This window comes from Paroedura picta, chromosome 12, assembly GCF_049243985.1.
Source record: "Paroedura picta isolate Pp20150507F chromosome 12, Ppicta_v3.0, whole genome shotgun sequence".
Classification (NCBI taxonomy): domain Eukaryota; kingdom Metazoa; phylum Chordata; class Lepidosauria; order Squamata; family Gekkonidae; genus Paroedura; species Paroedura picta.
In genome coordinates, this window is record NC_135380.1 from 39330070 (window position 1) to 39604003 (window position 273934).

At 46.9% G+C, this 273934-nt stretch overlaps 1 protein-coding gene and 1 long non-coding RNA gene across 3 annotated transcripts; one reads left to right on the forward strand and one right to left on the reverse strand.

Annotated features, from left to right (window-relative positions):
* Positions 1 to 65778: 65778 nt before the first annotated feature.
* Positions 65779 to 217917, reverse strand: BRINP1 (BMP/retinoic acid inducible neural specific 1). Its single transcript, XM_077305687.1, has 8 exons — positions 217306 to 217917; positions 175032 to 175299; positions 109421 to 109611; positions 96338 to 96507; positions 90814 to 90919; positions 80153 to 80389; positions 79817 to 80039; positions 65779 to 67450 (listed from the first exon to the last, which is right to left on the reverse strand). The coding sequence occupies exons 2-8, from the start codon at positions 175247 to 175249 to the stop codon at positions 66310 to 66312; spliced, it is 2286 nt and encodes a 761-aa protein (XP_077161802.1). The 5' UTR covers positions 175250 to 175299; positions 217306 to 217917; the 3' UTR covers positions 65779 to 66309.
* Positions 217918 to 218232: 315 nt separating this feature from the next.
* On the forward strand, positions 218233 to 230920 carry LOC143821565 (uncharacterized). Of its 2 annotated transcripts, XR_013225841.1 has the most exons (5): positions 218233 to 218431; positions 225490 to 225857; positions 226592 to 226693; positions 228464 to 229543; positions 229712 to 230920. It is a non-coding gene; the product is annotated as an uncharacterized LOC143821565 (long non-coding RNA). The 2 variants fall into 2 exon arrangements; XR_013225840.1 differs by lacking the exons at positions 228464 to 229543; positions 229712 to 230920 and having other exon boundaries at positions 226592 to 228149.
* The last annotated feature ends 43014 nt before the right edge of the window (positions 230921 to 273934 follow it).

Consider the following 273934-nt stretch of genomic DNA (forward strand, 5'->3'; position numbering starts at 1 on the left):
CCAGCTTGGTGTAGTGGTTAAAAGTGGCACCCTCTCACCTGGAGTAGGACTGATTCTGCACTTACTTTGTTTATTCCATTGTGGATCCCGCTGAATTCAGATTGATTTGAACTCGGATTTTCCTCTATCCCCCCCCCCATTGAAACAGAAAGTCTTCTGCATGTGATTAGGGAAGCTCAGAAGGGGGTGGGGGAGCCAAATGCATCAGGAGCCTCTTTATTTTCTTGAAGGGGTGAGAGAGAATTGGAGACAGCAGAGGAGTGGGGAATAAATCCAAGATGCAAATCTGCCAAGAGAAGTTAGCACTTCTCCTTTAAGGGAAGCCTTGCAATCTGGGAATGAGGAAGCCTTTGAACTGACACCCTGGCCATTCAGGGCTTTTCTACAGCATTGGAGGCTCAGCAGCAAGTTATTTTGGGGAAAGCAGACAGCTGCACGCTTACTGATGGCGATTTTTCAAATATCGAGGGTTATATCCACTCCAGGGGATCACGGGGGGAAAGGTAGGGCCACTCTGGATCAATCATGCTTGCTGCAGAGGGAAAATTTAAATCACCCCAAATCCAAATGGTAATCGCATTCAGTGTAGACAGCAGGGATTTAATCAACCTGGGATTGGAATAAAAGCTCTGTGCAGATTCATCCCAGGTTTGATTCCCTGACTCCTCCACATGCATCTAGCTGGGTGACCTGGGGCCAACCCAAGTTCTCTCAGTGGTTTCTCAGCCTCACCTACCTCAAAGGATATCTGTTTTGGGCTAGGGAAGGTTAGGCCCTTGTAAGACACTTTTGAGACCCCTTCAGGCTGTAAAAAGTGGGATACCCAAAAAAACAGCTCTTCTTCCATGTCCACTTTCAAAATAAGGCTAGGAATTCCAAAATTCAGGGGGACGTCCAGATGAGAATTCAAGAAGCATTCCTAACAAATCTGAGATTTGGTGATTTACCGTGGCTGTGTTGGAGGAGTTGTCTGTCCAAGGCCTCTCTAGGACGTGGCCTGGACTTGCTTAATTTCCCTGCTCTTCACAGTCTCCTTCACTGTTCGAAGCAGAAACCCCCCAACTTCCCCCCCCTTTTAAGTGTTCTGCCAGCTGCTGCTGCTGCTCCTTGGATTTAAATTAATTTTTAAAGTAGGAGGGGAGCAATCTGAACTTTCTTTTGTTTTTCAAAACCTCATCCATATTCATAAGCCACTAATCATGTTTGATCAATCAAAATTCATTGTGAAACATATTAACCCCCTCTCATCGCTCAGCATTTTAATCTCAAAGGGGGGAAAAGCGGTTTGGGAAAGAGCTGGATTAAGCTGTCTCGAGGCAACTCGATGCGATTGCGCTCGGTAGGGGTCCCTCCTCCACCCCCCCAGACTGTCATCTTCTGTTCCAGAATCTAAATGATCATTTAAAAATATAATTAAGTCTCTAGCCCTTATGATTCCACCGGTAACCTTCGGTAAATGAGAGCCAAGGACAACTGTTGCTGTGTCGCTATTGAAAAGCTGCAGAGTATTGCTAAGAGAAATAGCTCCTCTTCGGTTTCCTTGTCTTTTCTCTGCATGGACCATTTGAGATGAAGAGCTGGTGTTTTTATACCCTGCTTTTCATGCCATGAAGGAATCCCAAAGTGGCTAACAAACACCTTTCCCTTCCTCTCTCCACACCCTGTGAGGTAGGTATGGCTGAGAGGGCTCTGAGAGAACTTCTCTGTGGGAATAGCTCTAAGAGAACTGTGACTGGTCCAAGGTCACCCAGCTGACTACATGTGGAAAAGGAGTGGGGAATGAAAGCCGGTTCTCTAGATGAGTCTGCTGCTCTTAGTATAAAGGTAAAGGTATCCCCTGTGCAAGCACCAGGTCATGTCTGACCCTTGGGGTGACGCCCTCTAGTGTTTTCATGGCAGACTCAATACGGGGTGGTTTGCCAGTGCCTTCCCCAGTCATTACCGTTTACCCCCCAGCAAGCTGGGTACTCATTTTACCAACCTCGGAAGGATGGAAGCTGAGTCAACCTTGAGCCGGCTGCTGAGATTGAACTCCCAGCCTCATGGGCAGAGCTTTTAGACTGCATGTCTGCTGCCTTTCCAGTCTGCGCCACAAGAGGCTCTAGTATGCTAGTATCCAAATAGGGATGCCGGCCTCTAGGTCAGACCTGGGGATCCCCTGGAATTACAGCTCATCTCCAGAGAAGGAAATGGATGCCCTATGGCACCATACCTCACTAAGGTCCTGTCCTCCCAGGATCTTACTAACTCGAATCTGTCAGCTCTACCCCCACCCCACCCTCCACCTGCTGTTGTCCAGGGGGAACCTGGTGACCCTATCCCCCAAACAGCAAGCATATCTGCACTACAGGTGATTATCTGGCCCTCTGTCTTCAGGGCCCCCTCCCACGTAGTTGTTCTTTTCATTCTAATGATGCTTGAAGAACAAAACAGGCCCAGCTTAGCAACGTTGCAGTTTTGCAGAATCACTTAGATGGAAGATCCAGGCCTAGGTCAGCAAGTATATCATGCCAGATGGGTCCCGGTTTGCTCCACCAGTCAGCTGATCCCAGCTGGGCTGAAAGCGGCAGAAGCACCTGCCTGAGGTGCTGAGCCCAAATTGCCTTGCTCAGGAAAGCATCCCTCTGAAGCGCATCGGCCTGCAGTACCACTGGGGTGGGCCAAGAGGATGTTTGGGGGTGCCGTCCATGGCACTCTTTGTTGTAGACGCGTCTTGCTTTTACTGCCTTTCCTAACTTCCAATATTCAGGGCATTTCCGCACAGTGGCCAAAATGGCAAAAAGCCTCCACACCGCAAAGCCTTTCTGCCACGTCTTCCCTTCCCCACATGCTGTGCAAGCAGCAAATGCGAAAAATAAAACCGTGGTCGGCCACTGGAGGGCACAGCAAAAGCAGACGATCCCCCCCCATTGCAAACAGCATAATTTTCTTTTTAGGTGTTCTTACCTAAGTGCATCCTTCCCCTCCTCTTTGGTCCACAGACTCCCATCCCTTCTGTTGCTCACTTTCCCCCCTAGCCCACCGTTCTGACAATCCATGCCAGTGCACAGTGCCCCAGATGCCTTCTCTCCCTCCCCTGCACATCATACACCGGGTGTTTCATGGGCAGCATGGGGGCAGTGCCAAGTGTACAAGGGTCTCAGAGAGGGAGGGAAGGCATAGGGGGTGACTGTGCACTGTCATGGACTGGCCGAGCAGCAGGCTGGAAGAAAAAGAGAGCAGCAGAAAGAATGGGGGTCTGAGAACCGAAGAGTAGGTAGAAAAACATACAAATAGAATTATGCTGTTTGCAATGGCAGGGCGGGGGGATCAGCCACCTTCCCTGGGCAGGGAATGGAGGGAGGAGGGTGGGAGTGAGGGCAGGGCATAGGCTACAGTGAGTGTCCCCCTCCAAACCTTATTTCTGCTATTTGCAGGAGAGTTTTTTGCTGGGGGATTGCACATTTCCGGGAGGCGAATACATTTTGTGTTTTTGCATTTCTTACAACATGGCTCATACTCTCTTGTTGTTGCTGTTGTTGCATTGTTTGCTAATATTTTGGTGTTTTTGCCATGAAATCACAGTGACTTACAGGGACCCCTGGTGGGAGTTTCAAGGCAACGCATGTTTAGAGGTAGTTTGCCTTTGCCTGCCTCCGCAACATGAGCCTCGTATCCCTTTGGAGATTTTCCCATCCAAATACTAGCCCTTCTCAGCTGCTGAGCGCTGATAAGATCAAGCTAGCCTGGGGCATCCAGGTGAGAGCTACTAATTTTGTAATCCAAGTTTAATACAATGGTTGTTATATTCCTTGTGCTCTTCCTGGTGCGTTGCTAAATTCTGTGAACTGCCTTGAATCTCAGCAAAAATAAGCAAACCATTCTTTAAAAAGAAAGCTCAGAAGTGATGCAGTGCCGCTCTAGGAATTAACCAAAACTCTATGGTTAACCATAGAGTTCCGGTTGCTCCGTGTATCAAGGGTATGGCAGCCATGTCACATGCCCTGCATGCCACTTGATGGTGGCACCACTGTCTGCAGCCATCTAGAAAGATGCTGCCACTGCCTGCCCCATCAAGCTGTTGTGGTCAGTGGGAGCCACGCTGTCCCAAGCAGTTTCGAGTCTCCCCCCTCCAGCCCACCTAAGGCTCTCTGACTGCTTCTGGGTGCAGCAACAGAAAGAGCTGGGTTTTCCATCTCTGCATCACCAAGCCCCATCCACTCCATCCCCTGCATCATCACGCCCCACCCACATGCCTGCCCCTGACATCAAATACGCTAGGTATGCCATTGTTCTGTTTCTTCCTAGAGCACATTGATGTAATGTATGGGATTCTCTCTGGCTGTGATATCATGCCTTTGACAACAGCTATTTTTGTACAGGATTTTTCTCCCATCAGCTCCAGAAGCAGCAGTGGGGATGAGTCCTCTGCTCCTGACAAGCACCATAGGAGGTAGAAGAGAGGGGGAATCTTTCATTCTCCTTCTCTTACCCACTCATAGTATAAGGCAGGGGTAGTCAACCTGTAGTCCTCCAGATATCCATGGACTACAATTCCCATGAGCCCCTGCCAGCATTTGCTGGCAGGGGATCATGGGAATTGCAGTCCATGGACATCTGGAGGACCATAGGTTGACTACCCCTGGTATAAGGGACCCTATAAAATACAGCATTTCCTCCACGGTGGGGGATAAACGGACCAGTTCATCAAACGGAGCAAATGAAAATCCAGAGGCCTTTCATGAAAACCTCCAAACAGGATATTGTTCTTATCCTCAATTCACCCCGATGCTAATTTCCGCGGGCTGTGGATCAGGTGTTTGAACATTGCTCACCCAGGCGCCAGGAATGCATCTTGTGACACAGCTTAACTTGCACCTAATCATTCAGTGACAAACCCCACACCTGGGCAAAGCTTGAAAGGCACACTTTGCCCGTCTGTCAGCTAACAACTCTGTCTTGCTCGCCTACAGAGCCATCTCAAAATCCTTCCTTTCCTTCCTCTCCCCGGTTCGTTCCACAACCCCCCCCCCCACCTCCCTCAGTTCAAGCAAGGCGTAATGATTCTCCTGTTGTTATTAACAGAAGCGAAGGGGGTCAAGAGAGGGGAGAGTGATTTCCCTTGTTCTCAAACTTTATTGTTTTTCTGCTCCCGGGGGTCTGAGTCCCAGGCATGTGTTTTGCAGTAGAGGGGCTGTTCTCTCAAGCACCAGTGAGTTCATCTGCAGAGATGAGCAGAGTTTCACCATTTCAATGCACCTCTCCCAGCTCCAGCAGTAATTGGGATTCCCAGGAGATGCAACCCTGACTAGCGACACAAATAAAATTTGCCAGCCCCCCCTTCCCGGTGCCCCCCTCCCTTTTCAAGATGCACAGCAGCCGACACCCCTGAAGGGGTCCTTCAACTAAATTACTCTTAAGCAAAAAGATGTTGCCGTTGCTAAGGATGGAGCTGCAGAAAGCCCACAAGGTATTTATCGAACACATTTGGCAGCAATTCCCAGCAATTCCCTTCCAGCCTATCCAGAGGAGCCGCAGTAAAGGGAACTGGGAAAAAATGCTACCAACTGAAAGGCTTTCTGTATCTGCAACATGCATAGGGACGCGTGGAAGTCTTATATTACATGTTTTTTTAAAGTTCTTGAATTTCCCCAACCCTCTAATTTCTTTTGAATGCTTGCTTAACCTGCAGAATGTATATGGATAAGTATAGAGAGAATGGAATTAGGGTGTGTGGTGTTTTCAGCTTCCTGAAAATTATTTCCTCCCCCTCCCCCCTTTATGTATGTGCATATAATACAAATTGTACAAAAGCAACAGTGTACAATAGGCATTATTGCACAACATTGCTTTGGTGCAATATATTCCAAGATACTTCCCGAGTGGTGCTTAATACTAAAATACTCATAAAGGTAAAGGTAAAGGTATCCCCTGTGCAAGCACCGAGTCATGTCTGACCCTTGGGGTGACACCCTCCAGCGTTTTCATGGCAGACTCAATACGGGGTGGTTTGCCAGTGCCTTCCCCAGTCATTACAGTTTACCCCCCAGCAAGCAAGCTGGGTACTCATTTTACTGACCTCGGAAGGATGGAAGGCTGAGTCAACCTTGAGCTGGCTGCCGGGATTGAACAACCAGCTTCATGGGCAAAGCTTTCAGACTGCATGTCTGCTGCCTTACCACTCTGGGCCACAAGAGGCTCTAAAGGTAAAGGTATCCCCTGTGCAAGCACCGAGTCATGTCTGACCCTTGGGGTGACGCCCTCTAGCGTTTTCATGGCAGATTCAATACGGGGTGGTTTGCCAGTGCCTTCCCCAGTCATTACCATTTACCCCCCAGCAGCAAGCTGGGTACTCATTTTACCGACCTCGGAAGGATGGAAGGCTGAGTCAACCTTGAGCCAGCTGCTGGGATTGAACTCCCAGCCTCATGGGCAAAGCTTTCAGACGGCTGCCTTACCACTCTGCACCACAAGAGGCTCTTGTACACTACAAGATACTACAAGATACTACAAGAGCGGTAGTATCTTAAGAAAAAATAATGTAGCAGACTATGCATTAGGGAAGGCAGGTGCAAGAGAGTCAGAGGGAAGTCCTCCTCCTATTCAGGAGTTGGTAAAGAAGAGCTGCTCCCACTTGAAGGTTTGCTGTACCCTGCGCTCCTGAGCCACAGTTTAATGAGCATGTCTAAATCTAGAGCACAGCTCGTTGGCCATAGTAAAATCAGAGTCCAGGAGCACCTTTAAGACCAACAAAGATTTGTTCAGGGTGTGAGCTCACGCCTTGAATAAATCTTTGTTGGTCTTAAAGGTGCTACTGGACTCTGATTTTATTGTACTACTTCAGACCAACACGGCTACCCCTTTGAATCAATCGTTTGCCATAGATTTGTGTTCTTCCGCATTGCTCCTCGTCAGCATCGCTGATGAAGGCTTGCATGCTCATTGACCAAGCATAAGGAGTAAAACACCCAAGTGCTGGCCAGAGGGCAGGGCACAGCACCCCTCTCTTCCCCAGTGCTTTCATCATCCATCAGTGCTGCTGGGAAGAGCCAGGAGTCATGGACACGCCATCTGCCCGGGTAAAGGTGGTCTGTTTGTCCCTCTAGGGACAAAACCATCTGCCACTGCTTGACCCTAGTTGCTAGGCAGAATAGTTCAGGGGCAGGGACTGTTCCCCTGAGGGTCAGTGCACAATCTTTAGAGGGTAGCAGTTAGACTCAGATGGGAACATTCACAGAATACCCAGCGCTTTCATCTTTTACCACTGGCGTTTTTACAAAACTGTATGAATCTCAATTTCTCTCATTGTAGTGTTCCGTTGAATTCTCTTGCAGAAAGGTCTAAGTACTGATAATGTTGTTTAAAAATTGCATCAAGAACAGGGTGGAGTTTTTTGCAGTTTCTCCCCCAAATAAGCCCACTTTTTCACTGTTGGGGTGTTTTCCTCTGTGTTTGGGGGTGGGACTTTTGGAATTATATTGGTTAGTGTATTGCCTATTTAGTTTCAGAAAGAATAATCATGAGTTTCGTATCGCTACCTCTTTAAGTTGCTTTTGCTGCTATGCCATGTGTGTTCGTTGAGAAACTTGTTGGGGGGGTCTGACAGCAAGTCAGCATATATAGTAAGATCAGAAGCCAATATCTCTGTTGAGCCCTGGGGATTACACTGTTCTGTTGCGATAACTTGCATTCTAGAAGTTTTCCTTTCCATTCTGTTTGTGTAGTTCCTTTGCAATAAAACAGCTACTTTGAGGTCCCCCATTGAATGTCCTGGAAAGTTGAAATGTTCCTCCACAGGTTTCTCAGTCTTGTGATTCTGGATGTCAAATTTGTGTTTGTGCCGCAGGACACAAATGTGACATCAGGAATCACAGGACTCAACAGGGATATCAACAGATTTCATCCACAAAGGCTAAAAAGGACCTCCAAGTTCAGAGGAAGCGTGCCAGTTGCTAGGGGTAAATAGCAGGTAGGGTCTTTGGTCTCTCTACAGCTGCATCTTTGCCCCTGTGGGAAATAGGATGCTGGACTAGCTGGGAAATGGTTTATTTGGGGGCAGCATCATTCTATCACCCCCAAGACCTTTGCTGGAAAGACCTTTGCTCAGATCCAGCAGGACTTAGACACATCTGCTTTCCTTTTGAATAGACTGAATTTGTAGAAGAAGAAGAAGTCTCGTTTTTTATACCACACTTTTCACTATCTGACGGAGTCTCAGAGCAGTTTGACTTGCAGGCTGGCACTGTGCCAAATAAGACGCAACTCTCTGTGCTGGCATGAACATGGCCACAGCTTTATTAAATTCCAACCCGTAAACAGAGGGTTGGCTCCAATTTGGGCATAAAGGAGGAGACCTGCAACCCCACAGCCAGCTGGCTGCTACAACCTGGAGCCCAGAGGCGCCCTAAGACAGCCCTTCCCCGCCAGGAAAGCCAATCCCTTGCTTCTGGAGTTCTCCACACGGGAAACAGCCTGTGCAAAGAGCCAACAGACTCATTTGGCTCCCCAGGTTGCTTGGCCACCCAGCAGGATCAGCCACGCTCGAATCAGCTGGTCCCTTAATGGGGCCCCCAATGCCTCAGGGAGTCTGGTGAACAAACCAGCTCCCTGCCAAATGGGCTTCCTGCCTCCTCATGTGCCCTAATCCAGAGCTGTGACAAAATGGAACACAAGACCCATAACCCACAACAACTGGCTAACATTCGGGGAGGGAGGGCGGGAAGCTGTCCCTGAGGCGTCTCAGGCAGAGAGGCCGGGCTGGGTCCTTGTGGCGCCTTATAAGGCATTCCCATGGCCCCGCCTCCATGCCGGCCATTGTGTGTGCTCACAGCATGCATGCACCAGGGCCATTGCGCTGCCTTGCATCAAACAGCGGTGGCCCTTAACGGTGGCCGCTCGTTACAATTGCCTTCCTTTTTCCTCCCCACAACAGACACCCTGTGAGGTAGGTGGAGTTGAGAGAGCTCAAACAGAACTGCTTGTGAGAACACCACTAACAGGACTGTGACTAGCTCCAGGTCACTCAGCTGGCTGCATGTGGCGTAAAACAGGGGTAGTCAACCTGTGGTCCTTCAGATGTTCATGGACTACAATTCCCACGAGCCCCTGCCAGCGTTTGCTGGCAGGGGCTCGTGGGAATTGTAGTCCATGAACATCTGGAGGACCACAGGTTGACTACCCCTGGCATAAAAGGTGGGGGAATCAAACCCAGTTGTCCAGATTAGAGGCCGCCGCTCTTAACCAGGACACCAAGCAGGCTCTCCAGTGGGCCTAAGACAGAGCCAAACAGCTATTTCCAACCTGTGCATAATCCTTTCTGATGCGTTCCCAAACATTCAAATCTGATTACATTTCATGAGAAAACATCCTCTCTAATCTTGTCGAGTTAGTCATATTTTCCCTTTGCTCGTCTCTGGGTGCTCTGGGTTTTGAACGCTCCAAAAGTCTTAATAGATCAATGACATTTGTAACAAGTGTTAATATTGCAAAATGGCATCACCGGCTCTGTTTGCCGAAATGAATACTGATGCGACGGGGAACGCTTTATTATCTTGCCGACTTTTATTATCAATTTGATCAAATGGGCGTCATCTCTCTCTCTGCCCCCTTTTCAGCTGGAAAAATAAAACTTCTTTGTCACTTAACTGGCTAACAGAAAAAGAATAACCTCAAGGTTATTCTTCCAATAAATCCAGGCAGTGTTTTAACTAACACATGATTAGAAGCGCGTGGCTATGCTTTGAAAGCGCACTTGAAAACTTCAGCTTTACGGAGGAGACTGTCATTCAGGGATTTGTTCTGGAGGGGGGAACAGGCACCTTTTCCCCCCTTGGGGGAGCCGTTGAGGATGGGGTTGTACATGATGAGGTTGGGCAGGCAAGGAGGGGGTCTTTTTGGCTGAAATTTCTGCAGTATATTTATATGTAATAGAAATGTTTGAGTGTGGGTTAAGTGCCATCAAAACACTTCTAATTTATGGCTTCCCAATGAATGAATGGAATGAATGAATGAATGAATGAATGAATGAATGAATGAATGAATGACCTCCCAAATGTCCATGGGGAAGGCGGGGTGGCCAGGGCTGGGCAGAGCCACACAGAGCTGTGGCGAGACTAGCCACTGGACGCTAGCCACGGCTAGTGGGACTTTTGAAGGCCTGGGCAGGAATGCGGGACAGTGTTCTCAAAAACAGGAGTGTCCTGCGGAGGTTGGGACGGATGGTCAGTTTAGTCATCCCCCTAAATTAGGGTCACAGTCTATCTCCTTATTACTTTACACCAATGATACTGCCATTCTTTCTTACACAAGAGTTGGCCTTCTAAGTTATCTAAGCCTTTTTCTTATAAGTATTGTCAAAGTAATAAACTATAAATTACTCAAAATCTAAGGTGCTGGTATTCTCTAGAAGCTGGAAACAAACAAAAAAAAGGTTTGTGTGAAGTTAAGAAATCATCCAAGTTAAAAGCTTTAAATATTTGGGCATTACCTGTCGAAAAATATTAATTGGTCAACCAACCGGAATTGAACAATAAATTTGGCCTTACATTTTGCTGCCCAAATTAAGCAATTTTATCTTCTTGAGGCAACCTATTTGTACCCGTTGCAGTGAGAATTTTTAATGCCAGAATTCAATCGCGAATATTATACAGCATACCTATTTGGATAAAAGCATTCAACAATAAACTTGAACAAGTCCAGGAAACTTCTTTTGACACCTCCTGGGTGCTCCAAAATGCATCTCTTATTATTTGTGCTGAACTGGGTTGGATTTTTTTTAGAAACTAAGGCCTGGATCATAATCTTTAAACAATGGCTTATGATACATTTTAATCCTGGGCAGAGCTGCTTAATTTCACATTTTAAAAAATGTCACTGTTCCAACTGGTTCTCTGCTACTGAGTCTAAAATTGCCCATAATGGAATTTCGGTAGACTTTTTTCTACTTTTGAATGAATCAGCCATATTTTACGCTTTAAAACAGAGATTAGATTTTGAATATTCAGATCTTTTTGCCCGCTCAACATCATACCCGCCACGAGCCGCAAGGGAGTGGCGGGATATAAATATAATAATAATAATAATAATAATAATAATAATAATAATAATAATAATAATAATAAATGTTCTATTAAATTTGGCTTATTAATTCATCATGGAAAGATGGCCTGTTTCTCTAATCTTGAGAACCCTTGCAAGCGTAGAGCTTTCATGATGGTGAGAATGCATGTTATTCCTTCTAGGGTGCTAGCTGGGAGATATCAGAAAAGCCCATTCCAGGAGAGGTCAATCAATCAAGCATAACTTTATAAGCATTACAGATTAAGAAACAGAGTAAAAGAACAGGTTCATCATAAAATAAGGTATGTGGTTGATCAGGGATTATAAAAAGCTTTGCATGAAACGTGAGCTGCCACTGCAGAAATGAGAGGCCCTGTATCCTCCAGCAGGTATCCTCCATCAGGATTCCCAAGGTTTTAATGCCATTACTGGAGAAAAATAGAGCTTGCGAGCAGAATAATAATTGGGGCGATGGAGAAGTACGTGAGACGTTGACATGACAGAGTTGGATGGACAGGAGCAGAGTCATTCTTTGTAGGGCTTGTGATTCAGTCTACCTCTTGACCAGGCTGTTGGTGATCTGTTTAGCTGAGTCAACAAAAATGACACCTCCTCCAAGGATTGATGAGTGTTGAAAGATATGATGGTAATGATCTGCAGATACAAGAGATGATATAGAAGGATGATGAGCATCCGCAGATAAGACTTGGAAATTAGTATCCAGTAGGCACTGTTTTAAGAGCCTCTTGTGGTGCAGAGTGCTAAGGCAGCAGACATGCAGTCTGAAAGCTCTGCCCATGAGGCTGGGAGTTCAATCCCAGCAGCCGGCTCAAGGTTGACTCAGCCTTCCATCCTTCCGAGGTCGGTAAAATGTGTACCCAGCTTGCTGGGGGGTAAACGGTAATGACTGGGGAAGGCACTGGCAAACCACCCCGTATTGAGTCTGCCATGAAAACGCTGGAGGGCGTCACCCCAAGGGTCAGACATGACTCGGTGCTTGCACAGGGGATACCTTTATCTTTACCTTTAGACACTGTTTGGTACGATGGATGACTGCACCCTCATCTAGGTTTTGAAACTCGTCGGGAGTCAGCCCACCTTGTTTCAAAAAAGCAATGATTTTCCCGTACCTGCTAGGAGGTAAATTGTCAAACTTCCAGTCTGTGCTCTGTAGTGTAGTGTAGTCTGATCCAGTATTTCACAATTAACAATGACGCCTTTGGGTAGCCAAGAAAGCCCGGTCTCAAAGTGTAACACACAATCAGAAACACATCTAGGAACTCCTAGGAGATGATGCAGAAATGATGACTGCAGCAATTCGATCATGGCAGTACCGTCTGGACCCAGATGGCAATGCTGTAGCATGAGTGGTAGGAGTTTTGTATGGTATAACTGCATAGCCATGACCACCTCGGCTATAGAAGGACTTGCTCATAGCATTGGCCTTACTTCTGAAAGAATTGGAAATGAGTTTCCAATGGGACGACCAATTGAGGGTGTGATAGAAGGTTATTGTCATGAACCCCTGTACATGGCCTATATTTTTAATCCCTTTTGGTGTTTGGCTTTTTCCTTTGTGATTCCCGGATCTCCCGTAAAGCTGTGGCACCTTCCTGAGCTCGATTGGAAGTGCCCCTCCCATCCCCCTCTTGCATTCCAAAGCATTCTCCTTCCCTTATCACCTCTCTCCAGGATGGCTTTACTGGAAGTTCAGACTAAATACCAGATGGCTGGATGGGCTGTTCTGGCACCTTGTAGATCAGAAGAAACTATATTGCCCTTTCTGTGTGAATCAGTGTTCCCACCAAAATTAGCCCCTGTGCTTCCCTTTCTTCCTCCAAGGTACATAAGCTATGTAACCCCTTTCCCTAACATCTCCGTCAAGATTCCTGTCTGTTAGCTGTGCGTGAAGTGCTGATTTATGTCCTGACTAGTAATCAAGCCCGCTGTACCTGGAATACAGCGGGCACTAGCGGGGCTGTGTGCGGCCCCCGAGTCAGCAGGCCACAATTGCCATAGTTGACGCGTCAGGCTGCCGGCAAGGGAGCACCCGCCAGCCGCGCTATGCGCAGCTCACAATTGCTCCCTTGCCAGCGGGGCGGCAATCGGCACCCTTTCTCATCCCAAACAGAGCCCGCCCTAACTCCTCCCCCCAAGGCCTTATCGCATTATTTAGTCCGCGGTGCCCGCAGCGCAGCGGGCGGTGTTAAGATTCCCACACCAATTTTATACCCATTGATCTTCCAGTTTGTTAGTTTCCTAGCTCTGCCACAAACTAAGATTTTAGATTTTCCATATAGGTTATGTTTATGCTCAGTAAACCTGCTGGATTCAACCCAACCCATCATTCTAGACTACCAGCTTCATGAGGTTCCTTGTGAAGTATTTCTTCTTCCTTTATTGCATTCGAAGGGATTTGTAAGTGGGGAAAGCGCATTTCAATACTTATTAAACAATTATTCACCTGAACTTATATCCACAGATGCAAAATTTTTGGGTGGAAGTTAGAACTAAGTTTTTACATGCATTTTATTGCAATTTTGTTGTTGCTGTTTATATATCTCTCCAGTTGTTTGACTTTTTCTCAACTGTACATTGTAATGCTGTAGAATGTCAATAAAAGTAATGACTTGAATAGAACTGACTTCAAAAAGGGTGTAGACAAAATTGAGAGGGTACAGACGACAGCAACCAGAATGATCTGGGGCCTGGGGACCAAGCCCTAGGAGGAAAGGCTGAGGTAACAGGGGTACGGGGAATGGTAACAGGGACTTGGGAATGTTCAGCCTGGAGAAGAAGAGGTTGTAAGGGGACAGGATTGCTCTCTTGAAGTATTTGAAAGGTTGTCACTTAGAGGAGGGCAGGGAAATGTTACTTTTGGCAGCAGAGGACAGGACCTGTAGTCATGGTACTGGATAGATATCAGCAAAACATTTTTCACAGTCGGACTAGTTCAGCAGAAGAACCAACTGCCTAAGGAGGTGGTGTGCTCCCCCTCACTGTCAATCTTCAAGCAGTGGCTGGACAGCGACTTATCAAGGTGGTTTTGTGCTGTTACCCACTCTGAGCAATCTAGGAAAGGCGGGGTACAAAAATGGTGAAGACGGTGATGATGATTTTCCAGGGTGGAAAGGATTTGGATAGGACCAGCTCGGAAGCATGTGTTTATACATCTTTATCCCAGTTGGTGAGTCGAGCTCCTGCTCTGCACAAACTTAACAATATTTTGACTGTTTTATCCTGAGCAAATCTCACACAAGGACGAGATTTTTATATCCTCAGCCCCACCCCCCCTGTTCGTTGGCGTGCAGCCGAAAAGGAGGCAGCGGATGGGGGTGTCAAACACGGTGGCCAAGGGGATGACAAACTTTGATGTAGGCAGTGTGAAAAAACGAAATTTCAAAATGTTAACATTCTCTCTGTGCCAATCTTTTTTTCATTTGCAAGTAGAGTTCCAAAATGCCAGTTATATTTCGGGAAGGAGAAATCCCATGCGCTCCAAAAATGTCAAAATGCCACATTTAAACGTATCTGGCAGCACCTGAAAACATAGTGGGCTGTGAATGTCATTTAGCCTCCTGAGATGCCACCTCCAGCCTTCCATGCTGGCCCCGGTTCGGTCTGCTGTTTCCACTGGCCGTCCCCTTCCCGATTGAGTCAAAGCAGCCAACAAATCTCAATGGATCGTTTCATTTGTTTGGAACCTGCAGCAGGACTGTTGCTTGCTCATCAATCTCAGCCACTAAAAATGCAGCTGGAACTGCTGCCTTCTCCTCCAACCGGATCCATGCTTGCAGCTATGGAGCACAGGACTAGGGGTTATGGTAACAGGGAATGTACACTCAAGGGGAAGTGAGTGTTGCACATGTCCTCCTTACTAGTCGAGGCTTCACTCAGTGCCGGCTCCCCCACAACTAAATTTTTGACGTGTTTCATCAACAGGTTCATCAGGGAAATCTGTTCATCCTGCAGAGGTTCTCCAAAAAGAGTAACGCCTGCAAGACGAACAGTTTCCCCCATTGGCAAAGCCAGTTGGGAAATTTGGGGAGACTTAACTGAATAATAAAGTGTATTTTCGCCCAATTTTGCGCCATCGGCCTTTGCTTTGTTTCTCGCCTCCTGTGACTGGTGCGGCTCCTTATTTTCTTGTTACTGATGCACTGGTAAGGTCTTAGAAATGTCCATTGGGTATTCATCTGACAGGATGCTTGCAAAATGTGCACATGTGCACATACATGTTCCCATCTTCCTTCCTGCTTCTTCCCTGATAGTTCCAGTCCCTTAAAGCAGGGGTAGTCAACCTGTGGTCCTCCAGATGTCCATGGACTACAATTCCCATGAGCCCCTGCCAGAATGTCACACTGTCACCAACGGCATCACGTCCCTGCCTCTCCCTTCTCCCACTGGTTGCCATGATGGGCAAGCCTAGTTCAGAAACCTTCTGCAGAGAGTTATACTTTTTAAAATCAAGTGTAATCTGTAATGTGGGTGTATCTTTCCTGTAAATTCTTCTTTCTAGTCATCCCCAGCATGACTCCTTGCTGGTGCTGATGGGACATGTGGTTTTCATGGTCTCCTGAACTAAGCTTGAAGCCTAAGAAAGCTACATTTCCCATCAGACCTTGAAAATCAGGAAGTACGGGATACGTATTCATGGTCGCATGTATGGCATGCCTCTCATACAACACTGCTCATTTGAAACTGCGAGCATGCTGTCAATACGAGCATACTCTTGAGTAAACCGGAGAGAAAAACCGGGCTTTACCAACAGGGTTGCTTCAACTTTGAGCATTTGATTTGCAAGGACTATGGCATTCATTAATTGCTACTAAATAGTAAATCCAAAAGCATGAGTGACACAGGTCAAGATCAATTCATAGGAAGTGCACGGGGCTATAGCCTGCTCTGGTATAAACGGTGGGTGTAGCCACCACTTCTTATCAATTCTGCTGGGCGCCGTATAATTGCTGACTCAGTCCTTTTAGCCCCTCCTCCCTGGCCATGCACACACACGCTTCCACCATGATGTCCAATCCAGTGCGGTTCGGGGATTCCACCATGTTGCGTGCTCTCATGGGCTCCAGCATGGTTCGGCCCCTTCGGCGATCACTGAAGCTTGAGGTGGCCAGCGCCATGGCGCTGGCCGCCTCGGGCTTCGGTGATCGCCGAAGCGGCCGAACCACACCGGAGCGCACAACCTTCCTGCTCGCAATTGTTTTGCAGGATTGACGCAGAAGTCGCAATTCCTGCAGAGGGGACAATTTTTTATTATTATTTTTTGCAAAATGGAAAGTGCCCTGGGGCTGCTCGGCTGTGCTATTTGTGTTCTCCTTAAAATTGATTAAAATTAATGGAAACAGACAGGAAAATCATTAAAACAAAGGCAGTGTTTGTTGTTTGACTTTCTTCGCGGGGAGGGAGGGCTAGGCCACATAGGCTGCGGGAGATGGATGGGCTTCGTTCTCCTTCGCCCCCTCTTCTTCACTAAGCAATTAACTGTTTGGTTAATTGTTTCTGCTTCTATTTAAAATACGCCCGGCCTGCCTCACAGCAGGAGTAAGTATTATTCTCAGGGAAAGTGGGGGCAGGAGGCTTTCGCAAAACACATTTAACATTTGCCAGGGAATAATCAGGGGGGGGGGGGAGATGGAATGTTTCTCTTATAAGAAGCATCTAACAGCCATTTCATTGCATGTCACAAGGATTGTTTGAGGGGAACATTCAAAGAGAGGCAATTAACCCTTGCTGGGGAACTGGCCCAGCATCTATAATCAGGGCAACCCAGTCTGGAAGCTGCTGAAGGTCTCCAGAGGATTTGGTATGGAAGTTCAATCCTAAAAAGTGAAGGTTGATGTCACCTGTTATAGGTGTTCTGGGTGCCCTTAGCATTGATGAAGTACCTTATCTATTCAAAATGTGCAACAGAAATCATCTTGGAATTGTAACAGCAGCCTTTAAAGGTAGGACAGCCTGGACTTTCTAATCTGGTGAGCGGGGAATTAAACCCAGCTCGCCAGATTAGAAGTTGGCACTCCTACACCAATATACCAGGCAGCTACCAGCAAACAGTGATGAGTAGTTTATGAGGGAGGGGGGAATTGGAACTGCTTCTGGGTTCTGTGAGAAGAGCCATGTGCAAAATAGTGCCAGAGTTGGAATTTGGGGACAGAAACCTGATAAACGGGTGTCAGCTACTTGCAAACCGCCAAACTGCTTGTTGAAAAATGGGCTCACTGCTCACATTCAGCAAACAGAATGTGAACTGAATCCATGGGTTTTGAGCATCCCTACTCACAGATCAAGAACAGCCTTCATAAAACAATCCAGAGAACCTCTTGGCATTCCATTTGATTGTCCCAAGTATATGTGCATATAAAGTATGCACATGAACATTAAGGCATCATGGGGTATGCAGCCTACCGTTACATATGGAGCAGTTGCTGAGAAGTGGCAGCAGCATACAGGACAAGTGGCATCACTTTCCAGTATTTTTCTATGCAGAGAACAACAATTCCTCCCTCTGGGTCTGCTAAATCGGTGAAGAACAGGCCATCAAAGCAGAATAGCTGAAGTACATGGAACAGGCCATGCACAAACCTGATGGGATCTTGGCAGCATTTTATATCACTGATAATAATGGTGGGAAACTTTGAGCAATGAGAATTAGGATGGGACTCCTATAGCTGTATGCACAACAAAGGGTATTAAGATCAAGCCAGCAAATTTCTTGGGGTCCCCAAACCCAAGAAGATCAGACTGGCCCTATCCCTGGTCTGATGGAACACTGTCCCAAAGGAGATCAGAGCTCTGCGGGACTTTGAATGGTTCCTCAGGGTCTGCAAGATGGTACTCGCCCACCAGGCCTATGGCTGAGGCTTATAGCAGCACTGAGTTAAGCTGGCCTCCCTGCCAAAGCCCCAACCAGGTAAGATTCCTCTGTCCCCCTCTCACCTTCTCTCCCACTGAAATTCAGGATAGGCAATGACGGATGAAATCGTTCTGGATTTTTAATTAGTAATTGTTTATATTTATGTATTTATTATTCAGTATGTTTTTTATGATGATGTACTCTGCCCTGAGTCCAATATAGATGGATGGATGGATGGATGGATGGATGGGTGGGTGGATGGGTGGGTGGGTTGCATTGCATTGCATTGCATTAATTGATTGAAACACAGCTCCAAACCAGCTACAAAACTCACACCAAACTGAACTACAAAATTCACACAATTTACAAAACCATAATCATGGCAGTGTATCAATGACCAACAATAAAAACACTCAAAAATCAAATATTACCAAACTATCAAAACATGACAAGATTACCTAAAGCAAATTTCCAATAGCACAATTTTGTCATACTTTGCATGCTACGGCACAGTTTTTGGCTATTGGTTTGGTGACCCGGGAAGGAGGCTCTTAATTTCCCTTCCTCAAAGTTATTGGGAATCCAGGGCAAGAAGGGGACAATTATTTTATTTTGAATTCCCACATAGAGTGAGCATCTGAAGAGGACATGTCTCATAGTCTCCAATTCCCCACCTCCATAGAGACAGATTCTCTGTGCTTTTGGAGTGTTTTTTGTAACACCCCTCAAGCAAAGCACATGGTAAAACAGAGGACCTCACAAGAGTAGAAGCCCTTTGAGTCCAAAGAGGAATGGTGGATAACAAATACTATTGTTGTTGTTGTTGTTGTTGTTGTTATAAGTTTAAGGTGTTTGTACTTACCCATCTGCAGTCTGGGTCCTGCATATCTGAGAGACCATCTTTCTATCTGTACCACCAGAAGAGTGCTTTGCTCTGCTAGCACTGACCAATTGGTGATCCCTAGCCTCAGGCAGGTATGTCTGACCTCAACCAGGGGCTGGATATTCTCTGTAATGGCCCCTTCCAGGTGGAATGGGTTCCCAGATGTATCCAGGCCCTGTTGGAGCCAGCATAGTTCTGCAAGGCCTACAAGATGGAGCTCTTCCGCCAAGGCCTTTGTTTGGGGCCAAAGTTCACATCTACCGAGGCCACCCCTACCTACTGACTCATCATGCAAAGCCCCAGATTGTAACCTGGCCTTGGAGGGGGGGCATCACCAGCTGCTCTGAGAAGTGTCACCGCTGACACTTCAATTGCCTGCATTGATTATTTTCAATGAATTTTAAATTCAGATTTTACTTCATTTTAATTATTGCATTTTATATGTGATGCCGTGAACCGTCCTAAGCTGGCTTGCTGGGAGGCTGGTATAAGAAGAATCATCATCATCTATATTGAGGGTGTCAGGGCATGAGGACCCCGGGCAAACCAACCTGTAGCGCTTTTCCCTCTACAGAAGCACACCGGGTACAATGACTCTTGGATCGGCGTCTGTGCGGCTCCCACTGGCTTCCCTTTATGCCTTCTGATTCATGCAGATACTTGTGCTGATGAGCCAAACTACGTCGCCAAAGTGCCTTCCGAATGAGCATCTCTGTTGTTTAAGCTGCCCCCCTGGAGGGAGATGGCGGCCGGGAGCTTCCACAGATTGCTGACTTCTGTGCGAGTCAGCTGGGTCTCCAGCAGCACTCACAGACCAAGCAGTTTCCCAACATCTCCTGATCATTAGCCATCTGGTCCTTCTCAGCACTCATGGGAGAGAAGAGGCAGGCAGTTGTCCTCGATGCGGGAGCTGGTAGTTTGTTTGTCCTCCTTTTTACAGGGTTGTGGACACAGACGCGGAAACTCATTTCATCACCATTCATTTCCCACAAAGTAACCCTCGTGTCAATGTTTGAGCCCCTGAGAACCACAGAGCACAGGCTAGCCCTTTTCTCTCTGGGCACCTAGGGCAGGGGTAGTCAACCTGTGGTCCTCCAGATGTTCATGGACTACAATTCCCATGAGCCCCTGCCAGCAAATGCTGGTAGGGGCTCATGGGAATTGTAGTCCATGGACATCTGGAGGACCACAGGTTGACTACCCCTGACCTAGGGTAAGTTGATCTGACGGTTCCAACTCACAGCCCTGTTAAGGAGCCCCAAGCCATGTGGGAGGTCCACACCATGATGATGGCAGCATGCCTTTTCCAGGCAGGCCACATTTACATTCGGCCGAACCAAAGAGGCTCTTAGCTCATGGCTGGTACTCTCAGGGTCATACCTCACTAACACATAGGAACAGGGGTAGGAAATCTCTAAGCGACAATACTCATCCCACTCACTCAACTGTAATCACCAGAATTTGTAACTGGAAAACCACAAGAGCCAGTGTGGTGCAGTGATTAAGAGTGGCCAACTAATACCTGGGAGATCCAGGTTCAAATCACCACTTGTGGCATGGAAGGTTGCTGGGGGATGCTGGGTCCCTTATATGCTCAGCCTATCCTACCTCACAGGGTTGTTGTGGGGAGAAAATGGAAGAGAATTTTAGGTGGGATGGAAGAAAGGTGGGGTAAAAATGAATAAATCAAGAATTCAAGAATTGTCTCGGGCCAACAAAAATGGTTGGAGCTGGGTCACATCTAGGGTTGCAAGAGCAAGAGCCCTTTCACTGGCAACACATGTTGCTTACCACCACTTGAATGGACAATGGGAGAAATTTAAAAAATCATGGTTGTTACCATAGAGTTTCTGGTAATTCCTAGAGCTACACCATGTCAGTGATAGATTTTCCAGGAAGTGACATCATGGTGTACTCCCATATCCCTCCCCAAGCTCCTGCCTATTGCCAGAAACATTCCATAACTATAGTTGTATCTCACTTTAGAAGAGGAGAGAAGAATGAGGCTCAGCATTTGAAAGAGCAAGGGATTTCCTCCTCATAAAGAGAGCCATGCAAGAGCATTAAGGAGGTTTTATTTAGCAAGTTTTGGCCTCTCCACCAGGAACCTGTCTCACTGAGATTTTCATTTCGATTAGGTCTTACTACTTTGGGGAATATTTAAAAGGGGGTAGAATAAATGCAGAGGAAAAGTTGCAAGCGCTGCTCCAATTTATTACTTTTCATCTGTAATAGGCAAAAAAAAACTAGGCAGACTAAGATCGATGTGGATTCAGCTTTCCTGTTATAATTGACAGGCCCCAAAAGGATAAAAAACTGGTTAAATAGGAAGCAAAGATTCAGGTGTGTAGCAGTGTTGGTCTGAAGCAGCAGAACAAAGGGCAGGGGTAGTCAACCTGTGGTCCTCCAGATGTTCATGGACTACAATTCCCATGAGCCCCTGCCAGCATTTGCTGGCAGGGGCTCATGGGAGTTGTAGCCCATGAACATCTGGTGGACCACAAGTTAACTACCCCTGGTCTAGGGCACATTTAAAACCAACAAAGCTTTATTCAAGATATATAAGCCTTTGTGTACATGCATGTATCTGACAAAGTATCTGAGGAATTTGATATCCACACACACTTCGTGCCCATGAACCAAACAAAATGTATGCCTTCATCATAGTGGAAGAGACGTCTCTGCAGGTCTCTGTTGCAAGAGACCTTCCATCTGCAGGATCTGATCCCTCCTACTGCATGGTATGTGGACATGGGAAAACAATTAAACCCAAAATTTCTGTCATTTCAATAGCATGATGTCATTTCCATTTAGGATCTCCAAGAACTGTACGATTTTACCTAGAGATCTAGGCTGTCCATTCCTAAAGAGATGTGGCATCGTTTCCACAGTTATAATTTATTTTCTAGCTATTAGACAATGCCCATTAGGGGTAACCAGGATCACCCTGATGGCTTCATGTATCTCAAAGTGACATACAAACACCAGTCCCCACAACAGACACCCTTTGAGGTAGGTGAGGCTGAGAGAGCTCTGAGAGAACTGTGATTGGCCCAAGATCACCCAGTAAATCTCATGTGTTTCAAAGTGGCTCACAATCGTCTTCCCTTCCTCTCCCCACAACACACCCTGTGAGGTAAGTGAGGGTGAAAGAGCTCTAAGAGAACTGTGATTGGCCCAAGGTCACCCAGCTGGCTAGAAGTGGAAGAGGAGTGGGGAATCAACCCTGGTTCTCCAGATTAGAGGACACTGCTCTTAGCCACCACACCACGCTAGCTCGACTGTGTTCCACTCTGATGAAGGTGTCTTTCCTCAGTGGTTTGTGACAGGAATGCCACCCAAAGTAGATGCTTGAGGAACTGTGAACAGAATGTTAAAGCCATCAAAAGGGGGAACGAGAGAGACAGAAAGAGAGCGATGGCAGCAATCTTGGTCGTATCAGCAGGTGCGGCTCAGCAGGTCTTCTCCGAGGCGCTCTCTTCAGGACACAGCATGTTACCTGGGCTAATTTATAAAGGAAATGAAAAGGGAATGGACTTGTTATAATGAACGCCATTAATTCACCACTCCAGACTCCCTTGTTTGAACAGAGAGTATCAAACAACTCAATTGTCATTTTGCCGCTTCCCTTCTTCTTTCTCTTCCTCTTTCTCTTTTCTCTTTTGCTTGTCTAAAATGACCGGCAAGCCGATCGCTCCGCACCGGCTGTGCCGACACTAATTAGCATATATATTGTTTGTCCTGCTCTAAATTTATAGCAAACAGCAATATTTTACACTCCAGTAAAGTTAATAAATGAAGCTTTGGACTATAAAAATTTCATGTTCTTTTGTGCAAAGGTCAATTATAAATAGTTAAGCACATATTCATCTGGATGCTTTGGGCTGGGGCCGTGGGAAGATGAAATACACTCGAGTCGATTTACACCGGAGCTGGACAGGAGCGCTGTTTGGCACCTCTTCTCTCTGTGGGCCAGTGGGGAGGTGTGAACACTCTTCGTTTTGTTGCCTCGAAAAATGGGCTCTTTGCCTTCCCCTCTTAGCCCCCGGGTTTCGTTTGCATTGCGCAAACTGCACCACCAATGTGGTATTTAAAGATACAAAATTCATGATAGCGACATGGAATCCAAAGTTCAAATGTTGTAGACCAGGGGTAGTCAAACTGCGTCCCTCCAGAGGTCCATGGACTACAATTCCCATGAGCCCCTGCCAGCATTTGCTGGCAGGGGCTCATAGGAATTGTAGTCCATGGACCTCTGGAGGGACGCAGTTTGACTACCCCTGTTGTAGACGAATGACAATACTTTGTGGTTAAAGAAATGGTGTCAGGGAACAGAAGATGGGACAAAATAAGGAACCGCAGGCTGGATTTGCCCAAAGGAAAAGCACAATTCAAATCCGGGTTTTTCAATTAAAGCAGCACAACAGAAGATGTTCAAAATCATCCGTTTGATGTTGGCTTTTAGAGAGGACGGCTGGAGTAAAGACAATTTAGGAATTAGCAAACTTTCCCCATTGGGCCCCAGAGGTTCTCTCTCCGTGCTGGATCTGCCTTCATTCCAGTGTAACTAGCGGGATTTTGGGATAATAATCAAAGAATTGGAACATGTGCAGTTTAGACATCATCCATTCACTGGCACTGATTACATTCTTGTGCAGCCTTTCTTGGATAGACATTCTTTCCCATGAATTGGCAAAAAACACAGAAAAAGCACCAGTGGAACAGACTTCCTTGGGAGGTGGTGGGTTCTCCATCTTTGAAAATTTTTAAACAGAGGCTGGATAGCCATCTGACGGAGAGGCTGATTCTCTAAAGGCTTAAGGGGGTGGCAGGTTACAGGGGATGAGTGACTGGGATGCGAGTGTCCTGCATAGTGCAGGGGGTTGGACTAGATGACCCATGAGGTCCCTTCCAACTCTATGATTCTATGACTGTTGTAGGTATTCCATACTGTGTGGTCATGGTCTGTTATTTTTTAGTCTCTGAAGCTTCACCAGTAACAGGGACTCAAACTACCACACCATGGCTACATAGCCCAGAATACCCACAACAACTCAGAATATCCACACCCCAGAAAACTCCTTCAACAATTCAATCTCAACACTATAATATCTGTGTATGTGTGTGTGTGCATGCAATCAAGTACTTTTTGTGGTGTTTTACTAGCTGCTTGAGCACTTCCAAGCCTTGCTAGAACCCAGCACTTAAAGGATTCTGATGCATGCAAAGCATGATCATACCAAGACTGACTTTATTAATATTTACTGAAATGTACATGCACGCTGATACTTAGGTAAAATGCTACACATACATACACCAGTAGCAAAGAATCCAAAGTATGATCATGTTGAGATGTATTTCTAGCAGTATTTTATAAGGAAAATGATAAGAATTGAAAAGAGCCACAAATTCTGCACGTACAGTGTTCTACAAAAAATCCAGGAACAAATGAACGGACAAAGCAGAAACAGTAAACCGTTTACCATGCATTACCATGAGACAAGGCCAGGAAATTTGGAACTTCCAAATCCAGTCTGAAATTCTGATTCAGAAATGACCAGATGTGCTAAAGGCAGACGATTAATCTGAAGAACCTCACCATACAGGAGGCCCTGTTTCAAACTTGATTTCATCAGCAATTTCTGCTTTCTGTCTCCTAATTCAGATGGAGCATTTCAAGCATGTGATACTTCAAATGTATGCAAATAGCTGCTTGGGGGTGGGGTCAGAGTCCAAAACCAGGGAAATGAAGTGGGATTCATGGAAACGCAGGGTCACCTTGTATACAAATGTGAACCACCCTGAGCCTCAGGGGAGGGCGGTATACAAATGTAATAAATACAACTAATATCTAATAAAATGGGTTTGTTTTGTTCTTTTTTATTTAAAGAAATGTATTTTTAAAACCCATTTGCTCATGGACAAAAAACATCCTTTTCAAACATAAATTTAAATGACAACAAGCTATTCACTGTAACTCAACGGTTTTGATTTCAAAGGTGATGAATGATTCTTGATGTTTTAGGCCTCAGCTCTTCAAAATTTCCACGCCTTTGAAAGGAATTTGTGGCCCTAATTCACAAAGCAAAGAAGAATCAAAACTAGAAATCCATATGCAATCTCTGAGCTCATTGCGAGCATCCCTTTCAAAAAAAGGCAGACAGGGCCCCAAAAGCAAAAGCTGCAAAACACTCATCAGCAGTTCCAAAATTCTTTTTAGGCATTCTCCAGTTAAACCTGGTGGAGCAGAATGGAAGGCATTATTTAAAAAAAAATTGCATTGTACGTCTGACAAGTTGTGGATGACTGTTTGGGATCACAGAGATTCCCACCCAATAAAGAATAGCCCTTTAGCAGGTTCTGGGTCTCAGCAGAACAACAACTCATTAATGAACTACTACCTGGAACATATGTGAAAACAGGTGCTTTCCACAGGTGTGCAGTTGGGAGCTGCACGCTGCTGTTTACGGTATTTTTGTCATGTGTATCTTGCATGGAAATATAGCATGTAAAAGTGAACGAGTCTTTAGAATCATAGAATCATAGAATCCTAGAGTTGGAAGGGGCCATACAGGCCATCTAGTCCAACCCCCTGCTCAATGCAGCATCCTAAAGCAGGAATTTCAGCAGGGGAATTAATCTTCCAGAGTTCTTTTGGAACTGTCTTCCCCCCCCCCCATTTCTATATTCTCTGTTCACCACCAGATCATGACCATGTTAGTACTGGCTGATCCCATTGGTCAAGGAATGGGAAGGCTCCAGAGGACTCAGTAACAGCGAGGTTCTGAATTCAGTCCTCAGGGTCACCACCAGTTTAAAAATCTCAGGCAAGAAGACAGGGAAAAGACAATATAAAAATGGGAATGTCTGGAGTATTATCAGTAGTCATGTTTTGAGTTTGGAAATAATTCCTGGGAAACACGAGGGGTTCCCTCCTCCCCAACCTTCTAAAGATTCGCAAATAAAACCTGCTAATATCCCTCTGATTCTTCATCAGGCTGAGGGGAATTTATTGCCTGCAACTTGATGGATAACACCGTATACTAACGTGAAAGGAATCGAATTTGACAGATCAATTTAGAAAAGTGGAAGAGATGGGTCTCAAACCAAGACTGTGTCTTCCTTGAGCAGGGCCAGTCCTCCTGCATTAAAGTTCCTTGAGATGGCTGGGGGGGGGGGGGGAGAATAGACTCGATTTGTTTCTTTCCTTCGTACATGATCTGCCTTTCTCACCGAGATGTGAGGCGGCCACACGATTACAAAGAACACAATTAAAAACTACACAGTCGGAGCAGTCAACAGTACGATGAAACTGATGAGACGTCAATGGGAGCCCTACAAGGCTTTCCCCCCCAGCCATTCTGGACTCTGAATTGAGCTTGAGCTGCTGGTTTTAAGCATCCCAATTTGAAATTGTGTTCTGGAGTGATTCTGTAAATTTAAGTGAAATCACTAACCTTCAAGGAGTGGTCAGGTTATATGCTGATCCCTCCCCCAACCCTGCCCACCTCTTTTGCTACTCCAGGATTACTCTGAATGGGTCAGAATGGGGCCACCATCTTGAAAAGGGCACTTTTATTTGTACACATGAAGACGCAAAGTCGTCTTACAGTGAATCAGATCACTGGTTAGCCAGCTTTGGTTAGTATTTGGGTGGAAAACCTCCAAGGACTTGGGCGAACTTCTTTCAAGGAACACTGGGATGAGCCTCTTGTGGCGCAGAGTGGTAAGGCAGCAGACATGCAGTCGGAAAGCTCTGCCATTGAGGCTGGGAGTTCAATCCCAGCAGCCGGCTCAAGATTGACTCAGCCTTCCATCCTTCCGAGGTTGGTAAAATGAGTACCCAGCTTGCTGGGGGGTAAGCGGTAATGACTGGGGAAGGCACTGGCAAACCACCCCGTATTGAGTCTGCCATGAAAACGCTAGAGGGCGTTTTCAGACATGAAAGGGTCAGACATGACCTGGTGCTTGCACAGGGGATACCTTTACCTTTAGGGATCTGGACACAGAGGCAGGATATAGCAAGCCACCTCCAAACACCCCTTGCCTGACTGCCCAACAATCTTTGGATCGCCTGCTACTCTACACACAGGCCATATGATAAATAAATACAAAATAAGATCAGTGGTCTAGTGAAGTCAGCACTGTCTGTTCATCTTAGTAGCACTCTCCAGGTTGTCTGGCTTAAAGCCTTACGGGAGGGCCTGCAGCCGAGTGGTAGAGCATTTGCTTGGCATGCAAAGGGCCCCAGGTTCAATCTTTGGTATCTCCAGTTGAAAGATCTGGAAATAGGTGCTGTGAAAGGCCTTTGCTTGAGATCTGAGAGAACTGCCACCAGTCTGACTAGACAGTCTGTAGAAGATGGTTTCATGTAGAATCATAGAATCATAGAATCATAGAGTTGGAAGGGACCTCATGGGTCATCTAGTTCAACCCACTGCACTATGCAGGACACTCACATCCCAATCGCTCAACTTCTGTAACCTGCCACCCCCTTGAACCTTCATGGAATCAGCCTCTCCATCAGATGGCTATCTAGCCTCTGTTTAAAAATTTCCAAGGATGGAGAATCCACCACCTCCCAAGGAAGCCTGTTCCACTGAGAAACCGCTCTGTCAGGAACTTCTTCCAGATGTTTAGATGGAATTTCTTTTGAATTAATTTCATCCCATTAGTTCTGGTCAGTCCCTCTGGGGCAAGAGAAAACACCTCTGCTCCATCCTCCATATGGCACCCTTTTAAATACTTGAAGATGGTTATCAGATCCCCTCTCATTCATCTCCTCTCCAGGCTAAACAGACCAAGTTCCCCCAATCTTTCTTCATACGTCTTGGTCTCCAAACCCCTCACATGAATATCCATGTACATTACCTATTACTTGCTCCTTTGAATTGGAGATGGCAGGGATTGAACCCGCAACCTTTTATGTGCATATCAATTGCTCTGCCACCAAGCCACAGGCTAGTGCCAAACTGTTCTTTGCCTATTGAATCAGTGGGGGGTGGGGGGGAGGTCTGTTTGTTTTACAGCATCAAATCACAGTGGCATCATTTAGCTTTGCTTGATGAGTTTAATTTTCCAAGCTGGGGCAGTGGAACAAACACACGTTCCCAGCTATGGGGCCCAGCGTGGCTTCTTTGAGCTGGTGAATGCTAAATGATGAAAGCCGAAGAGTAGAAAGCAGGAAGACAAGGGGAGGCTGGAACTTGCATGAAGCCCGGCCAAACAGCTGGCCTGTCATCAAGCATTTGTCATCAATGCTAACCTGGTAACTAGGCAACGGAAAGGTTTGTAAAAAAAAAAAAAAAGGCAGCAGCCTCATCCAGCGACATGCGTCAAGGTGATGAGATAAAGGCTAAAGATCTCTCTGATTCAGAGGATCAGCAGGGGTCCTTGGCAGGGCACTCTTAACAATGTTGTAGCCCCCCAGGCAAAACAGTGGACTCGGGCTCTACCTACTTTTGAGCAGCAACTCAAAGGAATAAAAGCATACATTATTGCTAAAATTAAACTTGAATGTATCAACACCCCCAACAAAATATCAAGTCCCTAGTTTCTTTTCCCTCGCATTACTGTATTCCAACTTCCTCCAACCTTTGACTTCACAAATAGAATGCTTGTAATGCAAACACAAGTCACAGGATAGATTTTAGGATGTAAACTTTCCTATGTTATACTACAACAATTTTTAAAAATCCAAACGCTCTACCGCATGCTGATTTACAACACTGCGAGGCAAAGCTGAGCATCATTAAAGGTAAAGGTAAAGGTATCCCCTGTGCAAGCACCGGGTCATGTCTGACCCTTGGGGTGATGCCCTCCAGCGTTTTCATGGCAGACTCAATACGGGGTGGTTTGCCAGTGCCTTCCCCAGTCATTACCGTTTACCCCCCAGCAAGCTGGGTACTCATTTTACCGACCTGGGAAGGATGGAAGGCTGAGTGGACCTTGAGCCGGCTGCTGGGATTGAACTCCCAGCCTCATGGGCAAAGCTTTCAGACGGCTGCCTTACCACTCTGCGCCACCAGAGGCTCTTTGTCCGAGCGTCATTACTGTTATCTAAATAGCTCATCCATTCACATATCACAAACTCTCAATACATACCTAGATTAGCACTGGTTCCCTATAATGAAGCACTGAATCCTATTATCAGCACAGGGATTCAAGTCCAGCCATTTTCGTGTTTCCTGATTGGACTCCTTTGTAACCTATGGAGCCATTAAAGCCTATGGGAAATCTTGCTGGTCTCTCTATTCAGTGGTCTTGTGGGGGAGGGGAGTTAAGAGAGAGGCACCAAATTGGTAACATGTTGCACTGGTCCTGCTGCCCTGGACTGTGATTCTGTAATGCAGCACTGTTGAGCTGGCATTTGTTACTGGGCATTAGTTGTGTGGTGTTGGGGTCTGCTGGTAGATACTGGGCACTAGTGCATTCATTGATTGCAGCGGTTCTGCTGTGGTTCAGTTTCTCCTTCAGAGATTCTGTTGGGTTGGTGTAGCCACAGTGGGCTTTGGTTCTGCTGGGCAATAGTGTGTTGATCTGGCCTCACAAAAATGTCCTCCTTCACTTTCTCTGCAGGGATTCTCTGTGATATTCTCCTGGGTTTGTATTGCCTTGCTATTCCCCTCCCCCCCCCCCTTGGAAACAATGGAGGATGGGAGAACCTTCTTTGAGTGCCCATAAAATTGGACTTCCTGGTCCAATCTTTTGGAAACTTGGGGTTTCTTTTGAGAAGCAGCTCCAGCAGCTATGCTGGTAATTTAGTGCCTCTAACTCAAATTCTGTCCCCAGCAGACCACTGAATAGATTTAGGCTAGATTTCCCATTGACTTTAAGGGTTATCATCATGGAGCCGAATGGATTCAGGAAACCCAAATGGATTCAGGAAACCCAAATGGACCTGGGGAACCCAAACGCATTTGGGTTTTAGTGGTTTGACTCATAATCTGAATGAGAGAATTGTGGTTCACTTTTCTACCTCCACCACCATCCCCCCCCAAACCTAAGTCAACTTATTCAACTTATTTTTGTCTTTGCTGAACCAAATCGCACACCTCTATCTGCATCTTGACAGCACTTCCCGCTACCAGAACAGTTCTGAGCATGTACAGAGTGCTTTCCCCTCAGGTTATGCTAAGAGGGAGGCTTACGTCCCATCAACCTTCATATGCTTAAAAATCCACAACCCTCGGTGCACCAAACCTTGGCATTTTTGTCACTCCCCTTCCCAAAATCCTCAACCCAAACTGCCCGACATGAAAAAGCAAACCAATTTGTCACTGACGGTGCATAATGCCAGGCTCAGATTGGGAACCATCCCTTCTCGTTGCCAGAGGTCACTGAGTGGAGTGTCTGGAAGACGGTCCGAAGGAAAACAAATGAGCACAAACATGATAAATTGCTGGGAAGATGCTCTGGTGTGACTAGTAGAAAAGAGGCGATAATGAATTTGGGGGGAGGAGGGAGGAGAGGTTAGCTGTTCAGCTGACTTAACTCTTTCTTGGCTTGATAGGACAAGATGGAGAAAGTGAGTTCCATGGCTGAGAAACTACACAAGATTAGGAATGCTTTCAGCATGCTTTTTTGTCTTCTTCTTGATCTGAATTTTCCCTTGATCTGGATGTTCTGAATTACCTGGTCTTGTTTCCAAAGCAGAACAGATGTATTAGGAATCCTCTAATGTTTGGTTTTGCATTTCTCAATTTTAAACAGAGCATTGCGTATGCACAGTGTGTTCCACTTTCCCGTACCTCCAAGACTTTCCTCATTTTGTCTGTCCATCATGTTCCCTTTATGCAGTGCCCCACTCCTCCTGAGCTCCAGTTTAACTACAACAACGTGTAAAATTAATTCCAAAATCAAGGCATGCACCATTTAACACAGCTACCCTTCCATTCATTTGACCTTATTCTTCACCCTTGTGTTACCAATGTGCATGTTACTGATGCACATATTTGCACTGCAAAAATATCAGAGCAGTCATATGTAAGAATACTTCAAGGTTCTTTTTTCTTTCCCTAACGGTTTTACTAATGCATACTCACATGTCTGAAAATGACTTGGATGTGATAACTGGCTGGATCTTTTGCTTGCTGCTTGACCGATGCTCAGGAGCACATGTGTGCATCGGGAGCATGGTGAGGGATGGAGATCTTAAAGAAACTGAAAATGGCATCAAGTTTTCAGTGTGTCAGGCCTCAGTCTAACTCTCAATAGCAGACCTGCTGTTGAAGGAAGATCTCTTTATTGACGAAAGTGGTGAACAGAGAGCAAGGTGCTTCCTTCCTAGAGATGAAGGACAAGCTAACAAGCATGGCTTTTGTGTTTTCCCTGAGACCGCTCTCCCCATTGGAAGATAGGCATGCTGAACAAAATACTAGGTACAAAAGTTTCCTAGGCAAAGTGTGCACTAGAAGTAGACACTACAAAGCATTCTTTATCTAAGCATATACAAGGCCAGACTAAAAAACACACACACACAAATACACACACTTTGGGAAAAAGAGGCCTTTGGCCTGTGGAAAAATACTGGGCAGAGACCAATGGAACAGGCAAACAGGTAATGTGGACATTTATTTATTTAGATTTATTTAGATTTAGATTTATATAACTGCCTCTCCCATATACGGCTCAGGGTTCTTAACCACTACACTGCACTGGTACAACTGAACCAATAATTCCTCCACACAGCACCATACTACAGAAGAAAACCATTGCCCAATGGTCTATCTAGGAGTCTAAAAAATCCCATTTAATCCCCTTCTATACTATACACAAAGAGCCTCTTGTGGCGCAGAGTGGTAAGGCAGCCGTCTGAAAGCTCTGCCCATGAGGCTGGGAGTTCAATCCCAGCAGCCGGCTCAAGGTTGACTCAGCCTTCCATCCTTCCGAGGTCGGTGAAATGAGTATCCAGCTTGCTGGGGGGTAAACGGTAATGACTGGGGAAGGCACTGGCAAACCACCCCGTATTGAGTCTGCCATGAAAACGCTAGAGGGCGTCACCCCAAGGGTCAGATATGACCCGGTGCTTGCACAGGGGATACCTTTACCTTTACCTATACTATACACTTGCCAGTTAAGTTTAGTTCAACAGTTTCTGCTTAGGGTGGCGCCATCTTGTCCTTAGATGAGGCCCTCTTTGTTTAAGCCAGGGAGTATTAGGTAGGCTGCACATTTATACCAGATCTATATTAGGGCATGGGAGCAGCACTAGATATACAGGCAGTCATATCTAGCACTGTCTGGATGGATGGCAGAAGTCTGTCTTGCCCTCTTCCTCTGTCTAACTGACCAGCTCTCTAAGGAATAGAAGCAAATACCTTCTGGCATCCCCAGAAGTCGGACTGGGGGAAATTACATTGTAAGAAACAGACCTTGCATGTTCCAGAATCAGCAGAATGAACTGCAGGTGCTACTGAAAACTCCAAATGTTTGACTGTGCCATGAATACCGAAGGCCAGGGGTAGTCAAACTGTGGCCCTCCAGATGTCCATGGACTACAATTCCCAAGAGCCCCCTGCCAGCATTCACTGGCAGGGGGCTCATGGGAATTGTAGCCCATGGACATCTGGAGGGCCGCAGTTTGACTACCCCTGCCGAAGGCCATTAAGTTGCAGTCAAGAGAAATTGCCATTGCCTGCCTCTGCATAACAACCCTGCGTGGTCTCCCATCCAAGTCTGTCTAGGGCTGACCCTGCTAGCAGTTGAGATCCAGATGGTACATGGCATAAAAGGTCCACCATTCTTTGACAGCAGTAGAATTAGTAAGAACAAAAAGAAAGAAAGAAAAAGAAAAAATTACAATTCCTGATGGTCCCTGACTTATTTAAAAGATCTAACCAGAGGCTACTGTTCTTGAGATGAATTTCCCATGAAACTTTGCAGCCCTTGTGGACCAGTTCCATCTATCCCCTCCATCTCCTTTTGTTTGAATTCTCTTCCCAGGATGCTGGATGTAACCTATGTTCCATCTCATTCTAGAGTGTTATCAGTATAGCATTTTGTGTTGTCCTACCATGTCCTGACCTCAAAGGCACAATCTCAATGAGGCTTATTCAGAAAAACACAAGTCATAGTGCATTCTTCCACAACCCCAACCTCCAACCATACATGTGACTGATTTTTATCAAGCGTTATCTTAATTGCCTGCTTCATGGGCAGCAGCAAAAAAAAAACAAAAAAAAACCAAAACACATTTCTGGGAGACTTATTTGCTAATCGAACGTTAAAGTAATATCAGCGGAAGAAATGGTTTCCCAAAGCTTTTCTGATTCTAACCCATGCTATGAAAAGTACAGAGGTGGAAATAAGTGAATTCTTTCTTTCTCTTCTCAACGGTTTGGTTTTAATACCTTTCAACATCCACTTGACATTCAGGATTTTAAATGTGACTGCCATCAACGGTGATGCAAATCCTATTATTTGTGGCTCCTTTCCCTCCCTCCCCCCTTCCCTCCTCTCTCCAATCATGCAATAAAAACTCTTTGAATGTAATTGGGGAAGGGTTAATTGGACATCAGATTACATACAACAAATACAACTTCCTCCAGAAGAGTTTAGTTTTTCATCTGCAAATCCTGCTGGACATAAGTAGTCTGGCCAACTTTCTCCATGCTCAGCTCACATCCAGGTTTGATGACTGCATTGCTATGCTGAGGGTTACCTTTGAAGAACTCTCTCACATTCCAGCTGCTTTAGAACATAGGAATAATGCAGGAACCAGGTGTTCTGAACTTCCCAGCAACTTTCAAGCACATCTCTTCTGTGTCCCAGTCTGCTTCTTTGTTCCATTCAAAAGACTGGCATTAGCCTATCACATCCTGAATGACTTGGAACCAGAGGACGTCAAGGATTGCCAGATGTATAAGAAGAAAAAGAGCTGGCCTTTTTTGTGTCTCACTTTTGGCTACCCAAATAATCACCTACCCTTCCTCCGCCCACAAAATACATCCTGTGTGGTAGGTGAGGCTGAGAGAACTCTGAGAGGACTGTGATTGGCCTGAGATCACCCAGATGGCAGAGTGGGGGGATCAAACCCAGGTCTCCAGATTAAACAGCACCATTCTAAGAGTTGTAATTGGTGTTGTAGTTAAGAGCAGCAGGCTTTAACCTGGAGAACTGGGTTTAATTCCCCACTCCTCCACATGCAGCCAGCTGAGTGATATATGGCCCGCTGCCATTCTCTCAGAGCTCTTTCAGTCCCATCTACCTCACATGGTGCCTTTTATGGGGAGAGGAAGGGAAGGTATTTATAAGCTGCTTTGAGACTCCTTTGTGTAGTAAAAAGGAGGGTACAAAACCTCAGCTCTTCTTCTTAACCACAACAAAACATGACTTAGACAAGGAGGATCTCACCTGACAGGAAGGCACCACTCCAAGTAGAAATTGTGGCACTGAATTAGATAACAGGGAGAAGAGTGGTTCAGATATGTGAGACCCAAGTCTTGAAAGTACAGAAAAGAACTATCACCTTGCATTGATCTGGAAACAATCAGGAAACAACCCAATATCTTTCAACATTGTCATTCTAGATATACAAAGGCCCTTCCAGGTCAAAAAACCCACCAGAGCAATTTCACACAATTGAACACACCCATCATAGTGTATGTCTGTTATATTGATTCTGTTAACGAGTGTCATTGATACTTTGCCATCTAGGGAAGAAGGCAGCTTCCAAAAGGGGAGAAGGCAGCTTCAAACAAAACAAATAAAATATGTATAATTACAGTCATTTTGTCTAGGTTAAAAGAAGGTAACCAAACAAAGAGAAACAAATAACCACAAATGGCCCCCATTGTCCCATCATCTTGGGCTTGTGGTAGCAGCAGAGCCAAGGGCCCAGCTATCTAAATGCCTGTCTCTTCCTATCTGTCCCCATGCACCAGTTGTGATACTCTTGCTGTTGCCTTCTCCACATCATCTCATGTAAACTTGTCCACTTGGCATCTCCTAAAGCCTGTTTCTTTTTCAGTACATTTTCCCATCTTGTGGAACAGGCTCCATAAGGAGGTGAAGGGTATTCCCTCCTACGTATTCTGCAGGAGGTCAGTTTATTTGCGAGAGCTTCTAATGTAGAATAAACTTTAAGCAATTTCAGTTCAAAACCATCCAGTGTATAGCAATATTCCTGGAGAGAGGGGGCAATGAACTTTGTTTTGTTGAGTATGGTTTTCATTTGGAGTTAAAAGTCACCTTGAGCTATGAGAGAAAGTCAAGATATTGATATCTTAATGACTAGAATGGTATGTGGGTGGGTAGCTGGATGGATGGATGGATGGATGGATGGATGGATGGATGGGAGAATGGATGGAAGAATGGATGGAAGAATTGAAGAATGGATAGATATAGGTATCTACATATGTCCTTACTCCAATGGACATGAAAATGGGATCCTCATTATGAGCAAGTTATCTTTGTTGGCCCCAAAACTACTCATTTTGTTTTTGCAAGCATCCCTCCTGAACACTAAAAAAATGTTCAACAGACATTTCCATATGTTTGATGGAGGAGACACAAACTAAACACACATTCATACATTTCTAGCATTACCTGCCTCTTTTCTCCAATCACTTGATTCAGCCTGGGCAAAACAGTTTTCCCTTCTGCTAGTTTCAAACTTCACTTTTCCAATGACAGAATGTAATCTGCTGCAAAGGATGGGCCCTCACTGTGATCTATCTTTCCTGTAAATTACTCTTCCCGATCACCCATCAGCATGATGTCCCGCAGAGGCTGATGGAAGATGCCATTTTCACTGCCTCCCAAATTGATGTGGAAAGCTGAGAAAACTACAATTCCCATCAGCACCAGGAATCCCGTGAATTTGAAGCATGCACCAACAGTGGTGATGAATGGCATCAACCGTGCAGTCCCCAATATGCATGAAATACCATGTGTTTTAAAATTGGGAAGCAGTTGGCAGTTCGAGACCCGGAGTGCTTAATTGGAGAGTGAATGGACACAGCAATCAAAGGCCGTCCAATTTTCAAGCCAGTTATTGGCCAGTACCACCAAAGAAACCCCGGGATATAGAACACTCACTGTGGTTTTTGGCTGTGCAATGCAGGACAGAAATCTAGCCACAGCTTTCGATAAGCTTCAGCTGGCATGACGCTGTTTTTAGAGCATCAGGCTTCTTTCTCCAGGCAAGTCCCATTTTGGATAGTAGTTGGATTCCCACCCGAGTGAGAGATGATGAGTTTTTTTAAACTCAAGACCACACGCTGTTCGCCTCTGGGAAGAGGAAATTCACTTTTGCTCCCCAACGTTGGCGGCAAAGTGTGAATACATTGGGATCATGACTTCCAGACATCCAGGGGCTGGAGCTGCATTGTTTGGGTGTCTATTGTTGTGCCTTATCTTGCTGTGTCATACGGCAGAACACCTCGGCTCTGCCTCCCATGATATCTAGTGGGAGGCAAAGTAAGCTTGTATCACTGTTGTCTTCTTCCACTCTGTTTTTATAAGCGGATAGAACAATTTGGCTTGCAAGTATAATAAAATGTTTGTTTGGTCTCTCTTTCTGTGTGTGTGTGTGTGTGTGTGTGTGTGTGTGCATATGCATGCATGACAGAGAGAGAGAGAGTTATCCAATTCTGAATTGAAGTAAAGTATTATAGATTTAAAAATAAACAGGATCAACCTACATGCCTTCAAATGGGTAGCCATGTTGATCTGAAGTAGCGCAACAACATTTGAGTCCAATAGCACCTTTATGACCAATAAAGATTTATTCAAGGCACAAGCTTTGAGTGCATGAGTGCATGCATGCGAAAGCTCCTGCCTTGAATAAATCCTTGTTGGTCTTAAAGGTGCTATTGGACTCAAAATTTATTGAATCCAAATACCTGTTTTAAAAAATGGGCAGCTATGTTCAGGACCCTGGACAGCAGCTCATTTCCAGCAATGTGCCCTCAACCTTCCTGTAGCAAATGATTCACTTGGAGGTTGCAGATGAAGGAAAGTGTTGTCGGGTTGCTGCTGACTTACAGCAGCCCCATTGGGTTTTAAAGGTCAGAGGTGACTTGATATGTTGTGACTTGAGGCCAGAGGTGACTTGATACCTCTGTTTTGCAGAGGACTTCCATGGAGGTTTCCCATTCAAAGACTAAGCCTCTGCCAAACATGCTTAGCTTCTGAGATTTGACAAGATTGGAGGTTGGAGGTCTAGATCTACATCTTTTCATCACAACAAAACACAATCAGAGTCCAGTGGCACCTTTAAGACCAACAAAGATTTATTCAAGGCATGAGCTTTCGAGGGCAAGCACTCTTCCTGCACTCGAAAGCTCACGCCTTGAATAAATCTTTGTTGGTCTTAACGGTACCACTGGACTCCCATTTTGTTTTGTTGTGCTTCTTCCGACCAACACAGCTACTCACTTGAAATATCTTTTCATTGTCATTTCTGCATACCAGAAGGCAGCAGTATGGCAGGTCTCTTGCCAGGGATCTTCTTACCTCCTGTCCTGGAGATAAGCATTATGGGGTTAGTTGTTCACTTATAGAAGGAATTTGTTGGGGTTTGGGAAGGCTGGTCAAGTCAGGCTTTGTTTGTTTGTTTAGTTCTAACTAGGCCTGCTCATAGATCCGTAGAGGCTCTTACACCTGGGTTCTTATGGGTTCTAATGTGTTCTAATATGGGTTCTAATAATGCAGGTAAGGAATTTTATGTACACCTTAAGTCATCTAATGTCAAATGCAGTACTTGGTCACAGAATGAACAATTCACTTATGGGTGTCACTGACACAAGATATAGTGAGAGTCATGAAGTTTAAGTCCTTTAGAAGGTTTACGTACCTCAACGATTGATGGATAATGAGACCCGGATTTAATTAATAACGAAACCTGAAATTAATTCTGATGGGTTGGGGTTTATATCATTTTTGATGGTTGGTTTTCATTGTTCAGCTGAATGTTTTTATTGTTGTGAATTGTCCCGAGCCTGTATGGGAACGGGAGGTATGCAAATTAAATACCACAATAAAATCAGAGTCCAGTAGCATCTTTAAGATCAACAAAAATTTATCCAAGACATGAGCTTTCGAGTGCAAGCAGTCTTCCTCAGACTAAGGAATATATAAGCAAAAGCTCATGTCTTGGATAAATCTTTGTTGGTCTTAAAGGTGCTACTGGACTCTGATTTTATTGTACTACTTCAGACCAACACGGCTACTCACTTAAATACCAGCCACTTTCAACCCTGCTTAGCTTCCAAGACCTGATGGGATCAGGCTTGCCTGGGCTATCCAGGTTAGGATGAGCTGAGAAATGTGTGACTCAGTTCAGGATTCCATTGTGAATCACTTTCCCATTCCAATCAATTCATACCCCAGACAGACAATGGGACTCAGAGGTCAGGTGGGTGAGGAGACACAACAGCAGCCACCGTGACCACTTTAAATCCCAATGTCAAGACCCTGTATCTACCACTGTATCTATTCACTCTTCCCATGACTCCATTTTGTATGCCTTTGCTTTCAGTATCTGCCTTGCTTTGTAGTGACTGGAATGGGCCAACTGTCTTGCCCTGTTGCCAGGTGTTGCTATTTCTTATAGCAGCCTTGAAGGGTGGTTGTGTCTCTCCAGCTAACTTGCTGGAAATGAGCCACTGTCCAGGGTTCTGAACACAGCTGCCCATTTTTTAAAACAGGAATTTGGATTCAATAAATTTTGAGTCCAATAGCACCTTTAAGACCAACAAAGATTTATTCAAGGCAGGAGCTTTCATGTGCATGCACGATGGCATCCCAGAATCTTTGTACCCAAATGGACTCGTAGGGGGGAGGAGGACTTGGAGATTATAGCAGGGAAACAGACAGCAGAAGTTCGTCTTAGCAAACCTTTCAGGTAGTAAGCTTAGTTGTTATTTCCAATAAAAAGACTTTCAAACAAATGGAGTTTTCTTTTTGAAAGCAATCGGCTGAAACCTCACACTCTGCATGCAGAATATTTGGCTGACTAGCCAATCCTTTGGATCTAAATATACTCATAGATGCCTACGTAATTCATATCCACTCACTGATAGTTGTGTCAACTGTGTTCTGAAGGAGGGGCTGCACTTTTAGTCAGCTGGAGGATGATAATTCTGCAGCTAACACATTGGTCAGAAACTGAACTAAAATCACTCTAGAAAAAAAATTTCCTAGATTTATGGAAGTCATCAGAGAAGGGTTCTCTTCTCCACCTCTGGCAAGCTATTTCAGAGGACTGGAAGTCCTGCAACCAACAAGACCTGTGACCAAACCAAGGACAACCTCCCCGATGCTTTTACATGCACCTGCCATCAGCCCCTTTGGCTTACTCCTTCTGACCATCTGGGGATATAAAATAGTAATTAACACATAATTAAAAACAACGGCATTAAATTCTAGCCACCTCTTCCTCTGACCTTCAGCAGGCTGACTGTTTCTACAGAAGTGCCAAGAGGCAGGAGATACCTTCCCACATTAGCCATATTATTTCTGTAACTGTGAAATAGTTTTGATTTTGCTGGTGTATGACCGTAATAAAAATATGTATGTATGCATGTACCTTCCCACAGGCCTCAACACTTGGAATTTTAGGAAGGAAAATAAGAGTTGCATGGATCCAAAGGGGGTGCAGCCACCACAAAAAGGATACCCTGTGAACACAGAAAGTCTGTTTTGCACATGGCATAGGAGTTCTCCCAGAACTGATCTCCATATTACATAGGTCAGTTCCTGCTAGGGAGAACATTCCTGCATCATGTCTCTGCTAATCTCCTTCCCTTCCCAAATTACACTCACCCCAGACTCCACCTCCAAAATTCTCGGAATTTCCCCCCACTCAGAGTTGTCAACCCTAACAAAATAAAATCATAATCAACGATGGTGTTCCACTTTTACAACATCTTACACTTTGGCCTTGGGCAGAATGGCGATTATTGACTACTTTGATTTTTCATTGTGAGCTCCTGTTAGAATCCCCGGGTTTTCTGCCATGATTTTATTCAGTTTCAATTATTTGATTCTGTTGCCTACTAAGGTGTTGCTTTGACTTTTCTTGCCCTGATTTAACACAGATGCTTTGGTTTGACACCTCAAGGTCATTTCCTGTTGCCATGTTTTATGACTCCCTATCCTCCCTCCACATTCCTCCTTCTCCCTTGTGTCAGCACCCCATCGTTTCCCAGACCTGTTGTTCCAATGGTCAAATGCTTATCTAGATTTCCTTTGAACTGTGCCTGGTTTCAATTCACAGGGAAGGGGGAAGCGAACCCCTATATTGCTTGTTCTATGCTTTGTATCTCAGTCCTGACTATGCCTTCACTGTAGATGCTTTCATTTTTCTTAAATAAAGAAATGTTCATTCTATGAAGTTACTTATTTAAAAATTGAAGATCCTAACAGCTCCATGTCTGAAAACACTATTACACAAGGTCGGGAGCTTCATGTTTTATGATTCCTTATCATCATATTGTATTATTATATGTGTGCATATAGTTTGCTTGACCACTGATGAAGCCCCTCTGGGTTGAAATATGTTTGGTCCACGGTAATACCATTGAGACTGTACCTGCACAGATTGATTTATATGTTTTAATGTTGATTTAATCTGCTTTATGTGCACTTAGTGATACATTTTTTTTGCATTTTATTTAATTTTGCACACCTTTGGGTTCCTGACTTGTTTTCTCAGCTTGGGTTTCTGTTTCCCTTTTTGTTTTTCACAAGAGTGTCGCCAGTCATTTTGTGAATAAGCTCACGGCTCTGTTCCTCCTGCTCAAAGTTCTTCACTGTCTGAATCCACATTTTATATCAAAATAAACTTCTGGTTTGACTTAATTGAGGCCGTATATCCTTGTAAGATAGTTATAGGTATGCAGGGAAAGCAAACATGAATAATTTTCAGAGAATTTCCATTTCTTTCCAGCCTCACCTCCAACGTAGCTTCTTTATTGGTGCTTTCAGATGAGCATTCATATTTCACTGTTTACTATGCAGAAATTTTAATGAAGGAGATTCAAAACCAGGAGGAATTCAATCACGATCCTCGTCTAAAGGGAAATGTAAAAGAAGAGAGTCTGGTATCTTGCTGATTTTCAAGAACTGTAATTCCTCCGGACCTCTCCTTTGCTAGGGAGGAGCAGATTTCCTCTGCTCCATTTCTTTGTTGTTCTGGTAGTTCTTTTCTGGAGAGGAAGGGGACATGGGATAGGTCACTCTTGTCAGATCTCAAAAGCTAAGCTGGGTGAGTACTCGGAAGGGAGACCACCAAGGAAGACTCTGCAGATGAAGGCAATGGCAAATCACTTCTGCTTCTCACCTGCCTTGAAAGCCACTGCCTGGGGTCACCCAAAAATATACAAGAGATACAGTGTTATGACAATGCAAAAATATGAACTCACTGTGTATAGGCTATAAACAATTACTGATTGGACTTCCTTTTACAAACACTGTAACAATCTTTTAGATCAGGGGTAGTCAACCTGTGGTCCTCCAGATGTCCATGGACTACAATGCTGGCAGGGGCTCATGGGAATTGTAGTCCACGGGCATCTGGGGGACCACAGGTTGACTACCCCTGTTTTAGATAACAAGATCATGCAACCATTCCAAAATGATGCAGTACAACATCTCCTTCTTCGTTCTACGGATCTGATTTAATGTAGCTGCTCCTGCACGGCAGTGGAACCCCTTCACCTTCATTAAAGCTCTGCTCGTAAACTAGCAAATAAACCAGGAATGACAGCAATTGTCATTCCCCATTGCCTTTTTGTCTAAATCCACCCTGCGTTGCCAAAGACAGGGCAGAATATAAATCCCGTAATAATTAAAACAGAGGTAAATCTGGGGACCAATATGCTAGGAGCTCTCTACTACCTGAGAAAGAGGGGAGAGGATACTTAGAGGTCCCAGGAGGACAAGTCCAAGAACCCTTGTATTGCTGAGTGATGGAAATGGGAAACAACAGAAGAAAAGTACTTTTTTTTTTAAGATATGACTAGAGCACAGGTGTTCAAACTCTGGCCACAATGTGGACCACCTTGATGTAGAGCTTGCATTTAACAATATATAAAAGGTAAAGGTATCCCCTGTGCAAGCACTGGGTCATGTCTGACCCTTGGGGTGACACCCTCTAGCGTTTTCATGGCAGACTCAATACGGGATGGTTTGTCAGTGCCTTCTCCAATCATTACCGTTTACCCCCCAGCAAGCTGGGTACTCATTTTACTGACCTTGGAAGGATGGAAGGATAAGTCAACCTTGAGCCGGCTGCTGGGACTGAACTCCCAGCCTTATGGGCAGAGCTTTTAGACTGCATGTCTGCTGCCTTACCACTCTGCACCACAAGAGGCTCATATATTAACAATATTTACATTGTTCTTTTATGGGCCACAGACTGCATTTCCCCCCTAGTTAGCATATGCAGTCTAGAGATCTTACTTTTTTTGTGCTTTGTTTGCGTGATTGTTAGGGCTTTAGCTTCAACGATCAATTGAATTCATTCAGTCTAGAGGTCACATCTCAGTTTCATCTCAATTTCATCTCAGTTTCTGCTGTTCAATATAGTCTAATATTGGACTACATTTTCTTCTGAATTCTGATGTTGATTTGTTGCATATCCCCTATTGTATCACTTTGTTTAACCAAGCTGTACTATCTTGTAATGATTTTAGTTCCATCTTGATATGTAAAGAATCCTAGCAGCTGTTACCATATATTTAACAAGCTTATTATATATTTTAATGTTATTTGGTCCCGTGTTTAATAACATATATTTTGGATCAAGCAGAAATTTAACTTTCAACATCTTCTGCATCTCATAATGAATCATAATCAGAAATTTCTAACTTTCTGGCAGGTCCACCACATATGGCAGAATGGGGGGCAATTTGCCACCTGAAAATATTATATACTAATTTTCTTTCAACAGCTAACAAATAGTAAATTTCAACTCCCAGCTTCATTTTAACCTTTCTTCTTGTACTTCATGTCCCACCTGTTATGTCTTGCCTGGCCATCCTGTCCTTTTGTGTGTATCCCAGTGAATCCACTGGTAGCCATGCAGAGTTCTCCTGCCCTTTGGGGAGGGCGGTATATAGATATAATAAATATAATAAATAAAATAAATAAAATACTGCAACATCTGTTGGGACTTGAAAGAATGATGAGAAATCAGGGGCTGCCAGTTGCTAGACTGGATGCTAGATGTTAATCCTTAACTCTACCTTTTAGCAGCTGCAAGTTTCTCCTGGATTTTGAAGGATACTAAGTATTGGTCGATGTGGTAAAGTCTTAATATCATAAAAGTTAGCAGGGTGTCTTAGTATAGCAAGTAAGCACAACATGGGCAGAGTGCATGCAGTCAGAAAACAACAAATAAAGAAAGGCACATTCACCAATGTGGTACTTAATTAATATAAGAACTATGTATTAGAGAACTTAATTCTACATACTTAGAGGTAAAGACAAGGTTCCTATTCTAGTCTAAATAGCTGGATGGAGAGACATGCTTGGGACATCTCTGCTCCATGATGCTGCAGGATAGAGGAATGGAGGAGAAGAGAAAGAGCCTGGGGAAACAGGACATTGCCCTCTAGGGGCAGATCATCTCAGTAACTCTATAGTGAAGAGAGTTTCTCATACAGGTCAGGATTCATCACACTGAGAGCTATTACCAACAGATTAGAGGCTTTTACAAGTCGCCATTCCCCCCCAAGGTCCCAAGACAGCCATTCATTCATTCATTCATTCATTCATTCATTCATTCATTCATTCATTCATTCATTCATTCATTACATTTTTGTAATGCCAGTCCCAGCATGGTTGGCTCGTGGCAGTTTAAATCCCATAAAACATCCATAAAACTTCAATAAAATCCCATAATAGTATCAAAGATTAATTACATTAATACTCCCCACCCCAAATGTCATAAATTGATAGTGATCAATATACAAAACATCTCCTCAATGTCTCACTGCTGTTGGCACTGACAATCAAGCCATCACTATTTATAACTGATGTAACAAGTAACATAGGGGAGCAGATTGCCCAATAATCTCAGACATGGTTTAATACCTAGCCTGAGGACCCTAGGGAAGGGGAAGGCAATCTGATCTCATAACCCTGGGTTCTTCACCCGGGCCTGACCGAATGCCTTGTGGAAGAGCTCCATCTTGCAGGCCCTGCAGAACTCAGAGAGCTCCATCAGGGTTCGCAGCTCTTCTAGGAGCTTGTTCCACCAGGTAGGGCCCAGGATTGAAAAAAACCCTGGCCCTGTTCAAGGCCAGACATACCTCCCTGGGACCTGGGACAATCAGCAGATCCATGCCTGCAAAGCAAAGCACCCTGCAGGGATCGTAAGCAGGTAAGCGGTTCCGCAGGTAGGTAGAACCCAAGCCACATACAGAGTTAAAGATCAAAAACAGTACCTCGAACTTGATATGGAAGCAAGCCAGTAACCAATGCAGCCGTTGCAGCAATAGCTGGACATGGGTTCTCCAAGATTATATTAGTAGCCATGCCTGGCACAAGTGGGAAAATGCCATATGGGCTACCTTGGTGACCTGAGCTTCTGTGGATAGTAAAGCATCAAAAATCATCTCCAAATTCCTGGCCAGTGATGCAGATGTCAATTGTGCCCCATCCAGGCAGGGAAGATGTGCTTCCTTGTCCTGCCCCCTTCTACCCAGCCACAGGACCTCCATTTTGGTGGGGTTGTGTTTCAGGTGAATCCTCCTGATCCATCCAGCCACTGCTTGCAATAAGTGACAAATGTTTCTGAAGGAGGTCGGGCCATCCATCCATCAGGAGATATAGCTGGGTGTCATCTATATACTAGTGAGTGACATCCCAGTCCATAACTCCAGACCAACTTGGCTAGAGGGCACATATAGATGTTAAAAAGAAGTGTAGGGGGGAATATCGCCACCTGAGGTACCCCACATGGGAGCACAAAGGAGGCTGACAACTCTTCCCCTACTGCAACCCTCTGTGACCTGTTCTCAAGAAAGGAGGTCAGACATTTCAAGGCCACTCCCCCAATCTCTGTGTCTATGAGGTGGAGAGAGAGTGTTAATTAGTTAATTAGTTAATTAGTTAATTAGTTAATTAGTCGATTAGTCGATTAGTCGATTAGTCGATTAGTCGATTAGTCGATTAGTTGATTAGTTGATTAGTTGATTAGTTAATTAGTTAATTGGTTAATTGGTTAATTGGTTAATTGGTTAATTGGTTAATTGGTTAATTGGTTAACTAGTTAATTGGTTAAATGGTTAATTGGTTAATTAGTTAATTGGTTAATTGGTTAATTGGTTGAGTCCAATCACACTCTTAAAGTTTTGGAATATGCAAGCCCTGTCATGCACATTATTCAAATGTTTTCAAAGACTATCCTGCAGGGGGCATCAGAGGAGATTAGTATTTAGCATAGTTAGATTAGGAACTTCCTGATAGTTTTGAAATAGTCTGCTCCTGTGTCCGGGTTGACTCAGTTGGAGACTTCCTGCTCGTTTGAATATGCTTCCTCCCCAGAACAGACAGAATGACTACAGTTAGACAGTTAGCTAGGTCTCTCTTTTCACCACTTTCTATACATGGTCATTTCCCTTCATAAGTAAGAAAAACCCTCTTTATTCTTTTAAGTAGCCTTGTGCTTGCTCCTTTATGTATTGAAACTCTGCCGACAGAAAGGACAACAAGACTGCCTGATGAAGGGAGGTTTGATTCTCGAATGCTTATGCCCTGGAGATCTTCTTGGGCTGTAAGGTCCTATTGGACTTGAACCTTGCTCTTTTATTGCAGGCCAGCATAGCTACCTATCTGAAAATATCTGTCTGGTTGTGACTCACCAGAACCTAATGCAGAGAAAGTTCTTCCCCATCATCGACTCTGTACAATCCTTTAAGTGGAGATGCTGAAGATTTTATCATTGGGTGTCCTACATTCTGCTTTAATTCTCTTTCTGAGAAGGAGTCAGGGCTTTATTGAAAGAATCTGTCATAGAGACATTCTTTGGATAGGAACTCGATATGAAAATGTTTTTTTTTTTTATGTTGACACTTAGCCCTACATGCTGAAGCAAAACCCCACACTTTCTGTATGCAAATTGTATTCCGCATTAAGATTCTTTAAATTATGTTCCATCCCTCCAAAACTGGCCTTTTTATTGGGCTATAAATGTGCAAAGATTGCTTACTTTTACTCATTTAGTTAATACTGGTTGGAAAAGATAACCATTAATCTTGTTCTATTTCGGAAGCATTCCCCCCCCCCCTTTCCATCTGATGTGGGGGACTTTATCATACAGTTTTCAAATGACTTCCATATCAAAAGGGAGCCTGTTACTAAATCCTAATCTTATTTTTATGTTGAATTCATTTCCGCTGTAGTTTTATGTTGTAATCTGGTGTTTACATACAAGCGACTGTGGAAACGAACAAATAAATTGACATCCCAGGAAAGTAACTAGCATATTTTGAAAATTGTTAAAGCCTTTATTGAATACTTTCAGTGAAACATTCCTTTCTATTTCTCTGACATTATTCTTTTTATTTATTTACATGGGATTTTGTGTCCCCGCCCCCACAATGCTGCCATATTGGCATTTATGACCAAACACCTGAAACAATGAAACAATAAAATATCTATCCATCCATCCATCCATCCATCCATCCATCATCTTTATCATTTATAGGATTTATAATTCTTTGCAAAATCAGGGTGGATTGCATTTTATGGGTCAACACGATCCCTGTATAAAGTAAAAATGGGTTCAAATTAAAACAATAGCAGGAAGAAGAAGAAGAAGAAGAAGAAGAAGAAGAAGAAGAAGAAGAAGAAGAAGAAGAAGAGTTGGTTCTTATATGCCGCTTTTCCCAACCCGAAGGAGGCTCGGAGAGGCTTACAGTCGCCTTCCTCTCCCCACAACAGACACCCTGTGAGGTGGGTGAGGCTGAGAGAGCGCTGATATCACTGCCCAGTCTGAACAGTTTTATCAGTGCCATGGCAAGCCCAAGGTCACCCAGCTGGTTGCATGTGGGGGAGCGCAGAATCGAACCTGGCATGCCAGATTAGAAGTCCGCACTCCTAACCACTACATCAAACTGGCTCTCCAAACATGTACTTTAAAAAGCTTATATCTTAAAATGATAAATGAACAATACGTTTTAAATATTGAGATTGACTGCAGCATTGTCTCATGGGGAGGGAGGGGTCCAAAATATAGCATCTTGGTTTGATGAGGGTGAGGTGGAGAGGTCAGCAGAATTAGATCTTACTTCTGGCCTCAACCATACACCTGTTGGAACAGCTCCGACTTGCAAGCCCTGCAGAACTATCAAAGTCCTGCAGGGCTCTGATGAATTCTGGCAGAGCGTTCCACCCAGCTGAGAAGGCTCTGACTGAGGCCCACCTCCCCATGTGTTCAGTAATGCTCTACTTGAACATAGACATGGTGATCGTAGCAATCCACATGCTTGGATTTATCATGCTCATGAGGCAGGATCCTGAGTCAAGCCCAGCCCGCTTACGTTCAGAGGATTTTCTATTTAAAGCCAATCTTTAGCTTTAAATGTATGAGCTACTTGGGATGTATGAGCTACTTTACATCTCTACAGCTGGCTCTCAAGCAACTGATCGTGGGTCAAGGCGTCAGGAAGTCCGCAGAATGAAGCTCAGTTGCCTAGGTGACAGAATGCCTCCCCCTGCATATAAACTAGAGTTCCCCGGAGGTAGTGCAAACACATTCCTGAGAACTGTAGCTGCAAGCCAGGGCAGAACATAAGAAGACAGTGGGCTTCCAGAGCCAGAAAAGCAAAACAGACAAGCCGGGCTGTCTTCCCAGAGGAGCGTCTCTTTTGTAGGCCAAGACTGTGAGAACTCGATGAAGTTGCCATGAAATTACCCATCACAGATCTACGAATTCTCAAAGGCTTTCATGGCTGGAGTAAATGGGTCGTTGTGGGTTTTCTGGACTGTGTGACAATGGTCTAGTAGTTTGAGTCCCTGATGTTTTGCTGGTAATTGTGGCTGGAATCTTCAGAGGTAGGACACGGAGAGATGGGAAGCTCTCCGTGCCAAGATGTCCCATCTTGCTACCTCTGAAGATGCCGATTGCTGGTGAAATGTCAAGGACTCAAACTACCAGACCAAAGCCACACACAGTCTGGAAAACCCATCACAGGCAGACTCTATTAGACTAACAGAACAGCAAACAACAGTTCAAGAGCACCCAAAGACATTTAAGCATGGCAAGATCCCACTCCCAACCAGCCAATATTCATTCAATGATGGTTCAATTTCAATTAAAACTTTCCGGAGGAAAATGGTATTTTATCACTGATCCTCAATGCGAGTCTCATGCACCTCCGGACACCTGCCAATATGTTTTCTGCTGCTCATTGCTTGCTTCCAGCTTCCTCAGTGTGAGAGATGCTTCAGGAGAGGATGCAAGACATCACATTCTTATCTTCTAGGAGCCCTCCAGTTGGAAACAACCTCCATCATTGGAAGGTCCTTGGATTGATTGGAATTAGGTAGGAATTTGTGATGGACTCCAACCTCCATGGTAAGCATTTTGTGGAGGCACCCATTCCCTGCTCTCAAAATCTCAACAGGGCCTAGAGATGCAGCAAGCTTGGGGTCCCCATGTATCCCCATGGGGTAGAGTTGCCAGCTCTAGGTTGCAAAGGGGATTTATTTAATTATTGCATGGCATGTGTGTAATATAGCCAGGAGATGTGAGGCTTGTCTGGCAACCAAAGAAGGGATGTATGAAGGTGGTTTGCCATCGTCTGTCTCTACATCATGGCTCCTAGTATTCCTTGGAAGAACAGCATTGGTTAAAAAAAAATTGTATGTTTTAAACTGTTGTAGACCATCCTGAACCTCCGGAGAAGGATGGACTAGAAATGTAATAAATACATGAATCTTTGTAGGTCTCCCATCCAAATACTAGCAAGGTTTGGCCTTGTTTCTGAGATCTGATAGGAGTCTGGCTTGCCTGGGGAGAGAGCTCAGCACAAAGTAATGCCGTAGACTGCAACCCTCCAAAGTAGCTATCCCTCCCCCACAGGAGGGGGATTGATCTTAATCATCTGTAGATCAGTCATTATAGCAGGAACTCTCCAGGGGCCAGCTGGATTGTTGGCAACTCTTACCATTAGTGCAACACAGGCAGGGATAGTGGTGTTTGAACCTCTGAAATCAGACGTCCATCCATGAATTCCAACACAGAAAAGTCTTAGGGATGAGGCCCCCCTATAACAGCAACAGATGGGAAGAAATAGCCAAAGGAGCAGCCATTGAACACTCAGTAAAGAGTGATCCATGCAGGATGCTTTTTGAACATTGTTTTGCTCCAAAGTCTTTTCTGTGATCAATGGGCTTGGTTGAAAGGAGGGCCTATAAGTGCAACCCAAAACACAAGTGATCTGTGCACTTAAGAAGTATAGAAGGACAGGTAAGCACTGTTTTTTGAGCATCAAAGGCTGAGAATCTCCTCCCCATCCCCAAAAATATGCAGTTTAGGGGCCTTCTCAAGAAACGGCAGACTCAAGTGCTTTCAAGGATGTCTGTTGAAGGACTGCCACCAAAGAGCAGCCGACCTTTGAAGGAGCCAGTGGCTGAAAACTATCCTTTGGTTAGGGAAGTCCACGGTGACATTTAGCGAGGTAAGTATGCCCCATTCATCACTCTTCATGAAAGGGTGTCTGTCTGTTTGTCTATCTTCCTACCTACCTAGAGTGCCACCATGGTGTAGTTGATAAGAGCAATGGACTCTCTAATCTGGAGAACTGGGTTTGATTTCTCACTCCTCTTCCATATGCAGTCAGAGTTCACTCAGAGCTCTCTCATCTCCCACTTTATCTCACAGGGCCTCTGTTGTGGAGAGAAGAAGGGAAGGTGATTGAAAGCCAGTTTGAGACTCCTCTCCGCACACAATAGATAATGCACTTTCAATGTACTTGGGAGTAGATTTTGCTGTTCCGCACAGGAAAATCCAGCTGCCAAAGCACATTGAAAAGGGCATTATCCTATGTAAGTGGAATGGGCCATGCTCTCCTCCTCCTCCTCCTCTTCCTCCTTCTAGTATACATCCAAATGCAGCCTTATCCTCTTGAGTGATAGCTTCCTGAGTCTTCGGAATGCCGCTCCTATTAAGGCAACCTTTTAAAAACCCCAAAATCTCATTCCCTTTCAGTTGCATATTGTTGACTCATGTTCAGCTCATTATTCACCACTTTGCTCTTCCCGTGTTGTACGTATGTGGGAGGCAAAAAATGTGGATCTATCTTTGTTCTGAGAATTAAGATAATAAGAACATCAGAAGAATCCTGGCAGCTCAGAGCAAGAGGCTCCCCAGGCTCTCCAGTATGACACAGCAAAAGGCAAACAAAATAATGGCAGGGTTGGAACATCTTCCCAGTAAGGAAAGGCTAAAGGGCCTGAGCATTTCTGTTAAGAAAAAAAGGGCTATGAAGATAGAAGAAGAAGAAGAGTTGGTTCTTATATGCCGCTTTTCCCTACCCGAAGGAGGCTCAAAGCGGCTTACAGTCGCCTTCCCATTCCTCTCCCCACAACAGACACCCTGTGGGGTGGGTGAGGCTGAGAGAGCACTGGTATCACTGCCCGGTCAGAACAGCTTTATCAGCGCCGTGGCGAGCCCAAGGTCACCCAGCTGGCTGCATGTGGGGGGAGCGCAGAATCGAACCTGGCATGCCAGATTAGAAGTCTGCACTCCTAACCACTACACCAAACTGGCTCTCAGCGAATATGGTAGAACTTCATAGCATTGCAAGTTTTCCTCCCCAAGTACCAACATTGGACTGGCTCCCAAATGGGTAATAGACTCAGAACAGATCAAGGAATGTATCAATGTGTGGAATTCAATGCCACGTGATGTAATGATGACATCGGGATTTTAAAAGAACTTCTAAAGGAGATTCTGAAGAGTGTATCACTGGGGACCACGATCAAGGGAGTTCATGCCACAGTATTCCCCATGTCTATGTAAGGGTGTGAAAACCGGGCAACAAAGGAACCTGGCGGGAAGAAAGTCCATTCCTTTGAACTGTGGTGTTGGAGGACAGTTTTATGGAGACCGTGGAGTGCCAGAAAGATAAAGAAGTGAGTTCCAGATCAAAACAAGACAAAATGACTCAACTGAGGCTGTAGTACTTTGGTCACAGCGTGGATGGACCAGAAAGCTGTAGGCGAAAGACTGCCTTTGGAACTCATCCTGTCTCTTTGCAATTGCAGTAAGAGCATAAGAAGGGCCCTTCTTAATTTGATCCAAGGCCATCTGTATGAAATAATAGCCAGCCTCATTTTTCTAGGAAGCCCACAAGCAGGGCATGAAAACATCTACTTTTTCCCATTATTTGCCCCTTGGTGTCTGGTATTCACAGGTATATTGCTTCTGTACATGGAGGTGACATTTTTAGCTAGTATAGATCAGATCATCTAATCCTTTGTAACAACGTTAGTGTTGACTAACGTTGTACAAACTGACCTAAGTATCCATATGGTCTAGGGTCCTTTCTCCTGCACTGATCAGTCATATGCCTCCAAGAAGTCCCCAAGTAGTGTATGAACAAAACAGCTCTCCCCTGTTGCTTGCTAGTCAGGAACTGGTGCCTTCAAGGTATGCTGCCTCTGAAAATGGAGGCTCTGTTCCATGACAATTGCTAATGGCTTTTAATAACCTAATCTTCTATGAATGAGTCTGATCTTTACAAAAGAAGAAGAGTTGGCTTTTATATCCCACTTTTCACAACCCAAATGAATCTCGAAGTCTCAATCATCTTCCCTTCCTCTTCCCACAATAGAAACTTTGTGAGGTAGGTGGGGCTGAAGGAACCCTGACAGAACTGCACAGTGAGAACAGCTCAGTAGATGATTCTCTGCTTTGTTGTTGAATAATCACAACAACCCTGTATGGTAGACTAGGCTACAAGTCAGAAAGAGTGCCCTGGCTTCCAGTCTGTCAGTAATATTCATGCTGATTAGCAATTGAATCCAGATCATAGTATAATACTGTAAACACCCTACAGAGGATGCAGGGATGGCACCAGGAACAAACAGCTTTAAAGGGGAATCAGACAGATTCATGGAGGATAAGTCTATCAATGGCTACTAGGTATGGTGACCCAAAAGGGAACCTCCACATTCAACAGCACTAAGCCTCTGAATACCAGAGCCAGGAGGCAACATCAGGGGAAAACCTCAACTTCTATGCCTTGTTGTTGGCTGTCCAAAGGAACTCCTTAGCCCCAGTGTGAGACAGGATGCTGGACTAGATGGACCATTGGTCTGATCCAACAGGGCTCTTCCGATGTTCTTATGCAGTTCTTGGCCCCTATGTCTTCTTGTTGGCCATCCATAAGAATTGGTTGGCCACTGTGTGAGATAGAATGCTGGACTAGATGGACCAATGGTCTGATCCATATCTGTCTGTCTGTCTGTCTGTCCCTCATACAAAGTTGACTTGAGCCGTGTACAATACATATATGATATACAGCATACTTTAAAACCAAGTACATAAATATTCAATAAAACACATTGCTAAATCAAACAGCTTGCAAGCCCTGGTCTTGTGGAAGGGTGATGGGGGTGGGGGGAAGAAAAGATGGATGCCCCAACTGTGCCTCAACCATAGGCTTGTTGGAAGAGCTCCATCTTGCAGGCCCTGCGGAACTTAACTCTACAGATGTTCTTCTGATAGCTTCAGCCTCTCTGTCCTGCTTCTGGCCCTCCAGAGGAAACACTGGCCACTAAGTGAGACAGGGTGCTGGACTAGATGGACCATTGTTCTAATCTAGCAAGGCTCTCCTGATGTTTTTATACTACATTGTGTCTGCCCTTCCAGGAGGCTCTCAATTACATCAGATAAGATGCCAATGGGTAAATATTTGATTATTTAATTGCCTGTGAAAAGGAAGAGGAGGATGTGGATCAGCAGGGGAACGTGACCCTGGAGGCATTTGTGACCTGAATCAACAATGTCTACAGCAGGGGTAGTCAAACTGCGGCCCTCCAGATGTCCATGGACTACAATTCCCATGAGCCCCTGCCAGGAATGGTCTATGTCAAATATACCAGCAGCAAGTGATTGGGCAGCCATGTGGTTTTCACACCAGAAGATAGAATCAGCAGGCCGACCTCAGGGAAATCACTCCAGGTGTGCTCAATTTACAGTTTGCATAAAATAAATTGCAGCCCCCACTCCCCTTTAAAGAAACTGATCCCAGTAAACATATATATTTAAAGTTTCATTTTCTCCCCAGCCCCCTACTAACCCATTGTTCCTACTTAGGCTGATAACACTTATCGTTTATCTCTCTCCATAATTATAGGTCTCTCTGGAAAGGTTTTTTTATAGGTTTCTAACATTTTTTTATTGGTTCCTAGCACCATTATCAGATTTCTCTCTTTTTTTCCCCTTAAAAGGTTGTTTGATCCAACTCCATGACCCAATGGGTTATTGATTGCGGCTCCAAACAGCACGATACTGGGGAGTGGGGAGGGGGCAGATGACCAAATGTCAGCTGGGGAGGAGACAATCGTCACCCTCTTCCTTGTTTTGTGCTGTTGTTGTTTCTAAAGGTCCGCTCTGTGAAATCCCTGGGATCGGAAGAAAACTGACGCTGGAGTGACTGAGCTCTTTATAAGGACCCCAGTACGGTACAGAAAGAGAGCAAGAACTGAACTGAAAACCCAACAAAATGCCCTGCACACATACACACTCACAAACACCCCCCCCCCCCATACAATAGAATTTCCCCACCAGCACATATTACTGACCATTGGCACTTCCAACTGACTGGAAGTTTCAGTGAGTTCAACAGCATGCTGACTGATGGCCTGCCTTGGACCAAAGCTTGGTTCTTGGCAGGTCTACAGACACAACATGTTCTAAGCCTCAGCCCAGCCCTCATGAGTTCTGCTTCAAGAAGGAGTGTTTCTAAAATTATTTCCAAGACTTCCACATGGGCTGCTTGCTACAGATCCATTCCTTCTCTTTATTCATCTTGCCTTCTCTGGGTTCCCAGTCAGCAAATGGGTGCATTGATAAAACACCCAAAAAACATAGAAATCTTGATGTATCAGTCCATCAAAGTCAGTCAGTCAGTCAGTCAGTCAGATCTATCTATCTATCTATCTATCTATCTATCTATCTATCTATCTATCTATCTATCTATCTATCTATCTATCTATCTATCTATCTATCTATCTATCTATCTATCTATCTATCTATCTATCTATCTATCTATCTATCTCACATCATGTGCACAGGAGCTCTTGTGTGTCAGTAAACGCCACACACATTATTTAGCATTCCTCCACATGCAGCCAGCTGAGTGACCTTGGACTAGTCAAAATTCTCTTAGAGCTATTCTCACAGAGCCATTCTCTTTGTGCTCTTTCAGCCCCACCTCCCTCACAGGGTGACTGTTGGGGGGGGGGGGGTAAGGGTAGGAGATTGTAAGCCACTTTGAGACTCTTTCAGGTAGTAAAAGCGGGTAGACAAAGGGAGAAGAAAGGAATGGTGCTTGTTAGCCTCTTTAAGACGTCTTCTTGTCCTCATCCTCCTTTTTTGTCATCTTTTTTCTATATATTATGGTCAAGATTGTGTGACTCCAGTTACTGTTAATGCACAGAAGGCAGGAAAATATAACAGTACAGTTTGTATGGCTGTTTTGGAGAATGGAGGAATATTAAAGCATCAATTTCATGGTGGGAACAAGATGAGTGAATTTCAGAACTCCAGAATCCAAGGCATTTGAGACCCAGTGTGGTGTCATGTCAGAATGTTGCGCTAGGTACTGGGAGACCCAGGGCCGAATCCCCAGTCCCATTTGTGCCATGTGTGGTAGTGGTTAAGAACAGATCTAGGTCTAATTTGGCCCTGAGTGAAAAGCCACATGGACTAGAACAGAGGTAGTCAACCTGTGGTCCACCATATGCCCATGAACTACAATTCCCATGAGCCCCTGCCAGCAAATGTTGGCAGGGGCTCAAGGGAATTGTAGTCCATGGACATATGGAGGACCACAGGTTGACTACCCCTGGACTAGAAGACTGAGAGGAAACCTAGCTGGAAGAGAGCAAACAGAGAGGGGAAAATAGCTCTCCTGAATAACTTCATTACAAAAAGGTAGATCCTTGTGATTGATTGGTACAGAAGCTTTGATTAAGAAGAATCGCCTGAACTTTTGTTCTCTGGAGGCAGAAAGACAATATAAAACAGCTAATTGGCAAAGAGACGAGGGTTTGATATGTTATCTGTCATTGACTTAATGGTTTCTGAGAGCCAGTAGAAGCTTCACTTGACCCAGTTTGTAACAGCATTTCATCAGCAGGGGTGTGGTTCCAACAACACAAAGCCGCAGACAGATTGTACTGGAGCGTTTGAGCTGGACCCATGTTAAGTAACAGGATAGCACAATTCTCTCTACCCAGATTTCTCCCCAGAATTTCCAAAGTATTGGGCCAGTGTAATGTCAAAGTTAAAGAGCTGCAGACTGTAATCTGGAGAACCAGGTTTGATTCTCCACTCTATCACATGTACCCAACATGTACCAGTTACTCAGTTCTCTTAGAACTGTTTTTGCAGAGCAGTTCTCTTAGGGCTCTCTTAGCCCCACCTACTTCACAGGGGTTTTTTTTGTGGACAGAGGAAGGGAAAAGTGTTTGTAAGCTGTTTTAGGGCTCCTTCTGGTAGTGAAAAGCAGGATAATTTTTAAAAAGCTCTTTTAGCAGAAAATTCTACTAGAAATTATCAATTCATTTAGTTCAAAAATGGTTCAGGATGTTGTAGAGGCAATATTCACCCTAGCCATTTCTTCCACCTAATTCATATCTTTCCTCATCCTCAACTTCACCAGGCATTGTGCAAACACTGCAAAAGTGTAATTGAGATCCATTTGTAGTTTTCAGTTCATCATTTTTTTGATTCAGTCTCCTACTGATGTACAAAAGCATTTGTGAACCTATGTTCCATCATGTCCTTTGAATTTCCCCTCTCTCCATTAGAGGTGCCCTTATGCATGCATTGATAAACATGTGTGTTTTTCTCTTCATACATAAATGTACAATTTCTCAAGGTTCTTTTTGTGTAGCCTTTTACCAATGCTTTGGTAAACGTAAATAAAATCCCATAGGAAGAAGAAGAAGAAGAGTTGGGGTTATTGTATCCTTCCTTTTATTACCTGAAGAACTCTCAAAGGGACTTACAATCACCTTCCCTTCCTCTCCACACAATAGACACCATTGTGAGATAGATGAGGCTGAAAGAGCTCTGAGAGAACAGTGACTGGCCCAAAGCCACCCAGCTGGCTATAGAAGTGGGGAATCAAACCTAGCTCTCCAGATTACAGGTTCTTAACCACTACACCAAGCTGGCTCTTGGGGAGAAAGGACATGTTAATGCAAACACACACAGGGACACATCAAGATAGTTTTTGTTCATTGGTTTGTTTGCTGTGTCTTTAATCCATTTGCAGGGTTGTTGAGATTTGAACTCACCTCCTTCACAATTGCAGCCCTCCATACAAGCCTGGCCCCCAGTTCTTATTGGGGTAAGAAAGGGAAGAAGGTGAGCTGGGATCATCTCTTTCCAGGCTGAATGATATTTATGTTCCCATAATGTAGGAATTCCCAACCAGAGGTCTGAAGAAGCAGAAGCAGCAGCAGCAGAAGAAGAAGAGTTGGTTCTTACATGCCGCTTTTCTGTACCAGAAAGAGTCTCAAAGTTGCTGACAATCCTCCTCCCTTCCTCTCTTCACAACTGTGAGGTGGGTGAGACTAAGACCGTTTATGCACTGGAGCGTTCATATCGAGCTGCAGGCTGGAATTTTAGTCATGGCAGGTTGCTCCACCTCTTCCTGCACCCACATGGGGGAGCATTTGGCCCGGTGCATCTCATCTGCCCCCGATTTGTGCTCCAGCATGGGAGCTGGGGCAGCGAAGTTCCCAGTGCATAAACGGTCTAAGAGAGCCCTGATATTGCTGCTTGGTCAGAACAGCTCTATCAGGACTGTGACAAGGCCAAGGTCACCCAGCTGGTTGCATGTCAATCAAATCAAACCTGGCTTGCTGGATCTTAACTACTGCTGAAGGTTTGCAGGAGCTCTGTATGCAGTCCACAGCCTTCCCCCTCCTGCCTTAATGGACAGCCACAGGCTAGGATACGGTCCACTTCCATAGGTCCCCTGAGTGTGAGTGAGTTCTCTTGTGCTTTATGTGCCTGCCTGCCTACTCTGCTTTAAACCGCCTCCTGTTTGTCCCCCACCCAGTCCTTAAAGCAGTGGGTGATGTCACTTCTGGGGGTGTGGCAGGGATTTGTGGCCAGCTGACATCACTTCTGGAGCTCCTTGAATCCTGAACAATTTTTCCAGGGGCTCCTCCATGGTCAAAAAGTTGAAAAAGGTGGCCATAATGCTTAACCCTAATAGATAAGTTTAATGCAAACCAAAGTAGAAAGAGACATGCAGAATTCAAGTGCAGTCCTAAATGAAGTTAGCCTTTCTAATTGCACTGACTTCTAGAACAGTGGTCCTCAACCTTTTTGAGTCTGGGGACCGGCAGGGCAACTGCCCGCCCGCGCATGATGCGCATGCGCGTCCGCGCCCACACACATGCGCCATGCACGGCCGAAATTGCGCATGTGCGGCACTTTCACGCATTCGCGAATGCGCGAAAGTGCCGCGCATGCGCGATTCGGATGCACAATGCGCGGGCGCGGCCCTGATTCCCTCTCTCCCCCTCCTGCAGTAGAAAGCTTCCCGGGCCGCAAGCTTGCGGCCCGGGAAGTTTTTTACTGCAGGGGGGGCAGGGAGAGGGAGCCGCAGCCCGGCGCCATGGCCTTCGCGGCCCGGCAGCGGGCCGCGGCCCGCGGGTTGGGGACCACTGTTCTAGAACACCGGGGTGACTTAGTGGTTAGTTAACCTTCCTCACAAGGCTGTTGTAAGGGTAAACAGGAGGAGAATGCATCTCCATTGGGGAGAAAACTCAAGTATAAATGAAGGAAATCAAGCAGACGGCACAGCCGCATATGGATTTCAGCTGCTTTTATTGGAAGCAGATTCCTTTTTGGCACAGGCTTTGTGTTCTGTTCCTCTGATGCTTCCCCCACCTCCTACCTGATGTCAGAAATGTATATATTAACTCCTCAAAAAGGTTTCGAAGCAGCTTATTACATGCTCTCATAGATAATAATGCCATTATCTAGCAGCAAAGCTTTGAATGTTCAAGGAGTGCACTGTAACAGGGACAGATTTAGTTCTGGGCCATTCATGGCATCGGCAGATGATTGACAGCTCAGCCATCAATGCAGGGCATAATGGATTCTCAGTGAGAATATTGAGGCATGTTAAAAGGACGATGAACCAGGCTTGGTCCCTTTCATCTTCTCTGTCCAGTCATTCTCTGGTGGCTAATCATCTTCCCTTCCTCTTTTGGGAGCAGTGGGATGTCTGCCAATGGGAAAGTCGGAAGGAAATTTGCCAAGGTTGCATATTCCTCATCATCTGTTGATGGTGGTGACTAGGACACTGTTGTTGTTATTGTTATGTGCGAAGTCGTGTCCGACCCATCGCGACCCCATGGACAATGATCCTCCAGGCCTTCCTGTCCTCTACCATTCCCCGGAGTCCACAGGACACTGTTAGGACACTCCTAAGTATTGTGACACTCGTTTGCCCGAGAGAGCTGGGGACAGGGACATTGGGGGGGGGGTACAATCTGGAAGTGACTGTGGGGTAGGTTGGGCTGAGAGAGCTTGGAGAGAACTGGGACTGGCTTGGCAATCACTTGTAAGTCCAGGAGAACTGTAGCCCTCACTGGGAGCTTGGCATCTGTAGGGTTGACAACTCCAGTTTGGGAAAATTGGGGAGACTGGGGAGAATGGGCTTTGGAGATGGGAGGGACAGCAGCCAGGTTGAGTGTCACCTCCCAAAGCAGCCATTTTCTCCAGGGAACTGATCACTCAAAGATCTCCAGGCCACACCTGGAAGTTGGCAACCCTAAGTAACAGGGATGCGTGTCTGTGAAGATCCCATTCCTTGCTGGGCGAGAGTCAAAGATAGTGTGAGGATTTCTACTGGGATATGTGCAGGTTTGCATGACTTGCCTCCCACCCAAAATAAGCCACCAGGACTCATTGTCACCCCCCCTCCCCCTGGTAGCTCCCGTACCTGAGATTTAGCTTTGGCTTGTCTTCAGATCGCTCTTAGAAGAGCTGGTCATCGTTTACAGATCTTGCCCTGCAAAATATTTTAAATAGATGTTATCCTCTGTTCCTTAGGGACCTGCCTACATAACAGTGTTTTGAGCCTCTGGTGGGGCCACGGTTCACTATTTTCTGTACTCGATAAAGCTGTAAAGAGAACTGTTTAGATGCAATTCTGTAGTTATGGCCACCTTTCCCTCAAGGAGGGCAGAGGCAACAAGAGGCCTTGCGTCTTCCCAGGGATTTTCATGCGATAGCTAATTAATGTCCTCTTCTTGTTTCCATGGCAACTCAAGGTTTCACTTGCAGGGCTTCTCCTAGTTGGCATCAAGAAGAAGAAGAAGAAGAGGAGGAGGAGGAGTTGGTTTCTTGCACCTCAATTTTTCTTGTTCTCCCAAACCAGAAGAATGTCACAAATTAACATGATGAGTCAATGTCACCTGGAAGGGTTATCAGCATGTAGCCAATGTTGGGCGTGGCATTCTAGTTTTTGGACAAATCTCTATGGTTAGAAGCTAATTCTACCATCAGGTTTTTGTCCCAAAGACTATGTCACTGACATGTCAATTTCACTTCCCAGTGATGTCAGCATACCACCCCCCCCCCTAAGAATATGCATGCCCCACCCAAGAGGAAACTGGGAACCTTATTAGGTGACAGCATAACTTCACTGCCAGGTTTGGTCTGGAAATGATATCATGTGGTTGGTGATTTTTACATTATCCCTGCACCTCTTGGCCTACTGACTGGTGGCAGCAATTGGGGGAAGATTTTGCTGTAGCGGAACTGTTGGCAACTGTTAGAATTCCAATCAGTAAGTAATTTGGTGAAGTCAGCCTTGAAGGGCTGTTGTTAAATTGTTTTAAGCAGCTGAGCTGTACCTGTATGCTCACTACAGGCAGCTAATGGTCACTCTGGGAATGCGGCAGAAAAATCTAAGCACATGCCTGGGAGATCTTTCTTTAAGATGGGTTCCTGCCCACTTCCTGTTTTTTAGGAAGAACAGCACTGTATGCTTTTCTGAAACCAGGAGAGGTCTCTGTTAGGTTCTCTTCATCTGCTGATCTATGGGCATGTAGTTTGATTGCAGCCCTGCCACAGGGGCTTGCAATTTGTTTATTTGAAACTATTCTTTAAGCTTCTGTACTCAGCTTCAGTAAGGAGACTGAAACAGATGGATATGATATATGTTTGTAAGTAATCTTTCCAGTGAATATTATGTCTTTTAAACCTCAAAGCACTGTGAGTCTGGACCTGTGCCTCATCCAGAAAGGTAACTAATAACTGCGTACTTTCCAAATGCTCTGTTACTCTGCAGTTCTATTTTCTGCAGGGACTTAGGGCCAAGCCAAGTCCAAAAATCCCAACAGAAACCCAAGTTAAAGAGCACTGTATACACTTTGACTCAAGTTGTCATTCTGCCAAGATTTTATTGTTCCAACCTGTGCAGCAATCTGTTAGATGTTATGATTGCAGGAGTCTGGCCTCCCTTCAGGAATGTGCTATATTTCGGACTGCCTTTGAAAAGTCTTTAAAGAAATTCAGTGAGTCCAGTAGCCAGACTGCCCACTGTGTGCATGTTTACCTGGTGTTCTAAGGCTTTCCATCATTCCCAGGCTGTTCCAAGGGCAAATTCAGTGTAGTGAGATCAGCCCTCGGGAGGGTAATATGGCTCAGTGGTACAGTAGCTGCCCTGAACACAGAAGGTCACCAGATCTCTGCAGCAGGCAATATGAACGTCATCTGCCTGAGATCACGGAGAGCCAAAATGTCAAAGGAATGACTCAGTACAAAGAAGCTGTTTTTTGGTACTCTGCTTTTCACTACCTGAAGGAGTCTCAGTGTGGCTTATGGTTGCCTGCTTTCCCCCTCCTCATAACAGGCATGCTATGAGGAAGGTGGAGCTGAGAGAGCTCAGAGAACTCTGACTAGCCCAAGGTCACCCAACAAGCCTCATGAGTCTCAAAATGGCTTACAACAACCTTCCCTTCCCTTCCTCACAATGGATACCCAGCGTGGTAGGTGGGACTGAGAGAGCTCTGAGAGAACTCTTACCTGGCTGGCTGCAAGTGGAGGAGGAGCAGAGAAACAAATCCAGTTCTCCAGATTAGAGGTCTCCGCTCTTAACCATGACACAAAGTTGGCTCTCATGGCAGCTTTATGCATATGGCAGACTCCTCTTTACTAGTGTAAGGCTGGTTCATCATCAATCTGAGAGCAGGTGGTAAGAAAAACTGCCTTGTCTCATATGAACTGGCCTGTCCGTTGCTATTGCCATTTGAAAGGCAGGGATTAGTGGCTGCCATACCTGTCTGAGGGATGCTTGGGTGACATGATCTTTGTCCGGCTGATCGAATAGTTTTGAACTTTCATGATGCATCCTAATTGGAAAGGGGCATGTCCCAATGAGTGACTCACCTGGGGGTGGGGGTCAATCAGTCACAGTACAGAGATGTGCTGATATTCAGTGTGATCCTGGAGTTAGGGTGATAGAGCACAGATGGGAGAGTGTTTCTCTTTCCATCCATTTTCATATTCTGTAAAGTTTCTGTGGCCCATGTTTTGATTCTTCATTATTTCAGTAGATATGTATTTCGTATACATGTGTCTCTGTCTGTCTCTACCTACCTACCTACCTACTGCATTGATTGTGTTGTGGAAATTTACAGAAAATGGAATTAAAATATGAGCTAGGGGCCAGAAAGAACTTGCAAGAGGCACCTCACTTTCCCTTGCCCCACTATTTTCTTTCTTTTCCCTCAAAGCTCCCATGCCTCTCCCCCTTTCCTGCTTCCTTCTCTCCTCCCTGTATACCTGACAGTCTCTCTCTGCCCTTCTGTCTTCAGCTTGCTCTCCTTCTTCCTCCCTGACAATATCTACCTGGTAAAACTATGTCTCAGTTGCACAATGGGCCTAGCCCAATTGCAAAGTAGGTAACTCACCCTCAGAATGCAAAACAACCCTAGAAAGGTGCCTGCTTCTCCCACTGCCTTTTATTGACAGAAACCGAGGCTTGAAGGCTGGCAGTACTGTTTTGGTTTATTGGAACCATAACTGAAGGCATTGGTTTCTTAAAGCTACAGGAGTTGCTTCTATTATTGGGCAGGGGAGGGGGTTAACTTCCAGTGTTTCTTTTGTTTGTTTGTTTCAGAATTATGTTTCCCCCCCCTGAAAAACTGGGGTATTTTTCAGGTTTGTGGAAAGATCTGTCTTTTCCAATCATGGCTCTAATCTGTGTATTTAAATATCCAGAGATCTGGTCATATTTACAGTTAGATATATTGAAAAGTGAGGACCAGAAACGACTTGTGGGACAGATTTCATTTCTTCCTTCCTTCACCATTTCTTCTTTTGCTTCCTTTAAAGCATGTGTAACCACTCCCATTTCCCTGCTTCCTTTTCTCCTTCCCACCTACTTCCCCTCTTGCTTCAGTTTGCCTCACTATCCCTCCCCCAAACTATACCCTCCTTCCCTTCTCCTGGCAGGCCCCCTATCGTCACCCTTTCCTGTTTCTTTCTCTCCTTCCCACCCAAGAAGCAACTTGTCTTTTATCTGCCGCCCTCCCACCATCAGCTATATTATTCATTTCATTTACAGTACACCCCATCTCCCTTCACAGTAGGGACTCCAAAAGCTTATGCCATCTTCCTATTTTATTTTATCCTCCTAAAAACTCTGTGACATGAGTTATCTGAAAGTCTGTGAATGGCCCAAGGTCATTCAGTGAGATCCCATAGCAAAACGGGGATTTGAAACTGGATTTCCCAGATATCTTTCACCACCATGCCATACCGAGTTTTGTGCAGTGGCTGCTGCTGAACTGTAGCAAGCAGCTGGGCTTGTGTGTGTCATCCAAATTGTGTCATGTCAAGTTACCTGTTGTAGCTGCGAGGCAGCCTTTCTCAAATTTTGACCCTTGAGAAACTCCTGAAACATTCTTCAGGCTTTGAGGAATCCCAGAAGTGGTGCAATCATGCAGAAGATGGTTGGGAAGCAGAGCTGTGGACATGCCCATCCGGGTTCCCTCTCTTTCCCACCCCCTCCAGGCCCATTGTTGGCCATTTTGGGAGCAAGCGTTGTTTAACAATTTTTTTAAAAAATATTAAAAATTAATTAACTCCCACCCATTTGGGAAACCCATCCAAGGCCATGAAGAAACCCCAGTATTTCACAGAACCCTGCTTGAGAAAGCCTGCTGGCCACTTAAGGCTGAAAATCCCCTGAAAAGGACCCTGCAACCTCCTCAAGCTTTTTACTGATAGAAACCACAGTTTGAAGGCGGCAAATACTGTTGTGGTTGTCTAGCAATGGCCCCAGGGGGCATTCATTTCTTAAAGTTACAGACATAATTTAAATTGTTTTGGGAGATTCTAGCTTCTCTCATATGTGTGTGTGTATGCAAGATTTCAGATTTTTCTGCAAACCTAGAGGCTTTTCTCAGGTTTTAGAAATATGTCCCTTATCTGCTCCTGTCTCTGGATTCAAGTATCCACGTATAGGGCTATGTTGACTGAGAATAAGATTCACTTCCTTGTAGACCTTTCACCAATGTCAGCTGGGGTAGCAGAATGCAGGACCAGCCACACCTGATGAGTCCCAAAAGGCAAATCCCATAGACACCCTGAGTCAACGATGTTTGATAACAGTTTGGAATGCCATGCTGACACTTGAACAAGTGACAAATTACCACCTTGTGCAAGTAGCTATCTGCCACATCCTGCCAAATGTCAAGGAGAACTTTACTGATCTTCTCCCTTCCTGGATTTCTGATGAGATGCAGATAGACAAATAACATTCTTCTCCTCTCTTGGAAGGAAGGCAACAGGCATTCCCTAAGTGGATTCATCCAGACTGACTTTCCTCTCCATCTGTCAAGACAGCCCTGAAAAGCCAATTGTCCTGAGAAAAGAAAGCCAGAAGAGAGGACCATTCCTGCAGGTCCAACTCAGACTTAGCCCTTCTCCCCTCCACAAATGTCCTCATTATGTTTTCTTAAACTCTCATTGGGTTGTATGCTACCCCTTGGCTCAGACAAAGAGCCATCAGCTGGAAGAAGATCCTCTGAACTGAAGGAAAGGTTGGATCCCATCAGTTTTCACACTGACCGTTTATGCACTGGAGGTTTCATGCCAGGCTGCAGGCTGGAGTTTTAGTCATGGCAGGTTGCCCGACCTCTTCCTGCACCCACATGGGGGAGCATTTGGCCTGGTGCATCTCATCCGCCCCCGATCTGTGCTCCTGCACGGGAGATGGGGCAGTGAAGTTCTCAGTGCATAAACGGTCACTGGCAAAACAGGGAGTGGGTTGACCTTTTGGGGCTACTGAGAAAGATATGCTGGGGCTGATGTGGGGGGGGGGAAGCCATGTGGGACAGGTGGTGCGGTGAGGAGGAGAACAGGAACACAGCGAATGGAGCAGCTGGTAAGATCCAACCCTGAGGATCTCTTTGGTAGGAGAAAGACACCTGATGGCAAAGGAAGGTTCCTCACTTAGCTGAACACTTGGGTGGGATTCAATCCACTTTTTATAATTTGTTTCAGAGAGGAAGGTATTTTAACATTCTGCATTTTTAAAATCTGTTTTCTTTGAGGGGGACTCTCCTTGAAAAGGGGGACACCATCCCAGCATATCATATCCGCAGCTCATAAACCATTTTGTCTCATTCTCATTTAATGCCCACTTCAGAAGGGGTGCATCTGAACTCCTCCCTGATAGGAATTCTCCCAAGAATTGTTATATGTGCATGAACTTAATATTGTTGAGATGACAAATTATTTGATTTGGTTAATGTTCGCATATGTGTGTTTGTGTGCACTCTCAGTGTGCTTTTGCAGCTGGATTTCCCTGTGTGAAACAGGAAAATCCACTTCTGAAGTGCATTGGAAGTGCACACAAGATGCACATCTGGATATGCATCACTATAATGGAAGTCCTATAGAAGCGTGGACAGCAACAGAAATATGTACAGGACATGTATACTGGCCCCAACCTGGTGGAATGAGCTCCTGGGTGAGCTGTGGTCCCTGTGGGAGCTTTCCACATTCTGTAGGGCCTGCAAAATGGAGCTCTTCTGCCAGGTTTTGGTTGAGGCTAGGTCAGTGAGGAAGATCACTGGAAGATCACCCCCCACCCAGGGTTGGTGTTAGCATTTCGGCATTGCCAGCTAGACCCCTTCCCGATAGTGGGTATCAGTCTTCAGTGCGGGACTTATTTTATTTATCTCCTCTTTGCTGTGCATTTTATATTGTATCAGTATGTCCTTTTATGGGGGTTTTAATGGGATTTTTAATGAGGACCTTACGACCCGCCATTGTATAGGAGTGGCGGGATATAAATTGCATAAATAAATAAAAATAAATGTAGGCGACAGCTATAAAAGACATATCCCCCTGTGTACTGTGTGCCCATCCACACAGAGACTCATCAGAAGGGTGTGGAATGGGACCCTTGTTATGGCAACGTGATCAGGGAACAGAACCCTTTGGTACCGGTCACATTCAGGGCAACACTTTGCACCTTGATGTCCAAATTTTACATAGAAGCTGTCCCAAAATCTTTTCAGTACCACAAGGGTGGAGGGAGCCCCAAGAGCCAATGAGATCTATTAGCTCTTGGCTCCATGCTGAAAATATATAGCCTCTTCTGTCATTTAAACAAAACCTATTTTGAGCTGGCAAAGGCTTTAAGGGGGGAAAAGGTTCTCAGGGGGAGCTGTCGTTGCATCCTTCCGGTGACCGAGTTCGACAAAGGGCGAGTGAATGATTCAGAATAAAGCTACTGTAACACTTCACAAAAGAAATACCTTTTATCTTTGGCCATTGTCTCCCACTAGGAGACATGGTGGCTCTTTGTACATGTACACAGAACTCTTTCTCTTTCTCACTCTCGCTGATTCTTTTCTCTCTTTTTTTGGCACCTGCATAGCTGAAATCGTTACAATTAAATACAGGAAATCTGATTTTTTTTAAAAGAAGAAGAAACCGTTTCTGCACCTTTTGTATTTTTTTCCACCCGCGTAGGTTGTTGCTGAATCCTACCAAGCAACACCTCTGAGGAATCTCATGTTCTGACCCTGTTTCATGGGTAGAGGAATAGCAAACATGCCCGACAGTTTTATACAACTGCTTGAACGGTTTTCTTTCCAATTTCCAACAACAAAGACTCCTTCTCTCTCTCCCCCCCCTCCACTTTGTATATTAATTACATTTTACAAATTTTCATATTTTTTTTAAATCTCTCTTTCTTTTATCTTCTTTTTTTGTTTGTTTGTTTGTTTGTTTTTACAGCAAAAAGGTGAGTCACCAAGTACATAAAAGTCTGGGTTAGCAGAGTTTGGCTGTCATCTGGTCTGACTGTTTGAGGATTTCGGTGTTGTACAGATCCAGGGCGTGGTTTACTCGGATGATCTCGCTGTTGGTCAATTTCAGGCGGTGCTTCAGCATACAGGAGAAGAGATCCAGCTGGGGCTTCCCCGGTGCTACGGGAGGCGCCAGTCGGTTGATTCGGTCCCGTATATCCAGTAGCAAGAGCATGACCGAGGAGGAAGAATAGAACTGCCCGCCTTGCGTGTACGACTGGTTGACCTGCTGCACTGCGCTGCGCAGTAGATCCGCGTTGAATCGCAAGCTGTACCCGAACACCTGAATGTCTGAGATCTTGATGTAGAACTGACGCTTGCTGGGGTCGGAAAGGTCCACGGGCCCTTGGCCGGTGTCGTTGCGCATCAGGGAAGGCAGCCGAGTTCGGCTGCGCAGGTAGATGTGGACAGTCTCAAAAAATGTTTTCCACCGGTTTCCCAGAAGGAGGGTCCAGTTATAGCACTGGCTGTTCTGCAGGCGGATCTTCTCCCAGCGTGGGTAGCCGTACTCGCCGAAGGGCATGTTCCAGCCCTCAGAGTGGCTACCACTGAACGGGTTGACGTAGACAAAGAACATGGGATCCAGGCTGCTGTTGCGCATTTGGCAGATGCGCATGGAGATGCCAATCACCATGTGGATGAAGTCCATCCGGTTCTTGTTGCTCTTCAAGGTGAGGGACATGCGTTTGCGCCATCGGGGGTCAAAGAAGGTGTCCAGGCGGATCTCGTTGCTGATGAAAGTGGTATGGACGTACAGACGGGAGTCCATCTTTTGCAGGAGGTACTTTAGCTCCAGGTCTTGGAAGTCCAAGTCTGTCTCGAAGCTGATGAACTGCTCACTACGCTCCGAGTCCACGTTCTGCGGCTCGCACCGGCCTCGAGAGAGACGGTAGCCCTTGTTGCAGGAGCCACAGAGGGAGATGTTGGCCAGGCTGCACATGGCACAGCTGTTGTTGCCTCCGATGATGCATGGAATGGGTCGCTGGCACAGGCTGGTGCTTCCATGGCAGACACAGCTCCGCTGGCTCTCCAGGAAGGTCCCCCAGAATCCGTTCTCATTGCAGTACAGCAGGGACTGGACACGGGACAACCATTGCTGTATTGTCCTGCAACAAAGAAATGAAGGGAAATCAGTGGCACGTGCCTAAAGATGGGAACCCCAGGCATTAACCCTACATTGTAAGGCTATCAAGGAGCATGACCACAAGAACACAGGAGCACTAGGAGATTCACCAATTTCACTGTATGGAAGGTCACCTGCTCTCCCTTGTTGCACACTGTCCAGCAGCTTTTATTTAGAGGTCCTGACTCTGAACATGGAAGTCTCATTTAACCATCAAGGATCACTCAAAATGCCCACTCAAAAGCTGCTTCAGAGCTGTATCTGACCCAATGAAATGCCTTTGCTAAACTAACTGGTGTGTGCAAGGTAATGCCATAAGTCTACCTATAATACCCTCTATAGTCATCGCTGGCCTTTTAAGTAGGGACACAGCATTTGGTATCTTCAGATGATTTTTTTTTCAGAACCATGGAACATGCACTGGCCTCTCTTCCATGAATTTGTTCAACCTCGCCATTGGCGATCGCCATATCAATGGGCAGCACTATGTCAAGACACACCATTTGCTTGTCTGAAACCAGCCTGCCAATTTAATCTGGCACCTCCAAGTTCTTATATGTTGAGAGGTGGAAGAAGAAGAAGAAGAAGAAGAAGAAGAAGAAGAAGAAGAAGAAGCAGCAGCTGTTTTTTTCTATCCAAAGGAGTCTCAAAGTGGCTTACATTCGCCTTCCCTTTCCTCTCCCCACAACAGACACCCTGTGAGGTGGGTGAGGCTGAGAGAGCCCTGATATCGCTGCTCAGTCAGAACAGCTTTATCAGTGCTGTGGCGAGCCCAAGGTCACCCAGATGGCTGCATGTGGGGGAGTGCAAAATTGAACCCGGCATGCCAGATTAGAAGTCCACACTCCTAACCACTACACCAAACTGGCTCCCCCTCTGTCTGTTTTCTTTTCATTGTTCATGATTTTAAACAAAAAATTACTGCTCAGTCAACTTGAAGAAAACCTATGACGACTTCATAGGGTTTTCGAAGCAAGAGACGTTCAGAGGTGGTTTTTCCACTGCCTGCCACTGCATGGCAACCCTGGACTTCCTTGGTGGTCTCCATGACCTTATACATCTTGATACTCACCCCTTAGTGGTCTTTCCTCTGCACAGTCTCCCTTGTAGGTCCCCTATCCAAGTTGCAACCCTTCACAGCTTCAAGGATCAAATGACAATGGACTATACCAAATAATTCCACATTGCCTGCAGCTACCCAAGATCCTTTGAATGGAATTTGAACCTGAGACTTTTTGCATGGACAACTTATGCTCTACTGTTGAGTAGAGCATAACTCTACATTACTTACTCCATCTAACTCTACATTAGAGTTAGAACTCTACATCCATCTAACTCTGGCTCACTAGACGTTCTTGAGGGTATCAGACAGAGAAAGGCATTTCCCACTAGCTATAATCTTGGTGGCAGACTATGAATATGCAGAGAAAGCAAAGCACCAGATCCTTAAAGAAATAAAATAGTTTTATTTGGAAGAGAAACAACTATGTATAGAAAGAGAGAGAAAGATAGAAATCTAACTCTCTAGCTAGCTGTTGCCTGCAGTCATTCGTCGGTTATTCAACCACTGTTCCCGGAGGCAAGCAGAGAGGAAGTGTGGTCAAAAAGCAGGAAGTCTCCAGATGAGCCAATGAGGACAGTGGAGGAGATACTTTGAAAACCATCAGAAAGTTCTTATCCTATCTATGCTAATTATCCATCTCCTACAGTGCCCCCTGCAGAATACCCTTTATATTATGCATACTGCAGATCTTGCATATGCCAACAAATTTGAAGAAGAAGAATAGTTGGTTCTTATATGCCTCTATTCTCTACCCGAAGGAGGCTCAAAGCGGCTTATAGTCACCTTCCCTTTCCTCTCCCCACAACAGACACCCTGTGAGGTGGGTGAGGCTGAGAGAGCCCTGATATTACTGCTCGGTCAGAACAGTTTTATCAGTGCCATGGCGAGCCCAAGGTCACCCAGCTGGGTGCATGTGGGAAAGTGCAGAATCAAACCCAGCATGCCAGATTAGAAGTCTGCACTCCTAACCACTACACCAAACTGGTTCTCCTGTAACTTGAGATGCTGGGGATTGAAGCTGGGGTGTTCAGCATATAGAGTTTCTCCTAAGCTCTGGCCCCAGTGGCGTCGTAGGATGATGGTAAGCCACGCTGATAGAGCCTGATGCCTTTTATGTACAACACTGGTTTGATTTCTGCAGACCTTTGAATCCTATTCTGTGGGGCATTCAATCTAGCTCTCCTTTTGCTTAAGCCTGTCTTACTTCCAAGGCAGTTCTTTCCATCAGCAGCCCTCCTGTTCCCGGAAAGAAAAGCTGTGTGTGTGTGTGTGTGTGCGTGGGGGGGGGGATCCTTTCCGCTCCTCAGCTATTCAATCTCTTTCACTCCCACAACTTCTCAGCCTGCCTTGCTGCAAATGATGCCCGGTGCCCCACTTCAGAAATCTCACAAACAGGTCAGCACAACAAAACCATTCCTCATTGGTCTCCCTTTTCATCAAAGCCACCTCTCATTTTGTCTTTTTTTGTCTGTGATTAGCTTCATTTGGTGCACTTGTTTTGCAAACAGAAATCATAGGTGCAAAGAAAAAGGAAGGAGAGAGCTTCGTAGATTTGGACTCGCACCTTTTGGAACCATTCAAATTGGCTGAGCACAACTTTCTTTTCCGGCACTCGGCTCTATTCTGCTTCATTTCCGGAAGGGCAGCTGAGTGTCAACACGTTCCTTTAGGCTATAATTGAATATAGAACATACTATTTCTATTAGGCCTTTGTGAATGGGACAGAAAGCCTCATGCTGTTAATATAACCACTCCATCTTTTCAAAGCCGGTGGCACATATTAAATGCTGCTGTCTCAGTCAGGGCTTTCACACAGCCAAAATTGCCCCGGTATGGGGCCGTCCTGGCTCTAATTTCATGCTAGGTGTATGAGGCAAGCTCTCCCATCAGAAGGGTGACAGTGATGGAGGTTTGGAAGTGGGTGGCAGAAGGAGTTCTGCGGGAGAAATGACTCTTTTGCCACTCAATAAAAGAAGGCATTTTGTCTGTGTAACATCTGTGGCTCCTGCATCCCAGCATCCTTTGCACAGAGGAGCCAGGTGAGGTCGCTAGCAGGTTGGCCCTTTGGGGGACCAATTGCAGCTTCAGGAAGCTAAAGGAACATCCTGGGATTCAGTCACACAACTCATTGTTAGCATGCAGAAAATCACAAATTTTATACCTGGCAGAATTCAAATAGTTGGGAAATGTCTCACTCTGCTTTCAACCTGGGAGACCTGCTGCCAGTCAGGGTAGACAATACTGAACTAGATGGATTGATTATCTGACTCAGTATCTAGCAGCATTTGCTGCTTGTTCTTAGGTGCTGAATTTTCCTGTATCAAACCATAGATCACCTGCAGCGTAATCCTAGCTAGCCTACCTTATGGCAGGGGTAGTCAACCTGTGGTTCTCCAGATGTTCACGGACTACAATTCCCATGAGCCCCTGCCAGCATTTGCTGGCAGGGGCTCATGGGAATTGTAGTCTGTGAACATCTGGAGGACCACAGGTTGACTACCCCTGCCTTATGGGTTCTGATCCTGAGACTCCATATCACCATCCCTAGCTGTGTTACACTGAGTACATTTGGTACATGTAACTTGAAGTTGTACATTCTTACTAACAGGCCAAGGTCTTTCCAATTCATGCATCCAGAAACCTTTTAACTGGAGATGCTGGCAGCTGGATGTGGGATTTTTCCCATGAGTGGCAAAATATGCACTTTGTCACTCAGCTATGTCCTGTGAACTCTCTTTGCGCCATTTTTGACCCATTTTCCTCTCCATGTGCTGCGCACATCACATAATTAATACTGATTCCATCTGCTGCAGCCCATAATGTGCAAGATCGATGCTTGACTTCCATTCCCCACCGGCTCACTGCTGGGGTGAAGTCCTCATGTACATAATGGGATATACTTTTGGTGCACGCACAGAGGAAGCTCAGCTATAATGTGCATCTTCATCCCCTCCTTACATTGCTTTCCCTCCATTTCCCTGAAATTATTTATTATGTTTACAGTTTGAGTTCTAGGCCGCCCCTCCCCATGAGCGGCCTAGGGGTGGCTCACAACACACGAACAACGTTAAAGCCAGCTTATAATTATGAAACCTTTTAAAATGCTTAATCTTCATCATCGGCCTTGCAGCCCCTGTGTCTCTCCAATCAATTTGTCTACAGCATGCTTGCTCAACCAGTGTTTTAGGAAACCCTGGGGTTTCTTGATGGTCCTGGAAGGGTTTCCCAAATGGGTGGGAGTTAAATAATTTAAAATATATATTTTTAAATTTTGTTAAAATTTTATCCAACACTATGACCATATGTGGTCATGTTGGCCTCCCCCACAATCCCAAAATGGCCAATAATGGGCCTGGAGAGGATGGGGAGGGGAGGGGCCCCGGGTGCGTGTGTCCACAGCTTTGCATCCCAACCATATTCTGCATGATCGTGCCACTTCTGAGGTTTCTTGAAGCCTGAAGAACGTTTCAGAGGTTTCTCAAGGGTCAAAAAGTTGAGAAAGTCTGCTCTACAGTCATGGTGGATTCCACAGGTTCACGGGAAACTGGTGTGGAAGATGAAAAAGAAACTGAAGGGCATGGGAAAAGAGAGTGTCAGGGAGGGAGGCCCATTGTTGTTCTTCATTCACACTGGCCTCAACTGTAGACCTGGTGGGAAACTGCTGTTTAGCAGACCCTGGGGAACTCTGTTAGTTCCATCAGGGCCTGGTTCTCTCCTTGTTCCACCAGGCAGGAGCCAGGGCTTTTCTGGGGCCAAGGATCACCAACAAGTTGGTGTTATTTGAGTGTAAAGCTCTTCTGGGGGCATACACATATGCAGAGCCCAAGCCATGTAAAGTCTTAAAGTTGACACCTTGAACTTGACTCGGAACCCTACCGATACTTAATGCAGCTGACACAAGGTAGGTTGAATATGGGTCCTTCAAGGTGTCCTCGAGAAGACCTGCTCAGCCACATTTTCAACAAGCAGTAACACTGGATCAAATCCAAGGGTAGGCCAGCATAGAGCAAACTACAGGAAACCAGTTTGCAGGTCAGCATCACATAGATCAGGGGTAGTCAACCTGTGGTCCTCCAGATGTTAATGGACTACAATTCCCATGAGCCACTGCCAGCGAACGCTGGCAGGAGCTCATGGGAATTGTAGTCCATGAACATCTGGAGGACCGCAAGTTGACTTCCCCTTACATAGATCACTGTGGCCAGATGAGTTGCTAGTAGCTCCACCTGGTGGAGATGGTAAAATGTCTGGAGTGCTACATTCATGACTAGCATATCCATAGAGTGGGAGGCATCAAAAATCACTCCCAGGTTCCTGATGGAATGGATTGTCCCTTTCCCACTCCCCTTTAATGCTTCCATTTTCTCTGTGTTGCCTTGTGCAATCCTCCTTCCTCAGCCAGCCCCTTCTTCAGCTCCTCAGCTCCTTCCTTAGCCAGCTTGGTGTAGGTCAGCCAGCTTAGTGAAGTGGTTAGGAGCGCTGACTTCTAATCTGGCAAGCCGGGTTTGATTCCCCACTCCTCCACATGCCACCAGCTGGGTGACCTTAGGCTCACCACAGCACTGGTAAAGCTGTTCTGGCCGAGCAGTAATATCAGGACTCTCTCAGCCTCACCTCCTTCACAGGGGAGAGGAAAGGGAAAGCGATCATAAACCACTTTGAGACTCCTTCTGGTAGAGAAAAGCAGCACATAAGAATCAACTCTTCTTCTTCAGTAATATCAAGGCTCCCTCAGCCTCGCCCACCTCACAGGCTATCTATTGTGGGGAGAGAAAAGAGAAGGTGGCTGTAAGCCGCTTTGAGACTCCTTCTGGTAGAGAAAAGCAGCATATAAGAATCAAGTCTTCCTCCTCTTCTTCATCTGCCATTAGTTACACTGTGGTGAAATCACACCTCTGCCTCCACCATCTTGCCTTCCTCAACTGCCAATTTAATTTGGACTCATAAAGAGATCTTGAGAAGAGTAGCGATATTTCTAAATTCCCCTCCCATTATGACTTATTGGTAGTCTGCTTTGAAATTGTCTCTTGTTTTGATTTATTATCTGTTTTATTGCTGGTGTCACTGAGAGCCTCTTTGGGAGATGTGGTGCCGGATTATAAATAGTTTTAAAATTAAAAATTGCTTCCTGGATTTTGTACTTCTGAATTCCCCGGTCTTGTTTCTGCAGTGCAGCTGATGCGTCAAGGATCCACCAGCGTTCCATTTTTTATTTCCAGAGTCTTGTGCATGCCGTGTCCTGCAGCTACCAATTATCTCAGTTCATTTACATCTTGTCTCCATATCTTTTCCTTTAATCTACACACATGTATACTTTGAAACACATTGCCAAAAAAAAAAAAAAAGCAAGCAATCAGGGTGTGACTGTTGTACCAGGATTCTTTTTCGGTGCGGTGTTTTCACCGTAAGGCAATAGAAAAAAAGGATCCTAATATATATATATATATATATATATATATATATATATATATATATATATATATATATATATATATATATATATATATATATATATATATATATATATATATATATATATATATATATGCATGTGTGTGTTAATTCCCACCCTTCCAGGGCTGTCAAGAAACCCCAGGGTTTCACAAAAGCCTGGCTGAGAAAGCCTGCCATTAGGGAATAGAACAGGGGTGGGCAAACTGTGGCCCTCCAGATGTCCATGGACTACAATTCCCATGAGCCCCTGCCAGCATTCGTGAATGCTGGCAGGGGCTCATGGGAATTGTAGTCCATTGACATCTGGAGGGCCACAGTTTGCCCACCCCTGGAACAGAATGTTCACTCCTGGTTCATACTCTTCAGGACTTGGGTTGGATCTTAGGAAGGAAATGTTTCTGTAAGTCTGCTAAGGACTGTCCAACAGGGAGTTTTTAGGTCAACGTAGTCTGGACTGTTTGTCTTTGTTTGTCTTTGCCCAGCTGCCCCCCCCCCCAAAACCCTGTGTTGGTACAAATGCAGAATGACAAACAAGGAGGGGAGGTTAGAATGATAATATGCCTGTTGGTGCTGACTTAAACAAATCAGGCGCACCACTCATTCAAAAACTCGCCTGCCGGACTACATTTCGTCCCATTTCCCTCCGATTTTGATAGCGCTCGCCGGAGAGTTTCTTTCTGCCTGGCTGGGTTATTTTTTTCCCCTCTTTCCCTCTTCCAAATAGAAGTGAAATGCTAAAGACATATTTATCTAAAAGCTTTAGAAGAGCACGCTTGGTTGGAGCTACGCTAGGTGCCTCTCCCCAGCCTTTTCTCTCTAAGGTGATGAATCAAAAAGAATACACATATGATTTCTCCCCTTCCCTTCTCTCCCCCCCCTCCTTCCCTTCAGAAGTCAAGTTTGTTTACAGCAACTTAATAAAACGGGCGAGATAGGCGAGGCGCTCCGGGAAGGGGACGCGGACGATAAAAAATAATTAACCTTGAAAATAAATATCTTGCCCTCCTTCTCAGAAGCCCTGTGAAATCCTGGAGAGTTAGAAGGGGGTGGGCAGAATGACTGCTGGGGAACGGCACTGGCCGTAGGGTGGAAGAACCTGGGAGTTAGTCATTGGAGCCTTGTTTATTCCCTTGTGCACCTCATTCTCTTGTGCACAACAGTTTTTTTCTGGGGAAGAGGAGCCATTTAACGCAGGGGGGGGGTGTCATTCTGAGGAGCGGTAAACTACGGCCCTAAATATGTCCATGGACTACAATTCCCATGAGCCCCTGCCAGCATTTGCTGGCAGGGGCTCATGGGAGTTGCAGTCCATGGACATCTGGAGGGCCGCAATTTGCCCACCCCTGGTGTAAGGTGTCCCAGGGGTGCTGATTGTGGCCTGTCGGTGATCTGACAGCAATGATAGCACTCAGAAAGTGCCAGAAAGAAGAAGAGTTGGCTTTTATACCCCGCTTTTCACAACTCAAAGGTGTCTCAAAGCAGCTTATAATCACTTACCCTTCCTCTCCACACAGCAGACACCCTGTGAGGTAGACGGGGCTGAGAGAGAGCTCTGAAAGAACTGTGACTGGCTCAAGGTCACCCAGATGGTTCCATGTGGAGGAGGAGTGGGAATTGAATCCAGTTCTCCAGATTAGAAGCTCCCACTCTTAACCATGACACTATGTTGGCAAGAGATACTATTGTGCAGTCGCTACGTGTGGCCACCTCCAAGATGAAGATCCAAGTTGGATTCACCACTCCCCCTCCATATGCAGCCAGCTGGGTCACCTTGGGCTAGTCACAGTTCTCTTGGAGCCATTCTTGGACAGCTGTTCCCTCAGAGCTCTCTCAGCCCCATCTCCCTCACAGTTTGTCTGTTGTGGGGAGCAGAAGGGAAAGAGTAGTCAAAAGCGAGTTATAAAAACAACAACAACAGCTCTTCTGCCACTCTCTGAACAAGAAAAAAAGGGGTGTGTGGAGTAGGTGGTGGTGACAGTGACTCTGAGGTGGTAGAGCAGTGACCAGGGGAGAGAAAAAGACCAAGGGCTGTCACTGCCACCAATTCCCTGGCAGGTGGTAGGGGGAGAAGAACAGATGGGTGGGTGGGCAGGCAGGGAGACCCAATGGCTTATGCCAGCCTTTCTCAACTTTTTAACTACTTTGAAACCCTTGAAACACTCTTCAGGCCTTGGGAAACCTCAATAATGGTGCAAAATATGGCTGGGAAGTAGAGCTGTGTACATGTCCTCCCCTTCCCATTCCTTCCAGGCCCAACACTGGCCATTTTCTTCTTCATAACCATATATGGTCGTATCACCCAGCTTGTCATAGTGGTTAGGAGTACAGACTTCTAATCTGGCGAGCCAGGTTTGATTCCGTGCTCCCCCACATGCAGCCAGCTGGGTGACCTTCGGTTTGTCACAGCCCTGATAGTGCTGTTCCTACTGAGCAGTAGTATCAGGGCTCTCTCAGCTTCACTCATCTCACAGGGTGTCCCATCTCACAGGGGAGAGGAAGGGAAGGCGACTGATTGTAAGCCACTTTGAGACTCCTTCGCGTAGAGAAAAGCGGCATATAAGAACCAACTCTTCTTAAATGTTTGACAATTTTTTAAAAAAATATATTGAAATTAATTAATTCCTAACCATTTGGGAAACCCTTGCAGGGCCATCAAGAAACCCCAGTGTGTCACAAAACCCTGTTTGAGAAAGCCTGGAGTATGCTGTTAGCAACACAATTAGGGGGGAAGGAGCTGTTAATGCCCCCCCCCCAAGAGCTGGAGAGTGGGTAAGCCTGGTGAGCTTGCTGCTAGAGGAGGGGAAAGCAGCAGTGATAGCATGGCTGGGGTGTGGACTCTCTGGCCGACAAGCTGTCCCACTGCTATAAGTGTTCCCATTACTATAAGCAATGCCTGCAGCTTTAATAAAGAGATGTCCTCAGGGGGGAACTGCAGGGACTTGAAGGATAAGAGCTGGGTTTTTTGGGGTTTTTTAAAAAATACTTGGCTTACAAAACACCTTTTCTTTCTTTTCCTTGCAATAGGCACCCTGTAAGCCAATTGGGACTGAGAGAGCTCTGAGAGAACTGCTCTGTGACAACAGCCCTGAGAGAACTGTGATATGCCCTAGGTCAACCAATTGGCTGCATGTGGAGGAAGAGTGGGGAATCAAACTCTGTTATCCAGATTAAAGGCCACCACTCTTAACATCTAAACCAAGCTGGCACTCCTGCAAGGGACTTGCAAGGAACACCTTATTTCCCCTCAGTATTGTCAGCCTTCAAGCCTTGGTTTCTGTCAGTGAAAGGATGGGAGAAGGGGCAGGGCTCCCTTCAAGGCTATTTCAGCCTTGAGGGAGGACTCATGGGAAGGGCAGTTCTTACAGCAAAGCACCCTGCTTTGGAGGGTGGACTCTATGACATTTACTCTGTTCTGATCCAAACTTTCCCTCCCCAGGTGCCATCCATTTGCCGTTGGCCACCCCACTTCCACCTGGTGTTATGCAGACAGCCATGGTTTGATTGGGGCTCTCTTTAATGAAACTGCTCTGCGGAGGAAGTGAAATATTATGTTCTCCTTCCAGGATGTGCTTTCAAAGCAGACACTTTCCAGAAAGGAACGGCCTGGCTTCAAACCCCCACAGACTTAGAACCCCGTGGTGAGCAATGGAAATGCTGGGCAGGGGTTGTGTCTTAATAGCTGTAGTTAGTTTCTTAGTTGATGTTCAGACGTTTGTCCCATTAGGGAGGCCGTAGTCTATTGTGTTAAAGATCCTGCCTCGCGTCGTCTCCTTGCCTGCCTATAAAATAAAAGCAGACTAATATAGGGCAGATCTCAGTGGGTGATTTTTCCCCCTTGTGCTGTTTATTTATAAGTCCTGAAAATCTACAGGAAGTCCCCTAGCCTGATGTAGCATTCATTCTCTCTGTCCCCCCTGCCCTGAGTGGTGTCTCTTTTCCAAAACTTTGCCCCCACCCAATATTTACAGCCTATATTCAAGGAAAAGGGAACCAGATAAAAGAAACAAAAGGGAAAGAATAAAGAAAAATCAGCCACACAGTGAGAACAGAGCACACAAGCCCTACAAAGGGATGATGAGATGCAGCAAACCCAAAACCATGTGCACATTTTTTTTAAGGCTTGGGAACGTCTTACAATGTGGCAGCTCTGATTTTCAAAGATCATTTGCCTTCTTTCTAATAGGAAGGATCATGTCTATCCACATTAGCTATATCCCACTTTTCTGTTTCAGGGGTGGGGGGATATCCAGGTGCTTAACAACGTAGAAAAGGCTTTTCCAAATTAGTAGAAAAGGCCTTTCAGATTCCTTGTTTTCCTCTCCTGCTGACTGGCTGGCAGCTGGTGTAAATATATGATGGGGGTCCCAGGCCTTGTTGAATGTGGGGTCTCTCAGGGATTTGGAGAATGTGGAGTGGGAGCTCCTATGAAATAGCTGCTGGGGTGTGGACAACCACAAACAGCTGCCAAGGGAACTGTCACCAGTCACAGAATGCTGGGGAGTCCCAAGCCAAGTCTCCTTCTGGGATGGAAGCATCTAATTATGAAGGATTGCTCCCTACCGTCAAAAGATGATGCATTTCGGTTTCTTCTGAAGCAGTGAGTTAGAGGAAAGCCAAGACTGGCTCCTTGCTTTGGGGAAGAAGAGAAGAGCTGGGGAGTTGTACCCCGCTTTTTACTACCCGAAGCATCTTATAATCACCTTTCCTCTCTCCACAGCACATACCCTGAGAGGTTGGTGGGGCTGAGAGAGCTCTGAGAGAACTGTGACTGGCCCAAGGTCACCCGACAGGTCCTATGTGACTCAAAGTGGCTTACAAACACCACTCACTCCCCTCCCCACAACAGACACCCTGTGAGGTAGGTGAGGCTAAGAGAGCTCTGAGAATGGTGACTGGCCTCATGAGTCCCAGAGGGCAGTTTAAGCGTCACCTGCCATTTCTCTCCCCACTCATGGAAGAAGAAGAAGTAGAAGAAGAAGAGTTGGTTCTTATATGCCACTTTTCTCTACCTGAAGGAGTCTCAAAGCGGCTTACGGTCATCTTCCCTTCCTCTTCCCACAACAGACACCCTGTGAGGGAGGTGAGGCTGAGGGAGCCCTGATATTACTGAAGAAGAAGAAGAGTTGGTTCTTATATGCCACTTTTCTCCACTTGAAGGAGTCTCAAAGCAGCTTACAATCCCCTTTCCCTTCCTCTTCCCACAACAGACACCCTGTGAGGGCGGTGAGGCTGAGAGAGCCCTGAGATTACTGCTCAGTCAGAGCAGCGCTATCAATGCTGTGGCGAGCTCAAGGTCACCCAGCTTTGTTGGGTGCTTCAGTTCAGACCAACATGGCGCTTTTGGTGCTTCAGACCAACATGGCGACCGACTGCCATCTCTCCTCCATAGAGTCCCTTTGTAGTTCAGATTCCTTTACAAAGTGGTATACAGGCTGCCTACAGGAAACAAATAACCCCTGGGAAACAGTGTGCCTATGGCCACCTTACAGTGAACCTAGGCAGATTGTAAGTGGGTGGGCAGAAGGGGCTGTGTCAGTGCTTGGCTCTTGTGGCCCTTTCTTGCATGCCCTTGAACCAATCACCACTTTGGGGTCGGGAGGTGAATTCCCTCCAGGCCAAACTGGCCGGCAATTCTGTTTCTTGGGGGGGGGGCATCATTTGGGCATGGAAGTGTGGTCACTGTGGGTGGGCAGGTAGTTGTGAATTTCCTGCATTCTGCAGGGGGCTGAACTAGATGACCCTGGAAGTCCCTTCCAACTCTATGATTGTATTCCATGATTCTATGCTTCTGTGAGTGCTTACTCTCTGCCACAACACCTAAATGCCTGGTACCTTTCTCTAGGCAGCTGGTGATTTGGGTTGTGCCGACACCGGACGCTAAGGCCAAACAGCTTGCGGGCGGTACGCTGGATCTTCTGGCGTTGGGCCTCCATGGAGCTCTGCAGGAGTTTGTAGCGGTTCTGGAGGTCCCAGTCATTCCCCCAGTGCTGGTGGATGCTCCCGATGGTCAGGAAATGGTTGTTAGGTAGCCTCTTCATGAATGATTTAAACTCATCTGTGGAAACATGTGGACCAAATTTGAGAAGGAGGGAATTCAAACTGGTATCCTTTGGTTTTCTAGCTTTAAAATTTTAAAGACCCAGAAACTTTCTTTCCCCTGTCACTTACCTGAGTTCTCCAGGTCTTTGTAGGCCTCTGTCCAAGACTTGGCCATGTTGGCCAAGGTGTATTCCATGATCTGAATGTCAGTGATGGGGCAGTTGCACTGGGGGAATTCGTCTGCACATTGGCAGCCGCACTGGCTATCTTGGCAGATGTATTCTCCCTCCCCATTGCACATGATGTAACTCAATGCTGACTGCACAAATTTCTCTTGTAAATATTGTGGGAAGATGACCTGGAGACCTAGCAGCAAACCACAAAGAGAGAGAAAACAGGTGTGTACAGGTTTATACATTTTTTAAAAAAGGTTCATTAGCATTAGCAACTGCAGAAGATGACAAGAAGGATTATAATTTTGCCAATTTCTTCTTTCGGAGTCATAAGCAAGGAAGCGAGGACACAAGCAACTGAGCACAACACGGCATGGATGCTCTCGAGCCGAAAACCTCATTGCATCTGCCAGTTTGGATAAGGTCATGCCATGAGGCACTGTGGTACAAAGCCCCAGAAGGCGCGTGTTAGAATGTCAAACGGGAACAGAAATAAAGAGAGAGCTCCTGGCTCAAACGCTTGCCGTTCTCATTACAGAATTTCTACCAATTCAGGAGGACATACAAAGGTGTCCTTCAACCTTAAAGCAGGGATGAAGAGCCAAGGATGACCATCTAAGCCAGGGGTAGTCAAATTGCGGCCCTCCGGATGTCCATGGACTATAATTCCCATGAGCCCCTGCCAGCAAACGCTGGCAGGGGCTCATGGGAATTGTAGTCCATGGACATCTGGAGGGCCCCAGTTTGACTACCCCTGCTGTATAGGCTCAGGCAAGTTCACAGTGATAAAACACATTCAATGAAATCATCAGATACAATGATGAAATTAAAATTAAGTACAATTCTAAAAACCCACTTCACACCCTCGGCCAACTACCCCAGATTTGAAGACAGGGAGCCAAGGAGGAGGAGCTGAAGGGGGCCGCATGAAACTTCTAACTGCCCTGGTCTCAACCAGACATCTGGTGGAAGAGTGCCTTTTGCAGGCCCTGTGGAATTTGGACAGCTCCATCTGGGGCCTGGATCTCAACAAGCAACTTGTTCCACAACGTTAGAACTAGGGTTGAAAAGGCCTAGTCAAGACCAGGTGCACGTCCTTGGGGGTAGGGAGCACCAGCAAATTCATGTTTGCAGAGCGGATGGGAAAGGCCATTACACAGAGCCCAGACCGCACAGGGCTTTAAATAATATAGCCTTTTGCCTGTCTTGAATCGGTTCTAGCTTTCTGTCTGGGCAACTTGTGATCCTAAGAAGAGCACTGCTGGATCAGAACAAAGGTTAGTCTACCCTAAAATCCATGACTGACCAATCAGATATCCTCAGAAGCTCCCAAGCAGTGCATATTGTCCAACACCCCCCCACACACACATACACACACACTTGCTGAATTTCAGCAATGGCTATACAGAAATATACTGCCTCTGAATGTGGAAATTCAGAAAGGCCATTACACAGAGCCCAGAACGCACAGGGCTTTAAATAATATAGCCTTTTGCCTGTCTTGAATCGGTTCTAGCTTTCTGTCTGGGCAACTTGTGATCCTAAGAAGAGCACTGCTGGATCAGAACAAAGGTTAGTCTACCCTAAAATCCATGACTGACCAATCAGATGTCCTCAGAAGCTCCCAAGCAGTGCATATTGTCCAACACCCCCACACAAACACATACACACACACTTGCTGAATTTCAGCAATGGCTATACGGAAATATACTGCCTCTGAATGTGGAAATTCAGACCTCAAAAGCAAAACAGGGTCACCCCTGGTTAGTATTTCAATGAGAGACTTCTAAGAAATTTCAGAGTTGCTATGCAGAGGGAGGAAATAGCAAAACCACCCCTGTTTGTCTCTTACCTATGGAGTCCCATTAGTCTGTTGGCAGAGTTTGAGTATGCAGAGAAAGTGGGAAAACAGGCTGCTTAAAGAATAAAATAGTTTTTTGTATTCACAAGAGAAAGAAGAGAGATGAGACCTAACCATCTAGTTAGCTGTTGTCTGCAGTCATTGTTCCATTCATAGCTAGCTAGATGGTTAGGTCTCTTCTTTCCTATTTCTATGCATAATTGCCTCTCCTTTGCCTTTCAAAGCTATCTACTTTATTTCACAGCCTGAATGTTCATTCTGGGCTCATAACCCTATTGGCAGAGTTTAAATATGCACATAGTGTGAAACAACAGGCTGCTTGAAGAATAAAATAGTTTTTTTTTTAATTCAGAAGAGAAACAATTATGTATTGAGAGAGGAGAGAAGAAACCTAACAACATCAGCTCTAATGAGATCCCTTTCTATCGCCCAAGTCATCAACCACATGTGGCAGCAAATTCCATGAATTCCATCTCTACCGCAAAATAAAGTCCCTTTTCTTGCCTGTCTTGACTGGGCTGCTGATCCATTTTATTGGATGACTCCCCATTCTAGAGCAAAGAGCAAAACATCTCTATTTTCTCCCTGCCATGTACTATTTTACAGCCCTTTCAATTTTATAAACCGATAAACAGATGTCTTCTACCAATCCTGCTCTTTTGCATCCTGCTGGCTCACTGTACCCAAAGATTGCAAACCGGTATATACTCTTTGATAAACTGACTGCAACTGAACTTCCCACAGTTATTGTTGTTAGTTGTGAAGTCGTGTCCGACCCATCGCGACCCCATGGACAATGATCCTCCAGGCCTTCCTGTCCTCTACCATTCCCTGGAGTCCATTTAAGTTTGCACCAACTGCTTCAGTGACTCCATCCAACCACCTCATTCTCTGTGGTCCCCTTCTTCTTTTGCCCTCAATCGCTCCCAGCATTAGGCTCTTCTCCAGGGAGTCTTTCCTTCTCATGAGGTGGCCAAAGTATTTGAGTTTCATCTTCAGGATCTGGCCTTCTAAGGAGCAGTCAGGGCTGATCTCCTCTAGGACTGACCGGTTTGTTCATCTTGCAGTCCAAGGGACTCGCAAGAGTCTTCTCCAGCACCAGAGTTCAAAAGCCTCAATTCTTTGACGCTCGGCCTTCCTTATGGTCCAACTTTCGCAGCCATACATTGCAACTGGGAAGACCATAGCCTTGAGTAGAAACACTTTTGTTGGCAGGATGATGTCTCTGCTTCGATAAACTGACTGCAACTGAAGTTCCCAGGATATGTCTACCAAAAGAGACTCAGAGGCATTTTGCATATAATATCATTTCCTCTACCAGTGTACAGGGCCACTTGTGAAGTAGCTTTCCCACTGCTTTCACCTGGAGGCATTCATTGCAGGTTTTCTAGCACATGCCTTTCTAGCGTACCTTTCTCATGGGCCACAGAGTCTGGCTGGAAAAGCAAATGTTTCAAGGTCAGTGGGAAAAGCCTACAGCTGCCTCTTCTGCTGTGTCAAAGCATGTGCCTTGTGGCTTGCACAAACTGAACAATGCGCACACATGCACAGAGCTGGCATCATTCTGTGACTGCCAGTGTTGTGCTCAAGTCTGTGGCTTCTGACCAGGCAGCCCCAGGCCCCCTTGGATTCACAGCTGTTTCTTCCTACCTGATAAGTTCTGCTTGTCAGACCCTGTCAGTTTGCAATGCACACAAGGACAGTGAGACCGGATCGCAGGGGAAGCAAACTCTGCCCAAGCACCTCAGCCCAGTTGTCTTTTCCTTGTCATCCCGGTCTGGGATTTCAGGCCGACAGATAACGCAGCTTAAAGCTTGAACGGAACTGGCGAACTGCAGCATAATGGAGGCACGCAGGTCAGTCGCCCATCTGCTTGTGCTGCTGAGATGCTGGGTTGTGGTTTCTCAGAAGGCCGACAGCTCAGCGGAGTGGAAGGGAAGAGCTAACATGGAGAGCATTGCTGTGTGCCAAGGGGACAGGAGCACGGCGGTCTCCCCCCGTCACCAATAAGACCCCTCCAATGGGCAAGCCTGAACTTCTGGAGGAGGGTGTGCATGTGGATGATTTAGGGCAGGGGTAGTCAAACGGTGGCCCTCCAGATGTCCATGGACTACAATTCCCATGAGCCCCTGCCAGCGAACGCTGGCAGGGACTCATGGGAATTGTAGTCCATGGACATCTGGAGGGCCACCATTTGACTACCCCTGATTTAGGGGGAAAGCTTCCTTGGGCACCCTGTTACAGCCTAATCTAGCAGATGGTCTGAGATGCAGGAGAGCAGTGGTGCTTCGAAGAGGTGACAGGCATGTTGGAGGCTGAAACAAAGCGGGTCATTCTCTTTGGAGGGCTCTGTGTCCGGATTAGAGCTCCCTGCCCGACGGCTTCAGTTTTGTCTGACCTAGTTCTCAAGCAAGCAGGGAGCTGGGGCAGCTGTCAGACGTAATAAACATAACTTTGCAGCTGTTAGAGGGGAAACGTTTGGAACAGGGAAGAATGGGAAGGCGGGAGGGAGGGAAGGAGGGAGGTGAAGCCATGATAAGGAAGGAAGGAAGGAAGGAAGGAAGGAAGGAAGGAAGGAAGGAAGGAAGGAAGGAAGGAAGGAAGGAAGGAAGGAAGGAAGGAAGGAAGGAAGGAAGGAAGGAAAGTGGTGGCAACAACTGTTTATCTTCATAAACAAAACTATTTTATCCTATAGCCATCTTGGTGTAGTGGTTAGGAGTGTGGACTTCTAATCTGGCGAACCAGATTTGATTCCCCACTCCTCCTCCATGTGCAGCCAGCTAGGTGACCTTGGGCTCACCACAGCACTGAGGAAACTGTTATGACCGAGCAGTAATATCAGGGCTCTCTCAGCCTCCCCTACCACCACCACCACCTCCTCCTCCTCCTTCTCCTCCTCCTCCTTCTTCTTCCATTAAGCTGCCTCGTGCTCTGCTCATCTCTTTGCATATTTAGTAGTAGTCGATGAAGAAGACTTGGGTTTCATATCCAGCTTTTCACTACCAAGAGGAGTCTCAAAGCAGCTTAAAATCGTCTATCTTTCCTCTCATCACAACAGACACCCTGTGAGGTTTTAAAACTCACAAGCATTATCTCAAGCAATTGAGACTATCTCTACCTAAGTTGCTCCGAATCCAACCAGCTCTTCCTTGTTTTGATTGCTCTTATAGCTGGAATGTTTTTATCTTTTATAATATTTAAGTCATCAATGATTCTTTTATCTTGTTAATGCCAGATGTTTTTATGTACCTTGTAAATTGACTACTGGTCTAGTACCGTGATAATAAAGACTTGTATTGACACCCTGTGAGGGAGATGAGGGTGAGAGAACTGGGACTGGCCCAAGGTCACTCAGCTGGCTGCATGTGAAGGAGGAGTGGGGAATCAAATATGGCTTTCCAAATTAGAAGCTGCCACTTCTAATCACTACAGCAAGCTGTCTTTCTAGCTTTAAACTTAGCCACCATGCTGGTTAGAGTTGCCAGCTTCAGATTGGAAAATACCTGGATGATGTGAGGGTGGAGTCAGGTGGGTGGGATTTGTGACAGGGAGGGGCCAAAGTGCATACAATGCTATGGAATCCATCCTTCAAAGCAGCCATCTTCTCTGGATCTATTTTGCCTGGAGATGAACTGTAAAACCACGTCCCACCACAGGGGTTGGCATTTCTAACACCGGTGTTAAACTGTCCACACATAAGGATTCAGTGAAGAGAGAGAACTTTAAATATGCAGTCCTAAGTCCACAGGAGGAAGGGCAGGACACAAATTTTGAGCAAACTATCCTCCATAGAGCCTTCCTACCCGTTTGGGGAGCTGTCCATGACTCTCCTCGGTCTAGGGAAGCAAGTTGCATCCTGCTACATACAAATAATGTTGCTACTATTAAGGAAGAGTTGCCAGCACTGCTTAGCTTTCATTAAAGGGATCTGAGCCTGGGGGGATTCAGTCTTGAACCTGCTCTTGTTTTCGAAGTCAAATGCATCGGAAATCCTCCATTACACTGGGGGTGGGGGTGTCCTGCTTTTTGTACAGAGAATGGGATGTGTGCAGTTTGTGGCAGCTTTCTTCCCCTTCTGTCTCAATTCCTCCTGCCCTCCTTCTGCCTTACATGTGCACCTTGATAAAGCACTGAAAACAAAGTGAGACGGATGGGATCAAGTTTCCTGTGCTGCAGGGACTCCCAACTAGGCATCCGTGGACCCCCAAGGTTCAGTGAGAGCTCCAGAGGGTGTCCACGGCCTTTCTCCTCCTGCCTTAATGGACTCGGCCACTCGGGAACTGGATGCTTCCCTCGCTCCCCACCCCCTCCTGACCATGAGTGAGTTCCTTCATGGTTTCTGTGCCTTGGAGGGGGGGGTGGAGCCTGCACATTTACTCCTGTCTTAAACCCCCTCCTGTCTCTCCCTTCTCAGGCCTTCTTGAGCCTGTCTGTAAATGTGGGTGGTGATGTCCCTTCCAGGGGGCGTGGCAGGGAGGACATCCCTTCCAGGGCTCCTTGAAGCATGAAAAGTTATTTCAGGGTTTCCTCCTTGTTCAAAAGGTTGCTTTGGTGTGTCATTTCAGGGGTGCAACTTCTCAAACACTGCGCAAACAACATGGAAAGAATTGTTTTTAAGTACAGTCATACCACAGGCTCCTTTAAAAAGTGTTTTTTGACCACACAGCATTGTGGATCGGCCCAAAGCTAGGGAAAAGCCAGAGGGATATATGCTCCGTGGAAGCAAGAGAGGAAACAACAAACCAACCTGACTGCACATTTGTTGGCCGAGTTTCAATACGCAAAGGAGTGCAGCCCCCGGCTGCTTTGGAGAATAAAATAGTTTCATTATGAAGAGAAACAACTTTGTATGGAAAGTGGGGAGAGAAACCTAACTAACCGTCCGTTGTTCTGCATTCATTCTGCTCTGGAGGCAAGCAAGGAGGAAGTGTGCTCAAAGGAACAGGAAGTCTCCAATTGAGGCAATCAGGACAGTGGAGGAGACTATTTGGAGAAAAACAGTCAGGACATTCCTAGTCTAACTGTGCTACATACACGTCTCCTCCAGTGCCCCCTGCGGGATATTCTTCATGTCCTTTTAAATCATGCACCCTGTAGTGCAGAGCTTGCGTATCCCAACTACATTAACACCCAAGTTGGGCTAAAATGAATGTGATGGAACTGTCCTACAATCTGGGAGACCTGGTTTAACGTCCCTCTGAGTCATGCAGCCAATCACTTTCCCTTTCCCTAAACTACCCTACGGCACTGTTGTGAGGTCCAATAGGAAGGAAGAATGATGTCCATCCACCCCAGAGCTCTTTGGAGGAGGAGGGTGGTTTCTAAGGCAATGGCTAAAAGATATTCGGGGACGGGAGAAGCACCGCCCTCTGTTAATAAAACGGCAGTGACCTTTACAGCCTGTTTCAGCATTCTCAGTCTCTCTCCCCAATCTAGAAGGCGGCTCTCGGAATAATTAGCTAAGATCCTTGCCTTTCCTCTCCAGCTGCTTCACAAGGCCTCATTAAGAATTATTCACAGGGCTGCAGGTAATGGATCGTGACTCCGTCTCCTCTGATCTGATTAGCAGCCATGCGCAAGCCGCTGCCGAGAATTTGCGATTGGCTGTGGGTCAAAGGACTGTTTGGGGGAAAAGAGCAGCTTCTCTGGGGCACCAGGCATGCCAAAAGCCTCAGCCGCTGGCGGTTGTCCCTAAGTGGGCAAAAGGCAGAAATGATATGACCTGGCTTAGAAGAAAACATGTGCTTGGATGCCACCATCCCATATAGTAGGGGTGGACAAACTATGGTCCTCCAGATGTCCATGGGACTACAATTCCCATGAGTCCCTGCTGACAAGGGCTCATGGGAATTGTAGTCCATGGATGTCTGGAGAGCCACAGTTTGTTGACCCCTGCCATAAAGTGTGGACAGCTCTCCGCTGGGAAATACCAGGAGATGTTGGGGGGTGGTTGAGCTGGGAGTGGGCAGGATTTGGGACAGGAAGGGACCTCAGAGGAGTATAATTCTATGAAGTCAACCTCCAAAGCAGCCATTTCTTCCAGAGGAACTAATCTTTTTAGTCTGGAGATGAGCTATAATCCCAGGAGCTCTACAGGTCCCACCTGGGCACTGGCATCCCTAATTCCGTAACTGATAGGGGAAGAACTAGGAATCAGCATTGTACTGGAAATATCCCCAGATTTCTTGAGCCTACGGGCCTCCATGGAATTTCAACACATCAGGGTGAGTGCGGCCCCAGAATTGCTGACGCAAGAGGCAGACACAGCCATAAAACAGCTGCTGCAGCTTTCCTTGAGACATACAAAGAGGATCCTTGGGCTGTGGTTAGCAGATTCTGCCCAAGCAACTTTTGTTTTTAAAAAATCTGCACCATCAATCAGATCTCCAGTGCCCAAGAAGAAACCTCACCTATCCCCATGGACTTTCTAAAAGCACTTAACAGGCACCAGAAAAGGTGCCTCGCAAGCCAGCGTGGTCTAGTGGCTAGGAGTGCGGACTTCTAATCTGGCATGCTGGGTTCGATTCTGCACTTCCCCACATGCAGCCAGCTGGGTGACCTTGGGCTCGCCATGGCACTGATAAGGCTGTTCTGACTGAGCAATAATATCAGGGCTCTCTCAGCCTCACCCACCTCACAGGGTGTCTGTTGTGGGGAGAGGAAGGGAAGGAAATTGTAACCCACTTTGAGACTCCTTCGGGCAGTGAAAAGCAGGGCATAAAAATCAACTCTTCTTCTAATGTCTTGGTGCCCACCCATACCATGTTGGGGATCTCTGGTCTACGTCTGCCCACTGTCAGTTGCTGAATGCCATTATACTGGTGGTATTAAGCCAACCTGAACAGCTTCTCTCCCTTTCTGTGACCATGGTGCTCAAGTGCATTGGTAGTACACCAACTGAATGGAGGGCCAGTGTGCTGTATTGGTTAGTGAGTTGCATTAGGATCTGTGGATTCCTTGTCCAAAACCCCACACCACCATAAAGCATGCACAGGAATCTTAGCCCAATCTCTCTGTCTCTCTTATACACACACACACACACACACACAAACACAAAGCCTAACTTCACAGTACTGTTGGAAGGATAAAGGGGGGGGGGAGAAAAATTTATGCAGCTCTCTGAGTTCCCGGGAGAAAAAATGGGATAAAATGTACTAGATAGTATATTTCACCAGCTCTGTTCCTTTATAGTACCAAAATTATAGTTCTATGCCTCCATAATTCTGGTTGAACTGAGGAAATTTCTAACATTAATTCCAGAACTGGAGCATGGGAGCATTGATAAAATATGGCAAAATACATATTATCAGTGCAAACAAGCTCATCAATAATGTAAAGGGGGAAAAGATGCAAATAAACTTGAAAGGAAGAGAACGCTGGGAACAGATGTATGTTCTCTGGTTCAGAAATTAACCTTAGAAATTATTACGGGGAATGTGCACATTGGTGAAACGACACAACCAAAATACTGATAAGGTCACACTTCTGTTCTCAACTGAAGGGGCCTATTCTAGAAGTTTTGCAATACATCCATGCATGATGTTAAAGTAGAGGAGACGAACCCTTCGCACACACAAACACACCCTTTAAAAGGCCCTCCCAAAACATTGGGATTTGAACTTTCATTTCAGTCTTAACATAAGATCCCTGGTGTCTTGATCCCTGGAGATCCACTACCTCTTCTGACTCAAGAAAAAAAATGAAATTAATCCCTTCCCTCTGCATTGTTAAGAACTAGTAAAATGTTATTCTGAAGGTAGAAGTTCGACTTCTCTAGTCTTAATCCTGCCCTCCAGATCCAGCTCTGAGCTTCCAATTAGAGAACTGCAGAACATCCCAAGCCACTACCTGGAAATTGTTCAGACATAATAAGAAGAGAAGAAGAAGAAGCTGCCTTTTGCATCCCACTTTTCACTAACAGAAGTTGCCTTCCCTATGAGGTAGGTATCAGAAATGGTTAATTCTGCCATGCATTTATGTATCTATGTGTTCCCACCGAATACTGGAGCAAAGGGGCAGGCATGGGGCAACTGATATAAACTTGCATTAGCTATTGTTCTTTAGTCTTGGAAATGTATTGAGCAGGTTTACCCACATTTTACCAATAGACTTATCTTTGCACCAAGTCAAAGTCTGTTATTGTGTCAATCAGTGGCAACTCACAGTAAGTGGGGCTGAGAGGACTCTCAGAGAACTGCCCTGCAAGAACCGCTGTAAGAGAACTGGGACTGGCCCAAGGATACCCAGCTTGCTGCATGTGGAGGAGTATGGTATCAAACCCGGTTCTCCAGATTAGAGGCTGCTGCTCTTCACTGCTACACCAAACCGGCTCTCCACCAGGAGAGAGTGGATCTAAATCTCGAATCAACAGGTCAGTATGGAGAGAACCTCACAATGTTTGGGCTGTTCTCCCTCGGTAGTAGAAGAACTTTCGGCATCCGCCCCTCTTCCCCACTACCGCTTCACGTGGGAGAGTGGAGACCAGAGAAGCTCACTAGCAGGAAGTGATAACATTGCATCAGGCTGATCCTCTCGGTTTCACTCAAAACTCTATGGGCAAATGAGTTTTGGGCAAATCCTAGAACATCACCATGATGTGATGATGTCACTGCCTCAGAAGTCATGTCACATGTCAGCACACCACCAGTGAACCCCCTGTGGCCTGGCAGGTTGCTGACAGCAGCTAGAAGAGCAACAGATGTCAGTTGAACTTTTGTTTCCATCCCCTCTCAAATGAGACTGTTTTGTTGCCTTACCTTGCAAGTGGAGTTTGCTCTCAGTGCTTTGCAGAAGGACGGAACTCACAGAGTCCAGATTGTCATAACTGTTACAGCCCAAAGGGCCGGTCCGAGTTTCTGTTACCTGGGGGTGGGGAGGAGACCAAAGGAAAGCAATATTATTTCATGCGGTCAGCCACTTTTGGCAATAAATTAAATGCTCTCAGACCTATAAAAGAAAGAATAATTGCTGACAGAACAATGTAATGGAAGGAACCAAAGCCATCGATACTAACAATACAAAATTGGGGTCGGTGTGGGAGGGGGAATGAAAATAGCAATATCAGCTCATCTCTCTCTGGGTTGCTGAGAACATTCATCACTGGTTTCCCCAATGCTTTTATTGTTTTGGAATGAATAGTTTTCTTTTACACTATCAGGTTGTTACAAACATTCTCGTAAGCAGCCTTTAGAAGCTTTGAAAAAAAATGTGGGAAATAATATATATTTTAATGGACGTGCACATCTTACTGCAGATTTTCAGAACTGTAAGCGTTTAGTCTTGACTTTAGAGTCTGTGATCAACCTTATTCACCATTCTTTTTCCACTACAGCTACAATTGTTTTTTTTTTAAATGCACTTAAAAAAAATGCACAGCATGTGCCTTCCATTAAAATCCTTGTGGTTCAAGTTATGCACATGCATTTTAAGTGTTAACATGTTGAATGAAAGGGAACAGAAAGGAAGGGGAGGGAGGGAACATCGATGTTGAAATTGACAAGACTTAAAAAAAAAAAACTGACTAGCAGTTCCAAGACTCCATTTTCCAGAACATTAGGGAATTTTCTGCTGTGTTATTGGCCACTGTGAAAAACTGAAGCCACATGATTTCATAATATCGGGGGACATGCTGAATGTACAGAATGCACAGTAGAACCCACTGACTCTGGCATTGCAAGCTACAATTGTTGGCAACATGTGCTTCTGAGTGCGTGCCTGTACAAAATTGGCTGCAACTCCCCCACACTTTACAGAGCTGCAATTTGTATGGGGGAGGAGACCTCTGGCAGAAGCTCTGGGGAGCTTGTTCAATCTTGGGCCACTAAATTTAAAAAATGAGGTATTTTTGCCAGTGTTGTGTTGCTGCACAGTACTGCTAATTTCCTGCCCTCCCTTGCAAATGTGTGTGGCTTTCTCTTTGTGATCCTCTAATTTGATCCTGCACGCTGGTGGTGATCTTGACAGTTTTTAAAAGCCTTCCCTGTACCACTTGCACTCTGCCCTCCAAATGGATCAATCCCAAGTGACACTTAAGTTCAGCACTTTGCAGAAGGTCCATATGGCTCAGCCACCAATTTAACGTTAGGATTTCAGAGGCTGATAAAATGGCTCCCCAACTCTGTTCACTAAAGCATTAAAGGGAAAATGGTTTTCAAAACTTTAAGCTTCCCATCTCTTACTCTTTCTCTATTCATCTCATGCCATTTCATTCTGCACTAACAATGGCCACATTATACCACCTAACTGTGCACAGCTGTTTTTTTTTAAATTCCCTCTGCCATTTTTTTTTCAATTTAGTGATTTGAGACTATCAATAGTCTCATATCATTAGGCCAGGCTTTCGTGAAACCCTGGGGTTTTCTTGATGGCCCTGGAATGGTTTCCCAAATGGGTGGGAGCTAATTAATTGTATGTATGTGTATGGATATGTATATGGATATGTATGTAAAGGTAAAGGTATCCCCTGTGCAAGCACCAGGTCATGTCTGACCCTTGGGGTAACGCCCTCTAGTGTTTTCTTGGCAGACTCAATACGGGGTGGTTTGCCAGTGCCTTCCCCAGTCATTACCGTTTACCCCCAAGCGAGCTGGGTACTCATTTTACCGACCTCGGAAGGATGGAAGTCAACCTTGGGTCGGCTGCTGGGATTGAACTCCCATCCTCATGGGCAGAGCTTTCAGACTGCATATCTGCTGCCTTATCACTCTGTGCCACAGGAGGCTTCTTGTATATGTTTGTTTATATCTTTAATCCTGCGGAGTGGATTAAATAAAAGAGGGCTGTTGGGGAGGAGTTAGGGCGGGACCCATCCGGGATAAAAACTCTGAGGAGCGAATCAGGAGCCATGAAGCGGCTCCTGATTCGCTACTCAGAGTGGCAATCCGGGGCCAAGTGGCCAATTGGGAGGTGCGCTTTGCACGCCTCCCTATTGGCTACTTGGCCCGTCTCCCGGAGGCCACGCCACTAACTCTTAAGTCCTCCTGAGCTGCCATCCTTGCCGGATGGCCGCCGGGGAGCACCCTGGCCCCACGTCGCTGGCCGGAGAGGAAACAAGGCTCCCGCCGCCCAGCGACTGCCGTCCAACAACCGGAGACCTCGCCGTGACCCCACCACCCCCTCCGCAGATGCTGCCGCTCGCCAACCTGGCCAGTTCCCCAACACCCTCTGCCCCGGCTCAGCGACCACGCACCCTTCCCGACCCACCGACAACCATCTGCCCGCAGCCACCGCTGCCCAACCCGTCCCACTTGCTGCTCTCAGCTTCCCATGCTGGCCCTGGACTCCCAGGCCGCTGCCGCACAAACGAACACCTGCCTCCTGAGACGAGGCCACACACAGGAGATGACTCCGCGCGCACTTCCCGCGCCGCAACCACTGCCGCCCGACCCTTCCCACACCGCCCGACCCTTCCCACTTGCCGCTGCCTGCTTCCCCTGCTGTCCGCGCCCTTCGTGGCCACCGCCGCTCTGCCGCGCCGATGAATGCCTGCCCCCGAAACCGAGGCCGAAGACAGGGCAGGACTTCAGCGCCACTCCTGGGCCGCTGCCCCAAGCGGTGCGCCCAGGCCGCAGCCGCCACGCCGCTCCACGTGGCCGCCTGCCTCTGAGGTGCCCGCCATCCTCTGTCGCCATGCCTACCCACGCTCCGGAGCAGCCGGCCCACAGAGAAGGTAGGACGCCTCTCTCACTTCCACCCCCGGCGACACAGAAGCCTTTGTGCTTCAGTGGGCTGGGGAGGGAAACCCTGCTAGCGCCCATTTTATTGCAGGATAAAATGGGCTTTTAATCTAGTATATATATAAATGAGTTAAAGATTTATTGGGTGATATGACTTTATCTGGTCATGTCAACCCCCCTCCCCAATGGTAAGCCTTCAGGGGGCAGGAAGGGGCTCTGGGTGGGCATGTTCACAGCTATGCTTTCCAAACACATTCTACATGCTTGCACAACTCCTGAGGTTTCTCAAAGCCCGAAGAATGTTCCAGGGGTTTCTCAATGGCCAAAAAGCTGAGAAAGGCTGCATTAGACACATGCTGCATAAAAGGGGGAAATTGAGTTTGTATACCACTGAAGTAGGAGGATGGTTGAAGGTGCAAAGTGGGCAGAAGAATGACCTTTTAAATGCAATGTTTAATTTTTTAGTTATAGGATATAATATAAAAGAAAAGGGTGGGTTTTTTTTTGCTTTTTATTACTATGAATCTAACGATTCTTCCCTGCTGCAAACATGAATGTCATGTTTGCATCAGTCGCATATAAAGGATGGGCAGGAGCCCCGACTCAGTGCTTGAGCATTTGGATGGAAGACAGAAGGTCCCAGGCTCAGTCCTCAGCATCTCCAGCATCAGATAGTGAATGACGGGGAAAGGCCTCTGCTCTCCATAGCCCCAGCCAGTCAGAATATCCACCTCTAGAGGGATCAGAGGCGACTTCATATATGAAACATGGCAGAGACACATCTGCTGTACTCTGGCAAACTTCCAATGGCTTAGAAGGATCAATCAGGAAACCTCCAAGGTTCTTGCTCTTTGCAAAGAAAGTGCTTCAACCTATTAACTCCAATGGAATTATGGAGGCCAAACCTTTTTATTTTGGGCCAGGGAAAATGACCAGCTGTGATAACGTCACCAGTCAATAGCTGAATGGATGTCCTTCTTTTTCTTCTTTTCCTCCAGTGCTGGCAGACTGCTTTCAAGAAAAGAAGGGGCTTTTGTCTGAGGGCCCTTTTACGCTCCCTTTGTGTGTGTCCCCTCCTCCCCTCCAACATTTTCCTTGCGCCTAGCTTGGTGTCCCTGGCCACTTCAGTCCAGATGCCTTTTGTCCCTGGTCTATTATTGCATCTTGTCGTCCAGGCACCTGAGAATCAGTGAAAAGACTTCCAAGGAAAGCCCAGAGCATAAAAGGTTTGCTGGGGGGGGGCATGCGTGCCATTGAACGAGCGCATCCACCAGCACAAAAGCGATCCTCTCCACCTTGTCGCAATCATGCGACGGCTGCTTGCCATTCACTTCTGCGGCAGCCCCAGGGTGCCCATCACTCTTCCCTGTAATACCAGTTGCGTACCCTTCTGCAACAGTCAGAGGGAAATGGGCACACCTGCTTTCTGCTAAATGATGTACCACGAACGGGTGAAGGGGCTTTTGACAAAGGTAGACCGTCCATCTGTCTAGCTGAGCATCGTCCGCTTTGATTGGCAGCGGCTCTCCAGGATCTCAGGCACAGAAAGCTCTTTCCCAACTACAGAATGTCAAATGTCTGGAAATTTTGGAGCCAGGGGAGGAGGGAACTGTTTCCTCTCCTTTTGCTCAGAGAAACTCCTACCCCCAATTTTGGGAAAACCTGAAACATACTTTCTCATCATCCCACCATTATTTTTACTTTTCCAGAAAATATTCAAGAATTGTTTTGAATTAACAGAATGAAAAACATCCAGAAAAGTACATTTGAATTGAACTAGTAAACAAAAGATGAAGATCTTCCGCATTTCCTTTCACAGCACATAATACATTAACATCTTTACCCAGCGTTTTCTTTGCACATGTTCTGCTATTAATGCCCTTAATTATTTTTTTACAACGGCCGTTATAGAATACCAAAGTTAGACCCTGAATTACCCGATTTTCCCATGCTTTCATGCCTGCGCAACTCTGCTGTACTATTACAGATCCCCAGTTACACCACCATGTCATCTACACACAGCCGTCTAACTTTCTTTGATGGGCATCACCTCTCCAGGATCTCAGGAAACATTATTATTTTCCAAATGGTCTCTGAGAACCATTCCTGTGCAGTACCTAGGGCTGATCCACAGATTCTCTACCACTGGCCTAAAAGATTCCCCCCCAACTCAGGATTACTGACATCCATAGTTAAAACAATAGAGCAGGGATCCCAAACATGGTGGCTCTGCTCCAACACCTTTTCTGCACCGACCATGTGTTTTTAGATGGTGAACAAGGTTGGGTGGGGTTTCCGCCCAACAAGGCATCTTACTGGCTACTGGAGATTTGATTGACTGTGGCAATTTTTTTGGGGGGGAAATGTTACTTTGGCGGCGGCAGCCACCACACTGTAAGGATCTTCACTGTGTGACCAGAGGCAAGCTGTAGGAGTCATATTGTGGCTGGCTCCATCTACAGTGGAAGCCATTTTGTAGCCTGTGTCCGCCATGCTGTTTTGGAATCCCAAAAGCACCCAAAGGCTCAAAAAAGTGTGGGACTCAGAGATTGCTCATTTCGTGCCCACCCACGCAAGCGGTTCCCAGTTGTGGTTGAATCCGTACCTTGATTGCTCCAGTAGAGATCTGGATCTCATGAAGACGCCTCATGGTTCCATCCCGGTCCACAAAATAGGAGGAGGCAAGCTGGTGAAGGGACTCGACACTCTGGGTAGCATTGCCTGACTTTCGGTCGAGTCGGCTCTTGTCCATGTACATGGTCAAAGCCTCCTCTCCTGGAATGCAAAAGACAGGGAGGGGGAAAAAAACACATCAACGCATCAGAATAATTACTGACAGTTCAAGTATATAAATCAGGAGTAGAGAGAAGAGATTGAAAAGGCCCCAAGCATATACCTCTCCATGCGCCGCTGCCCTCTTTAATCCCACCAGGACAATCAAAGAGAGCTTAAATGATCACTAAATATCAAATGTAGTTGGGTTGTTTGTCTATTTGATTTCTAGACCGCCCTTCCCTGTGAGCAGGCTTGGGGCAGTTAACAACCTCATACAAAAATTAAAATCACGAAAACATAAGTCATTAAAATTGTGCATAGGGCCAGTAAGCAGCTGTTGATACAGGTAAGAGTAAGTGCTCCAATGTCAAGTGTTTTAACTTCCCATGATAGGGAAGTGGAGAGGGAAGAGGCCCATATCAATATTATATTGGTCATTTTGGCCTCTACCATATGTGTGGTGGAAGAGCACCGTTATGGAACTTTGGTCGTTCCGGAAGGCTCGGATCTCTGCTGGCAGCTCGTTCCACTCACCTTGGTGCCAGTGCTGAGACAGCCCTGGCTCTAGTTGAGGCCAGAGGCACATCTTTAGGGACAGGGACCACCAACGGATTGGAATTAGCAGAGCACAATGCTAGTTGGAGGACATACTATAATATTCAGAAGTCTATTTTATGCTTTACAATAGTTCCAGGGTACCAGGATTTGGAATAGTTTTACTTAGGACTTGGGATAAGCAAGCTATGCAGACTATGAAGTAGTCTGGAAGCCTCGGGATTCCATTCTCTGTTGTCTGAATAAAGTCATACTTCATTTGCTAAGAAGTCCTTTGACAGATTTCCATTGCATCCTAAACTAGTAAGACCATCTCCATGCCTCCAGCCTACTTATCTGTGTCGTTACTAAAATTATGCCCTGCCTTTCTCCCCAGTGGAGACCCAAATGTCCTCTCCCTGCCTCTATTTTACCCTCCCAGCAACCTGTAGATAGTGTAGGCTGAGAGTGTGTGGCTGGCCCATGGTCATCTAGCAAGCTTCCATGCTGATGGGGGATGGGGGGGAATTCACTGGGAACTGGAAGAGGAAAAACAGGAAGTGACATTCTACCATGGAGGTTTTACCCACAAACCCTATCGACCCCATCATGGACACTGGGGTCAATGGGCTTTGTGGGCAAAACCTCCATGGTAGAATTAGCTTCCTATCATAGGGTTTTGTCCCCAAACCAGAATGTCACTCTCAGTGTCACTGGCATCCATACATCACTTCCAGGTGATGCAGGGATGCTGTGTTTACTTCCTGGTTCTTCCCTCCCCGCACCTGATGAGATCCCCCAGTTTCTTAGAGCCTTAAAATGGGAGGGGGGAGGTTCCAAACTGTGGGATCCCCTAGCCACAACCGGGGATTGGCAACCATACTTCCATGACAGACTGGGAATTCAGACCAAGGTCTTCCAGATCTAAGGTTAGCAACTACATGTTGACATATTCTTCAAGACTTGAGGATAGAGCTCAAGTGGGGGAAGGAAGGACCTCAGTGGGGTAGAATCCTATAGAGTTTACTCTCCAAAGCATCCATTTTTCTCCAGGGAAACTGGTCTCTGTAGTCCAAAGATCAGTTGAAGATCAGGAGGTCTCTGAGACCCACCTGGAGGTAGGCACCCCTATCAAGGTCCTAGTCCAAATCGTAACATGATTATCACAAGCATAGGAGTCTTAGAAGAAACCCACAAAGATGTAGATTCAGGAGTGGGGGAGAAGGGGACCTTAAGGGAAGCAGGGACATAGGAGGGTGCCAGTGGACAAAGGTGTTACATCACTTCTAGGAGAATCTAGGAAATGATATCACACCTCTCTAGGATATCTATGATAAAACCATAGAATTACTGGTGATTCCTAGAACAAACTGCAACCATGTGTGATTTTCATTATTTTTTCCCCAATGGCCATCAGGAGCAGGGGGCAGCACCCCCCCCCCTGTACCATCTGCAAGCCTGGAGGTAACAGATGTCCTGAGATTTCGGGCAGCTCGCCTGGGGCCCCAGAGTTGAGTTTCAAACCTCACTCTGAGAGTGAAAGCCCAGAGCCAGGTAATCTGAAAAAGGATATTTAATCTCATAAAATGACTATTTTGGAAAGGAAAAAAAAAAGATTTATCACATTCACTGTAGATCAGGCATAAAAAACCCTACAGCAATGTGAACTGTTGGGTGGAAGGAAAAGCAGCTACCTTGCTCAAGTAATACAGGTATTAGATGCACTCAGGAATGCCCCCGTGAACACGCCGGAGGGTATAACATTGCAGAGAGCTGACAGGATGCTGCAGCTCCATAGAGAAAGGAGATTGTAATCCAATTCAAAACTCGGTTTTGTAGTCAGTTACGACTCAGTGTTCCCCAACCCCCGGTGCGGAGACCGGTACCGGGCAGCAGAGCCCTCAGTACTGAGCCGCAGGGGGGGGGGGAGGCGCGGTTGCCGGTGCACCAGCAGGCGCACCAGCAGGAGCACCTCCTCCCTCCCCCCCCCCCTGCAGCGTGGTGCTTGCTGTGCCGGGAGCGATCAGCACCCGCCAGCGCACCAGCACCCGCGTCTCCCTCCCCCCGGTCCCCGGGCCTCCCTCCCCCCCTAAAAAGGTTGAGGACCACTGAATTACGTGACACCAGTGACTGCATGACGTGGGAACCGATGGCCGATCTCACGCTCCTGATATTGTCCCGAGTGGCAACGGCTGCTATCGCTCAGGAAGCCGCTCATGTAGAGAAGGCACACGCAAAAGCAGCTGGGGTCACTTTCTTCACGCAGGGGAACCAAAAGCCTTGCAGTGAATTTGACTACCTTAAAATCATACTAAACACTAATATTAGCCTACTTGAAAAATGCCTAATGGCTGATTATGAAGAGGCCAGGAAAATCATCCTGTCTGTCCAGTTGACTGGGTAGGAGCCGTAACAAAACTTGCAGATGAAGTGCCTTGAAAAGCCCACTCAAGGCCTCTTGCCATTCTTCCTCCCCACCCATCTATCAACAGCCAGCAAGGTAGAGGTAGAGTGGCTGGGAGCAGCAGACTCTCATCTGGAGAACTGGGTTTGATTGTCAACTCTTCCACATGCAGCCAGCTGGGTGACCTTGGGCTAGTCACAGAGCTGTTCTTGCAGAGCAATTCTCTAAGACAGGGATAGTCAACCTGTGGTCCTCCAGATGTCCATGGACTACAATTCCCATGAGCCCCTGCCAGAAAACGCTGGCAGGGAATTGTAGTTCATGGACATCTGGAGGACCACGGGTTGACTACCCCTGCTCTAAGAGCTCCCTCAGCCCCACCTACCTCGCAGGGTGTCTTTTGTGGGGAGAGGAAGGGAAAGTGATTGTAAGCCACTTTGGGACTCCTTTGGGTAGTTAAAAGTGGGATATAAAAAAAAACTCTTTTTTGCCCTCTTCTTCCCCCATTCCTCACCTGCATGTACTTCCCCATGAATTTCACCACTTTTGAGTCCTTCTACTGCTTGCTCATTCAACCACACAGACTGCATATATACCCTTCCCATAATGCAGCCTTTCTCAACCAGGGTTTCATGAAACCCTGGGGTTTCTTGACAGCACTTGAAGGGTTTCCTGAATGGGTGGGAATAGATTTTATGTATATACTAGCATTAAGAGCCTCTTGTGCCGCAGAGTGGTAAGGCAGCCGTCTGAAAGCTTTGCCCATGAGGCTGGGAGTTCAATCCCAGCAGCCGGCTCAAGGTTGACTCAGCCTTCCATCCTTCTGAGGTCGATAAAATGAGTACCCAGCTTGCTGGGGGGTAAGCGGTAATGACTGGGGAAGGCACTGGCAAACCACCCCGTATTGAGTCTGCCATGAAAACGCTAGAGGGCGTCACCCCAAGGATCAGACATAACTCGGTGCTTGCACAGGGGATACCTTTACCTTTTATCTATATACTAGCATTAAGGCCCACTGTAGGAAAAATACAGTGGGTGCTAGCGGCCAGGTGGCTGGAGGCAGGAGGAAGGCTGCTGGAGGGGTGGGGAGTAGATTGTGGGTGTGTAGGGGCAGAGGCCTACCTGGGAGTTGGTGGTGGCCTTGGCAAGGTCGTGGCAGTGGAGGGAGGTAAGGGCAGGGAGCGGACGGAGGGAGGAGATAGGAGAAGGCAGGGCATCCTCCAGAGCGGGTGTTCTTGTGGTGGCATGGAGGGCTGCGGGCGGTGGCCGTCCCTCATGTTGTCATGTGTGGAAGGGGTGGGGGCAGGTGCAGGCCCTTCCTGCATCTGCTGGCACTGGGCAGGTTGTGTCGTGGCGGGCTGAGTTGCAGGCCCTGGGTGGGGCATCAGGGCGAGGAGCACGATCGCGGAGGCCTCGATGTACGTCATTGCTGCCTGGCCTGTACTGTGCATGCTACTGCGGGCAGGTGGCAGATGGCAACATGGTCGGCTGTAATGGCTGGGCTCCTGAGGTAGGCTATGGCTGAACGTGAGGGGGCAACAGGGTGAGGAGCGCGATCGCGGTGGCCTCCACGTGTGTCATTGCCGCCTGGGCTGTTCTGTGCATGCTACTGTGGGTGGATGGCAGACGGAGCATGGGTGGCTCTAATGGCTCAATTCCTGAGGCAGGCTGTGGCTACAACAGTGGCAGGAGCCGAGGGTTGGTGGCGCAAGGCAGTGGAGGGTGTGTTGAGAGGGAGTGAGGCAGTGGCTGGGCAGCCAGGAGCTTCAACGTGTCGGAGAGGCTTCCCCCGCCCTGGTGGTGGCGCAGCTCAGGAGCTGCCGGGGCTCTGTTGCTGGCTGCTGGGGTTGCGGCGGAGGAACGGGGAAGGGTGCGAGGCAGACAAGCGGCATCCTCAGCAGAGAGGAAACTTCTGCTGCAGAAGCTGGGCAAGCAGCTGGAATTCACCTGATTGAGGTGGGCGCTCCAAGGGCTGACCCAATCCAGACGTGCCCAGCAAAGCTTGGCCCGCTGCGTCTGGATTCCTAGGCCCGGATAGAACCGGACAGATTTGGACAGCAGAGGGGAGACCCAGACTGCACCACCCAGATGGCTCTTTCAACTTTATTTAAGAGCCAATGGTTAAGATTTAAAATGTGTTAAACACTTATTGAGTGATATGACCATATGTAGTCATGTTGCCCCCCCTCCCAAAATGGCCAATGAATGGACTTGGAAGGGGTGGGGAGAGTGGGGGTTTCCCGAGTGGGGGTGTCCACAGATATGCTTCCCAACCACATTCTGCATGATCACACCACTTCTGGGGTTTCTCAAAGCCTGAAGAATGTTCCAAGGCGGTAAAGTTGAGAGGCTGCCCTACTGTTCGTGGGTCCTGAATAAACCATGGACCCCCTGAGAGCTGCTTCACTGCAGGGTGCATTAATGCACATCCTAATGCTCTCCGTTGGAAAGGTAATGCCTATGGTGTGAGGATGGAAGGGAACTGGTGGGGGACGGGGTAAATGACTGTGCTGTCCCATGTACAGACCCACCTTTGTGAGCCAATGTGGTATAGAGCTAATGGGTATGCATCCCCTCTCCCCTCCCCCAGTTCAGGTCTATTGGGCCCAAAAGTATTTTGGGATTTCCCAAAAATCCTGAACCCAAATACCAGCAAAGTATTTTGGAAATCTTGACTTTTTGGGGAGCTGGAAAGAAAATTGGGAGGGGGAAACAAACCCAGGAGAGGCAAAGCCGCCAAACACATCTGAGCTCCGTCTCTCACCTCTTAGCTGTTTTCCTTGATTTCCCCATGCAGTCTCTTTAAACCAAACTAGTTTAAATGGACTGCAGAAGAAGGTGGGAACAGCTGCTAGGCTGGGAGCAGTCTCCCAGTTTCTCAGCCGTTTCCCTGATTCTTCCCCCCCCCCCCGCACTCTTTAAACCAGGTTGGTTTAAATGGAATGCAAAAGAACCTTCCTCTCAGCTTTTTTTTCTTGATCCTTCCATTTCTCCCAGCTTTCTTTAAACATCCCAGATATTTTTGGGACACTGAGTATACCGGGAAAATACTTTTTTTTTAAGTGGAAGATTCAAATTCTGACCCCTTGGAGTGGACAAGAGCAGTAGATTTTATCAGGAGAACTGGGTTTGATTCCTCACTCCTCCTCCACATGAAGCCTGCTGGGTGGCTTTGGGCCAGTCCCAGTTCTCTCAGAGCTCTCTCAACCCCTGTTGTGTGGAGAAGGGAATGTGATTGTAAGGCGCTTTAAGACTCCTTAAGGTAGAGGAAAAAGGGGTATAGAAAACTGATTCCTCATCTTCTCCGTGAACCATGTCTCAAAAGTTCACTGATGCCCATTTCTTAAAAAAAACAAACTACTGTTCAACAAGAATGTTTGCAAAAAAAGATATATGCTTATTTAGATTGAAAGCAACTTACTTTTGGTCTGAGGAACAAAGTGACCTTTAGAATTAGTCACCATTACAATAATTAGGAATCAGAAAAGCTGCCGGATGGAATCCAGGGAACAGAATACGCTTGGCCACAGGTACTTGTTAATTTGGTTTTTTAAGGGCATGTGTGCACCATGCTTGAGGCAGTTCACAACCAAGTAGAGGCAGGCCAAGGTGACCCGACCCTTATTCTAGGAACCTCTTGGCACTTTATATATGTTCCTTTCTAATATATATGTGGAGGCAGACTGAATTATTAGAGAAAATAGCTGCTGATTGCCATGGGAAGAGCCAGCATTGCCAATCAGGAAGGGTTAATAGATTTTTGCTGCATTATTAAGTCCTAATTTCTCATTTATTAAGTGGGCACACTGTTCAAAGTCATCTTCCCTTCAGGGCATTCCCTGCAAATTAGCTCTCAGCTCTGCCCACTCTATTTGCTGAATGTGTGCATCCCAGAAATCACCCAGTACTGTTTACTGTTTTCACAAAACAGAGGACAGCAGGCCATGTTGTTTGGAGGAGAGGAGAGGCAGGAGGCAGAGGGAGGGAGAGGATCCGAAAGGCCATCATCTGAAAAGAAGCCTGCCTCCAAAATGTTATTTTTTCCTCTTATACTAGGAGAGCAGTTCTAGGGAAATCCTTCAGGGGGCATTCTCCTTTGGATGAGAAAGTGCTGGAGACTTTGAAGGTCCTTGCAGGATGAGTTCCATTGGTACATATGCGAGAACAGCACATGGGAAGAAAACAGGCACTCTTGCAGCAGGCAACAAATCTGATCCTTGGAGAGTCCATTGGGGATCCCCCAGCCTCCCCAAGGCTGCGTCTGCATTTGATTTAATTCACAGCTCCAAATGTTTGGTCCGTTGCTGTCTCCAAATGAAACTGCAGATGGTGTGCAGTGCTGGTCGGTTTCTTAAGACAGAATAAAATGGCAGTGAGTGTGATTGGAAAGCCAGTAAGAAGGGGTGGGTGAACTCTTTATTGCCTATTGGAAATCCATATTGCGAATGCATTGTTCAGTGGTGGGATGACAAGCTTTGCGTGGTTTGAGAATTCTTTTGAAGAACTAGCTGTTGTAGGTTTTCCGGGCTGTGGGGCCCAAATCCGGTGGTTAGGTCCTGACGGCAAAAATGTTCCCATGCTCTGTACTTTGGCACAGAGAGACTCCCATTCTGCCCTGGCCTACCTCCAAAGTCAAACACAAAAGCAGAATGCAACATTGTGTTGGGCAAAATCAAAATCCATTTCCAGGAGGAGCTGTAGCAAGCTGCATTGTTATATATGGCTTGAATCCCATTAAGGTGAGAATATATTTTCTTAGAATAATGCTGATTGCTCACCGCTTTGTGCTTAGCTGTCGTTATTATTGGTGCGGTTTCTGTATTCTAGTCTATAATTCTGCTTGAACGGCTTCCTCTGAAGAACATGAATGGCAAGGATAATTGGCAGGCTGAAGAAGAGTCATTGAGAGGGACTTCTACCCAGATCTCTGTCTTCTGAACTTGCCTTATTTGCAGGCCATTTGCAGCGCCCAATTGTTTTGTAATAGGAACACTGCGGAGCCTCTGGTCAAACTGGAATCATGGAATGAGCAGTTTTACATCTCTGCTTAACATATGAAGATGTGGCACGTGATAGCTCCTAATAGAAATGAATTTGGATTTTGTCTAACACAACATTGAGTTCTGTTTATGTGCATAACGTTTTTGCAATGCACACCTTCCTTGTTGTTTGTCTACCTCTGAAGTCACCAGCTGTAAAGGTAAAGGTAAAGGTACCCCCTGTGCAAGCACTGGGTCATGTCTGACCCTTGGGGCGACACCCTCCAGCGTTTTCATGGCAGACTCAATACGGGGTGGTTTGCCAGTGCCTTCCCCAATCATTACCGTTTACCCCCCAGCAAGCTGGGTCCTCATTTTACCGACCTCGGAAGGATGGAAGGCTGAGTCGACCTTGAGCTGGCTGCTGGGATTGAACTCCCAGTCTCATGGGCAAAGCTTTCAGACAGCTGCCTTACCACTCTGCGCCACAAGAGGCTCTTTACCACCAGCTGTAGTTACTGGCAAAACATCAGGGACCGAATCTACCAGACCCCGGCCACACAGCCTAGAATACCCAGAAGAGACAGCTGAGTCCGGCTGTGAAAGCCTTCATCAATTAATATTTTGAAGGACTTCCCCTCCTTACAGATTGAATATGCTGGGATTTCTCTCTCTCTCTCTCTCTCTCTCCCTCTCCCCCCCCCCATCTAGTGTTTTATCTATACGGGGAAAGAAAGAGAGAGAGTTTATATATATACGTGCATTCCTGTGAGCTTTATGTGGACACTGGTGGACCACTTTGTGTCTAAGGCCCATGGAATGAAGATATAGAGCTGTTTTTTGTTCCTCACTATTTACTACCCAAAGGAGTCTCAAAGCGACTAACCATCACCTTCCTTGCCCCATAAGAAGCACCCTATGAGGGAGGTGAGGTTGAGAGAACTGGGTCTGGTCCAAGGTCTGGGGCTGAGAGAGCTCTTAGAGACCCACAACTAGCCCAGGGTCACCCAGCTGGTTGCATGTGGAGGAGGAGCGGGAAATTAAACCGAGTTCTTGGGATTAGAAGCTGCTGCTCTTAACCAAAACACCAAGCTGGCTCTCTGTGAGATCAATAGGAGAGCGCAATCATACAAACCTGCCTAATACCAAATCATGACCCTTGGTCTCATAGTCATTGCTGTCCACTCAGACTAGCAGTGGCACACCATCAGCTACCGGACCCATTTAAATGGAGATGCTAGAACCTGAACTTGGGACCTTCTGCATCTTAAACAAAGCTTAACCCGGTGTTTTTGTCTCTGACAGGTGGCAGCATCTCTGGAAGTTTTCAGCATCTTCCCCAGCAAATTCCTTCTAAATGTTGAATCTGGAACCTTTTGGCTATAAATGCCTGCTCTGCCCCTGATCTATGCCCTTTGGTATAACGCAGGGGTGGCCAAACTGTGGCTCACCAGAGTCTATGGACTACACCAGTGGTCCCCAACCTTTTTATCACCGGGGACCACTCAACGCCTTTTACTGAGGCCCGGTGGGGGGGGGGGTAGTTCTCTACTCTCAACCACTGCCCTAGCGCTCTCTGATCGCTATGGTAATATTTAAACATCCCTTCAAAATAAGATACAGACACGCCACAACAATGAACATAAGGAACATTTTATTTTCATGGAAATTTTAACTCATGACAATGACAAATCAATGGGAACCCTGAGCTTGTTTCTCTGCAACGAGATAGTCCCATCTGACACCCGAAGTGTGTTGTAAAGGGCCGGGGGGGGGGATGAAGTAAAGGGCTGGGGGGGGAGAAGGCGTCTTCAGGGCCCACCTCCAATTAGTCAAAGGACCACATATGATCCGTGGCCCACAGGTTGGGGATCGCTAGACTACACGCTCTCCTGGGTCTCAAGCAGGGACAGTTCTTCTCCAGCTCTTGTTCCCTGAAAATAGATTCCAAACTTTGGATGCCAGGGAGCGAATCTGGGACGTGATGCATACACGATGCACGATTGACGACCGAGCCAGAAGACCTTCTGGAAATGTGCGCGCACGAGGCGTTCCAGCCTTCTGAGGTTGCCTCAGCCCCGAGGAAGCCATTCTTGATATGCCTTCTCCTGCTCTGATTTCCGAGCCCTTTGGGCGAAGTCATTTTTGCATTATTTTAACGAGAGAGGAAAGCTGAGGCCTGCCACGGGATGATGGGTTGCGCATCCCGGGTGGAGGGGAGCTTGTAGTCTCCAAACAGGGAAATCCTTCTGCTCATGAACAATGCATGCTCCCGAGAGGGTCTCTTTGCATCATCTTCCCCTTTATTGCCGTCAAGACGAATCTTTCATCCCTCTCTCAGGGCTCCCCGGTGGCTTCCCCTCCCCTTGTGCTTGACACTGGGGGCTGATGAAACACTTAGCCCCGCTGTCCATCGCCAGCTCCCGTTACACGCCTGTGCATATTTTAAAGCACTGCACTGTAAAAACAAGCGCAGGGACACGCCACTGTGAATAATTCACCATCGTGCCCGGGCAAAATTAAAAATATATTTCACTGTCAAAGGTCTGGGTTATTTGGAATTCCGAGCGAGGCTGGAAAGCGTGCCGCTTGGCGGGGCTAAGGAAAAGAATCTTTGTTTCTCCAGGTACCTCCAATGGAATGTAAAAGCAAGAGTTTGGATGGAAATGTTTTGGTGCAAGACTGTCCCTACAAAGGGACGCATGAGGAGCTTGCTGTGGAGGACCTCAAGAAGTGGGCCCTCCATCCATGCTCAGAGTGGTCTTCAGACAAATGAAGGCCAAGAAGAAAATAGTCCGTGAACCTACAAAGACACCAAGTGAGGCCACTAATTTGGCCTGCACTGTATTGTCTACCTGGATTGACTGTGCCAGTGATACGTTGCAAGCTACCTGAGTCCCTTCTGCCATTGGCTTCAGGACCTCCTGTGTGTGAAGCATGGGTTCCACCAGTGAGCTTTGGGTCCTCTTCAACATCATAGATCTTGCTTTGTACAGTCTCCTTTGACAAGAAGAAGGTACTTGGAGTCTGAGGCAGTGAAAGCTTTTTCCCAGCACTTTTTCTGTGCAATACATCAACTGAGATGATGGGGGATGAATCTGGGACTTCTGCCAGCATCATCATTGGCAGAAGTGACATCACCATGTTGTCACAACTATGTGGGGACATTCTGGTCTTTAGGTAAAATTCTATGGTAAAAATGGCTTCTAGTCCAGGATCCTGTGTCCCACAGGGCCCACAAGATACTCCAACGATCAAACCTCCACTGCTTGTTTTCCTGAGGATCGACTGTCCCAAAGTTCATTGCATCTGAAAGTAGAGATTCCCTTTGGGTGTCAAGTCACCAGGCCCGGCAGGGAGAGACAGGCAAGCAGCCAAAACAGCCCTGCAGGGAGTATGTAAAATGTGGTCAAGGAAGCCAAGACCAATAGCCAGAAAACACTCACAAGCCAAGTCCGATGAGGGCAAGAAGAAAGTCCATAGTCAAGAGTGGCAAGCCGAAGATCAACCAGGGAAACAGAATCCACGAGGTTCAAGATCAGGGTCTGGGATTGCAGGTCCAAGGAGAAAGGCCTTGCCAGCACAATGGGCTTTTGCCTCTCACCTGTCTTAAGCCACACAAACAGCCAATCCTGCACAGCTGCCTCAGTTTCCGGAGTGGATTCTGCAAAGCACCCCGAGGCCCAGTTCTGCCTTGTGCAGCCAGTCTGATGCCCCTGCACCTTTCCTGCAAGGCCAAGTGCTGCTTCCTATGCTGTTGCTCTTGGACTCAGGAGAGGAGGTGATGGAGCCAGCTGCTCCTGGGACTTCTGTCATGGGGTGGCTGTTCAGAGGCTGGGGCTGCTGGGTGTTTGTGCCTGGTTGTGGCTCAGGTTCTGGGCTGGGTTCCAAGTCAGCTCTGGTGCTTCTGAGGCCAAATCTGTTGGCAATGGCCGAAGCTCAAGGGCTGATCCTAGCAAGACTCTCAGCTCGGCCTCTTCCACAGAGTCAGATCAGGTTGCAACTGGCTGGGGATCTGACACCAGGGAATATACTGCACCTACCTCAATCCTCTGATCCTTTCCCCTCTCATGGCATCTTCTCTGAAGCCCTTGTTATCAAATTAATCTCCTTCAATGTCATCGGCCTCTGAACTCCCCCCTCTCCAATGAGCTCTCTGACCCTTAGCCTTATTGCCAACAGCACCCACTCCTTATTTTCTTTCGACTCTGTGTGAGCATGTTTGTGAACAAACTGATCTTCTGCTTCTCTCCCGCAACCTCCTTGCCAACATGCTAACACTGTCCATTTCTTGCACATTAGGGTCAATATTGGTGACTATTCTGACACATCAGCCCTATCTGTTCACATGTGCATACACATTCTCATGCAACAAAGCATTTTAGCCTCTGATATACAGGTCACCAAGAGCCTCTTGTGGCACAGAGTGGTAAGGCAGCATAAATGCTGTCTGAAGCTGTCTGCCCATGAGGTTGGGAGTTCAATCCCAGCAGCCGTCTCAAGGTTGACTTAGCCTTCCATCCTTCCGAAATCAGTAAAATGAGTACCCAGCTTGCTGGGGGGTAAACGGTAATGACTGGGGAAGGCACCAAAGAGCTTAGATCAGTGGCAGAGCACGCAAGGCCACTCCGTATTGAGTCTGCCATGAAAACGCTGGAGGGCGTCACCCCAAGGGTCAGACATGACTCAGTGATTGCACAGCGGATACCTTTACCTTTACCTTTATACAGGCCACCTCAAGTGCAGAATGTTCAGGAGCTGGAACAGGACAACGCTCTTCTCACTCTACCATTAGCTGAATATTTGTGAACGTTCTATAACATCAACCCTGCTGGTTGTAAGGGGCACATGGAGGGGTTACAGGAGAGACTCATTTTTCCCCCTCTCTTTAGCTTCTGATATACTCCCAGAAGTCCAGAGCTCTGGAATACAGCAGTATGCCCTGCCCCAAATGATTGTCGGGGGGGGGGGAAGAAAAAACTCGGCTGCCACCTACCTCCCAAAGTGGCAGAGATGAGGATGTGTGTGCCGTACTTTTTGATGATGGTATCAATGAACTGCTGTGTCGTGGGCCTCCTGCCCAGCAGGCGTATGCTTCTCTGGAACTCGGGCATCAGGGGGACAGGGTTGCGGAGCAGATCCCTCCGCTCGATGGCTGTGTTCCTCACCTTCCAACGGGCAAACTCCCTGAGGGACAACACAGGAACACAACAGAGGTGAAGTTCTGAGTCAAGGCAGGAGAGGCAGACCACTGGGGAAAGGTTAAGGGAGGGGAGCAGAGGACAATGTTTTAACCCGCCCTACGAAAATACACAGATGGATTTCCAGGGCTAGACCTAAACGACTGGGGAGGGAGGGAGGAGAGGGGAAGGGGGGAAGGGGAAGAGGAAGAGGAAAAGGAAAGACAGAATTCCATTATGCATTGATCCAGGTTTATGCATTGATCCATCTCAGCTCTGACCTCAGCATGAAAGGAACCTCATTCCATTAGTATAACTGAATGTGACTTAAGTGCTATGAGGCAAGCCAACATCAGAGGTCCACCAGCATCTTCCTTGCCAACAATGACCACCTAGATGGTACAAGAACAGGCCATGATAGAGCGATGAAAGGAAGACTTGGTTGCACTGCATATGGATCCATCTCATAACATCCATGCTCCAACCTGGACATGGCCCAAACAGACCTGAACACAGCTTTAGAACCAGACCTAGGGCAAGCCTTGCCAAACACATGGCTGACACCCAGCAATAAGACTTGCCCAAATCCTATAATCAAAAGATTTCAATCCAGGAAATGAATGGATCCAAAACTGGATGCAATCTGTTCCTTTGGGTAGTGAAAAGCAGGGTAGTGAAAAGCAGGAGAGCCAGTTTGGTGTAGTGGTTAGGAGTGCCGACTTCTAATCTGGCATGCCAGGTTCGATTCTGCACTCCCCCACATGCAACCAGCTGGGTGACCTTGGGCTCGCCACGGCACTGATAAAACTGTTCTGACCGGGCAGTGATATCAGGGCTCTCTTAGCCTCACCCACCTCACAGGGTGTCTGTTGTGGGGAGAGGAATGGGAAGGCGACTGTCAGCCGCTTTGAGCCTCCTTTGGGTAGGGAAAAGCGGCATATAAGAACCAACTCTTCTTCTTCTTCTTCTATTAAAACCAACTCTTCTCCTTCCAAATATTGATTATGTAATATACACATATGCAAAATGATAAACATTAGGGTTCTGAATAGCTTATACACTTATCAAGCATTCCTAGTGAACTGGTCTGTCCTATGAACCACATGAAACCAGATGCGTTTCTGCCTTTCTCAATGGTCAAAAATACATTTGGAGACTATTCTATATTTTCTATATTCTATATTGATCTATATTTTCCCCAACCAGGTATTGTTCTCTAGGCCCATTCTGCACACATAGGACAATGCACTTCCAATGTGCTTTGGCAGCTGGATTTTCCTGTGCTTCTACTTCTAAAATGCATTAAAAGTGCATTATCTATTATCTATTGCAGGGGTAGTCAAACTGCGGCCCTCCAGATGTCCATGGACTACAATTCCCAGGAGCCCCCTGCCAGCGAATGCTGGCAGGGGGCTCCTGGGAATTAGTCCATGGACATCTGGAGGGCCGCAGTTTGACTACCCCTGATCTATTGTGTGCAGCCTATTCTGTGCAGTTAGTAAGGCAAAGAATTTATCAATACTGCTCTGGGTTACTCCCCATGATGTCTATACTCACACAACTTCAACCTGGCATGGGATTTCCAGTAGCTTTGGAGCAGTAGATCAAATCAACTAGCCATGGCTCAGAACAACAGTTTCTTGACATTTATGCCCTTCAGGGGTATCGGCGGCACTTGGGACTCTCTGCTTGCCAAAAGGGAAATAAAGTCTCAAGAATCCGGCCTGCTCTCTTGCTGTGGCAACAGGGCCTCTGTGTGTCGCTGGGAGGTACGGCCTGCCTAATCAGCGCATTGCAAAGGCCGGTGTGCATTATAGAAATGGCGGATGTCGCCAGGGAATGTCTGGATGCTAGTTAGCACCGTGTACCTCCGGGGGACAAGCGAGTGGAAAAAATGCTGAGCAGGAAAGAGAAAGGTTCAAAGCACAGGGCAAAGATTTCGCCTTCCGGGGAAACAGGAGTCTCCAAGGGCATTTGTGGCTTTAACCAGAGAGAACAGCTGAGGAAGGAGAAGCCAGTCGGAGGAAATTAAATACTCCCCCTCCCACTGCCAGGGTGGCCAGAGGGCACAGGGGAAAGAAACGAGTTCAGAGCACAACCTTGGGGGGCTGTCGTTTCATTCCAAGGCAGAGAAATTCAACACAGAAGCAGAAGGAAGCGGCGAGGAAAAACGCCGAACGGTGCTTTCGACACACATGGTAATGTCAGGGAAAGTACCCCGCAGCCTGGCATTTGCCAGCAGGTTCTCGCGCGTGACCCAAATCCCCCTCTCTTGCGATCAGCCCCAGGTAGGAGGCAGAGGCAGAAGCAGAGCAGGATTGCAAACTGTGGTTTTAGCTTGCCCTTGCTCCCTCTTCCTGATTATTCACTTTCCCCAGCATCACCCAAGAGGTACCATCTGCTCAGTGCCACCCACAGCCTGATCTGTCAGCCGGTGGCTTTTTCCACACATGCTCGCGTCAACATTTTTCTATTCTGAGCGTTGCCTTCCTCGCTGCTGGGTCAGCCTCCTCCATGCTTGATTTGCTGGCTTTAACACTTCTATTGCTGGGGGGGGGGGGGCGTAGGTGGTCCGCGTGCGGAACTTGGAGACCGCTTGACGGAGAAGCGGTTCTAAAAACGAGAGCACCTTGGAGGGATGCTTCGCACCCTGGAGCCACTGCTGTGTAGGGAGCTACGTGAATTCAGCACTGAAAATAGCAGTGAGTGCAGACTTGGAGCGTCCAGCAGTGACCATGCCCGTAGAGGGGTCTTGTTTCAGAATCAGGGACGACTTGGGTTTCATTCAAATAGGGCCACAGTAGAATATCACTGTCTAGAAAGACTCAAGAATCAGAATCACACAGAGCTGGAAGAGACCACCAAAGGCCATCCAATCCAGCCCCCCACCTAGCAGGTGCTCCTCCAATCTCCTCCTAGAAACTTCTAATGAAGGAGGCTCCACCACCTTCCAAGGCAGCACATTCCTTCTACAAACAGCCCTCATTGTCAGAAAATGCTTTCTAATGTTGAAGTGGAATCTCCTTGCCCATAATTTGAACCCATTGCTCCTTGTTTTTCTCTCTCTAAAGCTGCAGTGAACAAGTTGGGCCCCTCTTCAACATGTCCCCCATGTCTGTAGTTTAATACAGCTATCAAATCACCCTTTGCCCTCTTCTTCTCCAAGATGCACCTACCCAGCTCTCTCGACCTCTCCTTGGAAGGCATGGATCCCAACCTCTCAGGCATCCTAGTTGCCCTTCTTTGAACATGCTCCAACTTGCCAATACCCTTCTTGAACTGGGATGCCCAGAACTAGACACAATTCAAGAAGGATGAGGTAAATATCAGGATCTGAAATTGGTAACAGGATGAGATAGGGAAGATGTCCAGATGGGCAAGGAAGGGCTCATGTTACAAAGAACATGTTTTTTTTGGGGGGGGGGAGGGGAGTGCTGGAAATCTGTTTTTTTAGTACCCTGCTTTTCACTACCCAAAGGAGTTCCAAAGTGGCTTATGAACACCTTTCCCTTCCTTTCTCCAAACAGACACCCTGTGAGGTAGGTGGGGCTGAGAGAGCTCTGAGAGAACTGCTTTGTGAAGACAGATTCAAAAGGACTGTCACTAGCCCAGAGTCACCCATCTGGCTGCACGTGGAGGAAACAAAACCAACTCTCCAGATTAGAGTCTGCCTTTCTGAACCAAGCTGGCTCTCATTAGCTGTAATTTCGGTGTTCGGGATTGTGGCTTATATGAAGTTTTGTTTTGCCTGTGAGCAATAAGTGCATGCCAATTTGGGAGGGGCAGAAGAAATATGCAATAGAAATGAGGTCTGAGGAGAGCAAGAGTGAAGGCCTCGACCTTGGCCCACTCCCTGCCTGGGCTGCTGTGGCCGCCACCCCACCCTCCCTTACCTGAGGCTGGTCCTCCATCTGGAGAGAAGCACTCCTGGGTCTTCACCCACCTGTCAGAGCAGTAGACTCTGGGGCTGCCAACTCACCCAGGCGTTGCGGGGTAAGTGTGCTGCTGAGGGGAGCATCCATCCCGCATCAAGGCATGTCATCCTGCTACCCGGGCAAGGCTGAGCCAGTGTGGGAGCTGCACCAGCCTGGGAAGGCAGCCACACCAACTCGCTTGTCCCAGAGCTGGAGAAGGAGGGTTTTGAGAAGGGCGAGGCAGGCCCTTGTTTTTCCCACCCCCCAATGAAAGCCCCATGCCCACCACAGCAGTGCAGCTTTGGCCTACCTGGCAGAGCGTGGAAAACTGGGGCAAGACATTAATGGCCGAAGCACTTCAGAGACATTCAAGATTATACTTGTCTGAGCTGGGTTCTTCCGAACCCGAAGCGGTCCAGATTTTTCTGCTAGTACACATGCCTAGGCTGAAATGGTTGTAATAATGTGTAACAAATCATCAGACTGTGCTTTTTTCTTGGAGGGGGGGACTTAGGGAGGCAGAGTGTTATTGGGATGGTAACATCACCATCCCCACTCTAGGAATTTCCCCCATTTCTCTGGGGGGGGGGAACCCTGTAAGGATGAGAGAGATGCCTAGAATGTCACAGACACTGACCAGAAGGGATGATACCTCTGCAGCAGAATTTTCCCCTCCCCATTTTCTCCTGCTATGAGAGCCAGCTAGAGCCAGTTGGTGAGGGTGAGGAAGAAGAAGAAGAGCTGGATTTTTTGTACCCTGATTTTCACTACCCAAAGGAGTCTCAAAGCGGCCTACAAACACCTTCCCTTCTTCTCCCCACAGCAGACACCCTGTGAGGGAGATGGGGCTGAGAGAACTCTCAAAGAACTATGACTATCCCAAGGTTATCCCAGCTGGCTGCTTGTAGAGGAGAAGGGAATCCAACCCAGTTCTCCAGATTAAAGGCCACCACTCTTTAGCCTTACACAAAGTTGGCTTGACTGTGTGTATCTGACAGAGAAAGATCTTAGAATCGCCTTCCCTTCCACTCCCCACGACAGACACCCTTTGAGGTTTGTGCTCCGAGAGAGCTCTGAGAGAACTGTGACTGACCCAAGATCTCCCAGTGGGCTGCACATGGAGGAGGAGTAGGGAATCAAACACAGCTCTCCAGATTAGAGGCTGCTGCTTTTAAGCACTGTGCCACACTGGCTCTCCCTCCATGCCTGCATGTTCTCTCCTTTTCTCTGTGCCTCCCTCTAAAAGTAAAAACAGTCTTATCTCTGATGCCAAAAAGCAGCATGAGTTTTGATAAAAGAAGGAGAGTAAAGGCCAAGGGGGGAGGGGGGGGAGAACCCGAGACAAGTTTTGCTAATGCTGCTATAAAACAAGAACGGCTTCGAAGGAGAGATGGATTTGGCGTGACCTTGAACCAGCTCTTAGTAAGTGGATTGTTCCAACAGTGAATTAAAATAAAAAAGCCCATCAAACTAGCATGTCATTGACTCTGGTGTTGTCTGCTCGAACTAGCCTGGCCTCCTTTTATGAGTCAGACCTAATTATTTGGTGCCAAGATGATTTTATTGCACAAGTACAGCTGAGCAGAAGGAATCACCTGTCAGGAACATGGCCCAGAGCCAGGGCCAGCTCACAAACTGGGAATTCTTCTTCCGCTGTTATTCAGGGAAGGGGCAGGCAGAACTTGGGGGAGTCAAGGTAGTACGTGCGGGTTGTCAAGTAGGCCTTATGGGACTGAAAGAGGGAACAAAGCATGCAGGGGATCAAGCTAGCAAGGAATGCAGCAGGAAGCTGATTTTGCTATTGAAAATAGGTTTGTGGCTTTTGCTAGTACATCAGAGAAGAAGAAGAAGAAGAAGAAGAAGAAGAAGAAGAAGAAGAAGAAGAAGGAGGAGGAGGAGGAGGAGGAGGAGGAGGAGGAGGAGGAGGAGGAGGAGGAGGAGGAGAAGTAGTAGAAGAAGTAGTAGAAGAAGAAGAGTTGGTTCTTATATGGCACTTTTCTCTACCAGATGGAGTCTCAGAGCGGCTTACAGTCGCCTTCCCTTTCCTCTCCCCACAACAGACACCCTGTGAGTTGGGTGAGGCTGAGAGAACCTTGATATTACTGAAGAAGAAGAAGAGTTGGTTCTTAGATGCCGCTTTTCTCTACCCAAAGGAGTCTCAGAGCGGCTTACAGTCGCCTTCCCTTTCCTCTCCCCACAACAGACACCCTGTGAGGGAGATGCGGCTGAGAGAGCTCTGATATTACTGAAGAAGAAGAGTTGGTTCTTATATGCCACTTTTCTCTACCAGATGGAGTGTCAAAGCAGCTTACAACCACCTTCCCTTTCCTCTCCCCACAACAGACACCCTGTGAGGGAGGTGAGGCTGAGAAAGCCCTGATATCACTGCTCAGTCAGAACAGTTTTATCAGTGCCGTGGCGAGCCCAAGGTCACCCAGCTGGCTGCAAGTGGGAGAGTGCAGAATCGAATCTGGCATGCCAGATTAGAAATCCGCACACCTAATCACTACACCAAACCACTACACCAAGAGGAGAGTCACAGGAGATGAGGAGAATCCTTCTGGATCCCTCCATGGTTGCCTCTAATGTAGCATCCCACTTTCTGGGAATAAGCGTGGCTTGAAGGCAGAGGCTGTCACCCACTTGGGTTGTTTACTATGGGCTGGGAAATACTTGGAGGCTTCAGGTGAGGAGCTGAGAGTGGTCAGGATTTGGAGTGGTGGGAACCTCAGCAGTTATTTTCTCCAGGGGATCTCCTTAGTTTGGAGATGGCCTATTATTCCAGGGAATCCCCTGGTATTATCCCCACTGGTATCCCTTGTCCAGTGGCCTTATGGAAAATGAAGCCTATTTCCCATTATAAGTGAGACACATTTGTGTTCCAAACCAGGTGACCACTAACTTGCGAGGCACATGTTCAGAACATCATTAGTCATCTGGAACCGAAGAAGACAGCCCTAGACACAGTGGATGTGTGTCCGAAATGCCATTAACATCATGAGATGGTGATGAGCTTTTTGGATAAGTGCTCGAAAGAACCCGGCAATGCCTTGTCGGAACTAAAGCATGGCAGAATAGGCACAACACTGCCCCAACTCCCCTTGCCCATGAGAAGGCAAGAAGACTTCAAAGGACCAGATAGTCAGGCATCCCAAGGTCTAGTGCCACATTCTGGAGACAAGAGGAGATGGATGGGAGGGGGAGGCTTGGTAGTGAAAGGAAACAGCTCAAGCAATAAAGCTGACCAGAGACCCTTCATCTGCACTTCTGACAAATGCTAACAATCATGGCAGAAGCCAGGCAGTTCTGACACTGATCCCCAGGTGATAAAGACCAGGACCCCTGGAGAAAATGGCTGCTTTGGAGGGTGGGCACTGTGGTATTATGCCATGCTAAAGTCAGTCTCCCCAAGTTCCACCTCTGAACTGTCCAGCCATTTCCTAACTCAAAGCTGATGGGTGACACCAGAAGAAGGAGGAAGAAGAAGAAGAGAAAGAAGAGGCAGGCTGTTTTTTTATACCCTGCTTTTCTCTACCCGAAGGAGTCTCAAAGTGGCTTACAATCACCTTCCCTTCCTCTCCCCACAACAGATACCCTGTGAGGGAGGTGGGGCTGAGGGAACTTTGAGAGAACTGGGACTGGCCCAAAGTCACCCAGCTGGATGAATGTGGAGGAGTAATGGGACATTAAACCCGTTTTTTCAGATCTGTGGCCGCCACACTGAACTGGTACAGAAAGCTGGATTCCTTCCATGGCTTCCATCACTGGCTTTCAACCCAGAAGCAGAACAAACCCTCTCTCAAAACAAGTCTCCAGTTTGAAAAGTGGAAGAAGCGGCAGAGACAACCACCACAAAATGGAGCGACCCTGCCTTCTGGTCTTTTGAAAAGCCTTAAAAATGGCTGAAATTGGGGTTCCTTGCCTAGTCCTCCTTTTTCTGTCATAAACAAACAGGGCAGAAGGTGTCAATCCCAACTGAAGAGAAAGTGTCAGCATGTGAGGAAACAGATTTCCTCGGAGGCTTGAAATTGTGCCGCCTGCATTCTTTTTTTAATTACCAGTATCCTGAGAAGGTGACAAACAGGGTCAATTAGCCTGCAGTGCTAGGGCCATGCCTAGAAAAATCCAACAATGAAAAATTATTACAAATAAATGTATTTCATGTAAATGTCACCATGCATGCTGGTACAGTTGAAAAACTAGTGCTAATATTGATCATCAATTTTAGAGGTATCCCAATAGAATTACACAATGTTAGGCTATATAGAAAAAGCCTCTTGTGGCGCAGGGTGATAAAGCAGCAGAAATGCTGTCTGAAGCTGTCTGCCCATGAGGCTGGGAGTTCAATTCCAGTAGCCGGCTCAAGGTTGACTCAGCCTTCCATCCTTCTGAGGTCAGTAAAATGAGTACCCAGCTTGCTTTCTGGGGGGGTAAATGGTAATGACTGGGGAAGGCACTGGCAAACCACCCCATATTGAGTCTGCTTTGAAAACGCTAGAGGGCGTCACCCCAAGGGTCAGACATGACCCAATGCTTGCACAGGGGATACCTTTACGTTTACCTTTTTAGGCTATATACAACAGCCTTTCTCACCTTTTTTTTAACCATTGGGAATCCCCTGAAACATTTTTCAGGCTTTGAGAAACCTTAAAAGTGGCACAATCCTGCAAGATATGGTTTGGAAGCATAGCTGTGGACACACCCACTCAGGGCCCATCCCATTCCCAGGCCCATCTTTGACCATTTTGGGAGGGGTGTTTGTGTGTGTATGTCAACATGATCATATATGGTCATATCACGAGATAAATGTTCATAAAGAATTAACTCCCACCCATTCAGGAAAACCTTCCAAGTTGAGAAAGTCTGATATAGAACATCAAATATGAACATAGGAGGAAGGCATCTTGAGTTCTGGTCTGTTCAGCTTAATATTATTTATTCCCACTAACTCTCCAAGGACCTATCTGAGATCCTTGAGCAGGAGATACCATGGTGGTATTGGACCTAGGGCTTTTGATATACCAAGCAAGGGCTCTTTGTCATTGAGTTCTACCACTCCATCTTGTCGAGCATTGATTGATCAGCCTGGAGTATCTGTCTCAGGCAGGACGAATCTTCTCGCCCAACTTCCTTATCCATAGTTCCTCTATATATTTGTGAAACAGCCTGGGCAGTGGAATGTGTCTGGGTGTCCAAGTTGGAATAGGGCCAATCAGGGTGCAATGGCCCTGTCCCTACAGCTCCCTCCCTCCCTTCCTGAATGCTAGCCACATTATTCTCAGACACATCAGAGACAGAGAGAGACTCAGAGCCCTGCCAGACCAAACATGAATTCTCATTCCCTCCTATCGTTCCTGCCACGAGGGAGGCATAAAGAGACACAGAGAGAGCTGCCCCAAGCTGCTGACCAGCCCTGCTTCCCTCCTAAGCACGAGCCCTAATTACCTGCTATAGCTCCTGCTGCCACAGAGAGAAAGACACAGAGAGAGCCGCCCCTGATGCGATGGAGGGAGAGAGACAGAGAGAGAGCTGCCCCAAACTGCACACCAGCCCTGCTTCCCTCCTACAAACCAGCCCCAAATGCAGGACTGCCTCGCCAAAGACGGGACAGATGGTCAGCTTACTTTTGGGGCCAAGGACTCTAAGCAGATTTTGACTACCTGATCTGTTAGTGCCAAATTTGGAAAACAGCACCCCTTAATCTGCAGATGAAACCTGCCTTGAACAACAACAACAGCAGCAGCAGCAACAACAACAATTTTTGTACCTGGCCCTTCCCGGGTCAGTTCAGGTTGAGAGCAACTTAAAACAATCACATAAATAAACATGTTTACATTTTAACATTAAAAGACCACCTTCTCCTGATCATTTGTACCGTTGACTCTCAGTCATGACTAAACGTATTACCCACCGGATAGTTCTGTTTACTTGAGCAGCCTGTACAATTAGAGATAATTCTGAACAATTGATTGCCAATCCTTGCCACAGAGACCATATAATATAATTACTACTCTGAATTTCACGTAAATCTAGTTTAATCTAAATATGCTTTAGAATTGGCGCTTTGACCAGTCAAAAAGATTTGTTCTATTGTCAGGTTATGTTAAAGCACTGACTTCATTAGTACAACATCCCCCCCCCCCAAAGAAAACCCTGTGGTTTGGGTACTTGCGCTAACTGCAAAACAAATTTGTTCACCGTTACTGAGAAACAACACTGTAAAATGGGAAGGAATTATTACACATTTTAGACAAGGCTTCTAGAAAGTGTGAACAACACATTGCAGCGTTCTTTGGCTTCTACATGGATACAGCAGACTATAATTTTAAAAGTAACGAAAAATAATAAAAATGGACTCAGAAATAAAATACCCCACGCTCTTAAAAATCAATTTTTACCCATATACATGAAAGGCAACAAAATAAGTTGAAAAATGATCAAGACAATACTATAGAATTTCAACCAAAAAAAAAAATCAAAAGTACCTGGTATAACCTTTAAGAACACTTTTGAAAAAGGCCAAATTAGTTTAATTACTCTGATTATTCATATTCCTGTATCAATAGTTTTAGTTTTAATGTAAACCGCCCTGAGCCTTCGGGGAGGGCGGTATATAAATCTAAATAAATAAATAAATAAATAAATATCCGTTTTCAGTTTTCAGAATCACGGAATCCCATGTTTTCTTACTGCTTTAAATGTCTCGGGATTTTTGCAGCAGGGTTAACAAACTGCATTTTTAAGGCAGTTCTGGGGAGTGGGCTGCAAACCTGGTACCTTGATTCCTAGGTAGGACCCACATGCTACTAGGTTTTGCAATATGGCAACGTTTCCCCTCTTGATTCCTAGAATTGTGATTATAACGTGGACAATGATGTGATGCTGCAGTATCATGGCAGCTTCAAAAAGCAAGCAGCTGGATCTCACAGAGGGGCAGGGCTGACAGCCAGTGTTGGGTAGAGTTGTACACTCCTGCGTGTTTTGGCCACTTCGGCAAGCACCAAAGCCCAAGGTGGCCAGCGCCATGGTGCAGAAGGGCGGTCCTGGCAGTGGTGCACCAGTCAGCCTCCCTCCCTTCCCCTCTGTGCTACGGTGCTAGCTGCCTCAGGCTTTGGTGCCTGCTGAAGTAGCTGGAGCACACCAGAGCATGCAGCCCTAGTGGTGGTTCCTCAGGGCACAGGATGCTGCTGTCAGTGCAATTATATTACCTACAGTTGCCAACCTTCTGTTAGTAACCGGAGATCTCCCCAAGTTTGAACCAATCTCTAAGCAACAAAGCATCATATTCTTCCACCCACTAATTCTGGGTTCTCACAAAATTCCAGTAGGGATGCCAGTTCCCAGGTGGGACCTGAAGATCCCCTGGAATTATACTTCATCTGCAGCTGACAGGGATCAATTCACCTGAAGAAAATGGCTGCTTGGGACGGTGGACTCCAAGTGAGGCCTCCAGAACTGCACACAGTACTCCAGGTGTGGTCTGACCAGTGCCGTATACAATGGGACTATGACATCTTGAGATTTTGATGTGATGCCTCTGTTGATACAGCCCAAAATGGCATTTGCCTTTTTTACCGCTGCATCACACTGCCTGCTCATGTTTAGTTTACAATCCACAAGTACCCCAAGGTCTCGTTCACACACAGTATTACCTAGAAGCGTATCCCCCACTTATCTTTATTAAATTGCATCTTGTTCTCATTTGCCCATTTTTCCATTGTGTTCAGATCTCGTTGAACTCTGTCTCTATCTTCTGGAGTATTTACCAGTGCTCCCAATTTGGTGTCATCTGCAAACTTGATGAGTAGTCCCTCCACCCCCTCATCTAGATCATTAATAAATATGTTTATAAGTACCGGGCCGAGCACCGAGCCCTGAGGTACCCCACTACTCACCTCCCTCCAGTCTGATGAAACACCATTGACAACAACTCTTTGAGTGCGGTTCTCTAACCAATTCCCTATCCACCTAACTATCTTGATCGATTGACTGAAGACTGAAGGCCATCTTCCTCCTTAAAAGGACTCAAGGTGTGTTACAATGATTTGTACAATGAACCTGAATAGAGCAAACAACTGAAAGTCGTACAGATGGAAACAACCTCAAGAGATTGGATGACTTTCATTGACTAGAAGGTGGTTATAAATATTGCAGTCTTGTGTTGTGATCGAAATCATAATAATGTGTTCAAGAGCACTTTAAGTAGTAGTGATGTTGGAAGTATTGCCGAATTGTAAAATTAAGAATATTATTTTAAGTTTGGTAAGATTATGATCATAAATATAATATAAACCAGATGATAGATGTTCATAATAAATATAATTTTGGGTGTCCCCTTCCCCCTTATCATGGGCAAGGATGCAATGTTACTGATCACATACTGTTCTGTAACTAGATTTTGGGACTTTGGGAAACTGATTAAAATGTTTATCAATTAGGAAAATTGTTGTAGGCGATAATTTTTTTTTGAATTTATATTTTAGAAGTTGAGGAAGTTTGGATATATGAATCTGTTATTGGGTAAACAACAGGATCTATGATGGAAACTTCATCAGGAACAGAAAAAGTCGTTAAGCTTTTCCTTTTTGCCAATTAATCTCTTTTATGAATGTAGAAGGAAAATGTAATAATGTCAGAATGCAAGTTTTATTTACTATGTTGTATTCTATTTTTTTCCTCCTCTAAATAAAATTTACTCAAGGGGGAAAAGAGTAAGTAAATGTAATGAGTGGAGATGCCAGTCCCCAGGCGGAATTAGAGCTCATCTCCAGACTAAAGAGATCAGTTCCTCTGGAAAGAAATGGCTGCTTGGGAGAATGGACTCCAGAGTATTATACTCCCCTGAGGTCCCTTCCCACCCCAAATCCCACCCACTCCCAGATCCGTCCTCAAGCCCTCTGGGTATTTCCCAACCCAGAGCTGGCAACCCCAGAGTGAAGCTTCCACCCACCAATGTACTGGAGAAATCATGAAAGGTGTGAAGCACAAGCTTCAACTGGACCTGGAGACAAAAGGCAGCCAATTGAATGCCTTTAATTCTGCTGTGCTGGGTGAATTGTTGTTGAGGCAATTAATGGTGGCATATTTCACTGGCATAAGTTTCCAGATTGCTTTCAAGGGCACCTTTGGGCAAAATGTTCTACAGCAGGGGTAGTCAACCTGTGGTCCTCCAGATGTCCATGGACTACAATTCCCCTGAGCCCCTGCCAGCATGTCACACTGTCACCAACAGCATCACGTCCCTGCCTCTCCCTTCTCCCACTGGTTGCCATGATGGGCAAGCCTAGTTCAGAAACCTTCTGCAGAGAGTTATACTTTTTAAAAACAAGTGTAATCTAACAACTCATCTGGCCACAGTGATCTATGTCTGGGGAAGTCAACCTGCATTTGCTGGCAGGGGCTCATGTAGTTCGAAAGAATTTTCAGCTAAACATTTGAAAGAAGTTCCTGAGCATTACAGCGGTTTCTCAGCAGAAGAGGCTTCCTCGGGAGGTGGTGGGTTCTCCTTCCTTGAAAGTTTTTTAAGCAGAGACTAGATAGTCATCAGACAGAAATGTGGATTTTATGAATTTAGGCAGATTGTGAGTGGGTGGGCAGGAAGGGATGTGCCAATGTTTGTCTCTTGTGGCCCTTCCTTGCATACCAAGGGAATTGCTGATTGCCATTGTGGGATGGTCAGTGAATTTCCTCCAGGCCAGTCAGGGTTCTTGAGATTTTTGGTGGGAGGATCACTGGGTCATGGAATTGGGGTCACTGTGGGTGGGCAGGTAGTTGTGAGTTTCTGCATTGTGCAGGGGATTGGATTAGATTACCCTGGAGGACCCTTCCAACTCTATGATGATATGACCTGAGTTTGCTTCCCCACTCCTTCACGTACAGCCAGCTGGGTGATTTTGGACTAGTCACAATTCTCTTTGAGCTGTTCATGTAGAGCTGTTCCACTGTTCTCTCAGCCCCACCTAATTAATAGGGTATCTGTTGTGAGGGGAGAAAGGGAAAGGTTTTAGTTCGCTCTGGAAGTCCTTCAGGTAGTGAAAAAGCAGGGTGTAAAAAAAAAGCACTTATTCTGGCTCTCAGCTTTATAGCTTTATTAGTATTATGAGATATGGTGCCTTTCTTTGGTAGGTAACTGCTTCTGGTTGTGAACAAATGAACATGATGGACAGAATCTTTGAATGATAAGGTATGCTGCATAGATATGACTTCTGGGGTACCCCCGTGTTCTCATCAATGGAATGACCAAAGTAGTATATTTCCTACGGTGGGAGGCTGAGAGGAGGTCATAAGCCTCTATTAAAAAGTAAAATAAAAAATAAAATACAAGAAATCTAAATAAGGTCTCTTCGTTTGCTTAACCCTGCGAACCCATAATGAAGAATGCAGTTTATTACGGAAGAGAGGTGGCAGCCTTTAAATGAGCTATATCTTAGAGCTGACTGTTCTGGCAAGCACAATTTCAGTAATCTACTGTCCTCCATAGCTTGTAGTTTAAGGCCGTAATTTAGAACCTGGTACCTTGTCCTTGAGGAGATTAAGAAACCCTTTACCTCACATGAGGCCATTCACATTACCATCTCTCTCCGCCGCTCTGGCAGCTTTTCCGTTGCCTCATACTGACATTGAGCTTCACTGCAATTGGTTGAAGGGCCCCCTTGAGTATTGGCCAGCACCCACAGATTGGTGCTCTGGCATTCAATCGAGATTAACTGGGTGACCACTTACCAACCGCTGGTGGGGGATTTCCAGACAATGCCCCTCTCCCCCCTTGCTGGCCCTTGATGGGTTCCTAGGGGAAAATGGGTTGGGACATTGCATAACACATGACTCACTTCCACATGAAGGCCCCAAAATGATAGCACCACGTCAGGTGACACCCTAGAACGACCCCCAAATCTCTCTGTTTTTGTCATGTTTTTTTATCAAGGAGATTGACTAGATTGTTGCTGCAATTTAGCAAGGTCACTTCTGTCATGTTGATTTACTATAGAGTTGTATAGGATTCCTAGAGAGTTGCTGCAATGCACTCATGCCATTTCTATCATGTTTCACCATAGAGATTTGCATGATTCCTAGAGGGTTGCTGCAATGCAATGATATCACTTCTGAGCCTTCAACTGGAAGTGACTTTGATATGATGCTTCCCACACACCACCCCCCAAAATATATTGGGGGCTGCCAACATTGGCAACACTGAAGTTCAACAAAGTTCCCATCATTGTAGATAACATGTCCAGAACAAGAAAAATAGTTCATTTTAAGGCCCCATTTTTCACTACTCAATGGAGTTTACAGCTGCCTTCTCTGCCTCTCCCCCCAACAGACATCCTGTGAAGAAGGTGGGGCCGAGAGAGCTCTGACAGAACTGCTCTGTGAGAACAGCTTCAACAGGACTGTGACTGGACCGATGTCACCCAGATGGCTGCATGTGCAGGAGGAGTGGGGAATCAAACCCGGATCTCCAGATTGAAGGCTGCTGCTCTTAACCACTACACCAAGCTGTGTCTCCACCACCGTTATGCTGGGCCACCCCACGTTTACCTCGTGGCAGGTTGCCCCACCTCTTCCTGCTCCTGCACAGGGGAGCATTTGGACCAGCGTACATCAGCTGTCCTGGATTTGTGCTCCCACATGGGAGCTGGGGCAGCGAGGTTCCACCATGCTGTGGGCAGTCATGGGCCTCAGTTTGTTTTTATTTTTAAGAACATAGTATTGCAGATCCATGCAATACTATATTCTTAAAATATTTTTTAAATGCCCTATATGACTCTGACATGTTGTGCAGCATGGCAAAGCCACCTTGGGTTAGGGTGGGGAAGCAGCTGGGCCAGGACAGCCTGATTGTTCCCCTGCACCATGGGCCTGTCCTAACATAGGCCTCATTGCCATCCACAGCAAAAAAAAAAAAAAAAAAAAAAAAAAAGGGAATGCGGGTATATCCGCTTTCCCTTGGCATGGGACAACGGAGGGCCTGAGTTGAACCACACCTGGGATGGCCCTGGACTGACGCTGAGCAGAATGAGGAATTTGCCCTCCCAACGAACAAGTGATAAGGTGGGGGAAATTCCCGGTGCGGAAACGGTGCATATCAGACCTCCTCCCAAGATGTGTGTCCCCTTGAACCAATGCTTTCACACATTCATGCTGAATATTTAGTTGCCATTCAAAATGAAAGGTATTTCGAGTCATTTGGTTCCTTGGGAAATGGTCACCATGGTGGGCATGGTGAGTGGCTTTGTCGCTACTGTTGCTTGCGTTCTTTCAAGACACACACCTGCAAGACCAAACTAAGCCTTCCTGTAAGCGGTGCAAGGATAAGCCCAAATATCCACAGTTTGGGAGACAGGTAAGGGACTAGACCTGTGAAGTAACTGGTACCATCCATAACAGAGGCCTTGGACCCTCCTCAGGCACAGAAAAGTGCTATGTAACATCAGGCCTGTTAACCAGCAGGCAATATGAAGCTTCTGGATTGGGTCAGAACATCATACATTCTAAACTAGCCCACAACGGAGCTGTGTAGATCTACATGCTTGGCTTCCAAAAGCACAGAAAAAATGCCACAGAAATAAAGACCTTAAACATCTTTCCCACAAAGAAAAAAAACCTGACAATGCAGAGAGGGACATGATAGTGGTTCATAAAATTATCTGCAGAGAGGAGAAAGGGAGCGGAAAGCTTTTGTTCTCCTTTTCTCATAAAATTAGAACTTGGGGGCAACCTGTGATGTCAACTGGCACCACATCCAGGACGGGCAAAGGGAAGTATTTCTTTCCTCTTTGAGAAATTAATTTGTGGGATTCGCTGCCAGTGGATGTGGTGGTGGCCAGGACGAATGTCATTGGCACCCATGTTCTCATACCCATCGATTGCGAGAAGAAATAAAATTAATTAACTAATCCGTTGACTGCTTAATTTCAGCCACCAACTGACTTCCCAGCAGGACTGCCTTATTCTGGCTCGTAAATATGCACGAGATCTGGAGAACCTCCAAGGGAAAGGAATACTCATAAAGTGAGGTGTTATAATGCAAAAATAGCTGGGAGTACTGTAGTAGGAGGAGTAGTAAACCTCTGAATACCAGGACCAGAAGAAAGCAATAGGGGGAGGCCTGGCCTTCTCTGCCATGCCACTGACTCTCCACAGTAACTTGTTGATGAGTGGCCACAGTGGATGCTGGACCTGAGGGACCACTGGTATGAACCCAGCAGGGCTCTTTTTATAGAGCTGGAAGGACCTCCAGAGTTGTCTAGTCCAATCCCCTGCAGAAAGAAGGAAATTCACAACCATTTGCCCACCCCAGTTGCATGCCCAGATGATACCCCCAGAATCCCTGGTCAGTCTCCCTCCTGACCCCAAATTGGTGATCAGCATTTCCCTGGGCATGCAAGAACCTTAAAAGGTTGAGAAAGCTGCACATTTATATAATAATATAGATAGAGTAGTAATCAAGCCTGCTGTAATTAAAATACAGCGGGAGCTAGGCAAGGGAGCCCCCGGCAGTCGCACTCCACGAGGCTGCCGGGGGCTCCCTTGGCCGGCGGCCTGATGCGGCGGAGGCGCTTTGCGCCTCCCGACGCATCAGGCCACCGGCAAGGAAGCAACTGCAAGCTGCGCGGAGCGCGGCTTGCAGTTGCTTCCTTATTGGCAGGGCGGGAATCTGCAAGGCCAATCGGCAGGTGCTTTGCACCTGCTGATTGGCCCGGCCGATGGTCTGTCCAGAGGAAGGGGCCAATCGGCACCCTTCCTCATCCTGGACTGAGCCCGCCCTAACTCCTCCCACTAAGCCCTTACGGCTTTATTTAGGCGGGCACCGCAGGCTGTGTTAAGATATATTGCATTTGAATTTTATTTCTGGAGCTCAAATACTAAAAATACTCAAAACAATAAAAACAGCAGGAAGCGACACTATTTCTAAAGGTCACACATATATGTCAGTTGTATCCTAACATCCAAAGACCTAACACATTTCAACCTATACAGGTCTTCCTCAGAAGTCAATATTAAGCACACACAATTGTTTCAAAACACACAGATATACATGAAATGTCTGTAAAGCATTTTTCAATCACCAGGGTGGTAAGCCAACATCTATACCAGGGGTAAGCAAACTATGGCCCTGGCAGGGGCTCATGGGAATTGTAGTCCATGGACATCTGGAGGGCCACAGTTTGCCCACCCATGATCTATACTCAAAGGAAGGTCCCTTGCATGTCCACTGGATATTAAAAGTTTCCATGTAAATCAGGATTTTTCAGAGGGCTGCCTTCAATAACCTTCCTTGGTTTAAAACAGTGGGGACCGGTATCGGTCCATGGATCAGTTGGTACCGGGCTGCGGCTCCTCCTCATCCTCCTCCCTGGCTGCTGCCTCGGGGGCTTCCCTGCTACTCTGCTCACCTTTGGTGCTCTCCGGCAGCCGCCATGGCTAGGGCTCCCCCTCGGCATGGCACTGCGCAGCTGCTGCTGGTAGCGCCCCCCAGTGGGAGGCAGGAAGTCAGGGGCACAGGTGGGAAAGCAAGTGGAGTAGGGGCTTAGGAGGCGGCAACATCCCTTGGCAAAAGACTACCCCCCCCCCGGGCCTCAGTAAAATTGTCAAGCGTTGACCAGTCCCCGGAGATAAAAAGGTTGGGGACTACTGGTTTAAAACATAAGAACACACAGCAGGGACATGCCCATGTAGACTATGCTTTCCAACCATATTCTGCATGGTCACACCACTACTGGGGTCTCTGGCTCAGTATAAGGCAGTTCTTTCCATCAGATGCAAATCTGAAAGATCTCCAGGCCCTACCGGGGGACTAACAACTCAACAGACAACAGTGAGCAAGAGAGGTCAAGGGCCTGGTTCAATATAAGGCAGTTCTTTCTATTGTAAAAAAACACATTTTATTTTACAGTCAATAATGCAGAGACTCCTACAGGCCACCCCTTCACTTTCCAAGCCTTGGCTGCAAATTCTGCCCTCAATATAAGTGACACACTTCTTCCAATCTGATAGCAGGAAGGCAATCAAATCATCAAAATTAACTAGATCTCCAGGCAGGTCTCTTCTACATTCTGCTCTAGGTTCAGAATAAATGGAGCACTGAAACGCATAATGACACAGAGACTCAATTTCCTGTGCTCCACAAAGACAGAGCCAGACACACATTTGCTTGACACAATTTAAAACATTCGTGCTGAGTTTTGGGTTGGATGACCCTTTTCCGAGGATCGCCTCTAGAAATTAAAACTCGTCTGCTCTCAATCTTGGAAGACGTCCGACTTAGAAGAGGCAGGCCAATATGGCTGCCTGTTGAGAACCTTTCTCTGCATCCATCTCTAATAACGCTAAGATTGAATGCTCAGGTAGGAATGTCGAATGTGCTCTCACCTATTAACAAGAAGAACGCTTTGTCTGTTGCCCTTAAAAAGAAGTCCCTGTTTCCCCTCCCCTAAATCAACTGACTTTTGATGCCCTTCAATCATTCTGAATAATTGCTCAGCTCAAAGGGGAAGCTCCTGTGAAAGATTTCCTGCTCTTTCTGTCTCACAAGAAGGAGAGGGGCATTCTAAAACTCTCTGCAGGAGTACAGGCCTGGTTTAAGCATTCAAAGGGCCCATAGTATGAGAGCCAGCTGAAGGAATTGCAGGGTCTCAGCAGAGCACAACTACCAATTTTACTTGTGCTGCGCAAGTAACTATGGTGGGTCCCCAGGGGGGTAAACAAACATCTGTACTCAAATGAAGGTCCCCTCCAAGGGAATAGTTGGAACTTTGGAAGCAACGGACAGATTCACTTTGCTGTAAACATTTCTTGAACTTTGGTGGGATGCACAAGCATGGTGTCCCAGTATCTAAGGCAGCCTTTCTCTCTTTTTTTACTATTGAGAACGCCCTGAAACATTTTTCAGGCTTCTAAAAAACCCACAAGTGGCACGATCATGCAGAATATGGATGGGAAGCAGAACTATGTACACACTCACCCAGGGCCCCTCCCCTTCCCAACCCGTTTGGGCCCATCATTGGCCATTTTTGGGAGGGGGGAGTAACTATGACCATATATGGTCATATCACTCAATAAATGTTTAACAGATTTTAAAATATATTCAATATTAATTATCTGGTTTTACAAAACCCTGGTTGACAAGCCTTATCTAAGGTTTGCATGCATGCTCAATGAGGGATGCGCATGCTCAGTTGTTTTAATTCTTGCAGTCCGCAAGCTGCATAAGACTGAAGACCCCCCCTAACACTTACTGTGTGATGTAACTGTAACTGACCAGCACTGTAGGACCACTGGAACCAGGTGGTCCATAGCAGGTGCTACTTGTGCTACTAGGATAAACCACTTCTGCAGGAGTATACTATTTTCCACCTTTTACTAGAAAGTTGAGAAACAACACAGGTATCTATATTGGATTGGAGGCTGGGTCACCAACTGGAATTAGCATTGAACAGCACTGCCTCATTCAGCCTGCACAAGTATATAAGTCTTCAGCAATCCCGTTCTGTAGCTGACATTCAAAAATTATGTTAGGGTTGCAAGGTCTAAAGGTCTGGGAGGGGGTCCTTACTTTCCAGATGCACCTCTCCCCCCCTGAACTCTCTCCCCTACTCACCCAAATCTGGAAGAATGTCATTATGTGCTGATACCACCCAGAAGATAGATGGGGAAGGAGACACTCTAGTGTCTTGCAGGCCAAACTCTATGGTTTGAAGCAAATTATCTCATGGAATTTTGGGCAAAAGCCATAGCGTGCCCCTGGACTTCCAGGTGATGTCAAGACTGTGTCAATCCTCTCCATTCCCAGAATGCTCTTGTTCATCCCACCCCCACTCCCCCAGCTGTGTTGAAGACCGGGCAATCCTAGAAGTAATGTTAGGGTTGCCAGTTCAGGGTTGGAAAAATCCTGGCAAGAAGGGGGTGAAGCCCATGGAGGGAAGCATTTAGGCAAGGGAAAGACTACACTGGGGTACCATGCCCTCTACTTCACTATCCAGGGCAGCCATTTTCTCCTGAAGAAATTATCTCTGTCGTCTGGAGACCAGTTGTAAATACAGGCAATCTCCAGGTCTCACCTGGAAATTGGCATCCTTAAGTGGTGTACTTGGCCACCAACAAGCAGGTCCTTCCCAACTGTGGCAACCTGCCTATATCTCCATCTGGTACCCACTTGGTAATTAACACCAGGATTTTTTTTTTAAGTTTTCTCAGGAATTTATGCATTTTGTACTCAATGGATAATATACTTGAAATGTGCTGTTGCAGGTGGACCGTCCTGTGTGAAACAGGAAACTTTGTTTCTAAAGCGCATTGGAAGTGTGTTATCCAACGTGTGCAGAACAGAACTCAAGCCAAGCAGAATTATTGACTAGACACATTAAATGATGCAACATTCCACAGGAGGAACCTTCTTACAATAAGCGATATTCACAGTAGCACAGATCCTGGTTCCTAATTTTTCCAAGTAACTTTTATGAACCATTTAGTGCAGTGCAACACAGAGTAGAAAAGCCCTCCTGAAGAATTCCTTTCTGCATCGTTTTTAAGACTTTCCAGAGCAGCTACTGCCCGGACTGAATGTTTTGCTTCTGGTCTGAGTCTTTCTGATACTTCCTCGAATTTCCATGTTGAGTTTAGCTTATAAACCGGCCCCTTGGGCTTTCTTATGCTCTTCCAAGCTGTGATATGTTGCTGTTCTTCCCCCCACCCCACCCCCTGCAAAATATTATTAGGCAGGCTTTGTTTTCTCAAATGCGTACTAGAGACAGCGATATACACAAGGATGGATTACATAATAAATAGATATTTCTAGGGATCAGCAGGGAAAAGGTCTGCAAAAAAATATTTTGAAACAGTCAACAGAAACACAGGAAGGCAGAGAGTGCCTTTTTTAAAAACAGTACTGGGTTTGCCAGAACTACTGGAGGAGTAGGGAAGGTTAGGGGGAATAAAACCCAGAGGACTCCTTGAGAACCATACAAAGTGACCCCGAGACATGGCTATAAATTCAGTGGTCCCTTTACCAAAAGAAAAAGAAGACAGAAATGTATCTTTGAACAATCAGCCTACCCTATCTCATAGGGTTACTTTGAAGGGGGATTGGGAGAGTGCTATGCATAGGTCAGAGCTCCTTAGAGAAGGGCTGGAATACAGACAGCCTGTGATGTGTAGTGGTTAGAGCAGCCTTCCTCAACTTTTTTATCATTGAGAAACCCCTGAAACATTCCTTAGGCTTCGAGAAACCCTGGGAATTGCGCAGTTGTGCAGAATATGGTTGGGAAGCATGCAGCCAACAGAAACAGCATCCTGCCCTTCTCCAAGTGACAACCTTTCAGCCATTTTGTTTGGCCAGTTCCTAAAATCACAGGTTAGAATCCCTCCTCTACCACTGAAGCTTGGTCAAGCTTAGGCCATTCACACACTCTCAGGGTTCTTGTGAGAATAAAACTGAGGAGAGACTGGTTCAAGTCCCTGCTTGGGAGAAAAGTAGGAAATTAATGAAGTAAATCAAATAAAATTTAAAAAGAAACTGGGAAAATACACTGATTACTCCCTACCTAGTAATTTCAGTGAGCAAACCCAGGGATTGCGCCAGGAACCTTCTACCTGCAAAGTAGATGTTCTACCACTGAGCCACATCCCCACCTCAGAACAATGCTTTGTTTGTTGTCAGGAAGCAGAAGGCAAGAAACCCAAGCGTCACTGGCTATGGGAGATGGCTATGAGAGATAGTCGCTAGCTCTCAAGCTGGGGGCAAACTTGTAGACCTTTGGCAAAAGGTCAACACAACTGTTCAAGCCAGGATCCAAGCTTTCCTCTCTATTCGGAAATTTCAAAGCGGGATTCCCTACACATGAAGGCTTGCTTTCCATTCTGAAGCAAGATGAATTCACCTCGGAATCATCCTCTCATCCAAACTTTGGCTTAAAATTAAATGCGGGGCAAGGTTAAGGTCTCTTATTCAGAAAAACCAATGGAAGAACTCAGAGGGGCTAAGGAACACAAATGATTTCACCCACATATGAAGTTGACCTAGAGTGAGTCATACCGTCAAATCCAGCTTCAAATCCTTCAGGCCTTCAGTGTTGCAGGCTGTTCGGCCTCTCTAGGACCGTTTACGCACTGGGAACTTCACTGCCCCAGTTCTCATGCAGGAGCACAAATCAGGGGTGGATGAGGTGCACCAGGCCAAATACTCTCCCGTGTGTGTGCAGGAAGAGGTGGGGCAACCTGCCACAACTAAAACTCCAGTCTGCAGCCCAGCATGAAACCTCCAGTGCATAAACGGTCTAGAAGAGACCAACTGAATGAACATAACAGGACCTTATCTCAGACCTGACAGGCAGCAAGAGTGATGCAGATCAGTTCAACTGTTACCTGATGTCAACAGGCCAGAAATGAGATGGCTGTGATCAATGTTGCTTAGGACAGGGCTGAGCCAAGTGGCCCCATTGCAAAGGAAGCTGCTGGTGGCCAGCAGCCCTCCAAACTGACTGCCCTCCAGGAACTTCTCCAAGAAGTTGAATGGCCGCCATTCCATCCACGAGAGTACCAGATCTTGAAGCATTCACCTGGCATGTATTTCTCTTTCTCTCCCACCTTCTTTCCTCCTCTCCCATTCTCAGAATCGAGGGAAAGCTGCCCAGCCATCTGGTTAAGTCCAACCGTCAGGTTTGGCAGTGTGAAAAGACCGAATGTGGTGATGAGACATTGTAACCCAAGTCCCTCTCCGCCACTTCCGCCTCCTCAGTTTGTCACTCCGACAACAAATTCCACTCTGACATATGGTGAGCAGACAGAGCTTGGCGGAGGGATGACTTGAAGGGTAGATGCCCCCGAGAGCTGGATTCTATGGCCAGAACTTCACGAATCAGATTTGTACTGATATAGCCTCTTCACGAAGCTTTCGGAATATGTAGCCGTAAGCACGACAAAAGCCTAGACTGACGCACAACCTGAATTTCTGGTAACACCTGAAAGCAGATGCCGGCCATAGGACTCTATCCAGGGTTAGCAGTTCTACTGATTCAGGTGGGGGAGGGGAGTCCCCTGCATTCCAGATGCTCATTGCCCCACTAAACTACCTATCAAACTAAGCCAAATGTTGCTTTTTAACTAAAGCGACATTAGCACACTGGGGTCATCAAGGGGGTGACACTGTAGTGCTTTTTAGAGCTAGCTTGGTGTCATGGTTAGGCGTGTACACTTCTAATCTGGTGAGCCGGGTTTGATTCCACGCTCCCCCACATGCAACCAGTTGGGTGACCTTGGGCTCGCCACAACACTGATAAAGCTGTTCTGACCAAGCAGTGATATCAGGGCTCTCCCAGCCTCACCCACCTCACAGGGTGTCTGTTGTGGGGAGAGGAAAGGAAAGGCGATTGTAAGCCGCTATGAGATTTCTTTGGGTAGAGGAAAGCGGCATATAAGAACCAACTCTCCTTCTTCTTTTTCTTAGCAAAACTCTATGGTTTGAAGCAAATTCCACCATAAAGTTTTGTCCAAATGCCAGAGTGTCATCCCCAACATCTTCAACATGCTGACGTTACTTTCAGGTGATACTGGCATGTCAGAAAAGCTCCCAGAGAGCATCCTTCCATCCCCTGTTGGTAACACAGATAGACCTGGCAACCCAAACCCTACAAGGACTAAATAGTGTCACTGTATCCCAGGCTTTCTCAACCAGCCCTGGGATTTCTTGATGGCTTTGTAAGGGTTTCCCAAATGGGTGAAATTAATTCATTTTTCCTTTCAATCTGCTTGGGTTGCCATATGTCAGGTATTACTTGTCAGAACTTCACACACACACACACACACACATTCCTCACTTCCTTTTTGTCTATTTTCTTATTCAAAGGAATATACAACCTATGATACAACATGACTCTAACTAGGGTTACCAGGAGCCCCCTGGTCACTGGCAGTGGATGGGAAAGTAGAGTTTCCAGATCCAGGATGGGAAACTCTTGGAGATTTGGGAGTGGAGTGGAGCCTAGGGAGGACAGGGATCTCAGAGGAGCATTCTGCAATTCAGTTCACCCTCCAACACATCCATTTATCCAGGGAAACTGATTTCTGTAGTCTGGAGATGACCTATAATTCTGGGGGATCCCAGGCCCCATGTGGAGGCTCGCATCCCTAACCCCCTAACCTAGGCCACAACAGAAGTAGGTAATTCTGGGTCGGTCTTGGGAAGGCAGTATTTATTAATTATTTATTTATTTAATGAATATACTACCCTCCCATATTGCTCAGTGTGGCCCAGGATACAATACAAAAATATAATCCATACTAAAATTAGTCTCAATAAAATTGCATCAACATGATTATCATTTAAACAATAAATTTAATAAATAATAATAATAATAATATGAAGAAGAAGAAGAAGAAGAAGAAGAAGAAGAAGAAGAAGAAGAGTTGGTTCTTATATGCCGCTTCTATCTACCCGAAGGAGGCTCAAAGCAGCTTACAGTTGCCTTCCCTTTCCTCTCCCCACAACAGACACCCTGTGAGGTGGGTGAGGCTGAGAGAGCCCTGATATTCCTGCTCGGTCAGAACAGTTTTATCAGTGCCGTGGCAAGCCCAGGGTCACCCAGCTGGCTGCATGTGGGGGAGTGCAGAATCAAACCCGGCATGCCAGATTAGAAGTCTGCACTCCTAACTGCTACACCAAACTGGCTCTTATTATTAATAATAATAATAAACCATTTAAAATACTTAAATCCACAAATTAATGGGTTGACCAGACCTTAATTGGCTCACTCTTGATGCATGCATTGGACAATTTGGATGGGGGGTTCTGGAGGGCACAGTAGATGTATAGAAATTTAAATTTAAATAATAATAATATAATGGAAGCATCTCCATTTTGTACATTCTCGATGGACTTCCCAAGAAAAGCCATTGCTTGGACCCAACGGGAACTGCCACTGCGGCTTTCATAAATCCTGGCTAAGGATGGAATGGGGAAATGGTGCAGCAGTCTTTGCACCTGATTCCAAGCTTCCTATGTCTACACAGCAAGACTGTGGGACTCTGGCACTTAGTTCTATATCAGCCTCATGACTCAAGCTGCACGTTCAGCTCCATCATTTGCCTCCTGCCTCAGCGTTTCTTTCCGAGAGCAGGTGGCTCCTGTATTTAAGGCCTCAGACTTGCTGAGAACTGAGACCGCTTGCTCATCAGCTCTGCCGAATGGCTCTGACTAATAGCCTTCTGATGCTGTGGAGGCTTTCATCCCTGGCTGTTTCTCAAGCTGATGAGACATTTTTGATGGGCAGCATCGGTGAGAACGACTGGAGAGGCGCAGGAGGAATTTTGGCAATTTAAAATAGACACAGAGGGAGTGAGAGGCGTGATTTCGGAATCAAGAAGGATCAGAAGCACAGAGAGCTGGAAGAAACCACAAAGGGTCATTCAGTTGAGCCCCCCTCTCCCCCACACACACCTTCTTAAGGACTTAAAAAAATCACACTCCTGACAAGTGCTCATCTTCCTAAAAACTTCCAATAGACTCTACCACCCCAAGCAGCACATTCCTTTTATGAACAGCTCTCACCATCAGAAAATGTTTTCTGATACTTAAGGGAAACCTCTTTTCCCCATAACTTGAACCCACTGCTCCTGGTCCTTGTTTTAAAACTTCAGTAAACAAGTTGGAAGAGCCTCTTGTGGTGCAGAGTGGTAAGGCAGCCGTATGAAAGCTTTGCCCATGAGGCTGGGAGTTCAATCCCAGCAGCCGGCTCAAGGTTGACTCAGCCTTCCATCCTTCTGAGGTCGGTAAAGTACCCAGCTTGCTGGGGGGTAAACGGTAATGACTGGGGAAGGCACTGGCAAACCACCCCGTATTGAGTCTGCCATGAAAACGCTAGAGGGCGTCACCCCAAGGGTCAGACATGACTCGGTGCTTGCACAGGGCATACCTTTACCTTTAAACAAGTTGGCCCCCTCTTTGACTTGTCTACCTTTTGTGTAGTCGAGCGCTACCAATTACATGATGTGATATCAATGCTTCATTGGTTGGTGATGTCGCAAAGTTGACATCAAGGACCCCCTCCCCAGGGAGGTGACTCTTTCAGCTGAACAAAGTCATCAGTGTGTGTGCACACAAAATCTTATAGCTGTCAAAGCCACGGACTGCCAAGCTCTAGCCATGCATCTCTTATACAAATACCTGTTTGTTTTTCTTATTCTTTTTTATTAGTGTACTTAATCCATTGTCTTTAACAAATGTCTGGGGAGTGTAAACTTTGGGGTCAGGTGGGCTGGGGAGCCATAAATCTGTTCAGGTGTTTGGGTGCCTGCTATCTCTCTGGCCTTGGAACACAGGTGTGCCTGGGTATCTTTTGTTTACAGGCAGGTCCCCTTAACTTTCCAAAGAAAAACACAGTCAGTAGGAAACGACATTTCAGGGTGTCTTCCGAAGACAAGCTTCTAATTCCAGCCTTGTACCAAAACTGAGACCAACCGTTATTCCAAAGACAGCATTTTGTAAAGAAGAAAGGCTGATGATGTGTTGTACTTGTATCAATTTCTATGTAAAAGTTCTCAAAGGGCGTAGAATGGGATGCTGGCAGACTGGACCTGGACAGCAGAATATCCTCTAGTCCCTATTTACCCAGGTCAGATCATGTTTCTAATCTATGTCCCTCTGTTGGACAACCAAGTCCTAGAACTCATTTATGCTCAGTGACTCTATTTTCAAGCAGCTCCTGGCAAAATCATGTGCCCACAAGCTTTTGCCATGTTTTGCCTATGCACATATCTGCTTGGTTTCCTGATTCCTTTTGATCAGTGCATTTATCCTGTTGTCCTTAACAAATGTACTCCCATGTCTGTGTAGTGTTAATATTGGGATCACATCAGGGCCAGGCAGGTTGGGTAGCCATAAATTTGTTAGATATTAGGGTTCCCGTTATCTCTTTGTTCTTGGTTTAATTTTTGAAAAACGACGAGAGAGGAATTTTGCACCTAATTCTAAGGAGGGGGGAGTCTTGGGGGAACGGCTTGATAAAGAGGGGGGCTGGCCTACGGGGAATCACCAAGAATTTCAAGATGTTTAGTTCTTTTTATTTCTCAGTAATGAGATTTTCAGGAGCCTCTTGTGGCGCAGAGTGGTAAGGCAGCGACATGCTGTCTGAAGCTGTCTGCCCATGAGGTTGGGAGTTCGATCCCAGCAGCCGGCTCAAAGTCGACTCAGCCTTCCATCCTTCCGAGGTCGGTAAAATGAGTACCCAGCTTGCTGGGGGGTAAACGGTCATGACTGGGGAAGGGAATGGCAAACCACCCCGTATTGAGTCTGCCATGAAAACGCTAGAGGGCGTCACCCCAAGGGTCAGACATGACCCGGTGCTTGCACAGGGGATACCTTTACCTTTACCTTTAATGAGATTTTCTTTCAGTGAAGTCTCCTATTTGGAAGAATTCAACAGCAGTCTCCCAGTAGCCAGAAGAAAACTCTACTGGTCTTAAAAGTGGCAGTGGACTCCAACTTTCTTCTGTTACTTCCAACCCTACAGAGCGACCCTCAGTCTAACAGCCCTAAGCTATAAGTCCGGGGCAGGAAGTCACATGACGTTAGAGTCCTGTAACAAGTCTGAGGAAGAGTGCTTGCACTCGAAAGCTCACACCCTGAATAAATCTTTGTTGGTCTTAAAGGTGCTGTGATTTTATTAAGAAGAGTCAGTTTCAATTTCCAGGCCAGAACTATGGACAGCAGACCCCGGAGAGGAAATTCTGGATGACCATGGGACAGATGCAGCAAACTTCACAAGTTGGTTCGGCAAGGAAACGGATTGTGTTTGACAGCCATGATCACTCAGGAGTTGAGTCTCAGCTCTGCTCGGTTCGCTGCCCTCCAAGCTGAATCACGATCAAGCAGCCACAGTCACTGGCTGACTGTTTCCTTTGTTCTGAAAGCTGGTCTGCGGGAGCATGCCGAGATCAGAGCTCTTCTTGGTGTGCCTGAGAACGCACCTGTGTGAAATTCTGCTGATCCCACTGTATATTTGGATATGTTGAAAACAACCAGGCAAATGGGCCTGAACGGCTTGCAAACAACCAGATGGTCAAGAAAAAAACTGGCTCCCTGTTTTCAAACGGCAAAGAGAATGTGATCGCCAATGGGGAACTGCTGAATGGTTTAGAGAAGAAGAAGGACTGGTTTTTTGGACCCCGCTTTTTACTACCCGAAGGAGACTCGAAGTGGTTTACAAGCACCTCTCCCTTCCTCTTCCCACAACAGACACCCTATGAGTTAGATGGGGTTGAGAGAGCTCTGAGAAAAGTGGGACTGGACCAAGGACTATCTCAAAGCGGCTTACAATCACCATCACTTTTCTCCACAACAGACACCCTGTGAGATGGGTGGGTCTGAGATAGCTCTGAAAAAACCGTGACTGTCCCAGGGTCACCCAGCAGGCCTCATATATCTTAAAGTGGCTTACATTTGCCTCTGCTTCAACTCCCCACAACAGACACCCTGTGAGGTGCGTGGGGCTGGGAGAGCACTGAGAGCATTGTGACTAGCCCAAGGTCACCCAGCTGCCTGCATGTGGAAGAGAACTGGGGAATCAAACCCAGAAAGGAGCCTGCCACTTGTAACCACTATCCCAAGCTGGCTTTCAGGACAGGTAGACTAGTTTTGACGGATAGACCCATCACAACAATGACCCAGGAGTTTCTCCAGGGTCTGTGGCTACGAGAGCAAACTGCTTCCCTTACCTTCTTTCTGTGACGCGTCTCATACCAGGCTCAGCAACAAATCAAACACATCTTCACCATTCCATCCCTCTGCCTCTCCAGAGTTTCTGTCTGAGCTATCTCCTCCTAACTCCTCCTCCTCCTAAATTCAGATAGGGCATTCTTAAAATTCAACGGCAGCATGCACTGTTCCTCTGCCCACCCACCAAATATTAGCCAGGGACATTCAGGGATACTTTGTCATGGCCCGGCTCCCTGTCATGCCCCCTGGTGTTCCTCAGAGGAACCACCACCCAATTATTTGGAGGTCTCTCTTCCAAATACTAGCCAGGGTCCAAGATCTGAAAGGATCAGGCTTGCCTAAGCTATCCAGAACAGGGCTAGCCGTGCTAATTGATTAATGAATGATGCTAATTATGAGCACGGGCAACACAAGAGCAGGGAAAGTGGCCTACGAGTCACAAGAACAGCCCACCTGCAGCGTTCTGTCCAAAAATCCATACATTCAAATAAAAATAGAAGAAAGAAAGATTCCTGAGGCAGCGAGTCCGCTTCCAGAAACAGGCCCGATAATCCATATGGGGGGTGGGGAACCTGGGAGAAATTGGGATGAGGAGACTTTCAGAAACTCCTCAACTAATAAAACAAGATGATGGGTTTTTTTCCCCCCAGCATCAGGCATGGGGAAGCAACTTTTCCGGCTCCTGCTTCATTTGCAGCGAGAGAACTATATTAAATATTTATCTGAAAGGAAAAAAAAATACAAGTTCTGTATTGCAGGCACATTTTCCATTATGGGGCCTTTATCAACAGATATTCTCCAAAGATATTTTCCCTTGAGCAGACTGCCCCCCCCACAAGTATTAGAGTTAGAATTTCCGACAGTATGACATCTCTCCCCCCTTCTCTCCCCGTGACCTTTCTCTCTCCATAACAAGCTGCTGATATGCTAGAATTTACGGGGTTATAAACATTTTTTATTGAGTGGGGAAGGAGATGGGTAATTTGGCAGCGCCTTTTTCTAATAAAAAAAAACCTGCAGGGGGAGGAGATGATGCCTGGCACCAATAAAACCCTGGAAGGAGCCCACATGTACAGCCTGAAATGCTGGATTCAAATGACGATGGAGAGCAGTCCTTGCTTGCCAGTGTGGAGAAGGGGTTAAGGGTGGAAGCCTGTAATGTGGAGAACTGGGTTTGATTCCCCACTCCTCCACACGCAACCAGCTGTGTGACCTTGGGCTAGTTGCAGCCCTCTTATGGCTGTTCTCAGGGAGTAGTTCTGTCAGAGCTCTCTCAGCCTCACCCACCTCACAGAGTGCCTGTTGTGGATAAAGGAAAGGAAAGGGGTTTGTAAGAGAGCCAGCTTGGTGTAGTGGTTAGGAGCACGGACTTCTAGTTTGGCAAGCCAGGTTTGATTCTCTGCTCCTTCTACACATGCAGCCAGCTGGGTGACCTTGGGCTCACCACAGCACTGATAAAGTTGTTCTGACCGAGCAGTAATATCAGGGCTCTCTCAGCCTCACCCACCTCACAGAGTGTCTGTTGTGGGGAGAGGAAAGGGAAGGTGAATGTAAGCTGCTTTGAGACTCCTTCGGGTAGAGAAAAGCGGCATATAAGAACCAATTCTTCTTCTTCTTCTTCTTCTTCTTCAATAATATCAGGGCTCTCTCAGCCTCACCTCCCTCACAGGGTGTCTGTTGTGGGGAGAGGAAAGGGAAGGCGATTGCCAGCCACTTTGAGACTCCTCCTGATAGAAAAAAGCAGCATATAAGAACCAACTCGTCTTCTAAGCTGCTTTGGGACTTCTTCAGGTTGTGAAAAGCAGGGTATAAAAATAATTTCTTCTTCCTTCTCAGGGTCTGGAAGTCCTGCCTCTGAATAAAACAAATGTTACTTTGGAGAGTTAAGAGCCAAGTCCAAATTCCTGCTCAAAACAAGAGATCTCTGGATCATCTTCATGAAACACTATGCACACCTTAACTGCCCTATTGTAATGCCCTGCTATTTGGGGCCACAGTGTTCGGTAGGGTTGCTAAACTCCAGGTGGGGCCTGGAGATCTCCTGGAATTGTATCTGATCTTTAGACTACAGAAATCAGTTCCCCTGGAGAAAATGGCTGCTTTTGTGGGTGGGTTCAGGGATAGTCAAACTGCGGCCCTCCAGATGTCCATGGACTACAATTCCCATGAGCCCCTGCCAGCGAATGCTGGCAGGGGCTCATGGGAATTGTAGTCCATGGACATCTGGAGGGCCGCAGTTTGTCTACCCCTGCATTATACCATGGTGAGGTCCACCCCTTTCCCAAATCCTTCCCTTCCCAGGTTTCACCTATAGATCCCAGGAATTTCCTAATCCCGAGTTGTTTACTGTAATGCTTTGTTTACAACCATAAATCATGGCAGGCCAATTCCAGTGGGCAGATCACGTAAAAACTGACAGATCTCCCAAACTGAACTGGCAACTTAGAGAGGCAAGTTACTTTATTTCTGTCTCTATGCTCAAACTAGGACTGCTGGGATAAATCCTAGAGATATAGGGGGCGGGGCTAATTACACAGTATGTGATCCATCACTGAACGCCTCCCTCCTCACCCTGTTACAGAATCCTCCCATGCAAGCTGCTGAAGCAACAGTATGCTGGTGAAATCTTCTCAAATGAGGTGATCAAAGTCTATTTTGAGAGGTGAAAAAAAGACCACTGAGCCAAAGAAAACAGCTAACACTAGGAAATGTTTACCGGATTATGAAAATCTAGCATCTCTGATAAAAGATGTTGAATAGGGATGGGCAGAGACCTGGAAAATGTATTGTGGTTAGTGGTTCATGGCTGAATCACAAAGAAGAAGAAGAAGAAGAAGAAGAAGAAGAAGAAGAAGAAGAAGAGGAAGAGGAAGAGGAAGAAGAAGAAGAAGAAGAAGAAGAAGAGGAGGAGGAGGAGGAGGAGGAGGAGGAGGAGCAGGAGCAGGAGCAGGAGCAGGAGCAGGAGCAGGAGGAGCAGGAGGAGGAGCAGCAGAAGTTCATTCTTACGTGTCGCTTTTCTCATCTAGAAGGAGTTTCAAAGCATGAACCAAACCAGGAGGTTCGTTCACAAACCAAACTTGGAGTCCCTTTAAACCACCATGAGCCGCATGTATCGCCCTAAAATTTCGTGGAATGTTATGAACCATGAACAGGACAAAATTCATCATGAAGTTTGCTTCGACGTTTAATTCAGGCCCATCTCTAATGGTGAATGGAGTATCAATATTGTACAGAGCTGTTGTGGACTTCTCCAGCAGTTTGGATTTACACAGGAACACTCATTGCTTTGAAAGCTTTCTCTATCAAAGATGTCAACATTTGATAGGATTGTCAGATCCCACCTAACCACAAGCGGCGGGGAGGGGAGCTAGGGTTGACAGATCCGGATTGGAAAACCCCTGAAGATTTGGGGATGGAGCTTGGGGAGAACAGGGACTTCAGTGGGATAAAAGGCCAAAGAGGTTGCCCTCCAAGGGATCAGATCTCTGTATTCCCAGATGAGCTGTAATTCTAAGAGATCCCCAGATCCCACCGAAGCATCCCTAAGCTTTGAAGAAACATGATCACCCATATGCAAAAATGCTAGAGCAACAGAAATGAAGGATTGCCCTTGGGTTTTCTTTTTTGGGGGGGGGGGAAGGTAGGGAACTTTATCGTGTTTTTAAATTTTAAAAGGGTTGTTTTTTATGCCCTGCTTTTCATTACCTGAAGGAGTCTCAAAGAGTCTTCCAATCAACTTCCCTTCCTCTCCCTGTGAGGTAGGTGGGGCTGAGAGAGCTCTGACAGAACTGCTCTCTGAGAACAGCACTATCGGGACTGTGACTAGCTGAAAGTCACTCAGCTGGCCGCATGTGGAGGAGCAGGGAATCAAACCCGGCTTGCCAGATTAGAAGCCACCGGTCCTCACCATGGCACCAAGCTGGCTAACAACATATAATCAAAATGCTCGAACCATTCGGACTAATCAAGCATTACTTACCTAATTAATTAAAGCCTCGGCAGTCAAATTAATTTAAAATTGCCATAGATCACAGAAGAAAAATGGAATAGGGTTTAAAAAAAAATCAGCTTATGCACAATTTTTTTTAAAACCTTTCCTAAACCACCAGCTATTTCCAGCTTGGCTTGACAATCCATGTATTGTACAGAAAAGACCAAGCCTCTTTGTCAATATGGATCTTTTTTAGCAAGGATAAGGAAAAACTTCCATATACTAGACCCCAGAGAATCTCTAGCAGGCCAACTCGACCCTAGTGAGTATGGTATGAACATCTTTTGAATGGCTTGCATTGCTCTTAACACTGATAATTGTTGATGATTTCATACCGTTTTCCTTGGAAGATGCTCCAAGTAGGACTCGGGAGAGGAAACATACAAATGTCCTGCAATAATTAAATATCCAAATGTCATTTTAAAATTAAATATGGCAGGATGTCACTTCCAGGAAAACTCAAAAGGGATGATGCATCTCGTTAGGAATTGCCAGAAACCCTATGGTAAAGCCATAGAGTTTTCTGTGGTTCTTCAAGAGGACTTAGGTCACTTCCAGGGAAAACATGGAATATGTGTCGTTGGTCTTAAAGGTGCTATTGGAATCCAATTTTGATGTGCTACTTCAGACCAACGTGGCTACCCACTTGAAACTATGGGATGTGTGTATGTTTGTGTGTATGTGTGCATATTTATGGAATAATAGCTTCAAAGCCCGTTCCTAAGAATGGGCCCTGAAAGGGTCCCCTCCCCTGGCCCCTGGCCAGGCAGCTTAAGGTGGCTTTGGGCCGCAGCTCGCAGCCAGATCAAGTGGGACGGGCAGGGGCTGAGCAACTCGTTAGCAGGGCCAAGACAGAGCTCCTTAGCTGGCAATCAGCAGGCCGGGAGGCCCTTGTGAGTAGGCCCAGCCCAGCAGGTCAGAATGCCCTCATTAGCAGGGCCTCCACCATGACCCTTTGCCCAGGGCCCTCTCACCTGCTGCTGGCTCCAGGCACTGAGGCATCTGAGAGCAAAGAAGTTAGAGTCCAGGCCCGGAGGGCGGGAGCCGCAGGGGCAGGCCCAATCAGGACAAAGCTGGCTGCACCCTGATTGGCCCTATTCCAACTTGGACAGCCAGACACGTCCCAGCCCCTAGGCTGTTTCAGAAATATATAGAGGAACAACAATGGATAAGGATGTATGTTTGGATGTATATGGAATATGTGTAAGTATGTGTGTATATTTATGGAATATGTTTATGTTTGGGTGTATATAGATTATGTGTATGTTTGGGTTTATGTATGTGTGTGTATTTATGGAATATGTGTATGTTTGGGTATATATGGATTATGTGTATGCTTGTGTGTATGTATATTGTGTATTTATGATTGTCTAGTAAAAGTTAATTCTTAATGACTAATCTATAAGCATAATATCTTTTGTCTTCCATTGATGGAACCCAATTCTTTTAAAGGAAGATGACAATCCCAGACAGCCAGACAATACCTTACTTCTTCATCTTTACTTCTTCATCTCCCCCCACCCCTTTTTACTTTTTTTAAATAGTATAGCCAAAGCAAACTGATTGATTGCCGCTTGGAAGTGGCTCCAACATTTCTTCCTAACTGAAAAATGTACAGCTCTTTAAAATCAAATAAAAGGTGTCACGCAAAGAGAAGGATATCCGCTCAGGAGCCCAGGGGAGCCAGGAACTGCAGAATGACAGACATCTGCTGCCTAATCCTTTATTCCGTCGCACCTCTCTGTATCTTGGGAAAAGATTGAGGACATGCAAAATCAGACAGCCTAAGAACTGTAAGGCATGAGAAAACGGGGAAGCAAACAGCCCCTTCCAGCTAGATCTCTTCATCCTCTGTGGCAGAGCCTCTACTTTACACATCCCAGGTTCAGTCCTTAGCATTCTAGGGATGACAGTCCCCAAGTGGGACCTGGGAATCCCTCAGAATGATGGGTCATCTCCCGCCTAAAGGGGCCTGTTTCCCTGGAGAAGATGGCTGCTTTGGAGGGTGGACCCCATAGCATCATACTCCACAGACATCTAAGGATGCCAGTTCCCAGGGAATCCACCAGAACTGTAGGCCATCTCCCAACTAAGAAGATCCATTCCCCTGAAGAAAAGGTTGCTTTGGAGGGTGGACTCCATAGCATTATACTCCATTGAGGTCCTTCCCTGCCCCCAAATCCCACCCACTCCTGGCTCCACCCCAAAGTCCCCAGGTATTTCCATTCCAGAGTTGGCAACCCTATCTGTATCTCCAGTTAAAATGACCTGATAGCCTGGACCAAAGCCATGATTTTTCCCCATGGGAAGCCAACTATGTAATCTGTAGATCACATATTATTCCATAAGATCTCTAGCCAATACCTGGTGGGTGGCATCCATGTATTTCTTGAAGATGGGAAAGTTCATAACTTCAACCCTAAGTCATCAAGTGATAAATCTCTCAAACCATCAAACACAAAGTGCTAAATGAGCATCTTTCTCCATAATTGTCTTTATCCCTCAAGGGCTTACTTCCTGATCCCATCTCTAGTAAATCCCATTTCTTCCTCACTGAGAGAATGCCTTGTTAAAATGTTGCTAAAGATGTTGCCACCCATCCAGAATTTCCCTTCCCCAACCTCTAAGGGTCAGGGTACAGTTTACCTATAGTAAAGTTTGCATTCAGTCATTGAAGCAAACCATGATTTGGAAACAATAACTTAGACTGTTCCCTTTAAGTGTCAGCATTGTACAGTGATTCGAGTGTCAGCGTATGGACAACCCCAGTTCAAATCCTAATTTGAGAATGAAGGTCACAGGTGGAATTTGGGTCAGTCATTCTCAGGGATGCCAATCTCCAGGTGGGCAAATAAAGGGGGTACACAGTTGTAAAAACACATCAGTGAAGGAAAACTATGTAATGGCGCGAATAAAGTCTGAAGAAATTATTAAATAATAATTAAATAATAATATCAATGACTTCAGATGTCAGTACAGACCCTAGGTGGTAGTCAGAAGATGTTGTGGCTTGCAAAGTTTTGGAAGGGCTCTTGAAGTTCCCAGAGATGGAGCAGAATATAAATCCCATCTGCTCCACTTAATATTTCTGGTGAGGGCTTGCAGAAGGAGTGTGTTCTCATGGCTTAAGTGCAACTCAGCACTTAACATCCACTCAGGGCAGCTGACCTGCCCCTGAGTGCCTCCTTCTCCCACCAGCTTGCCAGTCTGTCCAGTGGCCAGCCAATCGCCTTCCATCCCCCACCCCTGACCACCCCCTCCTCCTTCTACTTCCCTCCAAGGCTCAGAGGCTGCAGATCGCTGCCGCGTGGGAGCTGCCCCTGCTGGTGAGTTCCCTGCCTGGGGGCCTCCATTCCCTGTGCCCGGGACAGCGTCTCACTCATAGATGACTGAGATACCGAGCTGCAGCCTTGGCCGGGGTCACGCCAGCCTAACAACTGCCTGCAGCCGTTCCAGATCCTGGGGCAAATTGTAAAGACATGTTCAGGTTCAGAAAACCTCATGATAGGCAGAGAAGTACAAGGAGACGTTTATTCCGACAGAAGCTTTTGAAAGTCAGAATTGACTACATGCGATTACTGGGATACATTCTGTATTTTGTTCCCTCTACCTATAAATTCAATATTACATCACCGTATGTCCACTATAAAAACCAGCAGGGGAACTATGTCGAATATACAGGGATGTGCAATTGAATTGGCCACTAGAGGGAGCAAAACAACTCAGAGGACTATGTAAGAATATAATAGGTACTTCTGGATGGTTGCTAAAAGATGCCATTGGACTCAAATTTTGTTGTGCTACTTCAGACCAGTACAGCTATCCACTGGAATCTATCCAGGTCTAAAAGTATCCACAGCATGAACCCACACACACATTCCTTCTAGAGACATCCAGAGGAAGCTGCCTCCATGACTTATGGCATCTCAGTCTTTTAAAGATACAGATTCAACATACTAGTCATCCAAACCATTACAATCTCCAAGCTCTGACCTGGGTGGGGAAGAATCAATGAAAAACTATGACTCAGTGGTGGAGCAACTGGTTTTCATGCTTGAGAGTCTCCAGTTCTGTCCCTGACATCTCTCAGGTGGTAAGTGCTGGGAAAGATCTTTCTCCTAAAGCCCTGGAGATTCAGGTAAATAGCAATATTGGTCTGAAATAGCACAACAAACTCTGAGTCCACTGGCACCTTTAAGACCAACAAAGATGTATTCAAGGTGTGAGCTTCCATGTGCATGTACAGGGTGACCAGATTTTAACATTGGTAAAGCGGGACACCATTGATCGGGGGGGGGGGGGTTCTTGATTAAAAATTTGGTCTATATGGAGCAACAAAAAGTTTCATAGAACTCATAGAATGCAAAAATAGTATTGTAATATATACAATACTATTCATTTCAACATAAGTACAATTTGCCAGGTGCCCCCAGATGTCCCTCCAAAAATGCAACAATCTGGTCACCTTATTGTACACTTCCACAAACAATGGAACAGGGATCTTAAGAGTACAGATATAAGGATAAAGTAAATTAGTAGCAAATTAGTAAACAGCATCAAACATCCTAAATATGCAGTGTGATAATTCCTTGCTAGAAAAGCAAATCAGTTCTTTAGGTTCAATTATCATTCACATAAACATTGGGGGAATAACAATGTTAAGGTTACTGATTAATGGCAGACTCTTTCCCAGTTGTGAAAAGAAGTAATTAAAAGAGACTAATTGCTAGCCTCATTGGTCTCCACTCAAGTATAGAGGCATCCCCACAAGTGACAAGCCATGCTGAGTTTGTTAACCTGTCCAGAGACAAGCTAAAACAGCTGAGAAACCAGTAGGGGAACTCTTCAGCCTTCTAGGACATTCAATAAGGGACCTCAAAGTAGCTGTTTTATTGCAAAGAAACTTCAAGAACAGACTAGATAGGGAGATTACAGAAATGCAAGTTATTAAAACAACGGAATACCCAGGACTCAACAAGGATATTGGTTTATCTCACTACATATGCTAACCTCATTCAACATATGTACATTCCATACAATCCCCCCTTTTTCTTTTATTTGGGACAATGAGACTGTAATGTGATGTAAGTAAGCATGTAATGTAATTTAGAATCTAACTCTCTGTTTTCAGTACAGGATAACAAACTTAGCATAGCTTGTCACTTGTGGAGATTCCTCCATGCTTGGGTGGAGATGGATGGGGCTAGCAACTAGTCTCTTTTAATTACTTCTTTCACAACTGGGAAAGTGTCTGCCATTAATCACCAAACTTAACAGTTTATTCCCCCAATGTTTTTTGTGAATGACAATTAGCGCCCAGCATGGCCTGGGACCCCCATTGATGCAGTGAGAAGGGCAGGTTAGGAAAGCTGCAGGGAGGAGGGAGAGGTATCACGAGGCACACACAGCTGCAGAGGCAGCGTGGCGCCTTGGGATTGGCCAGTTAGGGAGGAGATTGGCACAGGTGCAGGAGAGCACCTTGTGCCAATTTTCCTTTCACCGGGTGTCACGGACAAGATCCCCACCCTATTTCCCTAGTTTAGTTAGGCTTTTACCAGGTTTTTTGGTTGGCTGAGTAACAATGTGGTCTGGGTTGTTGCATTTTGGGATATTATAGTCACAGCTTGCGGATTGCCAGGGGGTGGAGCTGGTTTGGTGGGGTAGTAGGCCTTGCTTGGTGAACTCCCCAACAGGGGACCTCTCGAAAGAGGCAGCAAGCCTGTGAGCGGGTGCCAAACCTGGCTGGGGGAGGCACAGGATTCACAGGGCTGGATGACCAGGGATGGGTTTGGAAGAGATTTGCGCCTCCTCCAGCATTCCAGGTGGAAACTTCCTTTGGATAGGGATGACAGCCGCTTACGGGGTCTGAGTTCCCAACTGGGAACCGGACAGGGTTTTCAAGCCACCTTATGGGGGTTAGAGCAGATGGCTGACTGCAAAAGGCTCCCCACCTCCTACCATGCCAACACCTTAAAGGTGTTATGTTCTATAAAGCTGTGGCCTTATTAATGCTAAACGCATCTGAGTGTCTATTATTAGCCCAGGACTCCCTCCCGGCAAGTCAACTGAACCCAAAGAATGGTTTTCTTTCTGAGCAAGGAATTACCATACTACATATTTAGGATGTTGTGATGCTGTTTACTAATTTGCTACTAGTTTACTTTTTCCTTATATTTGGACTCCTATATTCCCTGTTCCATTGTCTGAGGAAGTGTGTATGCACACGAAAGCTCACACCTTGAATAAGTCTTTGTTTGTCTTAAAGGTGCCATGGGACTCAAATTTTGTAAGCCCTGGGGAGTCAGTGTAGAAACTGGACAATGCTTCGACTACATGAACCAGTACTCTGACTTTATAGGAGGCTGGTTCATATGGGCTAATTTAGGAATCAAGTCCTGGGTAAATTGGTTAGGACCTTGTTGCTAGCTGATTGGTTAGGATCTGGTTGCTGTCTAATTGGTTAGGACCTTGTTGCTGGCTGACTGCTTAGAACCTTGTGGATGGCTGATTGGTTAGGAGCTTGTTGCTGGTTGATATTTTTGCTGCTTCTGCTGGCATTTGTCTTTGATCTGCTGACAGGCTGGTGATTCAGAAGCTCTCTCCTGCCATCTGTACCAAGCTCATGCAGGGAGCATTTCAGAGTGATGGGAGAAGCACATATGTGCTAGTATCCAGCCTGATTCCCTGGGAATTCTTTTTTTTTTTAATGTTATGTCCTCCATTTCTGGCAATTGGCCCAAAGGAAACAATTCTGGTCAAACCATGAACTTTCTGACTTGAACCCCTAAGCTGTTTTTTTCTTGCATAGTCTACAAAAGAGGATGAGCCCCATTCCTGTTGTCTCCTTTGTTTTATTTCCCTTCCTAGGCTGTTTTGTCCCACTGTTGATTCCTTCTACCTCCCCCACCACGTCTCCTCAGACCACCCCCTTTAATTTGCTGGATTCAAATGGGTAGCCGTGTTGGTCTGAAGTAGCACAATAAAATCAGAGTCCAGTAGCACCTTTGAGACCAACAAAGATTTATTCAGGGCGTGAGCTTTCAAGTGCAAGTACTCTTCCTCAGGCTATGAACTCCTTACCTTCCCTGTCATGTCTTTGTTGGTCTTAAAGGTGCTACTGGACTTTGATTTTAATATGCTGCATTTCTTCACAATCCCTTTCCTGGTTTAACTCCTCTTCCTTCCATTTCCATTTTTTCCACCATTCTTTGACCATTTTTGTCAAACTGCCTTATCCCCCACTTACCTTTCTTTCAATTTTATTTTTTTCCTAACTAAACTCTTCAGCCTCATTCTCTCTGAATCCCCTAGTTCTGAGAGCCCCTTCTAGCTGGCACATGAAGCTGCTCTTGAACAGCCCAGCCTGTGTGAGGTTTTCATCCAAACCAAACGGGCAATGTTCCCTCCCCTCTTAGACATTCTGGCACAGGGATAGTCAAACTGCAGCCCTCCGGATGTCCATGAACTACAATTCCCATGAGCCCCTGCCAGCGAACTCTGGCAGGGGCTCATGGGAATTGTAGTTCATGGACATCCGGAGGGCTGCAGTTTGACTACCCCTGTCTGGCCCTTTTGTTTCCTGTGAGGTTTTCATCCACACCAAACTGGCAATGTTCCCTCCCCTCTTAGACATTCTGGCACAGGGATAGTCAAACTGCAGCCCTCCGGATGTCCATGAACTACAATTCCCATGAGCCCCTGCCAGCAAACTCTGGCAGGGGCTCATGGGAATTGTAGTCCATGGACATCTGGAGGGCCGCAGTTTGACTACCCCTGTCTGGCGCCTTTGAATCCTGAGTCACTAAAATGCACATCCCATGTCAAATGGCTTTCCCCTGGGAAATACCTCCACAACAAATGTTGCAGGCAGTCTACTCCTGGAGATTATATTGGTGCACTGAGATGGGTTAATGCTTTTAATGCTTTTATTGAGATGGTTATTGCTTAATGTTTTATGGTTTTATTAATGTTTATTTAAAGCTAATGTACTTACTGCCGTTGTACACCTGCAAGGGAGGGCGGTATATAAATTAAATGAATAAATATATAAATAAAAAGCAATGAAGACATGTAAATTGGTTCTGGGATGCTATAATCTTCCCCCAAAATCTGTTCAAATCCACCTGTGCCCAAGGTCCATTTCCTCCTATGCTGGACATCATCATTCAGTTACACTGATCATTTGTTTGCTGGCAATAGTCATCAATACCTGGACAAACACCTGGCTGCCCCCATAGGCACCTTCTCAGGAACTGCTGGATTGGTAAGGGAGGTGAGAATAGCTGTCTTCCTGGCTTTCCAGTTCAATCCACGAGGCCACAAGAAAAACTACAACTCCCATCAACCCTAGCAGAGTGCCATGTTAGGATAGCAGAGTAATGGGAATAGACTTGCCATTTGCCCACTGTTGGCCCCCTTTCCCCATCCTTGAAAAACTGAGAAGCCAAAGAAAATGACACCCTAGGAAGTTCCCCATGTCTCTATGGACTTTACCACAGAGATTAGCAGAGATTCTCAAATTGTCAACTAGGTAGGGTTGTGTGCGGTGGCATCCGAATTGGCCGTTCTAGGCCAATGCAGCCAGTGCCACGCTGCAGGGAGGAAGGGGAGACGTGGACGCTGATGCATTGGTGCCTGGCCCTCCCCGCCCCCGTGGCATGGTGCTGCCTGCATCAGCCTGGAACGGCCAATTCGGATGCCGCCGTGCACAACCCAAACTAGATAGGTCAATAGTTCCTTTCCAGACTTCAGCCTCCCCAGGTACTGCCCTCAAAATCTCCCAGCAACCCCAGACAAGAAAGATAAAGAGAGCCTCTATTTAAAGAGCCATTTCCTAAAACAGGTTACCCTACGACCATCCTCAGAAAACAAGAATGCTGGGGCTGAAGGAATGTGAAAAATAACAAAGAGGAAGACGCATGCATCTTCATAATCTACGAGGATGCTTACATCATCATAATCATCATCATCATAATATGTATTATTATTATTATTATTATTATTATTATTATTATTATTATTATTATTATTATTATTATTATTATAGCATGTCCATGTCAAGCACAGAAGTGCTTCACCCACCCCTAACTATGTTGTGATCCCTTGACTCCCGTTGCCTTCTCCTTCCTCCTCACTTTCTGATCCAAACAGCATTTATCTAAGCAGCACAAATGACTCCCTTGGGAAGTCAATCTCGTTGCAGTTCTCTATCCATATTTTATTGCAAATGAGTGTGTCGGCGCACAACTCTGTGAAGGGAGGCATGTGTGGAACAGTCTCTCGGCACCAGAGAATGCTTGGCTTCAAAGGCCAGCCATGCTGCCGAATAACCCTGGCGGGAGCACCTAGCTCAGGTCTCGTTTCTTCCTGTCAAGCGGACGTTTAAGCAGGGCTCAGAAGCGCACTTCCCTCTGAACCTCCATCCCACTTCCCCTGTTGACCATTCATTCACACCACCCCTGTGTCTGTCATACAAGAAGGGATTTTTGGAGGCTCGAGTTAAAGAAGAAGAAGAAGAAGAAGAAGAAGAAGAAGAAGAAGAAGAAGAAGAAGAAGAAGAAGAAGAAGAAGAAGAAGAAGAAGAAGAAGAAGAGTTGGTTCTTATATGCCGCTTTTCCCTACCCGAAGGAATCTCAAAGCGGCTTACAGTCGCCTTCCCATTCCTCTCCCCACAACAGACACCCTGTGGGGTGGGTGAGGCTGAGAGAGCCCTCATATTCCTGCTCGGTCAGAACAGCTTTATCAGAGCTGTGGCGAGCCCAAGGTCACCCAGCTGGTTGCATGTGGGGGAGCACAGAATCGAACCTGGCATGCCAGATTAGAAGTCCACACTCCTAATCACTACACCAAACTGGCTCTCCCTAAGAAAGATTAGGGAGGCTAACAGACAAATCCCACAGCACAAAGAAGAAAAACAAAAGCTGATTTTATACCCCGCTTTTGACTACTCGAAGGAGTCTCTAAGCGGTTTACAATTGCCTTCCCTTACTTTCCCCACAACAGACAACCTGTGAGGCAGGTGGGGCTGAGAGAGCTCTGAGAGAACTGTGACCCTCTCGAGATCACTCAGCTGCCTGCCTGTGGAGGAGGAATGGAGAATCAAACCCAGGTCTCCAGATTAGCGGCTGCTACTCTTAACTCCCACACTCACTCTACACGGGCCTGCCTTTGTCTGTGGCCCAGAAATTGGAAGTAGTTCAACTAGTTGAAAAGGTGGCTGCTAGGATTACTACTATAAGACCTTGGAGAGCCTATAGCCAGCTGGTGCTGAAGCAGTTGCATTGGTTACCAGCTGAATTCTGGATCCATTTCAAGGTACTGGTTTTGAGCTTTAAGGCCATATGCTGTCTAGGTCCAGCATACCTGAGGGAACGCTTGACTACCTATGTCCCCCGGAGAGCTCTTCGGTCTTCAAATACCAATAGGTTGCTTGTCAGTGGCCTGAAAGATGTCCACCTGGCTTTGACCCTCCTCAAAACCTTGACATCTCATACTGTCAGAAGATCTCGGCCGGAACTAATTGCAATTAATACCATCTTTAATCCTTTATGACAATTCTTTCAGGCTATTTTATGGTTTGTTTTATTGTTACTGTTCTTATTGTATATTTTTAAATGTTGTGGTATAGAAATCTAAAATGATAAATAATCAATATATCGGTCCAGAGGTTTCCAGCCTCTCCCCCAGCCACCAGCCAGGTCTATGGTTGCCAGATCAAAGCTGGGAAACTCCTGGAGATTTGAGGACAGGGACCTCAGTGGGGCACACCCTCCCTGGTATCCATTTACTCCAGGGAAACGGATCCACAGGATCCCCAAGGTCTGTTTTGAGAGTATATATATACCTTTGGTTGGATTGATACTGGTAGACAAGAAACATTGATGACTTTACCGATACAGGAAAAAATTTTATTGGATTATCAGAGTCACTGAGGAAGAATATAATGGAAACAAGGAACTTGTTTCGATTCACTGACTGGAATAAACAATTTGGTGACTGGAATAAGAATCTTGCCATTGTCTGTTTCATTTCTCCTGCTCATATTCGACTGATGGGTTGTTCTATGCTCCCACCTGGAGGTTCACCCAAAAGCAAACCAAAACAATAGGCAAAAATGGTATCTTCTTGAGATTTATTAAATGCAGTCCTAGGTTATTTAAATAATTTTGCTAATACAGGTTCCAGGACATGTTCAACCCATCTGAACTCTAGGGGGCGATGGAGCACATTCTGCGCATTTTGTTCATAGTGTGTGGACAGCTTCTCTTCCTTCCCCCCTGCCTCTTGTGCTCCCCCTCTGCCTAAGTATATGACTAGAGCCTCTGCTGTTGTAAAGCCCATGGTTAGTTAATGATTTCAGGAAATCCTGCTATTCTGGGAAACGTTACTGAATCCCAATCGTCATGTGCTGGAATTATTTATTTATTTAATTTGTATACTGCCCTCCCATAAGGCTTGGGTATATTTCATTCCCCTACCTACGCACAGGGGATTAAAAGGGAGAAGTGTGTGTGTGTGTGTGTGGGGGGGGGATGCATGCCTTAGAGTTGCCAACAGAACTGCCAGGTTCTCCCAGGGCATCAGCCAAGGGCTAGGGCTGCTAGATATAGGCAGGGAAACGTAGAGGTTTCAAGGTGGAGCTTGGGGATCACAGAGACCTCGATAGGATACAATACCCAAGAGCCCATCCTCTAAAGCTGGGGTGACCAAATTGGGTTCCCCCAGATGCCCATGGACTACAATTACCATGAGCCCCCACCAAATTGGCAGGGGCTTATGGTAATTGTAGTCCATTGACAACTGGAGAGCCACAGTTTGACCAACCCTACTCTAACACATCCATTTTTTCCGGGATAACTCATCTTTGTTATCTGGATATGAGCTGTAATTTTGGGAGATCGCCAGGTCCCACTGGGAGGCTGGCATCCCTTGTTGCCAGCATCCAGTTGGGGGCTGGAGATCTCCAGGAATCAGATCTGCTCTCCAGTCTACATACATCGCATACTGATTTATTTGAAACATGTATGCCACTTCTCTGGTGGGGGGTGGGGGTGGGGGTGGGGAATGGCTGATTTGGAAAGTGGGCTGCATGGCAAGGTTCTACCCACCCTTTACCCTCAAACCTCCAGGGTGTTTCAGAACCCGGAATTGGCAACCCTAGTTTGTCTCACTGATCTGCGTGGAGGAACAATGGGGGAAAACTGGGGCTGAGCACCACCGTTTTGCTGTCGGCAAATCCGAAGTGCATTGTCTCTTAATGCGGACAATCTTCGTTATTATGGGTTACAGTTACTGTCTCGTGTATTCTCAAGGTCTGACCCATGCCAATCTAATGAAGCAAAGCTAGTTATTCCGACAGAGGCTAGTGGGTGGTTCGGAAGCCTTTTGAAATAGCCTGCAAAGAAGAAAAGGGATGACAGGGGCTCCCAAAATAGAAAGCACTTTAAGAGGTACAACCAGAACCTCGTGTGCTCGCATGGAAGTTAATTCCCAGCATCAAACACAATGACTTCTGTTCTTTATATAACTCCTTCGACGGGAACCAGGAAGCCAGCCGCTTGAAAAGGGAGACTTAAAATTAGAATGGAATAATTTCTTCTGCTCAGCTTGTTAGAGCTTGGACGGAGGCTCCCCAGAATCGCCCTGCTGCCAAGACTGAGCTGGTAGATTTATGACACGGAGGTGTTGTTTTTTTTTAATGTTTCCCAGAACGCAAGTAGGGATGCTGATGTTCAGCTGGGACTAGGCATGTGCAATTCAGTTCAGGTGGTCTGAAAAGTATCGGAATCAATGTTAATTATTTTGGGACTCTTTTGGGACTCTTCCGGTCTGAATCAACCTTCCCTAGAAGTTGCACAGTCATGAGGACATTGGGTGGTTTAAAGAAGTCAACCTGTGGTCCTCCAGATGTTCATGTCATTTGCTGGCAGGGGCTCATGGGAATTGTAGTCCATGAACATTTGGAGGACCACAGGATGACTACCCCTGGTTTAAAGGGACCAAATATTCCCTAGCCATCTAATCTGTGGGTGGGGGGATGAAGTAGAGATACCAAATTTGCAGCGTAGATGTGGGAGCTTCTCCTCAGAAGAACCACCGATTTCAAAAAAAGATTGGATCAGGTGGTCTAATTCCATGAGCACCCAAAGAGGGTGTCATCGTCCAGCCTGGGGAACCCCTGGAATATCAACTCATCTCTGGACTCAGTGATCAGTTTCCCTGGATCAATTTCCCCTGCTTTGGAAAGTAAACTTTAGGGCATTGTACCCCACTGAGGCTCCATCCCCCTCAGGCTCGATACCCAAATCTCCAGGACTCTCCTAAACCTTTGGCCCCTGAGCACAAGACTGGTCCAGCATGAATCATTGGCGAGGACCACCTGGGCCATTCTGCAGCGGCCTGGTAGAAGGAGCGATGCTTAGGAAAGACCATGATGGGGAGAGGAAGGAAATGTGTGATTTTTGCCCTTTTCAGAGTGAACGTCTTCTGTCTGGAGCAGCTACAAAATAGAGAGGAACAATAAGTACAGCTCTTCCTGGTGCGGCAAGGCCAGGAAAGGGGGGAGGGGGAGGAGAAGAAATTCTGCTGTTTTAATAACATCACTAATGCTTCATATGAAGAAGAACAGTCGGTTTTTCTACCCCACTTTTCGGTGCCCAAAGGAGTCTCAAAGTGGCTTACAATCACCTACCCTTCCTCTTCGCCACGGAAGACACTCTGTGAGTTAGGTGGGGCTGAGAGAGCTCTGGCAGGACTCCTCAGTCAAGACAGCACTATCAGGGCTGTGACAAGCCCAAGGTCACCTAGCCAGCCAGAAGTGGAGGAGCAGGAGATCAAACCTGGCTCGCCGGATTAGAAGCCACCGCACTTAACTACGACACCACGATGGCCTAAATCGTACTTCCAACCTTCAAGGCAGTCTACCTGCCATTTCCTCTAATCCCCATGACAGTCTTGTAAAGTAAGCCTGTTTTACTATCGCATATGCTGTGAAGAAGAGCCTTCTCAGGTCACAACAGAGGTAAGATTTGAACTCCTTTTTGGAAAGGAGATGAATCCTGCCTCCGGACTGTCTGGCCACAGTGATCCATGCAACGGTCACCTCTAGACCAGACTTCCGTAACTCGCTCTACGCTGGCCTACCCTTGTCCTTGACTTGGAAACTCCAACTGGTGCAGAATGCAGCTGCTAGGGTCCTCACCGGTTCAACTTGGAGGGCCCATATCCAGCCTATGCAGAGGCAGCTGCATTGGTTGCCGCTTGGAGCCTGGATCAGGTTCAAGGTCTCGGTTAGGACCATAAAGACCATTCACAACTTGGTCCCTGCCTACCTGAGGGACTGCTTATGCCCCCGCCCACCCCTTGCAGGGCACTTTGCTTGGCAGATGCTAATCTGGTAGAGGTCCCAGGTCCTAGAGAAATACACCTGGCCTCCACCCGGGACAGGGCCTTTTGGGACCTGGCCCCAACCTGGTGGAACTAACTCATGGAAGAACAGAGGGCCCTGACAGAGCTGTTGAAATTCCATAGAACTACAAAACTGGGCTCTTCCGCCAGGTCTTTGGTTGAGGCTGGGACTAAGATCTCCCCCCCCCCCATTATGTTGCACTGTCAAGCGAACCCCCCTGGGGAATGGCTGGGGTTATGGCTGGTTGGGAGTTTAATGGGGTTGGGGGTTTAATGTTGTTGTTTTTTATGTCTGATGTCAAATAATCCAGCAACTCAGCTTGTGCAAATACACACAGCTGTGATACAAAAGAAGCTACCCCCCCCCCCCAATTTCTTCTGTGGCTCAAAATATTCAATATTTATTCTTACTCAACGGATCTCTGCATGCACAGTCTATCAGTAGTTTTACAGGTGCAGGAACAGAAGTTCATGGATAAAACTGTTGTCAGCTGCTATGAAATTACGCAAGTTTGTTAAATGGATAGGTCAGCCTTTTTCAACCTCTCTACCGTTGAGAAACCCCTGAAACATTCATCAGGCTTTCAAAAATCCCAGAAGCAGCGTGATCGTGCAGGATATGGTTGGGAAGCAGAGCTGTGGACAAGCCCACCTGGGGTCCCTCCCCTTCCCACCCCCTCCGGACTCACCTTTGGCCACTTTGGGAGGGGTGGGTGAGTCAATTCAACCATATATGGTCATATCAGCTGATAAATGTTATCAGCTGATAACACATTTAAAATAAACAAAAAATTAACTCCCACCCATTCAGGAAGCCCTTCCAGGGCTTTCACAAAACCCTGGCTTAGGAAGCCTGGAATAGGTACTTTACAAAGCAGTCTCCTATCGCATGAACTGTTAGATCAGTAGTTCCCAACCTTCCTAATGACACGGCCCTTTAATACAGTTCCTCATATTGTGGTGACCCCCAACCATAAAATTATGCAAGGGTTATTTCACAGAAATTAAACCAAAACTGACCAATTGCATGAAGATCCATTGTTCATGATTGGATATAAATTGCCCCCCCCCCCGGGTTTCTCAGTTCAGTTCTGCCTCTTGTCCCACCATGCCGATCTCGTTTTTTTCTACTGCTCCAGACAGACAAATGCTCTATCTCAATCTACCCTGCCAGGCTGTTGTGTGGATGCCCCCCCCCCAGCCAAGCTGCTTGCCCTGCCACAACCCCTGTGAAAGGGTTGTTCGACCCCCAAAGGAGTCCGGACCCCCAGGTTGAGAACCACTGTGTTAGGACGACCTCATGTGTTACCAGGCCTAGGTACAATCCCTTGAGCTCTCTCAGCCCCACCTAACTCACAGGGTTTCTGCTGTGGTGAGAAAAAAGGGAAAGGCATTTTTAAGTCACTTTGGGAATCCTTCAGGGAGAGAAAAGTGGTGTATTAAAAAGCAGCTCTTCTCTTTCAGTGTGCCTCTGAGTAGGTCGATGGGTTCTCATGCGCCAACATGAGGAGATGTTGTTATGAGTCAAAATATTTGTATCCCATCATGGCTAGAACTGACTGGGTGTTGACTCGCTGTATAAGCAGCAAAATAACAGACTAAGCAAAAACCAAGATAAAATCAGCACTATAATAAAAGCAATAAGCAAAAAGCAAAGGCGGAGCAACAGCCACCACACAAAATAGCAACAACCAAAGAAAAAGAAAAAGAAAAAGAGCTAGCTTTTTGGTACCCTGCTTTTCACTACCTGAAGGAGTCCGAAAGCGTCTGACAAACACCTTTCCCATCTTCTTCCCACAACAGATGCTCGGTGAGGGAGGTGGGGTTGAGAGAGCTCTGTGAAAACTGCTCTGCAAGAACAGCTCTAAGAGAATTGTGACCGGACCAAGCTCACCCAGCTGGCTGCATGTGGTGGAGTGGGGGATCCAATTTGGTTCTCTAGATCAGGGGTAGTCACCCTGTGGTCCTCCAGATGTTCATGGACTACAATTCCCATGAGCCCCTGCCAGCAAATGCTGGCAGGGGCTCGTGGGAATTGTAGTCCATGAACATCTGGAGGACCACAGGTTGACTACCCCTGATCTAGATTACAGGCCATTTCGCTCAACCATTACGCCACGCTGGCTCTCAAGGATATGATCACAAATACCCTAAAGGCAGTATTAAGTATGTGTAAAACTACTAGTGCCAGGATGAGGCAGCTTAAAAATTAAACTGCATGAGGTTGTACAGGACTTGTATCCAAAAGAATACAAATTTGTTGCCAGGCAAGCCTTTGAGGGGTGACGGTTCCGGGGCATAGGTGCCACCTCCCAAAGGGCCCTGCGGCTGGCACATATGCACCGAAATTCAGACCTTGGGGAAAACATACCACAGGGCCTTTGAGGATGACCTCTGCTTGGGCTGGTGCCTTCATCCTTCGGGCAGAGAACTCTCGGCAAACAGCTGAGTGTTCCCAAAGGTACTCGGGGAAACCTCATAAGCATTGGGCCAGTTCAGACTCGATCCAGGGAGAGTGCTCATCGCTAGCTCCTCTTTCACCGAGGGTTGTCTGCAGAGGAGCTGGCAGCCTCTGAAACAGCTTCCTTCATTCTGTTGCACGGATAGACACTGCGCTCTGCCAAAAACATTGTTAAGCAGTCTTCAGGATTTCAGGCTCCATCCTGACCCTGCTCTGTAATATCCCAGGTCAGAGGGTGGTGTATTCTGTTAGGCTGGTAAGAGATGCAGATGCAATTCCCTCTAAGCTTTTTAGGAGTAGGAGTCATAGCACAACAAGAAGAGCTAGTTTTTGGTACTCTGCTTGTTTGCTACTCAAAAGGAGTCTCAGTGTGGCTGACAATCTTCCACTCTTCCTCTCCCCCATAAGACACTGGCCCAAGGTCATAGAATCATAGAGTTATAGAGTTGGAAGGGACCTCGTGGGTCATCTAGTCCAACCCCCTGCACTCACAACCCTTTCACTCATCCACTGTAACCTGTCACCCCCTTAAGCCTTCACAGAAGCAGCTGTTGGAAGGGTTCTTTACCCTTTGTCCCTGCCCTATTACAGAAGACGTTGGTGTCCAGATGTCCTGGGAAGGGAGGATGGCTCGGGGACGGAGAAGGTCAGCCAGCAGGTCTCATGTATCGCAAAGTGGCTTAAAATCGCCTTGCCTTTCATTCCCCATAATAGGCACCCTATGAGGTAGGTGGGACTGAGAGAGCTCTGAGAGAACTGACTTGTCCAAGGTCACTCAGCAGGTCTCATATGCCCCCCACCTCCCAGGATCATAAATAACGGACTTAAAGCCATGAGAGTAGCAAAGCATCTTTTTGGCCTTTGAAGCTCTATATAACAGGGCAACTGATCCTACCAGATGCATATGCTCTACAAGGATGGATTGCCACACCCACAGCCCTTCTACACCAATGAACCTACTGATGGCAGCCTCCACAAGGGGCTTGCAAGGCAAGAGAGAAGCAAAGCTGGTTGGCCATGGCCTTCCTCTGCAAAGTCTCCCATCAAAGTACCCACCCTGCTGAGCTTCCAAAACCAGATGAGAACAAGCCATAGGGTCACCCTCCCCCCCCCCCCACACACACACCAGCTACCAGCAAGGGATAGGGGGTCGGGTGGCTGGATTCAGGTTGGGCAACTGTTTTCTTACCTGCACACACACAAAGAACACATGGCTTCTGCTGTAGCATTTAACCATTGTGTACTCTGCTCATTATGGGACTATCCCCCCCCCCGCCTTATTATTCCTTGGGTTGTAGCATGGACAAACTGACTCTCCTCTTGATTGGCCATGTTTATTGTGGTTACCTGCTCTAATATTGCTGCCAGCCGGATAACCTGAGCCCCGTTCTTCTCAACCGCCTGCTGTGCTCACAAATCTGGGCAGCTTCTGGTGCATTCTGGCTCTAGTATGGAGCCATGGCTCACTGGAAGAGCATCTGCTTGGCATGCAGAAGGTCCCAGGTTCAATCCCTGGCCTCTCCAGTTCAAAGGTAGGAGGTGAAACATCTCAGCCCACGATGCTGAGGAGTCTGAGTAGACAGTCCTGACTTGGATGGGCCAGTGGTCTGATTAAGGGTAAGGCAGCTTCAGGTGTTGGTGGCCGATATTGCCCAACATCAAAAACTATCTTTTTTTTTTTTTTTTTTTGGAGACTCCTACGCAGGTCCTGCTCTCTCCGTTACTTTCCCCCATGGCTTTCACGATGCCAAGTCACAAAAGAACATCCACATCGCCATTGATGCATTATGCAGGCAACCCCACAAGGCTGACTTCCGAACATCAGAAGGAATGCCAAGCCGCTGCCGCATGATGCAACGTGGTAGCTCGCTCCCAGAATTTGCGCTCCCTTGGCAAAGCCCAGAAACTAAAGAAGAAGTGGAACAATTCCTTGTCAAGCGTCACAAAAGCCGGTTCTCTCTCGGCTTGGGGGAGCTCGCAAATGGTATTCAGAGCGGGCTGTGTACTTTGTACTGCTCTCCATAAATTGACTTGGAAATTCTAGGATTCGACGCTTTGACTTCCAAGTTGCATGCTCAGAACAAGCCAGTGAGCATGCCAGGCGGGCATACATTATGCAGGCTATGCAAATCTTGGCTGTTTTTCATGCCTCGCCGTGCTGATTTGCCATCAATTTGCCAACAAGAGCCTCCTTTCATCTCCCTCCCCTCTGTCCTTCATCTGCCACACTAATGCCCTCATGTCTCTGATCTCGGGGAACAAAGCAGGCACAAACACATACACATGTAACTCCACCACCACCACTTTTACCACAATAAAGAAAGAGGGTGAGGTTAAGGAAACAGTGTGCTGAAGAGCTGGCGGTTTCCAAAAACGACCTGAGAAGAGCCCCACTCTATTGGACCGTCCGGCCCAGCATCCTGGACCAACTAGAATCTCCCAGAAAGCCAACAGCCCAAGGCTTCTCCCTTTCTGTCCTTCCCCAGTCACTGGTATTATGGTGGCTCCTACCCCTATCTTGCCACCTTGAGGCCTGAGCAAGGGCTGGATCCTTCCTACGGCCTATGGAGGCTTCCTTCAGCATACGTGGCTCTTTCCATTGGAAGAAAAGCTGGAGGAAGACGTCTGACTTTGCTTAGCGGACTCACTTTCTCTTCTTCTCCTCATAACTGGCAGGATGAGAGAGCTCTGAAAGAACTGTAACCAGCCCAAGGTTGCCCAGTTGGTCTCATGTTTCTCACAGTGCCTTACAATTACTTTCCCTTTCTCTCCCCACAACAGACACCTAGTGAGGTAGGTGGAACTGAGAGAGCTCTGAGAGTACTGTGGTTGACTCAAGGTCATCTACCAGGTCTCATGTATCCCTAAGTGGCCTGCAATCACCTTCCCTTCCTCTCCTCACCACAGACACCCAGTGAGGAGGTGGGACTGAGAGAGTTCTGAGAGAACTGTGGTTGACTCAAGGTCATCCACCAGGTGTCATGTATCCCTAAGTGGCCTGCAACCGCCTTCCCTTCCTCTCCTCACCACAGACACTAAGTGAGGAGTTGGGACTGAGAGAGCTCTGAGAGAACTGGGATAGCCCATGATCACACAGGGAGGTTCACAGGGAGGAAGAAGGGGAACACAAACCTGGTTCTCCAGATTAGAGCCTCTTAACAGCTCTCAACCATGACGCCATGCTGAGGGTGATGACAAGAGCGATTAATTTAGCATTCTGAATGGCTGTCAGAATGAATCTGCATCCTTAAATATTCAAGAATTACAGCAGATGGGAGAACCATAATGGGGTGGGGTGGGGGGAGTAAGCACTGAGGTCTCCTGACGTCTCCTTTGCTCAGGTCCAAAATAGCTTGTGTAAGTAACTCGTTTCTCCAAAATAGCTTTGCAGCATCAACATTTCTGTGTTCCTCCATTTGCTCTTCAGCTCGGGACGCCATCGAAAGCGATGGCAGGGTGCCTAGATCTCCTGATGGAGAAGTTGTCGTCACGCTCCTCTGAAGACTTGACAAAGTCTTTCTCTGGGTCATACAAAATGCAAGGGTGCAGATTTAGGCCACCCATTTGCTCCCCTCAGGTGTGGATCTACCTGCCCTCAGCTCTGATTTCCTGCCCCTGAGGAAACTGAGGGGTGGGAGAAAAAATGGCTTCCAAATACTGACTCTCTAGGAATTTCCTCTCATCCCTATGGCAAAAACAAACAAACATGGACCCTAGAGGAAGCAGCCTAGAGCATCACTCAGTGACATCATATCCTTCCCCCCCCCCCTCCCATCTCCGTCCTCCCCAGGCATTGTCTTCCAAATTGCCTGCGGAGCTGTTTCCAAGAGACTTTGAGCTCTGCTTGAATTATTTGGTTGGGTGTAATTATTATCACACAACTGAGGAAGTCCAACAATGAAACTAGATATCACCTAGGAAACTAGTCTTCAGTTGTTTTGATAATGATGATTAAAGATTCTGAAGACAAGAACTTTTCTTTGTGCTTAGTATTAGATCCCAGTTGGAACATATGCGTTCCTCTGTAACCTGCAAGATTTATTGAGGCGCACTTTATTTTCCCGGTTTGCATACATCCTCCCATGTCTATTTCCACTCTCTTCTCCTTTGCTGAAACTATATCCTTGTTGCACACAAACACACATTGAGATTTGGAAGGCAGTTCAAGGAAATTATGTGGACATATTATAGAGATGGCAGACCCTCGTGGGGGGGGGGGGGGTCTTCCACTTTCAAGCCCCACCTCTGTGCTGCTGGCCAGCTGGCTGGTGGATGAAATTACCCACCAGACCAGGGGTAGTCAAACTGCGGCCCTCCAGATGTCCATGGACTACATTTCCCAGGAGCTCCTGCCAGCGAATGCTGGCAGGGGCTCTGGGGAATTGTAGTCCATGGACATCTGGAGGGCTGCAGTTTGACTACCCCTGCACCAGACAGAGAAGAAAGCTGGACGTGAACACAATCTGCCTCTGTAACCTGAAAGTGACGTAGACACTCTGAGGACATTGGGGTGATGCTCAAGTTTTGGGGCAAAACTCTATGGTAGAAGCTAATTCTACCATAGAGTTTCATCCAAAAGTCAGAACATCACCCCAAATATCCCTGACATGTCTGTGTTATTTCAGGATCGCTTTAATTCCCAGATTTCCTCCCTGTTCCTGGTATGTGCACCCCACTCCAAGAGACTTGGCATTTCTACCCTATTAAAATCATAGTCCCCCGTACATTCAGGCACCACCACCCCCATTTTGCCTCCAGACGACTACATAAGGTAAGCATTTCAATACATCTAAAGGTTACGGAAATGCCCTGAGAATCCCCAGAAGTGGCATGTTCATGCAAATTATGGTTGGGAAGCATAGCCATGCACATGCCCAGCCAGGGTCCCTCCCCTTCCCACCCCCTACAGGCCCATCATTGGTTATTTTGTGTGTGTGGGGGGGGGGGGTCATCAACATCACTATATATGGTCATAAGGTAAAGGTAAAGGTAAAGGTATCCCCTGTGCAAGCACCGAGTCATGTCCGACCCTTGGGGTGACGCCCTCCAGCGTTTTCATGGCAGACTCAATACGGGGTGGTTTGCCAGTGCCTTCCCCAGTCATGACCGTTTACCCCCCAGCAAGCTGGGTACTCATTTTACCGACCTCGGAAGGATGGAAGGCTGAGTCAACCTTGAGCCGGCTGCTGGGATTGAACTCCCAGCCTCATGGGCAAAGCTTTCAGACGGCTGCCTTACCACTCTGCGCCACAAGAGGCTCTTATATATGGTCATATCACCCAATAAATATTTAACAAATTAAATATATATATTATATATTTATATGTATATAAATGAACTGCCACCCATTCAAGAAACCCTTCCTGTGCCTTCAAGAAACCCCAGGGCCTCCCGAAACCCTGGTTGAGCAAGGCTGCTCTAACCCCTACCTCTCCCTGCATAGTTGAGGTCTCACAGCCGGAACATCCCTGTAATATTTGAAAGAACGTTATTCTGAGCCAGACAGTTGATCTAGCTTGGTTCAGCTTTAGATTGCAATGTAAGATAATGAATGCTAGAATGCAATCCAATTTGCTAATGGTATACTGATACGCAGTTCTCTGTTCTGGGGATGGGATAAAGAATGCTACAGAGCTAAGCAACCCACTTCAAGAAGAAGGTGCTGTAAAGATACCTCTGTGCTTGAGAGAAGACAGATGGAGTGTGACGGCAAGGTCTCGTGTTAATTACTCTCAGCATTCCACAATTAAGAAGGGTACATCTGCCCATCAATCTCCAATCCTGACAGATTTATTTCCTTCCCTATGTCTCCCCCTCCCCCAATTTAACCCAAACAAATGGCAACCTTATAAACTCAGCTTGTTATTTCTGTTTGGTCCTGGCATCTGTTAAACATCATTATGCCATCTGTTAATTTACTGCCCACCCTCTACTTATACGTAAAGGTTGAGGAGATTCTGTTTTGCTGTATCTAAAGACACAGAGGCTTATACCCTGAATAAAACTTGGTTGGTCTTCAAGGTGTCCCTAGATTCAAATTGTGTTCTGCTTCTTCAATCCAATATGGCTACCCACCTGATTCTCTTTCAGCATTATCTGTGGAGGGTGGTCTGTCAAGCATGGGCAACTTAATTAATACTTAATAATATTTATACTGGTTTTTAGAATGAATTATTTTAATATATCGTAACCTACAAGCTACCAGGAAGGAAATAAGAATAGAGATGATGATCTGGTGGTGACTTGGAAGGCATATTAACTGGCATCAGACCAATGTTGCAGTGTAATTCCAGTGTGAACCTGGAAGTGACATCATCAATTGCACTGGAGCTACACTCTAGGATTCCACCAAAAAACTCTATGGCATTGCTGTACACTTACAGTGGGATTCTAGAACACCTCCCTAATGCTAGCTATTTATTTATTTGTTGGTTGGTTTGTTAGTTAGCTAGTTACATTTATAGTTCTGCTTCCTCCTTGGAGGTACTCAAGACAGATTACATGAAAGCCCATAAAATCCCTGATTATTTAAAACCACCCACCTCCAGATGGTAGAAAAGCAAGGAGAGAAAGCCTTCCACTTCTACCACAACATCCACAAAGGGTTTGATTGATGATGTAGCGCAAACCTAGGGGGGGAGCACTGTTCTTAAACAACCCAGCCTCAACTGAAGACCATTTGACAGCTCTGTCAGGGCCCTCAGCTCTCCTGGGAGCTCATTCCACCAGGTTGGGGCCAGGACCAAAAACAACCTGTTCTATCAGGTTTCACTCCAGAAGTGACACTTTGTGGTGTCAAAGCAATGCAGATTCCGCCACCCCCATTGTTCCCTGCCATCATGGTTAGCAGGATGTCTCTCACCTGAGCAGGAGAGGAGAACTTGCAAGTCTATTATCTACTCTGATTTGAAGTGATGATCTCCAGGGACCAAAGGAGAGGTTTTCCCCAGCCACTTTCAGAGACATCTATGACTGAAGACCTCTGGCTTGCAGGAGTGTATGAGGTTGGGGTAAACAGTGGGGGAGGGGCTATTGTCTCCATGATGCATTTTAAAGTTCAGAATCATAGAATTATACAGTTGGAAGGTACCTCTAGAGTCATCTCGTCCAGGGGTAGTCAACCTGTGGCCCTCCAGATGTCCATGGACTACAATTCCCATGAGCCCCTGCCAGCAAACGCTGGCAGGGGCTCATGGGAATTGTAGTCCATGGACATCTGGAGGGCCACAGGTTGACTACCCCTGATCTAGTCCAAGGAGTTCACAATTAACTGCAACCCAAAGTGACCCCAATTTCACACTTCTTGGATGCATCTCGTTGAAAGCAGGATACTGGGCTAGCCAGGCCATTGGTCTGATCCAACAGGCTTCCTCCTATGACAAACATCCCTTCTTTGCACTGCCTTGACAACAGTGACAAGTTCTGTTTGTCTCTTGTACGAGGCGTCAATTCAGGGCAACAGCTTCCGCCCTAAATAAGCAAAACGTTCGTAGCTTAATGTGACAGAACTGTTTTCTGTTATTAATACTTGTCTTCTACTGCATCACAAAACGTCTAATTTTTTGGATCAATGTGCCTTGAAATGGCAACATTTGACTGTGAAATCAGCCATCTCAAACTGTGAAAAAGCTCCTTTTTTTTTTAATTACAACTAAACCTACCCCAATTTGGTCAGCCTTTTCTTTGAGGAGATTTCCCCCAGACTTTGTCTGCAAACATTGGCTGTAGGTAAGGTTAAAGAGTCACACGCATCTGTTCCAGCTGTAATGTTGTGATGCATTTGGCATTAGCTTTCCTACGGGCGGACAGCCAGGGCAATATCTTCATCAGGTATGGAACGTGCACCAATTCCATTTGTTGCAGCTGGTCCACGAAAGACCGACGTGGGGTGACCCATCAATTACGGAAGACCTTTCTCATAAATATTTGGCAGACTCTGGAGGTACTAAGTTGTGGATCTCAGTTAAAATATATATTTGCTTTCACTTGATTACATGAGGGGTGCGGTGGCTACACTTCCACAAAACTTTATTATCTTTAAATCTGTATGGAGAGGAAGTGCTGTTTTTCACTACCCAAAGTGGCTTACAAGCACCTTCCCCTTCGTCTTTCCTCAACAGACATCCTGTGAGGTAGTTGGCAGAGAGAGCTCTAAGAGAACTACTCCGGGGGAAAAAAACCCTGAGAGAATGGTGACCAGCCCAAGCTTGCACGTGCAGGAGCAGGGAATCAAACTCAGATCTCCTGATGGGAGTTTGCTGCTCTTAACCACTACATCAAGCTGGCTCCTTTTAAAACATTCCATCTGTATCCATTTTAAAGGATATACAGGAGAAGAGAAATATTCTCCTCCTTAGGTTTTAAAATCAATAACCACCATTTAGAAGGGGGCCAAACAGCAAACAGGTAGCCAGAAGAGTTGTTGAGACTGTGAGATCTGTTTTCTGGGTGAACTACCAGCCAGCAACTTAACTAGGGTGTTTTGTACCAACAGGAGCTTCTGAACAAAGGCAGCTTCACTGACAATCAGCTTGTCTGGTGGTGATAAGAACACGGAGAAAGAAAGCCAGGTCTTTACTTCCAAAGTGGTGGCAAACCACTGGCAAACCGTCCAAAGTAGGTCAAAGGTGTTGTGTAGGAGAGGGGAGATATGCCCCTTCGTCCAGAGACCTGGAGCTAACAGCACACTAGAACTGTAACTTGTTGGTTTTGGGAAATAGATTGAGATGGGTAAGGTAAAGGTAAAGGTAAAGGTATCCCCTGTGCAAGCACCGAGTCATGTCTGACCCTTGGGGTGATGCCCTCTAGCGTTTTCATGGCAGACTCAATACGGGGTGGTTTGCCAGTGCCTTCCCCAGTCATGACCGTTTACCCCCCAGCAAGCTGGGTACTCATTTTACCGACCTCGGAAGGATGGAAGGCTGAGTCAACCTTGAGCCAACTGCTGGGATCGAACTCCCAGCCTCGTGGGCAAAGCTTTCAGACAGCTGCCTTACCACTCTGCGCCACAAGAGGCTCTTTGAGATGGGTAGCCATGTTAGTTAGTTAGTAGCAACAGAAAGCAGTAAGAGTTCAGGAGCAGCTTGCCTGTTAATGCTGTTCAAACAGCCCAGCAGGAAGTGTGCATGGCAAAATTAATCCAAATAAGGCATAACAAGGATATTTCCCCCCCAAACAACATTGTTGTCAAATAGTTTTGGAATAGTAACCAACATTGGCTGAAGAAGTTATAAATAATTAGGACTGGAAAAGCCACCCATTAGAGCTTGTTTTACAGCAAAATGCCTTCTTCAAAGAATCATTTACTGAAACCAAAACAGGTCAGAGCTCACACTGGCTGCAATGGCTCAAAGGTGGCTCTCTAAGAGATAACAAGGCAACCAAATATATGACCCTAACAACCATACAAAGCAAACAAAATGAACACCCAGTAGCAGGGATCATACGCAAGGTCTTAAAATATGAAATTTAAGTACTTAAAAGAAAGGTAGGATTTAAAACGAGATTAAAATGAAGTACAGACAGTTAATAGAAGCTGTCGGTGACACTGGATACAAACCTTTTCCTAATATTTACTGAAGAGAACATAAAATTGGCAACCATCAAGCTAACAAATGAAAAAAAAGTCTGCCAAACGAAAGACCACACGATCCTCATCTCTGCCAGATATCTCAGATAATGTGAAGATCACTGTGGACCAAATAGAGTCATAGGCCCATTATGCACGGAGTGGAAGGTCCACATTCGGGATGGAATGGCGGTGGCTAAAATCACTAATTATGCATGCTGCAGGCGGCAACCAGACGCAGAGTCAATGTATGCCGCCGAAAAAGCCGTATTAGCAAGATGCAGAAGAAAGTGGAGCTTCCTGGGACCAGGGCGCAACCAGAAGCGGCTCCGGAGTAGCTGCGTGCATAATTAGATACTCTGGGTTTTGCTGCCGTTGCATTCTGTCCCGTGCGTAAGCAGTTTGCTTCACTTCTTCTTCTTCTGCGTTCTCCATGCCGCCGTTTCAGCGGCTGTGCATAATAGGTCATACAGAGGACAATTCAGCAACCCATGAATCAGGCTTTAACTTGAAGGTGCTTCTGGATTTTTGTTTTTTGGGGGGAAATATGTCACCATCCAAGAGTGGCTGATTCTTCCAATTTTGATTGGCTAGGCTCCTAACCGACCATGCCCACGTCTTCTCTGGACTGAGCTTACATGTGTTAACCTTCATCCAAGCATTACTCAATGCAGGCAACAGTGTCCGCCATTTTGACCCGCTTGAAAAAGAGAAACATAATTGGCCCTATTTGTGTAACCCCTCACTTCAAATCCCGGTATAACCTCAGCCAGCAGTTTCATCCAGAACCGAGCCCCGCCAATTCCCACTGCACATGAGGCATGGGCCTGAACAGAAATACCTCAGAACTACTTCCAGGTACAATTCAGTAACAACTGAATCCACCCGAGCACGGCACATAAATTCAACCACCGAAGACTATAACATTCAGTGGTATCAAAGCCTGCTATAATGGGAATTTATTGCTCAAATGGCATTAAAAATGCATGTTTTATATACAAACAAAAAAAATTGTGTGAGGAAACAAAATGGTTCAAATCCTGGGGTATGTTCTCTCTCAAAAAGGAGACATGATATCAAAGCTGGCATTTTCTGTTCAAAGCAGAGACACAAAATCTCCACTTAGAAATCCGAAATCTCCATTTCAACACACTGAATGGGATGAGATACCTCAAGAGCTACTTTCTCCCATACACATTTGCTTGAGTGCTCAGGTCATGTTCAGATAGGGCTTCCATCCTCCAAGTGAGGTCTGGCAAGTTCCTGGAATTACAGCCCATCTCCACATTACAGAGAGCAGTTCCCGTGGAGAAAGCTTCTCCTTTGGAGGGTGGGCTCTAGGGAACTGTCTAGTGCTGTCCCTCCCCTAGTCTTTACCCCTATATGTCCCCTACAGCAGGGGTAGTCAACCTGTGGTCCTCCAGATGTTCATGGACTACAATTCCCATGAGCCCCTGCTAGCATTTGCTGGCAGGGGCTCATGGGAATTGTAGTCCATGAACATCTGGAGGACCACAGGTTGACTACCCCTGCCCTACAGCACAATTCCAAGGGGTTCTGAAAGTCCTCTTATTCCCTAGACCTTTAATGTTTTTTTAAGGGTGGGGTTGCAGAGAGGAAGTCTTTTAGGGGGTTATTTTGTTGGCTGTAAATTGTGATTTTAAAAAAATTATGCTTTGTAAGTTGTCTTCCCCCCCTCCCCAAGGGTATGATGTACACACTTCAGTTAATACATAAACAACTCTTATGATCTTATGGATCTTTCTGTCTATAGAGCAAGTGTTGTGCTATTGAAATAGGATCTTCAGTATCCCCCGGCAGGCATATTGCTTAGAAGGATGAAAGCTAGACAGAGAAGCCATGTAGCCCAGAGCAAGACTTCCCCCTCCCTCATAATTTCATAGACCTCTAGTTAAAGTGAGCAGCTTGAAGAGCCTGATTTGGCCAGAATTTATCAGAACTTGGTGGTTCAGCAGGGCTGGACATGGTCAGTACTTGGATGAGAGACCATCAACTATGTATGCGGTTGCTACAGAGAGGAAGGCAATTGGAAACCATCTCTTCTCATCTCTTTCCTGGAACACCCATGGACAGGGTCACCATGGATCAGCTTGTGATTAGATGGCTTCTTCTTCTTCTTCTGAACTGATAGAGGGGAGGCTCTTTCTCAGCTTGAAACAGAGCACTCACTGAAATACTGAGCTGGAACGCTTTCCATCCACCAGACTTCTCCAGGGAAATTTAATTGGGGCAGAGGCTTAAACCGCACAATGTCATGTTTCACATTTACAGCCCATCAAGTCACAGCTGGGTGGGTCCCAAATGACTATCTGTTTTGAGACTTGAAGCATCACTAACTCATCAGGGAGAATTGGGCAGACGCAGCAATCTTATTCTTCACAGGCAGGTCACTGTTAACTTTTCAAAGGAAAACACACGGTCACTAGGAAACCATATGACATTTCAGCGATTCATAGTCCACCTTGGATGGAACAAATGCTAGGAGCTGAAGACAGACTTCTAATCCCAGCTTTGTACCAAAACTGAGACCCACCATTCTTCCAAAGACAGCATTTCATAAAGAAGAAAGGTTGATGATGATGATCTGTGATGTGTTGTACTTGTATCATTTTCTATGTAAAAGTTCTCAAAGGGCGTAGAATGGGATGCTGGCAGACTAGACCTGGCCAGCGGAATATCCTCTGGTCCCTATTTACCTAGGTCAGATCTAGTCTCTGTTCCCATATTGGACAGCCAAGTCCTAGAACTATCATTGATGCTCAGTGACTCTACTTTCAAGCAGATGGGCTGCTGCTGTCAAATCATGTGCCCACAAGCTTTTGCCATGTTTTGCCTATGCACATATCTGCTTGGTTTCCTGATTTCTTTTTTATTAGTGCATTTATCCTGTTGCTCTTAACAAATGTACTCCCATGTCTGTGTAGTGTTAACATAGGGGTTACCACAGGGTCAAGTAGGCTAGATAGCCATAAATCTGTTTGATGCTTAGGTGCCCATTATCTCTCTGGGCTTTGAACACAGTCTTCCCTGGATAAATATTGGTTTTTGTGGAACTGTGAGATAGGACTTTTGTGCCTAAATCTCAGGGTGGTGGGGAGTATTGGGGGAATGGCCTCATAAGGGTTGTGAGCTGGCCCATGGGAATCAGTCTTAGCAAGAATCTTGAGATGTTCAGTTCATTTGACTTTTCAATAAAGAGAATTTCTTTCAACAAAGTCTGCTGATTTTTAGAATTCAACTGGAGTCTCACAGTTTCAAAGATGCTACCTGCTAAAGACATTTTAGCCAGTTTTTAAAGCTATTATTGACTTTTTACCTGATTTTATATATTTTCTACTTTACCATTTTATGACAACCTGATTTACTGATAGAACATAAAACCTGGTTTACAAATAATCATTCTATTTTTGCCTTTCAGGATGCCCTTTTTAAAAAGTAAGTGAGAATTCACTTCCTTTCCACCTGTCCAACTGCAGTCTCTCCAAATATATATTTAATCTATTATTTATTAAAATACTGATGTCTTGCTGTTCCCCCCCCCCAAAAAATGATCAAAGCAACTTGTCAAATTAGCAACACACAACTGTTACAAATTAGCAAAATTTACAGTATGGAAATCCAAAAACTGGCAACAGTGCAACCGCTAGAAACTCAGCAATCCCAAACCAAGCAAATCTAAACTAAGGAGCCAACTTGACAGCACATGAAAGGAAGGTCTTTCTTTGACATTCAAATGCCAACAATGAGGGCACCAGGTGAGTTAACAGGAAGTTCCATGCAGGGAAGAATGAACTGCTTTTGGTGCATTTCTTCATTGTTCCAGGATCTAATTCTGCTCTCGATTCTGCTCCCTTTTGATTCTGGTTTGACTTCTACATTTTATTTTGGAATTGGAGTGTGCAGGATTTGGAGCTGTTCCTTCCATTCATTTGCATCTATTCCATATCTGATGAACATGAACATGAACACATGACCCCACTCTAAAAAAAAGCAGTGATTGTACACACTCAGGGGAATCCTGATTCCTTTTTGTGGGTATTTTTTCTGACATCCACTTCTGCTCCTGAACTCAATGCCATCTGAAAGACCACTGGCAAAACCATACACTGAACTGGTCCAAATCACTAGCATGTTTCAACCATAATTATACTGGTGAAAGTAAATTATCAGACCCCATTCACAGACAGTCAGTCAGTCAGACAGACAGACAGACAGACAGACAGACAGACAGATCTGGGTTGGGAAATACCTGGAGACTTTGGGGGTGGAGGCAGCAGTGGGCAGGATTTGGGGTGGGGAGGAACTTCAGTGGACTATAATGCTATTGAGTCCACCCTCCAAAGCAGCCATTTCTTCAGGGGAACAGATTTTTTTTAGATTAGAGGTGAGCTATAATTCCAGGGTCTTCACCCACATCAAGATTGCTATTCTGCAATGTTTTATCAGTGCACTTGTGCACATTGATAACATGCAAGTAAACAAAAGATTTAGAGGAATGGAAGGAATGAGCTGGAGTACTCTCTACAAAATTTGGAACATGAATGAATGAATGAATGAATGAATGAATGAATGAATGAATGAATGAATGAACCACTGTTAGATTATTGCCATTGTATTTGACTATGTTATATATTAGGCTGTTTCATGCATCCCACCATGATGTTATATGTAAACCGCCCTGAGCCATATGTAAGGGCAGTATAAAAATTGAATGAATGAATGAATGAATGAATGGACTAGTCTACACAGAAACCTACTGAAGACTACTCAATGGGTTTTTTTAGATTATGCTAGTCCTAATTGGCAAGAAGACCAGGTTATTCCCAACACCACAATCCAGGGTGAAATATGGATGCAGAGAATGACAGAAGTATCCCTCGGTATCCATGGACAGTAAGCAATTCATGACTCACAGGCCACCACCTGAAATTATGACTGTCATTCTCCAGGTGGGGTCTGGATAGCTCCCAGAATTACAGCTGATCTACAGACAGAGATCTATCCCCCCTAGAGAAAATGGCAGCTCTGTAAGGCAGCCTGTATGGCAGAGCTGACCAAACTGTGGCTCTCCAGATGTCCGTGGACTACAATTCCCATGAGCCCCTGCCAGCACACTGGCAGGACCTCATCCGAATTGTAGTCCACAGACATCTGGAGAGCCACAGTTTCGCCACCCCCCATATGCAAAACTATCCTGCACTGAAGTCATTCCCTTCCCCAAATTCTGTCCTCCCAGACTCCACCCTTAAACCTCCAGGAACGCCCCAACCTGGAGCTGGCAACTCTAGCTGCCCAGCTAAATACAACCTGGACAGTAGCTATTTGAAGGCAAAGCCAAAGCACTGGCACCTGACCTACCTGTATATTTTATATCGGGTTGTAAATCCTTGACGATGTCTTTCCACAAAGGATAAGTAGCTCCGCGAGTGGTGGAAGGGCCCCCTGTCTGAAATAAGCCAATCAAATTCCTTGGAGACATGTTGGTTGGTAACAGCTGCTTCCTGGTGGGAGGGCTGTCCTGTGATATGGTCCCATAGAAAGAGGAAGTAGAGGTACTCAACAACCCTCCAGTTCATGCTTTTCTGCCTGCCTTTTTCCTCTCATTCTTGCTCCATGCTGTGGAGTCCTGCGGGTGGGGAAAAAGAAGAAGGGAGGGAAAAGGAGGGGGGAAAGGGGAACAGAGAAACAGGGGCAAAGGGAGGTGGGGTTGAGCGTTATAGAAACAGCAAGAAATGGAATTAAATTTCACAAATGCAAGTTTTGCTTGTGTCCCTCACCCAGTAGGAAACCAATGATTGGGAAACCAGTAAGGTGTAGGTATTGGATTGTCACCCTGAATTCGAATCTCCATTCTGCCATGGAAGCTCATCAGGCCACCAGCTGCCTACTGTCACTCTCTGATCTCATATGGTTGGTGAGAATCATAGAATCATTGAGTCATAGAATCATAGAATCATAGAGTTGGAAGGGGCCATCTAGTCCAACCCCCTGCTCTACGCAGGATCAGCCCTAAGCAAAGGTTGGATGCACCTAAAGCATCCAAGAAAAGTGTGTATCCAACCTTTGCTTGAAGACTGCCAGTGAGGGGGAGCTCACCACCTCCTTAGGCAGCCTATTCCACTGCTGAACTACTCTGACTGTGAATTTTTTTTCCTGATATCTAGCCTATATCGTTGTACTTGTAGTTTAAACCCATTACTATGTGTCCTCTCCTCTGCAGCCAATGGAAACAGCATCCTTCCCTCCTCCAAGTGACAACCTTTCAAATACTTAAAGAGGGCTATCTTTTCAGGTGGAGGGTAAGATGGAGGGGAAAGATTGGTGGCTTAAGGTAGGGCTGCTAGTTTGCAGGTGGAAACAGTAAAATGGGAGAAAAAACACCATTGACAGCTAGGCTACCAGCCACCAAATAAAAAAAAACACACCTTTATTTTCATGATGTCATCACGTGGGCAGGTTATAAAACACATTTTCATGTTACTGAGGAAACAGATATTAAAACCTGTTGTATAACTTTTCCACATTATGACATATTTGTATAGATGATGTTTTTATGGGTTTCAATGGGGATTGTATTTTATGTGGGTTTTATTGTGTAACCCAGCATGAGATGGCTTGCCATGAGTAGCAGGATAAACATTGAATAAATAAACAAATTGTAACTATGAGCATCTAAATAAAAGGGACCAGGGGTCCTGGGAGGAGTTGGTGTTAAGGGTTATGGGCCAATCAGGTCCATCAGAGAGCCAGCTTCATGTAGTGGTTAGGAATGAAGATTTCTAATCCGGCGAGCTGGGTTTGATTCCCCACTCCCCCACATGCTATCAGCTGGGTGACCTTGGGCTTGCCACGGCACTGATAAAGCTGTTCCGACTGAGCAGTAATAGCAGGGTTCTCTCAGCCTTGCCTACCTCACAGGGTGTCTGTTGTGGGGAGAGGAAAGGAAGGCGACAGTAAGCCACTTTGAGACTCCTTCAGGTAGAGAAAAGTGGCATACAAGAACTAACTCTTCTTCTTTATTGGCGCCTGTATAATTGGCAATCCACCCACTGGCTGCCCAATCAGATTAGAATTCCTGCCCCTAACTGTCTTCCTACAATTTTGCCACTTCTTCATAGTCTCTGGCCCCTCAGACACCTCTCCTGAGGTGAGTGAGCTGCCAGGGGTGCCTGGGGGCTCTTTGGCCTCGCCCTCCTCAGGCAATGGCTACTCTCTGCAGAGCTTAGGGAAGCCAGCCTTTGTCTTCTCTGAGGGGAAGCGCCCTCCCTCCCCCAAATGCCGCCTTCCCCCTTGTACGGACCCTCAAACAAACAAATTTGGACCTGGCAACCCTAGTTACAAGCCACATTGAGTTCCCATTGAGGAGAAAAAACTGTACCAATATACAATACAAAGAAATAAAAGAATGAAAACAACCATCGATGCTGTTATTTGTAATGCAGTTTCAGCTTATTTGGCATTTTCCTAGGAATGCTCCTGAGCTAGCCTACTCCAGTATATGGAAGTTCCATTTCTATCATGTAATCAAAATCATACAAAGAATCCAGCTGTATCAGGTGGGAGGTTCACTGCAGCCAGAATCCTGTTCCCAACAGTAACTGGGCAGATCATGTTGACCTGCCCCGCTTCCAAAATGGCCAGTGATGAGCCTGGAGGGGTGGGAAGAGGAGGGGCTTTGGGTGGGAGTGCACACAGCTCTGCTTCCCAGCCATATTCTGCATGATCATGCCACTTTGGGGGTTTCTCAAGGCCTGAATAATGTCTTGGGCAGGGGTAGTCAAACTGCGGCCCTCCAGATGTCCATGGACTATTATTATTATTATTATTATTATTATTATTATTATTATTATTATTATTATTATTATTATTATTATTAGATTTATAGCCCGCCACTCCCTTGCGGCTCCCTTGCGAATGCTGGCAAGGGCTCCTGGGAATTGTAGTCCATGGACATCTGGAGGGCCGCAGTTTGACTACCCCTGGTCTTGGGGGTTTCTCAATGGTAAAAAAGTTGAGAAAGGCTGGATTAGGAACTTCCTTTCTTGAGATCAAATAACCTCCTCCCGTTTCCTACAACCTCTTCTCTCTTAATCCCAACATTGTTTCCCTTCTACATAAAACTATCCTTTGAAGCGGCTTGGTACTTTGCAACTCTTTGCCTGTTCAAGCTCTGCCAACACAATGGATGCACACACGTTGAAGAAACCGCAGGAGCTCACACCAAAGAAATGAGCAAAAGTGGGAAACTGGCCAAAACAACATCAAAAAATATGAGACAAAATGGCTGAGCACAGTGAGGGAGGCATCAGAGGGCAATTCAAATTCCCTGAACCACATTACTGGAACAGTCTGACCTACTTGTAGGGAAAGGAAACGCAGGCATGGTTCTTTCCATGGCAGGACGCTAATAAGGCAGGGTCCTTTTGAGGCTGAGCGCACGCTGAGGTGCCTCAATTAATGTTCTGGCATTTCTTCCTGGTGTGGCTCTTTCCTTCGGTGATGGAATTAGCCAAGTTGCAACTCCTTGGCTGGCCTGCTGCCTTGTGAAGGAATGCAAGCCAAAAAACCTGTTTCCTGGCCTTGTGTGACACATGGAATGCAGCCAATCCCACATCAAGATGGTGTAGGACAAGAGAGAGAGAGAGAGAGAGAAGCCAAAATGGAAGCTTGGTGATAACAGGTAAGCATCAAGGACAGGTGTCTGTGTTTAATTGCAGAATTCTTATTTCAAAACTCTTATGTAGGGTTGCCAGTCTCCAGGAAGGGCCTGGAGATCTCTCAAAATTACAACAGATCTTCAAACTACAGAGATCAGTTCCCCCAGAGAAAATGGCTCCTTTGGAGTCTGGCAGTTGCTTGGAAGACTTTGGAGGTCTCGATGGCTTTATGCTCCACTGAGGTCTCAGGCTGCACTATACAATACTGTTTCTCAATCTTGCTCTCTGTGCAAGGGAAAGAAGGAAAAAGAAGAGCTAATCTGTACCCACTTTTTTCACCACCCGCAGGAGACTCAAAGCAGCTTCTCTTCCCCTCTCCATGACAGACACCCTGTGAGGTAGGGGAGGCTGAGAGAGCTCTGACTGGACTGCTCTGTTAGAACATCACTCTCAGGGCTGTGACAAGCCCAAGGTCACCCAGCCTGCTTCATGTAGAGAAGGAGTGGGGAATCAAACCTGGTTCTTCAGATTAGAAGCCACCACTATTAAACACAACACCAAGCTGGCTCTCCAAGGGATGGAGAAGAAGTTGGGAGAACAGCAGATACATGACTCATGTCCTTCGTAAAAGACAGGGCTGCTATGAATCTGAAGGCAGCTACATTGTCCTGCCTTCCATCTGTCATTTCCTTTCTATTCTGCTCTTATTTTTTCCCCTTCCCCCTCTATAAACCATGCCCACGTACATCCTTTTTTATGCAGTGCTTTATCAACAGTGATGGTTCCTGAATGCTACATTTCGGGAGGCCTCCTGTGACCTTCCCAGAAGGTTTAACAAGTCAGGTGAGCTGGAGGTGGGGGGAGATGTCAGGTGTGAGAAAAGCAATCCCTAACAACAGCTCAGGATGAAGGGAACAGCATGTCTGTGTTGATGGAAGCCGGCGTGAGGTTTAATGAAATGAAACAAGGGCTGTTTCCAAAGCCAATGGATCATGAAAATGGACACAGAGATCAATGAAGAGGCATGGAGGAATAGAAGAGCCAAATGAGGGACTTGGGAGCTGAGATAATACAGGGAAGCCAGTTGGAGAAAGGTAGGGTTGCCAGGCCCCCATTGGTGGCCAGATCTCTCATTTTGGCATGCCCCCCCTCCTCTGGCTCCAGGTGCTTTTGCGGCAACCCTCACCTGCCATTCACACTCCCTCCCCCCCCCCCATGCTCCCTGGAACCAGGGAGAGCATCTGGCATGCTGATGTCACCCAGAAGTGACATCAGCACACTGGGGTATAGATGCTCTGGATCTGGGGCAAAACTCTATGGTATATTAACTTCATTACCATAGACTTTTCCCAAATGCCAGAGTGCCATTCTCCAACATCTCTGACTTGTCAAGATCACTACCAGATGATGTCAGCATGCTGGATGCTTTTCTGGATTTTGGGGAAAGTGCAAGGGCCCTGCGGTGGGGGGGGGGTGACATCAGTGTATCTGGGAGCTCCCAGAAAACTCTTGGAGAGTGGCCCCTCTTGCATCGCAGAGACACTGGCAACACTAGAGGAGGGGAAGGGAACAAAATTAATGTGGTTGGTTGAGGAACCTAAAAAAGGACCCTACAAGGACCTAAAAAACCTTAAACTTTTGCACCTACCACAATGTCAAGAAGACAAAACTATCAAGCAACATGAACACAGGGTTTGTACCGATCCCTGTGACTGTTTTGTTTCATGTAGTTGTTTAGACTCTCAAGCTGACAATGGAAAGATACCGTTTCATACCTCCATTCTGGCATAAAGCTTGCTGGGTGCCATTTGGCCGCTTAGACATAATTTGCTTAACCTACCTCAATGGGTTGTTGTGAGGATAATGAAGAAGAAGAGTTGGTATTTATACCCTTCTTTGCACTGCCCAAAGAGTCTCAGAGCGGCTTCCAATCACATTCCCATCTCTCCCCACAACAGGCATCCTGTGAGGGACATGGGGCTGAGAGCTTGGTGAAGAAAGTGCTCTGTGAGAACAGCTCTAACAGGACTGTGACTAGCCCAAGGTCACACAGCAGTCTGCATGTGGAGGGAATCAAATCCAGCTCACCAGATTAGAAGACACTGCTCTTAACCATGACACCACACTGGCGGATGGTGGAATCATATGCCAACCCATGAAGAAGGGTGGGATAAAGCACGCAACACATTTCTGGAACAAGAATCTAACCAGGAAAGGTGGCATGATCCAAATTAAAAGTCAGCAGGCTCTGACTAACAGCAGTGGTGTCATGGGGTGTAAATGTCATGTGCATTTGCCCTGAGAGACAAACATCACAATCCTATTCCTTTTGGATTAACATTTTTGTCCCGGGAGCGTTGCCTGGGAGATTCTTTCAGCATTAAAGTTTTACATGTTTCACAAGCACAGTCCCTGCCAAAACAAGTCTTTTAGAAAAAATCATTGGGATTGTGTTATTTTGTGGGGAAAGGCAATATTGTGAGGGCCATTAAATTTAAGTACTCTCACAGTTACATAATGGAGGTAAGACAGAAACGCAGCAGCGCTGTCGGATCCCTGGCTAAGCATCCAGCCTTGAGAAGTCACAGCTCCAAGATTTTACAACCGGCGAAGGAGCGAAGAGAAAGGGAGTGAGCCTAAGCAGGTCTCCTTAGAAGTAAGTCCCCTTGGATTCAATGGCGTTTCTCTTAGGGAAGTGTTCACAGGGTTGCGATCGAACTTTCGGGAAGCATACTGAAGAAAGGAAGCAAGACAGGAGAGACGAAGCAACTCTCAAGCGCTTTCCGCAGGGTGAATCCACTTTTACCTAGAAGCGCTACAATGAATCGTTTTTTGCGGAACTGTTGCAGGAGTGTTGCAGATTGTGTGCGACATCATGCGGAATGTCAAATTAGTAGCGTTTACCATATGCAAGCCTTCTGCTAATTTTAACTTGTGCGGAATGGCACTCAGTGTGGAAATCCTTCAGCTCCCTCCCAGGCCACCAGCTAGGGCTTCCAGATCCAGATTGGGAAACTCCTGTAGATTTGGATGGAACCTGAGGAGGATAGGCGCCTTAGTGGGATACAATGCCATAGAGTTAGGGATGCCAGTCCCCAGGTGGGACGAGGGGATCCCCTGGCATTATAGCTCATCTGAGAACTAAAAAAAAATCCCCTGAAGAAATTGGCTGCTTTGGAGGATGGACTCCATAGCATTATACTCCACTGAGGTCCCTCCCCAACTCAAATCCTGTCAACTCCCAGCTCTACACCTCAAGCCTCCAGGTATTTCCCAATTCAGAGCAGGCAACCCTCTGTAGAGTCCACCCTCCAAACCTATCTCTGGAGATGAGCTGTCATTTCAGGGGATCCCCAGGTATCACCTGGAGGCTGACATCCCTATCCTTTGGCAATCGGCAACTGCCAGAAAGCAAGCCCTGCATCGAGCAATTAAGACACAAAATGCAATTAGGCATCGTCAGAAGTGATTAGGTAAAGAAGTGGAGTAATTAAGCATGTGATTTGCAGGCTATGTCATCTGGGCAAATGGATTTTGTCATGAATAAATGGCACCGAAGACCGGGTCATGGGACGGACAAGGTTACCCTGTCTAGAAGGATCGTCTGAACTGCAAGATAAACTTTATGTCTTACATTTTGATGCTTAGAGGTAAAAGCATCTCAATTGAAGCACTCTACATGGAAAGCTGTTTTTGGTACCCCACTTTTTACTACCCAGAGGAGCCTCAAAGCCTCTTATGATTGCCTTCCCTTCCTCTCCCCACAACAGACCACAAGTGCTTAAGGATTTGTGGGGCCCAGAGCACCAGAGCCACTTTAAGGATTCACAGGGCCCTAGCAGAGCACTCTTGGGGCAGGAGCAGCCCCACTGAGGGTAGAGGGGCTCCCCAAAGTGGAAAGGGGTATCACTCTGAGTGCTCTCAAAGAGGGGAAAGGGAGGAGGAGAGAGACTATGGCCATGGGGTGAGGCCATCTTGTGGGGCCCCTAGAAGCGTGGGGCCCATAGTACATGTTACATGTGCTAAGTGGATAAACCAGCCCTGAAAAAGACACTTTGTGAGGGAGCTGAGGGTGAGAGAACTGTGACTGTCCCAAGGTCACCCAGCTGGATGCATGTGGAATAGAGGGGAATCAAGCCTGGTTCTTTGGATTAGAGGCCACTGCTCTTAACCACTCCACCGACCTGGGTTGAGTGAGGAGTTGTGCATATATCTGACCGAGGAAGAGAAGCCAGTGCTTTGGATTTTGCTGTTTGGGGTTTTCTTGGAGTGTGTTATCATTACAAACTGGAAGGTGGAAGCTGCCTCAGGAAAGTTGCTTCTAATTCCTTTCATGTTTCCCAGGACAAGGAACAATATGAAGGTAGCTGAAGACCTCCCACTGAATCACCTGATCTCCAGGCATCAGCGAACAGTTAACAGGAGTAACATGGCCCCTTTGGAAGTTGGACTCCATGGTATCATGCCCCAAATCCCGGTCTCCTAAGTCTCCCCCCTCCAAAATCTCCAATTTTTCCCAACCTGGAGTTGGCAATCCTAAATACTGTCATTGTCTATGCTTTAGATCCTGGAATTCATTGGCAAGAGCCCATATCCTCAGTCCCGGACCGTAAGTTTGCCAACTCTGTGTTGTGGAATTCCTGACATTTGGGGGGGGGGAGTTGAGCCTGGAGGGGGTCCTCCATTGGGTGTCATGACTCCATAGAAGCCATTTGCAATTAATCTCTGTCATCTGTAGATCAATAGTAATTCTGAGAGATCGCCAGCCCTCCTTGAGTGGGGAAGGAAGAATTTGGGAAGAATTTGATGTCACTTCCAGGTGATACTCTACCAATTTCCCCTCATCTCTATAGCAAACAGCACAAACATGGGTAAATTCCTAGACTGTCACTATGGGGGCCATTTTCTGGCCATTTTTTAATCTTTCCTGCTCTTTTCTCGAGAGTGGGGAATAAGAACTAAGCTCGTGGCTTTATTTACTGCTTTATACATACTGCTAGTGATTCTTTTGAACTAACCAGCATCTTAAAATTATGATCCTTCCCCCTCCTTTGTACCTTTTTGTCATATACATTAGGCAATTGGACCTGAGGGACTAGTATCGTGCATATATCATCGGTTGCATTGCCAAGAACTGTTGGGATTAGGGTTGTGTGCTTGGAATGGCTGATTCGGTCACCGCCGCACACAACCCTAATTGGGATCATTCCACAATGGCTAGCCACTTCTGAACCAATCCGCTGTGTCTCTCAGCAGCCAAGGCTGGTCACACAGCACCTCTATTGGTGGGGAGGAGTGATTGCAGGGTGAGAAGGCAAACACACAACCAGCCTATTAATGCACCTATAACATGCATTAATAAAATTAAGGGAAGCAGCCAGGCTCCAATGGTTCACCCCTATGGGGCTTTGGGAGACCCCTTCCCCCACGTCACCCTATGGTTGTTCTGACACTGTGTTTTACTCTGTGCCATTTTACTTGGCGTTAATAGATGGAGGATTCAAATGAGTAGCCATGTTGGTCTGAAGTAGCACAATAAAATCAGAGTCCAGTAGCACCTTTAAGACCAACAAAGATTTATTCAAGGCATGAACTTTTGAGTGCAAACACTCTTTGTCAGACTATGAACTGACCATCACTGTCATAATGATCAGTTCATATTTGTTTGTTTGTTTGTTTGTTTGTTTGTTTGTTCGTTCTTTCATTTGTTCATTCGGTTTGTGTCCCGCCACTCCCCAATGGGCTCATGGTCTTAAAACACCATTAAAACACCCCCATTAAAAGACTTAAAAGCCCACAACATGGCGGATGATCTCCCAACCTACTTCCCCATCCCAACTAGAGGCGTTGAGAGCATGGGGTAGCATGATGTCCACAGGCCCACAACCTCCCTTTCGCTGGGGGGGGGGGGCAGCCGATCTTCTCCGCTGGCCCCAGCCTCAACCATAAGCCCGGTGGAAGAGCTCCGTTTTGCAGGCCCTGCGGAATGATGTCAAATCCCGCAGGGCCCGCAGCTCACCCGGGAGCTCATTCCACCAGGTAGGAGCCAGGACCGAAAAGGCCGTGGCCCTGGTCGAGGCTAGTCTGACGAAGAGTGCTTGCACTCAAAAGCTCACGCCTTGAATAAATCTTGTTGGTCTTAAAAGTGCTACTGGACTCTGATTTTAATAGATGGAAGGGTCTTTTTTCCTTTCTCCTCTCCAGCGTACCAATGTAGCTCTTAGGCACTGCCGTCCTTTGAAATGCAGAGCGTGTCCAAAGCTCTCATGCTGCATTCCAGAACTCTCCTCTGCTCTTCACACCCCCGATTTCAAATGTCATCTCCCCTCCAAACGAGATGTTCTCACACTTTCCCAGCCTCCTGTAACCTGTTCCTGCTAGAAAGGAAGGGCTGGGGGATCAGAAACGACAAAACCCGATAATGAAACAAGCTCACTCTCACTTTCAGCTTTGCACACAATTAGCGTGTCTCACTCTCTCCCCCCTCTTCCCCCGCGTACGTCCCATATTTGGTTTCCAAGCAAGACATAATGGTGTTTGCTTAGTGTGGTTTTCCTGGAGGAGAGAGACGAATGGTTTCAGCTGGTACTCACAGTGCCCCTGCACATGTACAATCTGCCTGGGGAGAAAGAGAGATTGTGGGTAGCGTTCTGAAGGGCAAAGGCATGAGTGATGAGTCAGCTAAGAAATGGCATTTCGGGAACACGAGGTGCTGAGAATCATGGCTGGGAAGAGGAGAAGATGTCTGCTTAACCTTTGGTTGTGGCTTGTCCAGGTGCATCCAAAGGACTGCATCTTCTAGCCTCGACTGGCTCAAAGGTTCTTAGTGCTGGAAATATTGCCACAAATATTAAGAAGGCGTTAACTGGGGATCAGGACTATTCCATGGCGAGATGTGGTTTAGCTGTGGAAAGCAGCCTTTCTCAACTTTTTTATTATCGAGAAACTCCTGAAACATTCCTCAGGCTTAAAAGCTTCCGAGAAGTGGCGTAATCATGCAGAATATGGTTGGGAAGCAGAGCTGTGGAAATGCCCACACGGGGCTCCTCCCCATCCCACCCCCTCCAGGCCCATCATTGGCCATTGGGAGGTCAACATGACCATATATGGTCATAAAGGTAAAGGTATCCCCTGTGCAAGCACCGGGTCATGTCTGACCCTTGGGGTGACGCCCTCTAGCGTCTTCATGGCAGATTCAGTTCAGGGTGGTTTGCCATTCCCTTCCCCAGTCATTACCGTTTACCCCCCAGCAAGCTGGGTACTCATTTTACCAACCTCGGAAGGATGGAAGGCTGATTCGACCATGAGCCGGCTGCTGGGATCGAACTCTCAGCCTCATGGTCAAAGCTAAAAGTTTAACAAATTTAAAAATATATAAACAAGTAATTAATCCCCCCCTCCCAATTTGGGTTAACCCCTTCCCAGGCTGCCAAGAAACCCCAGGGCTTCACAAAACCCTGGCTGAGAAAGCTGGTATAGAATAATAGAAACTTATAGTTCGAAGGGGCCATACAGGGCACCTAATCCAACCCCCTCCTCAATGCAGAATCAGCATCAAGCATCCAGGATAAGAATCCTAGAATCCTAGAGTTGAATGGGGCCACGTAGGCCATCGTCCAAACTCCTGCTCAATACAAGATCAGCCTAAAAAGGGTCTCCAATAGAAGCTGCTTGGAAAGGCCTTTCTCCACTCAAGACCTCCAATTCATGGTGCTGAGTAAGAGAGGCGAATGTTCTGACTCAGATATAAAGGCAACTTGATGTGTGGGGAGGGCCATTGTGGCGTAGTGGTTAAGAGTGTTCAACGAATATCTGGGAGTTCTGGGATTGAATCCTCACTCATTACATCAGAGTTCTCTCAGCCTAGCCCACCTCACAAGGTTGTTGCGGAGAGAAAATGGAGGCAAGGAGAAGGCAGTAAGCTGCCTAGGGTTTCCACAAGGGTTTCCACAAGGAAAAGGCCGGGAACAAAGGAAGGGAACAAAAATTAATTAAATTGCTCCATTACTCCTACAACATAGAAAAAACCCACTTGCACCCAAATGCACATCTGTTTGCAAGTCTGTTATCCAATGGGCAGGGTGATCCTAGAAACATTTTTAAGGGAGGCAGCTTCATTGGACAGACCTGAGTAGGATTCTGCACAGAATCCAAGTGACAAAGCCAAAGTGGATGGTGCCCAATCAGATAAAAATATTTTACTACCCAGTTAAGGCTCCCCAAAAAATCCCTAACCCATTTTGCCAAATAGCTTTGTCAGGGGGATCTGTTTGTCTTGCAGTAGTTCTTCCAAAAGCAGTCAATACCCGAGTACAGGAATGCCAGGCCCCTGCTGCAGCTGGGGAAACCCTTGCTTTGGCATCAATTCAAAAAGGGTTCAGAAAGCAGGAGTAAATCCCTCCCCCCAAGACAGCCACTCTCCCTGCAATCCCCACTCAGCAACTCCACAAACACACACACACTCACCAGGACCAGGAAGAGCATCCTGAAATGTTTAAGTTACCTGGAAGTGGCACTGGCATGCCGGGTTTATCACGGGGTGATGTTCTAGGTTTGGGGCAAAACTGTATGATTTGAGAGTGATTCTTTCTTTACCATAGAGTTTCCCCAAAAGTCACAGCACCACCCCTGATACCTCTGACCTGGCAATGTTACTTCTGTTGTGATATAAGCGTGTTGGATGCTCTACTGAGTTCAGGTAAGTGCAAAAGGGAGCTCCCGGAGAGTGCCCCCTTCCCCTACCGATAGCGTGGCAGCAGCTGACAACCCTCTGAGTAGGATCTGGCACAAGGCTGCATTAGACCGCCTGGTTCGAGAGCAGAAAAGCCCTCTGGGATCAGTCGCTGAACCTCTAAAGCAGGGGTGGGCAAACTGTGGCCCTCCAGATGTCCATGGACTGCAATTCCCATGAGCCCCTGCCAGCTGGCAGGGGCTCATGGGAATTGCAGTCCATGGACATCTGGAGGGCCACAGTTTGCCCACCCCTGCTCTAAAGGGCAATCTGACATGGCCTTCTGCGCTGACAGGAGGGGCGGACTGGCCTTGAAATGTCCAGGAAACTTCCTGGCTGGACATTACCCAGGAGGGCCACCAGTAGCAGGGAGCAAGTGAAGCAAGTGAACCCTGGTCTAGATGGTAGATGAAACGTTGCCAAGGACTATCAGCGTGTAGGCGAGCCAGCCTGCCCGACAAAGCCAGAAGCCCCTCCCCACTCCCCCACCCTAGGGCACAGTGACAGGAGGAGCCCCACTGCAGGGGACACTTGATCCGTAGCGCTTTTAACATCCAAATCCGTCCCGTCTGACAGATTCGGCCAAGGATATTGAAAGCGGGACCTGTCTCAGCAATAGCTCTGCCTCTGTCCCATCAATCATGATGTTTGCTTGTGTTGTTGTTTCAGGTTTCATCCGGACGTCAAGGTCCTCCACCCCCCCCCCTTCTGTCCCTGACGTGCAGAAATTGTGACCTCTACATGGGTCTGCCCAATACAGAAGAGGACAGGGCTGTTGCAGGGAAGAGACCCAGAGAGAGTGGGAGATGTGATTGTTATTGATTCTCAGCCTTCCTACGCTTATATCCTTCCCCGAGAGCTTGGACGGTACGCAACAGCTCCTGATAAATGGAAGGTATCAGGGTCAATTCAGTGACAATTGATGTCCCCCCCCGACTCAGCTGGAGTTTGCAAGCGAAGCTCAATGTCAGGCAGAGAGGAGGACGGCAGTCACAATTAAAGTTTACCGTGCAGTGTGTGCGAACAAAGGGAGTTAATAAAGGCCAAAGACTAAATGCTAGAAGCCCGCCTTCTCCTAATTGGCTTGTCAAGGTCATGGACATGGACTCTGACTTACAATGGCTTTCCAGGATCTCCGGCAAAGGCCCTTTGCATTTCCTCCTCTGCCTGATCCTTTTCACGAGAGGCGATGGGGACTGACCCTGGGACCTTCTGCATGCCAAGCAGATGCTCTCCCTTTGAACTGCAGCCACTCCATTACTGCAGGCATTGAAAGCTAGCTTGGTGTAGTGGTCAAGAGAACTGGGTTTGTTTCTCCACTCCTCCTCCACATGCAGCCATCTGGATGCACTAGCACAGTTCTCTCAGGGTTCTCTGAGAGCAGTTCTCTATGAGCTCTCTCAGCCCCACCTACCACACAGGTTGTCTGTTGCGGGGAGAAGAAGGGAAAGGGTTTGTAAACTGCTTTGGGAATCCTTCGGGTTCTGAAAAGTGGCGTATAAAAAGAAGAGTTGGTTTTTATGCCTTGCTTACAATTGCCTTCCCTTCCTCTCCTCACAACAGGCACCCCGGGGCTGAGAGAACTCTGAGAGAACTGCTTGGTCAGTACAGCACTATTAGGGTCGTGATGAGCTCAAGGTCACTCAGCCGGCTGCATGTAGAGGAGTGGGCAATTGAACCCAGCTTGCCAGATTAGAAGCCACCACACTTAATGACTATATCAGGCTGACTCTCTTCTCTTTAAATGCTTGAAAGACCTGTCTACATTTCACTCCGAGCCACCACCAGGCCAGCCCATAGGCCTTTCAATTGTTTCTTTCTGTCACTAACATGTGTAGATCATTCCCCCTCCCCATCCATTTCCAAAGCCGCTTACTGCTTTGAAAATAAAATGCATTGTAATTGCTGAAAACTGCCAGGCACTCTAACAACGCAAGACACTGTCTAGCCCTGAAAATCTCTTCTAACAGATCTGAAAGCAAGAGATGCCTACCTCTCAAAAACCCCAACTGCATTGCTAGAAGCATAGAATCCAGCAGTTTTAAGACTGCTCTATTCCGCATCGATTAGACCTCATCTTTAAATAGGACAGGGTCCTATTAAATAAAAGAGTAAGGCCACCTGGGGAGGAGTTAGGGCGGGCCCTGTCCAGGATAAAAACTCAGAGGGCCCAATCAGGAGCCGCAAAGCGGCTCCTGATTGGGCCCTCCGAGTGTCCATCCAGGGCCAAGCAGCCAATGGGGAGGCGTGCAAAGTGCCTTCCTATTGGCCCCTCACCAGGACAGACCAAAATTCCATTCACCCAGCCCAGTCTGGCTGCCAGTCTGCTCCTGACCACCGCAGGGAAAGGAGGTCAGCAGGGCTGCCAAGGGGGATGAGAACAGAGGCTGCGCCAGCCCTTTTCGCCCCAAGGCTGTCCTACCTGTCAGGTCCAACTGCAAATTGCCTCAGACCCTGACAGAGCTGGCAGGAGGCTGGAAAGTGCTCCTCCCTCCCTTCAGGCCTGCTGCAAAGGAGCCTCTGACAGGCCCTGACTGAGGGGAGGAGGCCTTTCCAAGAGCAACGCAGGGGAGCCTGAGGGCCTTCCTTTTGAGGGGGGGGGGACTTTCCCCTTCTGCCAAACAGTTGGCTGACAGGGAAGAAACAGAAAAGCCCCTTCTCGCTTAAAATACTGCTCTGGCCGGGGGTTGGACACAGCCAAGCCATGTGTCTTTCTTCTTTGCAACTCTCTGCAGATTTGAGGCCACTGCACAGCTTATTCTGCAGAGGAAGCTGGCTCTTTTGTCTCCTGTTTCATCTGCACAACAACCCTGTGCAGTAGGCCTCAATTCAACAACAACCTGTGTGGGAAGCCTTAAATGTTTCTTCTCTAACACAACCCTGTCTAAAGTAGCCCTCTTTCTGCCTGGGGAGCTGATCTTTATACTCTGCAGGTGAGCTGTAATTCCAGGAGCTCTCCAGGCCACACCTGTAGGTTGGCTACCCCTGGGTTGGAAATATTCCTAGAGGTTTGGAGGTGGGACTTGAATATCGTACAATGCCTCAGAGTCCAGCCTTCAAATGAGCCATTTTTGCTTGCAGTTGGTAGGGAGTGGTGCAGAAGTGTCCCTCCTGGGCTATGGGCTATGGCCAGCCCTTACCAGCAACTGTTTGTATTCTGGGGCGCAGACAGGCAGACCAGCATCAGTCCTGTGAGTCTGGAAAGTGCAGGAAGATCTAAATAAATATTTACAGCCTGAAACTAAATAGAGAACAAGTAAATGTCTGGAGACACATCGTAACTGAAATAGTAACTGGCAAATAACCTTGGCCTGGCAAATACAGTATTAAAAACCTTACTAAGGTCAAGACTTCTGTGCACAGAGAGTCTTCCTCTTAGGGTTGCCAGCTTCCCTGTGAGGCTCGCTACCCCACCGCCCTCATGGGGAGTCTGCTATGGGGAGAGAAGGGGAAGAGGATTGGAAAATGCTTTGAGACACCTGAGGCCTGCTGGGTCACTGCGGCCCATTCCCAGTTCTCTCAGATCTCTCACAACCCTACAAAGGTTGACCTTTGTGGAGAGACGAATGGAAAAGGTGTTTGTAAACCGCTTTGAGACTCCTTTGGGTAGTAAGCAATAGGGTACAAAAACTGTTCTTCTAAGGAGCAACCATGAAAGAAGCATGTGGGCACATAACATTTTACCAACAGCGAAAATATGGGAGACAGAAGGAACAGGGTGGACACCTGTGTACTGTGACTACCCCATGTGTATTAGGGCAGAGGGGCATTTCGGTGAATGTGGCCTAATTCACACAAGAAGGGAAATGACGCAGAACTGGGGGGGAATTGGTTGCCATGTAATCTTCCCCTAAGAAGAGTCTCCAGTCCGATTTTCCCTTCACATATCTGAGGACATGGCTCTGGAAAGCTCATCTGTAACCACTATGCCACAATTCCCAAAGGTCAGTCCTCTCCCACAATCAACCAACATTCCACACCGCAGGATCTTGACACCCATATCTCCACACCCATGGCCTCATTTGCCACCATGCCACCACAACCTCCCACACAACACACATGACAACCCCATGCCCTTACAGACTGGACAACTCCTCCCCTTCCTCTTCCCACTTCCAAGCTCTAGCGCCCGTTGTATTCTTGGAGACAACGGGCTTTGCCCCTAGTTTGGAATATTGTGCATGCCGCAGTTCGAGAGAGAGACTGACAATTTGGTGTGTGGTCAGAGAGGGGTGACTCAGATGGTTGACGGGTTGGAATCTGTGCCTCACAAGAAGAGGTTGAGTGAGTTGGGTATGTGTAGCTAGGAGAAGAAGAGGGCAAGGGGTGATACAATAGTTGTGTTTCACTATATAAGTGGAGTGGCAGCTTGTTTACTGCAGCTTTACAGACCAGGGCTAGGAGCCGTGGGTTCAAATTATGGGAAAGGGGGTTCCATTTAAAAATCTGAAAGGATGTTCTGGCAGCAAGATGCCTCGGAGGGTGGTGGAAGATTTTAAAGAAGAAATTGGATGCGTGTGTGATCTTTTAAGGTGGGAGGGCTGGACTTGATGGCCCTTTGTGGTCCCTCCTAGCTCTGTGTGATTCTGATTTTGATTTCCCAGTTTACCAAAATGGAAACGGAGACTTCCTCATGCATCAGCCCCACTTTGGAAACCAGACAATTTGAAATTACATCATCTGGGGAGAAACTCATCCAGGAGGAAAATATTTGGGCGTGGGGGAGAGGAGAAATCATCCTTCCATTGCAAGACAATGCTGAGTCTGCATTCCTCGGTCCCCAAAGCATTACAGCTTCCTTTTCTCTCTCATCCATCTTCTGCCTGAGCAGGACCTTTTCCCAGGGAAATCGGACGAGTACTCCAGCAGCGTCTTGGACTCAGATATCAAGGCTTTGATGTGCTCTGTACAAACAAACCAGATGGCTGAGAATTCCCTCCCAGCTCATCAGGGAGGGTTCGCCCTGAGCCTCCGTAACCCCTGTCTCATTGAATATGCATATGTGCCTCTGATTTGACTGCAGACGTCCAAAGGCAGAAAACCATCCAGACAAATGAAACCTCCAGATAATAAGACACGTCCACAGTCTAGATCAGGGGTAGTCAAACAGCCGCCCTCCAGATGTCCATGGACTACAATTCCCATGAGCCCCTGCCAGCAAATGACTACCCCTGGTCTAGATGGTAGATGAAACGTTGCCAAGGACTATCAGCGTGTAGGCGAGCCAGCCTGCCCAACAAAGCCAGAAGCCCCTCCCCACTCCCCCACCCTAGTCTCAGGCACTTTCTTCCAATCTAAGCAGCTCCTTCTCCAGTAGAAGAGCCCCTTCCATAAGGGGACAGCTTCTGAGGCCGGAGAAGGGCCTCAGAGCGAAGTAGCAGAATACAGACCCATCTCCCTTGGTGGAGTGGTTAAGAGCGGGGACCTCTAATCTTAGAGAACCGTCTTGGATTCCCCTCTCCCCCTCCACATGCAGCTAGCTGGGTGGCCTTGGTGGCCAGTCTCAATTCTCTCCAAGCTCTCTCAGAGCCCCACCTACCTCACAGGTGCCTGTTGTGGGGAGAGGACAGGAAGGTCACAGTGAGTCACCTTGAGAATCCAACAGGTAGTAAAAATAAAAGTGGGGTACAAAGCCCACCCAGCTCTTCTTCTCTTCCACCATTCCCTTGAAGACACTGAAGCCAAAGAGGCATATCCCAGGCTGAACTGCTATACAACTAGAAGGTCATCAAAATTCATTCCGATTTCTATCTGGACACAGGTAAACTGGCAGTAGGGAGGGACAAAGGTCCTGGAAACAAGTACACTCGTGCCATAAGACAACAGAATCCTAGGTGTAAACTGCACGGAGCTTTTATTCCAACACCAGATCGATTCAGTCCCTGCCCTCTACACAGAATGCGATTTCCGTTTGGATTTTGGGCGATTTTAATTTTCCTTCTGCAGCAAGAAGGATTGATCCGGAGTGACCCTACCTTTATTGTGTGATATCTCAGAGTACTGTTAATCCTGAATATCCAGACTGGAAAAGAAAGCTCCATGGTAGAGAACCTCTGATAGGCTACACCTGGTCATGTGACACACTTGCCTTAAAGGAGAAGCCCCTAATTTCTCTCAATTTCTTTCGGTCCTGGATTTTTCCTCCCTCCTCTGCCTTTTTCGATCCTCTCCCCCTCCCCTCCAAGAAAAGAAAGAGGCTCCCTGCTTGGCTCTTCTCCCCCCCCCCTTCAAGAAAAGAAAGAAAGAGGCTTGGCTCTCCCACACACACACACTTCTGAACTACCCTAACCATGTGCAGAAGACTTTCCTGTTTCAATGGGGAGGGGGGGGGGAAGGAAGAATCGAGTTTAAATCGATCTGGATTGACAATGGAATAAAGAAAGTAAGTGCAGACTCTGCCCTAGCGTGGGAAGGGGCCATGCAGGCCATCTAGTCCAAACCCCCTGCTCAGTGCAGGATCAGCCAAAACCTTTGAGGCTAGACGTGGTCTGGGCCCAGCATACCTATGGGACCACCTTTCCAAACGCATCCCCCAAAGAGCCTTGTGCTCTGTCAATACCAGCTGGCTAGTGGTTCCCCATACCAAAGAAATCCAGCTGGCCTTGACCAGAGTCAGAGCCTTCTCAGCCTTGGCTCCTGCCTGGTGGAATGAGCCCCCCGAAAACATCAGGGCCCTGTCAGAGCTCACTAAATTCCAAAGGGCCTGCAGGACAGACCTCTTCCACCAAGTGTATGGTTAAAGTCAGTAAAACATCTACAAAGAAGAAGAGGAGGAGGAGGAGGAGGGGGGAGGAGGAGGAGGGGGGGAGGAGGAGGAGGAGAAGTTGTTTTTTATACCTGGATTTTCACTGCCTGAAGGAGTCTCATAACGGCTTATAAGCCTATTCCTTCCTCTTCCCACAACACACACCCTGTGAGGTAGGTGAGGCTGAGAGAGCTCTGAGAAAACTGTGACTGGCCCCAGGTCAACCAACTGGCTGCATGTGGAGGAGTGAGGCATCAAACCCAGCACAACAGTTTTGAAGCTACCCCTCTTAACCACTACACCAAGCTAGCACTATGGACAGAGTTTTTAGAAGGGTTTTAGAAACGTTTTTAAAAGGCTGAGTTGGGATTTTTAACTGCACTGTTCTTATACATCTTGTGCCACCAATCTGATTCCACTTTGGTGGAGAGGGCAGTCTAGAAATTCAAAGAAAGTAAAGCAAAGCACCCACAAATAAACAGAGCATCAGCCAACTCCTGGAGTGGAAATGAAGAACACAAACTGTTTTTTGAACTCTTTGTGGCACAGCTACCCTGTTTCAAAGGACCCGGGAGACACGAACGTGCCTTATACAGAATCCGAACACGTGTCCATTAAGGGCAGAGATTTCTATTTGGACTGACACAGAGTCTTCAGGATCCCAGGCAGAGGACTTTTGCATCACTTCTGCCTGATCCTTAAAACTGGAGAGTCCCGGGGTTGAACCTGGAACCTTCTGCATGTCAAGCAGATGAGGGTGCACTGGAATAGTTTTGAGAAAAGGCACTAAAAGCATGGTCAGAAACACCTCTGGGTCCTCTCTGTGGTTTCCTTCCATTCCCCATCTTTCTTCTCTCCTATTAAGATTGTTCTGTCTCCCCTCCCAAACTCCAGTTTAGCTGCCTTCTTTTCATCCTCTTCTGTCTGGAACTGCCATGTCAATGAAGGCTTGCCTCTGGGAATATGCAGGATCTGTAGTGTGCATGCTTCAGCAGCGTATGAAGAATATCCTCCAGGGGGCATCGGGGAGATATGGGATTAGCACAGGGGTAGTCAAACTGTGGCCCTCCAGATGTCCATGGACTACAATTCCCAGGAGCCCCTGCCAGCGAACGCTGGCAGGGGCTCCTGGGAATTGTAGTCCATGGACATCTGGAGGGCCACAGTTTGACTACCCCTGGATTAGCATATGAAGTTTAGGAATGTCCTGGTATTTTCAAATAATCTTCTCCTGTGGCCTGATTGGGTCAGCTGGAGACTTCCTGCTCCTTGGAGCACCCTTCCTCCCAGCATTCCCTCCACAACAGGGAGTCAGTTAGACTGTTAGGACAATCTCTCTCCTCTCTTTACAAAGTTGTTTCTTTTCTCAATTAAATGTTTTTTTTTTTGTTATTTAAGCAGTTGGTGCTTTGATACTTCATTGCATATTTAGACTCAGCCAATACACCATTTATTCTCTCTCTCTCTCTCTCCTGCTATTGGCAGCAGGTACTCAGTTACATCGAGGACACTAACAATAGACGGATGGACTGCCAGTTACGTCTCTCTGCAAAGCAGGACTCTGCCAAGACAGCTCACACATCTGAGGGGCTCATTTGCACTTATCCCCCAAAGACTTCTCCCTCTCGCTAATCTTAGTAAAGTTCTCTCCTCACTTCCCCAGAAATTTCCGACAGATGTTTTGCCATCTGGTGTGGCTGGCACCACTGTAGAATGGAGAGAAGTCAACTTCCGCACCTGCTTTCCCCTTCTGTGTCTCCTGGATGGGAACTGCATGGTAGGAGGGGAGACACAAACAGAAGGATTGGGAGGCTCCCCTAGAGCAGTCTGGGAATTGAGCTAAGTGGGAAAAAAAGGATTCCATTGATTTACCCAGGAGATGTTGTTGCAACATTCAATCCTCTTTCAGGGCATTAGGATTGCCAGGTCTGCTTTGGGGAAAATTGGAGACCATGGGAGGTGGTTTGGAGAAGGGAGGGACTTCATCAAAGCCCACCCTCTAAAGCTGCCTTTGTCAACCTTTTGACAATGGAGGAATCCCTTAAATGCTTTTCAGGCTTCAAGGAACCCCAGCAGGGAGGTCTCTTCCTGCCCCAAATCTTGCCCACTCCCAGCTCCCCCCCAAAGTCACCAGACACAGAGCTGGCACGCCATCATCTCCACACATAGAATCATAGAATAATAGAGGTGGAAGGGACATCATGGCCATCTAGTCCAACCCCCTGCACTATTGCTCATCCACTGTAACCTGCCACCCCCTTAAGCCTTAACAGAAACAGCCTCTCCGTCAGATGGTTATCCAGCCTCTGCTTAAAAATTTCCAAAGATGGAGAACCCACCACCTCCCGAGGAAGCCTGTTCCACTGAGAAACTGCTCTAACTGTCATTCTTCTGGATGTTTAGACGGAATTTCTTGTGCATTAATTTCATCCCATTCGTTCTGGTGCGTCCCTCTGGGGCAAGAAAGAACAACTCTGCTACATCCTCTACATGGCAGCCTTTTAAATATTTGAAGATGGTTATCAAATCCCCTCTCAATCATCTCCTCTCCAGGCTAAACAGACCATGCTCCCCCAACCTTTCTTCATACGTCATGGTCTCCAAACCCCTCACCATCTTTGTTGCCCTCCTCTGGACATGCTCCAGTTTGTCTACATCCCTCTTCAACTGGGGTGCCCAAAACCGAACACAGTACTCCAAGTGAGGCTGAACCAGAGCAGAGTAAAGTGGTACCATCACCACCCATGATCTGGACACGATACTCCATTTGATACAGCCCAAAATCCCATTTGCCTTTTTAACCACCGAGTCACACTGTTGACTCATGTTCAATGTATGGTCTACTAAGACTCCTAGATCCTTTTCGCACATGCTACTGCCAAGACAAGTCTCCCCATTCCTACATTGTGGTGTTTGGTTTTTCCTACCTAAATCCTCATCCCCTCCTTATTGCTTCATTGCTAAATGGAGAACTTTACACTTGTCCCTATTGAACTTCATTTTATCCAGTTTAGCCCACTTCTCGAGCCTATCAAGATCATCCTGTATTCTGATTCTCTCTTCGGGTGTGTTTGCTACCCCTCCCAGTACCCCCTCTAATCCCTCATCCTAATCTTTAAACAGCCCGTGGCGCCACGGGCGCCACGGACTATATAATTCGTTAAGCCCCCTAGAGGTGGGCTTTGTCCGTGATGAGGAAGGGTCCGGGTTGGACCCTTCCTCACGACAGACAATCGGAGGGACCAATCGGCAGGCGCTTCACGCCTGCCGATTGGTCCCTCCGATTCCCAGGCTGAGCAACTGCGAGCCGCGCGCAGCGCGGCTCGCAGTTGCTCCCGGTCTGACGCTGCGGGAGGCGCGAAGCGCCTCGCGCAGCGTCAGACCGCCGCCCGAGGGCTGCTGGGGATTCCCTCCTTGCCGGTCTGACACTGCGGGAGGCGCGAAGCGCCTCGCGCAGCGTCAGACCGCCGCCCGAGGGAACCCCCAGCAGTCGCGCGAAGCGCGGCTGCTGGGGATTCCCTCCTTGCCGGTCTGACACTGCGGGAGGCGCGAAGCGCCTCGCGCAGCGTCAGACCGCTGCCCGAGGGAACCCCCAGCAGTCGCGCGAAGCGCGGCTGCTGGGGATTCCCTCTTTGCCGGTCTGACACTGCGGGAGGCGCGAAGCGCCTCGCGCAGCGTCAGACCGCCGCCCGAGGGAACCCCCAGCAGTCGCGCGAAGCGCGGCTGCTGGGGATTCCCTCCTTGCCGGTCTGACGCTGCGGGAGGCGTGAAGCGCCTCGCGCAGCGTCAGACCGCCGCACAAGGCAACCCCCCTTTCAAAACCCCTTTTTATAAAGGGGCTTTGAAACTAGTCATTTATAAATATGTTGAACAACACAGGCCCCAGAACAGATCCCTGGGGTACTCCACTTTTCACTCTTCTCCAAGAGGATGCTGAACCATTAACAAGTACCTTTTGGGTAGCATCTGTCAACCAGTTATCAATCCACCTGACAGAATTAGGATCCATACTGCATTTTACCAACTTGCCAACAAGAATGTCATGTGGAACCTTATCAGAGAGCCGTTCCCCTGGAGAAAACGGCTGCTCTTGAAGGTAGTCTCTATGGTGGGCTTTCTCAACTACAGTCGCTTGATGGCCCTGGAAGGGTTTCCCAAGTGGGTGAGACTTAGTTAGTTGTATATATATAAATTGTTACATATTTATCAGGTGATATGACCATATGTCATAGCATGCTTTGAGGACTGTGTTTTTGTAGCATGGTAAATTGTAGTCTGTGGACCTCTGGACAGCCGCAATATGGCCTTCGCTGGTATAGAGTTGCCCTATGCCGCTTTCTGTGTTAGCACTCAATCTTCTCCCACCTACCTCGCAGGGGTGTCGTGAGGGAAGGAACTGAAAAGTAAGATCTCGGTCTGCTGAGCTGGTCTTCGTTACTTAAGTTTTCCAACTAATTCTCGAAGCTTACAAAAATAAGCACAACAGTTGCATCCTTCCCCCCCCCCCTTTTAACGCCACGTTCTAAAACCATCATCACTTGCCCGACTGAACGGTAATGCGGCTGTATTGGCTTCCGGAAGCATTTAAGAAGCTGGGAGGGGGGGGGGACCACATCGTAATTAAGACACAACAATACGGCATTCAGCGGCTCGACAAACACAAATTGAATAAGGAGAAAACAATCGAGGGAGAAGTCTGTGATTTCGCCTGGGGGGAGGGAACGGAGAAATGGCAGCATCCTTTGAGGACAAGCTGGCCGAGAGCCAAGTGAGTGACAAACTGGCAGAGCCCAAATAATGTAAAAAAAAAAGCTTTTGAACAAGAAGCGACAAGGAAATGGGCGTCTCGGGCAGCGAGCAGAACTCCCAGCTGTGGATGGTCATAAAAGCGCCAGGGAAGTGAAGCCCATTAAATTCTCCCTCACTCCACATCAGTTAATTCCACCCGGCTTGGTCTAACCAAGGCAAAGTTGGGTGTTTGCATTTGGGCCTGTTCAGAAGAAGAGCTTTTTTTTCCCCCTACCCTGCAATTCATGACCCGAAGGAGTCCCAAAATGGCTTACAATCACCTTCCGCTTCCTCTCCCTGCAGCAGACACCCTGCGAGGGAAGTGGGGCTGAGAGAGTTCTGAGAGAACTGTGACTGACCGACACACTGCATGTGCCTCAAAGTGGTTTACAATCGCCTACCCTTCCGCTCTCCACAACAGACACCACGTAAGGGAGGTGTGGCTGAGGGAACTCTGAGAAAACTGCTCTGCAAGAACATTTCTAAGAGAACTGTGACTAGCCCAAGATCACCCAGCTGGGTGCATGTGGAGAAAGAGTGGAAAACCAAACCCAGTTCTCTGGATTTAACCACTACACCACACTGGCTGTCTTATCAAACTCTTTCTGCGAACTCAGTTCCTTCCATGGGTTCTGGTTGGAAACAGATAACCCTGAACAAGACAGACTAACATAAGCAAGGAACCAGGGTGAATCTGCATCCAACATGTTGGAGGCTCCTCCCTTAAAGAAGACAATGAGTTGTTTTTTATACCCCTCTTTTCATTACCCAAATGAGTCTCAAAGCCACTTACAATCTCCTCCCCTTCTGCTCCCAGCAATAGACATCCTGTGAGGTAGGTGGGTCTGGGAGCTCTCAGAGAACTGCTCTGTGAGAATAGCTCTAACAGGACTGTGACTGGCCAAGGGGCATCCAGGTGGCTGCATGTGGAGGAGTGGGGAATCAAACCCGGCTTGCCAGATTAGATGTCGCCACTCTTGACCACAACACCAAGCTGGCTCTAAAGTCCAATGCAATTTTTTCCCTGTATTCTGACATAAGCTTTCATTAGAGTACAGTCCACTTCTTCGGATGGATGGATGAGCTAGATCCTCAGTTGGCAGGAATGTAGGCATGGTTTTAGAAGGGGGAAAGTTAATTTCCACACTTTGGGGCTCACAGGCATTAAACAACTTCGGCTGGTCAAGCAGGAACCTCAAAGTTTATTAAAAACCAGCAAAAGAAATCTATGAAACAAACCTGCCTAGTGCAACAAGATAATATTTAGGAAACTTTACAACACTGGACTTCAGTTCTAATGCCAGTCCTAACTCCAGGAGAGCTTCAGGTAGGGTTGCCAGGTCCTTCCTGGTCTCCAGCAAGGGACCAGGTTAGGTGGTTGGGTTGCTAGATCCAGGTTTGGGAACTCCTGAAGATTTGTGGATTGGGCCTGGGGAAGACAGGGACCTCAGTGGGGTACAATGCCAGAATTCACCCTGCAAAGCAGGCATTTTCTCCAGGGAAACTGGACTCCGTAGTCTGGAGAACTGTCATTCCAGGGGAACCCCAGGTCCCCCGTGGATCTCCAGGCCTTTACTGCAGATTGGCAAACCTCAATCTGTGCCACTGTCTACAATTATCCTGCTCCTCAGCCAGCATCCTTGTATGGAAAGCTGCCATAACGTTGCTCCTCATCCCCTCCTAATTCCTTCTTTGCTCTCTCCTGCCCTCTGCTCTGGGGTTAGCTTCTCCTTAGGCCTCCGGTCTCTTTACTCACTTTTCTTGCAGGTTCCTGTATTGTGGATTCTGCCATCTTTCTACTGACCACAGAGACTCCAAACTCCCTGTCAAGGTCACCCACTTCTGAACCGGCCCCGTAGCGACTACCCTTCAGCGTCAGTCTGATCAGCAGCATGGAGCAGATGACGTCTGGCTCAGGACCAGGAAAACGTTCACCTACTGGTTTGTGCACATCAGCCCTAGTCAAAAGCACAGGAGGAGGTCAAGCGGCTTTCTTCTGGCCTGCACGCTTTGTCCCTTTGCCGTCCTGTCTTCAGAGACCCCTCTTTCCTCTCTTGTTTCCCTTTTCCAGTCCTCAAAGCAGTACGCATTTTTAGCTCTAAGGACACTGACCTCTCACTTCTCTCCAAGGAGAATGTCTATGAACATTCTGTGCTGCTCGTCGGATTCTCCCAGAACTCTGGGAACTTTCTGAGATACATACCAGTATCATCCCATCAGTGTTAGAGGTTTCACTACTATCAACCCTCGCCCCAGCATCTCTACGGCAATCCCAGTCCAATCCCAATCCCAATCCCAGTGCAATACCAGTTGGACCCAGTGCAGTATTTCCGCAGATGCAACAGCTAGAGCTTCCAGCCCCTTCGTGAGACTTTCACAAGTCCTCTTTACATGGCAGTCTCACACGCCCTCCCAGTCATCTTCTTGGGAGGTCCCCCTGCCCCATTGGGATCTGGACTGCAGGGGCCATTTTGAGCTGTCACAGAGGAGACGACCCATGAAAGTCATGATCCATGGATGGAAGTCTGTGCATCCGTGGAAACACTGCACTGGATCGGACCCAGAAAACACTGCACATAAACACCTTGGACCGGTAACTCTTGATTCCTCTGGGGCAGGGGCAGTCAACCTGTGGTCCTCCAGATGTTCATGGACTACAATTCCAATGAGCCCCTGCCAGCAAATGCTGGCAGGGACTCATGGGGATTGTAGTCCATGGACATCTGGGGGACCACAGGTTGACTACATCTGCTCTGGGGCACATGCCATCTGTGCCTGGTGAACTATCACCTTTGAATTTGTCCATCAGCCGTAGGACCTCCTTTCTCATCACCTCAATCCGAATTGGGTCTTTTGACACCCCTCCTGAAAGTTCTGGACTGGGCAAGCACCCTCCATAGTGAAGACAGAGGCCCCCCACAAGAATACATTCAGCTTCTCTGTTGTTTCCCCTTTTCTGATACTTTCATCCCGTGGTCATCCACGTAACCCATTGCCTCCCTGGCTGGTTTGAAGACATTTTTATTATTGGCCTTTAGGGTGTCTGCAAAATGTCCCTTTTTACTCATCTGACCATCAACTTGCATTTTATTGGCCACAGACGGTGTTTCCCTTACCCTCCCCCCTCCCCCCCCCCCCCGGGGAAAAGCCTTCCACTGCTTATCTTTCTGACCTGCTTCCATTATTTTGTTTGTTAACCATGCAGGCCTTTTTAATGCCTATTTCCTAACCCGTAGAACACATTTTGGCTGAGCTTCCAGTATTGTGGTTTTAAACAGTCTGCAGAAGAGCTGATGCTCGCATACCAGATGAAGGACTTCACGGAGGCAATGTGGGATGCAAACAAGCAGCCCGGTGACAGGGGCCTTGTTCTGATCTCAAAGTGTCTCTCCTCCCGCTTGATATTCTTACGAATGCAGAAGCTGGCAATGGCACATGAGGAATAATGTGCGTCTATGTGCTAAACCAGAGATCTGCTTTCTTGCTGACTATTCCATGAAAGAGACCATGGGCAACAAAAGTTGTGAGAATTATGCATGCATCCATATGTCCATAAACCTGCACATGCACGTGCATGCAATCCTGAGATTTTCATTTTCTCCCTTATTTCATGTAAATCGATACTAGGCTCCTAAATAGCCCAAGCAGATTTGAATACCACTCTCTTCATTGTATCCAAAGTCCACATTTGGGGGTCAAAGCAATCTGAAAGTTTAAAGAGAATGCATAATGCAATCCGACAGCAGAACGTCGTTTCCCCAGAGTGCCTTTTGCAGACGCATTCCTCCATGACCAACAGTATGTTTAAAAAAATCATTTCCCCAAAACTGATGCATAGGATACATCTGCAAAAAGTGATTTAAGGATCTTTACGTTTATTTGGCTCTGTTCCGCTTCCAAAAGGACAGAGCACCCATGCACAGCCTACAAAGTCCACAAGGAGGGAAAGGGTGGTATTATGCAAAACCCAGCTCCCTGGCTTTTCTGTTCTTATTTATATCCTGTTTATACAATCTCAGGACTGGATGTGGGTTTTTCAGGACCTTTTTTTTTGGGGGGGGATATGCACTGAGTCTTCAAAAAGTCCATTAAGTGTTAGGATATACAAGGGCTGACTCAACGGCATATATGAATCGTATCCTACAGGGAGCACAGGAGAAGATGTGTAGTTAGCATAGTTAGATCAGGAACTTCCTGGTATTTTTCAAATAATCTCCTCCTGTACTCTGTTTGGCTCAATTGGGAACTTGCTGCTCCTTTGAGCACAGCTCTTCCCTGCTTGCCTTCAGATGAAGAAGAGTCAGATAGCTAGGACCTTCTCTCCTCTTTCTCTTTACAAAGTTGTTTCAATTCTTAATAAAGCTATTTATTCTTTAATCAGCCTAGTGCTCCACCACTTTGCATGTTGAATTTCTGCTAACATTAAGTATATGGACCAGCGGATGGTCCAGAGATTTCAATTTCTACTGAACCCCAAAGCCTGGCCAATTTTTTTTCCTTCCTCTCTGCACACCTTCCAGAGCTGTTCCAGGAATTACAGTATAATATTTATAATCTTTAAAAATAACATCCTTTCCATGCTTCCCAATGACATGTGCCTCTGATTGGCGTTCACTGAGTGTTCCCAATAGGATAAAAGCTCTGCCCCAATGAGGGCCAGTCACAGTCTCCTCCCCACCTTGTCCTCCAGCAAGGCCAGCCCACCACTCTGCTCTCACCACCAGACTCCTGGCTGCCAGAAGATCGGGGAGCGGGGTGGGGGGGGGGGAGTTGTCTCTATGGCACCGTGCCTCTTTACTAGTTTCATAATATTTTGTACACTGAAAGTGGGCCTCAGCTTTTGCAGAAACAATACAACCAATAACACTGTCTTAAACAGAGTTATACCAAGAGTAGGGAATCAAACCCAGCACTCCAGATTAGAGTCCGCCACTGTTAACCACTACACCACGCTGGCTTGTGGGAGGGGGGGAGCAGGGGTGTGGAGCCTGGAGAAGGAGGGGTTTGGCGAGGGGAGAGTACAATGCCATTGTGTCCATCGCCCAAAGCAGCCATTAGCAGCCATTTTCTCCCGAGGAACTAATCTTGATCTTCTGGAGGTCGATTCTAATAGTGGGAGATCTCCAGGCACCATCTGGAGATTGTCAGCCCTGGATGGCACAAGAAGACGGCTCAGTGCCAAAAATCGCTCTTGAAGCTGATTGTTCAGAAGCCACCAAGCCAAGGTCCATCCAGTGAGACTGATCCAGTTACCAACCCTTACGAAGCACAGCAGTGGAGTTTTATGTGTGTTCCTGTTTGGTTTTTTTTTTTAATGTGGAACATCTACTGGTGCATTCCCTCCAATGGAAGTCTATGCACATGACGTCCATATTCCCGCCCCCAGGGACTGTGCCAGTAGATGGACCATGGCAGCAGCACCAGAGCACTGAGACACACTCATTGATCTGGCATCGATGTCACCACTGCCCGTCTTCCGAGGCTCCCTCTCCCCGCCCCCCCCCCCCGCAGTAAAAAACTTCCCAGGCCGCAAGCTTGCGGCCCGGGAAGCTTCTTACTGCGGGAGGGCGGGGAGAGGGAATCAGGGGCGCTCCCGCGCACCGCGCATGCGCGAATGCACCATGTGCAGCCGAAATCACGCATGTGCTGCCCTGCCAGTCCCCAGCCTCAGAAAGGTTGGGGACCACTGCTCTAAAGGCTGCTGAAGGCTAAAGAGTGGAGGCAACCTCGGAAGTCTGGCGAGAGTAGGGCCAGCCCAGCGTAGTACTGCACTGTATGTCGTTGGGCTGGGTCTGCCTCTGCTATGACTCCAAGGCTACTCCTGCCTGGGAGTGGTCTTGGAGGCAGCCCCAGCCCAGTGATGCAAAGCACTGTGTCACGCTGGGCTGGCCCCACCCCTGCCAGGAGGTAAGGAGGAGTTGGGGGGAGGGAGGGAGGGGGCAGGGATCAAGGATTCTCACCCCTTCTGTGGATGTTCCACCTAAGGGGTGAGAATCCTTGCTCCCTGCCCCCTCCCTCCTCCCCCAACCTCTTCCTTACCTGGATGTTCCACATAAGGGGCAAGAATCCTTGCCAGTTGATTTTTTTTCTTTTGAATGAACAGTTAAACCTGCCTTTCTCAACCAGGGTTTCATGAAACCCTGGGGTTTCTTGATGGCCCTGGAAGAGTTTCCTGATTGGGTGGGAGTTGATTTTTATATGCTTTTTAAAATCTGTCGAACTTTTATCCAGTGGTATATGGTCATCACCACCCCCACAAAGGCCAATGATGGGCCTGGAGGGGGTGGGAAGGGGAGGGGCCCCAGGTGGGCATGTCCACAGCTCTGCTTCCCAACCATGTTCTGCATGATGGCGCCACTTCTGGGGTTTCTCGAAGCCTGAAGAATGTTTAAGGGGTTTCTCGATGGTAATAAAAAGTTGAGAAAGGCTAAGCTAAACAAAGCAGCAAAAACCAATTCCCCCCCCTCCAAAAAAAAAATATTTGAAGGAACAAAACACAGCAGTGAGCAAAGGCAACAGTTAAGGTGACGGAATGCCATGTGCTCATTTGCCAGGAAATCAATCAAGCCAAGTGAGACGAAACCAATCAAGGGAAGTGGGGAAAGAACAATCAAGGGGACGTCTCAAGGGGGTTGAGCAGGAAAGCTGGAGGTGGATCGCGGAGCCCAGGGTGATTATGATTGGTGAGATGATGCTTGCCAAGGATGGTCGTTCCCTCCCCCCCCTAAAAAGTTGACAACATGCATCACAGAAAATGTTTTGCCCAGTTCTCCAGGTAGCAGCAAATCTTTCGAGACAGATGAGAAATACCCCACCAGATCAAACCCTTCATCTAACATCCTGCTTTCCATAGGAACTGCCAGGTGCCTCTTGCAAGCCCACTCCCCTCGTGGTTCACTTGACACCCACAGATAGACTGCTCTTGCACATGGAAGTCTCATTCACAGCTAGGAGCGACTGATGGACCTGTCCTTACCAAATCACCCATATTGCTGCTTTAGAACCCCCCCCCCCCTTGTGTGCGCACCTCTCCCCCCCCTGGCAGGGTAGTTGCACCATTAACACTGGTGTGTAGATTCATGTGGGTTACCGTGCTTGGTTGAAGTATCTGAATAAACTTTGAGCTCAGGGGCACCTTTAAGACCGACACATTAAATTAATGTTACAGGGCCACATATATAGACAGCGACTGGGTCAAGGATTAGTATGCTGCATCATGACGATTTTGACCAGATACAAGGGCCAGACAGAAATAACAAGAAGAGGAAGAAGAGGATTTGGTTCTTATTTGCTGCTTTTCTCTACCTGAAAGAGTCTCAAAGCAGCTTACAGTCGCCTTCCCTTTTCTCTCCCCACAACAGACAACCTGTGAGGTTGGTGAGGCTGAGAGAGCCCTGAGATTACTGCTCAGTCAGAACAGCTTTATCAGTGCTGTGACTAGCCCAATGTCACCCAGATGGCTGCATGCAGAAGAGCTGTTTTTTGTACCCTTTGTACAACCCAAAGGAGTCCAAAAGTGGCTTACAAACACCTTTCCCTTCCTCTTCCCACAACAGACACCCTGTGAGGTAGAAAGGGCTGAGAGAGTTCTAAGGGAACTGTTCTGCAAGAACTGCTCTGTGACTAGCCCAAGGTCACCCAGCTGGCTGCATGCAGAAGAGCAGTGGAGAGTCAAGCCCAGTTCTCCAGATCAGAGTCCGCTGTTCTTAACCACTACACCTCAGGGGCTCTTAATCAAAAGGCAAAATCCTAACTGAAATGGGGACACTGCAGCTGGAGATGTTTGGCCTGCTGAATTTTCACTCAGCTGGTGAAGCGTCAACAGGCCTGCCAGGTGACTGGCTGGCCAAGCCATTTTCTGGAAAGATGTATTTCACTCCATTCCCTCCTCAAGGGAATCAAGCCCAGAAATTTCATACACATTTTTAAAAAAGAAATAGTCCTACTGCTCTGATGCATTTCCAGATGGCACCATCCTTCAGTGACGTCGAACATCTCAAAAGCCTCTGCTTGGATACGTTCATGGCCTACCCAGGGAGCTTAGGGAAACATGCACATGCCAAGGAGTCTCCTTCACCAGTCAGCTTCACAGAGCCCCTGCAAACTAGCTTTGGCTGACAGAGAGACAGACAGACAGAGAGCAACTAGCCCATGGTACTGTTACCAACCTCCAGGGAGAGCCTGGTGTTCACTAGGAATTACAGTGGATCCCCAAACTACAGACATTATTTTCCCCTGGAGGAAGAGCCACCTTTGATGAGTGGGCTCCAAGGTATCAATCAGTCAATCAATCATCCAATCATTTATTCACTGTCTTTGACCAATAGATAAAAAAGCAAAGGAAATTATACAAAGGATTAAAACCAAGTCAATCCTCCAGATCATAATTTAAAATATAAAGTGCTGTGAGCTTTCCAAACAGTATATGACAGAATCTCCCCGTTTTTAAAATCCACGAAAGGTTATGCAGAGAAAATAGACAGAATACATTTTGTAGCATTAGCTGTCTTTCATATTCTGCTAGTTAGGCAGGCAAATTTGGCAATCTTGCTTGTAAGATCTCTACTCCATGGTATCACATCCCTGCAGAAGTCCCTCTCCTTCACAAACTGCACCCCACACAGACACAATCCTAAAATCTCCAGGGATTTCCCAAGCCAGAGTTGGGAACCCTAGTGCAAGGTCACCCTAGGGCAAGGTCTCCAGACCTCACAGTTCAGGTCTCTTTGGACTTCCTCATATGAACACGACATCGTATTGTCGTTATCAGAAATTCACATCTCACCCACTGGGGAAAAGATCTAGAAGAAATACTAAGAAAGTCAAAAGAATTTCTGAAGCTGCCTTACATCAGACCAGAACATGGCCCACCTAAGGTGTGATGTTTTATCCAACTGGTAGCAATTCAAAGGTAGAGAGAGGGCTCCTTTAACATCTGCTTTCAAAGGACTTTCAAGAACCATTGACACCTGAAGGTTCCAATTCATAACCTTCAGCAAACAAAATGTGCATTGAGCCACGGAGCGACCGCCCATCCTTATGCAGATGTGAGAAACAGTTCGGTGTAGTGATTAAGAGCCACAGCCTCTTAATCTGGAGAACTGGGCTTGATTCCCCACTCCTCCACATGCAGCCAGATGGGTGACCTTGGGCTAGTCACAGCCCTGATGGAACTGTTCTCGCAAAGCCGTCCTTTCAGAGCTCTCTCAGCCCCACCTCACTCACAGGGTGCCTGCCTGTTGTGGGGAGATGTAGGGAAGGTGATTGTAAGCTGCTTTGAGACTCCTTCAGGCAGGGAAAAGCAAGGTCAAAAAACCAACTCGCACTCTTCTGGGAGCATTTTGACCACACTGTGTAATCAGTGACTCCTTCTTCCATGAGGACCCTAATGCAGGAAGCCTTACTAGGAAAAGGAAGACAAGACTGAAGACAAGCACTCTGGAAAGACCAGCAGAGAAAAGTCCTTCTCAGCACTTGAGATCTTTTGACTAGGGAATCCAGAGGGTGGGAGAAAATTACTTTGCCATATTAAAAAAAAAAAAAAGAGCCAGAGAACCAAATGCAAATTTTAGCCTCTCTTTTCTCCCTGCATCTCCACTATCTAGTTTTTGGCACGGATTTCCTCTTTGCTCATCAGCTCCAGCAGCTATTTAACATCTGCTCTGGTCTCTCTGCCTTCTCTCATGGCCCTGTTGCAAACAGACTTGGTGACCTTCAAGAGACTGCATACAATGGAGTGAGCTTTGTTGGAAGAAGAGCTGGTTTTTATATCCCACTTTTCACTACCTGAAGGAGCCTCAAAGTGGTTCACAATCTCTTTCCCTTCCTCTCCCCACAACAGATACCTGCGAGGGAGATGGGGTTGAGAGAGCTCTTAGAGAACTGCTCTGGGAAAACAGCTTTAACAGGACTAGGATCAGCCCATGGTCACCCAGCTGGCTGCATGTGGAGGAGGAGCGACGGAATCAAACCCAGTTCCCCAGATTAGAGTCTACTGCTTTTCACCACTACACCAAGCTGGCTCAGAACAATTTAGTTGGCAGTGTGCAGTGTGTGAAGGCCGGGAGACAGGGCGTCTACATGATTGCTTTTTCTTTCTTTTGACGAAGGTCAAACTTAATGTTGTCCTAAGTGACACAAAAGGTATTTGGGTGGTTCTGTTACCAGGGCCTCCCATAAAAGCCCTTGGGCTCCTCCCACTTTTTCAGCCAGTGGACCCACTTCAAATTTGCCAAGGCCCCCTGGATGGGCATATGACCCCCCCACTGAGAATGGCTGAGTTAAAGGAATAGAAGAGCTGAGTTTTTTTATACCCTGCTTTTCACTACCCGAAGATGTCTCAAATACTTTTCCCTTACTCTCCGTAAAGCAGATACTGTGAAGTAGGTGGGTCTTATAGAACGGAAGGCTGGTATAAAAATGAATGAATGAATGAATGAATGAATGAATGAATGAATGAATGAATGAATGAATGAATGAATGAATGAATGAGGCATCTGTCTGCGAACTCAGGAAAGCTGCTGCCAGTTTGAATAGACATTATTGACCTCAACTGACCAAACGGTCTGATTCAGTATAAGGAGAATATGCAAACCCAAAAGAACCTCAAAACACAAAACTATACATGTAAAAGTCACAAGAGCACAATGCTGCATAATGTCGCCTCACTTTTCAATGATCCTTTGATTACTTATTGAGTATATTGGATTTGAGAATGGTTTTGTAAGGTTTGCTTGTATTGTTATTAAAATTGTACTTATACTTTTTCAATTTGTACGGTTTTGTGTTTTGAGGTTCTTTGTGGTTTGCATATTATCCTTTCTGAATTTTGCCACAAAGTTCCCTGTTTTGTTACTGATTCAGTATCAAGAACCTTCCTGAACATCTTTTGTCCCCGGGGCCCTGGTCCCCAGGGCCCTGGTCCTGTAACATCCACAGCCTGTGTTTTATCACTATTTGGGCTCATTCCAGTGGTCTTCTTAAAGCTGTTTAGCGTAAGTTGCTGGTGTTTTTGCTTGTTGGTTTGTTTTTGCTTTTTGGGGATCAGCTCCTTTCTTCAGGGCATTAAACCTCCAAGCAGGAAGGGGTGGATTTATAATGCCTCTTAGGTGCATGCATTCAAATGCTTGTATGTGATTATTGCTGTGCCACACACCACATGGCCTGTCATGCCACAGACTGAATTGCAACTGCTGGGGCATATTTTCAACCACACGGTCATAGGATGGAACAATGTTATTGTTCCGGGTGTTTATTTAACCAAAAGAACAAACGTAATTTGGCTTTTTAAGCACATGGAAGATTTGCTATTGCAGAGTCAATGAATACCCCCTGCAGCAGATGGAAGAGAAAATTCAGCAGTATTTCATTGGAAGAAAGTTGATTTTTAATTCCTCATCCCAGCTGCTTGAAAAGCCTCCCTCCCCCTCGGTCTTCCCTTTGATTTTACTTCTGGGGTAGTCAAACTGCGGCCCTCACGATGTCCATGGACTACAATTCCCATGAGCCCCTGCCTGCATTTGCTGGCAGGGGCTCATGGGAATTGTAGTCCATGGACATCGGGAGGGCCGCAGTTTGACTACCCCTGCAATAGAACACTTCCTTTTCACCTTATACCCTGTTTCCTCATCCCGAATATTTCTCCATAAAGTGCCCCCCACCCCCCACCCAATAGTTATCACCGCATCAATAAACCAGCACGTTAGGCCTATGTATAAACGATGTGCATCGTAACATAAATACCACATCCACGGCACACCGAGAAAGTGCACAGTGCGCATACGCAGAACACAAATGAATCCACAAACCGTGAAGAGCAGGGAATTAAATCCCCTGACATGAATGAGAAAAAAGGAAATAAACAGGGAATATTTGCTCCACTTTAGGGGGGAAAGGTTTGTGCAGTGATTTTTTTTTTTTATGTTAACCGGGGTGTGAGACTGTGTTGGGTTTTCAGCGCGGAAACATTGAAAGGGATGCAGCTGGAATGAAGATGATCGCCACTGATTCTTCCAAAGGGCCAGATCCTCCATGGGTACTCAAGCTTCCACTCAAGGATCCCACAACAACATTTGCTACAGTAGCGATCCCCAACCTGTGGGCTTCGGACCACATGTGGTCCGTCGACTAATTGGAGGTGGGCCCCAAAGGACGCCTTCTCCCCCCCCCCCCCCGACCCTTTACTTCATCCCCCTCCAGCCCTTTACAACACACTTCGGGTGTCATTGTTTCCCATCACTCCCAGATGGGACTATCTCGTTGCAGAGAAACAAGCTCAGGGTTCCCATTGATTTGTCATTGTCATGAGTTAAAATTTCCATGAAAATATAATGTTCGTTATGTTAATTGTTGTGGCATGTCTGTATCTTATTTTGAAGGGATGTTTAAACATTACCATAGCAATCAGAGAGCATTAGGGCAGTGGTTGAGAGTAGAGGAGTAAACTACCCCCGCGCGCACACACACCGGGCCTCAGTAAAATTGTCAAGCATTGAGTGGTCCCCGGTGATAAAAAGGTTGGGGACCACTGTGCTACAGTTTTAGGAGTCTACCTCGTTGCATTCTCCCGACGGTCACCAGATCCCTGAAGGAGATCTCTTGGGACCCTTTTAACAGCACGATCCTAAGCAGCACTTTGGTCAATGGGCTTCGAAGGGTGAGGCGCCGTTTCGATGGCACGGAAAGAGCAGTGGGGGTGATGGGTTTTTTGGCCAGCGGAGGTTTTCTCACCCCTGAATGACAAGTCGTTACAACCTGCCAAACATTGCCTTTTCAGTACAAACCCTCCAGGGGGGTCTATCCCCCCTCACTTCCTGTCTCCTTGTGTTGAAGAGAAAGCTCCATTGGGATCCAGCTCTTTCAAGAAAGAAAGGAAACCACCACGGCACTACGGAGCACACAGCCTCCCACCAATGCTCATTCCAAAAAAGAGGCTGGATTTACGAGCGAGCCCAGCAGGCCCAGCCAAACTCAACCGGGTAGCCGGACTCCACGGTCACTATGACTACTAGAAGCAGCAAAGGAAACCCGGGAGCACAAGAGATGCAGTACTGGAGTGGAGAAGATTGCCCAAGGTCTGAGACAGCTGGGTTCCAACCTCTTTGTCCATTGCCTGGTTTGATCCCCAGGTACATTTCAATCACAGAATCAAAGAGTTGGAAGGCATCAGACAGGCCAACAATGCTCATTGCAGGATCAGCCTAAGTACAAGTATCTGTCCAGCTGCTGCTTGAAGATTGCCAGTGATGGGGAGATCACCACCCCCTCAGGCAGCTGATTCAACTGCTGAACTACTTGTACTGTCAATCCCCCCCCCCCCGAAATCTAGCCCGGACCTTTCTACATGTAGTTTAAACTCACTACTGTGAGTCCTCTCCTCCGCTGCCTGCAGAAACCTTTCCCTGCCCTCCTCTAAGTGACAACTTTTAAGACAAATTCAGAACATTTGAGATACTCCAAGAGAGCCATCCGATCCCCTCTCCACCTCCTCTTCTCCAGGCAAAACAGGGTCCCTCCACCTTTCCTCATTGTACTAGGTCCCCAGGGTCCAGATCACCCTCATGGGTTATCTGGGAAAATGTCACCCATCCATTTCTGCAGAGCCAGCTCCTGTTAAATGCACAAGAGCAGGTCAGGATGGGTTTCTCAAGCACACAGATATGAAGCTTATACTGAATGACACCATCGGCCCATCAAAAACACGGAGCCACAGCTTCCCCTAATTCCCCCCCCCCAATCCATTTTTCACCTGCTGGCAACCCAGACAGACAGGAACCTTCCTGGAAATCTTTAGCAAGGCTGCCTCCCAAGGGGGGGCTACAGAGAGAACAGAGAGGGAAGTGTTGTCCCCGTAAACACTCACCCTGCTCTTAAGAAGACAATCCCTGCCTGGCGACCACCCCTTTACACAGGAGTCATCGATATACACCCCAAATCCTCCAATGCAAACAGCCTTCTTCGCCTTCACCTTCCGTGAGGATTGGGGTCTTTTTGTGTGTGTGCATGTGTGTTTGGGTGGTTGTTATTTAGTCTTCTCCAAGCCAGTATTAAACATCACCAGTTCTCCACCCAGGGGAAACCAGACTGCTTCAGAGCACCACCGGCCTTGGCAAATCCTTTCACGGACCCCAGAAATGGAGTTGGAGCTCCCCCTTCTGGGAGACACAGACTATTCTTTGGGATGGTTTGTTTAGCGACTGGCGACACCAGAACGGAGCAGGGCTGTCGGGCTGCGTAGCCAGAAAGAAAGCGCTTTAGGTCAGGTGCTCGCCTGGTCTTTTGGGGGGCCATTAGCAACATGTTTGCTTCATGCATTTCTGCACCCAGCAGGCCTTCCTGTGACTTGAAATTTCTTCCAGCCCTGGGCACACTCTCCTTCCCTCCCCGGTTTATTGAGACATTTTCAAGGCCTGCCGTCAAGCCCCGATTGGCTCCCCTCCGCAGCCCCAACGTTTCCCAGTGATCCCACATGTCTCCTCCTCTTGTTCCAATTCCAAGAGGCAGACCTCTCATGACCCCTGGGCCCAGACCATTCACTGCACCCTCCTTCTGAGGTTTCCCAGCTTTTGGGCTTTTCATCCCTTTAACGCTCTTCCCAAACATGTCCGGAGATCATCGGCTAGAAGAGCTTGTCTTGGACTGACCCCGAGAAGGCATGCCAAACGCTACACGCTCAAAGGGAAGGGACAGGAAAGGAAAAGAAACGAGGCGTGTGTGTGCAGGGGGAGGGCGGGTTAAGCAAAGACAGTACTAAGCTGTCCTCTGCTGTGAGCAGCGATGTGCATGTTGCCGGCCCCACAAGTGAGAGATTTCAGCTGGGCAGTCATCGGGCTTCCTGAAATCCCTGAACTAAGAGGATTACGTACAGTCTCTTAAATAGGCCTCGGCATCTTAAATGGGTGATATTGTCTTGAAGCCAGCGAGCATCCAACCACCCAGGCAACAGAGGGAGAAGAAATCAAGCCCGAGCGCACCTGCAGGGCTAGCGCATCGTCCAAGAGAAGGACGTTAGCACGGCCTGCATGCTCGGGCAAGCTACTCGCAATGAGCTCACGTCTCGGATCGCCCCTGGGTAAATTCATTGAGTGGGGGTGTCCATACAAATGACACAGGTGCCTACAGATGGTCTCCTGCAAAAACACCCACCCACCCCTCCCCAATTCGCCCACCTAGCCTCTGCCTCCAGACTTGCTGCTCTACATCAGGGGTAGTCAACCTGGGGTCCTCCAGATTTTCATGGACTACAATTCCAGATGTTCATGGACTACGTTTGCTGGCAGGGGCTCATGGAAATTGTAGTCCATGGACATCTGGAGGACCACAGGTTGACTACCCCTGCTCTACATGACACAACGTTCCCTGCCCCCAATCATGCAAACACATCTGTGCATCATGGCACCAACATGCAACCTCTGGGCCCATCAGAGAGACATGGGAATGAACGGACACCTCTTGATTCTCTCTCTCTCACACACACACACACACAGACACAACACTCAGGTTCCTGTCCAGATCCTCTTGCAAAGCCACACTAAGATTTTGCCTCTTGATTATTTTGCTTTCAGGTGAGCACACGTCCCTTCCCTGTTTGCAGAACCAGCCTGGCTGGACTTTTTGGACACATGTGACAAGAGGTGGCCCTGTTCTATGGCACACAGAACCCTGTGGACAAAGGTGCAAATGAGCTCCCAAGGCACACCATTACACACCCACACAAACATATTCACTCACAGCAGAATTCACCAACACTTCCCTCTCACACACTGGATTCCTTGTCTCTCCTTTCTTTCCTCTACAGCCAATCCAAGCCCAACAGAACTTTTATCCTGCTCCCCCAAGCCCAGCACGGGACTCTGCTCTTCTTCCTTAATGCTGTAGCCCGCCCTAATCCCCTTCCTTCCCTGGGAGGAGGAAGGGGCGGCTGAGTCCCAAGCACACGCAAAGTGCAGTAAAAGAGGGCGGGAGAGAATGCACGCAGAGCATTTTTCTGCTGAGTCGCAAAGAGCTTTCGCGTCAGATGAGCTCCCGATCAATGCGGGAGGAACACCAAACTGGGGACGCTGGCTTGGACTAGGTGGACGTGGAAGGGGGAAGGCCATGATCCACTGGCTTTGTCTGGTTTGATTGGCACAGGGGGAAAGAGCTGCCGGTTTGGGCATCCTGCAGCAGCAAAGCACGCCTGTGTGGAAGAAGCCATTCAAAACGGGGAGACCAAATCAGGAGAGGCATCAAGTCACACACTCCCAAAAGAATTGTGTGTGTGATGTTTATACATGGCGGAGGCCCTTGTTGCCTGGATGGATGAGGCCGTGTAAGGAGGGGAGGGTGGGAGGTGGAAAGATGCCCAAGTGAATTGTGGAGGGAGGGAGTGCACCTGCATGAACAGGGAGAAACCTGTCTTCCTGACATTTGTGCACCGTGCAGGGAAAGGAACATGCAAACTTTGGAAATCTGCATCTTTGTGCTGACACCAGCATAGGACAGAGAAGAGAACCAGTGTGGCACATTGTGTGTGTGCTGGCGTGGGGGGAGAACAACTGAGGGGAGCGTTCGGTGAGAATGGCAGGGCACATCTGGGCACCGGGATGCCAAGCTATAGGGGAGGGTGTGTGTGCAGCCGTGTGTACATGGATGAGTGCACACATCAGCCAAAACCTTAGATGTGAGGAGCTGACGAGAGTTTTCTCTGCTGCCTTGTTTTGATGTGCAGACCGTGAGGCGAGAAGGAAGCGAGCCTCTTCCGGCACATAAAACCTGGCCCCTGACGGTGCCCCAGGAAACACTGCCGGCATGTCCCGAAAGACCCCCTCAGGGGTGTTTGTGTGTGTGTGTGTGTGTTGCACAAGAGGGGAAGAAGGGGGTGCCCAGTGGAGCGGGCCTGAGCATAGAGTCCAGCCCGCAGCGCGAGTGGGTGGGAGTGTGCCTACCTGGGAGCAAGAGAGAGCTTGAGTCACTGGGTATGCCCACCGGGGACTAGAAAGATCAAGGCATCAGAGGGAGTGCATGTGTGTGTTTGCCATGCAAAGGAGGATGCTCATCAGGCGCTTCCAGTTTTACTTCCTTTCTGTGTAACTCTCCCAAAGCTGCTTAACTCCCATGAAGGCAGCAGCCCTCCCCCCCCCTGCTCTGGATGGGGAAGGGGGCACGGACAAGCCCCACCCTTCTCCCCAAGCTTGCCTCAGACTGCCAACCAGAAGAACAAATCCTTACATTTGGGAGGGGAGGGAGAGAAGGATTTGGGGGTGTTTTGTCTGTGCACACTGGGTTCTTTTTTGCTCTCCTTTTGCTTATGCGTGTGGGAAATGATACCCAGACCACCTCGACCCCAGTTCAAACACACATGTCAATTGCCCCCCCTCCACTCCCCCCCACACTTCCCTTTTCCTTAGCCTCTATGCACCTATTTATCTTGGCTGGACCTGCCAGCAATTAGGACCAGTGTCAGAGCTCTCCCCAAATAATGCTGTAGAATTGGGCATGACCCCCCTTCCAGGAGCTTAGCTTATCCCAAGCAGATCCCGGCACCATCCCTCCCTCCCCAACACACTACTGATCTCTCTCTCTCTCCTTCCCTCCTTCCCTCCCTCTCCCCTCTCTTGTACATCCCCCCCCCCAATTGTTAGTCCATGGGGAAGGGGGAGTTGTAATCCTCACAGCCGAAAATTTAAGTGGCATCCTTCTGGCTTCTCCGTTCCCCAAACACAACAGGGCTCTGTATTAAGCAAAAAGGACGCCATCTCCTTGGGGACTGACCCCCCTCCCCCCTTTCTTGGACTCTATTAGATGCTGTCTTGATCAATATAGCCTGGCTTACACAGAACCCCCGAAGAGGGGGGGGCGAGCAAGGGAGAGGAAGGGGCTCTGCAGCCCTCCAGCCGGGAGCAAGAGACGTGACTGCAATGCCTGAAACACGTCTCTCCCCCCCCCAACACACTCCAGTCTCTCCCCGTTATTTCACAAGCGCTTCTTTTAAAATCCGACACCCCCACCCCCCAACCAACCCGCCTCTTGGGAAAGACAAAAAACATTATTCCAGCCACCCGGGGCATCCTGACAGCTCCCGCCTAAGAACAGGTAAGAGGAAAACAAAACCGACACGTCTCCTGGTGCGGGGAGGGGGGGAGGGGGGTGGGGAGGGGGCATCTCGTTCCCACCTCGTCCCCGTCGCAACCACCTAGGTACACACAAGCGCATGGGTTGTACCCGTGCGTACACAGGCACACGCATGCACACGACTTCGCCAGGCATTTCGCAAAGGGGGTTGCGGGGGGGGGGGGAGACACCGCAAAGGAAAAAGGGGGATGGGCTGTAGAACCCCACCGTGGTTTTTTTCTGGTGTGATGTAGGGGGGGGGATGGGAAGGGGTCAGGGAGTTGCCGGGGTGGGGAACATGAATTGAGGGAAGGGGTTGGGGCTCAAAGGCTGGAGAAAGATGGATAGATGGGAAAATGGATCTAGATAGATAGATAGATAGATAGATAGATAGATAGATAGATAGATAGATAGATAGATAGATAGATAGATAGATAGATAGATAGATAGATAGATAGATAGATAGATAGATAGATAGATAGATAGATAGATAGATGAGTGGACGGATACAGTGCATGGACAATTATGGAGTGGATGGATACAGTGGACGGATAGACAGAGTGTCTGGCTCCCGGTAGGCGCAAGAGGACAGGCTGGCGGCGGCGGCGCCTTCCCCCTTACCGGCAGTTAATGCTCGTCCGTGCGGGAGCTGCGGCGGCCGGGGCTTCTCATTCGGCACGGTCGGAACTTGTGCGAGACCCTCTGGGCGCCGAGCGCATAGTGGGCGCGTCGCTGATGCTGCAGGCGTGGGCAGAGTGGGGCTCTAGCAGTCCTTTTCATGCTCAGACGGAGACTCCTCGCCCTCGCTCCGGATCGCAGGCATGAAAGGCAGAGAGGCACGCCGGAGGGAGGAAGAAGAGGGCGGAGGGGAGTGTGGAGTGGGTGGGGGGGAACCAGAGAGAGATCCAACGAGTCCGGCGCCGCCGTGCCTTCCTTCGCGCTCCTCACCGGCTCCCGCTGCTCCAGCCGCTCTCCTTCTCCCGTCCTCTGCACTCCGAGGCTGTCTTTTCGCCGGCCCCCGCGCACGCACGCACCCGCCCGCCCGCGCTCCCGGTCGGAGTCGCCCCCCTCTCCGCCCCGCTTTCCCTCCGATGAATCAGTTCGCAGCAGCCATCGAGGGGGGAGAGCGAAGCAGGCGCCGGAGCCAGCCGGGAGAACAGGGAAGGTGCGGAGAGGAGGGAGGGGGGGGCGGAGGCGAGCGAGCGAGCGCTATGAGCAAAGGCTGGAGGAGAGCGCCAGAGCCGCCGGGGGGCGGGGCTTCTCCGCCGGGGGGCGGGGCTCCAGAGCGGCAGCAGGGAAGGAATGGAGAGGGGCGGGGCCGGGGGCGGGGCCCTGGAGCGAAAGAAGGTGGGGGGGGCGGAGGAATCCTAAAGAGGCTGGGGGGGGGGGGGGAAGAGGCCAGGAGAGGAGGCTCGGGCTGGAGAGGATGGGGCAGACCGGGAAGGAGGCAGGGGAAGGTGGACGGCTGGGAGTGTGAAGAGCAGAGAGCTGGGAAGAAGGGAGAGATTGCCGGAAGGGTGGGGTGGGGTGGGGTGGGGTGGGGTGGGGTGGGGTGGGGGATTTGCTGTTAAGCGCTGCCCGTAGTGGACCCTGATGCCACAGAGTCAAGAAACCCTATCCGTCCATGCAATATTTATATGCCATCCTTGCATATCTTCCTATTCTTCAGCCGTCCATCCATCTCTCCATCTATGGTCTGTCAATGACTCGCTCTACACTTGCAATGCTGTATCAGTTAACCTATCAGGTGTGTTTCGGGGGCGCGGCGGGGGGGGGGGCGTCCCTGCGTGTGTGTGACTCCATCCCGCTAGTCTCCCTCTCCCTCTCCCTCTCCCTCTCTCTCTTCCCTAAGTTCGTCTCCCCTCCCACGATCACCATTTCTCCCACGCACCCCAAGCAGTTTCTGGCTCCTCGGTCGGATCGTCCAGCCGGTTCTCCTGCTTGCTTGTTCCTTTAGTCATCCACCCAAATTGCCTACTCCCCCACCCCTCCCACTACCACCCTCTTTCTCTGGGATGGTCTCCCCCATCCTGTCTTTCTGGCGGCATGTCTTTCTATCTATCTGGATCTCTTTCACTACATTCCTTAAAGGTCTAGGGATTTTTTTTTGGCGAGGGGGGGGGGAGATGTGCTTAAAGGCCCTTTGGTCCCGTGGGGAAATGGCCAAGAGGGAGAAGATATCCTTTGGATGGCTGTGTCAACTCTGACCTAACCTGAAAGTGGTGGCCCAAAAAGAAATGCTAAGTCTGGGCAAGTGAGAACAAGAGCTGAAGGCTCTTATCTTTTTCTCTTACTTTGGGAGAGGAGAAAGAACTTCCTAGTGCATTCCCTGCTGTACTTGCCTCAAGGCTTTGACCTGGAGGATGTCTCTTTAGAGATCAATAGGCCTTCTGTAGCTTTTAGCTGTGCTCTAGGCCAGGGGTAGTCAACCTGCGGTCCTCCAGATGTTCATGGACTACAATTCCCATGAGCCCCTGCCAGCAAACGCTGTCCACGAACATCTGGAGGACCACAGGTTGACTACCCCTGCTCTAGCCTCAAGAAAATGTGCTCCTCAGAATCCTACCAGGGATCCACCAAAACATTGGGGAGCACGAACGCTGGATCCACACGAGAGATCTTTTAGCACCATGGACAGCTCCGTGAGGCTGTCCTGAGAGCAAATCTTGGGCCACCTTTCCTAACAGGAGGGAAAGTCCAGGACAAATCGAGGGCTCGTCCATTCTCCATCACCTCCTGCCTTGCTGCCTGGCCTGTCCTCCAATTCAGAAACCTTTCTCAATGGATCTCTCTCCCTCTCCCTCCAGTCACCTTTGTCTTCTTCCCAAGAGCAGAGATTCGCCTCCCTGCTTGAGTGAGTCTCTCATTCTCTTTTTGTCCCCGGCTTTTAGCGGCTGCAGTTGCTACAGCCGCCGGTTCAGTCCAGACCTTTCTTTTGGACTAAGCGGAGCTGTTGCAGTTTTGTAGAGATGGCGGCTCGCTGTTACCTGAAGAAAGTCCAAGCAAAACAACAGCACAGTTCCCAGAATCACAGGAGAAAGGCCAGTGCGTCACTCTGGATCACAACACAGCTCTGGACTGGGAGTCTGGCCACTGGTGTCAGCAGACTGGTATTGTGCAACAGATAAATTGGGCTTTGTTTTTTTTTTCCTCACCAACATATACACATCTCCAGCCCAGCTAGATATGAGCGCAGGCCCCCTACTACAGTTCATTACAGATTTGTTTGTATTTTTATCACTCACCCGGGTTTTGTGCTTTCCTCCTGTCAGTTTTTCAGATTTAGTTGTCTTGTGTTCACAGAGTGTTTCGTTTCTCCGTGCCAGTTATACGGTGATACACAGAATAAGTTATACAAAGAATGGATGGTCCTGATTTATTGGTACACAACGATTAAGGTCTGATGTACCCAAAAACCTCCCCCACCCATATCTCTCTCTCTACACTTTGAGGTTGTCTAAGGAGGCCCCATTTTATTACATGATTGTGACGGAGGCATGTTTGATGGAGATCCACACAAAAGCCTTTTTTGTAAATACATGCTATTTTAAAAAGATAATTATTTATTGCCTAATGTGTGTAGAAGAACCTCTTGTAGTGCAGAGTGGTAAGGCAGCAGACATGCAGTCTGAGGCTCTGCCCATGAGGCTGGGAGTTCAATCCCAGCAGCCAGCTCAAGGTTGACTCAGCCTTCCATCCTTCCAATGGTAATGACTGGGGAAGGCACTGGCAAACCACCCCATATTGAGTCTGCCATGAAAACGCTAGAGGGCATCACCTCAAGGGTCAGACATGACCCGGTGCTTGCACAGGGGATACCTTTACCTTTACCTTTAATATGTGTAGTATAGCCAGAAGATCCAAGGATTGTCAGACAGCCAGGTAAAGGTAATTCGTAGGTGGGTTGCCATTGTCTGCCTCTGCAACATAACCCTTAGTATTCCTTGGGGGAACTACCATCCAAAACTTTGTGTTCTCCCAGCCAATCACTACCCAGGGTTGTCTCTGCTTGGCTTCTGATATCTAACAGGATTGGGCTTGCCTGAGCCATCCAGTTTGGGGTTTAAAAGGAAAATCAAGTTGTCATAGAAATATAGTAAGGATGCAAAAAAAAGAAAAAAAAGAGAAAAAAGGGGTTATACACCTAAATCTTAAAAATTTGCTTTACCCGACATAATATATCAAACAAATAAGACTGTGAGGGAAGGATCTCCCTTGCATCCTCATCACTGTAATCTTTATAATAATCCTCACCTCATTTGTTATAACCTGTTTGGGAACTATATTATTTTCATCATTTCTATATAGCCTATATCATGCACGTCATCAAATATTTACTTTAACTGATGATAATATAGCAGAATGTATTAAAATAAGGATCCATTAGGTATATTTTTAAAAGAATGTGAATTAAAGATATTATTCAATTTCAGTTTCGTTAGATGTTTATATTCAGGTTATACTCATTCTTCTTTAACAAATGCTACATTGATTATATATTTATATATTATATACTAGTTAGTTTTAAATTACTGAATTTATCTGCTGATTTCATAATAAACTTTCCATTTCTCATCAAGCCATCAATGTGATCTATTTTCAAACATGAAATTAATTTCACCATTACTGCATGCTCAGCCAGTATATTATCCCATTCTTTTATACTTGGGCAAATGTCATACTTCCATTTTGCTGTGTAGATCATTTTAACTGCTGTCACATGCACAAGCCTTGTTGTCTGTCCTTGACCTTTGGAACTCTCACCCTCATGACTTACATCTGACCCTTCATTATGGGTATATCTTTGGACTTTCTTTTAATGTCAGAAGGCCTTTCAAAACAAAACTCCTATCATGGTTTTAAAACACAGATGTTGCTTTAAATGTCTTTATTTTATTTTTAATTTATTTATTAATTTGGTTTTGAATTTATATACCACCCTCCCTTGTGGCTCCAAGCAGTTTATAGGGAACACTGTCCTTTCCTATGAAAGCCAGCTTGGTGTAGTGGTTAAGAGTGGCAGCCCTTAACCTGTAGAGCCAGGTTTGATTCCCCGCTCCTTCACATGCAGCCAGCTGGGTGATCTTGGGCCAGTCACAGTCCTGATAGAGCTGTTCTCACAGAGCATTTCTGTCACAGCTCTCTCAGGCCCACCTATATCACAGGGAGTGTGTTGTGGGGAGAGGAAGGGAGAGAGATTGTATGCCGCTTAGAGGCTCCTTCGGGTTGTGTAAAGCAGGGTATCACTCTCCTTGTTCTTCTAACTGAAAATGGACCAAAGGAAATTCCTCTTCGCACAAGGTATAAACAACTTACAGCATTAGCTACCACAAGATCTCTAGTGATCATCATCTTTGATGGCTTTGCAAGAACCATCACCAATTCAAGAATTCTATCAATGGCTGTTCAACATAGAACCCCATTTTCAGAGGTAATATACAATCCAGGCTAGCTCGATCTCAACAGATCTTGGAAGCTAAGCAGGGTCAGGCATCAGAAGTATTTGGATGGGCGACCTGCAAGAAACACTAGAGTCATGACATGGGCCCATTATGCATGGGGGGATAGCGCACATTCGGGGTGGAATGGCGGTGGCTAAAATCACCGATAATGCATGGAGCCGGCTGCAACTGGCTGCAGATTCGGTGCATACCTCCGAAAAAATCACATTAGCGAAACGTGGAAGAAAGCGCAGCTTCCGGGTGACCGGGGTGCAACCAGAAGCGATGCTGGGGTCGCTGCATGCATAATCGGTTACTCTGGGTTTTGCCGCGTTCTGTCCCATCCCGTGCATAACTGGTTTGCTTCGCATCTTCCCCCTCCGCGTTTTCCATGTGACCCGAAATCGCTGTTTCTGCGGCCGTGCATAATGGGCCATGGAAAGGCCAACAAGAAACCACCTCTGAACATCTCTGGCATTGAAAACCCCACAAGGTCTACACAATTCTGCTGCAACTTGAAAGCCACAGTAACAATACTGGTCAATACTCACAGGAGAGGTGTAGGCAAGAGGGGAGGGTATATTGCCCTCATGTGCACTTGCCTGGTTTCCCAAACACATCTGGCAGGCTCTTGTTAGAAACGAGATGCTAAGAAGGTTAGGCCTCATAAGTGAGTTTTGACTTAAAACAGCTTATCCTAGCTTTTTCAACCTTTTGACCATAGAGGTACCACCAAATTATTTTTCGGGGTTTGAGATAGCAGGATGTGATGTCACCTGGTCACACCTCCCTGAAGTGAGAGGAGATTTGGCTAGCAAATTTGGCTACCTCACTTTTCAATGCCTGAAGGAGTCTCAAGGTAGCCTACAATTGCCTTCCCTTCCTCACCCCACAACAGACACCCTGTTGGTAGGTGGGGCTGAGAGAGCTCTGACAGGACTACTCAGTCAGAACAGCACTATCAGCGGTGTGGCGAGCCCAAGGTCACCCAACTGGCTGCATGCAGAGGAGCAGGGAATCAAACCCGGCTTGCCAGATTAGAAGCTGCCTCTCTTAACCGCTACTCCAATTTGGTTTAAATAACTGGACCCCCTCCCTCTCCTACCCCCGCCCCAGGCCCATCATTGGCTGCTTTGGGAGGCAGCAATTCAACCTGCCTAAATGAAACCTTTTTCTTTCCTCTTCACTTGGAGCCAGAAATGGCAGGCGTGGGGTGGAAGGGCTCTCCCAGCCACCATTTTGAAACCCCCCATGTAATGTCATTGAGGGGCCTTCGAGGTACTGTATGGTGCCATGGCACTTGTGTTTGAGATGTTGTGGGTCCTTAAGCAGCTGTGTAGAAATACCCAACTTCCATGGAGTGCGTGCTGTGTAGAAATACCCAACTTCCATTGAGTGCTTCCATTGAATGCATGCAGTGCATGCAGGCCTATGTAGGCCTGTGCCAGTAAAATCCGCTTGCTTGTAACGGGCCTAGACCAGAGAACTCTTTCTAATAGCGACCTGCATGGGTTGTGTGGTGCTGTCATTTATTGATCCCCCATGGATTGTGGTGGCATCATTGACCAGGCAATCACAGGTCCTCCTGTCAACTTCTTGCAGAGTCAAGTACCTCTGGTCTCTGTGTTCAACCCTGGCGTGCAAAAGTGACATCTGCATTTGAAAACTGCTGCGGGAGTCCGGCTACCAGGGGACATTTTCCATTCCGACCTGAGCGCAAGTCTCATTGCTCCTGCGCAAGCTGGCACATTCTCAATGGTGAGTCAGTTGACGAGAGCATCGGAAGGCATGAATTCACAATTCAGACAGTGTGGAACAGTGTGCCTCATTCATAGACAACGCAGGCGAGAGAAAAGGCTCCCAAGGCCAATATGTGCTCCCCCTCCCCCCCCCCAACCGCCTACTTCTGTACATTGATTGTTAAGCATTCACTATGACGGGGTGATCCTAAACGCAGCTAAAGGGATCAGTGCATCCAGAAGAGACCTGGAAATGTTAATTCACCGTGGTAACTAAATAGAACTTTTCATCAAGAGAGCCAGTTTGTTGTAGTGGTTAGGAGTGCGGACTTCTAATCTGGCATGCCGGATTCAATTCTGCCCTCCCCCACATGCAACCAGCTGGGTGACCTTGGGCTCGCTAGGGCACTGATAAAACTGTTTTGACCGGGCAGTGATATCAGGGCTCTCTCAGCCTCACCCACCCCACAGGGTGTCTGTTGTGGGGAGAGGAATGGGAAGGCGACTGTAAGCTGCTTTGAGCCTCTATTGGGTAGGGAAAAGCAGCATATCAGAACCAACTCTTCTTCTTCATCATCTATACAGGCAATATATCCATCAATCTTGTATGGGATTCTCTCTTCTTCATATTAATCTCACAATGAGGTAGGTTAGCCGAAAACAGTGGTTCTCAACCTGGGGGTCAGGACCCCTTTGGGGGGTTGAATGACCCTTTCACAGGGGTTGCAGCAGGGCAAGCAGCTTACCCGGGGGGGGGCACCATTCACACAACAGCCTTGCAGGGTAGATCAAGATAGAACATCCGTCTCTCTGGAGCAGCAGAAAAGAGTGAGATTGGCATGGTGGGACAAGAGGCAGACCGGAACTGAGAAACCCTGGAAAAAAACAAAAACAATTTATATACAATCATGAACAGCGGATATTTACAACATTGGTCAGTTTGAGTTTAATTTCTGTGAAAGAACACTTGCATAATTTTATGATTGGGGGTCACCACAACACAGGGAAGTATATTAAAGGGTCGCAGCATTAGGAAGGCTGAGAACCACTGGCCTACAAGCACTAGTGCAGGGGTAGTCAAACTGCGGCCCTCCAGATGTCCATGGACTACAATTCCCAGGAGCCCCTGCCAGCGAATGCTGGCAGGGGCTCCTGGGAATTGTAGTCCATGGACATCTGGAGGGCCGCAGTTTGACTACCCCTGCACTAGAGTGTTTAGCCCAAGTTCACCCAGCAAGATTCATGGGAGAGCAGGGGCTTGATCCACAATCTTCCATGCACCGGTCCAAGTCATAACCACAATCCACCCTACTGCAGGAATGGCCTAATTGTGGCTCTCCAGGTGTCCATGGACTACAATTACCATGAGGCCCTGCTGGCATGCTTGGTGGCAGTGGCTAATGGTAACTGCAGTCGATGGTTATCTGGAGAGCCACCATTTGGCCACCCCTGCCCTACTGAATAGCTACGGAAATGTTTCAAGTTCACCCTCCCGACTACCAATTCCTTATTTTGGGCACCCTCCCCTTTTTGCTTTATGCGCTCTCTTTCCCATACAATTTAAAGACTCTTCAACATGATTTGTGCATTGGGGAATAGCATCCTTATGCATCCTATGCATCCAGTCTGCATCCAGGACACAAACTGCATCTAAAGACGGCGAGACAGCCACGCACGATGCAAGACGCGCCTCCCAGTCGGGCGAAGCTGACAGCTGAAACCGGTTGACAAAAACACAACAGAATGGAGAAAGAGGGATCCCTAAGTGCAAATAATAACAATTATGCCATTATTCATTTGAAAGATTGTCTACTCTGCTTAGAGTCGCTTACAACTGCGGCGGGGAGGAAAAGCTACAGCCATCGTCAAATCTATAACCAGGAAGCCATTCTTGTTACGTGGCAGTGGCTTTGATCACAACCGTGTCTCGTTTCACCAGAGGCGATCCGGGCTTGTTGAGCCTCCTTCAACTCACCTTTACCTTACTCCTTTGGTGAGTAAAGAAATCAGCAACTCGATGGGATTTTCGGAGTCTGCTATGCAAGGAAGGAGGCCTGGCTTCCCTACAGACCCTTTCATCCTGCAGAACACAGGACGCCTCCCCCCCCCCACTTTCCTTTTATCAGAGCTTCGCTGCTCTCGTGTTTTATTGCAGGCTGAAAGTGGAATGAATGGTCCCTTTCCTAATGCCACGTTGCTATTTTGGTGTGTGCTTCATCTCTTGCACAACTTGTTGGTTTTCCTGCACACGGGGCTCTGCAAGGAGGCTTGCTCCGGGCTGCAGATGGGATTTGTGGCCAAGGCATGGCCCTTCGGTAGGACCTCAGCCTTTAATGCAGGGGTAGTCAAACTGCAGCCCTCCAGATGCTGGCAGGGGCTCATGGGAATTGTAGCCCATGGACATCGGGAGGGCCGCAGTTTGATACCCCTGTGCCAAACTATTTCTCCTCTCTCACTGGGATGTGAGTGTGGTGCTTTCCACAGAGATGGGATGGAGCTCCTTGTACTTTCCCCAGTTACGATGGCATGGATGGAAAACGTAGATATTCGTACTTAGAGGGCTTGTCCAGTTGGTCTGCATGACCACTGTGCCTATGGATTTTATCTCCTTATATACTCCTGCACAAAAATCAGTCAATCCACGTGCCAGGCATGTGCTCAGCCGCTGAGCTTTCCAGTCACACGTCCAGTCCGGGCCAAGCTCTTTGTTTCCTATTTTTTTTGCAGTCGCAAGAAGACAGTGGTGGCTGCAGACGGGGAGCTAACCCAGCAGCGTGGCTGGAAATGGGGCTGCCTGCTCACGTGCAGCAGCCGGCTGCGGACATTTAGGTGGGTTTATCAGAAAATTGTTCTCGATGGCTGGTTTCGTAAACAGCACTCAGCCTGCAATTGAAGTCTCCTCCTCGTTGCTATGCATTTGATCGGCGATTATGAAGGGAAAACATCTTCTCTTGAAAGGTAGCTCTCCCTCCCCCTCCCCCAAGTGTGGGTTTTTAGCCCTTCAGGGAGCCCAATTCAACTTGCCGTCATTTGAGGCAAGCCAGTCTGACTCCAAATGTCCACAATTGTGGCAATCATGACCTAATAGATCCAGCAGGATAATTTTGCTTCTCTGCTTGCAACTAGCACAATTTCTTTATACAGCCGGTTTCTTATTGGCAGCATTCAGTCTGCTCCCCCCGCCCCCAAATCACATCTAAAGGTAAAGGTAAAGGTAAAGGTATCCCCTGTGCAAGCACCGGGTCATGTCTGACTCTTGGGGTGACGCCCTCTAGCGTTTTCATGGCAGACTCAATATGGGGTGGTTCGCCATTCCCTTCCCTAGTCATTAACGTTTTACCCCCCAGCAAGCTCGATACTCATTTTACTGACCTCCGAAGGATGGAAGGCTGAGTCAGCCTTGAGCCGGCTGCTGGGATCAAACTCCCAGCCTCATGGGCAGAGCTTCAGACTGTATATCTGCTGCCTTATCACTCTGCGCCACAAGAGGCTCTTTGCACCACAAGAGGCTCTTAAATCGCATCTACCAAAGTTCAAATTGAAGGATGTTGGTGAAAAACTTAGCACAAAGTGGCACCTTTAAGACCAACACAGTTTAATTCCGGGTATAAGCTTTCATGTGCAGGAACATTTCTTCAGCTATCTGGGTCTAAACTATAAGCTTTTGCATGCATGCCTACTTCTTCAGGATTAGAAGGTGTGAATGCACACAAAAGATTAGACCCCGAATTAAACTTCGTCGGTCTTGAAGGTGCTTCTTGACTCACGCTTTGTTCAATTGCTTCAGATCAACATGGCTACCCAACTGAAAATCTTGGCATCTGAATTTTCCCTCCAGATGTGGGAGGTTTGAATAGTCTCACCTTGTTTCCCCATTGGGATTCATGCACTTTAAAGCCTCCATTTTAGTTTTAGGGTTCTTTTTTTTTTAAGAAGAGGGTGCACATATGAAGTTTGGAGCGCATTCCATTTCTTCAGCTCATTCTGCCTCCCCCCCCCTTTACTTACCAATGTACAGCTTGAAAAAACAAGCCATGATGTAAAACATTGCAAAAAAGCAATCTCAGTATGATTGCAGAATGCCGATGGAATTTTTTTGGTGGGGGAAATGTTGCCAACGTATGGTAGCATATCAATAAAACATTGCACACAAATAATCTCAATATGGTTGTGTTCAGAACCATTCCTGAAGTGGGGACTCATCAGCAAAAATATCTAGGTGGGGGGGGGTAATACCTACTTTTCTCTTATGAGAGCTGCATCTGAGTAACATTCCCCCCCTCAAAAAAAGCTACTCTCCAGAATGTTACCAGAATTTGTAATGACCTAGAGCAGGCGTAGTCAACCTGCGGTCCTCCAGATGTTCATGGACTACAATTCCCATGAGCCCCTGCCAGCAAAAGCTGGCAGGGGCTCATGGGAGTTGTAGTCCATGAATATCTGGAGGACCGCAGGTTGACCACCCCGACCTAGAGAACAGGCCATGGACCAGGAAGAACACCAGAAATGATGCTATGGACCAATACAGAGAAAAAACCCTACAATGTAGAACTTGTTAAAAACCCTACAACTAATATTGTTGTTAACTTTTCTTTTTAGGGGCTGCACGAGGTGCTCGTAACCAGTTGGAGACCTGCCCCCCCCTTGCTCTACCCCTTTGTGCCTGATGCTGTCATGGTTCACTTTTGGACTCCAGCGAAAAAAACAATTTTGGTTGTTGTTAATTGGGCTTTTAACAATTAATTTTATGCATGTCTTAACTGGCATCCTCTTTCTCCCTTTAATTGCTTTGAGTTTTATTGCGACAAAATTAAATTACTTCCAAAGGCAGTCGGAACAATGAAATATGCCAGAACTCAAACTCAGAGAAGCTTCCAAAATTCCCTTCACCTGAATTTTCACCCAGATGTTGGGAGTTTTCAATTACCAGCTCTTATTTTCAAAGCGGGAATCAATGCAATGAAAACTAACCATTATTCTGTTCAGTATCTTGGGGATTTGGTACAGAGCACAATACCCACATAAACTGCTGTGGACTTAGGAGCCTGAACAGCTCAGGTTGGCCTCAGCTCTGAGCTAAGCAGTGTTAACCCTGGTCAAGGCTTGGACAGGAGACCACCAAGGAAGACCACGGTTGTCATGCAGGGACAGACAATGGCAACCCACTTCTGTTCCTCTTCTGCCTCGAAAATCCCATGAGTGGTGGCCATGAGTCAGATGTCCCTTGACAGCACAAGTATAATTATTATTCGGTTTATTACATTTAAGTATTCATTCATTCTTTTGATGTTTATCCCACCACTCCCAGCATCGCCAGCCTGCGGCGGCTCACAGCAATTTACACAATATGCAAACATTAAACCTGTATGATAAAATGTAAAACAACCCAAATAACAGCTTAATCTAGAGAATTGTCAACAGATATATGTTGATGTTAACATGTAACCAGCAGAGGAGTGGCTTGGTTTAGAGGAGGGGCCCAAGGTGCCATTTAGGTCTGTATCCTGGCCTCCACCAAACGTCTGGCAGAAGAGCTCCATCTTGCAGGCCCTGAAGAACTGAGCCAGCTTTCTCCAGGCCCTGAGATCTTCTGGGAACATTGTACATGTTTTATGCTTGATGCATATGACCAGTATATCTCCCACTGGAGGTGGGCCTTCTGATGATCAATGAGCCTTGGTGAGTGTCTTGCCATGCTGTTTTCTGATAGCAGCCATGCTCTATAGTTTACCTAGTTCTTTGTTTTTTAAATGAACCATTCCATGATGGTTGGGGGTGTAAAAATGGCTTTGTTTGGACACCTCCAGTGGGCCTCTGATTTACCACTTATTTCTCGCTTTCTGCTAGGGTCCAGGAAGTGAAGGGACCAGAGAAGAGTCCATCGCCACACAATTTGGCAATGATCCATGGTTTATGTGATTTTAAAGGGACCGCACAAATTGACTGAAGATAGGCCACAACAATGGCTATTAGTCACTATTTTTAAATATGGAATTGTCATATACCCTAGCTGTGCATCTCCAAATAGCAGTTATGATAATATACAGAAGCAGAACTCTGTCAATGCTATGTGTACTGTTTTCTACCAGTACTAATTTTTTGCACCTGCAGCAGGCAAACTATCCCTTTAGCTCCACACAGCCTCCATCCTGAAACTGAGAAGTGGGGGGGGGAGGCTCAAAAAGGGCATCCATAGTGACATTCTAGGACTTTCCCCTATGTCTCTATGGTATGTAACATGGAGATGAGGGGGAAATCCTAGAATGTCCCCTAAGTCTCCACCCTCTCCAGGAACTGCCCTCAGAATCTCCCAGCATTTGTTGAGGCAGTGCTGGCAACCCTAGTTGGCATCTACTGAACAATTAGAGGAAACAGAAGGTTGGATGCAGCTAGTTTTCTTAGTGAACCATAGCTAATAGTCCTCCATTCTAGCCATCCCATATGGTTTTGGCTATTATGATCCTCAGAATTGCCTTTTTTATCATCACGGGGGACCCCCTTCTCCCCTTTTCAGTGACAGAAAAGCTGGTGGGATCCAACTCAGGATGTTGTACTCAAGGCATCCTTGACTTGATCTAGCAGAACTCTTCTTTTGCTCAGATGGATTTTAGCACCACAGTCAATGCCAGGTGAGGTTGCATTCCATTCAGGGAAACCTGAGACGGTTGCCTCCCTCTTTACCCCTGCAAAAAACTACAACAGCTTGGCTAGGCTTGGCAGGGGCCATCTCTCCTTTTAAAGACCTGCCTTATTACGTCTACTTACCGTTCTGCCTTTAACAGGCTTATGCCACCATTAAAGCTTTGTGGATGGATGGGCTCGCATTGTGTTGCTATAACGCTGACCCAATTATCTTTACTGTGGATTTATTTAACAGGTTTATTTGAAAAGGGTTATTCTTTAAATGTCTGATAACCGATTTGTTATAACTCCTTTTAATGAGCCTCTGTCTTCCTCGAGGAGGCTTAATTCCTTTCTCGACTGCCAGGAGAGGTGTCTGTAGCGCTGGTGAAACCTGATTGTCGTGCATTTAGGCTTTTGGAAGGGGGGGGGGGAGAGAATGGTCTATTCTCACACCGGATATTCATTTCAACAGGCGGCTGCAGAGGTAGGAGCCTGCACACCGAATGATCTCTATTCATCTTTATCTCCTCTGAATGGAACGGGAGGATAAAAAGAAATATTATACTAATTTTAAAAGGAAAGTAAGTCTGTGTGTATAGAAACAGGAATCCCGATGAGGCTTGGGGAAAGAAGCTCGGAGCTCTGAAAGGAAAGATAGACTTTGTCTTGGGTTCAAATCCTGCCCATCCTGAATCTATCCCTCTCTGTCCAATTTTTGAGTGTTCTGAATCTCAACATGTCATTTGCTGTGTTGTGTCAATCAATCAAGCTTTATTAAGGTTGCAGAGAGGCACGAATCTTACCAGATCCCATCAGAATGTCATGTCAATTAGTCCCATGCATAAAATTCAGGAAGAGGTACATGCTCAGAAGGGACTACCTCTTGAAAGTAAATAAAGGAACATTAAAGTAATAAAAGAAAGTAAATAAAAGAACATTAACATTTACATTGGGTAAATTAAGAAGAGGAAGAGTTGGTTTCTATACCGTACCTTTCACTGCCTGGAGGAGTCAAAGAGTGGCTTACAATCAGCTTCCCTTCCACTCCCCACAACAGTCACCCTGTGAGGGAGGTGGGAATGAGAGAGCTCTGACAGAACTGCTCTGTGAGAACAGCTCTAACAGGATTATAACTACCCTGTGCTCACCTAGCTGGCTGCATGTGGAGAAGCCAGGAATGAACCCCCTCTCACCAGATTAAGAAGCCACCACTCAACCACGGCACCATGCTAGCGAGTTCTAAAAGGTGCCACGCAAAACCTCATGGTCATGCTGCTGCCTGTGGATTTCTGTCTATTAGCAGCAAATCCGTGAACACCGAGTCGGATTGCTCAGGGTACCCAAGAGAGGGAAGAATAATTGTGGAATGGGGCTCTTGGTGCAAGTGGCAATGGAGAAGAACATGTTCCATAGCATCAGTCTCCCCTGATCCACAGGGACATCACCTTCTGCTTGGGAGATCTTTTTGTTTCACCCCTCCAAAACAGCCGAAGGAAGCACTTGTAGAATGTGATCTGCAGGATCCCAACTTGGGAGGCCTCCGGCATCTAGGTGGATGCCTGCAATGACTGGTTCACATTACTTGTGCTCATAAGGGGCTGTCCTGGGTCTGAGAAGCTTCTGCTTCTTTTGCCTGCCAGTAGCAGCCAGCATCCCATAGGAAGTTAGAATCAGAGAATCACAGAGTTGGAAGGGGTCCTCTGGGTCATCTAGTCTAACCCCCTGCACTATGCAGGACACTCACAACTCTATCGCTCATCCACTGTCACCAGGCATCCCCTTAAGCCTTCACAGAATCAGCCTCTCTGTCAGATGACTATCCAGCCTCTGTTTAAAAATTTCCAAAGATGGAAAACCTACCACCTCCCGAGGAAGCCTGTTCTACTGAGAAACTGCTCTAACTGTCTGGAACTTCCTGATATTTAGATGGAATTCCTGCTTTGTTTCTCCCTAGATTCTGGAGTTCCAAATCATACAGTGGTATTTTCAAAGTGGGACCTGAGAAACTGTTCATTGTCAGTCTTCCAGAGTCTGGAAGCCAGTTGGGTGACCTTGGGTCAGTCCCAGTTCTCTCACAGCTCTCAGCTCCACCTACCTCACAAGGGGCCTATTGTGGGGAGAGGAAGGGAAGGTGATTGTAAGCCACTCTGGGACTCCTTATGGTAGAGAAAAGTGGGGTTTAAAAACCAACTTGTCTTCATCAGTCTGTCCAGACTTGTTGCCCCAACTCAACCAGGCCCTTCAAAATCCAGACAGGTTTTCCTGTCCTTTGCCAGGCGACTCCTGCACGCTGCTTGCAATTGGTCCTTAGACAAGCCCTGAACTGCTCTAAACCTCCCAGGGACTTCTTCTGGATACTTCCAACAGGACTCCTCCAGCCTTCTCCATCAACTTTCTTCTTGACCTTCCTTGACCAGCTCCTTTCTTTCCTTGCTGTTCTTGCGTGGTGTCACAAAAGTTTCCCTTGCAGCTCTTGCCAATACTAGGCTGGACAGAGACCTTTTGGGCAAGGACAGACCTTGAGGGATTTTCCCGTGCCCTTCCCCTGACCTTCCTGAGAAGAACTGAGCAGGTCTCCTGATGACCCATTGCTGACCCTCTTGATAGGAATTGTAAACATTCCCTTCTGACCTTGTTGGGGGGGGGACTTGACCAAAGCCAGAGACTGTGCTCTTGTACACAGACCATTGTGTTTGGAGATAAGCCTCCATTCAGATGCCTTACATAACTCAGCTTACGGCATCTATGGCTGCAGTCTTTTATCCCTGCCTGCTGGCATGTTGGTAATGTACACAGCCAGGAACAAGGTCCAAATAACTTGAAAAACACTCCAAGTGAGGAATTCATTTGAGGGCTTCTGTTACTTCAGTAAGATTGGGAGAGGATTGGAACGCAGTGGGAATTGAACTTTGGGGAAAAGAAATAGATGGAGGGATCTGCTTATCTCTAGCACAGAGTTTCTCAACTTGTTTTACCATTGAGAAACCCCGGAAATATTCTTCAGGCTTTGAAATACCCCAAAAGTTGCCCCTCCCTTTCTCACCCTCTCCAGGCCTATCACTGGCCATTTGTGGAAGGGGAGTGGTTCAATATGAAAATATATGGCCCAATAAACGTTTAACAAATTTTATAATCAACTCCCACCTCTTCAAGAGACCTTTCCATGGCTGTCAAGAAACCCCAGAATTTCACAAAACTTGGATTGAGAAAGCTTGCTTTAGTAGCGAGCCGACTTCTGCCAAAAATTAGGGGTGACAGCCCAGAGATCTGGAGTGACAACTGAGTACCAGAGGACAGGGATCTCTTCCTCCTGGAGAAAAGGGCTGCTTTGGAGGCCACTAAACTCCCTTGAATGTACTCGACTCCCCAAATACCACCCCTCCCCCAGGCTCCACTCCCAGATCTCCAGATCTCCCAACCCTCCTAGTTTCACTTGTCTGAACATGATCCAACTTATCAGTATCCTTCTGAACTGCACCACCCAGAACTGGACACAATAAAAGCTTGAGTTTGGATTCTGTGCCTGCCACATGGACCATTTTTTTCCTTCGGTAGCTCCAACCAAAAACTTCAGTTTTTCTCATTTGGGGTGGGAATGTCAATTGTGATGTGTGGGGTGGCATCTAAAGGATCTTAAAAAAAAAATCACACAATTGTCCTATCACAGCTATGCAGTAGCATCAACTAAGTACCTTTAATTTAAATCCTGAGGGTTCAGTTCCTTGGATGAAAGGGAACACAAAGGAAGGCAGGCAAAGGTAATAAAAAATCCTGAAATTGACCAAACTGTTTTTGAAACTGACTAGAGGAGCTGCAAAACTCACTTTTCTTATCACTAACCTCTAGTACAGGGGTAGTCAAACTGCGGCCCTCCAGATGTCCATGGACCACAATTCCCAGAGGCCCCTGCCAGCGAATGCTGGCAGGGGCTTCTGGGAATTGTAGTCCATGGACATCTAGAGGGCCGCAGTTTGACTACCCCTGCTCTAGTAGATACACTGTAGTATCAGCCACTGTGAAAAATGGAAAAGAGTGACCACCCTCCTCCACTATCCCACTCTTTCATGGCCACACAAGCACCAGATCTATACACACTCATAGGCAGGAGAGAGGAGAAAGAGAAGGGAGAAGAGGGAAGATGGATGGGGGGGGGGGATAAGAGAGAGAAACCCTCCAGCATGACATCCCAGTTGATTTCCAAAAAGTTCAGAGGCATTTTCCCACTTGCTTGGTGTCATGGTTAAGAACATCATCTTCTAACCATGAAAACAAGGTTGGATTCCCTACTCCATCACAAGCAGTCAGGCTGGGTGACCATGGGTCAGTCACAGTTCTCTCAGAGCTTTTTCAACCCTACCTATCTCTCAGGGTGTCTGTTGTGGTGAGAGAAAGGTAGCCACTTTGAGACTTCTTTAGGTAGTAAGCGGGGGGGGGGGGGGTAAAAAAACCCAGCTTTTCTTTTTGCTGGATCCCAATTCTATAAATCCAGTTTGCTGCAAGAATGAAAAGATCTCGTGATCAGAGCACTTGGGAGGCTTGCTGTATATTTTGGGATACTTGACTAGCTAGGTTAAAACTTTCTTTTCATTTCTCCCATGATCACCAGTTGAGCATTGGCAGCTGCTGTGGTGCTTGCTACTGGGCTACTGGATCAGTGGCAGAGGACCCACTGCTGGTCTTTCCCTTCTTCCTTTCATAGCTTGCAAAAAGATTTCTCAGAGAACTACCACAGTAGCATATTTCCCCCCTGTATTTTCTTTTTCCCCAGCAATCTGAGACTAGCAATAGTGTAATAATACTAGACTCATGCGGCTTGTAAAAAAAAGTTAAAATAGGAACATTTTACTCCTTCCCTCTCTTTTTAGCTTGCGGAAGGAGGTGACTGGAACCAATTGGTCTAATTATTAATCTTTGATTATTGTTTTAAATTTAAAAAACTCATATTTAAAATTTCCTATGCTCTTCAAAATCCTTTGTAAGTGGCCCTGAGCCTCAGAAAAATGTATAAACAAATAAATAAAACAGAGAATCAAGCATGGGTCTCCCCGATCTTGATCTGGCACTTTAAACCACTGTTTCACTTCAGCTAAGCCTAGACTAGTTTTCTTAGAGAGACCGGACTTCAAAATGACAGCTATAATAAAAGGTTGGGCATCAGGATCTGAAAAGTGGGGGAGGGGTCACTCCAAACCTTAGTGGACTAAATTCTTTGCATGTCATCCTGGATTCAGAGGTGGAGCCATGGCACATTGATTGAGCATCAATTTTTCATGCAGAAAGCCCCGAGGTCAATCCATCAATTGCCTCTCTACTTCAAAGGATCAGGAACTCAGTGATGTGAAAGACCTCCTACCAAGACCCTGGAGAGCTGCTACCAGTCAGAGCAGACAATACTCTCTATAGAGTCTGAGTCAGTATAAGGTAGCCTTGTGTGTTTCTAGCATGGAAAAAAGTTTGCCTATAAGGGTGATTTTTTATGAATGTTATTTAGAAACTGAGAAGCTGCGTTGGTTATGGTGGATTTTTAAGAGAGATTTTTGTCAGATAGCTGAGCTTATAGAAGAGCACACGGGGCAGATGACTCACCTGAAAACCTTTAACTGACCACTGGGTATTATTTTCTGCGTATTCTATAAGGTGTGTGGGAACAGAGGTAGGAGACAGCCCACTCAGCGTGCCTCCGGTGATGGACTTGTTCGATCTTGCCAGGTTGGGCCACTTGATAAACAGCCGCCCAATCCTCGTGGCTGGGAAGAAACATCTCTGCTGTGATCTTTGAACTCCCGATGGCAGCATTCCTAGCATCTCCCTGGGTCTCCGTTCGTATGATCTCAGCTTTTCCAGGATTGCTTACACTACGGGGAATATGCGAACGCACAGCCATCCATCTTCCTGAGAATATTAAGCTTCCTTAACAGACTGGGAGGAGGACCAGCGCTGTCAGAGGAGACAGGAAAGCTGCATTCAATTTCTCAAATGAAAGTTGATAGGGCTTGAAAGTGTCTGTGCATCGTCCTCTGACCACCAAGTCCCTGCACCAGCATTCCAGATATGTAAAGCCTGAGTATGGCAGCTCCTGGGTGGAGTAGCTCACTCTGTGCATGGCCAGAGATACTCTAGCCTTTCTCATGCATTTTGGCAGCCCACAGTTTAGTATTTGCATTGTTAAATAAATCAGAGGTTAGGCTGCCTCTTCCAGTCTGTTCCCCCAAGAAAGAAAGATTCCACAAAGAGGTCAAACTGGTCTCAAACAAAGGAAATGTTCTTCCAGCAATGGAGGAAGCTGGAACACTGGAAAAGAAAATGAAGGCATGAACAATTCACAATGGAATGAGAGAGAAAGAGAGACAGAAAGACAGAGACACACACACAGTTTTTGTAGTACCTGATTTGTTTGTTGCCTATTAAGACTTCTTATATGCCACATTTCTCTACCCTTCCTGTACTCACAACAGACACCCTGTGACGGAGGTTATATCCCGAAAAGGCCCTGGCCCTGGTTGAGGCCAGGTGTGCCTCTCTCGGGACAAGAATCACCAACAAATTAGTGCCTGCAGAGCTAAAGCCCTGCGGGGGGCATTGGGTGACAGGCTGTCCCTCAGATAGGTGGGACCCAGAAGACGTAGGGCCTTGAAGGTCAAAGCCAAAACCTTGAACCTGTCAGTCATGGCATCCTGCCATGGGTTCAGTGGGGAGAGGGCTTCATAGCTCTGGCCTGGGAAAAGATTGCTCATCAGTTTTCACTCATCAGTTGCTCATCAGTTTTCACTCACTTTGTGACGTGCTTTTGCTCTGTTGTGTAGATTAATAGGTGATGTTGACAGGACAGCAATGGAAGATAGAGAAACCTGATGTGCTGAAAGTAGCACCTGAGTTTAACTGGGAAAGCAGTAAGCCCACTTTCTTTAAACTGGGGTGTGTGAGTGTCTCATTGGGGTGTGGTGGTAGAACTATTGGGGAATATATTGATCTGTATGTGTCTAACATATCAATTTCAACAAGAAGCATCATGCACTCCATTTTGCTTTATCAATAAGCCACTTTTGCTGCAATGCCAAGCCTGGTCCATTGAGGAGTTGGGGGTCATGACATTAGACCCCACTGAGGTCCTTCCCTGCCCCAAATCCTGCCCATTCTTGGCTCCACCCCCAAAGTCTCCAAATAGTTCCTAACCCAGAGCTGGCACCCCTAGGCTCCCCAGTTGGGTTGGGAAATACCTGGTGAATTTGAGGGTGGAGCCTGAGGACGGCATGGGGATGGGAAGTACTTTAGTGGGTCTAATGCCCTGTAGTCCCCCTTCCAAGGCGGCCATTTTCTCCAGGGGGACCAGGGGGCCATTTTCTCCAGGGGGACCAGGGGGACCAAACTCAGTTGCCTGCAGTTTACCTGCAATCATGGGAGATCTCCAGCCACTGCCTGGAGCCTGGCAACCCAATCCCCTGCATCATCAATAGCCTTAGGAACCAGGCCAGGTTGCTCAGAGCTCCACAATCCAAGGAGAAAGGGGGATGAGGATACATTTTGGAAGCTTCCCCAGCCCGCCATACAGAAGCCGCTGTTTGTCCCTTTCCTCTCCAGAGGAATTAATTGCTTCTCCGAGCTCTTCCCGTGACATGGAGCTGGGTCTCCTCTGCCTGCCTGATTTTCTGCGCCGTTTATTTTCAGAGCATTGATTGGAAGCTGCAATTGTGGATCAATTGATGATTTCATAAAACCAAATGAATGGCTGTCAACATTTTAATCAGCACAATGTGATGCGTCTCCACTGACCTTCACCCTTCCTCCACCATGAGGAAAATGCCACCCTCCCTTCCTCTCTCCCACCCCCTTCCTCCAGCCGGGGCTCCTGGCAGACGGATTGGACTTCTGCTTAATTGGCTCCACGAGGGAGGGAAATAAATCGGCTTCTCGTTCCTTCGGCGCAAGCTACAATACCCTGCACGGGGAAGCTGGCCTACGGATGCCAGGGAAGGAGTCTGGGGTTGGAAGGAGCTCTTTCACTGGTGGAGGAGGACAAGATCCAAACCTCAAGAGTTCCTTAGTGACCGAGAGAGTAGGAGGGGAGGTTTCATGGCAGGGCTCCTCGTCGGACTGTAGGATTAGGGTGGAAGGGGGGAGAAAAGAAGAGAAAAGTCTTTCTGGTGCCACAAGGATTACCTCTGTACTCACTGGTGGATTGTGAAGAACATGAGGGGGATATTAGAGCTAAAACAGGAGTACCTTTTAGTTTGATTTCCGCACCCTTTAAAAATAATGAGATACTTACCTTTCGTTGTCATTATATTCCGATCCCTCCAAATGACGTTGCCAACATGCAGCATCTGAGCAGTAAACAGCTGGCTACATCCTCCATTTTAAACTGCTAGTTGGTGAATCCCAAAAAGTGGATCCACCAATATATGTAGCGCTACCTACCAGAGAGCAACCTACAGGCCACCAGCAAAAAAAATGTATGGAGGCAAAGAAGTGCTATCTCTGCCTCCAGTGTCCCATCCTCACACCCGCCTCCCTCTACCAGAGATGTGAAGTTTTTTTTGTTTGTTTTTTTAAGTGAACTGCCTGGAGAAACTAATAGGGATTCAATCATGCAGGCAAAGGAGGAAAACATTTTTCCCCAAGGCACAAAGCATGCCTTTCTAAGCTATCCCGCTCCCCAATCAGGGACAAGATTTATTTTTAAAAGAAGTAAGACTCGTGAGTCCATAAGCGGTGGCAATAAGGAAGCACTATGCATCTATGATTAGTTTCATAGGCGTTTCAATGGTGAACTATTGATTTTTTAAAAAAAATTAGGGGTCATCATGGGCCCTTTAAAGCATGTTTAAGGTCCTGTTTCTGGCTATCCAGAGGAACTGGTTGGTCCCTGTGTGAAACAGGATGCTGGACTACATAGATCACTGGTCTGACCCAATAGGGTTCTTCTGATGTTCTTATCCTCCACATTCATAAACATTAAGCCAGAGTCAGGAGGTGGCATCAGAATCCCAGAGTCAGGAGGTGACATCAGCCTCGGCCTCTCTGCCATGATGTTGACCCTTCAGAGGAACTGGTTGGCCACTCTGTGAGACAGGATGCTGGATCTTCTTATGTTCTTATGACTTTTTACTCTTCCTTTAAAATTCCTAAAAGTAGCTTAGAGCAGGGACCCATACCTGGCAAGAGCTGCTGCTGTCCCCAAGACCAAGATTCCCTCTTCTTCCTTGCAGATTAAGAAGAGCACACTGGAGAATTATGAGCAGAGCATTCATGCTATCACCCCTCCCCACTCCACGTGAACACTTCTCAAGTTCCAGTTCAAGATGTCGGTTCTCATATCCTGACCCTTCTTGCTACCTTTGTGTCATGAACCCCTGGTTCCTGCCCCACCCGCCCCACTTTCCCTGCCTGCAGTTTCCCATTGCTCCCGGAACTCCCTCTCTGCCCTGATGCTCAGGAATATATATCCTCCCCTTGCATCAGCTATGCATTTCAAAGGTTCATCCCACTTCCAAGGCTCTTTGCTATCTCCCTTCAAGGCTGCTCTCCCTGGCTAGGCAAAACAACAGAAGTAGGAACCGCTTTCACACATTCCCATATCAAAGAACCCTCTGATCCCATTTTCCTGTGTGAATGCTTAGTTCTCACCCAGATGGTTCTATTTCCCCTTTTCCACGGCCCAGATATATAAGCTAGGCCACTCCATTCTCTGGTGTCTCTGTCAAGGATTCTGTCTGAGAGCATATGCAAAGTGCAGACTCTGGATGCTGACTTTCCCAACAAAGACTTTGACTTAAGGCTTCACCCTGGAGCCCGAGAGTGATGTCTTTGGTGTGAGTTTGCTGGGTCTCAGCTGCTTGGTTCCTGACATTTTGCTCCTCTAGGTTCATCAACTTTTTGTCTGAAGGGTTTGAGGTCCCACAAATGACTGCCCTTTCTTCTTCATGGCCCCCTTTGCCTGGAAGCCCAACCCAAAACCTGTGTGAAGTCCTTCCTCTCCATTGCTTCAAAGTCTACCTTTCCTATGAAGTCTTTGCCACAAGTTCTCAGTTGCTGTGCACTACTGAGATGAATCCAAAATACCATTACCTAAAAGGAACCCATTGTCTTCCCTTGTTTACCTCCACCTCCCTCTCCCTCTTGTCTCCCTTGTGTCACACTTTAAATTGTAAGTGTCTGGGGGCAGGGACCTTTTTTCTGTACTATGTAAAGTTTTGCATATGCCCTAAGACTTTACATTGAGGGGTGGTATATAAGCCAAATGAATACATAAAGCTATATTTATTACTATCATCAATTAAAATCTTCTAAATCTTCTTTTCTTATTGTTAGAATGGCAATTAGAAAGTAATTTTGTGAAATAAGTCTTGAAGGACTGTTGTTAAGCTGGTTAAGCAGCTGAGCTGGACCTGTGTGCTCATTAGTGGCATCTAGTGGTCACTGGTGAAGTTACAGTGGAAAATCCCAGCACATGCATGGGAGATCTCTTTGTTTATGCTGATCCCCTGCCTACTTCCTGTTTCTTCAGTAAACGAAAGAACAGAGCAGTGAGTGCTTTTGCTGAAGCAAACGAGCAACAACCATTAAGTCTTAGCTCTCTATAGCTGCTGCTGTGGGGCATGTAGTCTGCTTGATCCAGCCACAGAGGCTTGCAATGGGTTGCTTTTGTAACTACTCCTTAGGTTTTTGTACTCTGCTTCAGTAAGGAGACTGAAGCAGATGAATATGATATATGCTTGCAAGTAATATTTCCGAATAAAGACGACTCTCTTTTAAACCTCAAAATGCTGTGGGTCTGAATCTGTGCCTCATCCACAAAGGTAATTAATAAATGCATACTTTTAAAATGCTCTGATACTCTACAGCTCTATTTCTCTGGAGGGACTCTGGACCGAGTCAAATTCAAAAGTTGCAAGACTTATCCATTCACCTCACTTCTTCTTCATCACAATGAAATACAATTGACCTTTCACAAGAACTAGAAACTTGCAATTAAAAGGAATAAAAGTTAAGGATTTTTTAGCTGCTGAATTCTGGGTTTGGGAACAGTTCCTTTGCTACCACAAGGTGCTTTTCTAATGCACAGCAACCTACTTGTGCTTAGTTTAACTATCCCATGAGGTAGGAGGTTGCAACACAGTCCCTGCTTACAACTGACCTAGTTGCCCCAAGAGTTTTAAGAAAGTGAGTGGGGCCAGGTGGGGCACTTGCAGAGCTTCTGATTGGCCACCAAAGAGCCAATCAGATAAGCAGATTAAAATAACCCTCCAGTGGCTGCTGCCAGGGCAGGGTTGATTTTATTCTCCTTCCCAGTATATTGTACTCTTCTACCCAGAACAAGGGCTTCCTCTGTGTGTGTGGCTCCACCTCCTGTGGCAGCCATGTTAGGGCTGGCTCCGCCTACCATGGCAGCCATTCTGAGTTTGTCATGTGGTGTCAGCATTCCAAAGGTACCCGCAGGCTCAAAAAGGTTGGGGGCTTCTGTTCGAAGACATGAACTTTCTGCCAAGAGGCTCTAAAGGCTGGAAGAGCATTCCTTCTCACTGCATATCACTGCATCCCTCACTGGGATAACTTACTATCTTCCAAGGAACCAAACTGCTAGAGGCCCCAAACTGGGTTCTGCCAACCATTGGGGTGCCACTTCTCCTTTCCTGATTGGCACCATCCGCAGGGAACTTCCTTGGTGTGTGTTTCTTCTGAAGGACCTATGAAGACACGTTGCTTGCGTCAGAAGTTCCCTCAAGGCTGATGTGATCGATGGAGGGGAGGTTACTTAGGGGTCAGAGGAGCACCTGAACTCCTGTAGCCTCCAGCAGCTTTAGAATCACAGGCAGAGTTGCTTTGAATAGCTAGAAACTGAGGGAGCACCTCTGCAAGAATAGGCTCTTTTTTGTGTAGTAAGATGGGTCAAAGCAGGCTTCTCCCATATAGAAGCTGCTGATTCAGAAATTCCAGGCAGTCCGACAGAGAAGAAGAAGAACTGGTTTTTAGTATGCCACCTTTTACTACCTAAAGGAATCTCAAAGCGGCTGACAATTGCCTTACTGTCCTCTTCCTAAAACAGATGCCATGAGGTAGGTGAGTTTGAGATATTTCTGAGAGAATGGTGACAGATCCAAGTTCACCCAGCAGGCTTCAAGGGTCACAAAGCAGCTTACAATAACCTTCCTTTCCTCCCCTCACAACAGACACCCTGTGAGGGAGGTGAGGCTGAGAGAGCTCTGAGAGAACTGTGACTGACCCAAGATCACCCAGAAGGCCCCAAATGTCTCAAAATGGCATTTTACATAGGGTTGGACTAGATGACTCTGGAGATCCCTCCCAACTCTATCATTCTATATATTGAAAGACAATGAGGTACAATGGTTAGAGTGCTAGAAAAGAAATGGAAAATCCCATTTTTCTCAGATTATCCTACCTCACAGGGCAGTTGTGAGGATTAAATGGGCAGGGGAGAAAGTGTGCTCAAAAAGCAGGAAGTCTGTTGAGTCAATCAGGATACTGGATGAGATCATATGAAAATCATCAGGGAGTTCCTATCCTATCTATACTAAATATGCATCTCCTCCAATGCCCTCTGCAGGACACCCTTTGTATTCTGTTCAGTTATGCACATTCCAACATAAATAACGAAAGACATACACATTTTAATAGCAGGGGACAATCACACAAGTTACAGTTGCAACATACTCAGCCAAGCAGGTTGGATCTAAATTTTCCAGTGGCAAAATGGAACTTCCCTGCCTCCCCTCTGCAGCCCATAACTCAGCAAAATGCTGGTCCTGGGTTACAGGAAGAAGAAGAGTTGGTTCTTATATGCCGCTTTTCCCTACCCGAAGGAGGCTCAAAGCGGCGTACAGTCGCCTCCCCATTCCTCTCCCCACAACAGACACCCTGTGGGGTGGGTGAGGCTGAGAGAGCCCTGATATCACTGCTCGGTCAGAACAGTTTTATCAGTGCCGTGGCGAGCCCAAGGTCGCCCAGCTGGTTGCATGTGGGGGAGCGCAGAATCAAACCCAGCATGCCAGATTAGAAGTCCACACTCCTAACCACTACACCAAACTGGCTCTCGTTCCAAGAAATGAGAGGAAGGAATTCTGCTGCAGAAAGAGGGAACAACAGAAATGGCTAATTTTGTCCAGATCTGGCCCACTACCATTCAAGTATTAATTTCAGGAGGAGTAGAAAACAGCACAAATCAGGATTTCGGAACAATATGGAGAAATAGAATGGGGCCAATGCGCTCATCCCTTGTACCTCCTGATTGACTGGAGTACCAAATCCACTTTTCCGCCGACACCCTGGCTGTAATTAATCATTCGCCTCCTCCTTTTATTTTTCCACTCACAAAGTAAAAGAAGAAACGGGCTCTTAGAAAAGAAAGTGCGGGGAAAGGATGTGTTATGATCGCCCGGCAAATGCAATTTCTTTCCCTTAATGAAATGCTTATAGGCAGGGGGAAAGAAAAAGAACTTCTTAGATGCACTTGTGAAAGGCTGGAGTCTTTTCTCTAAAGCCTCTAAAAAGGGAAATGTGATTTCACCCTCTATTTTATTGCTGTGCCCCCTTTTGTGTGTTCCAAGTCAGACCCGAATTCGGCACAGAGCAGAGCATTCCGGGCTCCATCTCCGTATTCTCCTACTCTATGTTTCTATGAAGTTGGGAGGAAGTTTGTCCATTTATGTGGTGGCAGCGGTAGTGGTGGGAGAAAGAGACTTTTTGGCTTTGATTCTTTGGAAGCCTCTCGTCCCAGACCCCTGGCTGTCGGAAATGACCAGAGAGCGAATCGTTCATCCCATGCGTAAATAAAAAAAAATCAGTTCACTAACAAAGAAAAGTAGTGGAACCTTAAAATAAAACTGCCCTGGAGTAAGATGCAACTCTGTCTCCGGTAAATGCAATTTCACTGCCTTAATGAAACACTAATTGGTAGGAAAATTCAGAAACCTCTTCAGTACCATTCTCATTAAGTTTCCCAGCCCCCCCCCACCCTCCGTGCCCCTGAAAATATAGAAGAGCTTTTTGGAACAAGAACATGCTGGGTCTGAAAGCAGGGGGAAGGCAGATGAGGGAGAGGAGGGTCAGATGCGGAAGGCCTTTCCCTCTCCAGGGGAGCCTTGAAAATCACATTATGATGGGAAGGATTCCCCCCACCCCCAGTGTAAACCCCTAATAATATATACGGAACGCTGATGGGCCCAGAGCGATACACTAGCAATTAAAGCACGGTGGTGGTAAGCGCCGTAAATAAACAACTATCATTAGAATATCATCATAATCGTAAAGAGCGATATTAACAGAGGGAAAAAGGAATCTCTCGAGCTCAGACTTTCAGAGGTACTAATAAAAATCTTTGCTGAGTCCGTTGCCGCCTGGCCCAGAGGGTGGCATGGAAAGCGGCATCCGAAAAATGAGAATTCCCCCAATATCATTCTCTAGTTGCAACTTGGGGCCCTGCATCTCTTTTGGACAGTGGCAGCAGAGAATGGCCATCAAGTCATTGCCAAGGTATGCTAACCATATAGGGCAGGGGTAGTTAAATTCTCATGGTAATTCTAGTTCATGGGCATCTGGAGAGCCACAGTTTGGCCACCCTTCCTATAGGGTAAAGGTAAAGGTATCCCCTGTGCAAGCACCGAGTCATGTCTGACCCTTGGGGTGACGCCCTCTAGCGTTTTCATGGCAGACTCAATACAGGGTGGTTTGCCAGTGCCTTCCCCAGTCATTACTGTTTACCCCCCAGCAAGCTGGGTACTCATTTTACCGACCTCGGAAGGATGGAAGGCTGAGTCAACCTTGAGCCGGCTGCTGGGATTGAACTCCCAGCCTCATGGGCAAAGCTTTCAGATGGCTGCCTTACCACTCTGCGCCACAATAGGCTCTATCCTGTAGGGTAGGCTTACTCAACTAGGGTTCCATGATACCTAGGGTTTCTTGATGGCTCTGGAAGGCTTTCCTGAATGGGTGCAAGTTAATTATATATATAAAAAAATGTTAAATGTTTCAAATGATAATAACATTTCTGTCTGCCCACCCTTCCCCAAATGGCCAATGATGGGTGTGGATATATTTTATTTATTTATTTATTAAGCTTATACCCTGCCCCTCTTGACAAGTCGGCTCAGGGCGGCTTACAAATAAGGCAAACAGCCTTTACAATAATAAATACAGTAAAAACACTAAAACACCCTTCCCCCCAATTAAAATATAGTAGTTAAACCCCATATATAACCAAACAAGGCAGATGGCGTGGGAAGGGAAGGGACCCTGGCGTGTTCATAACTATGTTTTTCACCATATTCTGCATAATCGCGTCACTTTTAAGGTTTCTTGAAGCCTGAAGAATGCTTCAGGAGTTTTCCAATGGTAAGAATGTCGAGAAAGGCTGCTATAGGTCTTTGAAGGCAGGAGGGGAGGAGAACTTCTTTGCTGGTGCCTGCCTTGGCCTAGCTGGAGGCAGCTGGCAGCTGGGCCACATGGTAGTGGGGTCATAGGTCAGAGTGCAAAGTGTAGGCATTGAGGGCTGGGCTGGGGTGCCTCACCTGGGTGGCTGGGGGGGACCAGCACCTTGCAATTGCTGCTTTACACTTGAAGCAAATGCTCATCCACTGTGCCACCTCAGCCTTGCTTGCTCACATCTCTATCCCCACTAGGATAGAAGTGGGGCCTTGCTGAGTGTCATGTGTGCTGAGTGTCACACCCTCCAGCAGAGTGGATAGGAAGAGACTCAGGTCTTCCTACATCCTCCCAACAGACACTCGGGGCTCCAGCCCTGGTCCCCATACCCTAGATACACTACCGTAACTGATCTGTTTTCTGCAGATCAATTGTAAGTAACCCCAGAAGAACGCCAGCCTCCAAGTGGTAGAGACTCTGGGTGCAAAAGAAGCCAATTCAATCAGACACCAGCTTAAGTCCATAGGGCATGTCATAGGGCATGACATGGTAGAACATCACTAGAGGACACCACGAAATTGGACACCAAACCAGGTGTACAGATTTGCTGGAGTAGATTTGAATGAAAGTGACGCCAATGCAAAGCCAACTAAACAGCGAATGAAGGAACCAGGTCTCAGTTTAACGAAAAAGGAGGATATTTTTGGCACAATCCTATTTATACATCCATTGTGGGATTATGGAACCAACCAGAGCTGGTTGGCTTTCAGGATGAACGTCGTGGCAAGACAGGCCCTGCTGGGACCACTTGCCAGTCTGGGTGTTTTGCCAGCCTAGTGTTGTCAGCATCACCTTTTGTAAAAGGGAGCGTGTCAGCACTGAGCCACTAAATGCCTTTGCAAATTGCCTTTCCTGCTGTGCATAATTACCTTAATTAAAACCCCACCTCAGTCTCTTGGATGCAAAAGGTTCCCATAATTGCCGTGTTGGTTTTAATGGTCTGGTTAACATTAGGATCTGAGAGCCCTTTGGCCTTTGGCTTGCACATGATCTGGGGTCCCTGGCTGACCAGTTACGGGATAGGGGCAAAGTCTGTTCTTTCGTCATATTTGCTGCAGGAACAAATGCCACGTGGGCTGCCCGACTGCTTCAGAAGACGAAGAAATGAAAGCGCGGAGCTGCACTGTGAGAAAATAGCAGGCTCTATCAGATTTCCGTGCTCAGCTATAATCTTGTTTGGATATGCAGGGAGAGCGGGTCACCAGGTTACTTAAAGAATAAAATTGTTTTATTTATGAAGAGAAACAACCGTGCATAGAAAGAGGAGAAGAGAGACCTGACTAGCTAGATACCTGCTGGCTGCAGTTCTGGAGGCAAGCAGGGAGGAAGTGCTCCCAAAAAGGAGGGAATCTCTTGTTGAACCAATCAGGGCACTGGAGGAGATAATGTGAAAATCATCAGGAAGTTCCTATCCTAACTATGATCAATATATATGTCCTCCAATGTCCCCTGCAGGACACTCTTTATACTCTGCTCAGTTGTACACACTACAGATCTGGCACGTTCCAACACTCAGAATACTCTATTTTATTGTGCAAATTTCTTTCTTTCTTTCTTTCTTTCTTTCTTTCTTTCTTTCTTTCTTTCTTTCTTTCTTTCTTTCTTTCTTTCTTTCTTTCTTTCTTTCTTTCTTTCTTTCTCGCTTGCTTGCTTGCTTGCTTGCTTGCTTGCTTTCATTTACCACCCTCCCCGTAGGCTCAGGGCGGTTTTTATCTATTTGCAAGCAAAGGCAAGATATACTGGAAGCTTATGGTTTGTTTTGGTGCCAGCCCAGTTGGGAACTGTCTTGAAGTTCTTTATAGCAGTGGTCCCCAACCTTTCTGAGGTTGGGGACCGGCAGGGCATTGGGGCGCGGCCCCTGCACCGGGCCGCGCCCGTGAGCCGCGCCCGCGAGCCGCACCCAGACGGGCGTGGCCCCGATTCCTTCTCCCCGATTCCTTCTCCCCAGGGGGGGGCGGGGAGAGGGAGCCACGGCCCGGCGCCATGGCCTTCGCGGCCCGGCACCGGGCCGCGGCCCGCAGGTTGGGGACCACTGCTTTATAGGCTCGTGGGGACTCTTGTGGCAACAGAGAGCAGGTGTGTTAAACATGATAAGTGCTATATGAACATGAAGTATTCATTTGTCTTGCTGTCTCTTTCCTCTGGTCTTTCTACCTCAAAGGTACACTAAGGAAAAGGAGTCACTTTCATCCCATTGTCCTCTTCCCCCTTGCCTGGGGCTGAGCCTGGATTTCTCCTGGAATTACCACTGATCTCCAGACTACTGATCTCCAAATGGACTCCGGGGAATGGTAGATCAGGGGTAGTCAACCTGTGGTCCTCCAGATGTCCATGGACTACAATTCCTATGAGCCCCTGCCAGCGTTTGCTGGCAAGGGCTCATGGGAATTGTAGTCCATGGACATCTGGAGGACCACAGGTTGACTACCCCTGTGGTAGAGAACAGGAAGTTTGGAGGATCATTGTTCATGGGGCCGCAATGGGTTGGACACGGCCGCAACTAACAACAACAACAACTCCAGACCACAGCAAGCGGAGCAGTTCCCCCAGAGAAAAGTACGACTTTGGAAGGTAGAGTCTGTGACATCACATCCCTCCCCACCCCAAATCCCGACCTCCCCATGCTCTGCCACCAAATCTCCAGGAATTTCACAACCCAGAACCCCACCCAAGTCCCAAAACCCTCTAATTCCTCCACACAGAGCCTGTGTGATCCCCCCCCCCAGCTCTGGGATTCAGATGGTTAGTGTCATCACCACTATGGAGTGCCTGTGTGTGGGGGGGGGGGAGGGTTTGTCTGGAGATTCAGGGATGGAGCCTAAGGAGGGCAGGGGCCTTGGTTGGGTTCCGTGCCACATAATCTGCCATGCAAAGCATCCATTTTCTTCAGACGAATGAGCTGTAATTCTGGGGATGCCCAGGTCCCGTCTGGAGGCTGGCTTCCCTAAGCCGCTCTGGAGGTTAAAGATAATTATTAATTAACTAGTAATCAAGCCCGCTGTAATCTAAATACAGCGGGGGCTAGACCAGGGAGCCCCCAGCAGTCGGGCGGAGCGCGGCTGCTGGGGGTTCCCTTTGTGGGCGGCCTGAAGCGTCGGAGGCGCTTTGCACCTCCCGACGTGTCAGGCCGCCATCAAGGGAGCAATTGTGAGCCGCGCTCTGCGCGGCTCGCAGTTGCTTCCTTGTCAGCAGGGCAGGAATCGGCCGGGCCAATTGGCAGGCGCTTTGTGCCTGCCGATTGGTCCGGCCGATGGTCTGTCCGGAGGAAGGGGCCAATCAGGCCCCTTCCTCATCACGGGCAAAGCCCTCACACCAAGCCCTTAATGAATTATTTAGTCCACGGCGCCCGCGGCGCTGGGGGCGTGTTAAGGATAGTAACATTTGCCCTAGATGTTTTCTGTAAAAGGCCGACAGGAAAGGAGAGAAATTAAATTTAGAAAATGCAGGCTGTTTCTCTTCTAGGCCATGGAGGAATTGCAAGAGATGTTGCAAATTCACTGGAGCCCTTAAAAGTGGCTCTATGAGGACTGAGCATGTTACAGAAAGGGTAGAATGTTGAGGGTAGCTGAGAGTTGGTTAGAGAAAACAATGGCGGGAAGAAGAAATCAAGAGTTCATGGCTCTACAATAGCTTGGAATGAACAAATCTGAGAATGAGAGAGCACTTCGGGGAGAGGAGCAGAACTGCCCAAATGTTCCCCTCTCCAGCATTTCTGCAGCCCTTCAGTTATTACTCAAGGTGTTAAAGTTCAGATCTTAATGCGCTGTTAAATTTGACGGGGGGGGGGGGAGGTAAGCTTCTCTGATGTCTATTAAATTACTCAGAGAAACTACATTAACCTCAGCTAAAATAGCTAATGCCAGGTATAGGAAACAGTCAATAATTCCATTGGTTAAGGAGCAGTTAATTAAAATGTTGGCCATTGCTGCAAAGGACAAACTCACAGATGTTCCGCATGGCAAGGAAAAATTGGATTTTACACCTGTTTTGTTTGAAAAATAGATCCATGTGCTTCTCCTGTTGGAAAGCTGACTGGGGTTTGTTTCACATTAATTGTGACAGGGCTAGCCTTTTAGAAATTGTTCTCGTTTGAGCTTATGGAGTAAAAGAGATTCAAAAGAGGGAGGGGAGAGATGGCAAACAAGCCACCCTCCCTTATTTGAAGTCCTTCTTGCAGGAGGGAAACTGTATCTCTTCTACTTCAAGGATAACGCGGAAAGGTTGTCTTCCATGAGCTGAGCTTTTGAAGTCATCTGTGAAGCTGTGAAGCATGCTGGTTTCGATTCTGCACTCCCCCACAAGCAGCCAGCTGGGTGACCTTGGGCTCGCCACGGTACTGATAAAACTGTTGTGACTGAGTAGTAATATTAGGTCTCTGTCAGCCTCACCCACCACACAAGGTGTCTGTTGTGGGGAGAGGAAAGGGAAGGCGACTGTAGGCCGCTTTGAGACTCCTTCGGGTAGAGAAAAGTGGCATATAAGAACCAACTGTTCTTCTTCTTCTTCTTCTCCTCAGTAATATCAGGGCTCTCTCAGCCTCACCTCTCTCACAGGGTGTTTGTTGTGGGGAGAGGAAAGGGAAGGCGACTGTAATCCACTTTGAGACTCCTTTGGGTAGATAAAAGCAGCATATAAGAACCAACTCTTCTTCTTCTACTACTGAGTTCAGAACCTTGGTCCACCAAGGGCAACCTTAACTACTCAGAACTGGCAACGGCTTTTCAGGATCTCAGGCATAGGTCTTTCACATCGTCAATGACCTGATCCTACCATGGGAGATGCTGGTGGTTCAACCTGGGACCTTCCGCATACCAAGCAGATGCTATGCCGCTGAACCATGGCTTTTGCTCAAAAGCATGGTTTTCTGGAAATAGGAGTCAAGGAGTAAAGCCTGAGCATTAGCACCTCATGGTTTTAATGCTGGGCTGCTGTTCTGTGTCCATGCTTCTCTCACTGAAGTCAGGGGTTGTGGTATTAATTAATCATATGTCATGTGTGTCGTGTATCCAGGAGATCGAAGGATTGTCCAGCAGCCAGGCAAGGAGCATTCAAAGGTGGTTTGACATTGCTCGCTTCTGTATCATGACCCCAAGTATTCCCTGGAGGAACTACCACCCAAATCTGTGGAGCTCTCCCATCTAAATACTAGCCAGGAATGTTCAGAGATGGTTTGCCAATTCCTGCTTCTGTATCATGACCCCTAGTGTCCCTTGGGAGAACTACCACTCCAATCCTTGGAGTCTCCCCTCCAAATACTATACAGGCTTGGCCCTGCTTAGCTTCTGAGATCTGATGGGATTGGACTTGCTGGGGCTATCAAGAGCTGAATCTGCACTGAGCTCTTATTCCAGTCCCAGGTCAATTCAGTCCCTGCAGTCTACACTGAATGTGATTTCCAAATTTTTCATCTGCAACAAGCATAATTGATCTGGAGTGACCCTACCTTTCTCCCGTGATATCCTGGAGTGGATCTAACCCTCAATATTTGAAAAGTCGGCATGACAAAGTGTGCAGTTGTCTGCTTTGCCTGAAATAACTTGCTACCAAGCCTCCAATGCTGTAGAAAAGCCCTGATTGGCCAGGGTGTCAGTTCCTGGTTACCAGGTTGCAAGAATTCCTTTAAAGGGGAAGTCCTATCTTCTCTGGGCAGAAGCTCCAGAAGCCCTAAATTCTCTTAACAGAAATTTCCCTCTTGGATTTATTCCCCCTCCTCTGCTGTCTCCAATCCTCTCTCCCACCCCTCCACCCCCATTCAAGAAAAGAAAGAGGCTCTTGTGTGCTTGCCCCCCCCCCCCCTTGAAGCTTCACTAATCACGTGCAGAACACTTTTCTGTTTCAAGGGGGGGGGAATAGAGGAAGACCCGAGTTCAAATTGATCTGAATTCAGCAGGATCTACAATGGAATAAACAAAGTAAGTGCAGAATCAGCCCAGGTCAGGTGAAGTGAAGTGATTCCTGCTGATGCTTCTGCTCTAAGTGAGAACCAGTGAACCTGGTGGGTCGCAGGTTGGGCCAAGAGAGAAAAGGATCATTCCTTCCGAGCAGCACTAGTGAAGGAAGGTCCCTGTTGCTGCGACAGCAAAAATTGCAGTCCTCCCAAGTCAGCCACTTGTGGGTCATGAGATGTCAAGCCTGGCTCTTTAGATAGCCTCCGACGCTGATCGAAGGCCTGACCCGGACTCTCTCCTCTCCATCTGGGAAATTCAGATACCCAAGCCGACGCCTCATTCAAGCTGCCATGAAAATTACCTTATTAGATTTTTAAATAACTCCTGTTGGCCAGAATATCTAAAGAGCTTCATTTTGCACAGGGAGTCTTGGCAGGACTATTGGGCCGGTTGACTGTGTGTATTTTAAATTAAATATCCTGGCCTCGGGATACATGGAAATAGCTTCCGATTTCCAATCAGCGCTCATGTTCCACATTTGAAATGCGGTTTATAAACTGGCACCTTGACGGGAGTTGATCCCAGAGGTAGTAATGAGCCGTTTTGCAGATTCTTGGGTACAAATTGCCACTGGAATCATTTGGAGCCGGGGGTAGGGTGGGGTGGGAACATGCATCGACTGTAATCGCCGATGCGCGATTGGGAGTCTAATCTCTCCTGACTTTCCTTCTCTTCCTCCATCTCTTGAATGATGCAACAGTTTGACCTGCAAAGGGACATTGCTGGCAACAGATATGAAACCCGTTAAGGGGCAGAGAAAGACACCAACCCCGAGTCGAAAATTGTCTCTCTGCCTGCGGGCAAACTGCTCACCAAGGCCACTGACTAGCTAAGCTGAAGGATTCATAAAGTTGGCTGTTAATCGCTGCAGAGGGAGTGTCTGTAACAGGCCAGACAAGGAGGAAACAGCCTGAACTCTGCTCCGGGGCAGTTTCCCCAAATGAGGGAGCTGGGGCTTCTGAGTAGCTGGAGGCTAAAAGGGGAACCCCCCCCCCCCGGGCAGAGGGACACATAGCAGAATTGCAATGACATTGTCCGCGGCCTCCGCAGTGCAAGGTCAAGGATGTGATCTTCCAAGGTAGACGTCAATGGTGGGAGATGGGCGGATGGAACATGGGCAAGGGAGGCTGAAAGATGCGCTGCAGTAGAGAGGATCTCCGAGCCACAACTGGGACACAGCTTTGTAAAACTTAAACGGGAGTGCAGTAACATTTATCGGGATGCAGTAAGCAAGGAGCCTGTATACCAGGGGTAGTCAACCTGTGGTCCTCCAGATGTCCATGGACTACAATTTCCATGAGCTCCTGCCAGCAAATGCTCCTGCCAGCAAATCGTAGTCCATGGACATCTGGAGGACTAGGGTTTGACTACCCCTGCTGTAGACTAAAACAATAATTTCGAGAATAAGTGGAGGAGTGGGGTTTCTTGATGGCCCTAGAAGGGTTTTCTGGACGGGTGTGAGTTAAATCACTTTTTAGATTTTTTAAAAAAATTCTTAAATATTTATTGGGTGATATGTATATGGTCAGGTTGTCCCACTCCACTCTCCTAAGAATGGACAATGATGGGCGTGGAGGGGAAGAGAAGGGCAGGGGCCCGGGGGGTGTCTACAGCTATGCTTCCCAACCATATTCTGCACCATCGCACCACTCCTGGGTTTTCTCAGAGCCTGAAGAATATTTCATGGGTTTCTCAGCAGTAAAAAAGTTGAGAAAGGCTGGATTAGAGACTGCCACTCTTAACCACTACAGCACACTGGCAAGACTGGACTCATTTCTAAAGAACTGGACCCAAAATTAACCCCATATCTCTGCAGCATCTCCTCAGGCTCCACCTCCCAAACCACCGGACATTTCTCTACCCACAGAAGGCAGCCCCAACTTAGAGTGAGCCCCCATTCAGTGTCCCACCAACCATGCTGCAGCAGGTGGCCAACTGAACTTCTGTGGAAGGCTGCAGAAACCCTGGGGAGCTTTCCCAGAGCCTCAGGGTTACCTGGAACCCCGGCTGCGAATCCCTGCCTGGATTGATCACTGAGGGATAAAGGAGGTGAACTGAAAGAGCTGGATTGCTTCCTAAAAGCGAACAATAATGGGATGAACTTTTCTTCCAGCATTTGTTTAACTCCCCCCCCTCCCACCCCCCAAAGGCTCTATGATTCTATGATTCTAGTATTAGTATTAGTATTAGTATTGAGGCTGGAGGAAGCAGCCAGAGGAGCTGGAGCTCTGCAGAAGAAGGGGAACAGAGGAGGGATCTCCCCGCCCTCTCTGCCCGCCTCTTCCATGCTAGCGCCCATTGTCTGCCCTACAACAGGCTTTCAATCTAGTAGATAAATAAACATTTTAAAAACCTTGTATCAAAATAGTGGGTAATGACAAGATGTTCCTAACAACTGCTAACCCTCTAATCAGGAGAGCAGGGTTTGATTCCACCCTCCTCCATAGGCTGGGTGATCTTGGGCCAGTCATAGTCTTGTTAGAGCTACTCTCAGAGACCAGATCTGTCAGAGCTCTCTCAGCCCCACCTACCTCACAGGGTATCTGTTCCAGGGAGAAGAAGGGAAGGTGTTGGTAAGCTGCCTTGAGACTCCTTCAGGTATAGAAAAGCGGGGTATAAAACCTACTCTTTTTCTTTTTCCACTGAACCACAGTCGATTGGGACCCATGTATGCACATTAAACAGATAACGATGATAATTTCTATTTAGTTTGTGCTCTCATCTATCAATGCAGGCCATCTCTGATCAGGGCGCCTTGTCAGGTTCCTTCTTGTCTCGGCTAGCCATTCATTTATCATCACCAGTTTAGCAACCTGCAGAATCCACACACAAACTACCAGAGAGTTTCTATCTTTCTGTGCAGCCAACGAGGCTCAAGCAATGAAAGTTCTGCAACAGCTTGCCAGATACCCTCACTGGAGAGCTCTCCTAAAATTATCCCCCAAAATCCTAATTCATACCATAATAAAATAATCAGACTGCAAACTGCAGCCATAGCTGAGCTACAAGATGGTGTTGCCAAAACATATGCTGGAGTTTGGCTTAGGTTTCTCTGACCCAAACAAGATTTCCATAGCAGAGAAGTTTCCCTTCCCTGCTCTTTTGCCACCTCACCCCAAATCCTGATTTGGATTTTCCTTTGATTGAACAAACAAACAAAAGATTTTCAGTGTCCTCATGACAGGTCTGCCCTCCCCCATTAAATCAATGTGATAACTGTGGGACCCAGAGATCTCGTGGGGCAGGGGTAGTCAACCTGTGGTCCTCCAGATGTTCATGGACTACAATTCCCATGAGACCCTGCCAGATGTCCATGAACATCTGGAGGATCACAGGTTGACTACCCGTGTCGTGGGGGGAAAGATGGCTCATTCCATTCCTTATGTCAACTGTTTTTCCTTTTCTCCTGTTATTTTATTTATTTTATTTTAATATCCCACTTTCTCGTTGGCTGGGATCTATAGCAGCTTCTGCTCTGTTTCCTTTCCATCCCTTGCAACAATCCACATACCAGCCACTTTTGATGGCAGAGTTTTAGTATGCAGGCCAGGTTATTTAAAGAATACTTGTTTTTATTCAGAAAAGAAATGGCTGTGTTTAGAAGCAATCAGACAGAGACCTAACTAGCTAGCTAGCTAGCTTCAGTCATTCTACTGTTCACCTGCTGTTCTGGAGGCAAGCAGGGAGGAAGTGTCCTCATAAAGCAGGAAGTCTCCTATTGAGCCAATCAGATCACTGGAGGACTTAATTTGAAAATCATCAGGGAGTTCCTATCCTATCTGTGCTAAATATATATCTCCTCTAGTGCCCCTTGCAGGACCTGCTTTTTAAAAAAGTAAAGAGTGTCCTTTCCTTAAAAGGTAAAGGTATCCCCTGTGCAAGCACCGAATCATGTCTGACTCTTGGGGTGACGCCCTCTAGCATTTTCATGGCAGACTCAATACGGGGTGGTTTGCCAGTGCCTTCCCCAGTCATTACCGTTTACTCCCCAGCAAGCTGGGTACTCATTTTACCGACCTCAGAAGGATGGAAGGCTGAGTCAACCCTGAGCCGGCTGCTGGGATCGAACTCCCAGCCTCATGGGCAGAGCTTTCAGACTGCATGTCTGCTGCCTTACCACTCTGCATTGGTTTTATTCAGCAGGACTTCTTTACAGACTGGGATCCCCATACCAGAATGAGCCATGGGTCAAGTTATATTGAAACCATTTAGAAGGTTGTGAAATTTGCTGTTACGCAGAGATATACACAAAGAATTGCTGAAAAACATATGAGGACTTGCTACTGAGGAAGGATTATCTACTGAAAACAGGGATTACCTGGAAATTACCTGGCAGAAGTCCTGCTGAATAAAATCAATGGAGTCTAGCAGCAGTCCTTGCCCCATAAGGAGGCTGGCCAGAACTATGGGCAGCTGTGTTGGAGTCAGCCAGTGGTTTCTATCCTGGGCAGAGGCAGGGAGCCTGGAAAGAAAGGAAGGCCCCTGAGGAAGAGGCTACTGGCACTCCCCAGCCCACTCAGAAGTGGGGAGTCTAGCAAGACTGGTGGGACCCCATGGTGGAGGCTGCTGCCTTTCACTGTCTGTGGCAGGGGCAAGGTAGCACACAGGCTGCAGTGGAGGGGACAGGGAAGAGCCTCTGCTTGGCCCTCAGTGGCGGAGGGCCCTCCCAGTGAGGGCCAATCAGAGGCCCCCTAGTACTTCCAGATAGAGTGCCAGATCCTCTGAGTGGCCCTTCGGAGGGAGGGCCCTCACCCCAAGGACTAATTAGAGGGCCAAGATGTCATCAGAAGTACCCATCACATTTTATACATACATACATATATACATGAGCCTCTTGTGGCGCAGAGTGGTAAGGCAGCCGTCTGAAAGCTTTGCCCATGAGGCTGGGAGTTCAATCCCAGCAGCCGGCTCAAGGTTGACTCAGCCTTCCATCCTTCTGAGGTCGGTAAAATGAGTACCCAGCTTGCTGGGGGGTAAACGGTAATGACTGGGGAAGGCACTGGCAAACCACCCCGTATTGAGTCTGCCATGAAAACGCTAGAGGGCGTCACCCCAAGGGTCAGACATGACTCAGTGCTTGCACAGGGGATACCTTTACCTTTACCTTTTACATATATACATACATACATACATACATACAGACAGACACACACACACACACACACACACACACACACACATATATGATAATTGATGATGTTGATGTATTATAGATTCCCCTGAAAACTTTTTTTGTTGAAATATTTAGGGAATTTTTGGAGACTTAAAAACTGAATAATAAAATATTTTTACCTCCTTTGCACCATCGAACTTGACTTTGCTTTTTATTCTATCAAAATATATCTCAAATGTCTCAGCGCTGACATACATACGATCGCAAAACTAAAAATTAAAATAAAACATATTTATTATTTAGTGCACATAAATCAGATTGAAAACAACATTAAAAACATAAATTCTCATTTACAGCAGCCTATAAAACATTGTAAATACAGTATCCAATATTGACATCTACATATACTCATACATTATGTACACCTTTTTTGGGGCTAACGCATGACGACACACACTCAGAATGGACTCTCAGCCCAGGACAGACTGGTGGTTCTTGGATTCCATGATTTTTGACAGTGAGCTCCATATTTGAGAATTAAATAATATATAGTATTTGCAGCTTCACTTTTTATTATTATTACTAGGGGCAAAGCCTGTTGTATCCAGGAATATAACGGGCGCTAGAGTTTGACAGTGGGAAGAGGAAGGGGAGGAGTGGTCCAGTCTGTAAGGGCATGGGGTTGAATATGTGTGTTGCGTGGGAGGTTGTGGTGGCAAATGAGGGCATGGGTGTGGAGATATGGGTGTCAAGAACCTGCGGTTTGGAATGTTCGTTGAGTGTGGGAGAGGACTGACCTTTGGGAATTGTGGCATAGTGGTTACAGATGGGAAAATCACACTGGAGTCTCTTCTTAGTGGGAGATTACATGGCAACCAATTCCAGGTGGGACCTGGAGAGCTTCTGGAATTACAGCTCATCTGCCGAGTATAAAGATGAGCTACCCAGGCAGAAAGGGCTACTTTGGACAGGGTTGTGGTGGAGAAGAAACATTTAAGGTCTCCCACACAGGTTGTTGTTGAATTGAAAAACTTGAGGCTTCATGCATCCTGATTGGGCCCTGCCTCTGACAGGCCATGCCCACTCTCCGCCCACTTATTCCTTAGTGAATTATATAACAGTTCCCACAGGTACAGATTGTTGTTGTTGTTGTTGTTGTTTAGATTTATTACTCACCTCCCCCCGAAGGCTCGAGGCAAATTACAGCATATAGTAACATCCCAGTAAAACCCTTAAAACATACATAAAACTACAGAGCACGTACAAACAAAATGCCAAATTGGGGAGAAGATGAGGCGGTAAAATATATCCCAACTAAGAACCAACCCAAAAAGCCATTCTGGACTAAGGTGACCAGATTGTGAGGGACCTAAGGTGGGACACCAGGGGGGAGGTGTGGGGGGGGCAGCTCCTGCTCAGCGACTGGGGGTGGTGACTCCTACTCGGTGGCGGCGGGAGGGCAGCGATGAGGGGGGGCTGCCTCGTCTCTCTCCACACCTCGCCGTCGTGGGACAATTTAAGCAATGTGACAGGATGCGGGGCGAGTGGCCTGGAGGCGGGGAAGTCCCGCCAGAAGCGGGACTGATGGGCACCTTATTCTGGAGGGGAGGTTGAACAGAGGGCCCTGTTGAGATTCGCTACTATCACTCTTATCACTGTTTTGTAATTCTTATACTTCCTACCAAGTCTTAATTATCTGATATATGAGATTATGTTTGTATATTGTTTACTTGATCACTGAAGAAGACCTTAGGGTTGAAATGTGTGGTTACTAGTCATATCACGTGCAACCACTGATGATAATATTTTATAGTGTGTAATAAATAAGAATTCATGTTTTGAATCTGATTTGTGTGCACTATATAATAAATAATTGTGTTGCATTTTAATTTTTAGACTGTTCAATCTTTGGGTTTCGAACCTGATCTCTCAGGTTACATTTTAGTTCCCTTCCAGTCTTTCGACATACATGTGTTGGCAAAACAAGGTGGCTTTTTTTGTAGGGTCTTAGCCATGCACACTTGTGCACTGACAATGACAGTGGAAGAAGCCTGTTTGTGACCAGAACCAAAGGTTCCATTAAGCTGCACATGAGGCTGCACAAGCACAATGCTCTTTGAAAAGACATACGAAAAAACAATAGACAAATGGTGACTTCCTGTGCATTGGTTGTTCCTGAGAAACAAAATCATGGAATTTAAAATCCTATAACCTAAGGAGGAATTTTAATCACCAGAATTTTGTAAGCTCTCTCAGCCCCACTTCCCTCACAGGGTGCCTGTTGTGGGGAGAGGAAGGGAAAGCAATTCTAAGCCATTTTGAGACACTTGTAGCCTGCTGAGTAACCTTGGATGACCCCCAGTTCTCTCAGCTCTCTCAGCCACACCTACCTCCTAGGATGCCTGTTGTGGGGAGAAGAAGGGATGGTGATTTTGAGTCACTTGAAAACTGTTGGACGGCCTTGGGTCAGTCCCAGTTCTCTCAGAGTCCTCCTGACTTCATCTACCTCACAGGGTGGGGAAAGGAAGGGTAGGTGATTCTAAGCTGATTTAAGACTCCTTCAGGTATTAAAAAGTGGGGTACAAACAAAAACAGCTCTTCTTTTGTTCTGCTTCTGTGGAGGATCCCTGGACTCTTTTGGTGGTTTCCCATCCAAACACTGACCTTGGCCAACCCTTCTTCATTTCTGAGCTCTGAGGACATCAAGCTAGCCTAGTCCAGCCCAGTTAGGGCAGTGACCATTACAACATAGGCTACGAATAACAACAGCAGCTTGCAAAAGCAGCTGGGGAAGGTAATGTGGAATACACAAACAGCAGGAAGGTAAAGCCTTAAGAGCTGCCTCCCGTCACCATTTTCCTGATTGCAGCCCCTCAAGGTTCCTTTTTAAGTGGGGAGAAAAGCCAGCAGACTGATTCATGTGTCTCCCATATAATATCTGCTTTGGCCCTTCATCCCCCAATTCTGCCTTTCCTGTCCAGATGGCATCAATCGGCACGGACACGTTCTGTGCCAGCAGCTTGCACGGTGGCAGTAATAAGAGCCATTAAATGAAGGCTGAGTCCCTGACAAAAGGCTTTCCCTTCCAACAAATAAACGCTTTAATTTGCTCACAGTGATCACCCCTGGCCACATTGTGCTGTGTTTTGCTGGAATGTGCTCGATTAACATCCCTGGAGATCAAAGCGAAACATCCTTCCATTGGGAAAACTGGCTGGCTTTACTCAACTGGGCAATTGAATGAGAGGTGGAGCCATTCTTGTAGAATGACTGGAAGGGGCCGGACCCTCTTTCCGGATCACTTATTTTCTGTTATTGATCGCCCAGATAGATTCAACGGATAGCCATGATGGTTTGAAATGGCAAAAGAAAGTTTGAGTCCATTGGGTAGTAGAAGAAGAGTAGGTTTTAATACCCTGCTTTTCACTGCCCAAAGGAGTCTCAAAGTGGCTTATAATTGCCTTCCCTTCTTCTCCCCACAACAGGGACCCTGTGGTGTAGATGGGGCTGAGAGAGCTCTGACAGGACTGTTTGGTTGGAACAGCACGATCAAGGCTGAGACGAGCCCAAGGTCACCCAGCTGTCTGCATGTGGAGGAACGGGGAATCAGACCTAGCTTGCCAGATTAGAAGCTGCCACTGTTAACCACTGCACCATGCTGGCTCCGATATAAGCTTTCCTGTGCATATGCACTTCATCAGATTCAGTGAAAGGGGAGTTACCAATCCATGTTTATTGGTAAAGTGTGGAGAAGTGGATTGGACAAAAGAATTACTCATGAATGAAAAGCCTTATGTTTCATTCGAGACAAAAATTTGTGCCCACGTGATTCAAGCCTGCCAGAAGGGTACAAAATATCTGCAATTATAATCACCTGAGCATGAAATCAGGGTCACTGTGGGTGGGAAGGTAGTTGCATTGTCCAGGGTGTTGAATGAGATGACCCTGGAGGTCCCTTCCAACTCTATGATTCTATGACATGTCCTTTTATTTACTTATACTAAAAATTGGAACTTTTATTGCCTATTTTTTTAAGTTTTATTATGCCTAATCTTTGCATTCTGGTTTGTGACTGTATAAATACACTTGATACTTGAGAGGTAAAGTGTGAGCAGTAAATTAACCTAATAATGGAAATGTTTAACAGATTCCAGAAGCAAACAGGCATAAGAAGCTTACTTTATAAAATCACCAATTGTTTGGATTATGGGGGGGAGGCATAGTGAAGGCAATAAATATATCAAAAGGGGAGTGTTACAGTCACACACATCTTTAATCATGGAATTCTGAGAGCAATTAGCTGATCTGCCCTTATTCATTAGGGCTCAGATGTGGGGGCATGCACCCTCAGATAGCTCATTTCTTCAATAGAGCAGAGGTGATCTTGGACTGGAATGACTGTCATTCTACACTGATTTGGGTTGTTTCAGTCTGTTGGAATTGCAATCAGCAAGAAAATTGGTGAAGTTAACCCTGAAGAGTTGTTCTTAAGCTGTTAAACGATAAACTATACCTATGTGCTCACTAGTGACATCAAATGGTGACTGCTGGGATTGCAGCCACAAGGAGTGGAATTTTCCAAGCAGATGGCAGGTAGATTCCTTTATTTAGGTGGGCCACTGTCCACTTCCTCCCTCTTCAGGAAGAAAAGGATTTCTGCTTTCAGGAGGAAGACATCCTCCATTAGCCTCCCAGCGCACTCCATTTGCTGATATGTGAGCATATAGCCCTGCCTGCAGCATAGCCAAAGGGACTTGGAATATGCTGCCTTTGTACCTATATTTTTTGTGCACTGCTTCAGTAAGGAGACTGAAGCAGATGAATATGATATATAGTTATGTATAATCTTTCCAGTAAAGATTATTCCCTTTAAACTTCAAAGTGCTGTGAGTCTGGATCCGTGTCTAATCCACAAAGGTAACCAATAATTGAAAATGCTCTGCAGTTTTATTTTCTGAAGGAACTTAGGTCTGACCTAGTCCAAAAGTCTCAACACAGTCCCAGAGCAATTAATGTCCTATGGCCAGTCATTCTATATCCATGGAGTAATGTGGTAGCAATGTATTGGAATGGTGTTCCTGACTGCCGGTATGTCCATGGCCACCCCCCCCAACCTCACTCTCAACCAAAACATTTGTTTGTTCGTTTATTACATTTATTTATTGCCCTCCTTCGTGGCTCATTGAGTTTGCCTGCTGAATTGGCTGTCCCCTCCAACCATTGACACCCAAGACCTCCATGATCCCTTGCACCATCAGTGTTACCCTCATAGTTGTCTATCCACTGGGTGACAGAATTCCTCCTTTCCTAGAGCAGACCCACAGTTATCAATATCATTCATCCACTCTTTTATTTCTGAACTTTCTCTTCCACATGACTTTCATAATTCCCCTCTCTTCTGTTTTGTACTCACAACAACCCTGCAAGGTTGATTCGGCTGAGTGTGTACATCTGGCCCAAGGGCACCCACCTAGCTTTCATTGTTCAAGTAGTATCACTTGAATGATCTGAGAAAGGGAAATGAAACTGACAGATTTATATTTTCTTAATTTTTTTCCCCAGGTGGCTTTGCTGCCGTTCTGTTCCCATACGGCCAAAGGGAATTACTTAATGAAGTATAGATTTTTCTCTCTGTGAATGTATCTAGTAAATGAAATGCCCAAATATTTTTGTTTGTTTGTTTGTTTGTTTGTTTTACTTTGGGGTCTACTTGACCCCCTCCTCCAGATTTGTCAAATATATCTATCAATTGACTCAGAAATTTTGGAACAGAATGGAATGTGCCACTTGTTGAGGTTTTTCAGTTTGCAGCTTGATGAATGAGTTCAAAAAGGAAACCAGAGATTTCCTTTCTTTGGACTGCAATTTTTCCAATGTGCAAATGTGCAGCCCTGCATTTGTAAGGTGGGAAGGGAATGAGCAAAATGCTCTGAATGGATTGATCCATTACATTTTCATTCTGCCTAGTCTTAAAGGAGTTCGGAGAGAGCTACATGGTACTCTCTTCCCCCAATTGATTCTCACAAGGATCCTACAAAATAAATTCAGCTGAAAGTATGTGACTCACACCAGAGTCACTTAAAAGAGCGTCATGTCCATGAGGAGAGATGAACTCACATCTCTGTTACCTTAGGCTAACACTGGTGGCCTGCGTGAAGATTAGAAATCAAGCCCAAACACATCCTCAATTGCAATCATAGTTTCTCTGGAAACAACTTCAGGGAATTCATCCCCTACCCTCAAACCCAGGGAGAAATTTGGATAAAGGAAATCCATGAGCATCTCTAGTTTACATGCCTACCAAACATGAATTAAAATAAGGTTCTTGTCGAAGTCCTTCCCCTAAGGTAGTAGTTGATTATCCAAGGATTATACATTTAGGTAGAGGTGGATTAATACCATCGCTAATCCTTGCCAGCCCTACTGTGGGAAATATTCAAAATGAAGTCTGAAAAAGGACTGCAATTGGAAATTGTCCAATTTCGTTACATTTTCCTCAGCGCCTCAGCTTCCCAGGCACGTGTGTTTCCCCTGCTGTCTTTCCCAAATGCTTGAGTTTTTCAAGATGGCAAATATAAATTCTCAAAGAGCTCCACCTTCCCCATGGAAGCTTTTCAAGCACTACTAGGGAATCTGGATCACCAGGATTTCAAGCAGGTTGAAAGAATATGACAGAAAGTGTGTGGGGAAAAATGTCCAGAAGTAACTTATTCAGTCTACAGATGCTTTTATGAGCTATAATCAGGCTTTCTCAACCAGGGTTTTATGGAATCCCGGGATATCTTGACAGCCCTGGAAGGATTTCCCAAATGGATGAGAGTTTTTAATACATTTTTAAAAATTTGTTAAACATTGATTGGGTGCCAGCGGATGGATAGAGTCAGATGAACATGTGCTTCTGTTCTGCCCCATTTAAGATACCATCAGATGTAACTTTATTCAGCCAATTTTGAACGCCTACCCAAGATCTTCCCCAAAGGAGAAAGTCAAGGTGCTGCTTCAAGACGAAGGCAGGCAAATAACTCTCTGCACAGCTAAATTTTGCACTGCCGCCATGAAATTGCGTACTATGTATGTGGATCAGAAAATCTCTCTCTGATCCAATTTCAAAAGTGCAAGGAGCCATTGGTCACTGGCAACTTAAACTATGTTTTAAAAATTGAGTGTAACATCGTAAATTTTTTATGTTGTCAGATCTTTTAAAATGTTATAGTACTATTACTGTTTTTTTCTCTTTTTAAATTGTCTTAGTTTTTAATTGCTTGTATTTTAATTTTGGTCTGAATGATTGTAAATAAATATTGATTGATGATGATATGATATGACCACCTCCACCCCCTTCTAATGGGTGATATGACCACCACCACCCCCTTCTAAAATGGCCAGTTATGGGGCTGGAGGGGAGAGAGGAGGGGAGGGGCCCTGGATGGATGTGTACACAACTGTGGAAAATCAAACTATTTTGGGGTGTTGCCAAGCTTTGAAAATGTTTCAGGGGTATCTCAATGTTTAAAAAGTTGAGAAAGGCTGCCTTAGATTCACAGGAGTGGCCAAACTGTGGCTCCCCCAGAGGTCCATGGACCACTGCTGATGGGGGCTCATGGTAATTGTAGTCCATGGATATCTGGAGAGCCACATTTTTGGCCATCCCTGCCTTAGAGTCAAGGTAATTGATGGTAGTTCTAAGCATACTCTCCAGGAATTAATATCCCATGAAATTTAGAGAAAAGTGAATTTTCCCCCATGCCAATGAGAGGTACTGTGATTTTTTTTAATGAAAATAATTGACAATTGAAATTATCAGGTTCTAACTTAGGGTTGCCAGCTCTGGGTTTGGAAATTCCTAGTGATAATGTGGGTGGAGCCTGTGGAGGGCGGGTTTTGGTGAGTGACCTCAGCAGGTACAGTGCCACAGAGTCTACTTGCCAAAGCTGTCATTTCCTCCAGGCAAACTGAGCTCTGTCATCTCGGACAGGGGTAGTCAACCTGTGGTCCTCCAGATGTCCATGGACTACAATTCCCATGAGCCCCTGCCAGCGCTTCATGGGAATTGTAGTCCATGGACATCTGGAGGACCACAGGTTGACTACCCCTGATCTAGGACATCTTCAGGGTCCAACGGAATGTTGACAACCCTATCCCAACTGTTTGTTTATGTCAGAGGTGGCCAAACCTTGGCTCTCCAGATGCCCATGGACTACAATTTCCATGAGTCCTGTCAGTGCTGGCAAGGGCTCATGGGAATTGTAGTCCACAGACATCTGAAGAGCCACAGTTTGGCCACCCTGAGTTTATATGCAAAGCAAGCCTCCCCCTTAATACTTCAGTATTTATATATAGCCACTTCTAGGGATTTCCATGCACAAGTTGCTACCTGTGCCCCAACGTCAGGGCAAGAGAATGGCAGGTCTTCCCCTTATAATGGCTATAACATCCCTCTGGAGGTTCCATGGACACCTGGGGTTGGGAATCCCTGGTTTGATCAAAAAGAAGAAATTACAAATGGGAGACCTTTAAAAGAAAAGAGGCTTCTGATCTTATCTGTTACTCTTGCTAAGACATCAAAACAAGTCGAAAATCATTCCTTTTTCTGTATTTTCCTATTTTTTCCCTTCATCCCCCAAACCGCCAGCCATCATTTCATTTTTGTTTACATCACGCAGAAAGTCTATAAAAGGTTTCCAACTATCTAGAAATACTGCAGTTGTCTTTGCTTTAATTACGCTAGTAAGTTTGGCCATTTCAGCCGTCTACCATCTTTATCCATCCTTCTTCAACTGGAGGTAATATTGAGCAACCCGGGTTATTCATCTGAACATGTTGGAGGCCTGTTTTGACAGAGATGTTGGCGCTGAGGGTGTCTAAGAGAGAAGAAGGAGATGAGGAATGGGTGAGAGCTTAGGGCAGTGGTCCCCAACCCGTGGGCCGTGGGCCGGTGCCGGGCCGCAAAGGCCTTGGTGCTGGGCAGCGGCTCCCTCTCCCCACCCCCCTGCAGTAAAAAACTTCCCAGGCCGCAAGCTTGCGGCCCAGGAAGCTTCTTACTGCGAGAGGGGGGGAGAGGGAATCAGGGCTGCGCCCGCTTATTGCGCATGCGCGGCTGAAATCGCGCAAGCGCAGCAATTTTGTGCATGCGCGCATGCGTTAAAGTGCCACGCATGTGCGATTTCGGCCGCACATGGCGCATGCACAAGGCACGGGCGCTCATGCGCGGCATGCGCGGGCAGGCAGTTGCCCTGCCACTCCCCGGCCTCAAAAAGGTTGGGGACCACTGGCTTAGGGGATGCTACGGCTCACTTTTTGGAGTGACCTGTGAGAGTGTCAGCTCAGGACAGAGAGAGAATTCTGTTAGTCTTACATCAGTTTCAAGGTGTTTTCAGGAATGAGCCATGGAATACGGATTTGGCTATGCATCAGATAAACACAAAACAGAAAAAATCCTAATTAGAAAATGATGGAAGACATTTGAGGGAGGAGTATTTTATTCTAAGGACAAATCTGAGACTGACTTCCAAGTAAGAAGAAGACTTGGTTTTTACACCCCACTTTTCACTGCCCAAATGCGTCTCAAAGCGGCTAACAATTTTCTTCCCTTTCCTCTCCCCATAACAGGCACTATGTGAGGGAGGTGGGGGCTGAGAGAACTATGACAGGACTGCTCTGTGAGAACAGCACCATCAGGGCTGTGAGGAGCCCAAGGTCACCCAGATGGCTGCATGTGGAGGAGGAGGGAATCAAACCTGACAAACTAGATTAAAAGTTGCTGCTTATAACCACTATACCTGAGGTTTTTAGAGAATAGGCAGAGGAGCCTTATTATTGGCTGACCTCGTTCAAATGAAAGTTTTTTTTCCATGGCAGCAACAACTAGAGTATCAGATGGACTAAGCAAACTGCTAGGTGTGTGATTCCGTTTCCTCTTCAAGCTTCCTTCCTTTTTTTTAATCCTCCCTTCTCTTTCCCTCCCCCCTTGACTTTCCTTTGTTCCTTTTAATCCCCCGGTTTCTTTCTTCTCCCCTTGGCCTTTCCCTCATTTCTTAAAGTCGTCTTCTCCAATCATTTTTTAAAGCAAGGAGGGAGCTACTGTGTTTGGCTTTGCCTCCTGAAGCAGCCATTTTGGGTTCGGCTCCTCCTTCTGTCGTGTCCATTTGAAGGCGGCGCAGATCACCCCTTCTCCAAATATGAAGATGCTCACAAGCTCCAAAAGATTTTGGGGATCCCTATGCAAGGCCCCTTCCAACTCAGGCCCCTTCCGACTCCAGGAGTCCAGTAACAATCACAGGGCAACACACAACAGCTTTACATCCCTGATCATTTTTGTTTTTAAAGCCAAAAACTCTTTTCGCAGCTCCTCAACGGGTTCTCAGTTCTTTATGCTTTCTTTTTGCATCTGTGTGCTCGTGTATTTCTTTGGGAGCCTTGGCTTTGCTTTGGACACCGGGCTTCTTTGCGATTCCGTCTGATTCTCCTCCTGAGCATGAAGCGCTAGAAGCGGGATGTCTTTATCAGCCAGAAACATCTTGTAATTATCTGTTCTAACTCTCAGCATTCTAGACCTGCACTGAAGGGCCTTAAGCACAGGCAAGAGGGAATCCTAAAGCAGGTTTATTCTTTCGTTCTTTTTTTTTCTTTTTTTGTCTGGAAGATAGAGAGAGATGCCCCTCAGGCACAGCGGAGAGCACTGATCTGAAGCCGGCATGACAGCAAACTCCAATTCCCTAGAAACTAAATATTTCATCTTCATAAAATAAACATAGATCATCTAAGCATGAAATATACATAAAAATGTTTAAACATGTTAATTATTAAACCAATATTGATTCATATTGGATGAAGCACTAAAGAGGAACGAGGGGAAAGGGGTGGATTTAAGATTGTCTAACTGTATTTAATATCCTCTCCACGCTTGCTTTGTATCAATATTCATCAAATCAAACCACCGATAATCATAAAAATGACAAGGTGTATTTACAGTCTTCTGTCAATGAATGTGAATTGGTGCTCAGGGATCAAAGCGGAGGCGCATTAAGATGTAAGGGATGGATTTGCTTTGTTCAATTTATCGCGGTTGTTTTTGAAGTAAATCAGCGGATGGGACACCAAAGCTTGATAAAAAAAAATCATAATGGAAGCTGCATCAGGCCGAAAGCGGATTCAACAAGATATTCAAGTGTCCTGGAGTATTTGAGGAAGAAACTAATCATCCAGCGTGGCGGAGCTAAAGAAATCAATTGAATGGTACCGCTCTAGGTTTAAGACACGATCACTTTTGCCTCCTTCAAAAGGAGGGGGAGAAGTGCCTCCAATTCATGGCTGACTTAGGGTGCCCCTGCAGAGTTTTTGTGGCAAGAGACGTTCTGAAGTGGGTTGCCATTGCCTGCCTCCACATCATGACCCTGGACTTCCCTGGTGATCACCCATTCAAGTACTGACCAGGATCAACCATGTTTAGCTTCTAAGATGTGACAAACCAGGGCTAGCCTGGACTATCCAGGTCAGGGCATTTCAAAAATAGGTCAAAAATTAAAGAGGAGGAGGTTTATGGTAGAGGTTATGTTACCATTGGTAACCCTTCTGCTCATAGTAGGATTACCAGTGGCAGAGGTAGGGTTACCATAGGGTTACTAGGAACATTGAGGGACAGGGCCTGTAAAGGGAGGGAGCGTCATCGGCACTGTGACTTCTATTCTGGGTAGTCACCCAGAAATGATGTCACACTCCCATGAAGCTCTTGGAAGTTCCCCAGTCTCTGTGGGAATGAAATATAGAAATATAGGAGCGATCCTAGAGCATCACAGGCAATGTGATGATCCAGAAGTGACATCCCAAGGTCTGTGGTATTCACATGACCCCTTTATTTTCTCCTGCTGTTCTACTGATTGAATTCAAGCAGTGGACGGCATGGTTGGTGTAGATCCTACATCAGTAGGCAAATGATGAACTGCAGTAGAGGCCTTCCTTTGCATGCAGTAGGGCCCAGCTTCAATTCCAAGCACATTCAGTGATGGGAAAGTTCTTTTACTTGCTTGAGTCCTGAAGCATGGCCAGAGCAGGCAATGTCAAGTTAGATGGACCAGTAGTCATGATATGAGAGTATTTGATGGACAAAAGATTCTGGTTTCTAGTTTGAGCAAGCTACCACAGCCACCAAGCGACAACATACACACTGGTCTCAGTTCAGAGATAGTCTACTGATGGTTTAAGCTGAATCACACATTTTGGGTGCATGCATGATCCCTTTTTCAGGAGAGATAGATGTATATTCCCATCTTTCATCCCAAATGCATAGTTTCACATACTTTGTAGAAGATGACAAATAGGAATGTCCTGCTGTTAGGGACTCAGGTGAGACTGGCTAGCTAGAAAACTGTCAAACTGGAGATTCAAGAGGAGTGTAGAGCCACTTGAACATGTCACTTGAACATATCCTCATTCAGTTCCAGTGTTCATTAACTCCAGCAGCTGAGCTCGCTCCCGGTTGAATTCTGGATCAGGCTTAAGGTTTTGGTTATCATCTTTAAGGCCATACATGGCCGGGGCCCAGTATACCTGAGGGATCAGCTCTCCACCTACACCCCTCAAAGAGCCTTGTGCTCTACCGCCTCCAACCTACTGGTGGCCCCTAGCCCCAAGGAAGTCCACTTGACCTCAACCAGGGCCAGAGATTTCTCCATTCTGGCCCCACTTGGTGGAATGAGCTCCCAGAGGAGGCCCTGCCAGAACCTGAACAGTTCCTCAGAGCCTGCAAAAGGGAGCTCCTCCGCCAGGCATTGGGTTGAGGTCAGCCTAAACCATCACTTCCCATTGGCCCCCAAGCCCCCCTCCCACAGTACAACTGCTACATATCTGCCCAACCCACTGGGTCTCAGTAAGAGTTGAGCTGAGGCTCTTTGCAGTTTCCACCATTCTTTAATGTTATTGTTATCACCTTGTTGTTACTGTAAATGGTGTTACCTGTGTCATTTTCTTGTTTCATGTAAACCGCCCTGAGCGTTCGGAGAGGGCAGTATATGAATGAATGAATGAATGAATGAATGAATGAATGAATGAATGAATGAATGAATGAATGAATGAATGAATGAATAATATTCTTCTTTTCTCCCTAATGGGGACCCAAAGCAGCTTACATCATTTCCTCCATTTTATCCACACAACTACCCTGTGAGGTTGATTAGGCGGAAAGTGCCTGACTGCTCTAAGGTCACCCAGCAGAGGGATTTGAACCTGGTTTTTCCAGATGCTAAGAGGATGCTTTGCCCATGACCCTTTCATGCATAAGTGTGCCCCATGACACAAATGTGCATTGATGATGATGATGATGACGATGACGATGATGATGATGATTGACTTCTATCTCATCACTCCTGGCACAAACGACTGGCAGTGGCTCACAACTATAAAAATGAGTATAACAATCAATAAAAACAATACATTTCTATGTGATCCCGAACCAGTTGCTTCACAGGTGGAACCACTTGCTTCACTATGACGAGTACATGGTCAATTCATGGTCAATGGAAGCTAGCAACACGGTTTCTGCAGCAGGGCCAGCAACTAAACCAGAACTCCTAAATCTCACCCCTGGATCTTCTTAGGCCCTTGCAAGATCCACCAGGTTTACATTCTTGTATTTGTTCAATTGAGTACTTTTCCTGATATCCTTAAAGAAAAAAAAACATGCTTATCTCGCTGGAGGTTAGTGTCTGCTTTTTCTGGCTGATCCCAATTATTTTCTATTTAGTTTGCTACGCAACCCTAGTGCATATCTTCTTCTGCTACAGGAGTGATCATGGAATAGGGATAGAGTAGATGAAAGGCAGTGCATGGTCAAGTTCTATCAGTATGCTTGCAGACACCAGCCAGTTGAGTGTGTTTAGGGTAGAAAAGGAGACCGATATGATTGCTGAATACATCTTTTTAACTTCCTTGACATCATGTGTGCACACCTCTGATACTTCTCTATCCAACGAGGGTGCAAAAATGCATCCTTTATTTGAAGAATAATGCTGGGGATAATTGAACTGCCATACATGCCAAAATTGAAAAAGGGATGAATGAGTATTCTGAGCCCATGATTCCCAAAGGTCAGTCCAAAGTGAGCTCATCCGGTTCTTGTGTTTATCGAGACATCCCCACGTGTCCCACAGGTGCCCTGCTGAATCCCAATCGGTACCATCTTCCCCTTCTGGATGACTAGCTGTGATAATGGGATTTGAATGAGCCCATTTGTATTTTATCTACATATCGATCAGGCCTTTGCTAACTAGTAACCTTTGAACAAATACTTGTGATTGGGCCTCCCATGCCTCTGACATCACACTCAATCAAACCACTGTTTCTCCTTAATGGGAAATCTTATGACCGGGGTATTCAGTTATGTCTGAGAGACTGTTTCCATGGCCACAAACGGCTTCCGTTTCTGAATCATTGCTCTCCCTAGGGAACTCGTGAGATTTTGCTTCTATAGGAACCCTGAGGTAACCTTTTCACAACTTTAAAATATTTACCATCAAAAGTATTCCACTTACAATACAATGGTAAGGTTCTTTGATTTCCTTATGTGCTGGAACTTATGTTCTCATTTTCCTAAATCTCGCTTCTCTCTTACTATTTCTTTGTTGTGCCTTCAGGGTTTTTCAGAAGCGCTCATGCCCACAAAAACCTCCTACCATTTCAAAACACATCACCGCTGGCCAGCCAGTTGGACAATTTCTAAAATGCAGCCCTCGAAAATTCCTTTGTGCCCTTTTTTGGCAGGGGGGAGGTAGATTTGCAATGCCAACAGAAGCCACAAGGGGTGGTATTTGCCATCAACCCAACTCTTAAAGGTCAGACAGACTCTGGGCCTCACAACTCTTTCCCCCTTTTGTTCCCACCCACCCCTTTTTGCCACCTAGTCACTTGCAGATGACTTATGGCAACAGACGTTTTCAAGATGATAGATGTTCAGAGCTGGTTTGCCATTAACTGCTTCCATGTCCTGATCCTAATATTCCTTCGCAGCCTCCCTTCCAAATACTGATTAGGGCTGACTTTTCTTAGCTTCTGAGATACAATCAGATTGGGCGAGGCTGGGCTATCCAGGGCAGAGTCTGCACTTACTTTCTTTATTCCATTGTCAATCCTGTTGAATTCAGATCGCTTTGAACTCGGGTCTTCCTCTCCCCCCTCCTCCCCATTGAAACAGGAAAGTCTTCTGCATGTGGTTAGGGAGGCTCAGAAGGTGGGGGGAGCCAAGCCTCTTTCTTTCTTTTCTTGAAGGGGGGGGGGAGAGGAGTCAGGCAGGGAGCCTCTTTCTTTTCTTGGAGGGGGAGAGGATCGAAAAAGGCAGAGGAGGGAGGAAAAATCCAAGGCCGACAGAAGTTGAGAGAAATTAGGAGCTTCTCCTTTAAGGCAAGCGTGTCACATGACCAGGTGTAGCCTATCAGAGGTTCTCTACCACGGAGCTTTCTTTATTCAGGATTAACAGCAGTCTGAGATATCGCACAATAAAGGTAGGGTCACTCCGGATCAATCCTTCTTGCTGCAGAGGGAAAATTTAAATCACCCAAAATCCAAACGGAAATCGCATTCTGTGTAGAGGGCAGGGACTGAATCGATCTGGGGTTGGAATAAAAGCTCCGTGCAGTTTACACCCAGGTCTACAGCCACCGAATTTATTCATAATTTGTATGTCATTTGAATGAAATTAATGTAACAGAAAGATAGGGGAAATGCACATATTTACAGGGGAAACATTAGGGGGAAAGAGAGTGATGCAGAAAATAAAAATGCATGGGTTTGTTTCTGACAATGGGAAACATTGCATTAGTAATCAATAGTAATAGTGATCGATGGGGAAGGACAGAGACAACCACAAGGGGCATTCATTCTCCGACACAGTGTGGTATGGTGCCTGAATACCACCCACCTGACAAATATGAACAGAGAGGAGACGCAGGAACATAACCAAATTACCACTACCAATCAAGTGAATGTCTAAAGGAGAAGCTCCATGTATGGGATAAGTATGCTTTATTTCACCTACATATGTTGAGAAGTTGAATGTGTTGTAGTTTGTCAAATGTCTACCATTGAGAAACCCCTGAAACATTCTTCAGGCTTTGAGAAACCACAGACGTCATGTCAACAGGCCACACCTTCCTGCCATGTCCCCAGAAGTCACATCAGCAGAAGTTACATCACAGAAATATATGGTCATATCACCTGATGATCTTTTTTTTTTTGGGGGGGGGTTAAAATATATATAAATAATTAGCTCCCACCTGATCCACAAAACTTTTCCAGCTCCATTATGAAACCTTGGTTGAGAAAGTCTGTCATATAGCTATGCTGGGGAGTGATAAGAGACAGAGGTCTGTTATGCGCTTCACTTTGTCCTCATGCAGCCACTTTCCATGGCAGAACATAACTAGCAATTATGTAGCACATTTGGTCCCCTGCACCCTTCTGCCTCATGAGCTCCAAATGAATCACACTGATTTGACTCACTTACTACTCGTGACATTCCTCATAGGCTCAAAGATCCGTCCAAGTTCACCCAGGGAGCTTCATGGCTGACAGAGGAACTGACCCAGAGTTCTTCATGCCCATAATCACCCCTGTCCTTGCTACACCAAACTAGCCTTTGATACTGCAATTCCCAAGAAGGACCGGAAAAATGAACCTGGATTTGGTAGAGCTGCCAACCTCCAGGTGCTAAGAACCAAAAATTCAAAATGGGGTCTTAGCGTGACCGGGTGGCTGCAAATGGGGATTTGGACCTGGGTTACCTAGGGACTTTTTTGGGCAGCCAGCCCCTGGGGAGCAGACAGCAGGGGTCACAAACACATATGAACTGGTTTGCTTTGCAAACCAACCTCCCAGTTCATTTATGTTTGTGGTTTGGTTCATGGTTCACCCATGAACCACAAACTGAATCGCAAAATTGTGGTTCATTCCCGTCCCCATATA

Coding starts and splice junctions, on each gene's coding strand:
- BRINP1 (XM_077305687.1), bottom strand. CDS start 175,249: ATGAACTGGAGGGTTGTTGAGTACCTCTACTTCCTCTTTCTATGGGAC. Junction 96,508..109,420: donor CATCTCTGCCACTTTGGGAG/GTAGGTGGCAGC, acceptor TTTGCATTCCAG/GAGAGGAGGCTTTGACCATG. Junction 80,390..90,813: donor GAGCAAACTCCACTTGCAAG/GTAAGGCAACAA, acceptor GTTTGCTGCTAG/GTCTCCAGGTCATCTTCCCA.